The sequence below is a fragment of the Orcinus orca genome, chromosome 14 (genome assembly GCF_937001465.1).
Source record: "Orcinus orca chromosome 14, mOrcOrc1.1, whole genome shotgun sequence".
NCBI lineage: Eukaryota > Metazoa > Chordata > Mammalia > Artiodactyla > Delphinidae > Orcinus > Orcinus orca.
This window is the reverse complement of record NC_064572.1, coordinates 27,777,707-28,012,505: the sequence shown is the minus strand read 5'-3', so window position 1 is coordinate 28,012,505 and position 234,799 is coordinate 27,777,707. Positions and strand designations below refer to the sequence as shown.

Genomic DNA, 234,799 nt, shown 5'->3' with positions numbered 1-234,799 from the left:
GACAGATCTGCCACCTACAGCTTGGTGACCTTAGGCAAGCTCTTTAAGCCTCGATGCCATTTGTGAAATAGGAATAATGATAGTGCCTCTCTCATAGTATCTACAGTATAATACAATATCCAACTATACACTATATAGTATACACTATATATTGTATATAGTATACACTATATACAATATAATAACATACAAAAGTAGGAGACTGCAAGAGATCATCAGTGAAGGTTAGCTGTGGCTACTGTCATGATTAGTGTCCTTCTGTACTTAAAATTTTTTTATAATGTCCATATACTACTTTAATTATTTTAAAAATTGACCCATCCTTTCTTGCTGGCAGTATTATCAAATGCCTGAAAATGGTCAAACATCTTGGCCCAGTAATTCCTCCTAGAGAAATCATCAGAAATTGCATAAGGGACTTCCCTGGTGGCACAGTGGTTAAGAATCCGCCTGCCAATGCAGGGGACACTGGTTCGAGGCCTGGTCCGAGAAGATCCCACATGCCATGGAGCAACTAAGCCCACGTGCCACAAGTACTGAGCCTGCGCTCTAGAGCCCGCGAGCCACAACTACTGAGCCCGCATGACACAACTACTGAAGCCCGTGCACCTAGAGCCCGTGCTCCGCAACAAGAGAAGCCACTGCAGTGAGAAGCCCGCACACCACAACAAAGAGTAACCCCCACTCGCCGCAAGTAGAGAAAGCCCGCGTGCAGCAATGAAGACCCAACGCAGCCAAAATAATTAATTAATTAATTTTAAAAAGAAATTGCATGAAAATGTGTCAACAAAGGCATTCATAACACCATCTTTTATAATGGCAAAAAAATGAAGATGCAAAGGAAATGTCCTATCATGGAGAACAAATTATATTACTATATATTAGACAGATTATATTTCAAATTACACATTACATTTAAATATTAGATTATTAGATATGTGTCTAAAATATCAAAGACAAAAGAAATGTTCAACCACAGAAGACAGATTAGATTATTATATATTCTAATATATATTAGATTATTATATATATTCAGTGGGGTTACTATGCCCCATTGAAAATTGTATTGTAAAATAATGCTTCTTAAAAGGGGAAATGTTTACAATATATTGCTAAGTGAGAAAAACTGGAGTTTAAGCAAGACGGCAGGCAAGGCAACTTGCAAACTACTACAAAATATCTAGAGACCTGTGGCCTGTGGGGCCAGTTATCCAAGCTGAGTGGGATTGTGTGCAAAAGAAGAATAAGTGGGATCTAAGTTAGGAACTCTTCCTTTTAAGCGTATGAGCTTTGAGTCTTGGACTTCGTGCCATCAGGATGATGCCAGAGGAGATGGGAAGGAGGGCGGCCTCATCTAGTGGGGTCGGGGCAAAGACCTCATGGTACCAGCTGGGGGCTCTCAGGAGAACAGACATCAGGCCGAACACAAACTTGCTGCTGTGGGCAGTGTCCAGCCTAAGGGCTCGTCAGAGGAGAGAGTTTCTAGAAGACTGAGGTGGCCCAACCCTGGTTGGGGGAGGAGTCCCATGAGGCCACCTGGAGGAGGTGGAGCTTGAAGGAGGGAAGACCCTCACGACAAAGAGGCAATGGCAGACAGTGAAATGAGCATGGGATGTGAGCCCACACACCTGGTTCAAACATCAGCTGTGTCACTCTTAACAACTGGCAGATATCCTTCCATATATATATTACACAGGAAAAATGATGCTCTACTTTTGTCGAACCATGCTTACTTCACTTTATATATTACAAATATCTTTCAATCTCAGTGAAATACAGATCTACCTTGTTATTTGAATTGCTAGGTTAATTGCTTCCATTTTCTCATCTATAAAAAAGCTAGTATCTGACTTGCTATGTTCTCGTGCTTAGGGGAGGTTTAAATGAGAAAACCTGTGGTACTGCAGAAGTGTACTTGTGGAGGGGTCTGTGTGTGGGTCGTGGACATCTGCAGGTTGGATTTCATTAGCCATCCTGTCTAGGGCACTAACACTCCAAAGAACAGCGTGGGCCAGGGGAGGTGGGGCAGTGGTGGCAGGACAGAGTGGCCTTCCTGCAGCTCCCCATCCATCAGTGCTGACAAACCTGGCCCCCTGTGAGGGCTCCAGGCTCAGCTGCTGAGCAACGGCAGGTATAGAACAGGAGCCCCTCCCTGAGCCCTTGGCACCCTCCGCTTAGGTCAACAGACAGAGTGGGCTCTGTCGGCCAGGTTGGGACAGGGAAGATTAATGGAGCAGGTGCAGGCTGGGGAGGGACAATCACCTGGCTACAGGGTGCCTCCTGGAGACTGAATGCCCCACCCAGGCCAAGAACCAAACCTGATGTCATTCGGCCTGGCTCGTACTTGACCACAGGTGAGCTGGAGCCAGCTTCGCTGCCCCTGCTACCCACCCTGTCCCCAATCCCACCTGGCCTCACCTGGCCTCATTCGGTCTCTAATGGGGGGGAGCCTGCAGAGACTCCTAGAGCCCAACCTGTGACATGCAGCTTTAAAATAAATGTTTTTCCTGCTTCTTCAATCTCCCAAGTAACCCACTGCAGAAAAGTGTAGATTAGCAAAATATTATAAATCACCCATTAATCTCACCACCAAGAGATAACTCTGTTAACATTTGGTAGATATTATATCTATCTTTATCTACCCACACACAGACATCTCACACACACAAACACACACATACATATATGAAGAGAGAGAGATCACTCTCATATACTTTTCTTACCATCTTTTTTTTACACTTAATACATTATGATGCCAATGAAGTAGAGATCTTATCTCATCATTTTAATTGCTACACATATTCTAAGTATTCAGGTATAGTTTCATAATATATTTAACCCCAAATCCCCTATTGGATATTTAAGTTCTGTCCAATTTTTGCCCTTTATAAATAACAGTTAGATGAACATTTTTACACATATATATTTCAATTATTTCTTTAGGAAAATGTCCTAGAAGTGGAACTTTAGGTCAGAGTATATGTACTTTTTCAGGCTTTTGATATATACTGCTAAAGGGTTAGACCTGTGTTTATTGGAGCCTGTGGACTGTCCAACCGGCACCGGGGTGAGAGGCAGAGGTAGGAGGAGGGTGGCCTGTGGACAGAGGTTGGAAATCAGGCCAATCTAGCATGGACCCCACCCCACCAGGGGGGTTGTCATCCAGGCTTCCACCCAGGAAGAGAAGTTGTTGAGCAGGCAGGTAAGGAAGCCCATGGGTTTGGGAGGTGAGTACTGGAAGCACCATAGAAGTCAGAGTAGAGAAGGAGAAAATCTACAGGGGAGATGACGTCAGAGGGGGTGACACTTCTGCCAGCCTTGGAAGGTGAGAAGGATGTGGCTGCTCAGCGGCAGTAGTCCACGTGGGGCAAAGGGTTGGGGAAGAAGTGCGCCACCTTTCTAGGGGAGGTGGGAGATAGAGGCAGCCAGGGCCTGCCCTCAGCTGTGGCAACCGTCCCCCACCATGCTAGTTGAGTCTTTGGGAGGGCAGAGCCTTGCCCCATGGCCAGACCTAAACTGACAACAAGGGCTGCCTCCCACACTTAGCTTTGTGACCTTAAGCAACTCACAGAACCACTCTGCCTCTCAGTTTTCCCATCTGCAAACGGGGATGATAGTTATATCACTCTCACACAATGGCCATGGGGACTGAGGGAGAGACAGGGGGTGGGCCTTTGTAAATTGTGACTAGTCTAAGAGATTAATTTTTTTTTTTTTAATAGAAGCTGCTTTCTAGTTTTCTGTCCTAAAAGCTAAAGTATATCATATTTCCATGCTGTCATTTCTGGGCTATCTTGTCTGCCTATAGGACACACAGCCCCAATAGCTTAGCGGAGGACTCCCAGGAGCAGTTCCACGGGGCTCAACAAAGGGAGAGAAAATTAATAATTATTGAGAGCCTACCAAATGCTGCCACTCCACGTCCACACTCCTTCTGTCATTCATTGCATCTTTACAGCATCCCTGAGAAGTAGGAGTTATTATTTGTCCCAGTTGACAGGTGAAGGAACTGAGGCTCAGAGCATTCAGTAATTGACCTCGGTGGGCACAGCTGGTGGGCAGCAAGGAGTCAACTCCAGGTCTGTCTGACCTTCCCATAGCTCCTGAGCCTTCCCTGGGCCAGGCTGTCACCAGAGCTGGGATTACTTCTCAGCATCACTTAGGACAGGAGCCCTTTGGATTACAACAAGGGTCTGCAGCGCTGGGGAGTGTGGGATCCGGGGCTGTGGAGATGGAAGGCAGGGACTCCCACAGGCTCCTGCCCCAACACCACCACTAGCCTCCTCGGCATGGGGCAGCCACCTGGTGACCCGACCTTGTGCCTCTGACAATGATTTAACCACACTGGTGGGGGGTTGGGAGAGATCTATAAAGCTGTCAGTGGGGGAGGGGCTTTAACTCCAGCCTCTTGGCTCAGCCACTAGCTGGGAGTGGGAGGAAGAGGACCTAGGGAGAGGCCAGGGACTTCTGACTGCACTTGTGCTTCCTGCATTGGGGTCCACTGTGGAACACCAGGACCCACGGAGCCCGTGAAGTTCTGTGCCTTCCCTGCCCTAAGTCCAGATTCCCTGTAACCTCAGGCAGCTCTGAAATACTGTCACTCCTCTCTCCTGTCCCATCTGGGCAGAGTCAAACTGGCCACAGAATATAGCAGAAATCACCCTGGCTTAAGAATCCAGAGACCAGGGTTCACATCGCAGCTTCCCCACTGTCCCTGCAGAGGCCCCAGAACAAGTGCTTCAGGACAAGCAGGCAGCATCACGATGGTAGTGGCCAAGTGGGGACTGTAGTCACCTGGAGAGGCCACGTACCCCTAAAGGAGCCAGCTGCTGCTTAAGTCCAGCTTATTATTTCTATGCAACAACGAAGGCAGACTTTTTCAAGAGAAGCTAGAAATTCAGACTTGTATGTGAAATCTCCCCAATGTTAGCAACTACCTCGGGAGAAAAAAAAAAAAATCAAACACGTGGTAGGCCAAACGAAATAAGTCTAAATGTAGCCTTAGGCTGGAGTCTGTCGTCTGGACACAGACACCATAAAGACCAGAGGGGGACTTCCCTGGTGGTCCAGTCATTAAGACTCCGTGCTCCCAACGCGGGGGGCCTGGGTTTGATTCCTGGTCAGGGAACTAGATCCTGCATGCCGCAACTAAAAGATCCCACATGCCACAATGAAGATCCCGCGTGCTGCAACTAAGACCCAGGGCAGCCAAATTAATTAATTAACTAATTAATCAATTTTTAAAAAGACCAGAGGAGCCACTATTAGATACTGCCTTTTTGTTTCAGATGGGGAAACTCAGGCCAGACTGGGGAGAGAGGCATAACTTGGTTAAGGTTGCACGGTGAGTTAGTGGCCCCCTGGGCAAGGAATCCAGGTCTTCTGCCCCCAGTCTGTGCTTCTGCCATAACTTGCTTAGTTGGGGGGACCTGGGGAGACACTGGAGACTCTGAGCAGGGAGTGAGGATGGGAAAACTGAGGACTTTCCTCCCTGCCAGCCTCACCAGTCCTCTGTGAGCCCAGGGGTCCAGCACCAAGGTGTTCCTCATCACCTTTTCCACCACTGCTCCCTGCCTGCTCCAGGTCAACCGCACAAGGCGGGTGGGGAAGGGATGGCGCACCCTTGCTCCCTCAGGCAGTTGACTGATAAATACTGATTTCTAAACCAATTAAGAAATTAGACAAAGAAGCAAGGCAGATAGAGACCAAGTAGCGCATTTACTACACATGAAGCAAATGCTGAAGAACATGGCTCATGGCTGTGGGTAGGTGGGCATCCTCGCGGAAACCTAGAACTAGTTAGACTTACCGACAAAGTCACAGGCAACTGGGGACCATCACCAGCCTCTCCAACCCACTAGGGCACAGCAGAAACATGTGTTCCCTGCAGGTAGCTTGTACCTAGAGAAAAGGGCTGGGCTACCCAAGCCTAGCTCACCAATCAAGTAAGCCACTCACTATTTCCTGGAGCAGAACGAGGGAGAGACAGCAGAGACGCCAAGTACGTTATGCTGATGGGGCTCCCCACACACAGAAGAAAACATCAAGATTCCACTGTAGCTCTGCTTTTGGCTTAGTATCTCTACTTGTCATTCTCTTCATGCTTGCTCTATGGTTTGCAATATGCTTACTGCATATCACATATCGCAGTCTGCCATCATGTATAACGTAAGAACCTTCCAACAGTACACTTCCATTCTCCCCTTCCATCCTTTGTGCCATTGTTGTCATACATTTTCTTTTCTCTTTTTCTTTTTTTTAGATGGGAGCCAGGAGGCTTCCCAGGGCCTGAACCTGGTTCCCTGGGTCCGTTTACCACACTGACACTTGTTGCAGAGCCCAGAAGACATTCCCAAGACAGCAATTTCAACATTTTCTACATATATTATAAACCTCCAGATATTGCATTATTACTTTTGCTTTATACAGTCAATTATCTTTTTAAAAAAATACTTTCTATTTACCCAACTGTTTATCATTCTTGCTCTCTTCATTCCTTCATGTAGATCCAAGTTTCTACCTGGTATCATTTTCCTTCTCCTGGAGAATTTCCTATAACATTTCTTACATAGGTCTGCTGGCAACAAATTCTATCACCTTTCATGTGCATGAAAAAAATCTTCATTTCAACTTCATTTTTTTTTTTTTTTTTTTTGCGGTACGCGGGCCTCTCACTGCTGTGGCCTCTCCCGTTGCGGAGCACAGGCTCCGGACGCGCAGGCTCAGCGGCCATGGCTCACAGGCCCAGCCTCTCCGCAGCATGTGGGATCCTCCCGGACCGGGGCACGAACCCGTGTCCCCTGCATCGGCAGGCGGACTCTCAACCACTGCGCCACCGGGGAAGCCCTCAACTTCATTTTTTAAAAAGATTTTTTAATAGATCTTTATTGGAGTATAATTGCTTCACAATACTGTGTTAGTTTCTGTTGCACAACAAAGCGAATCAGCCATATGCATACACATGTCCCCATAACCCCTTCTTCTTAAGCCTCCCTCCCCTGCTCCCTATCCCACCCCTCCAGGTCATCGCAAAGCACCAAGCCGATCTCCCTGTGCTATGCTGCTGTTTCCCACCAGCCAACTATTTTACATTCGGTAGTGTATATATGTTGATGCTACTCTCACTTCACCCCAAATACTGTATGCTAACGCATATATGCGGAATCTAAAAAAAAAAAAAAAAGTGGTACTGATGAACCTAGTTGCAGGGCAGGAATAAAGAGGTAGTCATCTTCATTTTTGAAAGATATTTTCCCTGGAAAGAGAACTCTAGATTAACAGGTTTTTTTTTTCCTTTCAGCACTTCAAAGATGTTGTTTAATTGTCTTCTGACCTGTTTCTGATGAGAAGTCTGTGTAGTTGTTATCTTTGTTCCTGGGTGCATAATGTCTTTTTTTATTTCTCTGACTGCTTTCAAGATTTTGTCTTTATTGCTGGTTTTCAGCAATTTGATTGCAATGTTCCTTGGTGTGTTCTTTGGTGTTTATCCTCCTTGGGTTTCATTGAGCTTCCTTGGTCTGTGGATTTATAGTTTTCATCAAATTTGAAAAGAGTTTTCCTATTATTTCTTCAAATGTTTTTTCTGTCTCTACTCTCTCCTTCTGGGACTACAGTTTCATGTATGTCAGACTACATGATGTTGCCCCATAGGTCACTGAGACTCTATTGATTTTTTTCTCAATTTTTTTTCTCTCTTTACTTCATTTGGACAGTTTCTAAGGCTACGTCTTCAAGTTTACTAATCTTCTCTTCTACAATGTCTAAATAATTGTTCATCCTGCCCAGTGAATTTTCATTTCAAATATTTTTCATTTCTAGGAATTCATTTGGGTCTTTTTATCAACTATTTCTTTCCTCATTATGTTCACATTTCCCTCTAAATCACTGAGCAAGATAAGTATATTTATAAGAGTTATTTTAGTATCGTTGAATACTAACTCCATCACCTCTGTCATTTCTCAATACATTTCCATTGATTTATTTTTCTCCTGGTAACAAGTAACATTTTTCTGCTTCTCTGCATTTCTATTAACTTTTGATTGAATGTTGCACAATGTAAGTTTGTTTTTGAGTACTGGATTTTGTTGTAGTCCATTAAAGAGGGTTGGACTCTGCTCTGTCATGTCATTAAAAGAACATGATGATCTTTTACAGGATTGTTTTCACGCTTTTAAAAGGTAGGACTAGAGTAGCTTTTCTTCTAGAGGTAGTTTTGTCCCACTATGAAATATGACCCTCCTGGCATCTGGCATCAAATATATAGACGCCTCATATATTCAACAATGTCTTTCTACCCTGCCTAGTAGGAAATCAAATGATTCCCCATCCTGTGTGAGCGCTGAGAACTTTTTATCTTACAGCTTCCCTGGAAGTTGTTTTTTGACCAGCCTTGTGGAATTTCACTCTCCACATGCACACATTTGTATTCAGCCCAAGACTCAAGTGAATACTACGCACATTTCTGGGGTTTTCTCTGCAAAGATCCCTCTTCTCCATGAGTCTGCCCTGCAAATCCTAGCCACATCAACTTCCTGAACTCTGTTCTCTGTCTCATCAACTCACAAGACCACCAAGCTTTGTTTAGTTTCCTCATCTTTATACCACAGATCAGAAATCACCTCCAGGCAAAAAGCCAGGGTGCTGACAGGGCTCACCTCATTTGTTTCCCTTCTCTCAAGGATGATAATCCTGTGCTGTCTGTTGTTTATTGTCTAAAAACTGTTGTATCTTACGTTTTGTCCAGTGTTCTAGGTAAGTCTTCCTTCCCCTATTACTCCCTCATGGCTGGAAGAAATCTAGAAAGAAATAGTAGGAGTGAGGAAATGTTTCTACCATTAACAGTTCCTGTACAAGGATGAGAAAGAATGAGAAACTGGACCATTTTAGGGTCATACCTGTGCTCAGGGATGTTCTATTTGATCACCTAGCTGCAAGGCTGTGTGGTGCAATGGAGAGAATCATGGAATGGGGATATCGTTCTGCCCCCTCACTGTCTGTAGTAGAATTTAAAGTTTTTGTCTGCCCCACATCCTTTTCCTCCTTCTCCTGGTCACAGCACCCATCTTCTTTTGGAGAATTCCATACAGTTCTGCTTGGGCTGCCTATCACATCACCTGCCTTCCAGGTGACAGTGATGGGTATCTGATCCACACGCAGCAGGTCAGAGCTCTGTAGCCCTCTGCCTTGGTTATTCATTCAGGGATGAGTACCTGATCCAAGTCGGGCCAATCACAACCCTTCCTTAAGATTTTTACATGGATGCTAGGAGAGAAAACTTTATTCTAGGGGCATCGCTAATCTGGATAGAGGTAAGCCTACAGTTTTCTGCAGCTACATCCCACTCCTCTCCCCATTCCTGCAGTAAAAAAGACCAGGGCAGAAGGCCCGAGTAGAGGAGCAGAGGGAGTCCTGGCAACATGAGTGATATCCCTGCAGTCCCAGAGGCCAGCTCCACCTCTGCACTTCCTGTTTATATGAAGCAGTAAATTCCCTTTTCTACCGGTTTGAGTTGGTTTTCTGTCACTTTCAGCAACAACAAGAACAAACCCTACCTAATTGTCCTATTTCTACGTCTTGATCCAGGTGTCTTTACAGTGCACTGTGTACACTCCAAGGGGGCACAAGATGATTCGTCAGTGTGTGGGAAGGAAACATAAGATCTCCTGTTTATGAGCGGGCATTTTCCAGATGGAAAAGGCATACATCTACGTGGCAGAATAGTATGTGCAATGGCATGAAGACTAGACTCCAGCCTCTGTGAAGGCAGCGCCAGGATCTGCCTCGTCCTTTTCTCCCCCAACACTGAGCTCAGGGCCTGACTCATAGCTGACATCAGATAAATGTTGGCTTTTCCACACAACTTATAAAGGGGTCCCTATAGCATCATTCTGGGTTCCCGTCATAACTTAAAGAACAACTTTCACAATGTCTGGAGCCCCAGGTGGCATGAACCTTGACAGCCAAATGAAACAGTACATCTACAAAGGGAAAAGTGATGGCATCTACATCATAAATCTGGAGAGGACCTGAGAGAAGCTTCTACTGGTGGCCCATGCCATTGTCGCCATTGAAAACCTGGCTGATGTCAGTGTCATATACCCCAGGAATACTGGCCAGCAGCCCGTACTGAAGTTTGCTGCTGTCACCGGGGCCACTCCTTTTGCGGGCTGCTTCACTCCTGGAACCTTCACTATTCAGATCCAGGCAGCCCTCCAGGAGCTGTGACTTCCAGCGGTTACTGGTGCTAGGCTAAACACCAGAATTTCAGAGTGAACGGACTGCTCCAGCTTCTAAACTTACTGCCACTCATTCTGAAGTCGCAGGCTGCTCTGAAGGCACAGGGCCCCTCCGTGCCTATTCAGTTCCCGACAGAAGACAGAGCCCTCAGCCCGCGGCTCAGAATGGGTCTGCAGCTCTCACTGCTCAGGCCACTGAACGTGTAGGAACAACCACTGAGTGGCCTTAAGCTGTTCTTCCCCATCCTCTTAAGTAGAAAATAAAACTAAAATTGATGAAAAATGAACAGTTTCTAAAACAAAGAAACAAATATTTGTTGGATAAACAAATGAATAAAGATGAAAAGACGGGAGTGTATAGATAAGTGCTTATAGTGCAATGTAGAGTACACAGGCAAGTGAATCCATAAGAGAAAGTAATATGCGTTTTTGGTGAGGGGAGGGCACAGGAATCCGTAAGCAGGGAGATTTCTATGCTAAACGGGTTCTCTTTGCAGGAGAAAGACTGAGCAGTGCCGCCTGTTAGGAGTCTTCTTCAATAGTCTTATGAGATGCCGGTAGAGAATGAGGGAGGTGCTGACACAAGAGGGATTTAAGAGGCAGAACTACCTTGGTCACTGGGTAGGATGACAATGGGGCCTGGGGCAGGTTTCGGTCACAAAGGGGGATAAGAGGTGTCAGGACAGAGGTGGATCAATGAGGACCTAGGAGTTTCCACTTTGGGGGCCTGGGACAGAAGATTTCATGGTGAGAAGAAAGTTTGGAGGAAACATGAGTTCAGTTGATGGTCTCTCGTGTTTTTGACTTGAGATGTCCAGGTGGATGTGTCTTATAAGCTGTGGGATTTGTCAGCGATGGAAATAAATTTGGGAGTCATCAGGGAAGAGATAAGATTAAAACAATGAGACCGGTTATAGACGAGTAGGTTAAGGAATGAACCCCAGGTACATTCAGTGGATGGTACCAGCCCTGCCAAATTACAGTACTCCAGTAGGCTAGAGACTATGTATTTTTAAAATATATACACACACACACACACACAACCCTGGCAGCAGATGCCCAGGATGGACTCATAGGAAGATGGACATTGAATGCTCAGAGAAGTAGGAAGAGGCCAGGGAGAGAGCGTAGTCCTGAAAGCAAGAAAGCCTGAGTATAAAGAGGAGGGGCTGGGCTTCCCTGGTGGCGCAGTGGTTGAGAGTCCGCCTGCCTATGCAGGGGACATGGGTTCGTGCCCCAGTCTGGGAAGATCCCACATGCCGCAGAGCGGCTGGGCCTGTGGGCCATGGCCGCTGAGCCTGCGCGTCCAGAGCCTGTGCTCCGCAGCGGGAGAGGCCACAACAGTGAGAGGCCCACGTACCATAAAAAAACCCAAAAAAACAAACAAACATAAAAAACAGGAGGGCCTTTCAAAAGGGTCAAATGCCATAGGAGGTGAAAAATAGGGACTAGAAATGGGTAGATGGCAAGGATATACAGGGTGAACTCTGCTACTGACTACCTGATGTTCTTAAGCCAGCCACCCAGCCTCAATATCTCCTAGAGTATTGAAATGCCTGGCACCATGCCAAGTAAATGCTTAGGGAAGAGAAAGCTTTATTAGTGTTGATTACTCTCTTTTCACCTTCTCCAAGCTTCTTTGACTGCTTCAGCCTGTGCAGACCAACCTCCTCTTGGACTTCCCTGCCTCTGCCTCCCTCCCCAAGCATCTGACTGACTGGAGAGCTCCCTGAAGACTTGGGGTGCCCCTGGGTCTCTGGATCAGACTTGCATTCCCTAATCTCTTCTCCTGCAGCATTCTGAAAGCAGGGATGGCGCAGGAGAGCAGGAGGGAGCATCCAGTCCCCAAAGTGGGGACTGTTCAGTGGTGAGTGGGTGGGGCTTAATCTGAGCCTGTCCCCTAGCATGCACTGCCACTTTCCCAATTTGCTTTAATTTCCCCAGGGTTTGGGGTGGCAGTGAGAGTGAGAGCCAATGTTGTCCCACCCTTGGGCGCAAACTCCCCTGGGACCAAAGCTCCCCCCCACAAAAGCCTCCATTTGACAGAAGAAACAGGCAATGTCCCCAGTTTGGAGAGGTCACTGGCAAGGGCGTCTCTAAAATCCCAAATCCCCCGCAAAGCTCCCAGGTCCCTCTGCCTCGGAAGGCTACCTTTCAGGTGTTCTGGGCTGGAGAATTCAATTCGCCAGTGTAGAGAGAGAGGTGACAGGGAATGAGCCACAAAGGGTCGCGCTGTGTGGCCTCGAGGCAGGCCAGCTTTTCAAGGCCGATTTGCTCTGGCTGAGCTGGAGGAAGCGAATGCTAATTTCATCCCAAAGGGGGTCTGCAGCTCTTCTTCCCAAGTCCAAAGTAAAAGCAGGAGACTAGACTTTCTTGCCGTCCTGGGACCACCATCATCTTCCACCTCCCTTAGGCCCCTCACACTTTCTGGGACCCCAGTGACCACCCCACAAAGCACAGAAAGCAGGTCTGTCCAATAATACAGTAGATCCCATTTTGCCCCTATTCCCCACTAAGCAGTTGGGCAACCAAGGTTCAGGGCAGCCAGGCTGATGCCGCTACACCCACCACTCCAGGGCCAGGGCTGGGAGGGCCTAGAGGAGAGGTGGTTTTTTTTAATCCTCTTAATCCTCCTGGATTAGGCCCAGGGGAAATCAGGGTTTGTTGCAAACACTTGCTAACACCCCCCCCACCCCCACCCCCCGCCTTACCACTCCCACCCCACCCACCCCTAGATTTTCTCAGCTTCCAGCTCCAAAGCCCTTGGCCACCTCAATACCTAGCTGAGGTTTAACAACATTGGGTTATTGACTCATATTTCGCTTTAGAGTTAGCTTCTACTTTTTCTATTTGCATTTAGGATAGAAATTTTTCTTTTTAAATCTAAACTTTAAAATAATACACTCTAAATAAATTTAAAGAAAAAGGATTAATAGTTTAACTGGATGTGGCAAAGTATGCAGTGAATTCCTGATGATTCAAGTCTGGCAAAACCCGGTCTGATAGGCAGAGAATGGGGTTCAGAGAGGCTGGGGCTTGCCTGAGGGGTGCTCTCTCCTGCACCACCCACGTGGCTTGAAAGAAGGAGGTCTGGCTGCCCAGAGGCTCCAGGGACCTGGAGCTTCCCTGGCAGACCCTCTGGCAGAATGGAATGAATTAAAACCCCCAGTACCAGCTCTCCTGCCTCCAGGCCTATCCCCCATGCCCCCTAGGGCTTTGTTTCTCCTGGCTTGGGTGGGAGCCTACACACACACACACAGACACACACATCCTCTCCCTTCCCTTCCCTCTCCCCCTCTTCCCCTCCCCTTCTCTCTAAGCTATGAGGCCCCTTTGGAGCCCCTTTGTAAGGTAATTGGATTTCTCCCCTTGTTAGTTTGCAATGAAAATGTCATCTATTCTGGGCCACCGCCAGGGAGGGGTGAGCTCCATTCAGCGAGCCAGCCCAGAGCTGTGAAGCTATTCAGGCCTCCCAGCCTCCAGCCGGGCAGCTGCGGTTCCCTGACAATGCACCCCTTCGCCTCTGCCCCACCAGCGTGCCCAGCCAGAAGCGGCCTCAACAGGGCCAGGGCTGGGGGACTGGATTCTGAGGCTCCAGGATCACCACCACCCGCCCCCAGCAAGTAGGCACTGCAGGAATTTGATTTTAAGAGTATTCCCCTCACCTTGGCGGGGAGGTTCTGTAAGTTAGGAAGCCATGGTGGAGTCTCGGAGCTACCCAACCTCAGCTGGAACCACGGACAAGCACAACCTGCTCATCCTCACGGTTCCTAGTTAGAAAGATGAGATGGGGGAATGGATCACAATGCATTCGGATATCCAGCAGAATACTTCCCTGGGACCATGCGAGCAAAGTGAAACATGGGGGGAAATGAGATGGAAAGGCAGTCACGTGAATCTGTAACCTTGAAAGGCTTTCCCCAAAGGGAGAGACAGAAATCCCCCCATCCTTACCCTCACTACTCAGATGTGGACACTGAACTCAAGACTGCGTGAGTACTTGCTCAAAATTACACAGCTGGACTTCCCTGGTGGCGCAGTGGTTGAGAGTCCACCTGCCGATGCAGGGGACACGGGTTCGTGCCCCAGTCCGGGAAGATCCCACATGCCCGCAGCTGTGCCTGTGAGCCATGGCTGCTGAGCCTGCGCGTCCGGAGCCTGTGCTCCGCAACGGGAGAGGCCACAGCAGTGAGAGGCCCGCGTACAGCAAAAAAAAAAAAAAAAAATTACACATCTGACAAGTGGCCAAGAGGGGATTCTTGTGTGTCTGGACTGTTATGCTTACTGCTTCAAAGAGCAAACGCAACTTTGAATGGCATTAACATTCACACAAGGGCCAGGAGAGTGCCACAGCTGGTGCTCTGGTCACAGCCCAGCTGAACAGCAGGGATGCAAATCCCGTGTCTGCAGAACGGAGGGCTCTAGGGCACTTCCTCTCCATCTGGGGACACTGAGGGGCCACACTAGGCAGCTGGAGTCCAGTCCCCCAGGGCCTCAAGGAATAGCACAGAAGTTACCAGGAGACAGGTGAGGACTCAGATCAAGGAAGTACTTTCTGAGAAAAGATGGAACGGGTTGTCTTAGTGGGGAGCAGGGGTTGTGAATGGAGGCTGGACTACTACCAGCTGGGATTCAAAACCACTTTAGTCCAAAGTGCCATTTGGAAATCTGGAGCCAGCTAATCCCCCTCCTGGTCCTCTCATCACCAGACACAACTGCGAGCTTCTCCATCCACTTGGCCTCTCCCATGATCTCCCTGCACGATTTACCCTCCTCCCCCCAAAGCCTTCCTGGATAGCCTCTCCACCCTGAACTGCCCCCAGTGAGGAGTCTGCTGGGTGGAAGGGGGCACTGGCTCCTCTGGGCCCTCAGGAGATTTCCAACCATCATCGCCCTTCCCCCTTCGTACAAAACCTTATCTCGCTTTGAGGTACACGGTCATCGTCGTGGCCATCATGGAATGTTCTGATGACCCCATAATTTCAAGGACATCGGCATCTGGATCACACTTCCTCCTCCAACTCAAGGTCTGCCATTATTCTGGGGAACTTCAGCACCCCTTGGAATCTTCACCTGGCACCTCTGTTCCTCAGCCCAGCCCAGGATGGTCACCTTTGAATCGCTTTGGCCGCCCACACCCTGGAGCTTGGCATCTCCAGAGCCATCCGACTCTGAAGTTGGAGACTCGCTGGCTGTCGGCTCCTGGCCTCCCAGTGCTCCCCCTGAACTTGGGACACAGCCCGGTTGACCTCCTCTCGTCTTCTCCAAGACCCACCCCACTCCCTCCTTCCCTCCCAGTCACAGGGCAGAAAGCAGGGAAACTGCAGATCCCGGATCCCAAGGTCCATCACTTAACATCTTTTGCCACATGCCCAGATCCCCAGACACTTGTCCTCAGCCCACCTCAGACAGCCCTGACCTTGAGCCAGCCATCCCCTCCAGCATGTGAACGCTGTTGGGGTAAACTCTCCACAGGCAGGGTGCTGCCCCTGTGGATACACGGAGCGTAGTCTCCGCCAGGCCTCCAGTGCCCCTTGGCAAGCCTCTCTCTGTCTCAAAGCAGCCTTGCTTCCCATTCCTCTTAGAAAAGTTTAAAACCTCAAGTCCCTTGTTCTACTCTCCCACCACGTTACATAACTGGGGACCTCGCCTCGTAATTCACAGAGAGAGAGAAAGAAATAGAAGCCATCTGATTGGAATCTCCTCACTTTTATGCCCCCATGCCTATAACCAGTGGCAAAGATGACTAGCCATCCTCCCCCAAATCCATTCTCCCCTTTTCCATCTTAGGAGGATTGTGAGCTATATATGTGGCCTCCAGAATAAAGACTGCATTTTCTAGTCTCCCACGCAAGTAAGTGTGGCTGTATGCTAAGTTCTGGCCAATGGGAGAAAAGGGAAAGTAATCCGTATGTTTCTGGGTCCCTTTCCTGGGGGTTTGACCTCTGATCCCTCCCCCTTTTTCTTACTAGCCAGAATGTGAACATGATGGCTGGAACAGAAGCAGCCATATTGGTCACGAGGTAAACTTGGGCCTGGAGGTCAGGTCATGCTGTAGATAGAAGAAATCTGGGTACCTGACCTCATTGAATCAGCCCAAAACTGATTCCCCCAGACTTCTTCAGCATGAGAGAGAGACTGTTTTGTGAGCCCTGTTGCTTTGGATTTTCTATTATTTGATCTTGCAGTAGTGGCTGTGCCCTTCCTCTCCTTCACAGCTGTGTGCTCTGGGACATTTTCCTCCTCAAGGGTCCTCTTCTGCTGCTCATTTCTTCTCTCTCCTGTATCTTACACCCAGCTCCTTCTAGGAACAGATGTCCTTGTCTCATCCACCTTACAGGGGCTTTCAAGCTCTCCAGCCCGTGTCCCATTCTACCACCTGCCCTCTGGCTCCCCTCCTTTCAGAGCCTAGATTCAAAGAGCATCATGCATCCTCTCCCCGCCATGCCCTCTTCAATCCACAGTGACAAGAATTTCTTGCTCACAACTCCTCCAGGAGGCTGAATTCACCAAGGTCACCAAGAACCTCTATTGGCTAAATTCGGGGGCCATGTTTCCGTCCTCATTTTCCTCCAAGTCTCTTCAATATTGGATGCCGTTACCCACTCCCTTCGTTGGGAGTCTCTCCCCTTCTTTGTTCTTCTACCTTCTCAGACTAGTTGGCCTCAATCTCACTGTGACTCATTTCTCTTTTCCTCCCACTGCACACTCCTACTGGTGAGTTCATCTACTGCTGAGGCTTTCACTCTCAGGCTGACCATTCTCTCCAGAAGCAGAATTCCTTTCCTCCCAGCTGCCCATGGAGCCTCTCTTGCTGCATCATCGTAATGATGATGATGATTGACACGACTGAGTGCTTCCTGTGGTCCAGGCTGCCCTGGCCCTCTGCGTGGGCGCTTGCCCTCCATGGAATCTCCACTCCTGTGCCTGAGGTACCGTCACTTCCCAGGAGGCACAGATCAGTTAAGGGACCTGCCCGAAGTCACCACAGCTGGTAAGTGGGGGAGTCAGGATTCACACCCAGGCAGTCTGACTGAACAGCCTGTGGCCAAAACCACTCAACGGCTTCAAAACAGACCTCCTGCTCCTCTGTCAGCCCTGAGCCTATTAAAGAGGCCACCATTCACCCCCTCAGAAAAGCCGGGGTCCTGGGAGTCATCCTCACCTCCCACTTCCTCCTCCTGCCCACATCCAGCCATCACCAACCCTGTCAAGCCCCACCCCGACCCCAGTACCTTTCAAATCCATTCTTGTTATGGACTGAATGTTCATGTCCCTCTGAGATTCATGTTGAAGTCCTAACCCCCAACAGGATGGTATTAGAAGCTGGGGCCTTTGGGAGGTAATCAGGTTTAGATGCAGTCAAGAGGGTGAGCCCTCATGATGGGATTAATGCTCTTTTAAGAAAAGGAAGGGACACCAGTGCTTCCTCTCTCAGCCCTGTGAGGACACAGGGAAAAGGTGGCTTGCACTGGTGGTAGCAAGCCAGGAGGAGGGTTCCCACCAGAACTGGACCATGCTGACACTCTGCTCTCAGAGTTCCAGTCTCCAGAAATGTGAGAAATAAATGTCTCTTGTTCAAGCCACCAAGTGTGAGATGTTGTTACGGCAGCCTGAGCTAAGACAATTTGCTTCCTCCACTCCCAGGGTCCACACACCCCTTTCATAGTCTGGGCCTCCACCAGATCATGCCAGGATTACTGCCAGAGTTTCCTCTAGTGGGTTGAATTGTTAACACCCACACACACACAAAAAAAATTCATATGTTGAAGTCCTAACCCCTCAGTACCTCAAAATGTGACTTTATTTGGAAATAGGGTTGTTGCAGATGCAATTAATTAAGATGAGGTTACACTGAAGCAGAGTGGGCCCCTCATGAGTGGTATCCTTATAAAAAGGGCATGCACACAGGGAGAATGCATTGTGAAGATTAGAATTATGTTGCCACAAGCCAGCAACTACTAGAAGCTGGGAGCAAGGCCTGGAATAGATCCTCTCCTGAGGCCTTCAGAGGCAGCATGACTCCTGGATCTCAGACTTCTAGCCTCCGTAACAGTGAGACTATAAACTTCTAATGTTCTAAGCCACCCATATTTGGTACTTTGTTACAGCAGCCCTGCCAAACTAATACACTTCCTAACTGGTTCCCCTGCCCACACCTTGCTCCTACAATCCATCTCCTCACAGCTGCCAGAAGGATGGGCAGCAACATAGACCCGGCATTGTCACCTTCCTGCTTGGAAACTCATCGGTGTTCCCACCACCCTCAAGTCCAAATTCCACAGTATGATTTAGCCCGGCTTGCTGCTCCAGCACCATCCACTGTTGGCCCCTTCCTCACATGCTGTGCCTCAGCCACCAGCTACATCCTGCATGTGCTATGGTGCTCTTCATACATCAGTGTCTGCAAGGCTACAGAGCTCCCCCACTGCTGCGGCCACTTGTTCTCCTGAAAGACACCTGCTCATTGGTCTAGTGTCCCTCCTTTGGGAAACTTGCCAAGACTTCCCTCTCTGGACCCCACCGCAGTGTGTCCATGCCTTTATTCCTTTTATTCTACTTTTTCTCTATGTCTGTTTCCTTGACTGTAAACTGGGCAAATAATCGCAATCACCACCAAGGCATTGCTGGAGGAGCCAATGGATTGGTGGTAGCTGGTCTCCAAAGATGGCTGCCAGCGATCCACAGCTCTGGACAGTCCCCCCGCAGTGCTGAACCTGGGCAGGCCTGGGACTAAGAGGATGTGGAAGGAGGGTTGCTACGCTGGTCCCAATCCTAGTCTTTAAGAGGACCAGCAGCTTCTGCTTTCCCCTCTTGGAAGGCATGGCCCTGAGCTGCCATGGAAGAAGTCCTGTTGTCCTGCTGGAGGAGAGGCCACCTGCACACAGGTCACTTGAAGAGAGGCCCTGAGACGACATGGAGAGGGAACGAGGACCAGCCATCCCAACATCTGAGTGTCCCAGTCGAGCCACCAACTGAGCCTTCCTTCTCCAAGGAAGACCAGAAGAAAAACTGCCTAGCTGAACCCAGTCATCCTATGGAAGTGTATTAGGTAATTAAGCTACTACATCTCCAGATGGTCTGTTATACAGCAAAGAATAATTAAAGCAGAGTTAAACAAGTAATATGCTTAGGACTGTACCACAGTAAACACTGAATTGCTGGTCCATTGTCAATTGTCCTAGAATCCTTCTGGCTCCCACGTATGCCCAGCTCTCTGGGGTAGGGGCAGGAGGCCAGAGAGGAGAAATCTGGAATCAGGAAAGGCTCCCTGGTGGAAGCAGTTCTTGAACAGGCTTGATTCGCGGGTTGATGCCTTGGTGCTGCATATCGTGCAGCTGGGGTTTCCCCTTTCTGAAGTGGGGTGGAGGCGGTCTCAAGGTCTCTCCCATCCTCATTGGCCACTATGATGCCCCAAGCCCCTCTCCCCAGTTGCATGTTCCTTTACTGACCCCAGCCCACCATATCCACCAGATTTGAGACCTTCTCTCCTGGGGTCCATATTCTGGGTATCTCCAGGCCCGTGGATTCTGCAGGGCATGTGCCAGCCTCCCTCAAATGCTCTGGTACCTTGGACCCAGGGCTGGTTTCTTATGGAGGCATTTTGGTTACTGAGCAAGCTAATGGGAAAAACGTTCTGTGGGGAGGAGGCCCTCAGATCACACCAGATATTCCATTTTATCAGCTGGAATAATTTTATAAAGCAATAACTCCTTTCATGTATTATTTGGTTACTCCATAGTACTAGTTATATAAGAAAAGCAGTATGAATGCTTCTTTCCCTTTATTTATCAGGTTTTAAGACAATAAATTGTTTCTCTGTCATCCAAAAGAGACAAATTAGTTTTGTGGAGTTTTTTCTTTTATTATCCTTATGAATTCATGCATTAAACACTTGATAGATTTGAATTCATTATCATTATTATCCTCATTGAAGCTCAAATTGTCCCACTTTGGCCAGTGGAAGCCTCTTTAAGTTGGCTCCTCAGTCCATAGGACACAACTTTAGTAGCTTGATAACTTCCTCCCTATCTGGTATGAGAAGACGTTCCAGATTAATCTTAGATGTTTCCTGTCCCAAACTGGAATCTTCTATTTTTCCAAAGTCCTGTTTTCCTTTCATGGGAAATGGCACTACAACATTTTAATAATCTGGGATTTTCTTAGCATTTCTCCTAGGAATACTCATTGCTGCTGGATAAGTCATTGTTTCTACGTCTTTTCAGTGGGCAGGGATAGAAAATATAAATTAAAATATATAAATATTTTAAGACGAAATACCTCAACAGTTCATTCTGGGTCTTCCAATTCAAGTCCAATATTACAGAGGGTTTTTTTTTTTTTAATTCTTTTTCTTCTTTTTTTTGGCTGCACCACGCGGCATACGGGATCCTGGGCATGCAGGATCCTAGTTCCCCGACCAGGGATAGAACCCGTGCCCCCTGCAGTGGAAGCACAGATTGTTAACCACTGGACCTCCAGGGAAGTCCCTACAGAGTTTTTACGTAACCTCTAGTATATTACATCTATACCTCCTTTCTTTCGAATCGAGATACCTGGTTACTAATACCAGGCTATGAAAAGATTAGAATACCCCATAAACACTCATTTGCTTTACCCCACTTTGTACACAAACAGCATCAGAATAGCAATATTAATACTACCACAACTGAGATAATTATTGAAAATGGTTACACTCTCCCATTCTCCTCCAGCCCCTGTTATTTTGGAGACTGCACTATAATTACCCAGTCAGATTATATAGCCATTGCATTCTACAGATAACTATGTATTTAACATTCACCAACAGTCCTTATGCTGACCTGATGCCTCTCTGGTCACTCTGCTTGTCTGAAGCTCATTCTCTAGCAGATTCCCAGGAAGAGGTTGTGGGAACAATACTCTCTGAGTTCTTGCATGTTGTTAACAGTTTGTCTCTGCTTTAAGACTCTAAAGTCAACTTTGCTGGATATAAATCCTTGGCTCATGTTTTCTTTCCTTGAGTATCTTAAATACGGTACTGAATTTTCTTCTGTCCTAAAGTTTTGCTGTCTAAAGATCTGATAATAATCTAATTTTCTTTCCCTCTACCGCACTTGATTTTTTTGCCTAGTTGACCAGATCATTCTTCTTTTTCTTCAAATCCAGTAATTTTTTAAGAGTATGTTTTGGTATAGTTCATTCTGGGTTGACACTCAGATGTGTGGTGTACTCTTTCCCACACATAGCTTCTAATCTTTTTTTTATTTCAAGAAAGTTTTCTTGAGTAATAGTTTTAAGTATTCTGCACCCTTATTTTGGTTTTCTTCTTCAGGGATATGTTGGATCTTCTTTTTCTGTTTCAATATTTGTCATTTCTGTTTCTCTTAACACATTATCTGTTTTCTTTATTCATTATGTTCCTTCTGTTTTAGTCTTAATTTATGAAGTGATGTTTTTCCTCTTATTTCTAATTCTTTCCTGGAGTTCTGCCATCACATTTCATATTTTTCTAATTCTTAAGTTACTCTTTCATGTTTTATATCAGTTTCTTAATGTATTTTTTACCACTGAGATAATAGGTTACAGTTTGATACTTTTTGGTGTAGGTTTGTCTTTCTGCTATGCTTTCATTGATGTGGCAACGGTATTCTGCTCCTTAGTCCCTCTTTTTTCTTATAATAAATTTGAGTAAGATTTGACCTCAATATTTCTTGATTGTTTGTTTTTATGTGAACTTAGTTTTCCTGAACCTTATGAAGAAGGTATGGTTCAAGATGTTTTTTACTACTGCACAAATCTCTCTTCTATTGTTTTTACACAGTGTTAAAAATATGGTGGGTTGCTTACTCAGATTTTCTAGCTCTGTTTGCCTCACCCCATCTTTCCCTGGATCAGCTCTTTACTTCATCTCTATTGTTCCTGTCCTGAACAATTTTTATTCCACTCCAGGCCTTTATCATGTCTAGTGATAGTCTCTAACAAATGTTAGAGTTGTTATTAGGGATCACTATGGAATTTATCAGTAGTATTTTTAGCAATTATTGATCAAATTATGTGATCTTTGTCTTTTAAATTATTCTTCACTTATGTTGACAAATTTCCTAATTTAAAATTTTGTATACTCAGAATTTTTGCATTTATATTCTTAAGTGAAATTGGTCTATAGTTATTTGGTACCATATTCATCAAGTTTCATGATTAAGATCATGCTTGCTTACAAAGTGGATTGGAGGGGCTTTTGATCTTTTTTAATAATCTGGAATAGTTTGAGTAACAGAAACCTTCATTGTTTAAAAATTTGGTTAGAACTCAACATTTCTTCCTCCTGGGCCCACACTAGACCACATTTCTCAGCCTCTCTTGTTGTTAGGGTACCATGTGACTAAGTTCTGGCTAATGGAATGGGGCAAAAGCAGACCCCTTCCAGTCCTGGGCCAGAAAAACCTCCAATTTTCCACCCTCCTTGTACCATCTTCTTTTGCAATGACCTCAGAAGCTATCTATTGAAGATGGTGGAGACAGGATGGAAGAAACATGGATTCCTGAATTACCATTGGGAAACAGCCAACAACCAATGAGGAACGCCTGTTTTTGTCTCTATGTGAGTAAAAGATAAACTTCTGTTGTGTTAAGCCCCTAAGATTTAAGGAGGGAAGTTATAGCAGTTAGTAATGCCTACTGATACCATAATCAACTGTAAAATCATCTAGACCTGATGCGTTTGTAAGTCATAGTTTTTTGTTTGTTTGTTCTTTAATTTATTTATTTATTTATTTTTGGCTGCACTGGGTCTTTGTTGCTGTGCGCAAGCTTTCTCTAGTTGTGGCGAGCAGGGGCTACTCTTCGTTGCAGTGCGTGTGCTTCTCCTTGCGGTGGCTTCTCTTATTGTGGAACACGGGCTCTAGAGCGCAGGCTCAGTAGCTGTGACGCACGGGCCTAGTTGCTCCGCGGCATGGGGGATCTTCCCGGTTGGGGGCACGAACCCGTGTCCCTTGCATCAGCAGGCGGACTCTCAACCACTGCGCCACCAGGGAAGCCCAATGACTGTTTTATGTTCTTTGTGAGGAAGAAGTTTTTCTTCTAGAGATGGGTATTGGATTTGATCTATTGACACAATATAACTAAATCTCCTAATACTGAACCATCAAGTGAAGCCACCCTGGCTTTGTTAATTTGTGGATAACCTTTATTTTTTACTTCTATTCTTAGAGAATTCTTTATGACTTGCACTTAAAACCTCCACCAGGCTGTGGATTTCCTTCTTAAATTTTTGCCTAGTAAGGAGTAAATTCTGAGTCTACCCATCAGCCCTGTCCCTTTTCTTTTCCTTTTCTTTTCTTTTTTTTTTTTTTTTCGGCCATGCTGGCATGCGGAATCACAGTCCCCAGACCAGAGATCAAACCCACGACCCTTGCAGTGGAAGCGTAAGTCTTAACCACTGGACTGCCAGGGAAGTTCCCCTGTCCCTTTTCTTTTCTTTCTTTCTTTTTTTTTTTTTAACATCTTTATTGGAGTATAATTGCTTTACAATGGTGTGTTAGTTTCTGCTTTATAACAAAGTGAATCAGTTATACATAAACATATATCCCCATATCTCCTCCTTCTTGCGTCTCCCTCCCACCCTCCCTATTCCACCCCTCTAGGTGGACACAAAGCACTGAGCTGATCTCCCTATGCTATGTGACTGCTTCCCACTAGCTATCTATTTTACATTCAGTAGTGTATATATGTCCATGCCACTCTCTCACTTCGTCCCAGCTTACCCTTCCCCCTCCCCACCATGTCCTCAAGTCCATTCTCTACATCTGCATCTTTATTCCTGTCCTTCCCCTAGGTTCTTCAGAACATTTTTTTTTTTACACTCCATATATATGTGTTAGCATACAGTATTTGTTTGTCTCTTTCTGACTTACTTCACTCTGTATGATAGTCTCTAGGTCCATCCACCTCACTACAAATAACTCAATTTTGTTTCTTTTTATGGCTGAGTAATATTCCATTGTATACATGTGCCCCATCTTCTTTATCCATTCATCTGCTGATGGACACTTAGGTTACCTTATCTTTGATAAAGGAGGCAAGAATATACAATGGAGAAAAGACAGCCTCTTCAATAAGTGGTGCTGGGAAAACTGGACAGCTACATGTAAAGGAATGATGTTAGAACACTCCCTAATACCATACACAAAAATAAACTCAAAATGGATTCGAGACCTAAATGTAAGACTGGACACTATAAAACTCTTAGAGGAAAACATAGGCAGAACAGCCTATGACATAAATCACAGCAAGATCCTTTTTGACCCACCTCCTAGAGAAATGGAAATAAAAACAAAAATAAACAAATGGGACCTAATGAAACTTAAAAGCTTTTACACAGCAAATGTCCCTTTTCTTTTGATAAGTTAAAAAGTACAGAAAAGTGACCCCACAATACAATCTTGAAAAAGAAGAACGAAATTGAAGGACTCACACTTCTTGATTTCAAAACTCACTACAAAGCTATAGTAATCATAACACTGTAGTACTAGAAGGACAGATATACAGACCAATGCAATAAAGTAGAGAACCTAGAAAAAACCCTCTCATATATAGTCAATAGATTTTCCACAAGGATGCAAGACCATTCAGTAAGGAAAGGACAATCTTTCAACAATTTATTTTTAGAAAACTGGATATCCACATGCAAAAGAATATCCCTCACACCATACACAAAAAATAAACTCAAAATGGTTTAAACACCTAAATATAAGAAATGACACCATAAAACTTCTAGAAGAGAACATAGGCAAAACATTCTCAGATATAAATCTTAGCAATATTTTCTTAGATCAGTCTCCCAAGGCAAAAGAAATAAAAGCAAAAATAAATAAATGGGACCTAATCAAACTTAAAAGCTTTTGCACAGCAAAGGAAGCCAGCAACAAAATGAAAAGAAAACCTACAGGAGAAAATATCTGCAAACGATGCGACCAACAAGGGGTTAATATCCAAAATATATGAACAGCTCATACAACTCAATATCAAAAAAACCCACAAACAACCTAATCAAAAAGTGGGCAGAAGACCTAAATAGACATTTCGTCAAAGAAGACATACAGATGGCCAACAGGCACATGAAAAGATACTCAACATTGCTAATTATTAGAGAAATGCAAACCCAAACCACGATGAGGTATCACCTACACTTGTCAGAATGGCTATCATCAAAAAGTCTACAAACAATAAATGGTAGAGAGGGTGTGGAGAAAAGGGAACCCTCTTACATTGTTGGTGGGAATTTAAATTGGTACAGCCACTATGGAGAACAGTATGGAGGTTCCTTAAAAAACTAAAAATAGAGCTACCATATTATCCAGCCATCCCACTCTTGGACATATAACCAGAAAAGACGAAAACTCTAATTTGAAAAGATACATGTACCCCAGTGTTCATAGCAGCACTATTTACAATAGCCGAGACATGGAAACAACCCAAGTGCCCATCAACAGATGACTGGTTTAAGATGTGTTGTACATATATACAATGGAATATTACTCAGCCAAAAAAAAAAGAATGAAATATTGCCATTTGCAGCAACATGGATAGACCTAGAGAATATCATACTAACTGAAGTAAGTCAGCGAGAGAAAGGCAAATATATCACTATACGTGGAATCTAAAAATTAATACAAATGAATCTATATACAAAACAGAAACAGGGACTTCCCTGGTGGCGCCGTGGTTGGGAGTCCTCCTGCCCTGGTCAGGGAAGATCCCACATGCCGCGGAGCAACTAAGCCTGTGCACCACAACTACTGAGCCTGTGCTCTAGAGCCCGCGAGCCACAACTACTGAAGCCCGCGCACCTAGAGCCCATGCTCTGCAACAAGAGAAGCCACCACAATGAGAAGCCCGCGCACCGCAACGAAGAGTAGCCCCCACTCGCCACAACTAGAGAAAGCCCGCATGCGCAGCAACAAAGACCCAACACAGCCAAAAATAAATAAGTTAATTAAAAAAAACAAAACAAAACAGAAACAGACTGGCAGACAGAAAACAAATTTATGGTTACCAAAGGGGAAAGGGGGAATGAGGGATAAATTAGGAGTATGGGATTAACAGATCCAAACTACTTTACATAAAATAGATAAGCAACAAGGAACTACTGTATAACACAGGGAACTATATTCAATATCTTATAATAACCTATAATGGAAAATAATCTGAAAAAAATATATATATATAACTGAATCACTTTGATGTACACCTGAAACTAACACAACATTCTGGATCAACGATATTTCAACTAAAAAAAAACCAACCAAAAAAATACAGATATAACATAACATAAATTTTCATCTACCAGTATCCCAAATGGACAAATATTCACATTTGAACATTTCCCTTTACAACTTTTAAAGAAAATAAATAAGCTATACAGATAAGATTGAATTCTATTCAGTCCCCAGCCCCATTTCCCTTGTCCCCTTACAGAGTCTCATGATTTTGACCTATCTCCATCCATTCCTCATTTTTATACTTTTACTTCTTATATAGATATCCATCTGCAATATATCATTTTTAAATAAATACAATGACATCAGAGCAGAAGCAAGAAGAACTATAATCCTGCAGCCTGTGGAACAAAAATCACATTCACTGAAAGAAAGACAAGATGAAAAGGCAGAGGGCTATGTACCAGATGAAGGAACAAGATAAAACCCCAGAAAAACAACTAAATGAAGTGGAGATAGGCAAGCTCCCAGAAAAAGAATTCAGAATAATGATAGTGAAGTTGATCCAGGACCTGAGAAAAAGAATAGAGGCAAAGATCAAGAAGATGCAAGAAATGTTTAACAAAGACCTAGAAGAATTAAAGAACAAACAGAGATGAACAATACAATAACTGAAATGAAAACTACACTATAAGGAATCAATAGCAGACTAACTGAGGCAGAAGAACGGATAAGTGACCTGGAAGACAGAATGGTGGACTTCCTTGCTGCAGAACAGAATAAAGAAAAAAGAATGAAAAGAAATGAAGACAGCCTAAGAGACCTCTGGGACAACATTAAATGCAACAACATTTGCATTATAGGGGTCCCAGAAGGAGAAGAGGGAGAGAAAGGACCAGAGAAAATATTTGAAGAGATTATAGTCGAAAACTTCCCTAACATGGGAAAGGAAATAGCCACCCAAGTCCAGGAAGCGCAGTGAGTCCCATACAGGATAAACCCAAGGAGAAACACACCGAGACACATAGTAATCAAATTGGCAAAAATTAAAGACAAAGAAAAGTTATTGAAAGCAGCAAGGGAAAAACGAAAAATAACATACAAGGGAACTCCCATAAGGGTAACAGCTGACTTCTCAGCAGAACCTCTACAAGCCAGAAGGGAATGGCATGATATACTTAAAGTGATGAAAGGGAAGAACCTACAACCAAGATTACTCTACCCGGCAAGGATCTCATTCAGATTCAACAGAGAAATCAAAAGCTTTACAGACAAGCAAAAGCTAAGAGAATTCAGCACCACCAAACCAGCTCTACAACAAATGCTAAAGGAACTTCTCTAAGTGGGAAACACAAGAGAAGAAAAGGACCTACAAAAATAAACCCATAACAATTAAGAAAATGGTCATAGGAACATGCATATCAATAATTACCTTAAACATGAGTGGATTAAATGCTCCAACCAAAAGACACAGGCTCGCTGAATGGATACAAAAACAAGACCCACATATGTGCTGTCTACAAGAGACCCACTTCAGACCTAGGGACACATACACACTGAAAGCGAGGGGATGGAAAAAGATATTCCATGCAAATGGAAATCAAAAGAAAGCTGGAGTAGCAATACTCATATCAGATAAAACAGACTTTAAAATAAAGAATGTTACAAGAGACAAGGAAGGACACTACATAGTGATCAAGAGATCAATCCAAGAAGAAGATATAACTATTATAAATATATATGCACCCAACATAGGAGCACCTCAATACATAAGGCAACTGCTAACAGCTATAAAAGAGGAAATCGACAGTAACACAATAATAGTGGGGGACTTGAACACCTCACTTACACCAGTGGACAGATCATCCAAAATGAAAATAAATAAAGAAACAGAAGCTTTAAATGACACAATAGACCACATAGATTTAATTGATATTTATAGGACACTCCATCCAAAAACAGCAGATTACACTTTCTTCTCAAGTGCACACGGAACATTCTCCAGGATAGATCACATCTTGGGTCACAAATCAAGCCTCAGTAAATTTAAGAAAATTGAAATCATATCAAGCATCTTTTCTGACCACAAAGCTATGAGATTAGAAATTAATTACAGGGGAAAAAAACATAAAAAACACAAACACATGGAGGCTAAATAATACGTTACTAAATAACCAAGAGATCACTGAAGAAATCAAAGAGGAAATCAAAAAATACCTAGAGACAAATGACAATGAACACACGACGATCCAAAACCTATGGGGTGTAGCAAAAGCAGTTTTAAGAGGGAAGTTTATAGCTATACAAGCCTACCTCAAGAAACAAGAAAAACCTCAAATAAATAATCTAACCTTACACCTAAAGGAACTAGAGAAAGAAGAACAAACAAAACCCAAAGTTAGCAGAAGGAAAGAAATCATAAAGCTCAGAGCAGAAATAAATGAAATAGAAACAAAGAAAACAATAGCAAAGATCGATAAAACTAAAAGCTGGTTCTTTGAGAAGATAAACAAAATTGATAAACCATTAGCCAGACTCATCAAGAAAAAGAGGGAGAGGACTCAAATCAAAAAAATTAGAAATGAAAAAGGAGAAGTTACAACAGACACCGCAGAAATACAAAGCATCCTAAGAGACTACTACAAGCAACTCTATGCCAATAAAATGGACAACCTGGAAGAAATGGACAAATTCTTAGAAAGGATTACCTTCGAAGACTGAACCAGGAAGAAACAGAAAATATGAAGAGACCAATCACAAGTAATGAAATTGAAACTGTGATTAAAACTCCTCCAATAGGGCTTCCCTGGTGGCGCAGTGGTTGGGGGTCCGCTTGCCGATGCAGGGGACACGGGTTCGTGCCCCGGTCCGGGAAGATCCCACGTGCCACGGAGCGGCTGGGCCCGTGAGCCATGGCCCCTGAGCCTGCGTGTCCGGAGCCTGTGCTCCGCAAAGGGAGACGCCACAACAGTGAGAGGCCCGCGTACCAAAAAAAAAAAAAAACAAAACAAAACTCCTCCAATAAACAAAAGTCCAGGACCAGATGGCTTCACAGGTGAATACTATCAAACATTTAGAGAAGCCTAACACCCGTCCTTCTCAAACTCTTCCAAAAAATTGCAGAGGAAGGAACACTCCCAAACTTATTCTATGAGGCCAACATCACCCTGATACCAAAACCAGACAAAGATACTACAAAAAAGAAAATTACAGACCAATATCACTGATGAATACAGATGCAAAAATCCTCAACAAAATACTAGCAAACAGAATCCAACAACATATTAAAAGGATCATACAACATGATCAAGTGGGATTTATCCCAGGGATGCAAGGATTCAATATACGCAAATCAATCAATGTGATACACCATATTAACAAATTGAAGAATAAAAACCATATGATCATCTCAATAGATGCAGAAAAGCTTCTGTCAAAATTCAACACCGATTCATGATAAAAACTCTCCAGGGCTTCCCTGGTGGCGCACTGGTTGAGAGTCCGCCTGCCGAAGCAGGGGACACAGGTTCGTGCCCCGGTCCGGGAAGATCCCACATGCCGCAGAGTGGCTAGGCCCGTGAGCCATGGCCGCTGAGCCTGCGCGTCCGGAGCCTGTACTCTGCAACGTGAGAGGCCACAACAGTGAGAGGCCCACGTACCGCAAAAGAAAAAAAGAAAACTCTCCAGAAAGTGGGCATAGAGGGAACCTACCTCAACATAATAAAGGCCATATATGACAAACCCACAGCAAACATCATTCTCAATGGTGTAAAACTGAAAGCATTTCCTCTAAGATCAGGAACGAGACAAGGATGTCCACTCTCACCACTATTATTCAACATAGTTTTGCAGCACTATTTACAACAGCCAGGTCATGGAAGCAACGTAAATGCCCATCGACAGATGAATGGATAAAGAAGAGGTGGTACATATATACAACGGAATATTACTCAGCATAAAAAGGAACAAAATTGAGTCATTTGTTGAGACATGGATGGATCCAGAGACTGTCATACAGAGTGAAGTAAGTCAGAAAGAGAAAAACAAATATCGTATATTAACACGTGTGTGGAACCTAGAAAAACGGTACAGATGAACCGGTTTGCAGGGCAGAAGTTGAGACACAGATGTAGAGAACAAACGTATGGACACCAAGGGGGGGAAAGCCACGGGGGGGGTGGGGATGGTGGTGTGATGAACTGGGCGATTGGGATTGACATGTATACACTGAAGTGTATAAAATTGATGACTAATAAGAACCTACTGTATAAAAAAGTAAATAAAAAGAAATACAATGACATCGTATTCTACGTATCATTTTGCAGCTAGCTTTTCCATTCAACATTGCATTCTTAAGCTCTGATACATAGAGCTTTGATTCCTTCACTTGAAGTGCTATATAATATTCCACTGGAAGAACATACCACCTGGTAGGGATTCGCTCCCTTTTGGCAAACACTCGGGCGGTTTCCCATGTTTCACTATTACAAACAGCACTGCGATGGACATCCTGGTCACCATTCCTAGTGCACCTATGTGCATGTCTAGGGTTCACCCATGTGGGTGGGCCACGGGCAGCGGAGATTCTGGTCCCCGAAGCCCAGGGCCTGGGTGCCCCCTCCCTTTACCTAGAGAACCCATAAATATTATCACTTTCTCTATAAGCACTGGAGAAAGTGAAACAAGTGCCATAATCGCACATTTTCAGCTTTACTGTGTCTTTTTCTTTTTTAATCAAGAATTTACTTCCTTTATAACTTTACTGCCTCTCTTTCCTTGTATGTGTGTCTGTGTGTGTGTGTGTCGTCTGTCTGGTGGGAGGCAGAGAATGCCTGTCCCTCGGACGAGGTTTCTGAGGCCCCTGTCCCCGTTGTTCTCATAGTGCTCTGTCTTACCCTCTCCCTCTGCATCCTGCGAATGCCAATCCTTCTGGCCCTTTGTACCTCTCCTTTGATTTTTGCACTTTCAGGTCTACTATTTATTGCAACCAATGCAAATTGTAACTCAGCTCCTGTACTTTTTGTTTACCATTGTCTCCTCCCATGAATTGCCCTCATTTAATAGAAGCTGTATTCTCTTGTACCTTATATAGAGCCTAAAGTACAAATATTCTAACTTTGCTGGTAAAATCTACTGCTGAGGAAGGTTATACTCTGAGTCACATATTCATTTGACATATTTATTGAGCACCTGCGTGTGTCTTGTGAGGTGCTAGAGCTACAGTGATTATAAGATACAGCTGCTGCCCTCTCGTCCTCCTTTCCCCTTGGCTGCATCTTTTTTCATAGGCCCATTTTTTTCCCTGGCGACTCTTCCTCTAATGAAGAGTTCTTTCTATGGGCCTTTGTTGGATGCATGGATTGTCCCAGCTCCCACTTAGGGCCCCCAGACCCAGATGGAATCTTCCTCACAGATCTAAGGTGGAAGATGTTGTGCTATGTGGTACCCAGCCAAGCCCTGACCAATGTTCTCCACGTGCAGGTTGCCCTTCTGGGTGTGAGACCCTGTTCTAGTTCTCCAGGCAACATGGCGCAGGAGGCTTCGGGTGCCTCTTCGCAAGCGAGTCAGTTTCTGAGACCCATCTTTGCTGCCAGCAGGGTCCAAATGATTCTAAAGGGGCCTCCACTGCCAGAGGCTCTCCAGCATCACCTTGGAGGGAGGACAGCAAAGGCTAGTCATAAAAACCCCATCCGGGCCCTCACTAATGGCGTCTTAGCCTGAGTCCTTGCTAGAAGCTGCTACAAGAGCGGCCTCAAGCACAGGCTTAGTTTCTTAAGTTGATGCAGACATTTTTCTATTTGCAGCGATTTCACTGGGGTTTTCACTGGATACTGGAAGGGGGAGGGGCAGCCATGGCATGTTCACTTTGGCAGATGGAGGAAAGAAGCAGGGAGAAGGAGGGGGCGGTACAGCCATGACAGGGCAACAGGTGCATTGCATTGCCACCCCCTGAGCCACCACACCTGGAAACCCTTAGATGCTCCTCTGGAGAGGAGGCGAGAGAGGCCCTCTGGGGTACAAAGATTTGACCAGGCTGACAGCCTGCAGAGCAGGGCAACACGCCAAGCCTGGCCCTCTGGGGTTCACACGTGGGTTACAAGGGGCCCACTGAGTCCCGGAGCCCCGCCCAGCGCAGGTACCCCGTGCTCCGGGCCACTTCCGTTCCCTCCGCCAGCGCCTGCTCACTGAGCACCCACCAAGCTCCAACACCAGCACTGAGTGCCGGGGAGACAGCAGTGCACGGAGCAGGCAAAATCCCGCCTGTCAGTGGCTCAGTGGGCGAGACGGATAACAGCAAACCAAATCAGGAAAATATTATAGATAACACGTGCGGTGGCCGCTATGTTACGATGGTTGCTCGTCCACACGGCCTGCTCAGGCCCGCTCAGGGCCGGGGCAAGGGCTTGGGGCAGGGCTGGCTGCGGAGCCCTCACAGAGCAACAAGTGGACCTGCATGGCTTCCTGTCAGCCCACGGCGACCCGCCGGGCAGAGGTGCTCATCCTCCTTCCAGAGCCAGAAGCTGCCCTCCAGGGCCCAGCTGCCCCACTGCTCCGCCACCCTCCCAGCCTCATTCGAGGCCCCTCTGCGGCTGTCCGAAGGCCGAGGCCTCCCTCTGGTGGTCGCATGATGCTGGGGGCTGAGGCTGTGCTGGCTGAGCAGGGTAGCGGGCTTTCATCCCGGGCTCCCGCTCTAGGCGGACGAGGAGGCGGCACTGGACCAACAGGTGATCCCGACAGGATGTGGGCAGAGCGCTTCAAATCCTGGTTCTTCCCTCTATTCCACGAACCGACCTAAGCCCCAGTTTCCTCACCCGCAAAACGGGAATAAAGCACCTGTGACGACTAACGAGGATGAAGACTAGAATGTACTAAGCATGGTGTACCTCCGCCCTCCACACACACGCCCTCACACCACACAGCCACCTAGGGACAGTCAATAATAGTAAGCTACTGTTAGTATCCAGCCTCCGTTTCCCAGTAACAATCACTTATTGAGTGCCTACTAGATGCAGATACCGATAGTATTTTAGCCTCACCTTTTGGCCCGCTCCTTGGGGTACGCTCTGAAGGGCACACTCCGGCGGCAGCCACAGCGCCGGCCCGGGCTCTGGTCGGCGTGGGGCGGGGGTGGGGGGTGGAGTTTGCGTTCTGGGCGTCAAGCCGCGGGCCGGCAGCGCCACCTAGTGGCAATATTCAGCCATGCCAGGAGACGTGCTTTTTGCCTTCCTGGGCTCTCAGGATTGCAAATCAGGCTCCCTCCAAGGGCTCAGACTGTGGGAGGCCATCGCCGGGAACCAGCAGCCCCATATTACTGTGCACGTCCCAGGCCCCAGGCAGATGGTAGGCAGGGCAGGGGCTTGGAAGGAACCAGGTTCTGGGGCTGCTGGTGGAGCCACTTGGTATACAATTTACTAGTCTGGCCTCAGTTTTCTCCATCTGCAAAATAGGCAATCATAAAAATAAGTCTTTCCACACACAGAATTGAAGTGAAACTCAAAGGAGATGGGGAAAGGGAATGTGGAAGAGTTGAGAGCTGGATCTTTCTCACGAGATGATAGGTAGAACCGTGCGAGCTAAGAATGAACTGGGTAAGCCCTGCTGACAGGAACAAGGGACATGGATGAGGCCAGAATGGTAGGTAGGACCTCCAATGCCAGGCTAGCACGTGGGGGACCAAGGGCCTTGGAGTCAGACATGTTCTCAAATCCTGGCAGTATCACTTACTAGATGGGGGACCCTAGGCACGTTCCTCAACCCTTCTGATCCCAGTTCCCTTTTCTATAACATGGTTATTATGGACCATCATTATAGGTGAAAATAGATGAGCATGGAGCCGGTGCACAACAAGCACGAAAAAGGGGGGCAGCTGTTACCTGATTGATTCTGTAGGACAGTGGAGAGAGGTCACCCAAAGAAGGGGTCATCTTCTCAAAGACAGGAGTGGAGGAGGGATAAATTAGGAGGTTAGGATTAACATACACACACTACTATATATAAAATAGATAACCAACAAGGAGCTACTGTACTGCACAGGAAACTCTACCCAATATTTTGTAATAACTTATAAGGGAAAAGAATCTGAAAAGAATAGATTTATATTATATTACCAATATATCATCAGTTATAGATATGTAACTGTGCTGTATACCTGAAACACAACATTGTAAATCAACTATACTTCAATAAATATATATAGATAGATATATATACACACACATAGATAAAAAAGGAAATGCAAAGTAAGATCACAACGATTTATCACCACACACCCACTACAACGACCAAAATTTAAGAGACTGGCCATACCAAATACTGGCAAGGATGTAGAGGAACAGGGACTCTACACTACTGGTCAGGATATAAAATCATGCAACCACTTTGGAAAATACTTTGGCAGTTTCTTATAACATAAACCTAAACATACACTTACCATATGATCCAGCTATTCCACTGCTAGATATTTACCCAAGGGAAATGAAAGTATACTTCTGTACAAAGACAGGTACATGGATGGTCATAGCAACTTTATTTGTATTAAAAACAACCCAAAACCTGGAAACACCACAAATGTCCATCAATAGGTGAGCGTATAAACTATGGCAAAGCCATACAAAGGAATACGACTCAGCAATACAAAGGAATGGACTACTGATCCGTGCTAGGAAATGAATGAAACTCAAAATAATTACGTTAAGCAAAAAACGGCAGACAGAGAGAAGAGTCCATGCTGTATGAATCCGCTTACATAAAATTTTGGAAAATATAATGTATAGAGACAGAAAGATCCATGGTCACCTGGAGATGGGTTAGCGGGTGCTGAGAAGGGCTATAAAGAAGGAATCCCCAAGGGGCAAGAGGAAATTTCTTTAGCATGGTGGGGTTGTTCATTATCTCTATTGTGATGATGGTTTGACAGTGATATACTTGTCAAGTTAAATGTGCGTGGTTTATTTTAGGTTGAATATACCTCAATATACTGTTAAAACAAAGTTTGGAGAATACTATTTGGAATTTTTTTACTAACCCGGTCTTCCTTAATGCATTTTATTGTTTTGTTTTTCTTATAAATATATGAGAACGAAAAAAGTCCCAAATCAAAGCCTACAGATCTCCCCCGGCTTCACAAATATTGTGGGCTGCACTGATATCATCATTTTCTGTGTGTGCCACGGTGAGGGAAAATGACTCACTTTGAGGGTCATTCTTCCATCCTTGTGTTACGAGGGGTCAGGATGATGTAACTGCTTTTGAAGCACAAAGGGTGCAAAGCAGGGGCATCCCAACCACAGGACTGAGAAAGGCCTCTCCATAGGTTCCGTTTGTTTTCAGGAGAGGTGAGTGGCTGAGGTTTCGAAAAAAAAAGAAGAGCTAAGTGTCCACGGCACTCAGCCTCCTGTGGGCACCAACCTGTGATCCCTGGTGCACAGAAGCAGCAGGGGGAGGTAGAGGGGTGTTGGTGAGTGGTGGTGAGAAGACGGAGGACAAGGTGACCAGAAGTCTCCAGGTTCCAGGGTAATGTGACTTTGGATAAGCAGACTCAGTGCAGTCCCAACCCCTTCGGTGCCTCTGCCATCTTGCTGTCCCAAAGGCAGCTGCCACACCCTCTGAGCAGAGAGAATCCTCAGAGAACAGCCAGAGCCAGGGTGCCACGAGGCCACCAGCCAGACACAGAGTTTGACCTGGCCTTGAATGCACTGGTCAAAATGGGGACCAGGCAGAGGCTCCAGCAGCGGCTGCAATGGCCACCCCATGGGGACAGCTACAGTAACAGCCATCCCAGGTTTTGCACGCTTAGTACCACGTGTCCATACGAGTCAACAGAATCGGTACAGCAGAGGGGCTGCATGCCAGGGAGATTCTACCCAGGTTCACATCACGGCTTTGTCACTTACCAGCCGTGTGCTTTGGGCAAGTTACTTAACCACAATATGCCTCAGTCTCTCCTCAATAAAATGGAGATAACAGGATTTACCACATACAGTTGTAAGGATTAAAGGAGTTAATATCTATGTTTAGACAAGTTTCTGAGACAGAGTGTGCTCAGTGATGTGCTTGCTATTGTTGCATTATTCTATCCTTTAAAAAAAAAAATCCCTCTTCTGCTCTTTCCTACACATCAGAAAACGCAGGCTTGTACATATGGCCAACCAGGCATCCTACCTCTTGTGGGTGTGATGGGCAGTTCCTTTAACACTCTTAAATTGAATTCTTCAGGTTTGGGGCTCATGCTGTTTATTTCTATTGCCCTGGCTACTAAGAACCTCACAGCAAATCTAGAACTCAACTCTTGGGGCAGGAAGGCTTGGGTGGACTGATCCACGCAGGTCCTGCCGTCTCCAGCAGGGGGCGACCAGCACCATCCTTTGCTAGGCAGTGAGCACCGTCCAGCCCCACCCCAGGCCCTGGAACAATGGGCTGTTTACAGTCCGATGCTATCCAGGTGCTTTCATCCTGTCCCCGAGAGTTCCTGCTGATGTTGGGGGTAGGGCCTCCCTAGGCCTGCAGAGACAAACCTTCCCTTGCTGGTCAGGCCTCTGGAACCCCCAGGGGCTTTTGAGCCACGTGTAGCCTCTAGAGGAGCAGGTGATAAGTTACCAATGACCCACCCACCTCCAAGGCTTCTGACCTCTGGCTCCTCCATCCTGAGTCATGTCCCCCCTGTGCTGACCCCTGACCCTCCCATCCCCAGCCCCTGTGTACTTCTGCCATGTCCTGCCCACACTCACCAGTTTTTACTAAATAAAGCACGTTTTGTTTGGTTAAAAAAAAAAGAGAGTCACTCCAGTTCTATAGCCCAAAGGTCGAGGGTGGATCTGTGGGCACTGCTCCTTCCCCGACCCCTGACTTTCCTAGTTCCCATCTACCCCACTTCCCGGAAGAGAAGACTCATGCCAGTGTGGCTTGGCCTCAGTTTCCCAGTCTGTAAAATAGGTTGTCATCTCTGCCTCTTTCCCTGAGGTTTCCCGCAAGTGAATTCCTGGCAGGAAGGATGGGCACAGGAGGCTCCAGGCCCAGTCCACAAACCAAAGGGTGAGAGAGGCCCTTCCAAGCTGGGAACGGGCAGCCTCGGTTGATCCTCCTGGGCCTCAGTGTCCCAAACTGTCCCAAATCTTGGTCTCAGGGTGGCTCCCCTTCAATCTTTGCACCAACAAGGGGTTTCCAAGCCCAACTTGGGGTCTTCCTCACTCTCGACCCAAACGGCACAAACAAAAAACCAGAAAAAAAAAAAAAATCATGTCTTTATTGTCTGATTAATAAACTGGCTTGGAGGGGGAAGAGGAATGGGGTTTTGAATACAGCTAGCCTTGATTAGTTGGAAACTCCTGTTAACTGTGTACAAAATGAATGTTATAAAATCAGGTACAAAACAGGGTCAACAAAGCAGCAGCCCTGGGGTGGTCTCAAGGGACCCGGGAGGCTGAGAAACGGACCCAACGTGGCCTCAGGGTGAGGCTGAAGGACTGGGGCCTGGGGTCTGCACCCCACCCCTCTGCTCCTTCACCTTGGGGCACACAAGCTCTCCTCCCTCCCCGATTACAAATCACTACAAAACTGCCCTCAAAGGGGCACAAACACCAAGGCCAAGGCACTACCAGAAATGAAATGGGTTCGGAGCCCAGCGCCAAGCTCCCCCTTCCCCAGCAGCCGGAGCATGGAGGAGGGGTGCCCTGTTCCCCACGCCCAGCAGGGTGGGCACGCACAGAATTCCGCAGCTGGGGAGGGGCTCCGCCCCCCAGACAGGCGGTGGCCTGGGAGCCCTGAGCAAACACAGCCATGGCTTTGGTCAGTGCCGAATGTGGAGAGAGGGGCCACAGTCCTATCTGGCCCCCACGACGTGGCCTGCGCAGAGATGTCCTGTCACGGTCCTTCTGGAGCTGCCGCCCCAGGCTACGGCCCTAATTGGGGTAGCACATGCAGCACCCCGTGCCTGCTGCGTCCACGCTGGGTTTGGTGCTGGGTCCCAGGAGCCCATCGGTGACAGAGTGCTCCGTGATGATGTCCTCCACCCGGGTGATGTACAGGAATGTCAGCAGCACCCCCAGGAACTGAGGAGAACGGGCAGGGCGGGTGAGAGCCTGCTGGCCATCTGGGTGGCCCTCTCCGGCAGTCCCGAGCCCCCACTACCCCAATGGCCCCAGCCTGGGCCCTCCTCTGCGCCTGCCGGGAAATCCCAGAGACCCTCCATTCTGCGACTCCTATTCCCCCCCCCCAGCTATGTCACTCACTTTCTAGGCCATTCACCCCCTCCTTCCAGCCCTCCAGCCCTCCCAGGGTGAGCCCAGGTGGCTGGTCCAAGAGCTCTCTTCACCCCAGCCCTTTGTGCCTACTCTGCACTCTGTAATCACCGAGCCACACATCATCTGAAGCCACAGCCTGCCCACACCATCCCCACCTTTAGCTCCCCTCCCTGGGGGCGGGGGGGGGGGGACCAGCACACCTGGGGGAGCAGGATCCCTAGCAGGAGGCCCGCCATGATGGTGTAGTTGTCCATGAACCAGATGAGCACGGCGTTGGTGCAGCCCCGCACGTAGATGACATTCTGCACGCTGAGGCGCTGCCGGGGAGGAGCCTGGCTGAGCACTCGCCTGGAAGCCCTGGTCCCAACTCTGCCACTCACCCCAGGTCCAGGCGAGTCCCTCAGCCTCTCTGGGCCTCAGTTTCTCGTATGCAATGTGATGAGAAGGTGGCTCTAGATCACTGGGTCTCAGCAGGCGGTACCGCTCCCTAGAGAGCACTGCGGACATTGTGGTGGCACTTCCGGTTATCACTGCGATCGGGGCTGGGGGCTGAGGGACTGTAGAGCTCAGGGCAATCCTACTCCACGGACAACTTCCCAGACTACCTGCCTCTTAGATGTCCCCTGGGCATCTGGATGGGTGAAAACCCATCCATAATTATCTGAGCCCAAAGCCTAACTCCAGGGACATAAAAACCAAAGTGTTTTCTGCATGTTTTTACTATGCACTGAATTCTGTAGAAAGAATATTAGATAAAGTAAGGGATAATTATACTTTATTTTGTTTGCAACTTTATCAAAATTGTTCACCATTTTGAAAAACCATGTCAATGGCAAAAATACGCCCATGGTAATGCAAGTTGTCCACACAACACCCCTGCCAAGTATCAGAAGCCCCTGGCAGTGTAAACACCCAACCACTTCGCTTTCTCTATCTAGTGCCTGAGCACGTACGTGTTGAAATATGGTATATGGTTGTAAATTGTTTTATCTTATTTCTCCTTTTATCTCAAATCATTACGTTACCTGTTTTGGAATTACGTGTGTAGGTAGGTTATATTATCTGTGAATTTCACTTTGGAATAATAAATAGGGCATTACCAAGTGTTTAATGTAAAAACTGGCCATTGGGTTTGATGGCTGGAGAATCACTGCTGGTCTGTCGCTCTGCATGTTAAACGTGTGTCAGAATCACCTGCCGGCGCCACCCCAAGAATGCCCGTTTCTAAGAAGTTCCCAGGTCGGGGGCGGGGGGGTGGAAGGCGCTGCTGTTGCTGCTGGTCGGGGGACCTCACTGTGAGAACCACTGCTCAGAGGCATCTCAAGTCGTCACTATTTTCAGCTTCCTTCTCAGCACCACCCCAGCTTGTCTCCAAGTCCAGGAGAAATGCCCAGGAAGCTGAGCCAGGAGGGACCTTCCAGAGGCTCCCTTCCCCAAGGGACTCCTGGGTCCCAGGCTGAGGAAGCCGGTGTGCGTCGTCTGCAAATGGGCAGCTCCAAGGGCAGAGGCAGGCTGGTGCTGAGCGCGGCCGGGCACAGGGGCATGCTGGGGGCACTGGCAGGGGCACGGTGGCCTCACACGTTAGGTGCCCGGCACATCCTGGCAGCCAGCCTTTCCCAGCCTGGGGGGATTCTTGGTTCCCCGAGTCCTGTTCTGGGTGGGGCAGAAAACCTGGGCAGTCCCTGGCTCCTTTTCACAGCCAGGAATGTTGGGAAATCTCAGCAGCCAGGAGCCTCACCCCTGGTAGCCCCTCTGATCACCCTGGAGATGGGACAGGAAGGGCAACCTTTCTGGAGGAAAGAGATTTCAAAGACGTTACCTCCTTGTCAATAGTTCTGTAGCCGCACATGGTGTTGACAACTTCTGTCTGAAACAGAAATGTGTATTAGCTATCACTTACATAGTGTTTACCGTAGAAGACATTTGTTCCCCCTGACCCCCATTTTATAGTGCACAGAGAGTTGCACTGCCCAGTATGGATGGAGCCGAGATTCCCACCCCGGCAGCCTGGCTCAAGTCTGCATCTTAACCTCCCGCCTCCAAGAAATGCACAGGGAGGACAGGCGGGAAGGCCAGTTCCGTGGCGCTTCGGTGGGAGGCCCACTGCTCCACCCGTGGCAGCCTAGGAACCCAGAGGAAAGGGCACTGCCCCAGGCTCCCTCACTGCAGCTGCCCCAGAGCCCAGGCTTTGCTGATATGGTTATGGGTTGTCTGAGGTCAGGGCTGGGCCGCTCCCACTACGCTGGCTCTTATGAAAGAAAATCCCAGACCACAGCCAGGGCCCTGGCCAGCTGGGGATTACCTGACGGCAAAGCCAGGCCTCTGACCACACTTCCCTGCTCCTGCAGACAGCCACCCACCAGTGGAAGGACCGCCCAACCTCCTTCCTGGGAAGAGAGCTGTTCTCAGGAACTCCCAGCGGCTGACTAATCTAGGCGCAGGGGAAGTTGTGGTCGGCCCTAGACCCATTAAATCTCTTCCCAGCAGACCTATAACACAGGACTGGCAGGGGCACTTCCCATCGCTGCCTGAGCCCTTGTATAGTTTCCTCTATTTTCTAGAAGGTGAGAGAAGGCTCGATGTCCCGGTCCCATCCCTTCACATCTAAGTGAAAGCTGCTGTGGGACCAGGGTGCCACAGGTTCCAGCAGTAATGCAGGACAGCGGAGTGGCCAGTGTGGTCTCTGGCATCATGTTACCTGGTCCAGGTCCTGCTCTGCCACTTAGGAGCTCTGTGACCAACCTTAGGTGGGCTGCTGAGGGACTAGCACATGCAGGCACTCAATAAGGATTTGTTGAATGAATGAATGAATGAATAGCTTCCCTGGTCTCTTCCATAAAGCAATGGTGATCTAAGAATGTACCCCACGGAGCTGTTTTGAATATAAAGTGAGATATGCACGTAAAGGGCTTATCCCAGGGCTGGGCACATGGCAGAACACAGACACACCGGCTGGAGTGACTTTGGACACGATCCCAGCCCCTGGAAGGCAAGGAGGGCTGTCTACTCTCTTTCCAAAAGAGTGGGTTGAACCTCAGGCGTCATCTAGATCTGTCTAAATGTCAGGGCCTGATGTGTGGGCAAAATAACCTCTCTCAGTCTAGACTGTCCCCCAGGAGCCCTCACACCCCAAAACACCGAGCATCCACTTCATGTCAGTTGGCATTTGTGGCCCCCCAGGCCAAGAACATGACCCCCAGGGAGAAGGTCAGGCCTGGGGAGCAAGTGCACGAGGGCACGATGGGAACAGGTGCTTCCTACCTCATTTGTTCATTCATTCAGTCATTACTGAACAAATACTGAGCACGCATTATGTACCATTCTCTGTTCTAGGTGTTGGGAATATAGAAGAACAAAAAAAGGTCCTTGCCTTCATGGAACTTTTATTCTAGGGAAGGAGACAGACAATGAACATAATAAATAAGTAAGCTATATGGTATATAAGAAGGTGACAAGAATAAACTTACTCTTCACTGTGCTTCCAGCCCTGGAGGTAGAACCACAGCTCCTGCCCCTCAGGGAACAGACATGCAGCAGCAGAGGCCTCCCTAACCCTAGAGCCCAGAACTCTTCTCTAGGCCCCAGGGTGACTCACCTAGATATATATGCAAACGTTAATTCTGGGTGGTTTTTTAATGAGATTAACATTTTTTCTTTTTGTTTTAATTAATTTATTTAGTTTATTTATTTTTGCCTGCGTTGGGTATTCGTTGCTGCATGCGGGCTTTCTCTAGTTGCAGTGAGTGGAGGCTACTTTTCATTGCAGTGCGCGGGCTTCTCACTGCGGTGGCTTCTCTTGTTGTGGAGCATGGGCTCTGGGCGCTTGGGCTCCAGTAGTTGTGGCGCACGGGCTCAGTAGTTGTGGCTCACGGGCTCTAGAGCGCAGGCTCAGCAGTTGTGGCGCACGGGCTTAGTTGCTCTGCAGCATGTGGGATCTTCGCGGACCAGGTCCTGTGTCCCCTGCACTGGCAGGCGGATTCTTAACCACTGCGCCACCAGGGAAGCCCCCAATGAGATTAACATTTAAATCAGTAGCCTGAGTAAAGCAGATTGCCCTCCCTAACGTGGGCGGGCCTCATCCAATCAGTCGATGGCCTGAATAGAAAAAAAGGGTGGCCCTTCCCCCAAGTAAGGGAGAATTCTTCCTGCCTGACTTCAAACCTGAACTGAAACACTGGGTCTTCCTGGGCCTTGAGCCTGCCAGCCTTAAAACAGGAACTACATCATCAGCTCTCCTGGTTCTCAGGCCTGTGCACTCAGACTGGAACTAAACCATTGGCTCTCCTGGGGCTCTCGCTTGCCGACTCACCCTGCAGATCTTGGGACTTGCCTGCCTCCATAATTCCGTGAGTCAGTTTCCTATAATAAATCTCTTTACACACACACACACATACTATTGGTTCTGTTTCTCTGCTGAACAAGCCAGCAAGTCCCTTCCGGGTGGGACACTCCTCATGTAGTGCCTGGTGCATGTGGAGGGTATGAAGACCTGTTCCCCTTGCCCCAATATGGGACAATTCTGAAGGATCATCCCAGGACATTCCTGGAGAGGCAGCTGAGGCCCCCATTGAGCCTGCATCATTGCTCAACCTCTCCCTCTGCCCAACCCAGCTTCTGTCACCTCCCTTACAGGTGTCAATCCTGAGCGCACCTCCTACTAAACCTCCTGCTCACTAACCAGCGTGTCAGAGCCCACTTCCCGGACAGCCTTAGCTGTGACACCTGGACCACTGCACTAGCCCCTAACCAGACTCCCCACGTCACCTCTGCTCCCACAGCAGACAGGGTGGTCCTGGTAAAGCCTAAGTAAGATCTGCTACTCAGCTACTAAAGCCCTGTCACTTGACTGCTTGTCACTCAAGGGAACCTAAGTCCTGACCACGGCCATCAGGGCACCCATGACCTCCCTGACTTTGTCTGCCACTCTCCTCCCCCACACACACTCTGCTCTAGCCACACTGGTCTCTGCACTGTTTCTCAAACTCACCAGGGCAACTCCCACCTCAGGGCCTTTGCACTTGCTGTTCTCTCTGCCAGGAGTTCCCATCCCCAGATACACATGGCTCACTCCCTCACTTCCTTCAGGGTTTTACTGAGAACCTACATTCTCAGTATCTAAAATTGCAATCCTCCACGCCCCTGCTTTATTTTTCTCCTTAGCATTTATCATCTTCTAGCATACTATCTCTTTTACTTATTTATTTTTCTTGTCAGTTCTACCCACTAGAAAGAATGTCAGCTCCATGCAGGCAAAAGTTCTCTGTGTGTTTTCTGTATCCTCAGAATGTAGAACCACATCTGGCAGGTCCTCAATAAATACTCGTTGAATGAATGAATGAATACAAGCTGGGCTTCCACATCTCAACCTGGACCTTCAGGTGCCACTGCCTTGGGTGATGAAGTTCAGGGTCACCCCCCGTAGGCCTCCCTAAAAAACCCGGGCTCTTCCCCAGCACTCCCCTTGCACAGAAAGCTACCCTAAAATGGCAGCTACAATTTCCGAACAAACCTCCCCTCCTGGCCCAGGCTTTTTAGGGCTAATGCACTTGGCACTGGCTCCCTGACTCACTGGGTGAGGCCCCCACCCCTACCAGCAGCTGCGTGGTTTACAGAATCCGGAAGTGGGCACAGAACGGTGGAGCATCAGAAGAGAAATTTTCCATGACTCTTCAGGGTGTGAGTAATTGCAAAGCTCTCCGCCTCATTCCAACCCAGAAACCATGCAGTTTTGGGACACATTAGTCAAACACAGGATTGACCAAGCCTCTCATTTATTAGCAGTGACAGCACAGGGCAGCCTCCCAAGTGGCCAAGGAGGCAACAGAGCTGAGAGGATCCCACTGGGGAGAGGCGGAGGCTGACGGTTACATCACCAGACCCCTTCCAAATACCCTGTTGCTGATGGTGACCAGGACATCAAGCCCAAAGTCCACCAGCAATGCCCACAGTGCAGGCCCTGCTCTGGTCCTCTGGCTACGGCTGTCAAGCCAGCCACCCTGCTAAGCCCCCCGGCCTGGACCCTCTCCTACTCCTTGCCTGGCTTGCACAGGAGTCCAGGGTGCAGCTCTGACAATGGCTGCCTGAATTTCATCCCAGCCCCATCAACCTTGGGCAAAGCACCTAACCTTTTGGTTCCTCAGTTTTCTCATCTGTACAGTGGGTGAAATAACGGTACCTACCTCACAGGGTTGTTGAAAAGACTAAATGAGTTAATACAACTAAAGAACCTAGAAAAGGCCAGCACATGGTAAGTGCTCAGTAGATGTCAACGACCGCTACTAAGAAGACAAGACTTCCCCGCCCCCCTTCCCAGATTCACCCCCTTTAGTAGCCCTCGAGGCTCAGGAAGCCTCGACAATGACCACCACCTCCTGCCTGCCGCACCCAACCATCCCCACCACCCGTCCTGAAAGGTGAGAGAAGCGTTTGACCAGCCGGGAAGCCCCAGGAGCAGTGGGTACCGTGTTTCTGAAGCAGCAGGTGTAGGGCACCCCGCAGGCCAGGGGTCCGGGGGCACTGCAGTCGTGGTACTGGTTTTTGCTCCAATCTCGGTAGTCTTCTCCGCCACAGCACTTAAACTGAGGGATGAAACAAGCGGGGAAGAGAGCTGCCATCACCGCCGGGGCCCCGGGCAGACGGCAGGGAGGGGCCCTGCCGGGGGATGGACGATGTGATTTATGATGGGGGTCACCCTGGTAGGGGGAGCTACAGGCAGCAAATGAGGCATCCGTTGTGGGGTCAGAGTTCGCCAAAAGCGGCATGGCTGCCCAACAGGTAGTGAGCACCCCGTCACTGGAGAGGCATGCAAGCCAAGGCTGGGTAGCCTTTTGGTGGGATAGCAGGGTGGTGACTAAACACTGGAGGGAACATCCTTCCTTGACAACCGGACTCCATCTTCACATCCCCAGGGCAGGCGCTCAACCCGAGGAGCTGGCCTTTAAGGTCCCGGAGAATAGGATTCTAGGGAAGCCCCACAACCCAGGGGTCCCTGAACCACACTGACCTTCTCCTCACCTGCCCCAGCTCTGCCTGTCCTGCCCTTAGCAAAGGGGCACACACCTCACACCCTGGCCTGGGCTCAGGACTGAAGCGGTGGCACAGCTGGCATCATTTTCCCCTTAGCTTAGCCCCTCCCTGCATCTCCCCCTGAACAGATGCCAACGCCTGGGGGAAGCAGTTACTCCACTGAGATGCTGGTGTGTGCCGGGCATTGTTCTGTGTGCCAGAGAGACAAGGGGCAGCCAAAGCACCACAGCCCTGCCCACATGGGACACATCTGCAGAGGGAGACAGAGAGGAACCAGCGTTGTGAAAAGGACAGTGAGGTAGTGCTGGGTACCAGGGATACGGCAAACAGGGGAAGGAGCAGGGAGGTCGGGAAAGGCCTGAGGAGATGTCATTTAATCTGAAATAGGAACAACAGGAAAAAGCCGGTCAAGACATGCAAAGACCCCACGCAGAGACGAGGTGGTTATATTTCAGCAGCAGGTGTGCCTGGAGCAGAGCCAGCAAGAATGGAGGACATGAGGCCAGACCGTGAAAGCCCTGTCAGTCAGAACCAGCAGGGAGCTGGGATGGTATTCTGAGTGACGGGAAGTCACTGCAGGGTTTATTAACCAGGGGAGTGATATGATCCAAGGTCTTAGTAAAAACACAAAGCAGATACCCTTTCAGAGTCCCCATAGAGCCTTTTAGGTTATCAGTTTGAGGGATCTGGAAGTGCCTCTTTGGGGTACAGTGCAAAGGGCATTTGCTTTGCCATCAGACAGGCCAGAGTTCAAATCCTCACACTACCAGTAACTCCATGCTGTGTGACTTTGGGCAAGTCAGTGACCCTCTCTGGGCCTCAGATCCTCAACCGTAAAGCAGGAAGAGCAACGTCAGCTTTGCACAGCTGAGCTGAGAATTACAAAGGGAAGCCATGCATGAGGCATTCAGCACCAAGCAGGGTGCCCAATGAGCATGAGTCATTGGAAGAAATGAAAATTGCGAGCCAGCTGAAGGTTGGTTCCAATAAAAGCATTTTGCTCCACTTGATGGCCAGAGCTGGCAGGCACATCCCTGGCAAAGAAGGGCCTCCCGGAGGCTGCACCTGTTGTGACTACATGGAAGGCCTGAGCCAAGGGTGTGGCCACTACGGGTGGCCCTGGGTGCGGTGAGACGTTTGTCCCCACTGAGGGCTAGCACGGGGATCAGGCCAGCTGACGCCCCCAAGGTCACGTCCAAAGAAGCGCTGCCGGGGCTGAGCGGGCCCTCGGCCCTCAAACTCTGCTTGTCCTCACCTAGTAGGACACGAGGATGATGACCACTGCAGCTGACACCGACCTAGGTCTCATCATTTGCCTGGCACTGCTCTAACCACCTCTGAAACAGGTCGAGGCAATCTCACAACGACGCCAAGAGGAAGGGACCATTAGTAACCCCTTGAGGCAGATGAGGAGGCTAAGGCGCAGGAGGACTAAGTGAGGTTGATGTGTAGAAGCCCCCGAGGGCAGCAGCTTGCCCTGCAACTGCTATTATTATTACACCCACAGATTCCGGTGGACCTTGGGAAGAGGGATGACATCCCCAAAGGACAATTATCACATTCAAAGAAGCGTCATCGAGGAAAAGGAGAAGTCTTGTGCTGGTCCCCCATGCAGGGGGAAGTGGAGTCGGGGAAGAGTTCTCTCCCCGTCGGGGCTGTCCTGGACTTGGCAAGGCAGTGAGCTCCCCATCACTAAAGGGTCCTGGCAGGGGGAACTTTGAACTGGGTGGCTTGGAGGTCACTCCCACCTCAAAGAAGGAGGATCTTTACCCACTGGAGAGGGGCACCCTGAGGCACTGCCAGGTGGCTTGTAGCTACCCCTGACCTTGTTCTTTTTTTTTTTTTCCAGGAGGGGAGGGCCCGTGTACCTGGATAGGAACAGGTAGGGCAAGTATATTGTGGGGGAAGCACACGGGTAGAGAGCTGGTTGAGAAGGTCAGGCCCTGGCATCCCTACCCTTGGCGGCCATCCATGGCCCACCCTTGCCTCCCAACGTGGCCAGCCACCTGCTTTGGGAATGGATAAGCCATGTGACCCTCACCCCCACCCTCTTGAGCAGGGTCCCCAGTAGGGGACAAAGGGCATGGGAAGCAGATGTCTGACCCAAAGCGCCTGGCTCACCTCCTTCTGAACAAAGTCCATGATGTTTTTGAAGTCCAGATCGTCATAGTAGTTCTCGATTCCTCTTCGAATGTTGTCATTCAGAAAGTCAATGGTCTATTTAGACAGAGAAATTACAAAGGAAGAAGAGCACACATCCCCAGAGTCCCACCTGAGATTTCCCCAAAGTCGGGATTGAACCAGAGTGCCCACATGCCCAGGTGGCCCCTGCCCCTACCTGCACAAAGCACCCCTTCCACGCCCCCAGTGCCCATCGGATGCAGGAATGGTGCACCCCATTCCTTTACAGATCAAACAACCCATTCGGGCCAGGGCTGGGACTCAGCTGCTCAGGTTCCTGGCCTGGCGCTCCTTCTACTGCCAAAGACAGGCCTGTGCTGGAACCTTCCCTTTGCCCTCCAGGCCTTCTCTCCACTCTTCTCTCCTATCCAAGCTCTTGTTCTACAGATAAGGAGGCCCAGAGAGGGAGCTTGATTCTCCCCAGATCACCGAGCAGGTCTCAACCCTGGTTAGGGGCCCGGCCAGGTCTCCTGACTCTCCTCCGGGCCTCTCTCTGTCACTGCAGGGAGATGACAGGGCCCACCTCCCTCTCGGGCTGGGACAATCCCCACCGGGAAGGGCGCTGGCAGGCCGCCCTGTCCCAGTCACACTGGGCCTTCTGGATCAACAGCCCGGCTGTTGTACTGGGATCCAGGAGCACAAAAGGCCCCACAGCAGGAAGGGATGGGGCGGGAGCGTGGGCAGCCCAGCTCCACACTGGCAGCGACAATCGGGGCTTTCAGAGCAGGAAGGCCCGTGTCTCATCAGAGATTGTGCTGGCACAAAGGGTGCATTCTCAGCTCTGGAGCCGGACGATTCCCGGGGGAGGCGCCCTCAGGGTACATGGGGACAGCAGGGCCCTGGGTTCCAGGCCCCAGCCTGGGACTGCAGGCCCCATCACAGCTACTCCTCCTCTCTGGGCCTCAGTTTCCCACTTGTGAACCAACCCTGCAGGCCTATGTTTAAGACACCTCCGAGCTCTGAAGATCAAAGACTAGGCTGCGAGGGGCTGTCAGGCCTCACGGTCCCTGCAGCCACGCTGGCCTCGGGCACTTCCTTTAACTTCCGGGCCTCCATTTCTTCCTCTACGGAATGGGGGCTGGCGGTGGGGGAGAACCCTCTGCCTGGGAGGGGTTGGAGATTCAAATAAACTAAATCTACAAAAGTGCTTAGCAGGACGCCAGGCACATAGTAAGCCCTGCTGTTATTATGATAGGTCTTTCTTTTTCCAGGAGACAGATACCCTGTGGTATCACTTCATACCCATTACGTCATCAGTGGAAAATGGCTAATCCCAGAAGAAATTAAGGCCCTAAGTCTTGTCCAAGAGCTGGGCCCTAGCCTGGGACCCCTCACAAACACCCTGCAGCCCAAAGAGGTGACGTGACGTGTCCAAGGTCACCCTGCTGATCACTGGCAGAGAGATGGCTGGAACCAAAGCGTCAAACTCCCGGCCTGATACACTTTAAGAAGCCAAGATAAGTATCTGTATAACTGATTCACTTTGCTTTATACCAGAAACTAACACAACATTGTAAATCAGCTATATACTCCAATAAAAATTAAAAACAAAAACTCTGTGTGGGGATAGGTTATCCAAGGTAACTCCTCTGTAAAATGAGAAACAATATTAACAGTCTTAGACTCATAAAAGATCATGTTTACCGATGATTAAAGCGAATACGGAAAACAGGAAAAAAAGAAGCCAAGAACAGAACCCAAGGTTCAGATTGGGGCCATCTCCCCAAACCATCTCCAGTATCAAAAAGAGAGGAATGAAGGATGTGACAGCCATCTCCTTCCTGAAACTCAGACACTGCTCAAAGCCAAGGTGACAGAGGAGACTGGCTCAGGGAAACCTATCTCTGTGGCCAGAAGGAAAACCCTCTGCTGATGAAAATCAGCCGCTCAGGAGCAGACCTGGGAGCTGCAGGCCTCGGGAGGCACAGGGCCAGCCCCCTTCCCATGTGAGAGGCTCTGCAGTCACCAGCCCTCAGCCCTGCCCAGGTCTGACACTGGATCCCAACCAGGGCAGGGGCTCAGTGGAAGAGCTGCTTGCTGGCCACTCGACCTGGGCAGAGCAGGAGGCTGCCTGGCCTCAGGCCACCCTTCCCAGAGGCTCCCAGGTCCTGCAGCCTTCCCGACCTTGGGTACCAGGACACCAGGCAGGATCAGTCTGTCACCCAGGGCAGGGCAAGGGAATGAGCTCGCAGCGTTCAATGGCATGGTGTAAGGGGCCCTTGGCTGAACTGAGGTGCAGGGGCTGATGTCCAAGGTCAGGGACATGTCTAGGGCCACTCATGGGAGGCGGGGTGGCTTCCTTCCACTCTCAAGGCACTGCGGACCGTCCTGGTCCACCTACCCCAGCCCATTGGCTCACCCCTCAGCCCTCCCACTGGGTCACATGCTGTTAGGAAACAGGGTGGGATGAGGGCAGGAGGCCCAGGGCAGGGAGGAAGACAGGCGGCAGAGGGGACGCTCAGTGGCCCAAAGGGGAAAGGCTCTCCCTCCCTCTTTGGTGAGCAGCCCTGACCTCCCTCCCCAAACCAGCTCAGTCTCTGAGCATTTTCCAAAGGCACGGACTCCAAAAGAGCCCTCTTTGTGCAAATCAGGCCTTCCATCTGGTTAGCTGAACCGGGACCCTGTGGGGAAGGGAGGCCCCGCTGGAGGCCTCTCGGGATGGACAGGAGGAACAGATGGTCCCAGGCTCCACAGGCGGCAGCTGCCCCCAGTTCCCATCAGAGAGCTCTTTAGGTTGTGCTGGTTCTTGCACGTGTGCACTGCCTTTGGCACCGTGCGTGTGCGTGTGCGCGTGCATGCCCATGCCAGAGACGTGTGTAGAATGCTTGGGTGGTTCCTGTGGGGGTGGAGGGCATACAGGTCATTAATTAACTCTTAATTAAGTGTAAAGCACAGTGCTATATCCCACAACGTCCTGAGGGACTGGGGGAGCCGCTGAGAGGACGCGCCCTGTGGGAGCGTGGAAGGGAAAAGAGAATTCTGGCTTCCTCTGCTGCGTCCAGAGGCCAAACGCACACAGTGCCAGCCCCACCCTGCTCTAAACCAGGTCACACAGCAGGGGCAGCTCCAGTGAGGACTAGAAAACCACCTTTCACAAATGGCTGGCATGGCCTCAGAGGCACGTGGCCCGGGGCTAAATTAAGCAAAGAGTGAGCAAGCATCAAAGGCCATGGGATTTTCAGAGCACATTGTTCAAGCCACCAGACTCAAGCTACAAAGAGCTGCCCTTTCTAGTTCTTTCTTTTAATCTAGTTTTAAAGATAACTGAAGCCTCTGCATCACTGCTCTCAGTGGAGGCACTTGGAGAGTTTTAAATGAATGAGGAGAAGAGCGAAGGGATGTCAGATTTCTTCTGGAGGTCATGAAATTGTTCTAAAATCGACAGTGGTGATGGTTGCACGTATCTGAATGCACACTTTAAATGAGTGAATTTTATGGCATGTGAATTAAATATCAATAAAGCTTTTTTTTTTTAGCCTAAATAAATGAGGAACTGGAGGGGTGGGGGGCATGGGGCAGCAGCTCCCCCAGGACGGCAGGGGTGGAAGGGCTGGCTGGCAGCCGGAGCCTCCCACCAGGCCTCTGGGGATGCAGCTGTCCTAGTTTCCTACAGGCTGCCAGCCGGCTTCCATCGCTTCATGTCCGCTTCTGAGGCCCATGCTGGGGAGGCCCAACAGCTGGCAGCTCAGCTCTCATAACGCAGAGGCGGGTGCTCAGCCTAGGACTTCCTTCCTCCCTTAGTGCCTGGGCTGAGCCAGCATCTCTGGGCTCCCCACAGTACCCCCAGAAGGTGGGGATTCATCCTCGTTGCCTCCAGACCCCAGCCTCTGCTCCAGCCCTGAGATGGGCCCCATCAGACAACCAAGGGTTGAGAGGAACCCAGGGAGTGAGAAGGAAAGAGGTGCAAACTCTGCAAGGTTCTCTGGAATACCCGGCTGGAGGTCACAGGATTAATCCCCGTGGTGGGGGAGGGTTATGCTTTGGTCTCCCAGGTGTTTGGGGCTCCAGCTCTCGCTCCCACAGTGGGAGGCACCAGCTATGGGAATCTGTCCACAACAGTGCAGAACTTTCTCTACTTTCTTCTGGATGGTAAGGATATATATGCTCAGGTGCTCAGCCAGGCAGGCCATGCTGTCTCCTTTCTCCCTGCCCTGACCTCACAGTCACACCCAGAGCCCGCTAGTGGCAGTGCCATGATAAACAGGCTGGGTGCTGCCCATCATTCCATGGCCTGGTGTTAGGTGTGACCACAGCACCCTCTGATCAAGGCCAGGAAAGTGGTCGCTCCCCTGACTGTTCTGGTGGTAGAGGGAAGGAGGTCGGGGATGGGTAAAGACGTACCAGCTACAGCCCAGTGCCCTCTGGGTGTCCCTGCTCAGCCCTGCCTCGCTGGGAACACACGGTCAGGAGCTGCCCACCTCCAAAACCCCAGACACCCTCCAGAGAGGCTCGGGACAAGCTGGGGTGATGGCAGGTCAAGAGCGGTGAGACCCAGACAGCTGTGGAGGTCGTTCAGGTTCTCTGCCCCCCACTGGGTTCAAGGTGCTGCACTTCTGCTTCTAATGCCCGGGCCCTTGGGGCCAACAGCTCTGCACCCAGCTCTCCAACGCACGGCCACTCGACCCTGCACAAGCAGAAAAGCTGCTTCAGTCCAACTACTGGGTCATGCCTGGCAGCAGAAGCCTCATCCAGGGGCAGCGGTTGATGGAGAGTTTCTTCCTTACCCTCTGAAGTCTGTTTATCTTTCGCTGCCTGGCGGTGGCCATGGTCTGTGCACCTTCCTGAGAACCCTGTGTGAAGTTATTAGCCTGATGACTTGTCCTCATTTGTCACCACAAGTGGATTCTTAGAGTTAAGAGGTAGCCTGAAGGGCTGGAGACTGAACTTATTACATTGTGATTCAGAGAAATCTGTCTTCTCCTCTTGGTGAAGAAAAACTGGAGTTGGGAACTCACCTCCTCCTGGAACCTGACCTTGACTGTGCCTCACCTCTTCCTCCATCATACGCTGCCCCTTTCTGCCACCATCAACAGCCAGGCTGCTCCTTCCCTATCCTCGCCATTGGCCCATTTCTTGTTTTACAAAATCGCATGGCATTACAGTTGGCAGGGACATCATTTTTCTTTATATGGTATTTCCCCCCTTGATTATAGAAAAAGAAAATTTGGGAGCTAGGGAAAAAAAGAGTCCCATCCCTCAGAGGAGATATGAATTAATATGTTAATATTTCTATTTCCTTCCAGATTTTTCCAGGCCTATGTTTTTCATTGTGGAGATCTTACTGCACTTAGTTTTGTATCTCATTTTTTAATTTTTTGAATTATGTATCACGGGCATATGACAGCACAGCCCATCATGAGCCTCCAAAGAGCTGAGATCCCTGAAGGTGAAGGTCCTTCCTGGGTTGCACACTGAGACCTTCCCGACAGGGCCCCATGAAGGGGACAACCCACCCAAGGGGAAGGAACACACTTCACCCCGTGGTGCCCTCAGGGTTTGGGGATAATGGAAACTCTCACCCCTGACCTCAGGCCCATGGCATCCTCAGCTGTAAGAGCTAAGGGTCCCTGGAGGTTTCGTCTTAGTTCTCTCCCTGGAAAAGAGTGGTGTCACAGCCCCTGTTGACCTACCCGGCACTGGAAAATAAGTCAACCGCCTTTGTGAAAGCACCTGGGAAACCAGAACTGCTGTTCACTTAGGGGATTGTTTATTAAACCACTGATGCTGCTAACCCTGGCCTGGACCTGGGCTTTAGTCAGTAAAGCTCTCATAACTCTGGAAAGCTGTGGGCTGGCCAGGAGCCCTGCTGACTGCACAAAAATGCATCCCCATTCGCAAATGGAATAAACATCTCTCTCCCCTCAGGGCTGCTGAAGAATGAACCAATACCCTGGAACTGCCAGCCCAGAGCAGATGGTCTGAAAAGCAGAAAAGAGAAAAAGGGAGGAACAGGTAGCAAAACTAGATTGGGAAGACAACCAGTGGGACAAGGCAATCTACAGATTCAATGTGATCCCCTATCAAAATCAGATGGCATCTTTCACAGAAATAGAAAAAAAAAACCCTCAAATTCATATGGAACCACAACAAACCCCAATAGCCAAAGCAATCTTGAGCAAGAAGAACAAAGCTGGAGGCATCACTCTTCATGATTTCAATATTGCAAAGCTATAGTTACCAAAACAGTATGGTGTTGACATAAAAATAGACACACAGGTCAATGGAACAGAATAGAGAGCCTGGAAATACACCCACACATATATGGTCAACTGATTTCCAGCAAAGATGCCAAGAATATACAACAGGGAAAGGACAATCTCTTTAATAAATGGTGTTGAGAAAACTGGAAATCCATGTGCTAAAGAATGAAATTAGACCCTTATCTTATACCACAGACAAAAATCAACTCAAGACGAATGAAAGACTTAAATATAAGATCTGAAATTGTAGAACTAACTCCTAGAAGAAAATATAGGGAAAAACTCCTTGACATTGGTCTTAGCAGTGATTTTTTGGATCTGACATCAAACATTATAGGCAATGTCGCCTATAGCAAAAATAAATAAGTGGGACTACATCAAAAAAAAAGTTTCGTCACGGCAAAATAATCAAAAAAGTAAAAAGGCAAACTATGAAAATATCTGTAAACCATATATCTGATAAGAGGTTAATATCCAAAATATACAAGGAACTCTTACAACTGAATAGCAAAAAAAACAAATACAGTTGACCCTTGAACACTGTAGGGATTAGGGATGCCAACATCCAACACAGTTGAAAATCTGCATACTGCTATTTCTGCCTCAAAAGCAAAGGAAATGATAAATAACTCACCCAAGGGCAGGAAGCTAAAACAGCTTAAATAGAGTCAGGACTCAAACCCTAGTTCTTTTGACTCCACATATTGTAATCTCTAACCGAACATAAACTTTTCCTCACACTTAGTTATTTAAGGATCTGTAAAATGAAATACAGGTACTATATTTATGAAAAAACTCTGTGTATAAGTGGACATACACATTTCAAATCCATGTTGTTCAAGGGTCAACTGTAATCTGAGTAAAAAACAGGCAGAGAACCTGAATAGATATTTTTCCAGAGAAGACATACAAATAGCCAACAGGTATATGAAAAGATGCTCAACATCACTAAACATCAGGGAAACGCAAACTGAAACCACAGTGAGATGTTATCTCACTCCTGTTGGAATGTCTATTAACAAAAAACAAGAGACAAATGTTGGTGAGGAGAAAAGGGAACCTTTGTACACTGTTGATGGGAGTGTAAATTGGTACAATCATTATGGAAAACAGTATGATGATTCCTCAAAAAATTAAAAATAGAACTACCATATGTGGTACAATCCCACTTGCAGGTATATATCCAAAGGAAATGAAATTACTATCTCAAAGAGTTATCTGCCAGGAAAAGAACTCTCATGTTCATTGCAGTATGATTCACAATTGCCAAGATATGGAAACAACGTGTCTGTTGCCAGATGAATGGATAAAGATGTGAGAGATACAGAGAGAGATACAGTTATGTAGATATATAGATATACGTATATTCTCCATTGTGTGTGTGTGTGTGTGTGTGTGTGTGTGTGTGTATATATATATATATATATAATGGAATATTATTCAGCCATAAAAAAGAAGGAAAACCTGCCACTTGTGACAACATGGGTGAACCTCGAGTGGGTTATACTAGGTGAAGTAAGTCAGACAGAGAAAGACAAACACTATATGGAGTCACTTATATGTGGAGCCTAAAAAAAAAAAGTCAAACTCATAGAACCAGCGAGTAGAAAAGTGGTTGCCAGACGATAGGAGGCGGGCGAAATACGGAGATGTTGGTCAATGGTACAAACTTCCAGTTATAAGATGAATAAGCTCTGAGGATCTAATGTATAGCATGCTGACTATAGTTAATAATACTGTATTATAGGGCTCCCCTGGTGGCACAGTGGTTGAGAGTCCGCCTGCCGATGCAGGGGACACGGGTTCGTGCCCCGGTCCGGGAAGATCCCACATGCCGTGGAGCGGCTGGGCCCGTGGGCCATGGCCGCTGGGCCTGCGCGTCCGGAGCCTGTGCTCTGCAGCGGGAGAGGCCACGGCAGGGAGAGGCCCGCATACCGCCAAAAAAAATAAAATAAAAATAATAATAATAATAATAATACTGTATTATACATTTGAAATTTGCAAAGGGAACAGATCTTAAGTATTCTCACCAAAAAAAAAAAAAAAAGTTAACTATTTGAGGTGATGGATGTATTAATTAACTTGATTGTGGTAATCCTTTCACAATGTATACATATCTCAAATCATCACACTGTACAGTTTAAATATATCACAACTTTATTTGTCAATTATTCCCCATAAAGCTAGGGCAGGGGAGAAAAAAAGAACTGAAAAAAAGATTGGAAAGCACCCCTGAGCTGCCTCCATCTTCCTGTGTGCTCTTAGGAGGGCTTCTTAACCTCTCTGTGCCTCAATGACTCCATCAATATGATGGGAATCTCCCCTTCCATCACAAAACAGGAAGAAGACCCCTGGATTCCAAGGGTGTAGACATGCCTGTGGTTAAGGCCCATCCAGCTGGTCTCCCTACTGTCCACTCTCCATTCAGCAGCAAGTAAAATGTGAATCAGACCACATCACTTCCCAGCATAAAACTCTCCAAAGGCTTCCTACTGCCTTTAAAACAAAAATCCAAGGCCCTACCTGATCTGCCCTAGATCTTCATCTTCTACCCCCTGCCCATCACTCACCTGTTTCAGCCAAGCGGCCTCCACACTGTGCACAAACCCGCCAAGCTCCCTTCTGCCTCAGTGGCTCCCTCCGCCTGGACCTCTGTTCCCTCTGAGCCTTAGCTGGTTGGCTCCTTTTCAGCAGCATCCTCCCCACCTCCACCCCAGGCACTCTGTTATCAGCCTGTTTTGTTTTCTTGTTCTCCGGTTTACCTGTTCAGTGCCCATCGCCCCAGCCCAGTGGATGTTCCACGAGGGATTATCTGCCCAGCTCTCTGCTGCACCCCCAGTTTGCAGCCCTGGGCGCACACACAGTGCGTGACTAGCATACACATGGCTGATAACTGCGCCAGAGGCCCACCTGGTTCCGGAAGATCAGGGCCACCACGCCACCAACGAGCTCGATTATGAGGCAAATCCCAAGGATGTACATAAACTGGAAAACAAAATTCAGAGATTCACCTAGAGGGGAAGCGGAAGTGCCATCTGCGCCGAGCTCAAGCGCAACAAAGAGAATCACCTCTGTCGGAGCTCTTAGCAGCTCCTGGGCCTTTCGCCCCTTCCTCCTGTGAGGACACAGGATGTGGACACACATTCCCGGGAAAGCCTGTCGCTGGAGCTAGTGGTCAGGAAAAGGGACTCAGCTGTCCCAGCCAGACTGTTATCGAGGTTTGTCCCAGGGGTCCTCAGCAGGGTCTAGGTGGAGAAACACAATCCCCTCCACCCACCCCCGACCACAAGCAGAGCTGGTCCTCGCTCTGGCTGACCCAGAGGGGACAGGCTGCGCAGCATTTCCAGCTCTGCCTGCAGAGGCTCTCCACAGTGGCTTTCCAGACCCCCAGGGTGGGTGAGGGGATGCCTGAGGCTTAGAGGATACACCCCCCTTTATCACAGAAATGGGCATTGTCCAAACTGATGTCAATAACTTCCAGGCTCAGGCAGCACCGAGACTATCCTCATAGGGGCTTTTAGGGGCTTCCCGTGTGAGGGGGACAATGAGGTCAAACACACATGTGGTTGCAGAGAAAACAGATCCTCCTACCCGGCACCCCCCACTCTGGGGAGCCATCCATCTCCTGCCAGTGAGGGGGGTAGGGGGGTTGACCTCCCCTGACCCCAGGGCAGGCACTTGGCCAAGCAGGCCCATCAGAGTCCTAGGACCTTGGCCAGAGTTACCAGGAAAGATTCCCCGGAATCAAGAACCATAGGACTGTTGGCCTGAGGCTGCTGGCCACCACTGCAAAGAGAGCCTGAGAACAGCGTCGGGCGTCCAGCTGGGAGGTGGCGAGAGAGAGAGCCTGAGGGCACCGTCTGTACCCCCGGACCCAGTGTGGGCTTGCTGGTTACATGAGCTACTGACTCACCACCAACAACTTTTCTTGGTTTTGCTTGCTCTCATTTGAGTGTGCTTTCTCCCACCTCCAACCGACAGTCCAGACCAACACAGGGTTTAAGTAAGAAGAACAGTATTCAAATCAGCCTTTCTACGCAGAAGTGGAGGAGGCTGGGCACTCTTGGGCCAACGTGCACAGACAGGCTGACCCAGGAAACCCTCTAAAAGAGCTGGTTTGAGGCAAGGACTGAATAACTGGGATGCCCAAGGGCCCAGGGGTGCTCTCCCCAGCTCTCCTGGGGATGCCAAGGACCCCACCACCACCAGTGGCTGAGGGGTGCGCGGGGCGGACTCACCGCTTGGAGAAGGCACAGGTTGTCGCGAAGGGAAGCCAGCACGCCGATGAAGGACACGATGAACATGACAACCCCCAGGAGGATGAGGATGATGGCCGGGGCCAGAAAGGCACTTTCCAGGGTTTTGTATTTCTGCCTCTCGACCTCTGCATAGATCCCCACTGACAGGACCAGGCCCCCGATCAGCTGCGGCAAGAAAGCGAGGAGTGAGAGAGGAGAAGAACTGGCAGTCGCGTGATTTCCCTACAAAGGGCTCGTCTGAGGGCTGTGGAGTCTGCCGTTAGAGGGGCTCACCCCAGGTGACTGGATGTGAGGGAAACTGTTATGGGCTCAACTGTGTCCCCCCAAATTCACATGCTGAAGCCCTAACCCCCAGGACCTCAGAATGGGACTGTACTTGGAGATTGAGGCTTTAAAGAGGTAATTAAGTTAAAATGAGGTCTTATGACTAGGCCTTAATCCAATACAAATGTTGTCCTTAGAAGAAGAGGAGATGAGGATACAGACACACACAGAGAGAAGACCATGTGAAGACACAGGGAGAAGACAGCCATCTACAGACCCAAAGAGAGAGGCCTCAGAGAAAACCAACTCTGCCCACACCTTCGTCTTGGACTTCTGGTCTCCAGAGCTGCAAGACAACAGATCTCTGTTGTTTACGCCACCCAGTCTGTGGCACTTTGTTATGGCAGCCCTAGCAAACTAACACAGACCCTATTTGGAAATGCTGCTTTAGAAGAAGGTACTGGTGAGTCAGGGAAAATCCACTGGCTAGAGGGTCAGAGAACCTGGGTTCGAGTCCCAGCTGTGCCACTTGCTAGCCCTGGGCGTTGGATAGGCCTTGGACCACACGAGTCTGTGCTCTCATCTGAAAAATGGCTGAAATTTACCATTTCTGCCCTGCTCACCCCACAGGTTTTTGCAAGGCTTTTGTGAGATAAGGAGACTGGAAACACTGTAAGTCTGAAAGCCTGGGGCCCCTGGGATGCGTATTACACAGGCAGGTCACCAAGGGAAATTTCAGAACTGCTCAGGGAGATGGGCATTTCACTCAGCACCATAAACATGGAATTTATCTTCAGAAAGACTATCGGGAAGGCCGAAAGTCGGAGCAGGAGGGCTTTTCCGGTGAATTCTTCATCATCAACTTTCCTAAGGGTGGAAAGGTGATCACTGTAACAACCCATCAGAAAAAACCAGGCAAAAAAAAGCCCTTGGGGGACCCCTTTTTTGCTCTCAGCCTGAAAACTCTCATACTAAATCTTCAGGGAGACTGATCAGCTGACATCACCCCGAACCCTCAGATGAGTCTGTGGCTGCACCGCCACATTGCACTGGGACCCGCAATAGTGTTCTAACTGGCCCCCTTCGGCCTGTTCTCCACAACAGAGTGACAGGCGAAACCTAATCAGGGCAGGCTGGTACTCTGTGCGCCAAGAGTAAAAGCCACAACCCTAATCACAGCCTACGCAGCCTGTCTGAGCTCACTTCTCACTCCCCCCACTTCCTCACTCTGCTTTAACTGCACGGGGCTCCTCACTGCTGGTCAAACACACGAAGTGTGCCACCCCAGGGCCTTTGCACAGGCTGTTCCCACTGCCTGGAATGCTCTTCCTCCTGATCTCCATACGGCTCTATGGCTCCCTCCCTCACCTCCTTTCCGTCTTTGCTCAATCGTTTCCTGCTCAGTGAGGCCTTTGGGGTCATCTTGTTTAAATGTAGAAAATCCCTCTCCTTGAAACTCCCGATCCCATTTTCCTGTTTTATGTTTTTCCTTTGTAATTGCAAGTACTTAACATACTACATTTTTTGCTCTAGTTTTTAATTGTTTGTCTTGCCCACAAGAACATAAGCTCCATGCTAGGAGGGATTTTCGACCATTTCGGACATCGTCAGCACCCACAACAGCCCTGACATTTAGGAAGTACAACAGGCATTTACAATCAATGTCTGTCGAATGGATGCAAGCCAGGCTTCCCAAGAGACCCCCTTGGGTTTGAGTCTGCCGCTGTCTACCCAGCCTCCTTCCCGTCCAAGGATTCTGGCTTTCCGGGCCACACATTCCCGAGAGCAGATACCCTGGACTTCACAGAGCAGAAGGCAGTGTGGGAGAGGAGCTGGAAGCCATGGTGCTGTCAGCAAAGGTCTGAGTAAAGGAAATGAGGGATAATACAGACAAGATGTGGGCCAGATGTGCCATGAGCACAGCTACCCTAGAGTCAACATCTGGAACTCCTCAAGTTACCCCTGGTCTACCCCCGCCTTAAATTGGCTACAATGTGCCGTCAAAGTAGATCCCCTTGACTGCCTTCTAAAGAGCGCCAAGACTGTCCTGGGTAAAGGGAAGTGCCTGCTTCTCCTAAGCTCTGACAAGTGGCGGGGATGCCGAAAGTCAAACAGACCAACCTTACTTAGAAACACTGGGTAACGGGATTACTGGGAAGCCATCTCCCTCGGGTCCAGCGTTCTGCTGTATTTCTCAGCTAAGTGCCATTCCCCTTAGTTTGAAAGGATAATCTGGGACTACTGAGACCAACTCCCCTGGTCTAAAAGGAATGCCTTCCCAACACACATGGGCCAATAGGTGCGAAAGGCATTGTCAAACTTGGCCATGAGCCACTTATTAACAAGTTGGCCATATCAGGAAAACTGTGAGTGAAATGATGTCATCCAAATGACCCAGTTGGGTAAATTTTTTAATTTATAAGACAGGATATACACACACACACACACACACACACACACACACAGCCCTCTATAGGAAAATGGGGACCACAGGAAATAAAACCTACCTTTGATAGGGAAAGATTAACCAGAGTTATTTGGTCAGTTCATGCTCCAAACCCCAGAACATGGTGAAATCATTGTTCAAGGCTGGCCTAAGCCCTGCGGGTCCTCTGAGAACAAGGGCAAGCAGCTTTAGAGAGCCAAATCCTCCCCTTCCGAATTAGTGCAATTACAAGAAATCACTCACTCAACCCTAACCCTGAACCAGACACAGAGCCCAGAGATCCTTCCACCCCGGGGATCCTTCCACCCCTTCACCCTGGGGATGACGGTTAAAGAAGAACCCCACAAAGAGGTGACATCTTCAGAGCCCAGGCAGGAGTGCAGCCAACATGCAAGGCCATGGGGGCAACAGAGGTAGGGCTTCACCCTCTATCTTGGTGGAAAGTATGATTCTCAGGTTGTCACTGAACCAACAAGATAACATCTTAATATTTTCAGGATTGATTCCATATACTTTTGAGAGTTCTATGTTTCCTGTTGTGAAACAAAAAAAGCTCTTCTTGGGCAGGATGGACCCAGGCCCTGACATCTTCCCAGTGCCCTAGCCTGTCCCCCTCCCTCCTTCCCGCTTGAGGCTATGCTTTTGGATTAAAGTACCGTAAACCATCTCCAAAACACCAAAGCTGTCATTGGCCTCCATTCTGAGCAGAATTGACCCCAGCCCTCTTTGTAAAGGCCAGTCAGTGGCTTCTTCTATTTTTATAAGCTCCCCGGACACTCCAGAACAGCCTTGCCGGGAGGAAACAAAACTTCCTTTGGTCTGATCTCCCTCCTGTTACAAAAGATCACATTTTCCTTGCTAGTCAGCCTTGCAACATTTCCAGACCACTAAAGCCATAGGAAAGCTACTGTGGAAAACGCAGACCCAAACTTCTGGACTCCCGCACCACTGTGTACTGAGCTATCACAGGTTCGTGTCTCCTGGTCCAGCCCTCCCAGCGGCCAGCAGGCAGTCCCCAGGGCGGCTTCGCACACAGCACACGCTGATCTGGGCTCCTCATTCAAGGGTTCCAGGGGCAGTAGGCACGGGGAGAGGCCGGCATATCCCTCCCAGGCACTTCAAGATTTCCAAATGATATGTACATCTCCGAGGACATCAGTTTATGTTTCCATGTGAGTATAAAATTAACTGTTGATGCTAGCGTGCAATCCCATCCACTCTTCTCTGCTAATTATAGTCTCTCTTTGGGGGCCGGCCACTCCAGCTCCAGTGCAGGAAGTAAATGGCCCATTTGTCAAGCAGGACAGCTTCAGCTAAACATGGCTGGGGATGAGGGGCACACGGCCATGCCCATTTGGGGCCAAAGAGGCAAAGAACATGCTGCTGGTAGCCCACGGGCCAGGACCAGAGCCCCAGACTTTGCAAGCCACATGGCATCTTCAACAGGCTGCATGGGAGCCCTGTCGTCCGTTGTGAACCAGGCCCAAAGGTCCCCTCTGAGCCCTGCAGCCTGGAACCGGCTTCTTCCTCTGCAGGCTGAGGCCCAGCTTCACGCAGCTGCTGGGAAGCAGGAGGCCGTGTGAGGCATTCCAGCACCTGCGTCGTCCCCTCCTTCAGGAAGCATCTGGTCCCAGCTGGCTTACCCCCAGCTGGGGCAGGTCTGCACTTTGAGGGGACCTGCAAGGCCTATTTTTACCCACAAAGGCACATGCCAGGCACCTATTGTGTTCCAGACCCTGGGGGGTCACAAGGGGTCCCAAGACCAGACAATGGGCTAAGTCTGGAGGAGGGGAGATTAAGAGGCTAGAAATGATCTCTATGGCCTGACGCATGGAATTCAGGGGTCTTTACTTTCATTAGCTTTTAACTGAAATGTTCCTGTCATGAAAAAAGAGGAAGAACCTCAGGTCTACGGGAAGCATGCTGCAATCCCTCCCATGGGGAAGGCTGTGGGAATTTGAACAAAACTGAGGGGGAAAAAGGAAACATCAGAAAATCAAGGTGGGCTTCCTGGAGGAGCCAGCGTTTCCTGGGAGGTCCCAAGAACTGTTTCACTCTGAAACCATCTCATGGGTCACTCAAGCCTCCAGGGTTCTGTGTGGCCCAAACAAAGCACTTTTCTGAGTTTTGAGCTTGAAAGGATGTGGGGAGTAGCTAAAATCCAAGGCCTGAGAGAGATTTTAAATAAGATGGGGCTAGCAGGTCCCCGGCATCCAGCCAAGAAACCCCGGACTTCACATCCATCAGCTCTTCTGCCCCAGGACGATCCTGCCTGGCCCTAGGCAGAGCCCACCCTGCAGACAGCCACCTCCTCCTCAGCACACTCTGTATCAGCTTCTCTCACGCACAGATTAGGGCTGGAAGGAGCAGTAGAGGCAGGATAAGAGATGGGAGTTGGCATTCTGGACCTTCATTTATTATTTAGTGCCCTTGGCCATGTCACTTCGCCTCTTTGACCCTCACCTTTCACCTGCTGCTATGTACAGAGTGATTATGCTGTGCCAGCATCCTGCAAAGTGCTATACCAGCATGATCTCTCTTGACCATCACACATCCTTACACGTCTAAGAAACAGCCAATCACATTTTACAGACCAGTCTCAGTGAGGCTAAGTGTCACAGAACTTAGGAGAGGCAGAGCCAGGATGTGTGGGCAAAACCTGTCTGGCCTGCCACTAAGGCTACCAGATGGGCCTTTCACTTAGATCTGGGAGATAACTGGTCTGAAATGTCTCTGCAAAATACAAAGTTTCCAGTAGTAGAGCAGTGCTCCCAAGAGAATGTTCTGTGATGACAGTAACGTCTAATACGGTAGCCACTAGCCATGTGTGGCTAGTAAGCTCTTGAAATGTGGCTTGTGTGCCTGGGGAGCTGAATTTTTAATTTTACTTCCTTTAAAGTAGTTTAGATTTGATCACATGTAGCTGGTGGCCACCGTATTGGACAGCACAGCTCCAGAGCAGCTCTCATTGGACGCTGCCCCTTACCATTCTCACCTTGCTCCTTTCTGATAGTACAGACCACCCTTATCAAAGAGTCACGTGCCCTAACCATCCTGCCACTAGGTAGAGGAAGTTCAATTCATACTCACTGACTTCATTCAGGTGAAAGCAACCTCTTTTCCCACTTTCCCCAAGAAAGCTCAGTTCCTATTATCCCATCCTTCTTGCGCCTAAGGAAAGCAGGACACACCAGATCCAGCATCCCCAACCCAAACTGATATAGGGCCTATTCTGTCTCCTGGGAAGGTGCCAGACCCACCTCTAGGACTACAGGGCAGTATTCTAAGCTCTGGGGCCCTGGACCTCAGCACTAAGTCCAGGCAGCCTGTGCTTGAGGAAAGGGGTTCCTCTCAACCCCAAAGGAAAGCCAGCCCTGGAGGAAACAGCAGAGACTGCCTCTTACGCCAGCAAAAAAGCCAGCCTCTGGTCTTTGTCACTGATACTCTGCTGTCAACTCTGCCTTCACCCTGGACTTCTTTCTTTTTAAAAACCTGGACATCAATGCAGAGAACTTGGTTAACTGCAACACTTGGTCCATGACATCCGCTGACAGTCTGCTTTTGTTTGGAACCTAAGAAGCACCACATATTAACCGGTCCTCCTGTCCTCGCTGATGTGCTACGACTCTGCTGTCACACACTGACTCTCCCATGGGTCACTCGGTCCCGAAACGAACCTCCCTAGTGTAGTGATACAGTTTTATAACACACCATGGCATCTGCTAGGCCACATCCCTCCTTCCTGTCTTCTTCCGAAGTGTCCTGGATACTCTTAGACCTTGACTCTTGTGTAGATATTTTAGAATCATTGTATCAAGTTCCATGAAAAAACCTGCTAAGGTTTAACTAGAACCGCATTGAATCTATAGATCCCTTCGGGGAGAACTGACATCTTTATCAGGACTTCCTGCCCAAAAGCATGATTTATACCTTCTTTATTTACATCACCTTTATTATGACCTCTCTAATAACAGTGCTCTCCACCTCCCTCAAGCTTTTCTGTGGCTGTCTAGGCAGATCTGGGGAGAGACTTGTGGAAGTCTTTCCCAAGCTGCCCCTCCAGCTAGGCCCAGGGTGGGAAACACGGCCTTTGGAAAACAAATCTCTCTAAGAAGCAAAGTGGACACACCAGTCTGTTTTGCTACCCTCCTGTCACCAACAGTTACAAACACTTGATTTAAAAGACTCCCACGTGATAAATTAGGAGTTTGGGATTAACATATACACATTACTATATACAAAATAGATAATCAACAAGGACTTACTGTATAGTACACAGAACTCTACTCAATATTCTGTAATAACCTATAATAGAAAAAAATCTGAAAAAGAATGGATATATGTATATGTATAGCTGAATCACTTTGCCATACACCTGAAACTAACACAACTTTGTAAATCAACTATATTCCCAAAATAAAATAAAAATTAAATTAAAAAAATAAAAGACTCCCACATGTTGTCTGTTCTCTATATTGTGAAGTTTTTTAGAGGTCTGCCTTGTCACTTTCTCTATCACTAGATGATCGTCCACATTCTTACAGCTGGGGAAAAAAAAAAAAAAAAAGGCTCCCACATGCACACAGCTCATTCCAGGCTGTGAAAGAGCTAAACTGGGAGGTTTGCAAGCCCCAGCTACTCAACCCAGCCGGGGCTGAGTGGAATTTCTAATCACAAACCAGCACAAACATATAAAACACTGTGGGTAGGAACTGACAGAGCCCGGACTCTCTTTGGCAAGAGTTTAGGGGCAGGCAGACGGGGAGTGGTGTAACAAACAAGTGGTAAAAATCTTCTGAGACAAGAGGGCTGGCAGTCACTTCCTCCTGGGAAATCAGAGCAGGCCTATTGGAACTGAGCCTTGGAGGACGCACAGGAGTTTGACTTCACACCACTGGACGCTCCATCAGCACAGGGACTGGCCCGATAGATCTGTCGGCAGAATGAATCAGAAATGCTATTGCTTCAGATGCCCATGAGCCCAAAGAAGAAACTAGTGATGCCATTCCAGAGTAGAGCCCCTGAGGCTTAAGGATAAGATGACTTATCTGGTTAATCTGAAAACCACAGAAACAGCCAAGGGGCAAAGGAGAGTCTAGAGCATATCACCTCCACCCAACACACTCTTCTCCCTGGTTTTCTTTTCCCTTCTGTCTCTGGACCCCTTTCCTTCTCTCCACCTTCCATGTGTCTGAACCAAGAGAGTCAGAGCCCACCTCCCAGGGCTGTATTCCCACGGTGCCTGGGTGATTATCTTCCCAGATCTCAGCCCAGGTAGGGCACCCCCTGCTGGGGTACACTCAGCAGTACACCCTGTGCCAAACCACTGCTGGTCTCCCCTCCCTTCTTTCTCTAGCAGGGCTGGCTAAGGCTCCCCTGCTCAGAGCTGCAGGCCACTGGCAGGAGTGAGTAAGATGGCCCAGGTCTCCCCTTCCCTCAGACCCTCTAAAAGCAGTCACAGGCTCACACAGGTGACAAGGGGGCTTTGTCCTAGACAGCCTCCAGTTCAGGTCCCAGCAGCCTTTGAAAACCCCCAGCTGTCCACCAGGAACTGGGCCAGGCATCCCCCATTCTTTCCAAAGTGGCGGCAAGAGGAATTTCAGGGAAGGGGGCAGGAAGGTGGAGTCCCCCATGATCTCAACTCTCCCTGACCCTCCGGGCTACTGAGAGGAGCCACAATAAAGAAGGGAGCTGAGCTTCCCTGGTGGCGCAGTGGTTGAGAGTCCGCCTGCCGATGCAGGGGACACAAGTTCATGCCCCGGTCCGGGAAGATCCCACATGCCGCGGAGCGGCTGGGCCCGTGAGCCATGGCCGCTGAGCCTGCGCGTCCGAAGCCTGTGCTCTGCAACGGGAGAGGCCACAACAGTGAGAGGCCCGCATACCGCAAAAAAAAAAAAAAAAAGAAGGGAGCTGCACCAAAGAGAACAGGAGTTTGGGGAGGAGACATGGGGGGTGCGGGGGGGTTGAAGGAAATTCCAGCAGCAGGTGCAGAAGGCAGTGAGGCCCCACGGCCAGGGCTGCCTTTTCCCGGGGGACACCTGGCTGCGCTGGGCAGATATGAACTAAGAGCTGTCTCCACACAATTTTGGCAATGACAGAGCTTACTGTTTTGTGTTTCTCGTTTTTAATGTTAGATGTAGTTTTATAGCTAAGAAAAAAATAAAGCGAATTGATTATATATATATATATATATGGCCCTTGGTTCATTCTTTGCACAAAATCCCACATCTGAACAGGGCCCTCTGTCCCTGAACGAAGGCTGGAAGGCAGAGGAGGCAATCAGACCACAAGTGTCAATGCCTGGCATGACACTTAAAGAATATAAATTGCCCCCACTCCAAAGGCTCAAGACTCCAAAGAGGTCAAAGGGCAAAAGGGAAAAGGAGGCAGCATGACACATTGGAAGGAGAACTGGGGGGCGGGCGGGAGGATGAGAGGGGAGCCCTGAACTTTAATCCCAGCTCTGTCGCTAACTCCCATGCAACCTTGGGTAAGCCTCCCTTCCCCTCTCTGGGCCTCAATTTCCCTGCTCCAAAAGGGAGATGTTTGGCCACAAGCCCTAGAATCCCTTCACTGCTCCGGGAGCCCACGGCAACTCATGCCCAGACAGCCCTTCTTAGAACCCTGGCCATGAGCAGACCGTGGGTGGTCCAAAGTCCTCTCCTCTACTGAGTCCTTCTCCATGGGTCTACCCCTGCTTTCCCACCTGGCCTGGAGACGTCACACTCCTGCATGAGAAAGGTCCTACAGGGGACAGAGATGCCCTTTCCGCCCTGATCAAGGCACACACCTCCCAACCTCCCACAGCAGCTGTGGGAAGGAGACCAACTGTTTTTTGGAAATAACAAAGCTGAAAGAGGCTAATGCCCATCCCCCAAAGCTCAGCTCAAAGCCTCCTCCCCTGGAAAGCCTTCCTGGATCACCCCAGCTATAGAGATCTTTCTCCACTTGTGATCACCTATGAAATCACCAATGGGAAGCCCTCACTGGTACTGCTATTTACAATACTAACTATGCCCACTGAACAGATCATTCTGGGTATTTACTACCCACGGCATGCAGAGCGAGGTGGCAGGACCCAGCAACACATATACCATACCATCTCTGACCTCAAGAACTTCACAGTCTGCATACATGATGCAAATGCATTAGTCCCAAAAGTTCACAGGAAGTTTAGCTTAGCTCCCAGACCACATTCTCCCCACAGAAGCCATATGGAAAGTGGTTGGAGCCCAAGTCGGTTCACAGTGGCCTAATGAACCACAATGCCCCTGAAGCAAGATACCATGCAAAAGTTCCTGGCACCCAGCAGGTGCTCAATAAATGTTACTTCTCCTTTCCCAGTAAAGATGCAGTACTGTTGTAACCCTGACATTTCAAGACTCAAATCAGATGCCAGAAACCATTTCCCCTTTAGAGGCACTTTGGTCCAAGGATAAATCAGGGGAAAGAGAGTCCCTATTCTGAATTCTAAGGCAACATTCACTGATTCAACATATATTTAGTAAGTGCCTAGTATGTACCAGGCACTGGGAATAAAAAGGTAAGACCTAGTTCCTGCCCTCAAGGAGCTCAGTCTGGTAAGACACACCTGCACACCAACAAATGCAGTGGAGTTAGGGAAACACTGGGGTAGAGGTAATTGTGCAGAGGCACTAGAGATAGGAAACGTTAAATCATGGGCAAGGAAGGCTTCCTGGAGGAGGTGAGTTTGAACTGAGTCCATTTGATGCACGTAATGGATAAGTAAGAATTTCTGAAATGGACAAGGGGTTTCAGATGCCCATGAAGGTGCCATGGGGACAGCAGGTCAGCATAGCTAGAGCCAAGGACAGGCAGATGGGGGAGGGGAGGAGGCCAGGGAAGCTTGCAGAAGCCAGACCACCAAGGCAAGGTCTCTCAGGTTAAACCAGAAAGTTCATTCATTCATTTGACATCTCTTTACTGAGAGGTTGTGTAAGCCAGCGGTTCTCCAAGTTTTTGGTCTCAGGATTCCTTTTCACTCTTAAAAACTTTTGAGGACCCTAGAGTTTTTGTTTTGGGGGATTATATCTAGCAATTATTTACTACATAAGAAATTAAGACGTATTTTAAATATTTATTAACTCATTTAGAAATAACAGTAATAGATTTACATGTTAACATAAATATTTTTTGTTAAAAATTTTCCCCAAAAAATTGAGGGGGAAGAGTGGCATGGGCTTTACATTCTTGCAAATGTTAATGTCTGGCTGATGAGAAGAACTGGTGGATTCTTGAAGCTGCTCCTCACTCAGTTTGCTGCCACATCACCATCACGTGCCCCTGAAATACTCCCTGGGGCACTCCTGAGAGAATGAGAGCAGGACAGCAAATAGTATCCTAGTATTATCATGAAAATGGTTTTGACTTCACAGACCCCTCAAAAGAGTCCCCCCACCAAGGATCCCTGGAGCACACTTTGGGAGCAGCTGTTAGGAATGGGCTGCGGGGTGGTGAGTGGGGCCCAGCTAGCAGTGAACCAACCAAACACAAAAGTCTCAGCTTTGGTGGAGCTCACGTTCTAGTCGGGGAGAAACAAATAAATAAGAAAAGTATACGGTATATCTTGGTTATAAGTGCTATGAAGACAAAAACAGAAAAGGAAGCCAGGGAGGCTGGTAGAGGGGGCTGTCACTTTAAATAGCACAGCCAGGGAAAGTGACACTGGAGTGAAGACTTGAAGTGGGGAGGGGTGGGCGTAGCTCTGTAGCATCCACGTGGATACACAGCCGAACATCCAAGCAGCTTCCAAGACCTTGGAATGTGCCCATGTGTTCAAGGAACAGCTGCTACAGCCTGATGGGGTTAGAGTGGAGGGGAGGAGGGGAGAGGGCAGGGGTGTGGGCTGCAGAGCAGATGGACCCTTTGAAGCTATTGAGGGGACTCTGACTTTTGCTCTGAGTGGAAGGCAGTACGAGTTTGCAGAGGAGTGATCTGATATGACTTTGATTTTTAAATGAGTTACTCTGACTGCTGTGCTGAGAACTGGGGGATGGAGGCATGGAGGTGGAACGGTCAGGAATCCACTGCAGTAACCTAGATGCTAGGTGAGAGTGGCCTGGATCAGGGTGGGCACGTGAAGGTAGCAAGAAGCAGGCAGACTGGATATATTTTGAAGTTGAAATTAGGGAAATCACTGAAATAATTTAAGCAGGGAGTCACATGCTCAGATTTGCTTTCAAAAGTTGTTTACCAAACAGAATATGCACACAGCCGCAAGTGTCACCCACGGTTTACGCATTTGTTATCACAGGGCTGGCGGTCCAGCTTGGCATGGTCAGCAGCCGGGAGGCCGGGCATCACGTACCTCCTAAGGTGGCCTCCTGTACCCCCTCACCGCCTCCCCACACAGCGTTCGTGCAGGAAATGTGTGGCCTGAACCTAATTACAAGGAAACCATAGAGCAAATCCAGGACGCTGATGTTCTGCAGATCAAAGGCCTGGAGGCTTCAAAGGAATCCAAAGCAGTGAGGATAGTCTAGGTTGGAGGAGATGAAAGAGCCATGTCACAGTGAAAACAATGGGTGGACCTTGATTGGATAAAATGTCCACTACAAAGGACATTTGGGAAACAACTGGTGAAATCTGGAAATGGACAGCACAGATGATGTTCTATTTAATGGTGATTTGTTTTCAGATGGACAATGGCAGCATGTGGGAGAACCCCCTTTTCGGAAAGCTGGATGCTGGGGTACGTAAGGGTGAGGTCACAATGGCTACAAAAAAAAAAAAGTGTTGTATTTATTGAACTCTTCTTTCAACTTTTCTGTGGGTTTAAAAATTTTTTTTTTAAGTTCATTTCCCCATCACAGCTTGATTAGGCACTACTTATTTAGCGCTCCCTGTCCCGTGAAAGAAGGGCCTCTCCCGCCTCCCCTTCCCCAAGGAACAGAGGCTCCGCCCCACACATCCCAGACAAGCTGGTTGTCTGCAAACAGAGCGTCTCTGAACAGATAACACCAGGGCGTGCTGGGTGTCCCCAAGCAGACCGTGGACAGTGGGCCCCGGGTCTCGAAGCTCTTTAGAGCATCTCCCCACAGTGCCTAGCACAGGGCCCAGCACATGCTGTTGGTGACTGACAGTGGGCACTCAGGGAGTCCTGGGTCTGGCTTCCGGCCACTCAGCAGTTCTCCTTCCAATAGGAAGAGGGCTCAGGCAGGGTGGGCCAGCAGCTCCACATGGATATCCAGGCCCAGCAAGCTGAATGCTTTCTGAATTTTCCTAAGCAATGAGAGGGCAAGACCCCAGTAGGTCTTGGTGGATCAGACAAATGCAGGCAAGTGACACATGACTGTCTTCCCTGGGACTCCAGAACCTATAACATTCAAGGCCTCAGAGGTCACCCCTCATGTTTCAGAGGCACTGGGACCTTTTCTGTCAAAATGAGATCCACTATAATGCATGAACTGTAATTCTGCATCCTGATTTTTTTTTTTTAATGCACTATGAGAACTATCTTAAGGATAACTGGAGAAGTTTTAACATGGACTTGGTATATAGTGGTGTTGTGGTTGTATCCAAGGACAATTTGTTTAAGGAGATGCATCTGAGGATAGTTGGGGTGAATTGTCATGATGTCTGCAACTTCCTCTGACACGGCCAAATGTCAAAATTACTGATTCTGGTTAGTGGGCATATGGGTGTTCACTGAATCATTCTTTAACCTTTTTTATGTTTTATGTTTTATTTTTAATAAAAACGTTGAAGCAGCAAGCAAGATCCGAGTTCCATGTCTTCTAAGAGGAGATCTGTTCACAGTCTGAGTCTCCCTTTGGCCTGGGAAGTCTCAGTGGCCACAGCCAGGGGCTCGCTCACCAGAGGCTCAGGGCAGGCAGCCTCCTCTGGCCTGGAATTAATGCCCTCACCAGATGTTTCGCTAACTGCCAACTGGGGCTAAAGATCGGCTGTGATGGGAACCTACCTATTATCCATCCAGCGAGCTCACTAGAAAACAGCACCCCGGGGGCCCTGTAGGACACGCTCCTCCTTGTGCACAGGTTAGAGGCCTGCAGGAAGGGACAGAGAGGGTCACTGGTCACCTTCAATCCCATCCTTCTCTGCTTTAAGGAAATCAGGACAAGAGAAGATGCATACGACAAAGCAACAATATGATGACAGCCGGTGCCAGCTGTGGGAGGAGGTAAGGCCGAGTGACCCAGCGCTCCCTGAGGCTGGGCTGGTGGGACTGGCAAAGAGCATGTGCCAGCTGAGGCCCTCTGCACTTGGGAGCTGTGTGACCTTGGACAGATCACTTCCCTCTCTGAGGGTCGGCTGCCTCTGCTGTTAAACGGGAATGATAACACCTGCCTAATGGTCACTCAAAGGACCTGGGGAGATGGGGAAACTCCTTTGTAAACTGTAAGGTGCTGTAACACATAATGAGAATCCCCATTCTTTCTTTAAAAGCCAGCAGATACAAAGACTGTTAAGTGCCTACACCTCACCAGGAGGTGCCACTATTTTTCTTTAAATTGACTGACTTTCGGGCTTCCCTGGTGGCGCAGTGGTTGAGAGTCCGCCTGCCGATGCAGGGGATACGGGTTCGTGCCCTGGTCTGGGAGGATCCCACATGCCACGGAGCGGCTGGGCCCATGGGCCCACTGAGCCTGCGTGTCCGGAGCCTGTGCTCCGCAACGGGAGAGGCCACAACAGTGAGAGGCCCACGTACCGCAAAAAAAAAAAAAAAAAATTGACTGACTTTTCTTACTAAAATAAATATGGTCTTGGCCTAACCTAATCAACATCTATGAAATCATAGATGTGAGGTATTAGTTATTTTCTGTAATACACATTACACCTAATGCACACGTATTACATTTTAAAATGTTCCCCCAGGAACCACCTAAAATCGTCTTGTGGACCCACCAGGACTAAGGAGATGGATGCTGTTCTGGCCCCACCCCCTTATTTTGCAGATGGGAATCTGAGGCCCAGAGAGAGGCAGTCACTCCCATAAGGTCACACAGTCCAGTGCTCTCTCCACTGCAAGCTGCCCTCCCTCATCGGGAAAAAAATGTTCTCACGCCCTGGCATATCCTCTCATAAAAGAAAAACAAAAAACCTGCTTCTGAAGGACGGTGATAGAGGCTCCATTTCTGACTTCCTGCAGCTTCAGAGAGCCTGCTGGGGACCTGGCCCAGGTGCCTTGTGCCACTTCAGGTCTGCTCCCGTCCTTCCCACAGAGTCTGACAGTCAGCCCACCTCCCTGGGGCCCTGGCCCCAGGAAGCTGGTCCCCACTCCAGGGCCCCTGCTCCTCTAGCAGCACCTCAGGGAGAACCAGAGGGCCCCCGGATGCCTGGGAAATGTTAGATGAGTGACTAAAGGACCGAACCAATGAACAAACAACCCATCCCCAAACAGCCCACCTCCCTTAAAAGCATCCTTCTCTTAAGGACAAACACCTGGGATAGGAAGGCATCGAGAAGTCTGCCAGAAGAGAGGGGTAAGGCTTTGCATTTATTTGCAAGTTCCCTAACCTCTCTGAGCCTCTCTTTACCTCAGTGTAGAATGGGGCAATAACCCTAAAACTGCCTCTGAGGGTTGCTGGAGGATTAAGGAGAGAATGTCTAGGAGACAACTCAGTCCAGCACACAGGAAGGGCTCATTAATTGTTAGCTTTAAAAAGACAAAGAGTCCAGTTATAAGGTAAATTAATGTTAGAGATGTAATGTACTATATGATAAATATAATTAACACTGCTGTATGTTACATATGAAAGTTCTTTTTTAAAATATTTATTTATATTTTTGGTTGCATCGGGTCTTAGTTGCAGCAGCCGGGCTCCTTAGTTGTGGCTCGAGGGCTGCTTAGTTGTGGTTCGCTGGCTCCTTAGTTGTGGCTCGAGGGCTCCTTAGTTGTGGCATGCGAATTCTTAGTTGCAGCATGCACATGGAATCTAGTTCCCCGACTGGGGATCAAACGCGAGCCCCTGCATTGGGAGTGCGGAGTCTCAACCACTGCACCACCAGGGAAGTCCCTGAGAGTTCTTAAGAGAGTAAATCCTAAGAGCTCTCATGACAAAGAAAACTTTTTATTTTCTACTTCTTTAATGTTATATCTGTATGAGATGATGGATGTTCACTAAACTTGTGATAATCATTTCATGATGTAAGTCAAATCACTATGCTGTACACCTTAAGTGTATACAGTGCTGTATGCCCATTATCTCAATAAAACTGAAAGAAAAAAATTAAAAAGACAAAAGAGGAGGAAGCAGAAGGCACAACCAGGCTAGACAGAGGGCAGCCAGGGGAGATTTTCTCACTGCAAAGGGGAACGTTTAATTCTAAGTGAGCTGAGCACCAGAGGAGACTGCAGTGGAGAACCAAGACACAAACAAACAGGGCTGCTCCTGTCTCAGGACTACGGGTCCCTGAATAATTCCTGTCCTCGCCTTCTTTCTGCTCTGATCCTGAGTCCACGCCCCCTTGAAGATGGAAAGAGTCAAGTGGCTGCTGCCACCCCTGTGGGGAGCCCAGAGCCCAAGTCTCCACTGCTGACTAAGGCTCCCCACCCACCGGAGCCTCCTGGGAGCCGCTAGCCCACCCCACTCCAATCACAGAACATCTGCAGCTGTCCTGAGCACACTGCTAGGACTCAGTGAGTGCCGGCTTCTCAAGGGACGGGGCTGGGTCATCTGTCCCCACCAACCCAGCACAGGGCCAGGCAAACAGTGCTCCCCGGTGGCACGCACAAGCGTTCCCGCTGCCTGAGTTCTTTCTGGCTCTGCAGAGAAGACCAGTCTGTGATAAGTCACACATCAGGCCTCTGTCCCCAGGTGCAGCAGCAGGCCCGTTTACAGTAGGGACACCAATAATCCCAGCTGGAGAGCATGCCACTGGGGTGAAATCACTGAGCAGTGCCCACTGTCCCCTCTGAACGATGGAGGTATTAGAACCAGAGGCACTTGCCGTGTGGCCTGGTCTCAGTTTCCGCCCCTCTGAGAGGAAGGCATTGCTACACCAGATGCCCTCCACTGCCCTTTGAAGTTCGCCCAACTGGAACCCCACCCAACTAACTGCCCCAAGTGATGGGTGATACGCCTGTTCAGAAAGGTTGTAAGGGAATCACAGATATTTTACAGCCCCACTTGGAAAGCGGTTTCAATTTAACTCTTTTCAGAATCAGGAAGTGCTTCCTGAGAGCTAACTTATATTCCCTTCTCATGCTTTGACCTCTTACTATCAGGCTTTCCTTGCAGAAACCAGTTGTAGAGCACAGCCTTTGAGCTGTGTGGGCAGACAGTTGCTGGGAAGGGGCGGGGCCTGTGTGGGGCAGGCCGCTTGGGGTGGGGCTGCAGGAGGGGCGGGGCCACCAGCAGGGGTGGGACTATGGGCCTTACCCTCTGCCAGCCCGGCTCCTCTCCCCATCCCCACCCCTTGTCCTCTGTCTTCAGCACCCGCAGAAAGGAAAGGGATATTCAGGGACCTGTTCAATTGGACCCCTCCCTAGCGAGGCAACCTGGTGAAGCGGAAAGGGCTTGCATTGGTTTTCTGGGTTGCTGCAACAAATGACCACAAACGGCTTAAAACATAAACGTATTCTCTCAAAATTCTGGAGGCCGGAAGTCTGAAACCAAGGTGCCGCTGGGCCATGCTTCTTCCAGAGGCTCCTCGCCTCGTCCAGCTTCTGGTGGCTCCAGGCATTCCTTGGTTCGTCTGCCTTTGCATTCACACGGCTCTCCCCTAGGTGTGTTTGTGTCTTCTCTTCTGTCTCAAAGCTCCCTCTGCCTTTCTCTTACAAGAATACTTGTCATTCAATTTAAGGCAGCTCAGGCGATCCAGGATGATTTCATCTCAAGATTCTGAACGTAATTATATCTGCAAAGATGCTTTTTCCAAATAAGGCCACATTCACAGGTTCTGGGACATGAACACATCTTTTTGTGGGGTGGGGGGGCACCATCCAACCCACTACAGAGCTCACTGGTCAGAGTCAGAAGTCAAGTCCCTATCCTTCCACGAACTGGCCACTAGCTCATCACTGTGACCCCACGCAAGTTCATCACACCTACCTGGAACTCTGCTTCCCCACCACCTGCTGTACCTCCCCTACAGAGTCAGAACTGCAGGTCGCTGACACTCAATAGATCACAACCAGCTTTCCAACATGATGCCTACACATCAGCAGTTCTCAAACTGGAGACATAATTTCGGGGGGGCGGAAATTATCACAGCTCACCCCCTAAGTGTGTGAATCCCTGACTCAAGAAACTCAAGTCTGGTTCTATAGAAACTTCTTCAAATTACAAAGTTAACTACAGAGACGTGTTGCCTTTAGAGCATATTAAAGGATGCTATAAAGATAACCAAAAGGAAAACAAAATTCTAGAACCATGGACACCCCCCAACCTAGATACATCTGGGTCCCCGGAAGAAGCCCAGCCTCCCGCACGGTCACCCCCATCCCCAGGCTGGTGGTCTCCACACACCTCCGTCAGCCTAGACTAGCCCTGTCAATGCCCCACCCAACACCCCCGCTCCTCCACCCCTGGCTAGCGCACCCTCCCCTTCCAGGACGGCTCCCTCACGGTGAGCCTCTCCCAAATGTGCACAGTGACTTCCCAGCCCACGGACACTGTCCAGATTGGCAGCGAGGTTGGGAAAAGGTTCAGCAGGGCAGTCAGGATTCAGGTAGAGAGAAAGTCAGCTTGGAAACCGGGCCACTCCCATCAGAATTCCCTCACAGACACCACCATGAGCTGCAGTTTCTACTCCAGCTGCACGTTAGAATCACCCGGGGAAATTTAAAACTTATAGGTGCCTGGGCCCCACCCTAGACCCATGCAGTCAGCTCTGAAGATGGGGCTTGGACACATGCCCTTGTGAAATCCTCAAGATGGGAGGCCTCAGAGGCCCAAGGCCCAGAAGGTCCTGTCTTTTGACCTCAGGAAGTGACCCAGTCTCCGAATTCGGTGCCAGCCTCGGAAGCCAGCACCCCACTCCACTCCAGCCGGGCGACTTGGCCTCGATCTGTGACGGGGCGGGCTGGGGGCTGCACCCATCTCTGGGCCCAGTGCCCAGCCCACAGAGGGTGCACGGGAACTGACCGCCTGACCCCGAGCACCTCTGCAGCCCCCCACACTGCACCCAGCACAGCCCGTCCTCTGGTAGGGACGGGAAACAGCACAAGGAGCCTTGTGACTTGTCCAAGGCCACACGCTGCATCCCGGGAGGGGATCTCTAGCAGGAAGGGGGAGGGCTCTGAGAATGACCAGGCCAAGGCTGTTTTCCTTCTACCCTCTGGGCAAATATTTACTTCCCTGCAGGCCAAGATGCAAACGCCTCCACTGCTGAGAAAGTCTACTCTGGAAAGAATTAAACAAAACACAACAAGCACCACTTTCACAGTGAAACAGCTCCGGTCTCAGGGATGGATGCAAATGGTGGGTTGTGCCAGTCACGTCCCCCTCTCTAGGCCTCAGTCTCCGCAGCTGTGAAAGGGGAAAGTGCCCAGCTCACAGGGTTGTTCTGAGGACCCAGAGAAGTGAAGCGATGTATGGTGATGCAAGCGCAAAGCGGAGGCTCCTCCCACCCTCCAGCCCTTCTCACCAACACACAGCGAGCTGCCACCGGGCTCGTGCCCAGCGATGCTTCTCCCGGCATCCGCGCTGATGCTTACCGCACAAGACGCCCGGCTAAGAGCCCTGGAGGCATCGCCCCATCCAAGCCTGGCCCCCTGTGAGGTACAAGGGTTACCCCATTTCCACAGACAGGGAAACTGAGGCACAGAGAGTTGTCTGTGACTTGTCACGTAGCCAATCAGACCTGCTCCTCACCCATCAACCAAGAAGTGCTCGTTCTCCTAACTTGCTGCGTGGTAGAGCTGCGCCTCCAGGACTGGTCCCCTCAAAGGGCGTTTCTGGGGGCTTCCCTGGTGGCACAGTGGTTGGGAGTCCACCTGCCGATGCAGGGTACACGGGTTCGTGCCCCGGTCTGGGAAGATCCCACATGCCGCGGAGCAGCTAGGCCCGTGAGCCATGGCCGCTGAGCCTGCGCGTCCGGAGCCTGTGCTCCGCAACAGGAGAGGCCACAACAGTGAGAGGTCCGTGAACCGCAAAAAAAAAAAAAAAAAAAAAAAAAAAGGGCGTTTCTGACCTCAACATCCAGGCCCAACAAATATCCCATTCTGCAGTGACCCCCCTCCTCTCCCAAAGCTCATCTCCACTCCTCTCAGCCTGGCATCCATGCCCTTCAAGCCCGGCTGCCACCTCCTGGAAGTCCTCCCCAGGGCTCCTCTGCAGTCACGGCCAGGCAGCCCTGCAGGAAACCACATGCTGCCTCCAACTGGCTGCTGCCGCCTGATTTCACCTTCCAGCTCCCTCGTGGGCTGACCTCCTAGTCTTCTCTGTCTCCCCTCCCACAGGCCCAGGTGGGAAGGCCCAGCCTGGAGCTGAACAGTACACCTGTGTGACATTCCCTGGCAAGGGCAGACCCTGCCCCTGGGCTCCCCCATCCCTCCTTCTCCAGGTGCTCTCAAAGCATTGAGGATACTTCTAGTTTGGCCTCCCTAGACCCACGTGCCCATGATGTGGCACAGAGCCTCGCTGGTACACCACTAAAGCCTAGGAACGAAAGGGTGGGAAGAACTCAGGCCCCAGAAGAGGCTGAATGTGCTCCCAAGGGGGCAGACTTCTCCGCCCAAGGGCAAGGCCACAGCCATCTGCTCTAAGCAGGCAGAGAATCCCCAGCAGAAAGCAGCTTCCTCTGATAAGACAAATTCCAGAACTTCTCATCACATCTTACGTCTCAGCTCCCCCTGAGCTCTGGAAGGCTCCCCAGATAAGTCTCCATCCCCTCCCAGGGACACCGGGCCTATAGTGTGCTGGGTGCTTCCACATCTCTCATCTTGCAGGGTCCTCCCCACAGCCCTCCAGGGTATCCGCAGATGAAGCGTCCAGGAGAATCAGAGAATTGGTCCTTCACCCAGCGTCACAGCAGAACCAGCACTTGATCCATGTCTCCAAATGGCACTGCCATCAGGTCCTGACAATTAAACCTCCCCTCTGGGCCACTTAGACCCCAGACTCCTCATATGACCAGAGTCTCTCCACCCACAATTTGGCCCTTAGGCTTCCTCATCTGCTGCAGCCGTACTTGCCTACCTCGGGCCTGTGCACTTACTGCTCCCTCCGTCTGAGATGCTCTCTACAGGCCTTTTTTGTGGCTGGGTCCTTCTCAGACTTTGACCTCCTCATAAAGGCCTTCTTTGACCACCCCATTTAAAGTAGGAACTCCCATCTCTTCCCACTTCCTCCCTAATTTCCTCCTTAGCACCTATCACAGCTATGTTTATTTACTGGTTTGTCTGACTAACCTGTCTCATTCATAGTTGTTTCCTGGTAACTATCACAATGCCTGGTATACACAGTAGGCATTAAATAACTATTTTGTTGACTGAATAAGCAAACGGTCCCCACCCTGGAGGGAATGGCAGATCAAGACTGGAATCTCCTGCCTTCCAGAAGATGTCGATTCCAGCCCACTCACATCCAGAGGTGCTCTCTGGGAAAGGTTTATCTTCTCAATCTCCTGTGTCCGGGCTTACCCAGAAGACATCATTCCCCTGTATATGCAGCCAACTGGTATGGAAATTGCATTATCAGTCCCTAATCTGGTTGACTCTAAGCCCCACCCCAGGTTGGCATTGTGACTCACGGAGAGAGAGGAGGCACCGGGCAGGGGAAAGGAGAAGGGCAGGTAGTTACTCCTGCTCAGGAACGAACAACCAAAGGTAGCGAGGTCCCAACCCACCTCTACAACTTAAAGCAACCCCTCTCTTACAGGAGGGGGCAGGTTCATGCACAGAAGCCTCGACTAAGCACAAAGAAACTTTCTCGGGGCCTTACTTGCTCATATGGAAAATGAGTTCATTACAAGGTTCTCCAAATCCCTTCCGGGACTGTCTTCCTGATTCTCTGGATTTTAAAGGTCCCATGGCCAAGCTGGGGGAAGGGAGGACCTCTCTGGGCCTGAGGCCTGAGCCCAGCGCCAAGTCATCTCTGACAGCCCATGAGGCATGGTAACCGCTTCTCCAGTATGAAGGCTGCCTCACTTTCTACTTGAGTTTCACTATTTTCTCTTTGAAATGCTTGCCTAGAACAAGAGGGAAATAGACCTGCCCGATCAATCAAACACAATAAAAAAAAGTTAAATATGTACATATATGTACAAGGAGATGTCCAAATGGGTAGTAACCCCAACAATGAGTTCTCTCTCAGTGGTAGAATCGAAGGTGACTTTTATTTTCATCTGTGTACCTACCTGAATTGCTTGGAATTCTTTTTAAACTATGTGCACATATTATTTTCACACAAACAAAGCTCTTTTCAAAACTTAGAAATTCCTGCTATGGACTTCCCTGGTGGTGTAGTGGTTAAGAATCCGCCTGCCAATGCAGGGGACAAAGGTCCGATCACTGGTCCGGGAAGATCCCACATGCCACGGAGCAACTAAGCCCGTGTGCCACAACTACTGAGCCTGTGCTCTGGAGCCCGTGAGCCCCAACTACTGAAGCCCATGCACCCTAGAGCCCGCGCGCCGCAACTACTGAGCCCACGTGCTGCTACTACTGAAGCCCGCGCACCTAGAGCCCATGCTCCGCAACAAGAGAAGCCACCGCAATGAGAAGCCCGCGCACCGCAACGAAGAGTAGCCTCTGCTCGCCACAACTAAAGAAAGCCCGCGCACAGCACCGAAGACCCAATGCAGACAAAAAAAAAAAGGAAATTCCTTCTGTGCTTAAGTGACAGGCCAGGTACTTGGCTCCTTCCAGAAATGCTGTCTTCCACCTATGCCTTGAACCCTGACATGTGGAGGGACTACCACGGGGTAGGGGCTGGGGGTACAATGGCTGGTAAAGGTCACAGTGACCCCATGAAGAAAGTGAAGTCAGGCAACCGGGTCCTGGTCTGGGTCTGTCACTAACTTGCTGTGGGGTCTCAGATACTTGCTTCCTCTCTCCAGGCCTCAGTTTTCTCCTCAGTAAAACAAAAAGGTCACACTAGGGCCCTTCTAATTCTCAGTGAGTACCAAGAAGAATAGAGAGGAAGGTTGGGAAAGAACGGCTAATCCTTAAGTAGCTGGTGTAGTGTTTATCATGTGCTAGGCATTGCTCTAAGCTCTTCCTATAATTAATCCATTTAATGGTCTCAGCAACTCTCAGGTAGGTTCTGGTGTCACCCACTTTACAGATAAGACAACTGAGGCAGATGGAAGTTAGTGCCTATGTCACTCAACCTATAAGTGTCAGAGTTGGGATTTGAACCCAGATAGCTTGGTACAGAGTCCACGCTCTTCATCATTAAACTTTAGGGAAAAATAAAGCATCACAGATCAAACTATGATAACGGGGCCCATCCTTGGAGAGGGCAAGAAGAGTTAATATTGCCTCTGGCATTTATAACCTTCATCACCTATCCACACCCACTTCCTTCTCAATCATCAACACCCCTCAGCCCTGACACCATTACCCAACTTTTCAGTTGGGTTTTCACCCTACCTCATTGTCAAGACAACAGGTGCTTGCCAGAGAGCCAGTGTCTCCACGACCAGTAAAGCCCACTTTGCAAATTCAAGGCGTCAGCAAACCTGACCACTGCTGGCTATACACCCAGTTCAGCCTCTGATCCAGGTACCCATATCTCCAATCCTTGCTTCCAAGATGCAGGTTGGGACTCAACTGCCCCAATGCAACAAGCTTTCCCTGAGGACCTACTGTGTGCCCGGCTCCAAGACCAGCATTTGGAAGAGGATACGAATGAGCTACACCCCTGACCTCCAGGAGCCCACAGTCCAGTGAGGAAAAACAGTCATGTAAACGGATCTCTAGGATACCCTGTGGTTGGTGCTATAATTAGAGATGTGTCCCCAGTGGGCTAAGGGCACATGTGTCAGAGTGATTCACCCATGTGGTGGGAAGAGGAGCCTCCAAGAGCCTCTGGGTGAGCTCCTTTCTCACTGAACTGGGAATGAGGAGACGTGGGGGCTAGTGCCAGCTCTGCTCAGTGACCTTGAGACACACCCCCTCTGAGCCCCGAGGTCACCCTCTAAAAATGAGAGGGCCCCCAAGTGTGGGACAAGAGGTCACTGTAAGGGGTTCAAGGTCATGTTCATATTGACTCATAGACTGAGAAGTTTTCATTGTTCATTTTCCTTCTGATCTTTCCAATCTCATCAAGGAGCAAATCTCAGCTTCGGTGTCAGTTTGTCTTTACGCCTCTCAAACACTTGCCAAACTGCTTGTGAACAACCAGGGCAAGCCTCAGGTTTGCAGCCTACAGCACCCACAGTATCTAGCTAGGATTAAATAACTTGTTTTATCTTCCCTGCACTATATTTACTGTCATATTTACCTACTATATTTTTTAACATCTTTATTGGAGTATAACTGCTTTACAAAGTTTTGTTAGTTTCTGCTGTATAACAAAGTGAATCAGCTATATGTATATATATATCCTCATATCTCCTCCCTCTTGCGTCTCCCTCCCACCCTCCCTATCCCACCCCTCTAGGTGGTCACAAAGCACCGAGCTGATCTCCCTGTGCTATGTGGCTGTTTCCCACTAGCTATCTATTTTATATTTGGCAGTGTATATATGTCCATGCCACTCTCTCACTTCGTCCCAGCTTAACCTTCCACCTCCCCGTGTCCTCAAGTCCATTCTCTACGTCTGCATCTTTATTCCTGTCCTGCCCCTAGGTTCGTCATAACAATTTTTCTTTTTTTTTTTAGATTCCATATATATGTGTTAGCATATGGTATTTGTTTTTCTCTTTCTGACTTACTTCACTCTGTATGACAGACTCTAGGTCCATCCACCTCACTACAAATAACTCACTTTCGTTTCTTTTTATGGCTGAGTAATATTCCATTGTATATATGTGCCACATCTTCTTTATCCATTCATCTGTAGGTGGACATTTAGGTTGCTTCCATGTCCTGGCTATTGTAAATAGTGCTGCAATGAACATTGTGGTACATGACTCTTTCTGAATTATGGTTTTCTCAGGGTATATGTCCAGTAGTGGGATTGCTGGGTCATATGGTAGTTCTAGTTTCAGTTTTTTAAGGAACCTCCATACTGTTCTCCATAGTGGCTGTATCAGTCTACATTCCCACCAACAGTGCAGGAGGGTTCCCTTTTCTCCATACCCTCTCCAGCATTTATTGTTTATAGATTTGTTTTTAAGTTTGTTTGTTTATTTATTTATTTATGCCTGTGTTGGGTCTTCATTACTTCACGCAGGCTTTCTCTAGTTGTGGCGAGCAGGGGCTACTCTTTGTTGCGGTGCCCAGGGTTCTCACTGCGGTGGCTTCTCTTGTTGCGGAGCATGGGCTCTAGGCGCACGGGCTTCGGTAGTTGCGGCGCGTGGGCTCAGGAGTTGTGGCTCGCGGGCTCTAGAGCACAGGCTCAGTAATTGTGGTGCACAGGCTTACTCGCTCCACAGCATGTGGGATCTTCCCGGACCAGGGCTCGAACCTGTGTCCCCTAAATTAGCAGGCGGATTCTTAACCACTGTGCCACCAGGGAAGTCCCTGTTTGTAGATTTTTTGATGATGGCCATTCTGACTGGTGTTAGGTGATACCTCATTGTAGTTTTGATCTGCATTTCTACCTGCTATTTTTGATGAGGAATATTGGTTCCCCAATGGCAGTGGTGATATAAAGCCTCCTTTTAAAAATAAACTTAAGTTTAAAAAGTGAATCAGCTTAAAGTAATATAATATTACATGTAAACAATATTATAATAGTTACAGCCTCTACGTATGGCTATTTGAACAACATCTATCAAAATTTTTAATGCACATACAAAAACAGGTGAAGCTGTTCTGTGCTATTAGACATCCCAATAGTGATTACTACTGGCGAGAAGGGGTAGCGACTGGCAGTGGACACAATGGGAGTTGCTGGCTTCTTCTGTCCATTCTGCTGGTTGACCTGGGGGCTGAGTATACAGTGGTGTTCACTTTGTAAAAATTAATCAAGTTGTACACACTTATTATGAGTGTATTCTTGTATGTATATTATATATTCATATACCCTTTAACCCAGCAATTCCACTTTTAGAAATTACCCTGAAGACATACACACATATGTGCAAAATGACACGTTCGAAGACGCTCACTGCGGCACTGTCTGCAGTAAGGAAAGATTGGAAACAACCTTAGTTCCCCAGCTGGAGACTGATTAAGTATATTTTGGCCTAGCCTACAGTGAATTCTATGCAGCCATCAAACAGAAGGAGGCAGCCCCTAGCAAAGCTCCAAATTTCACACAGATTTAAATTTAAGTGAAAAGGTAAGGGCAGAGCTGTGTAGTGTGCTACTTTATGCAGGGGGAACAAAAAGGAATATATAACATATGCACATGTTTGTGCCTAGGACATCCTGTGCCTAGGATTGCATCTCAGAAAAGAATCATAAGAAACTCATAACAGAGGCCTCCTCTGGACAGGGCAGGCCAGGAGAGAGGGATAGGAGGAAGGCTTATCACTGATGACGATTCTTCTATACTTTTAAATGTTGTACAGTCTCCTTGCATTTCCTATTTGATAGTAAGTTTTAAAGCAAAAAGCCCTATAGAAGGTGCATGGCTATGGTAAAACGTATGGCTCCTTAAATACTGAGATGGAAGTGTTGGCACTTTGGGCTTATAAAGCTAGTAACCCTTGGCCCTGCTCCTCCTCCCAAGGGACGGAGACGATAGGCTCTCCTGTAATGGCTTCCAATTAACAGCAAACCCAGTCTAGGACAAATTACTTAAACTGGGCCTCCACCCTGCAGTCAAATTCTGGCACCTGGAGTTGCCCTGGCAGGTGGCTGAGCTCTTGGCATGCCTAGGGAGACTTTTAAGCACAAATACCTGCAGGGATAGGAAGTTAACGATTTGGTAAGGCAATCTCAGGTGGCTGGAAAGGAAAGATTCTGAGTTCTGAGTCCCACCCTGCTCCAAGAGAGACAAAGCAAAGGTCACAGAGTGCTCTTTTCTCAGGGCTGCAGGGGACAGTGACAGGACAGGCCTTGAAAATTCGAGTTCCGTTTTAACTGTGCAACTTTCTTTTTTATAGTCCTTGGTTTCCCCACATATCACTGTTTCCCCACATCACTAACCCCAAAAACAATCCAATGAAGTGTGGGGCAGGGTATCAGTTATCCATTTTACAGATGGAAAAATGGAGGCACGAAGAGGTTAAGAGACTGGTCAGTGATTATATATCAAGAGAAGGGGTGAAGCCAAAACAGTAATCCCCACCTTCTGACTCCTGGTCTTCCCCTATTTTCTCACCTCCCCACCCATCAACCTCAGCCTTTCTTTCAACTCTGACCTACAGAGAATGAGCTTCTGAGGCCAGACGAACAAGGAGAAGGCAAGAAAAACCCAGAATCAGAATCAAAGGGCCTACGAGACCATCTAACTCAGCCGTTTTTAACCCTGACCACACAGTAGAATTACCTGGGGAGCTTAAATAAGTTCAAATAAATACACAGGCCAGGGCCCAGGTAACTGTAGTGTTTTTAAAATTCTGTAGTTGATTCTGATGCAACTTTAAGAACCACTGAATGACAGCTCAAATCACCCCCATCCAGTTCCACATAAAACCTTCTGCCTCCCTGAAGCCTCCATCAATGGGTCTGTGCTCCATCCTCCGGCCCCCACACATACTGCTCTTCTCTCTTCCACATTACATAGAGTCAGAGAATTGGACTGGGAGCTGGGCAAGTCAATTAACAGCTCTGAGGCCCCAAACATGGAAATGACTTGCCTAAGCTCTCCCAGTGATTCAAAACAGAACAAGACTAGAATCTGGATCTTGACTACCAGGTAAGGTCACATACACAGAGGGGTCACAAGGAAAGCCAGGCTTGATGGCAGATCTAACAGTTCCTGCCAGCAGAACAGACCCAATGAGGGCTGAGGAGAAGACCAGGAGTGTGCATGTGTTTTGAGGCAGAGGAGTGTCAGGTACCTGGGCAAGTCTACCCTGTGGGGAGGGGTGTCAGGTACCTGGGCAAGTCTGCCCTGTGGGGAGAGGTGTCAGGTACCTGGGCAAGTCTGCCCTGTGGCATACTGGGGGTAGGGGGCTATTCTAGAGTGGCAGGGCTGGCACTGGCCTGTAGAAAGAGGTCCTCATTTCTACAAGGGGGCCCAGCCTAGTCTGAAATCTCCATAAAGAAATGCTGTCTATTGGGGCAGTTTACCAGGAGGGCCCAGCTCCCTTGCCCATAATAATAATGGCTGACACCTCTTAAGCTCTTCACTGGTCCCTGTGCTAAGCAATGTACTTGACCTGTTTCATTTAATCTCCACAACCATTCTGAAAGTTGAGTATAATTACTGTCTCCATTTGCAGACCGGGAAACTATGGCCTAGAGAGTTGAAGTAACTTCCCCGAGATCACGCCGCTGGAAAGAGGTAGTGGCAGGATTCGAAGGCTGGTTCATGTCCAGCCACTACCACCCTGCCCCCAACAAGAGAGAGAGAAGGTTAAGTGCAGGGGCTTTTTTAAGTTACTGAGCACCTGGGAGCAGCCGGAATCCTCCTTTCACCAAAGAGGAAATCAAGGCACCTGGAAAAGCATCTTGCTCAGGGGCATCGGCAAGTAAATAGTGGGGACAGCATAAGGAGTTCAGGTCTCCCGACTCCGGACAACAAAGCCCTACCACTTCTCCGCAGACGGATAGAGAGACGAACTCAGTAATACCCGGCAGGTGGGGTGAGCGCGGCCAAACGTGGTAACCACAGCCTACGGCACCAGCAAAAGCGCAGCGGACTCGCAGAACCAAACTGCTGGTCAGGTGCACACAGGTGAGCCAGGCTCCTTCGTGGGAGCTCCTTCGTCTGAGACGTTGCCACCAAGCTCTAAGGCTCCGCACCGAGCGGCTGAAACTCAGGCGGAGCTGGAGCAACCATAATTTCCTAGTTCACAAGGAGAGTGGGACGAGAATCCAGGAGTGCGCTTCTGCCCCTCCCTGGAGCAGACAAGCCTGGACCCAGCCCACCCCCACCGCCGGCTCAGCGTGTGGGTGAACAAGGGAGTGCCGACTCCCCCTCCCATGCCGGGGCCCGACTGGGGTCACTCACCCAGAACACCGTGGAGTAGATGACGAGCGAGAACTTGAGCCAGAGATAGGAGAGGCGCGCGCAGTAGCGCACCTGCTCCGAGTCTCCGCGGGGCATCCTGGGGGGCTCCCGGGCTGGGTCCCTCGCTGCCAGCAGCCCCACCTGAGGCTGCCTGCCCGGCTCCCCGCCCCGCCACCGGCGCTCACTCGGGGACTGACACCGGCGAGCCGCAATCACAGCCCCGGCCCGGGCCCACCCAGCCCCAGGGCCAATGGGCGCTCTGGGAGGGGGCGGGCCTGGGGCGGGGCAGCGGCCTGGACCCAGAGGAGGCCGAGGGAGGGGCAGGGGCGAGGGTTTTGCGAAAGAGGTCGCGTGCAGCTGTGGAAGCGCCTATGCTCAGGCACTTTGGGGGCCGTGGGAGAGTGTGTGCAGAGGGGCGCTAGGGAGACAGCTAGAGTGCTTCATTCGGGGTACACAGAAATGCTCGCTTTCCACTGTTGTCAAGAGAGAAGACTATGGGAAAAGAGCAGGAATTTATGGCTAAGGTGTTAAAGTGTGCAAATGAGTGTGCAAGGCATGAATGGAATAAGGAAGTGGAGTTCCTCAGCCTAAGGGGGGTGGGAGAGCCGCATCTAAGAAGGTGCTGCAGACGAGGGTGCGGGTAGGGGCCCTCGTGGAGCTGAGGCCCGCAGTTTCCTCTTGTAACAGTTTGGAGGCTTTTCCCCAGGTCTCTGAGATTCCCCTTCTCTGCGGCCAGGTGAGATCCCAACCCTGCCCCAGTGGCCTCCTCCTCTGAGAAGCCCTCACCCCCTCACCCCAACTCAGGAGCCCCCTCCCTTGCACACACTCAGCCCAGCTCTGACCCAGCTTCTTCGCACCCAGCCTTTCCCCTGCCCGGGGTCAGAATCTGTCTTCCTGTCTGTGAGTCTGTCTCCCACGGCCCCTGCTTGACTCACTGCTATTTCCTTTCCCTGCAGGCCTAGCTCAGCCTGGGACTTGGCAGGCCGGCAATCAGTGTTTGTGCCATTCAGGAATTAAATGTGTGGCCCAGAGGTTGTGAGCTCACGGCAGCGCTAGGTGGGGTCCCTGGTGGTGACTGCAGGAATGGCACACTTGTCCCAGTCCCCTGCCCTGGACTCCCAAGCCTCCCAGAGAGAAACAGAGACCAGGCTGTCCCAGCCCTCAGGGCTCTGCCATAGAAAGAAGAAAGTAAGGTGGGGGTGGGGAGGGAGGCAATGCCCTGCCCAGGGAGTTAAAAGGAAGCCCGTTTCCTGGTACTAGGAAGCGAGCCTTGCAAGGTTGGGTAGAGACTTGGAACCAGGAACTGCTGAGGGTCACCTTCAAATGAATAACCAGGGGCTAAGAAGGCATCCTACCCCAAGGTTAGAAGTCATCCTTTCTGTCCTTTAAGGAGGAAGAAATTAAATCTTTACCCCTCTTTGCAGGACTACCTTCCCTCACCAGCCCCACAGAGCCAGGCTTACACCCACTCATGGAGGTGCTCATCTCCATCCCCAGGAGGGGTTGTCTGTCTCCCTCTCCCTGGGGGTTCGCCTCCTAGCCTCCTTCCCCACTCCGGTTTTCTTTCAGTTGCCCCCGCCTTAGTCCTGACCTCTCTAGCTAGCTGCAAGCTCTCCTCTTTCAAATCTTCCCTAGTGACACACACACATCTGAGTGGTCCCTCTCAGCTCTCCCTGAGCCCCTAAACGATGACGCCCTGAGGGATGAGGCTGAGACACCCCCGCAGAGGGAGCCTGGAGCTCTTTGGGGCTAGCACAGCCTTTCCCGGGCTCCTGGGCAACTTCGTTGTTCCTCCCACCCCCAACCTGACCCCAAGCACTATGGGCTGCTCCTCAGACACATCTGCAAATACTGAAATCTCAGAAGAAGAAAATGACCTATTTTCAATTTTTCTCTCCTTTTGCCAGGACCTCTGGGCTGGGGGTCAGCAGGCCTGGTGCCAAGCCTGGCTTTGCCATTAACTTTGTTAGAATATGTGGCATAAATAGTATGACACAGAGGTGGGAGTGTGACCCTGGCTGCAGCTTTGAACCACGTGGTGATCTTCAAATGTATCCTGATATCCAAGCCCCACCCCAGTCCAGTTAAGTCAGAATCTCCACCGACCGGGGCCTGGGAATCAATATTGTTGTAAAGGTGCCAGGTAATTTCTAAAGTGCAGCTATGACTATCACCAAGTCTAGAGGTAGTCATGAGGGTGAGGTGGTTGGCCAGAATTTATCAGAAAGGCCACAGTCCAGAGGGCTCTAAGCTATCCAGTGGTGCGCTGGTCAATGTTTAATAACTGGCTCTCTGGTTGGTGGGGTGGGCAGGGAGACCCTGTTGCCACTTTCCATAGTGTAATACTTCTGCCATGTCTGAGATGTACACAATCACATCCAATCAGCTCAGCACAGCCCTGCAGCTCTCCCTCTCTCAATAATGATTAGCATAGAGAGCGCCATAATGAATGTATCAGTGAAATTCATGGCTTATTAATTAGCACAACAGGTATTAGAAATAAGCTATCTTTTGGTGAAATTACTGCCGGCATACCTTGGAGATATCATAGGCTGGGTTCCAGACCACTACAATAAAGCCAATATCGCAATAAAGTGAGCGACAGGAATTTTTGTTACCCAGTGCATATAAAAGATACATTTATACTATACCACTGTCTACTAAGTGTGCAATAGCATTATGTCTAAAAAAGCAATATACATGCCTAATTTAAAAACAGTCCACTGCTGGACTTCCCGGTGGCGCAGTGGTTAAGAATCTGCCTGCCAATGCAGAGGACATGGGTTCAGTCCCTGGTCCAGGAAGATCCCACATGCCATGGAGCAACTAAGCCCACAAGCCACAACTACTGAGCCCGCGTGCTGCAACTACTGAAGCCCAAGCGCCTAGAGCCTGTACTACACTACAAGAGAAGCCACCACAATGAAAAGCCCGCGCACCGCCACGAAGAATGGCCCCCGCTCGCCACAACTAGAAGACCCAGCAACGAAGACCCAACACAGCCAAGAATAAGTAAACTTTTAAAAAATAAAAATATAAACTTTTAAAAAATACAAAATAAATAAAAATACTTCATTGCTAAAAAATGCTAATCATCATCTGAGCCTTCATCGAGTCATAATCTTTCTGCAATAGTAACATTGAAGGTCACTGATCACCATAACAAATATAATAATGAAAAAATTTGAAATATTGCAAGAATTACCAAAATGTGACACAGAGACATGAAATGAGCAAACGCTGTTGGACTTGACACAGGGCTCCCACAAACCAATTTGTAAAACAACGCAGTATCTTCAAAGCACAATAAAGCGAAGTGCAATAAAACAAGGTGTGCCTGTAGCTATTCGAGATACGTAGATTGGCTAAAATGATGAGGGGCACCATCCATTCCTTCTTCAGAGTAAAAAAAAAAAAAATCTCACTTAAGGATGATGCACTGGGCTAAATCCTTGAGGCATCCCAAATCCTGAGGGATTCTGGTTGCCTGATGTGACCATCTGTCTAGATGAATCCTGCATCTAGAACGTTGTATCTTTCTTGAGTGGACCCTTCATGCAAGGTGACAGAGCACCTAAAAGGACAGAGGGCTGAGCCTTCACTGACTTTACAGAACAGACTGTATGAACCGGTTTTGTGGCTTCCTGCTAGTAAATGCTTGTTGTATACAGATTTGTATGGGTAGCAGAATTTGTTCTGAGATCTATTGTCATGATAATCCTGGCAGGGAGATTGTAGGAGGAAATAACTAACCTTCACCTTTAGCGGCTACTACTGCTTATGAAAATGAAACCTACGGATTGTACACAATCAACTTGGCTCTCATAAGTTTGCATCCCTGCCTCTGCTTCCCCATCTGTGAAACCATGAGGCTGGACTGTTTTTCTTCTACCTAGTTCTAACAATCTTAGCTATAGTCCTCACAGACAAATCAGTCAGCAAATGTACACTGAGCTTCTACTATGACTCAGGCCCTGCCCCAGGCTCTGGGGATACAGCTGTAAACAAGATAGACAAGAGCTTCTATTCTCTTCTACTGGGGCATGGGAAGGGGGGAGGGGGCGGGGGGGGTGGGGACATGCAACACACATGATAACTACTACATGAAAAGGGTAATTTCAGGTACTGATATGTGCTAAAGATGCGGGAGAAGAGCTTCTAGTGGAAGAAGCAGCAGGTACAAAGGCCATGAGAGAAGAAGCAGCTTCGAGAGGGTCCATGTGGCTCATGCAAGGACCTCGGGAGAGTAGAACGGGGAGAGATCAGACGCATAGGAAGAAGCCTCACAGCTTTCGTAAACAGTGTAGATTTGTTTCCAGTTTTAGTGAGGGCCACTGGTAGGTTTTAAGCAGGGACGTGATACTGAATGTGATTTAAGCTTTAGAAGGTTGCAGCTGGGACTTCCCTGGTGGTCCAGTGGTTAAGACTCTGAGCTTCCACCGCAGGGGGCGCAGGTTCGATCCCTGGTCAGGGAACTAAGATCCCACACGCCGCGTGGTGGCCACAAAATAAATAAATAAATAAGAAGGTTGCAGCATGGAGGACAGACGGGAGACAGGGCTGGGGGTGAGGAAGGCTGGTTAGGAAGCCCTTGCACAGTCTCAGTGCAAAAGGCTGTGGACTAGGGGTACAGCACTGGGAAGAATGACAAGTGGCTGCACTGGGGATATATCTTGGTGATAGAACCAACAGAGCTTACTGACAGATTGGGTGTAGAATGTGAGGAAAAGAGAAATCAAGATGCTCCCAAGTGCTTTTGCCTTGAGCAACTAGGTAAATGTTGCTGTCATTTACAAAGGTGAGGGAGGTCACAAAGAATGCTGCTGGGGGAAGTGGGTCAAAAATCAATTACTGGGGACTTCCCTGGTGGCGCAGTAAAGGCAGATTCCTGGTGGCGCAGAATCTGCCTGCCAATGCAGGGGACATGGGTTCGACCCCTGGTTCAGGAAGATCCCACATGCCACGGAGCAACTAAGCCCATGCACCACAACTACTGAGCCTGTGCTCTAGAGCCCGTAAGCCACAACTAGTGAGCCCACGTGCCACAACTACTGAAGCCCGCATGCCTAGAGCCTGTGCTCCACAACAAAAGAAGCCACCACAATGAGAAGCCCGTGCACTGCAACAAAGAGTAGCCCCCACTCGCTGCAAATAGAGAAAGCCCGCACGCAGCAAAGAAGACCCAACGCAGCCAAAAATAAATAAAATAAGTAAATTTTTTTAAAAAATCAATTACTGGAATTCCATGGCAGTCCAGTGGTTAAGACTCTGCACTTCCACTACAGGGGGCACGGGTTCAATCCCTGGTCGGGGAACTAAGATCCCACAGGCCGCATGGTGCGGCCAAAAAAAAAGAAAAAAGCTTTCCTTTAAAAAAAAAAATCAATTACTTTGTTTGGCCATTTAACTTTTTGAACTATCTTTTCAAAATCCAGGTGGAATTGTCCAGGGAACTCAGAGGTGAGGTTTAAGCTGGATGATATAAATTTGAGAGTCATCAGGTCAATTTAAATCATGGGCCTATGTGAGATCATCTAGGGAGAAAATGTAGCAAAAGTAGAGGGACAAAGACAGACCCTGGGGCCCCTTCCTTTGAGAGGAAGAGAGGCTGGCAAAGAAAACAGAAAAGGTACAGCCAGTGAGGTAGAAGGAAAATGAGGCCAGAAAGGTGACAGGGATGCCCAGAGAAGAAAGGGCTTCAAGAAGTTAAGAGACACACCATTGTAAAGCAATTATACTCCAATAAAGATGTTAAAAAAAAAAGAAGTTAAGAGATGCTCAACAGCACTTAATGTCCTGGGAACCCCCCTTAATACACTGAGGCTTCAACTATGTTCTGAGAGGGCGGCGGGGGATGGGTGGCACAGAGCAGAGAACTGACCATCAGCTTTGCAAGATATGGGTCACTGGTGACTTTGATAAGAGCTCTTTCAATGGAACAATAGGAACAAAATCCTGATTGGAGTGGATGGAGGAGAGAAAGGAAGCGAAGAAATGGAGGCGGTAAGTGCAGACAACACGGGGAAGTATACACTAGCAGGCAGGTGTACAAAGCCGTTCACATGGGAGTGCATATGTGGACTTCTTCCCAACCCACCAAACAGCCTCCCAGGCCAAATATGCATGAGTTAGCACCTATGTGGAAGAGTTTCAATGGTCAGGAATTTCAGCAGCTTCTTCATCAAGAGATAAAATCTGTTTCCTTACCTCTTGAATCTATGCTGGCATTCTGACTTGCTTTCACCAATAGAATGTGACAAAAGTGAGGTTGGTTGAGTTCCAAGCCTAGGAACCAAGAGCCTTGCAGCTCCTGCTTTGGGCCCTCTTGGAACGACACTGCCATGGGAACAAGTATGAGCTAGCTGGAGAAACCACATGAGATAGAAGCAAGGTTCCTGGCTGGCAGTCCCCAACCACCAGACCTGTGTGTGAAACCATCTTAGACCATCCAGCCCATCCATGCCACATCTGACTGTATCTATGTGAAGGAATCCAGGCACCAGCAGCTGAACCCAGCCTAAATGTGCCAACTTAGAGAACCAATTTAGAGACTGTTGTTCTAAGGCACTAAATTCTGGCACAGTTTGTTATACAGCAGAAGATAACTGGTACATTCTTAGAGGCAAAAAAATTCTTTAAACTCAAACACCCATCTCCTTTTTTCCTCTTCCTCCAATTCTTCCCCCAAAGTACTGCATTTTTGAGTCCATATATTTCTTCTTGAGGAGAGACTTTTGTTGTCCTTCAGGTTCTCCTTGACTCCTTTTAGTGCCATCTCATGGCTCAGAATTTAGGCCACTTCTCCTTCCCATCCCATCTTAACTCTCAAGGATCTCCATTTATTCTTGACCAGTTATTTATTTAGCATCAGGCACTGAGCTGTGGGACTTCACATAATCACCTCTTTTGTATTTTTTGTGTGTGTGTGTGTGGCTGTATGGGGTTTTCGTTGCTGCGTGTGGGCTTGCTCTAGTTGTGGTGAGCGGGGGCTACTCTTCGTTGCAGTACACGGGCTTCTCATTGCGGTGGCTTCTCTTGTTGCAGAACATGGGCTCTAGGCACACGGGCTTCAGTAGTTGTGGCGTGCGGGCTCAGTAGTTGTGGCTCGCGGGCTCTAGATCGCAGGCTCATTAGTTGTGGCGCACGGGCTTAGCTGCTCCGCAGCATGTGCGATCTTCCTGGACCAGGGCTCGAACCTGTGTCCCCTGCATTGGCAGGCAGATTCTTTTTTTTTTTTTAACATCTTTATTAGAGTATAATTGCTTTACAATGGTGTGTTAGTTTCTGCTTTATAACAAAGTGAATCAGTTATACATATACATATGTCCCCATATCTCTTCCCTCTTGCATCTCCCTCCCTCCCACCCTCCCTATCCCACCACTCTAGGTGGTCAGAAAGCACCAAGCTGATCTCCCTCTGCTATGTGGCTGCTTCCAACTAGCTATCTATTTTATGTCTGGTAGTGTATATATGTCCATGCCACTCTCTCACTTTGTCCCAGCTTACCCTTCCCCCTCCCCGTATCCTCAAGTCCATTCTCTAGTAGGTCTGCATCTTTATTCCCGTCTTGCCCCTAGGTTCTTCTGACCATTTTCTTTCTTTTTTTTTTAGATTCTATATATATGTGTTAGCATACAGTATTTGTTTTTCTCTTTCTGACTTACTTCACTCTGTATGACAGTCTCTAGGTCCATCCACCTCACTACAAATAACTCAGTTTCGTTCCTTTTTATGGCTGAGTAATATTCCATTGTATATATGTGCCACATCTTCTTTATCCATTCATCTGTTGATGGACACTTAGGTTGCTTCCATGTCCTGACTATTGTAAATAGAGCTGCAATGAACATTGTGGTACATGACTCTTTTTGAATTATGGTTTTCTCATGGTATATGCCCAGTAGTGGGATTGCTGGGTCGTATGGTAGTTCTATTTGTAGTTTTTTAAGGAACCTCCATACTGTTCTCCATAGTGGCTGTATCAATTTACATTCCCACCAACAATGCAAGAGGGTTCCCTTTTCTCCACACCCTCTCCAGCATTTATTGTTTGTAGATTTTTTGATGATGGCCATTCTGACCAGTGTGAGATGATATTTCATTGTAGTTTTGATTTGCATTTCTCTAATGATTAATGACATTGAGCATTCTTTCATGTGTTTGTTAGCAATCTGTATATTTTCTTTGGAGAAATGTCTATTAAGGTCTTCTGCCCATTTCTGGATTGGGTTGTTTCTTTGATATTGAGCTGCATGAGTTGCTTGTATGCTTTGGAGATTAATCCTTTGTCAGTTGCTTCATTTGCAAATATTTTCTCCCATTCTGAGGGTTGCCTTTTCATCTTGTTTATGGTTTCCTTTGCTGTGCAAAAGCTTTGAAGTTTCCTCTGGTCCCATTTATTTTTGTTTTTATTTCCATTTCTCTAGGATCTTGCTGTGATTTATGTCATAGAGTTTTCTGCCTATGTTTTCCTCTAAGAGTCTGATGGTGTCTGGCCTTACATTCAAAATCCATTTAGAGTTTATTTTTGTGTATGTGTTAGGGAGTGTTCTAATTTCATTCTTTTACATGTAGCTGTCCAGTTTTCCCAGCACCACTTATTGAAGAGGCTATCTTTTCTCCACTGTATATTCTTGCCTCCTTTATCAAAGATAAGGTGACCATATGTGTGTGGGTTTATCTGTGGGCTTTCTATCCTGTCCCATTGATCTATATTTCTGTTTCTGTGCCAGTAACATACTGTCTTGATTACTGTAGCTTTGTAGTATATAGTCTGAAGTCAGGCAGCCTGATTCCTCCAGCTCCGTTTTTCTTTCTCAAGATTGCTTTGACTATTCGGGGTCTTTTGTGTTTCCATACAAATTGTGAAATTTTTTTGTTCTAGTTCTGTGAAAAATGCCAGTGGTAGTTTGATAGGGATTGCATTGAATCTGTAGATTGCTTTGGATAGTAGAGTCATTTTCACAATGTTGATTCTTCCAATCCAAGAACATGCTATATCTCTCCATCTATTTGTATCATCTTTAATTTCTTTCATCAGTGTCTTATTATTTTCTGCATACAGGTCTTTTGTCTCCTTAGGTAGATTTATTCCTAGATATTTTATTCTTTTTGTTGCAATGGTAAATGGGAGTGTTTTCTTAATTTCACTTTCAGATTTTTCATCATTAGTGTATAGGAATGCAAGAGATTTCTGTGCATTAATTTTGTATCCTGCTACTTTACCAAATTTATTGATTAGCTCTAGTAGTTTTCTGGTAACACCTTTAGGATTCTCTATGTATAGTATCATGTCATCTGCAAACAGTGACAGCTTTACTTCTTCTTTTCCGATTTGGATTCCTTTTATTTCTTTTTCTTCTCTGATTGCTGTGGCTAAAAATTCCAAAACTATGTTGAATAATAGTGGTGAGAGTGGACAACCTTGTCTTGTCCCTGATCTTAGTGGAAATGGTTTCAGTTTCTCACCACTGAGAACGATGTTGGCTGTGGGTCTGTCATATACGGCCTTTATTACGTTGAGGAAAGTTCCCTCTATGCCTACTTTCTGGAGTTTTTATCATGAATGGGTGTTGAATTTTGTCAAAAGCTTTCTCTGCATCTATTGAGATGATCATATGGTTTTTCTCCTTCAATTTGTTAATATGGTGTAACACGTTGATTGATTGGTGTATATTGAAGAATCCTTGCTTTCCTGGGATAAACCCCACTTGATCATGGTGTATGATCCTTTTAATGTGCTGTTGGATTCTGTTTGCTAGTACTTTGTTGAGGATTTTTGCATCTGTGTTCATCAGTGATATTGGCCTGTACTTTTCTTTCTTTGTGACATCTTTGGTTTTGGTATCAGAGTGATGGTGGCCTCGTAGAATGAGTTTGGGAGTGTTCCTCCCTCTGGCAGGCAGATTCTTAACTGCTGCACCACCAGGGAAGTCCCTCACATAATCACCTCTTAATTCCCCACCACCCATGGAATTTGATGTGATGAATCTCACTTTACAGATGAGGAAACTGAGGTTCAGAGAAGTAAACTGACTTTTCTCCAGTGGGAAGTTCAAATACTCTGAGCCAGCAAATGATGTGCTTTCTACTGAATGCAGTTGTGGCCCCAGCTACACTAGAATGAAATGTGTTAACTATGTGCCTTAAAAAGCAAAGAGAAATAATACACAACAGCGCAAACGTTAAGAGTTCAATACTGATCAGAGCTGAAACTTTACACAGTGTTATTGTGTGTTTCTGCAAGATGGTAGTTCTGAGCTTTTACGTGTTTCCTTAAAAAGAATCTATCAAAAAAGTCTGGGAAATGCTGCAGGACTTTTTCATATCCTTTAACATGAGAATGGATATTGTTTCTCTCCAGGAGGAAAGATGGGGATGCAGCTTTTCCCAACTATATTTGACTGCACAATCCTATTTCCCCCAGACAACAGCTGTTAACATCTCAATAACTAGTATCTATCAGTGGCTTGGGGCACATGGCACATTCAGTTTTAAAACTGGGACAGTCCCTAGAAACCGTAACAGTTCACCTGGGACTGAGGGGTTTCCTGGGATCTAGGAGTTTTGGTGCTAAAAGAGTCCTGTGCAAAACCAGGACAAGATGGTCATCCTATTTCTTTCTACCCTTCCCATGATCTCACAGATGTTCAGAAGGGACTAGCCAGTGGTGTGAGGGCTTCAAACTGTGCCCTCAGAGGAAAAGTCAGAGAAAGGGGAAGGGAAGACTCAGGGGATAGGACCAGTGACTTCAGCTATCTGAAGGTTATCATGGGGCAAAGAGGAAAACTCATTCTAAGGGATCCCTTGGGATAGGAGTGGGACGAAGGGGACCTGCTGAAGGTGAGTCAAGCTCCCTGAAGCAGCACAGCTTCGTGAAAAACATTTGATTCACAGTCGGGGGCAGGTTACATGCCAGACCTACCACGTGCAAGCCAACTCTGAATGAGGATACTGGGAACTTTGTTACCCTCCTGGGACACCAATGCCATCTGTGAAATGGGATGCTTCAAGGTAACCAAATGAAATTATCAAGCACTGTACCTAGAACAAAACAGCTCCTAAAGAACTGAGTCAAATCTGCCCACAGCTGGGTTGCCTCTGTGCAGTCCAATGGGGACCAGTAGACATGGAGGGGGCCAGGCCTCGGAGACCACCAGAACCCCTTCCATCTCTTCACAGCCCAGGTGCTGGCCCTGAGCCTAGCATCCACCCTCCTAGGACATTTATCCTCTGGCTGGTTTTCTCCTTCAAAATTTTTGGAGCCACCTGCCAGCGCTGGGAGGTAGGCTGGATAGGTGTTTGTATGCCCAATTACAAATGAGAAAACAGGGAGGTTAGGATATTTCCCCTGGTCACAGAGGGAATTAGCAGTAAACCAAGGCTGACAGTGGTGATTCAAGGAGTACCCGAGCTGGGAGGATCTTCAGATATCATTAGGTCCACCTGCCTCATAAACGGACAGAGGAACTCAAGCTCAAAGAAGGCCAGAATCCTGCTTACAGCTACCTATTTATGTTTTACGCCCTTTTCTACATGTGTGCTATATTGCACAATAAATGTTTTTTAAAAAGAAAAATGTTCCCTTTTATTTTGCATTTCCCTGATAATTAGTGAGGTCAAGTGTATTTTTACATGTTGATCAGCCATTGGTGGTTCTATAAATTTTCTGTTTTTATCCTTTGTACATTTTTAAATTAAGTAATAGATTCTTTTAAGTGGGCAATGCCAAGGGCTGACAGACTGAGAAAACGCCATTCCCATCTCTTCTCCTCATAAGGGAGGGGCCTTTCTGGAGGAGATTCCAAGCTGGCCTCACAGAGCTTTGACAGAGGAGGAGTCTCGCAGCCGGCCACCTGTAGGGGTTGGTCTCACTGGGGCCCAGCCAGGCGTTCTGGGAAAGCACCGTGGGAACAATGGCTGCTGGGCCAGGCCTGCGTGACTCACTGGGAGTGGTGAGTGCCAGCCATCAGGGCGGCAGCAATAGCTCCACCTGTCACTCGGGAGGGCAGGGCACCTGCTTCTGGAAGCCTGGGTGCTGCTGGGGAAGGGGAGTCTCAGAGGAGGTGGCTGGGCCCCCAGGGTGGTCAGAAGGTACCAGGAATAGGCCTTGGGGGACACAGAAGTGGGGTCTGGACTTGATCTTGCAGCTACTGAGGAAGGGGTGTAAGGTTTTACACTCAGAAAACGTACATGGATCTGCTGGCCTATGCCAGGAAGGTTAACAGGGCACAGCATCCTGCCCTGTGCTGGTTGCTAGGGGACCCCATTAAAGGTAGACTGCCCAGTTTACAGCTGACAAAGTGCTTTCACCCACTTATTAGAACCCTCACCACCCCCAGATTTACTTGGATATCGCCCCCCTCCCCACTCGGTTGTCGGCAGGGGCCATCTCACCACCTGGTATCTGGGGACCTGGGGGGGTGCTGGGCACACGTAGCTGCTCATTAAACACGTAAGCCACAGGTCAGCTGTCCCTCGCAGCGCGGGCCGGCTCTGCCTGCAGCCCCGTTCAGACTGCAGGTTCCGTCCTCCCCCGGGCTCCCACCGGAAAGCCAGTCACACAGACATTTGAGGAAAAACTTGTCCCGGGAGGAGCCAGTTCTCTTCTCCCAGAAACGCCGCCTCCTTTCTCCTACTTCCGGTATTTCCCCTCAGGCCATTTCAACTTCCTCTTTCTTGTTTGCTGAGCAAATTCACCTCAGCTGCAGCACCTACATTCTGTCGTACATTCCCAAGTCCCCCTCTGCCCGGCTCAGAGAAAACAAAAGGCCTTCCACTAGCAAAATGCCATTTTCTGTTACAAACATGTGTTGACTGAAATGTGGTTTTTTTCCTTTTCTGTGGGTCATCAGAATCGCTCTGTGTGGGAAACAAGACGAGGAGGATACTTCTTGCTTCACTCACGAGGAGACACAGTCTCGGAGTGTGCGCCCAAAGTCACACAGCCCTTCAGGGTCCGCGCAGGAACTCGGACCCGGGGCTGGTTTCCACCTCCTGCTCAGCCTCCTCAAGCTTCCCTCCAAACCCTGGAGCAATGCTGGCTGCCTCTCTGCCCCAGCAAATTCCCTGAGATTTCACGAGGACTGCAGAGAAAGCAGGCTGGTCTGACTTCTGGAGGGTCAAGTAGGGGCTGGGGAAAAACACCATGAGTTTAGGCTGCTAAACAGTAGTTAGTTCTAGTGCATCATAAATGCCATAGGAACCTGCATTTAAAGTCAGCTGGGGGGGCTTCCCTGGTGGCGCAGTGGTTAAGAATCCGCCTGCCAATGCAGGGGACGTGGGTTCGAGCCCTGGTCCGGGAAGATCCCACATGCCGTGGAGCAACTAAGCCTGTGTGCCACAACTACTGAGCCTGCGCTCTAGAGCCCGCGAGCCACAACCACTGAAGCCCGTGTGCCCAGAGCCTGTGCTCCGCAACAAGAGAAGCCACCACGATGAGAAGCCCAAGTACCACAACGAAGAGTAGCCCCCGCTCGCCGCAACTAGAGAAAAGCCTGCGCGCAGCAACGAAGACCCAACACAGCCAAAGATAAATTTAAAAAAAAATTTTTTAATAAATAAATAAAGTCAGCTGGGGTGGAGGGAGTTATGGAATTCTTCTAGTAAAGGATCTCATCTTCCTCTAATTTTATTCTCTTGTGAAGCCAAAACAACTGTCCCCAGAACATCCTCCAATTCAATACCGCTTATACTTTTTTTTTTTTTTGGCTGCGCTGCATGGCTTGTGGGCTCTTAATTCCCCGACCAGGGATTGAACCGGGCCACAGCAGTGAAAGTGCAGAGTCCTAACCACTGGACCACCAGAGAATTCCCCTGCTTATACATTTTTTTTAACATGACCCAGAACTGTAGTTTACGTTACAGCCCAATGTACATACAAAACACAAAACTGAGCAAAAGTTGCATGAAACAAACTCACCCTTGCCGCAGGATGCGTTCTTATATTTTCTATACTGTCCCTTTTAACACTAGTCATAACCCACTGTTTGAAATCACTAATTCAAACTCCTGATAAAATGCCTCCAGAGAAGCCCTACCAGGCCTGTTTTAGCAGACAGGTAAGTCGCACCTGGATTTATAACATTTGTTTGTACAGAGTGTACCCAGGTATTAAGCAAAAGCCAAACCTTTATAAACTGGGCTCAAGTGAATCCTGAGATTGCCTTGATTGAGCAGTGATTGCACATCGCTTACCCCCTCCCCCTGCCTGCCACCCACTCTCTGCGTGACATAACCCGGAAGCCAGGAAGGAGTACCTGAGGCCATAACCCGGAAGCCAGGAAGGAGTACCTGAGGCCGCAGGGAGACCCTACATCTCCAAGGGCAAGAGCAGGTTTGGGGCTCCACCCTCCTGAGCTACAGCTGAAGGGCCAGAGGTGGGAGAAGGGGCACAGCCTCCTTTCGGCACCAGGTAGAAGGGACTTTGTGGTTCCCAGAGGTGACCTGCCCCCACCCCCGTGGAACCCTAACTCTTCTCAGGGAGGGGCTGCTTCTGCCTGCAGGCCGTGTGTGGTCCTGGGGGCCTGCGCCGCCCAGCTGACCACCACGGAGTGGGGGGCAGCACTGGTGGACTGATGGGTTGCAGGTGGCCAGCGAGCCTCCAGGGATGCCTAGAATGGAGAGAGGCGAAGGAGTGACTGTTTGCCAGACCTTTCCTTCGCCAAAGGCCCAGGAGAGCATAAACTGCTGTGTCTTCCACCGCTTACTGGCTTGGTCCCTGTTCTAAACATGTCAACAGCCTGGCCTCTATGGGGACCAAGGGGGAAAAAATATGAGGAAGGAAAGAAAAATCACACCTATTTAAAAGGACTCAGTAACATACGGGAGGAAGCCCTAGGTGAGCGCGTTAAGTAGAAGTAGCAAGAAAGAGAGGACTTCAAATAAAGAAAAATTGGTTATGGGAAGATGCAGTTGGAGGACACACAAAAAAATTCCTGCTAACTAAAAAATATGACTTTCTTTTTTTGTTGTTTCTTTTGGCCACGCTGCGCAGCTTGCGGGATCCTAGTTCCCGACCAGGGATTGAACCCGGGCCCTCGGCAGTGAGAGGGCACAGTCCTAACCACTGGACCGCCAGGGAATTCCCTAAAAAGTATGACTTTCCAATATAACAATTTAATAGAGACAGTCAGGGATGGGAATTGAGTCTGGAAGACAAAGGGAGAGAAGTACCTCACAATTCAGAGCAAAAAACACAAAGACGTGGAAATCAGAAGAAAAAGATAAGAGATGTGGAGGCCAGATCCAGGATGAAGAAATGTAGCAGAAGCCACTGGCTGACTAGCTGAACCCCGTGCCCAACCTCCTCCTCCCTCCTCTGACTCCACTATGGAGGCTGGACACTTACTACCAGCTTCCCTTGCTATATGACACTGTTCCAGCCCATGAGACATAAGCATCCAGAAACACTTTCGTCTTTTCCGATATAAAATGCATATGCAATTAGTGCCGCACTTTTTTCTCCTTTCTTCCTAACTTGACTGCAAACACAGTGCCTGGAGCTGCGGCAACCGTCCTGTGACCACAAGAGAGAGGCCAAGAGAATTGAGGAGATACCAGCCCAAACCCTGATGTTGTCAAACGACAGAACCCAAGCCAGCAGCTGCCTACCCAGTGCCTTGTGAAGTGAGGAAAATAAGCAACTATTTATTCAAGTCATTCTTTATTCAAATGTTCTGCTACTTATACCTGAAAACATTCTTACATAATATGAAAATAGAGAAATTATAGAAGAAAAGTTCCCGGTGAAGAAAAACTTGTGCTTTCAAACTGAAAGGCCTCACTGAGTACCATATTTAAAACTGATACTCTTTTATACACAGGGTATAAATTGGCAAATTCCTGAATTCCATAGAGAAAAGAGAAAAAGCTACAATCTTCCAGCAGAGAGAATAGGTTCCTTAAAAGAGTATCAAGCAGGGCTTCCCTGGTGGCGCAGTGGTTGGGAGTCCGCCTGCCGATGCAGGGGACACGGGTTTGTGCCCCGCAGAGCGGCTGGGCCCGTGAGCCATGGCCGCTGAGCCTGCGTGTCTGGAGCCTTTGCTCCACAATGAGAGAGGCCGCAACAGTGAGAGGCCCGCGTACCGCAAAAAAAAAAAAGAGTATCAAGCAAACATTAGATTCTTCATTTTTAGCTCTTGAATCTAGACCACAGAAAAGCAACATCGGTAGATGATTGAGAGGAAATAACCATAATCTATGATCAGCTTTAAATATGGGGTATTTTCCATAGTCTCAAGGTCCCTCAGGAATTATTAGCTATGGCTTGGGCATTTCAAACAGAAAACAGGAAAACACTGGCTTTAAGAGTATTAAGAACAAACATCTTTATATCTACATCCATATTTAAAGAGAAAATGCTTTTCTTTATGCTTCAAACACTGTAAACAGATAAACTGCAAAAATAAAAACCTGGGGCAATATTCAAAATCATAAGATTAATAAAACTTACCTCTCGTGTTGTTGTGAGGATTGGTTCCATTAATGTTTCCACTCAGTGAGGAAGGGGGTGGTGATAGGGAGGGAAGGCAGACATTTGAAAAAGCAGTAACAACACAGAGTGGTTAAGTGTCGAGGGGAGGAGCAGTTGCTTAGATCTGTCTGTTCCAGAAAGGCTTCCAGGAGGCAGCAATGTTAAAGAGAGGCCTGCCAGGGACTTCCCTGGTGGCACAGTGGATAAGACTCTGTGCTCCCAACGCAGGGGACCTGTTTCGATCCCTGGTCAGGGAACCAGATCCCACATGCATGCCGCTACTGAGAGTTCACATGCCACAACTAAGGAGCTGGTGAGCCGCAACTAAGGAGCCCTGGAGCCACAACTAAGGAGCCCGCCTGCCACAACTAAGGACCCACGGGCTGCAACTAAGGAGCCAGCGAGCTGCAACTAAGAAGCCCGCCTGCCACAACTAAGACTCAGTGCAACCAAATAAATTTTAAAAAAAGAAAGAGAGACCTGCCAGATTAAGTGGAAGCTGCCCAAGTGAAAGTGTGTGGAAGAGGGTCTCAGAACAAGGGAAGAGTAGTTCCCAAACTTGGCTGCAAACTGGAACCACCTGGGGATTTCTAAAAAGCACTGATGGGGCTTCCCTGGTGGCGCAGTGGTTGAGAGTCCGCCTGCCGATGCAGGGGATACGGGTTCGTGCCCTGGTCCAGGAAGATCCCACATGCCGCGGAGCGGCTGGGCCCGTGAGCCATGGCTGCTGAGCCTGGGCGTCCAGAGCCTGTGCTCCACAACGGGAGAGGCCACAGCGGTGAGAGGCCCGCGTACCGCAAAAAAATAAAAAATAAATAAAATAAAAAGCACTGATGCCTGCCTCCCACCCCCATACCTCCTGCTTAATTGGTCTGAGGTGTGGCGTGGCATCAGGCGTTTTCAAAGCTCCCCAGGTGATTCTAACGTGCAGCAAAGTTTGGGAACCACAAGACTTGAGGCAAGAGCCTATGGCTCTCAGTAGATTGAACAGGGAATTGGAGGGGGGAGGACAAACAGTGGGAATGGAGAGAAGTGGATGGGTTAAGATTTAGGATGTAGAATGGATGGGAGTAGGTGATAGTGGGGAGAGAGCGAGGGCAGAAGTTGCTGATGGTGATGCCCCGGTTTCAGGCTTGGGGATCTGGGTGGATGTGGTCAGTTTTCTGAGATGCAGAACACAGCAGGAGAAAGGAGTGTTGCGGGAAGACCTGCTGATTAGAGATTATGCACACTTATTACAAGGAGGTTTGGCTCAATAAATCTTAACCCTGGCCATGGTTATTGTTATCATCCTCATCAATCATCATTTGAGACTGAGAGGCTGCTTGAAGCCCTTGTGCTCACAAGGATTAAAGCAATGATGTTGTCCTCAGTGTCGTCATCTGTGTATTACAGACACTCAGGCAGCAGTTGACACACGTGCAGGGGACGGACCCAGGACCTCGGCCCAGGTAGGAACGGGGGTGGAGGCGAAAGATCAGAGATGATCTCCCTTAGTCTCAGGCCAGGATCTCCAGTGATCCCCACGCTCAGTCCAACCTGAATGAGGGTGTCCTTTGGATGAGCTGCTGTTTCTGCAAAGTGCTCACGTCATGGAGGGAGCCCTGAAGAAACAGCACTGCATGGGGAATTTGGAGGCTGGAGCTCCAGACACAGCTCTGTTAGTACTGGCTGTCTGACGTGGAGTGAGTGCCTCACCTGGGCATCAGTGTCCTTATCAGGACTAGGTGCCCCGGAGGGCTAAGACTGTATCTGTGTTGATGACCACAACAGTGGCCAAGACTGACATTCTCTGCCCTCCAAGGAAGAGACAAGGGGCAGCTCCCGTGTCCTCCAGAAAAGCTTCCATGTGCCAGTGAGGAGTAGAGAGCAAGTATCCAGGGAGGCTTCCAGGAGGAGGCAGCATTCCATCCGGGCCCTAAAAGGATTCATACATAGTGTCTGTGGCAAGACACCCCACCCTTGGAACATTCAGTACAAATTTGTCATCTCAGAGAAGCCCTGTGGTAGGAGAAGAAAGTGTGTGGGCTCTGGAGTCAGACAGATCAGGCTTTGACTGTTGGCTCCCCCAACTGCATGACCTTGGGCAAGTTCTTTAACTCTTCTGAGCATATATTCCCATGTGTGAAATGGGGATATAATGAAATAACAACAGCAAACTCTTATTTAGCCCTATGTGCCAGGTACTGGCACAAAAACAGTCCCATGAGATAGGACAACTAGTCCCACTTGACAAATGAGGAAGATGAGGCATGAAGAGGTTATATAACTTGTTCAGTCACCACGCACATGGGCACGTGTGTGGTGCACAGCTACTGCTGTGACCACAGAGATGATAGTTGATGGACTGTACTGGAACAGGTGAGCTCATTGGCAGAGCTCAGTCTCCTGGGCAGGCCAGTGTCCAGAAGAGAATTTCAAGAGATAGAAAGTGACATTCTCCAGCAAGCATTAAGAACAACGCATGATTTGTGACCACATCATGATACCCCATGGTCCCTGGGACTTCCTGAATATGGTACCACGTGGGTAAGGAAAAGGCAAGGGCTCTTAGAACTGGCTTCTTCCCACCAGCCCCAGTGAGTCCCACAGTGCCAAAATCCAGTTGCGTCCTGAAGAAGGAAGACACTTCCTCTCCCAACTTCCCACGTAGCTAAGGGTGGTCATGTGACCTTGTTCTGGCCAATAAAATATAAGGGACATCTACTGGGAGGGTCCTGGGAAAGATTTCCCTCCCTGACAAAAGAGAAAGCCCTGGAAGGGGAGTTCTTTTCCTTCCTGCTCCCTTCCTGGGATGGGAATGCTGTCACGTAAGGACATGATATTTGGAGCTGTTGCAGCCATCTTGAAGCCATGAGGTAAAGGCCAAGAAAAATCAAAATTCCCAAAGAGCTTTGAAACCATTGAGCTGTTTAGCATGGAATCACTGACCTCCAGACTTCTGGTTATGTGAGAAAAATAAGCCCCCATTTGTTTAAGTCACTGTTGCTTATAGCAAAAAGTATTCCTAATATTACACCCAAGTTGTTTCACTGTATTCATTCACTTACTTAATCAGCAAATACCCTTGAGCATATACAATGTGCCCATCACAATGGAGGGAAGGGAAGATATGGCCATAATCAAGACAGACATGATTCCTGGCCTCATGAACTTCTTAGCTTAGCAGAGAAAACCCACTCTGAACAGATGTGATGGGTCAGGGTGTTAACAAGAAGGAAAGCACAGAAATACTACTGGAGCATAGAACAAAGACAGTTAACCTGAGTGAGCACCAAGGAAGTTCTTGAAGGATACTGTATTATGAAGGGTTAAGTGCTATAATAGAGCCCAACATGCAGTGCCTTAGGTAAGAAAGAAGTTTGTTTTCTTTTCTTTTCCTTTTTCATGTAACAGCCCTGGGCTCTGCCAGCCATAAGACAGGGCTGCCCTCTCTGGATTCAAGATGGCAGCTCCTGTTGTTGCCATTTTCCAGGCAGTGGGAAGAGGGGAGTGGAAGTGAAAGGCAACCAGCTGCCTCTTTAAAGATGAGACCTTCAGAATGACCATCCTTAAAAAGTCTACAAATAACAAATGCTGGAGAGGGTATGAAGAAAAGGGAACCCTCCTACACTGTGGGAATGTAAGTTGGTGTGGCCACTATGGAAAACAGTATGCGGGTTTCTCAGAAAACTAAAAGTAGAATTACCATATGATGCAGCAATCCCACTCCTGGGCATATATCCAGACAAAAGTATAATTCAAAAAGATACATGCACCCCTATGTTCATAGTAGCACTATTCACAATAGCCAAGACATGGAAACAAGCTAAATGTCCATCTACAGATGAATGTGGCTTCCCTGGTGGCGCAGTGGTTAAGAATCCGCCTGCCAAAGCAGGGGACACGAGTTTGAGCCCTGATCTGGGAAGGTCCCACGTGCCGTGGAGCAATTAAGCCCCTAGGCCACAACTACTGACCCTGTGTTCTAGAGCCCACAAGCCACGACTACTGAATCCCGCGCACCTAGAGACTGTGCTCCGCAGCAAGAGAAGCCACCACAATGAGAAGCCCGCGCACCACAACAAAGAGTAGCCCCCGCTCGCTGCAACTAGAGAAAGCCCGCGTGCAGCAATGAAGACCCAACGCAGCCAAAAATAAATAAATAAATAAACAAATAAATTTTTAAAAAATAGCAAAAAAACAAAAAGAACCCCAGATGAATGGATAAAGAAGATGCGGTACATATATACAATGGAATACTACTCAGCCATAAAGAAGAACGAAATAATGCCATTTGCAGCAACATGGATGCAACTACAGATTATCTTACTAAGTGAAGTCAGAAAGAGAAAGACAAATACCATATGATGTCACTTATATGTGAAATCTAAAATATGACACAAATTAACCTATCTATGAAACAGAAACAGAATCAGGGACATACAGAATAGACTGGTGGTTGCCAAGGGGGAGAGGAGTGGGAGAGGGATGGATTGGGAGTTTTGAGTTAGCAGATGCAAATTGGTATATATAGAATGGATAAACAACAAGGTTCCTACTGTATAGCACAGGGAACTATATTCAATATCCTGTGATAAACCATAATGTAAAAGAATATGAAAAAGAATGTATATATATATATGTATAACTGAGTCACTTTGCTGTACAGCAGTAATTAACACAACATTGTAACTCAACTATACTTTTTTTTTTTTTTTTTTTTTTTTTTTTAGCGGTACGCGGGCCTCTCACTGTTGTGGCCTCGAGGGCCCGTTGTGGAGCACAGGCTCCGGACGCGCAGGCTCAGCGGCCATGGCTCACGGGCCCAGCCGCTCCACGGCATGTGGGATCTTCCCAGACCGGGGAGCGAACCCATGTCCCCTGCAACGGCAGGCGGACTCTCAGCCACTGCGCCACCAGGGAAGCCCTCAACTATACTTTAATTAAAAATAAATAAAAAAAAAAAAACGAGACCTTGAAGTTGTCCGTATACACATATAAATCGCTCCTGCCCACATCCTATGGGCCAGATCTTAATCATGTGACCACACCTGGGTTGGAAGGGAGGCTTGGAAAGGTAGTCCTTAGCTGGGCAGCCGGGTGACAGGTAACATCTGGGGAGGTTCTACTGCTAAAAGAAACAAGGGGAAAGTGGTCCTGAGGGAGAGTTAGCAGTCACACCTGGTAAAGGAATAGGGCTATTTTTCTCTTAACCCAGAGAGCAATGGGAAGTCATTGAAGGGTTTCAAGCAGGAAATGCATGGTAGATTTGTGTTTTTAAAAGATCATATGGTGGCAGAGGATGGAGTGGAGGGGGACAGATAATACAGGGGGTAGTGAGTTCTCTCTGCTATTCCAGGACCTGGCTCCCCAACTTGGCTGGGAGCTTCATGAAGGTAGAGACATGACATTTTCTCCTAACTCTGGGCTGACCATCAGACCACCTGCCCAGTCGAGAGACCCGCTGCAGGGCCCAAGACTCAGCCCTTTCAGAAGCGCTGACCCTTTGCCACCCCCGCTTTCCTTACCTCATCCCCCCTTTCCTCGCCACAGCACTTGCTGCCGCATTTGCCAGCACCTGGGGCAGACACCAAGTCCCCTCTGCCTGCAACACCCAGGCTGCCTCTGGGATGACCCCAGTCATGCAACCAGCAAGCGGGTGTTAGGGTGTCCCCTCCTAGGGCAAGCTGCACCCAGTTCCTCCTCTGCCTGCCATAGATGGGCAGATTTTGCAGAAGCCTGATGTGGAGAAATGAACCCGTTTTGTGTTAAGAGCTTCTGAGCTCTGTGTACACCAGGACTACAGCAGATGTAAACACTCGCGGCCTCTCTTCTCCAGCTAGATAAACTTCAGGCTTTCAGGGGGAGGCACTGCCCCAGCACACTCACAGTGTTTAAAAAAGGTGTCAGCTGCAGCCCATGCTCTTGGCAGACGGCAACTCTCCCTCTCCCAGCTGAAGTCCCAGACTCTGGGCCAGCGGGTGGAGGGCCCAGAGCCCATCTGCTAAAGGCGCCAGCCTGGGACCCTCTAGTCTGTGGACAAGGCGCGGGGTGGGGGGGGCTATCTGTGAGGAATAAATCCTGGAATGCTGCGGAGACCCTAACATCCTCCAAAAGCTCTGCCCGACCTACATGGACATGTTCTTTTAGTTTAAGCTTTAGATTCTGTGAAAATAAGAATGCTACTCCCATCATCCCTGACAGGGTGATGTTTTAAACTTTATTCATTATTTGTTATTCATTTATTCATCTGGCATTTACTGAGCACCTACTGTGTGCCATGTACCAGGCTTTATACTGCCCTGCCCACTCAAAGTTCCCGAAAATCCCACCATTAGTGCCAGTGCCATTAGTATAAGGCTTTCAGATATATATATTAGATATAGATAGATGATATATGTTATATATATAATTTATCATCCCTCACCCCTGAGTCATATTTTAAATTTTATTCATCAACATTTTGATTCAATCAACATTTATAGTGCACCTGATATACTGACTACTCTCCTAGACACCAGACATACATAAGACACAACCCAGGTCCTGAGGAGCTCCCTGCCTGTGTGACAGGGAAGTAACCGGGAGGGGGGTTTGATGGGCCTCAAGCGAGCAGAGGCAGACAGGCCAGTGCAGGACGAGGGAAGCCCTCAGGAAGCGGCCCCCCTCCAGGGCCAGAGGACCCAGGGCAAGCCTTCCCCTCTCAGGGGCTCCCCCTCTCTTCTCCAAATGAGGAACTAGATCAGGGCTCCTGAGTCTCTGAATTTCACAGACCAATAAAATATCATAAACCTAATTGAAGGAACCACACAGCTCACCAGAATGTTATTCCACTGAGTTAGAAATATTAGAGAAAAAGAAAAACCAGGCACACAGCTACCATCTGCCGTCACCATTATTTCATGACAGGAAGGACACTTTAACCCAAAGAGCAAGAAGGGCATAGTCTCAGAATGAAGGCTGAGCCTTCCAACGGGATTCATTCCCCGGAATAAAAAGCTCAGTGCGTTGTCCTCACCCTCATTTTGCCCTCAGCCCTGTGAACTTCGTGGTGACTAGATGACCCACAGCTGCATGTGACCCGCCGAAGCCAGGACCAAGGGCCCAAGCCCAGCCAGAGACACGGTCAGGCGACTTCCAAAGGCATCTCTGGGACACTGCTGAGGGGCACCCAGGCCACAACGCTTCCCGGAGCCCCTTTTCCCTCCCTTCCCTCATCCCTGCAGCAGCTCCCACCTTCTTCTCCTCCAAACTCCCTGAAACACAGATCACTTCCGACGCTGGTCTCCAGGATGTTCGCTTTAAGACCACAATAGCACAAACCATGAGGGTAACTCTAACAGGCCATTCTAGCTCAGAGTGAGTCAACCCGGGGCTGTCCAAGGCCGCTGTCTCACCGTCACCGCTCAACTTCCCCTTCCGCCCACACCTGCTTCTTTCCCCTCCCTTCGCCAGGGGTTGATCCCATGCGCTCCTTAATAAACATCCTGCACTCTAAAGTCTGAACCAGAGTCATCTCCCAAGGGTACCCAACCTGCGCCATCACCTCAGCCCAGCCAGCCAGAACCCACGGCGGCCTTCCCCTCCACTTCCTGGCGGAGGGAACTTCCCCCATACACACTCAAAGAGCAAACTAGACTGTTGACGCGTCCACAGGAGCTAAAGGAATTTAGAATGTTTTTCTGTTTTGACAAAGAGCAGCCTTCAAGGACATTGTTTAGCGATGAACTCAGCAGGCCAGCTCTGAGCCGCAAGGCTGATTGGTAAACCCTTTGTCCGGGGCGGGGCGGCCCCCACCCTCTCCTTCCACGAGGCCACAAGCACATAGTTGGAAAGCCACGCGAGCACATGATTTAAGGGGGAAATAAAACTCTTGGATTCCACAGCTCCAAAACATAATCCTCATATACACAGTGGAGGTGGCGGGACGCTGGGGGGAGGAAGAAAGGGTGCTATTTGGGGCTTCTCGGGCAGGTGACACAGTCTTGGGTGTCCCAGCCCTGCACTGGGCTTGCACCTGAAACTCAACAAATTCTGGCTGCCTGGAGTAGGAGGCAGAACCGCAGAGAAAACTGCCCTGCGGTTACGTCCTTATTTCTATACATTCTACCTCCAAAACCCTGGTCAGTGGAGCCCTAAGGTTGAGTGGCTACTGCTGCTACCAAAAGGCATCAAAGGCAGAGGCCCTTTAGCAAAGGGCAGACATCCAAACAGAGGCTGGTGGCCCGATCCAGACAAGGAACAGGCCTCTGCCCCACGGCCTGGCCAGGGCTGGAGCCAGTTGTGTCTGAAGCTGACTCTGGGCGAGGCGAGGCCCGGGGCCCCACGGTACACATACCCACGGGAGGAGCAGGGGCCCCTGCAAGCAGCCCCTCCTCAAGGAACGGGGCTGGCTTCCCAGGAGACCAAGCACACACTTAGCCCAGCAGCCCAGCAGGGCCACCAATGCTGGTGACTGAGAAGCCCTCCTCGGCTTTAACGAGGGACACGCCCTGCCCTTCTGAGCCTGCCCGGCACGGGGCCCGTGCACAGGTGCACGAGTGTGTGTGTGCTTACACACGTCTGTCACACACACAATCACTCAGACACAGCATTGCAGCTTCAGGCAGCACCCGACACACATGCACACAGTCAATGACCAAGAGTAGAGTCTGTGGGCAGCCCCTCGGGGTTTTCTGGAGCTCACAGAAGAGGCAGCGAGCCCTGCCCTTGTCCTTGCCCTTTGAGACAGTGGTTCTCAAAGTGAGGTCCCTGGACCAGCAGCACCAGAATCACCTGAGAACGTGTTAGAAATGCTTTGCGTCCTGCCTCGGCCAGCAGAGCCCTGAGCTGTCTGGGGGCCTCCCGCAGGGCTACAACTCCTTGACATGTTTTTTTTACCTGCCAGCTCCTGTGCTAAATAGACTTTACGTACGTTATCTCATTAAAACTCACCAATATCTTGTGAGATGGGCACTGTACTGTTCCTATTGTTTTCAGATGGGAAAGTCGAAGCTGGGAAAGGTTAAAAGACTTGCCTGGAGTCCCTGGGGCTCCCAAGCCCGTGCCCCTGATCACATTCTAGATGTAGCTCAGCGCCGCTGAAAGCAAACACGCTACCAAGGACTGTGCCCCGCGTGCCTGGCCCCACCGCTGCCACCTCCCATTTCCCCTGGGTCTCTCCCTGCCTCAGCAGCCAGTCCTAAATCTTCCCTCAAGATACAAGGCCGGGCCCTCCACGCAGGGGTGGGACGAAGGGCAGAAGGCAGCCCTACCTCGTGAGCAGAAAACACCTCCGCCAAGGCCCTCACCACCCAGCACGCCCTGCCCGGAGAGCAGCAGGGCGGCAACCACGGGCTGGCAGCCCTGCCTGCACCCCAACGCCTGGAGAGAGAGCCTGCTGTGCAGTTGACCTATGGAATCCAAAGACGGCTGCTGTGTGTGCGTCTGATACAGAATGTTTCCTGAATTGCATTAGGAGGGACCTGGGTTTGAGTCCTGGCTTTATCACCAACTTACTGTGTGACCTGGGCTGGTCCCCTCTTGGAATCTGTTTTTCCATTTCTGCAGTGAAGGGGTTGACTGATGATTTATAAGGATGTTTCTTGCTCTGAAAGCATGTCTTGGATTCTAGATGTCCACATGACATTGGAGAAGTCTGGCCAGGACATGGAAATGTAAAATGCCAACGGCTCTGGACCCGGCTCTCTGCTCAGCCTAACTCATCTTTGCTTGAGACTTGGGAGTGCCCCCCAGCTCCCCAGATGTGCCTGGCTTTGCACAGGAGTGCTTCCCTCGCTCCCCCATACTCATGCACCCAAAAGGATTTGTCTTCTACAGCATATCCGGCAGGGCACCAGGGCCTGGAAGGAGCCAAGGAGCTAGACTGTTGTCCCAGACCCAGAGGCAGCCATGGGAGCCTGTGCCATGGTGACTGACACCAACATCTCATCCGGCCTTGAGAGCAACACCATGGGCACCACAGCCTTCTCCATGCCTGGCTGGCATCTGGCATTGTGGGCAGCAGCCTACCTGGCCCTGGTGCTGGTGGCTGTGATCGACAATGCTGCGGTTATCTGGATAATCCTGGCCCGTTGGAGGATGCGCACAGTCACCAACTACTTCATTGTCGACACGGCCCTGGCCGGCCTCTGCATGGCCGCCTTCAATGCCGCCTTCAACTTCGTCTACGCCAGCCACAACATCTGGTACTTTGCCCGTGCCTTCTGCTACTTCCAGAACCTCTTCCCCATCACAGTCATGTTTGTCAGCATCTACTCCATGACCACCATCGCCACCGACAGGCAAGAGGGGGCAGCTGCGGGGAGTCGGCTCGCTTTTCTGGGTTCACACAGGGCTGGTAACTTGCCCACAGTCACACAGCAAGTTAAGGGTAGAACCCAGTGAATTAGTTGCCTCCTAACCTGATCATGATCCTAAACTATGCATCTGGAAGACAGGGGACTGTGGAACCGAAGCAAGTAAGGTTCAGGTTAGACACAAGGAAGAACTTTGCACTAGACGGCTGTTCAAGGCTACAGGGGAAGACCAACGGTGTTTTAGGGACCTTCTGAAGTGTTCTTCTCTGGAGTTGATCTTTGTTTTACTGCAAGGAAATTGCTTATATTGTCATCCTATTCCTAGATATATTATATGAGGGGAAATTTCAACACTGCACGCAGTTACTATATAATTAAGATGGGGCCAGTTACTTCCCTGATGCTGCTCTCTGGGGCTGCAGACTGTGACGTTCTGACGGGGATGGGGTGGGGGCAGGAGGGGTGGAGGAGTGATCAGTCGGCAGATCTGAAAGTCCCCTAAGACTTTCTTTTCATTCACTCAGGTATTTGAGGCACTGTTTCAGGCACTGGGGAATAAACACCAGTGGGAAGAGTCCCGGAATCATGGTCTCATGGAACTTCCATTTTAAAGGCTGGGTGGAGGGTGGGTAGTACGGACTGTAGAGGGCAGGGTGGGAGCCAGGAGACCAGGCAGGAGGACATTGAATAATAACCCAGGTGAGGAAGGATGGTGGCTCAGGTCAGGATGGTAATAATGGTGACTCGTCCATTCATTTCTTCATTCATTCTTATGTTCAATGCCTACTATGTACAGATACTGTTCTGGGCACTGGGGGAAGAAACAGACAAAGATGCCTGCCCTAGTGAGAATTTAAATAATAAACACAAGACTAAATAAATGATATGTTGTATTTTGAGGTCATGAGTGCTATGGAAAAATATCAGGAAGGGCATCCGAGGCACTAGGGTATGTGTGCTGGGTTAGGGCAGGTCGTAGTGTTAGATGGGGGTCAGGATCAGCTCTATTGTGAGTGGGATTTGAGCTGCATCCTATCGTTCTGGCCTGGTCTCAGGGTTCAGATTAATCCCAGGGAGAAAGGCCCGGGGGTCACCTAGGACCAAAGCCGTCTCGGTGTATGTAGAGCCGTTCCTCTACGGCAGAAAGCTGGTGGGCAGCTGCTTTGGGCTTTGTCCAGGAGACGGTTGGGCTCTGTTAAGGTTTCTGAACAGAAGACAGGCTGTGTGGCTGGGGAACTCGGCAGGGCTGAGCTTCAGGACAAGGCCCCAGATGGACTGCCGGTGTGGCCACACCGCCCTCTCGTGGCCATCGAGAGCACATCCGCGCTCAGAGGGAGGCCATGTGGTGGAGCGGGGTGGGGTGGGCTGGCGTGTAGGGTGCTAGTGTCCCACATGGCTGTGGGAGAGCACCAGCCCAGCTGGCTCTCTGCAGGTGGTCAGCCAGGGTGCGGGAATTGGGACTAGCGAATCTGGGCCGGTCTGACGGGAGGGCACCCACCACTCACACCGCCCTCTGCTCACAGGTACATGGCCATCGTCCATCCCTTCCAGCTACGGCTCTCGGTCCCCAGCACCAGAGCAGTAATTGCTGGCATCTGGCCGGTGGCCCCGGCCCTCGCCTTCCCCCACTGCTTCTACTGCCCCATCACCATGGACCGGGGTACCACCAAGTGCGTGGTGGCCTGGCCCGAAGACAGCGGCGGCAAGATGCACCTTTTGTAAGGCCTGGGGGTGGGGGAGCATGGTGTGTGTGTGCACGCGTGCATGCACATATGTGCACGTACACATGTGCAGTGTGTATGCGTGGGTGTGCACATGTGTCTGTGAGTGAACTGGGGATTATGTGAGTACAGTATCAACTAAAAGTAGCACTTACTATATGTCAGGTTTGGTCTAAGTACTTTACATATATGAACCCATTGGATCCTCCTAACAATATGGGTATGTATGTATTATTATTCCCATTTTTCAGATGAGGAAACTGAGGCACTAAAAAAAAACTAAGTAATGTGCCTAAGACCACACAGCTAGTAAGTGGTAAATCGAAGATTTAAATCCAGGCAGTCCTGCTTCAGAGCCCAATCTCCTCACCACTCTTACTTAAATAAGGGACATGTCAGGGTACCGAGACAGAAATAAAGGGCAGGTGCCAGAGCCTGGGATGTTTTCAGGAGGAGCCTGGAGTGGACTTGACCTGAGGCAGGCACCGTGGGCTGGGGGATGGGGGAGAAAACAGAACTCAGGCGTGGTGCAGCTGCTGTGTGACACTGGGTAAGTCCTTTCCCTTTCTGGGAGTCACTTTGCCCAGTTCTCACAGCGGGTGTGGCTTTGTCATCCCCAAGCACCGCGGGGGGGGGGGGGGGCGGGGGTTGGTAGTAGAGGATAAAGAATTGGTTGAGGTTCTGGAGACAGTAGTCGAGTTGGAGTCCTGCGCTGTCCCCTGCTGGCCGAGGACCCTTTGTAGTCACTTAACCTCTCTGACCCTTTGGCTCCTTCTCTCTTAAAGGGGATTAGTAAGAGAACCTTGCTCAGGGGTTGTTGCGAACACAGAAGAGAAAATGTACCTGACGCAACTTAGCACGGTGCCTGGCACAGAACCGGCGCCCAGTAGGTGGCAGTTTAAACGGGGAACAAACGAAAACAAACCTGGCAGATTTAGTCCAAGAAAAGCCCAGCTGCCCCAAGCCTGAGGATGTGCACGCTCTGAGCCCAGAGCCGCCAGAGCACAGCGACAGCTCAACTCCCTCTCCCGCCTCCTTTAACACTCCTCCCCCAACGCCCGCCCCTACCTGGTCTCCTCCCGTCCCGAGCACCAGACAGAAGAGCGCCACGCTGCGGCCTTCGGGGAAGGCGCCATTCCTCTGAGAAGGCTGTTCCTGGCAACTGCTGAGTTTCCCGGGAAACTGCTGCCCTGCGTGTCTGCCCTCGTTCCGTAGCCCACGCTCTCAGGACTCACGGCTCCAGGGGCGGAGTCTACGTAGGGACCCGCCCCCCTTCTTGGCTTTGGGAAGGGGCGGAGAGCAGAACATTTCCTGACTGGCCACTGCGGGGCGGTGTTTCTCCACCTTAACAGTGAGCTTTTCTCTCTGAGGTGCGGACCAGTAAGAATTTAGGGTACCAACCACCACCTTTCTGGGAATGGTGATTTCCGACTCTGCTCCAGGCAACAGGGGAAAACAGGAGGGCAGAGGTGGGCTAGGAAGGCTATACTTTGGTGCTACTTCGAATTCTGAGAGGATTTGGGGGAAAGCCTGGTTTCTCGTGTGTAAGAATATACTATTTGTTCTTGGGTTGGGGAGCTTCTGAGATTTAGACTGGGGGCTCCATCCGTACAGGCTCACATCCTGTGTGTGTAGGAATCTAGGAAAATGCACATGCGCTCCCCCAATTAAAATACAAAAAAGGCAGTCCAGGCTATGAGATTCTGGCAGGCCCTGGAAGATGGTTCCCAAAGCTCCTTGGCACTCCCTTTTGTGTGGGAACCTAGCCCAGAGTGAATTCCTATCCTGAACCGACCCACGAAAGAATGAGGCAACAGAAAGGCGTCGCTCATACTTGGGAAGGATGGTAGAGATTAACTCCTTGTTTTACAAATGGGGAAACAGACTGAGGGAGAGATCTGACTTGCCCAAGGTCATGCTTTAAATTAGAGGCTAGGCAAGAACCCAGTTCTTCCGACTCCACAGGGCTGACCCTCGGTGGAAGGCAAATCATTTGTGTGTTAAGTCCGTATAGAGCTGTTTCACAGGACACAGACTTCCTGTGCCCCTATGAGCCTCATTTTCCCGCTCTGGGTGCTGAGACAGGTGGCCCCGCTGATCCTCAAGGTCTATCTATCTCAGACACTCTGCGACGTCACAATGAAGGTAAGGTACAAGGGCCTGGCACCTGGCTGCTGCTCTGCCCTCACCTGCTCCACAGTAGGACAGATGATGATCGGGGAGTCTAGGAGCCCCCAAACCTTTTGTAATTAGCATGCTTGCCAAAAGAGTAAGCAAGCCGAATTCTAAACTCGGGCTTTAGGGAAGACATTTGCTGGAGCCATCTACTCCCCTCCCTCCAGGTGTCAGTACCTCTTGAAAGGAACCCAGCAAGGCTGGCACACGGGGAGGAAAGGAGGGGCTTGGGTACACCTCTGTTCTCCTAGAAAAAGGTCACATGACAGGGCCAGGGGTCTTGGGTCCATTCACCGGATGCTCCTGCTTGGGCCTTGTCAGAGAGAGGCTACAGCATCGCTCAGAAACCAGAATGGGCAGCACGCATCTTTCCAAAAGGAAATGAGAAGGTCTCAACACAGCCCCGGGTGTCCTCCACGGGGACTGGATGAGCGCCATCAATGGTGCTCCGGGCCACTTGCTCACAGGTGGTGTGAAAGAGTATCTGCAGATGTGAGCCATGTTCCCAACCAAATGCGCACAGTCAGGAAGAGATGCTCCACTAGCACGTACAGTGTGGCCTGTCTCCACTGCCCCTTCCCTGCTAGGGATGTTGGTGCAGGATAGAACCATATCAACTCTAGGAAATCTACCTAGACAGACAGATGCAGATATAGAAGATACACATAATCTATCTAATACATATGTGCATATACATATACACATATATTACATGATTCTGGAAGAAATATTCCAAACCATTAACATTGGTGGGGGTGAGATACATAATTTTACTTCCTCCTTTGTGCTTAATGGCATTTTAAATTTTAAACAAATGTATTACTTGGTTAATTTTTTCGTCCCTATTTATTTCCTTGTTTGGTAACTTGTCTGTCACTTGGAAGGACTCAGAGCTAACACAGGTGTCCCTTTTGCAGCAGGGGAAACTCTCATTGGGCACATGTGCTAGCCAGTCTGCCCTTCTTTTTTTTTTTTTACTTTTTTTTTTTTTTTTCAAACCAAGCCCTTGGGAGGTGGCCCAGGGTAGCCCGCCAGGGACAGCTCAGGGGCGTCACCAAGGTCCTGGGGATTGAGTGCTGGCGGATGCTGGAGTCGCCCCCAGGTCGCCCCGTGCCCAGTCCCTTGACTCTCCTTCCAGGTACCACCTCGAGGTGATCGCCCTCATTTACTTCCTGCCTCTCGTGGTGATGTTCGTCGCCTACAGTGTCATCGGTCTCACGCTCTGGAGACGCACTGTCCCAGGGTACGAGGTGCATGGCGCCAACTTGCGCCACCTGCAGGCCGAGAAGGTGAACTCCGGGAGCGGGGCCGGAAGTTTGGCCCCGCCTCGGGATCAGCCATTCCGGGCACGTCCCCTAGAGGGCGCCGCGGAGGATAGACTCCACCTGTAACTTGCCCTTGTCCCAAGTCCCTGGCCAGAACATTCACTCCTTCTTCCCGGGCGGGCGGACTTGCTTTGGTCTTTGGGCTGTGGCAGACACAGATTGCAGGGAGAGGGAGACCTCGGAACCCGTAGCAGGCATGGTCTCCTCTAAGGATGTGGTTAGGAACGAGAGCTCATCCACTCTCCAGGGAGGAGAGCTGCTCTGCTCTAAGGGGGATCCAAGACGCCTTTTAGAGGAGGTGGCCACCGAGCTGGGCTTTGAGGAGTGAGGACTTCAAAGGAAAGACAGCAGTGTGAACAGAGAGAGCAGCCTGAGCAAAAGCCCCGAGGTGGAAGGCCCAGGAGTGTCTGGGTAGCAGAAGCTCTACCGGCCTGAGCCTGTGGAGGTAGACAGGGCCTGCTTACTGAAGGCTTCTCAGGCTGGCATGAGACATGCCTCGTGCTTCCCCTCGGGAAAACTGGGGCTTGGGGCTTCCAAGGCTGAGGAGTGACCTGAGTCTCTCCTGGACCAGTTTGTGAAGACCATGGTGCTGGTGGTGGTGACATTTGCCATCTGCTGGCTGCCCTACCACCTCTACTTCATCCTGGGCGGCTTCCAGGAGGACATCTACTGCCACAAGTTCATCCAGCAGGTCTACCTGGCGCTCTTCTGGATGGCCATGAGCTCCACCATGTACACTCCCATCACTTATTGCTGCCTCAACCACAAGTGAGCCCTCACCCCAGCCCCTCTCATCCTGGCCCCATCTGGACTCCCCTGCACAGCTCGAGCCTGTGCCTGTCCATCCCCGCCACCATGGGATTACCATCCTCCCAGGGAGCCCCCAGCACAGTCCTCCCTCGGGTCCAGGCCTAGCTCGCGCCCCACCTCCTCCCCAAAGCTTTGCCCCATTGCCCAGGCCACAGCTCTCACGTTGGCCTGCCCCTGCTCTTTCTTCTGGGGGCTGCATCTGGGACAAGGAGAAGAACGGAGGGAGCAACAGAGAGATGGAGGGAGGGGAGAGAGGGAGAAGGACAGCAGAGAGGGCGGAAGGAAGGAGCCAGGTAAAGGAGGGAGGGACTGATGGTTTTAACAGCTTCCTACACTGAGGAAGAACTGAGGACTGTCCCTGGGCGAGGAGAACAGCGCCAACCGCAGCAGAACGAAGCACCCAACCTGAGGCCCGGGGCCAAGACTAGAGGGGGAGCAGGTTGCTCCCTGGAAGATCACAGAAGGGGCTTTCAGGGCAGCTAGGAAGTGACCTTGGCAGACACTGCCAGAAAGGAAGGAGCCAAGTTCTCACTTCCCCCCAACCCTTGTAGTTCTAGAGAAGTGTAGTCCCAGAGAGGGGCTGGCATTTGCTCAGGGGCACTTGCACAGGTGAGGAGGTGCTGGGCCAGGCAGGAGCCCCAGCCCAGGAGTCCTGCTTGCAGAGCAAGTCGTTCAGCCTCTCAGAAAGCCTTGACGGTGGAGCCAGGTAAGAGGAGATGAGCGGTGGACACTGAGTCCTGGCCTTAACGAGGCAATGATGTGGGTGAGGTTGGCCCTGGGCATCTTTTATCACCTCCCTGCCCACATGTCCACACCACTCATAATGCCAGTAGGATCTTTGTTGCTCAGACATCCCACCCGGGGCAGGCCAGAAGGAAGTAAGAGACTGTACTTTTTTTTTTGACTATTTAATGGCTGCCAGAACCCTCCATTTGTCTCCTGAGAGGCAAATATATAATGGGAGGGAGGTGTTATCCCCATTTTACAGATGAGGAAACTGAGCCTCCAAAAGGAAGACTCTCCTAAACTCATAAAGCAGGAATTCCATGTGTCTCCAAGGCCTGTAATCTCATCCCCGCATCACACATTTCTCTTGCATGCAGTTGTAGGAGTGCGAACTTGGAGACAGGGACTGTCACATCAGGGAGGGGGCTCCCAGCCTTCTGTGCCTGTGCACTGGTCCCTCTCCCGCTACCCAAAGACACAGTCCCTGGGAGTCTGAACACCCCAGGGCTTTACAACTTCTGAATCATTCAGTATTTGATGACAATAGCTCTGAAGACTGGTGTTCCTGGCGGAATTTTCATTCTTCCGCAAAACGTTCACCAGTGGCTCTGTGTGCCCGGCACTGTTCCAGGCCCCTTGGGACACCCTGGGGAACAAAAACAGTGATCACTATCCTCGGGGAGCTGACCCTCTAGTGGGGAGGTGGAGATAGACAATAAGCAATTGTAATGAGTAAATATACATTGTGTATTAGGTGATACATCCTATAGAAAAAAGAAAAAGTAGAGCTGGGTAAGAGAGGACAGGAGGCGCCGGGGGAAGTAATGGGCATCAGGGTTGTGATTTTACGGGATGGTCAGGGTAGGCTTTACTGAGGGGTCTTTTGAGCAGACTTGAGGACTGAGTGGGCCCTGTAGGTGTCTGGACAAGAATTCCAGGCAGAGGGAACAGCCAAAGCAAGGGCCCTGCGGTCAAGGTAAGGACCTGGGCTGGTTCTCTGACATGAGGAGCCCTGCAGTGTTCTGAGCGGGGGAAACACATGCTCTGATTCCCTTTGAAAAGAATCAGTCTTGCAGCTGTGTTGGAACTGGACCACAGAGGGGCAAGGTGGGGGAGGCAGGGAGATGGTTAGGCAGGTGCAATAAGCCAGGCGAGAGATGGTGGGTTTAGACATGTGACAAGTGGTCAGAGTCCGGAGATCGCTAAGGTAGAGCCAACAGAATTTGATGGGGAGGGAGTCAAGGATGACCCCAGGTGTCTGGCCTGAACTAGTGGAAGGACACAGTGGTCGGTTGTCAGGAACTGAGACGAGGACGACTAGGGGGGTGTGGGGGGAAAAGGGTGGGGAGCTCGGGTTGGGACATGCTGAGTGTGGGCAGAGGCCATGAAGCTCCCATAATAAAGGCATTTATTGGGCTGCACCACGGAACCTTCAGAGCTACAGCGGGAGGAACCAAAATCGGGCCTGCTCTTCTGAAACTCGGAACCCTGCTTCTCCGGGAACAGACCATATAGTTCTTTCCCTCCCTCCGCATCACACAGGGTCTCATCTGTTTCCGCCAGCTCTTTCTCACTTCTTCCAGTCACTCTCTGCTTCCTCTGATCTCCAATTTACAGGTGGACCCTCTTTGCTGCCTTGGGGAAAGTTGTCTATTTTTTAAGCAAATGTACTAAAACTTGGTAGTTCCATGTGTATATTTTCTTTCAAAGCATCCGTATTCTACCCAACATTGCCAAAGCCCCAAGTTTTTAAGACTCCTCTCTGCATACTCCCTTAGAAGCCAGTTAACAAGTCGAACAAGAAAATCTGTTGTCTTTATGACCGAACTTGGTTTATTTTTGTTTGTTTGTAATAACAAACGGCCTCATTCGGCTCACTTCAGTCCTTGGACTTAGCTCCAGATTACTTCTGGTTGTTTCCCAAAACCAAATCCACTAAAGAACGTGTCTCCCCAGAGACCCTGAGCTCTTAGGAGCGAGGCAGCGACTTTTCTCTGGAGGAGAGATCGGCTGCTGGAGGTGGGAGCAGCCACACGACAGTTCCCGTAACTGCCGCCCTCACTCCGTTGCTCAAGATGACCCTCCATCCCCCAGGTTTCGCTCTGGATTCCGGCCTGCTTACCGTTGCTACCCACGGGTCACGCCAACTGAGGAGGACAAGGTTGAGCTGACTCACACCTCATCCCTTTCCACGAGGGTCAACAGGTGTCACACTAAAGAGACTTTGCTCATGGCTGGGGATGTGGCCCCCTCTGGGGCTGCCAATGGGCTGCTGGAAGTCTGCAAGCTGAAGGGTCTGCTGACCCCTGAACCCTTGTGCCTGGCTGCAGGGGGAGGCTTAGCACCCTGGAGAAGTAGCCAGAGAGACTCTCTGCATCAGAGAGCTTGGCCCATGCCTCACCCTTCAGTACATCAATGGAAAAACAAGATGGGGCCAGGAACTCTGCAGTGGGTGCTGACTCTCCCAGCCACCCCTCTGACAGTGCTTCAGGGCGTCCAATAAGTCAAAGAAGACAGTGTGAGCTAACATTTATCTAATCCGGGAGTTGCAAGCTCGAATGCCTCCCTGGGGCATACAACATGAGTAAACCGAATCCAGTATAAAAGAAAAACTGTAGATATAATAAAAGGTAAGTGACTTCCAGTGTTGGGGCAAAAGGAAGGATGGGGACTGTGGCAAACTGGAGAGCACAGGAATGCAAAGGGGACAACAGCCGATCGGCTCTGGACAGATGCTGCCACGTGGCTGGGAGCCCAGTGTTGCCGGATCCTCCAAACCTTTCAAGAGAAGCCAGAAATCCAACCTGTGAAACTTCCAGGTTTGTTCAATTGAGCTCCCATTTTTATAAAACACACCTGTCGGCAGCACCCAACCATGATACTGACCTATTCTTAGGCTAAAGACACATGGAAAGAACCTTCTTGTTTTGCAAAGCCCCTAAACTGTGAGCCAATCCAGGGCTTCTCTGCCTTAGCATCCAAGAACCCAGATCCACCCTAGTGTAGATGGTGGTTAAAAGGAGCCTCAGGGGGCTGCCCTGGTGGCGCAGTGGTTGAGAATCTGCCTGCCAATTCAGGGGACACGGGTTCGAGCCCTGGTCTGGGAAGATCCCACACGCCGCGGAGCAACTAGGCCCGTGAGCCACAACTATTGAGCCTGCGTGTCTGGAGCCTGTGCTCCGCAACAAGAGGCCGCGACCGTGAGAGGCCCGCGCACCGCGATGAAGAGTGGCCCCCGCTTGCCGCAACTAGAGAAAGCCCTCGCACAGAAACAAAGACCCAACACAGCCAAAAAAATTAATTAATTAATTTTAAAAAAGGAGCCTCAGCTGGGTGGCCTCAGACAAGTCACGATGACCTTCAGCTCCTTTCCCTTTCAATGGCAAAACTACCTCACAGAGATGCTGTGAGGATGATGGGAGTGACGCCTATAAACTGGCAGGCCCAACACAGGTTAAGTGCTTCATAAACAGCAGCTGGGACTTCTATTACTACCAGGGCAGCCATCTGACCTGAATTCCGCAAGCCAGCAACACAGCCCTCACCCTTACTTCTGCTCAAGGAGGTGGCAGGCAGAGAACACCCACTGTCCCATCTCCCAGAAAGCTCCAGGCCCAGCCCAGTCCACACCTCACCCTGCTTGCTGACTCACCCTGCCCACCTCACGGCCCCTCCAGAAGCATCACGTAACACTGTAAATGCACACCTGGAGTTCAATGTTATCCGTGTTCTCCACAAGATCACTGTGTCATAGGCACCGGCAGTGACAAATAAAGGGACTCTGGTCTCACCAAACCAAGGGAGCATGCAGTCAGTTCTGGGAAAAGCCACCAGAGGCGTGGTCAGGGCCTGGGAGACTCACATCGCACCTCAATCACAGGGTACCAGAATGTGGACTGATGTGGGGTCCACAGACAGGCTGGGGGAGAACCCCAAACGGCAGCCACAGAGTGGAAGAGCACCTCAAGACTGCGGTGGGGCAGGGATGACAGGGTCAGACAAAGGCCCACAGAAGGGGTTCGTCTATGATGGGGGTTGGGGAGAGGACAGCAACCCTGCTACCCTGGGCTGCTGCAAGGCCTCATCTGCTCAGGGAAGGGGATCTTTTCATCCATCGTCCTGGAGTTGGCAGAGAGGGTGATGAGGGCAGGACCCGCGCTAGCACAGCAGGAGGGAGGGCCAGTGTTGCCCTGTCCTCTCATGGGGCTTCCAACAGCCCCCGCAAGCCAAGCTGACTTTTCCTTTGTTCCAACTACAAGTGAGGAAGCCAGGCTATTGGAAGACGGGGGCCTTCCATCCCTTTACCTTCTGAGAGGTGTCGAGGCGGGGGCTGCAGGAGTCTCTCCCTGCGGTAGGCCCCCGGGACTGGAGCAGGGAAGTGGAAGGGCAGGTGCTAGAAGAAGGGGAGTGGCTACTTCTTGACCCTCTGCAGGGAGAGTACAGAAGTCCTCAAGCCAAAAGAAGGCTGCACGCTGAAGAACACAGCCTTCATTTCAAACTCTGCCCTGACCCAGAAGGCCACGAGACCCCCCAGGGTTTGGTTTCTGCCACATCCCCCGATGTCCTCCCCACTCCCCAGCCATTAAGCGTCACTCGGGTCTTTGAATTGGTACAAAGTTTACTAGGTCATACAACATGGCTCACAAAAGCGATGGGAAATTCCAATGAGCGTACTGTTTCTTGATTGGTTCGTTTTACCCAAACGGAGACAAGACACTTTCCCGCAGGACTGCCCACCTCCCCTCCCCAAGACAGACAGGATGCAAGACTGTCACAATGTGGCTAGGACCAGTTCCACGGACACACAGTTCAGTGGCATTGACACGCCCTGATGGGACACCAGACAGCAATGGGTGCGGGGCCGGGAGGAAGCGGCGGCTGATGCACCTGTGGGAGGAGTCCCGGCAGTGTCTGCTGGTGAAAATACATTGCACACGGGGGACACATCCCCAAGGACGGGCTGCGGAGGCCCATAAGGCCTGTCAGATGGTGACTTTTCATTTTGGGCCAATAAATAACTGTTGGACTAATGCATAAGTTAGAAACGGACGCCACTAAACTTCACATGTGGGGAACGTACGACCAGGTTGAAGTCAAATCATGCAAAGTGGCAGGGCAGGTGAGGAGGGATCTGGAGGCCAGGGAGATTACCAACAGCACACACTCTATTTTGTACCCTACGTTACGCGCCATTACTTGGCTTCTGTTTTCCTCCCCGCGGTGGTGCTGGCGGGCTTTGGTGCCGGTGTCTCCCAGCACAGCTCGCTGGGCAGAACAGGGGGGCGCTGCTTGAAGAGAGAAGTGCTGGAAGGGCAGCAGGCTGGGGGGTCCAGGACTCTTAGCTGCTCGTTTCTTGCCGGAGCCGAACGCCCACTGCCGTGATGAGGGCGGCTCCCTTGCCGCTACCGTCTTCGGATAAGAGGAAGGACACGTTACACTTTGGTGACAGTTCCTTCACGGTTTGGTGCATGATTCTGGAGAAACTAAAAAGGACAAAAGTAGAGAAGGGTAGGTAGAGGAATATGAGGAGAGACGCCGGACCCACCTGAAGACGCTGAAGCACCCCAACAATGAGGAGGGACGCGAGATGGGAGGGGCTGCTTGGAAGCAGCTGCGGCTTATTGAGAACGTCTGGGAGAAAGTGGGTCTACAGCCAGTCCTGCTACAATTTGCAGCAGGGAGGCACAACGGAGAATCCAAAACCAGCTGCTCTGTACACCTTCTGAGGGCTAAGGCATGAGTAACACACCCAGACGGCTCCCATCCTCAAAGCCTGAGGCTCCGACGGGACCGAAAACCAAGAAGGGGTGCTGGTACCTGGGTGTGGACCACTGAGGTGGGCCAAGCTGGTCCGGCACTGGGTCAGCTCAGCAGGCTGCATGGAAACGAACGTCACCCACCCCCAGCTGCAGTCCTCTGAGAGGACTCCACCCCCAACCCAGCACCTGAAGCTAAGAGAGGGAGCCCCCCACCCCCATGAACTATAATCTGTAAATGAGAAGTGACTCTGGGTTCTTGCATTTTGTGCTGAAAATGCGATAGCGCCAGGCTGTGGATGCTCAGGGCAGTGGCGCTCCTAGAGGAAATACTGACTGCCCTTTGCTGAATTCCTACTAGGTGTCCCACACTTTATATATGTGACGTCCGGCCTGCCGGTGGTCATTTTCCCATGAAGAGGAGACCGGGCAGATATGAAGCCACTGAGCACAGCTCCTACACGGTGGTACCAAGATTAAAACCAAGCATGTCCACGTGCGGCTCCAAAGCCTAGCTCTAAACCACAGGGACAACGAGGACAGCTATGAAGGTGGAGAGACAGAGGTTGGGGTGGAGCCCAACAGATGCTTTCATCCCAAGCCACGGCCATGACGTAGGCAGGCAACGCCTACACTGAGTTGCGTGAGGTTGCTTTTAAGTGGAGTGAGCGGCCCAGTTTACTGCGGACAGTCCCAGTGTGATCATTAGTAGCACTCTCTTGATTGGCAAAAGTACCTCCATTTCGACAATAATATGGTCACTCTATTCATAAGAGCCAAGCTTTGGGACGTGTGGTAGATCAAAGAGCAGATGGGCTCACTTCTCCTCCTCCAGCATATGGGGTGCTGGACACCCAACCAAAACGTCAGGGAGGTCACATCCCACCCGCCTCCCTGCTACAAAGCCAAGGGCCAAAACCGCTCCTGCCTTCCAAGGCTCTTGACAAACTGATTTAGCAGGTGGACAAGACAGTGGGCCCCTTCCCCTTTCCTTCACTCCCTCTTCCCGCTTACCAAACACAGCCTCCCGGCCAGGCTGATGGGTAAGTGGACACCCACCCTTACCTCCTTTCCTGCTCCCCACCTGGATGAGAGAGGCCCAGGAGGAGAGGAAAGCAGGAAATGCCAGGCCACAGGTGTGAGCTGGCCAAGTGAAGCCGCTTCTCCACCTCCCCAGGCATCCCAGGTAAACTTCAGAGCAGCTCATTTCCTCGTCCCAGACAAGCCCCACCCTACCACACAGCCTGCAGGTTGGCTGTGTCCTGGTGAGGAATTTTCCTGGTGGGAATCACATCCTGATGTCCCATAGCCATAAAGGGGCCTTGCCTGCCCAGGAAGCTCTGCCCATCCCCACCGGAAGCCCCACTCACTGCGGATGAAGCTTGTAGAGCGTCCCGTCCACGCCCACAGTCACGTTGAGGTGGTCCAGCCCCCTGTTCTCGCGGATCTTGTCCACCACGGCAGCCATGCCTGCGCCACACAGCTGTGCGGCCCTCTTGGACACTACCCCGCACACGGTCTTCACAAGGATGCTGTCGTCGCATGTGCTGTTCAGGCCAAGCTGCTGGAGGATGGCCCGGACCTGCAGCAGCGCTAATCGGTCGCTGAGGGGGACAAAAGCCAGGAGGCTGGATGAAGCAGGACCCACGAGAGCAGCACAGAAGCCACCGACTCCAAAGGAGCCGGCCCCAAATCACTGCACTTATCCACGAAAAGGGTCGTGGGGTTTTCTCTCCCCTTGAAAATAACATTTACTTGTCTATTTTTTTTAATGATCCCCAAAGTATTACATGTTAAGTTGTAGAAAAACTAGCAAATCTAGAAAAATAAAAATTGGAAAATTAAAACCATCTACAATCCCAACACTGGGGAAAATACTATTAACGTTTAAATATATTTCCTTCCAATCTATTTTTCTTGGATATCATTAAACAATGTCTTTGTCCTGATATGTGAATAGGCTTGTTCTTTATTTATTTTAAAATTTTTGTTTTATATTGCAGTGTAGTTGATTAACAATGTTGCAGGCTTGTCCTTTATATATGGTTTTCTTTCTTGCTGCTTTTCATGCTTCATACATCTGAGCAAGTTCCCACCTCCTTATCTGAGACCAAGATTGGTAAAAGCTGCCATAGTAGTCTATTCTGGGGATGACCATAATTTATTTAGCCAGTCTAGAGAAATTTAAGTTGTTTGCAATTTTCTGCTAATATAAAGTAACACTCTGATGCTGTTCCTGTTGGTGCAAGTCAGATTTTCCCCTTAGGATACATTTCTCGGTCAAAGGGTTTTTGATACATATTGCCAAGTGCCTTTCTGAAAGTTATATCAATTTACTGTCTCTAACAGAGTATTTGGCCTTACTTGTCCCCAGTGGAAAGGGGCTTCCCTGGTGGCACAGTGGTTAAGAATCTGCCTGCCAATGCAGGCGACACAGGTTCGAGCCCTGGTCAGGGAAGATTCCACATGCCGCGGAGCAACTAAGCCCGTGCACCACAACAACTGAGCCTGCGCTCTAGGGCCCGCGAGCCACTACTGAGCCCACGTGCCACAACTACTGAAGCCCACACACCTAGAGCCCGTCCTCCGCAACAAGAGAAGCCACTGCAACGAGAAGCCCGCGCACCACAACGAAGAGTAGCCCCCGCTCGCCTCAACTAGAGAAAGCCCGTGCACAGCAACGAAGACCCAACACAGCCAAAAATAAAAAATAAAAGAAGTAAATTTTTTTTTTTTTTTTTTGTATGTACGCGGGCCTCTCACTGCTGTGGCCTCTCCCGTTGCGGAGCACAGGCTCCAGATGCGCAGGCTCAGCGGCCATGGCTCACGGGCCCAGCCGCTCCGCGGCATGTGGGATCTTCCCAGACCGGGGCACGAACCCGTGTCCCCTGCATCGGCAGGCGGACTCTCAACCACTGCGCCACCAGGGAAGCCCAATAAATTTTTTTTTAAATTAAAAACACTGGACAATTTGGTAAGAATGGCATCACACTGGTTTAATCTGGGCTCCTCTCTATTAGTGAGGATTACTGTTTTTGTTTTTGTTTACTGGCCATATGAACTACCTTATACCAAAACTCTTGTTCTGAGATATTTGTCTCCTTCTCATTAAACTGAAAGAGTTGACAATGACTGATGATGAACACAACAGCAGTGGTAAGAACAGTCAGCCTTTTCTGAGGACTTACTATGTGACACGTGCTTTACATACATCACCTTATTCCTCCTCCTAACAGCCAACTGATCCATGTATGATTATTCCCATTTTAAAGATGCGGAAATTGAAGCTCGGAGAGATGAGTAACCCACCCAAAGCTCACAGCCAATGGGGTAGAGCAGGTGTCAAGACCAGACCTGCCAAAGCTCTTGCCCACCATGCCATGCTCTGCATCTTGCATATATAATGCAAATGTTTTCCTTAGTTTTCTGTTTGTCTTTTAAGCTTGATGACTGATTTTGTTTTTATCTTATAGAATTATGCAGCTAAATTTGGCATTTTTTTCTTTATGATCTCTTCCTTTGCTATTACACTTGAAAGGACCTTCCCCAGCACTTCACACCCATCAGGATAGCTATTATTAAAAGAAAAACAAAAAAGAATAAGTGTTGGCGAAGATGTGGAGAAGTCAGAGCCCTTATATATGCTGTTGGTGGGATGTTAAAATGGTACAGCCACTGTGGAAAACAGGATGGCAGTTCCTCCAAATAAATAAACAAGTAAAATAATTATGTGATTCAGCAATTCCACTTTTGGGTATACATCCCAAAGAACTAAAAGCAGGGACTCGATTGTGTATTTGTACACTCATGTTCATAACAGCATTATTCACAACAGACAACAGGTGGAAGCAACCCAAGTGTCCACGGATGGATGGATGAATGGATAAACAAAATGTAGTGTATACATACAAAGAATTATTCAGCCTTAAAAAGTAAGGAAGTTCTGACACATGCCACAACATGGATACACCTTGGAGACATTATGCTAAGTGCAATAAGCCAGATGTGAAAAGACAAATGCTGTATGATTCCACTTACATGAAGTCACTAGAGGAGTCAAATTCATAGACACAGAAGGTAGAAGGGTGGTTGCCAGGGGCTGGGGGGAGGCAGGAAATGGGGAGTTAGTGTTTAATGGGGACAAAATTTCAGTTCGGGATGATGAAAAAGTTCTAGAGATGGATGGTGACGATGGCTGAACAACAATGTGAATGTACTTAATGCCACTGAACTGCCCACTTCCAAAATGGTAACGATGGTAAATTTAATGTTATATATATCTACCACAATAAAAAAATGTTAACAAGAAATATTCACTGGGGCTTCCCTGGTAGCGAAGTGGTTGAGAGTCCGCCTGCCGATGCAGGGGACACGGGTTTGTGCCCCGGTCCGGGAGGATCCCACATGCCGCGGGGTGGCTGGGCCCGTGAGCCACGGCCGCTGAGCCTGCGCGTCCAGAGCCTGTGCTCCGCAACGGGAGAGGCCACAATAGTGAGAGGCCCTCATACCGCAAAAAAAAAAAAAAAAAAAAAAAAAAAAGAAATATTCACTGATATTTTCTTCTCATTCTTCTCTGGCTCCTATTTTCCACACTTGGCCCCTGGGTGAACTTAGAATGAGGAGAGAAAGCAGTGGGGAGCTTGGTTCCCTATCATGGTGACCCCCCCCCGCTGCAGCTGTGAAATGCCATCACTCCACGTGCCCAAGTCCTCCAGGGTCAGTGCCGCAGGGCCCCTGTCTGCAGCTAGCACTTCACCGCGTGGGTTCTGGTGGGCAGTGAGCTCTACCTGAAGGTTACAGACGCAGGCCTGGGCGAAAGCGAGGGGCAGACCCGAGCCGAGCCAGTGTCAGTGCTGCTATCGTGACCATTCTAAAATGAAGGTGGCTTTTGCACAAGCTCTTTTGCTGAGCACTTTCCCACCTCTTCTCACAGCTCACTGTGGGAGATGGCAAAGGCACAGATGAAATGTTCACTCTACATGAGAAAAACAGGAGGAAGACAGAAGCAGCTCGCTGGGGGGCACGGTGGGCGGTGAGCTATGCATCCTAGGCTGCCTTTCAGAGGAAAAGAGGGTGAGGCCAGACCAGGGGTGCTTAGCTCTTCTGGACTCAATGGTCCTTCAATACAAATATCTGTGATGCACCTTTCCTATCCTGGAATGTAACCTACTTACACACAGGATGATTTCAAACAAATCAATATAATGCCCTAACATACAGGATGAATAAAAGGAAATGATTTATAGTAAACTTATGGAACTTCAAAATGCAACTGCTCAGGGCCTACTACTCCAGAGGAAGAACAAAACCCTCCCAAATGGCCAAAATGTCCCCTGTGTTGCCTACTGCCCCCATCACGGCCCCCTGGCCAGGTCCACCTCTAATAGGGAAGGCCCTGCCCACTCACCTCTCGATCTGAGAGAGATACTTGGTCTGAAAGATGCCCCGAGTCTTCAGCGGCTCAGAGATCTGCCCTCGGAAGAGGAATCCCCTCTTGGTGAAATCTATCAAGATGTTGCGGACGATTTCACCCAGGTACATACCGCTGATCATCTTCTCATACCTGGAACGAGAGGAGGGGACTGGGTGTCTATATGAAGCCTGCGGTCTCACAGTAACCCCGGGCGCCTTACTGTGCCTCATCGGCGTCACCGACCCGTGCACCCAGCCCTGTGCTCCCTGGCAGAGGCAGAGCGTGAGACCGGGAAGGACTGAGGAATCCCCAACCCTCCCAGGATCAGACGCAAAAGTACCAGCACTCTGTCTCACTGCTGGACCATCCTCTTCCTCACCTGACTCCCTGCCTTTGCCTGGCGAAACCCCACTCCAGCTCTCAGCTCTCAACTTGCCCAGCACGGCTCCAAGAGGTCTGTCCTCCCCCTGCCTATCTCAGCTCCCATGCACCCTCCCTTCTTCACAGCACACACAGGTCCTCCGCCCCTTGGCACCCCTGCAGCGAAAGCCTCGAGGGGACAGAGAATGTGTGTCTTGCTCAGCTTTGAGTCCCAGGGCCCAGCACAGCTCAGTGTTGCTCTCAGTCAGGTGCTCAATCAATACCTGTAGAACCAGCAAACGGCTTAAAGGAACAAGACAACACAGGGAAAGTTCCCACTAGATTTTTGGAAGGTTTTGCCAAAACCCAGAGTGCTGGTCAAGTACCCACAGAGTGATAAAGCCACACAGGCTGGAGGACCCAGGTGGCCACCACACCCCTGAGGGTCACCTGTTCGTGGGGGCTTTTAATTCCTGTCCTCTCCATGCTCAGGAGCCTCAAGAAATGGCATGGGCTTTAAATGCTTCCATGCACACACCCCATCCCAGTGTCCCCCCAAGCTGGCACGACTCCACTGGAATGTGGATACTCCAGAAGGCTTCGAGTGGTCCACAGGAAAAACACGAACTAGAACTCCTATCATCAGTTCCCATCTAGTCCTTTTCATTCCATCAAGGAGACATCTCCTTGGTGTTGATAAGTTTGATGCTGATATGGCTCTAACCACTTCCAACCTCTACTGAGCCCCCTTATAACAAAGGGGGTCTTCCTGTAGAGCTGTTGGTAGGCACAGTAGCTAGGATTGAAATAACGCTGTTCTACACTATATCCATTTTATGGTAATATTGGTTTTCCTCCCTCATTAAATGTAAGAATACAAGCTGATTTAAAGAAAAACATTAAGCATAGGTGGTATCTGGAAAAGACAAAAATCTTGAGGTCAGCTGCAGAATCACCTATGTTTGGGAGGTATTACCCCCAGCTCTTCATTCTGCTCCTGGGGGCACGGCTTAGACCACCTCGTCTTGGCTACGGCAGAGGATGGCCTGATCCCTGGGAGCTTGAGACAAGGGGTCATTTGTCTCTATGCTGGGAAGGGTGGACACTGCCATCTTGGGGAGGGTCCCTGACACCCGAGCTGCAAAGATCCAATCAGCCACTAGGTGGTGCAGGAGGTCTGCCGTGGGAAAAGGAGGAATTGGTGGGTGGCGGGCCTCTGCCTCACCAGTGATGGGGAGCCCCCCACTCCCACTGGCGACGTCCTAATTTCCCTTGCCCTTTAACAACTGCAGGTCAAATGTGTCCTGCTAAACAAGGCAAAAACCTGCTGACCAACAGATTTCTATTAGCCTGATGGGGAAGAAACAGAGAGCAATGAGAAGGCCAGAATGTTGCAGGATAAACACGGTCACTGAGAGGAGTGGTGTGGCCACTGCTACCCTGTCCCCAGAGGCACCTGCACAGAACATCAACCCTGGGCCATCTTGTACCATGTGCTGCCACCACCCTCCACCCCTAAGTTCTCTGCTCTCCTTGGGCCAAAAGCCAAGGTCAAGAGTGAACCTGAGGGACCACAGTCTCCAGGCTTTGTGCAAACCCCACTCCTAGAAACTTCTTCCGTTGTAACAGGCAGAATGCCCTCCCATCCCGTCTCCTCCACCAGGTGGGATTACCTTTGCTTCCCAGCGTTTAGAGAATATTCATCCACCAGTTTGTCATAGATCGTTCTGATATCATCCAGACACCCGTTGTCCCCAAAGGCACCCCACTCCATGTTGATACACATTTGGCCCTCGTTTCCTTCTAGCGTCTCGACGTTTTTCATTTCTTCCATGTAGCAGGCATTGCTGCCCGTCCCTGGAATACACGAGGAGAGAATGAATGGCCACACCACCATGCTTAGTGGGTAGGGGGATTGCAGATAGACGTGGGGCCTGGGGCTCCACAGAGAGGGGCACACGTTTGAGATGAACAAAGTAATAGCTTCACTTTCCCAATGTCTTCCAGGAAAAATCTCAAAATATAAAGGCAAAATCAGAGTTAAAACTGCCCAGAGCATTTGATTAACTTACTTTATACTAAGACATCAACACCGAGAGCCTCGTGTGTTTACCTGTCCACACAGGGCTCTGTTTATTTTAATACAAGATGGTCTTACAACAAAGGGATGTATTTTCAATGGTAGAAGTTCAGGCAGCGTTCAGACTGGAAGGATATTTCTCTATTTCTCTTTCCTTCTCTCTGCACATATACACACACACACATATACTGCATTTATATGTATATACACACATACATATAAAATATTACATGGAGGGGTTGTCTACTATCCCACCATGCATGTCCACTTATCTTTTCTTATCAAACTTGGCCGTGGACTCTGCCTGAATGAACTCTCCTGTGTGTTCCAGAATGAGGCCCACAGTTAGTTCAGGGAAGGACAGTGTCCTGAGCACCTCAACGGTGCCCTTCTAAAGCAATGGCTCCTCACCATTTTGGTATCACAGATCTCTTTGAGATTCTGATGATTCTCCTGAGAAAAGGGATGTTTCCCTGAGTGCACCCCTACACTGTATACACACAAACAGACAAACGGCTTCCAGGGGACCAGGAGCCTCTGATCTCCATCCCTGACCTCCCCAGGGCAGGGCTAGTCAGACTGTGGCCCCCCAAGGACTAGGGCTGGACCACAAACTGTTTGCTGTTCTCGACTAGGAGTAGTTAGGTACAGATGCTGAGAGGAAGCGTTCTAAAACTTTCACAGCAGATTTAACAGCCAGACATCCAAACTTGTGGTCACTGGCCTCGTCTCAGTGAATGGACGGGAAATTTAAAAACCAGTCAACTAACCAAGGAGTCTCTCACACAGATACTTTAACATACACCTGAATCCCCTGAGGAGCTGTTAAGATGGATTTTCTGATTCAGGAGGTCTGGGGTGAGGCCTAAGACCTTGCATTTCTAACACACTCGCAGGTGGCCAGGGATTACACTTGCAGCCGCAAGGCCCTCGAGCACCGTGGACACACCCTGGGTGGGAGACAGAGGTCGATGGATTTTCAACATCCTTAAGGGACACAAGGACACCTCTACCAGCTAGACAAGTGGGCTCTGGCTGTTTTATGCCCTTTAAAGAAACTTAAGTAGAATTCACAGATGCTTCTGACTGTGTAACTGTAAGCAGATAGGGTAGGGGGTCTCCAGAGAAAGACAAACAGGCATGACTCTCTTGATATAAGAGGAGCCATTTTGGCCTAAACCATTTTGTGGTCTAAGCCTGGCCACAATGCTTGCTCTTGAACAGGTCTCAGTAATAATGATTTGAAGGGAACGAAAGGACCAACTGTTACCAGGCATGAGAAGTAACAATAGCAAAGATCATAAATCAGTTGTAAAGACTCCTAGCTCTGTTTCAGTGGTAAAGATTAGCCTGAAGCACTTTCTTGAGCTGTTTTGCAGAATTTAAACCCCCGCTGGGCACTCAACCACCAGATCAAGTGTAACCTAAGGGATGGTGATGTTGACCTTTCCTGACCCTCGTGACTTAAATCAACTGAAGCCTGGACTCTGTCAACCTCTGCCCCAATTCTATACTGAATTCTCCTCTGCCCAAGCCCCTTCATGAATATGCACGTACCCTTAGCTTAAAACTTCCCCAATTTTTCTGTTTGAGGAGACACTGCTTTGGGAAAGATCCCCAGTGTTCTCTTTACTTGCTGCAAGTAATAAATCCTTCCTTCTGATCTTTGGTTTGGTTGTGTCCTTTGGCTCGACACCCACCAAGAAGCCAACCCAGTTTTCGGGTAACATAACTGGATTATTTTTGTTTTCTCGACTCCCTTTCACCCAAAGTGTAAAACTGAGGGAAGAGGAGCCCCAGAAATGGAAGGGGTGCAAAGAAAGCCAAAACGTGTAAATTATACTTCTTGCTCATGGGCGTTCTGAGCAGAGATCAACTGATGACAGAGGGAAAGAGTGACTCTGAAGGCAGCGGGAGAACCCCCTACCCCCACCCCCCACCTCCGGACCCCCGGCATTTGCGGGCCTGACCTCTGGCCAGGAAGGTGAGGTCAGGCCCAAGCAGAGAAAGTGCTGTGTCACTCTAGCTTTGCATTTCACACCTAAGCCCATTCATAAGCAGAAGGAAGGGAGGGGCCGGGTGGAGAAAGAAAGCTTTGCAAAAGAAAGGAAGAAACAAAGAGCCCCAAAGCCAGGCCCCAAACGACATTTACCTAGGGCTGCTCCCTAGCTTTTTAAAATTTCTACAGGAGCCAAAAGTGGTTTAACAAATGAAAAGGACTTCCTGGCACCAGGAAGGCAGCCTGCTGGGGCCTTCGCCCAATCTCCCAGGTCCACGCAGCAGGCTGCTTGCTGACTCTCTCCGTCCAGGGATGCTCTGCAGGTGTTAGCTAAGAAACCGGGCCTTTTCCCAGCATCCCTGACATTAGGAACAGCATCAGTTAGGCAAATGTTTTTCTTGTAGCCTAAAATCAAGATGCTTCTGGAATCTTGTGCTCTCAAGGCCCAGACCCCTACTGTGCTTGGATTATAAGGGAACAACCTGCAAAGCCAGATAATCCCTCTGCCTCTAACCGAGCAGGACCCTATGGGGCCTTCCCGGGACAGACCCCTCTCCCATATCCTCTACTTTAGCTCCTCTCTGAAGTACCTAGATAATAGTGTCTGATGCACATTCCCTAAGTTGTTTTACTGATGCTAAAACCCCCACCAAATGGAAGATATTAGCTACTTGATGACCTTGAGAACATAGCCCCAGGCCTGCTGGAGCCTAAGGACTGTTAATGTTAACCCGTGACACCGTCCTGTTACCTCACCATCAACCAATCAGAGAATTGTGCAGGAGCTGATCACAGACCCTGAGACGCCCCTCCCTCACCTGGCCTTTAAAAAGGCTGTGCTGGGGGCTTCCCTGGTGGCGCAGCGGTTGAGAATCTGCCTGCTAATGCAGGGGACACGGGTTTCGAGCCCTGGTCTGGGAGGATCCCACATGCCGCGCAGCGACTAAGCCCGTGCGCCACAACTACTGAGCCTGCGCGTCCGGAGCCTGTGCCTCGCGACAAGAGAGGCCGCGATAGTGAGAGGCCCGCGCACCGTGATGAAGAGTGGCCCCCGGTCAACGCAACTAGAGGAAGCCCTCGCACAGAAACGAAGACCCAGCACAGCCAAAATAAAAATAAATAAAAAGGCCGTGCTGAACTGTATGGAGGAGTTCGGGCTTCCTGAGCGTTGGCTGTCCTGGACTCCTTGTATGGCGCCTCACAATAAACGCTGCCCTTTCAGTCCTGTGCCCCTTTGTCTATCCCCGCTCCCCCCAGCAAAAAACCAAAAACATAACAAAACATAAAAAATGCTGCACTCTTCCTTCACCACAACCCAGTGTCAGTAGATTGGCTTTACTGTGCACAGGTGAGCAGACCCAGGTTTTGGCTCAGTAATATGCCTCCCACTTCAGCAGCTGGGATCATTGGTGCTAAAGGCCAAATGGCGCCCAGACTGCCCTCGGGCCCTTCTCCACAGTCAGGAGAAGAGGAGGCTTGCTTTCTTCCCAGCCACAGGCCCCGGCCCCGCAACACCTGCCCGGGTCCCTCCCTACAAGCCCTGCTGACGAGGCCAGCTCCAAGCACTCCCACCCTGCCGCCGGGGGGCCGGGGCCGTGTGAGCCACCTGGGGGCAGCACTCCTGGAGAGCTCCGTTCCTGCTGACAATCTGCTTACAGTCAACTGGAAGCCTCGTGGGCTGGGTGTTGGGAGGGGAAACCCCTGGACAGCCCTGCAGCCTCAGGCCATGATGAAACTCTGGAGGTGGGTTAAGGGGACAGTGCTGACAGATATACTGTCTCACACCGAGGGCTGAACTGTTGGCTCAGGGCCCCACAGAACAGGAAAACCCAGCCTACCCTGCCCCAGAAAAAGACCTTCCAGGACACCCACCTACGATGAGTCCAACCTCGCAGGTGGGCTCCTCATAAGCACAGGTCATCATGGTGCCCACCGTGTCATTGACCACAGCCACCACGTCCAAGTCAAATTCCTTTGGAAAGAAAGAGACACAGGTTTAGCTTTAGGGGAGGGACAGCGCTGCCCGGCTTGAGTTCTGCAGGGTCACTCTGCTGCACTGCAGTCAGAAAGCTGCTGGTGCGTCATCTGAAATAGTTTCCTTACCAGCCTGTGAAAGGTAATGAAATGCTTCTTCACTAAACATCTACTATTACTGATGTATCTGACGCTTGAGCTCTGAAGAAAGGAAGTATTCTACCCATTTCACAGATGGCCATGAGTCCTAGAGAGGCAGCCCAGTGGGCACTGCGGAATGGAGAAGAGACAAGGGACAATGGCCAAGTAACTCTTTCTCTTGGCAGGTTAAAGTATTATAGCCTTTCAGAGGGCAAAATGGAAGTACCAAATCTATGTCTCAGAATCTGTTCTTCGGAGACAAGCATACAGGTGCACAAAGGCACATCCAAGGGTATCTGCGTGACTTATGCGAGCCAGAAGGAGAAACAACCCAAATCTAGATCAAAAGGGGCATGTAAGGCCTGGTTCGGGCAAACTCTGGAATTCTGCACAGCCAAGAAAGTGAATGGGGCTGGCCTCTAGGTAGTGACACGAAAGACTCCTATTTCATAGCAAGTGAAAACAGCCAGCTGTAATATGGTATACACGGTATGACTCCCATTTTTTAAATGTGTGTACGTTGGTATATGCATGGAAAGTACCTTGGAAGAACAATGAGATTAAGAGTTGTGAAATGGGCAAAAAGAGGGCATCAGGTTTCTTTTCAAAGAAATATTAGCTGTCGTCTAGCACCCTCTTCCAGGAACAATCGATCCCTCTTCCAACCCATACATTTCAGCCTCCCTGACTGCTTGTGTATATTAATTAATCTGCTCTTCTGAACTGGAGACACTTGAACGGACCTTTTTTTTTTTTTTAACTTCTGATTCCCTCATTAATTAATGAGTTAAATAAAAACTTGGGAATTTTTCATTTTATATTTTGTCAGTCAATGTCCTCCAGCCAAAGACCACCAGAAACATACCCACAGTGGAAAAACCTGCACTTCCTGACTGGTTGGTTGCAACACAGGCAAACACATCCCATGGTGCGTGCCAGAAAGTACTAGAAAGCACAGTTATAGGATCTGAGCCTGTGCTGGTGGTTTTAGGGAGGGTTCTAAGAAGTGGGGTTTTGCTCAGGACTGGATGCTGTCAGGAAGCAGGGCCATCTCTGAGCACGTGCCAAGTTCTGCCATGATGACGCAGCGCTTCCTGCTCATTTGATTCCATCGCGGTCGCAAGGGGGCTGTGATGACGGCTGTGCTCTGCGGCAGTGCCCGGCTGTGCCCCCCTGCCAGGGGCTGCTTTTCCCTTTTTCAAGCTGGAGGAGAGCCATGATTTTACATTCCTTAAACTATCCTTTAATAACACAAAACTGTTCTGCTCTCTTTTATTGCCATCAGTTGGGGAAACCTTAATACCCTTGTCACAGGGTTCTGTATCGTATGAATTCTTTATATTTTTATTTTTGCGGTACGCGGGCCTCTCACTGTTGTGGCCTCTTCCGTTGCGGAGCACAGGCTCTGGACGCGCATGCTCAGCGGCCATGGCTCACGGGCCCAGCCGCTCTGCGGCATGTGGGATCCTCCCGGACCGGGGCACGAACCCGTGTCCCCTGCATCGGCAGGCAGACTCTCAACCACTGCGCCACCAGGGAAGCCCACGAAAGATTTTTAAAAACATCCTTTTAATAGTTACCTCTCTCCTTTTTACCGCATCCCTCAGTAAGGTCGCTACATCCTGCCCCACGCAATCAGTTGCCTTAAAACCTTTCGTCCAGGTGATCAAGATTCCCTGCAATAGGAAGGGTAGTGGGAGAGTCCTGTGTCATTAATCCTTCTAGGCAGAATACAAAATTCCACCCCCTCCTTCCGGAGTAAACACCTGCTAAGAATTTATAGTGAGACGATGCTGGAACATCTTAAGCATAAACCAATAAAATACAAAGAGTCCTCCGCAGGCCTGCCCCCTCTCACTGTCCTCACAGTGGTCTGGTCTGTAATCCCCACTTCACAGATGGAGAAACTGAGGCATAGAAAGTTAATGGTGCTGCCCGTGGTATAACCAACTAGCTCCTCTGAAGAACAGTCTGCCAAAAACATAAGTGGAGAAATGCAAATTTTTAGGAACACTGTTACTGCCTAAAGTAAACTTTAGGTTTGATTGGAGTGTAGTGTATACACTTGCTGGGTGTGTCCTCACTATGATGACGGCATAAGTGAACGGCTTGTAAAAACCACCAGACCTTTTCAAAACTGCAAAACCAAGTTTACATGGATCCACCCGTTGAGATCTGAAGGAGTTATTAAGAGGGAAAAAGACCCGAGTCAGCACCGTGTCTGGATTAACTGGCTTCTAGAGGCAGGTGGCCCTGCCCAGCTTGCCAAGTGCTGCCAATCATGTGCCTCAAACCCTGGCCTAAGGTCCCGTGTGATGTGATGCCAACATCGGGGCCTGCTCCCTGGCCATACCTCTACCTGTGAAAACACAGAGAATGGGTCTCGCCTGCATGATTCTGCACAACCGCTCCCTTCCACACAGAACGTCCCCCCGGGCCTGCCAACACCCCTAAGCATGGTGCCGGTGTTGTTGGAGTAGGCTGAGATGCTCCACTAGACTGGCGGCTTCCTGAGGGCAGGAACTGTGTGGCCAGCTCGTGGTCCTCAGCAGGTGCTCAAGCCCTGACCTTGAGCCCTGGTTCATTCCATTTATTGAATAAACAGTTATTAAGCATCTTCTCTGATAGCACACTGTGCTAGGGCCTGTGGGGAACACAGGTCCTCGGCTCAAGGAGCATACAACGTCGCAGAAAAGAGAGACACCAAAGATCACTAAAAACTGTGTAAGAAGTGCTATAACCAGGCAACATGAGAGGAAACAGGGAACACTCACGAGGGTGAGATTCTTTTTGCCTGGAGGACCAGAAGGCTTCCCAGAAGAGGTGAATTCTTTAAATGATAAGATAAAAGAAGAGTAGAGTCTTAAGATGTGCTGGAGGGTGTGGCGTAAGACCTGGGTCAACCCACTGTGACAGCTAAACTGTCCCAGAATCGAGGGAGGACACAGAGGCTGGAGGAGGCTTCAAGAGCTGACCCACACTGGCCAAGGGACAGTCAGCACCGCCCGGTGTCTGATGCCTGGAAAAAGGAGACTCACCGCATCCAAGCTCGTCTGCTTGCAGGGAAACGAAAACGTGAAGCCCAGAGGCATTCTGGGGCCCTTGATGCCCATGTAGTCCAGGAAGTCAGAGATGCAAGAAACGATGTGGTCAAACAGCTTTAGGAGAAAGGAAGGGCTTACTCATGTATCCTCTAGTTTCACACCTTCAGTGCATACATACAAGTACACACACATACACACCTGCCCCCGACACATGCAGAGCAAGCCCCCCTCCCTAGTATCTTCCCAGCCCCTGAGCATCCTAAGCCCAGCATGGCTGAATGTACCTGATGCTTTCGGGCCACACAGACACAACTGCACAGCAGCATGTATCACATGCAGGTTCTGGGGCCCGATGCCACTGGCCAGGTCTGTGACGCACATATACCACGGTGGTATAAAAGCAAACCTGTCTCACCTCTTCCCCAGTGCCCTGCATGATTTCCGTGGGAATGGCGTAGATCTTGTTGTGCATTTCCACTGTTCTCTTTTTCCCACTACGAATTTTCACCAGCAAGACGCGGAAATTCGTTCCTCCAAGATCCAGGGCCAGGAAGTCACCGTGCTCTGTTGTGGTCAAGAACATAAAGAAGGTCAAGAAGAGTTAGTATTGCCTCCTGGCAGCCAGTAGCCCCAAGACGTCAGACTTTCAAGGGAGGAGGCCGCATATTAAATATAGGGGAGAAGCTGTTAAGTCTTCCCTCAGCACACAGCCCAGGCTCAGAGAGGGTGGGCACCAACTCATGACCACCGCAGCCTCTGAGCCACGCTAGAAGGACAAAAGGCCCCATAGATGAAGCACCTGTCACAGTAAACAAATAGATTTTACCAGGCTACTAAAAAGCTTGGCAACAATGACCTGATCTTAGGGAATCTCATATAAAAATTAATAATATATGTCAATGTGTAGAGTGTTACAAAAATGGCCACAATCATTCCTCCCTGTATGCAGGCTTCTTTGCAAAGTGACTTTGCAGTTCTTCCCGTCAAAAGATGGAATCTGGGCTTCCCTGGTGGCACAGTGGTTGAGAGTCCACCTGCCGATGCAGGGGACACGGGTTCGTGCCCCGGTCCGGGAAGATCCCACATGCCGTGGAGTGGCTGGGCCCGTGAGCCGCGGCCGCTGAGCCTGCGCGTCCGGAGCCTGTGCTCCGCAACGGGAGAGGCCACAACAGTGAGAGGCCCGTGTACCGCAAAAAAAAAAAAAAAAAAAAAAAAAAAAGATGGAATCTATTTCCGCCTCCCCTTGGATCTGGCCTGGCCTTATAACTTGCTTTGGCCAACAGAGTGTGGCAGAAGCGGAGCTGAGCCAGCCCCAGCCTAGGCCTCCAAGAGGCTTTGAGGTCTCCCTCTCCCTCGTGGACCCTGCTGTTACCATGTGAACAAGCCCGGCGGCCCGCTGGAGGATGAGACACGTGGCCAGGCACTCCTACACCCCAGCTGACAGACAAATGCTGGACATGTAAGGGAGAGCCTCCCAGGGGCTGCAGATGCATGAATGAAAGTTCAGCCAAGCCTGGCCCAGAGGAGCAACAATAAGTTGCTGACCCAGGGTCCCCTGAGCCACAATAAGTGGTTGCTGTTTAAAGCCACTAAGTTTCACGGTGGTTTATAATGCCAGAGTAAGTAGCTTACACAGAGGACATACTCATATCACAAACAGTCATCAGCATCCCCCCAGTGCTCAGCTCCAACAGGACCAGCAAGGTCAGCAGTACGGGGTTGGACGCTGAGCTCCAACCTACCCGGGTATAACAATGCCCAGGCCTCTGTGTGCCTCTCCACCAGGACCTAGGAAGGGGCAGTGAGTGTTTATCCTTCTTCTACTTTCCTGTGTTTATCAGAGGCCCTATAGCAATCTCAGTGCTTCGGGATCTGCCCAGCTCTGTTCTCTTAAGAACACTTTCTAATTCTGAACAGGGCTGTGGTTTTAGAGACAGCGCCTGCCTGGGAGGCTGGACCAGGGGAAATAGACTGCCTTGAGTCACACACACGGCAAGTCGGTGGTAAAAATGGAAGACAGAGGTTTGAGTGAGTTTGTAGCTCTTGCCAAAATCATGCCACCCCAGTGTAGAGCATCCACTGGAGAAGCCAACCACCCTGCAGCCCCACCGTGACTCAGCCACTGGTATGAGATGCGGGAGGGGCGTGTCAGCCCCCAACAGAGGTCCTCACCTGTCCCATCGGGAGTGCTCCGGACAAAGGAGGGCAGCATCTTGACGACGGCCTTGTCATGCGTCTGCTTGCCCAGCCCCAATTCCATCTCGGCCCGCATCCTCCTTTTCACCTCCAGCAGCGTATCCTTGGTGAGACTGAAGTGGGCCAGGGTCTCCTCTATCTGCCGGTGCTGCTCAGCCAGGCGGTAGGCCACCGCAGTCACCATGGCAGCCCCCTTGCCGCTGCCACTCTCCGAGAGGAGGAAACGCACATCGCAGTCGGGCACCAAGCGCCTCAGGGTCTTGTGGAAACGCCGGGAATACCTGGGGTGTGGAGGCCACAATAGCCGACTGAGCCGGACTGTAGGGACCTCCAGGACCCCTTTCTTTCTTCTTGTACACCTTAATTCCATTTTCTACACTTGCTTTCCGCATTACTCCAGTCACACAACACATCCACTGTAGAAAAGTTACCAAATGCAGACAGGTAAAAAGGGGAAACTGAAATCACCCACAGTGACACATAAAAAGAGAGGGCTCTCATTGTTACATGAGTATCGAGGGACTTCCCTGGTGGTCCAGTGGTTAGGACTCTGCACTCCCACTGCAGGGGACCACAGGTTTGATCCGTGGTGAGGGAACTAAGATCCCACACGCCACGAGGCCAAAACAAACAAAAAAAAAGAATATCAAATACAGAAAATTCAGGGTCCACAAAAATGTTGTCTACCATGACAAGAAGATAATACAGCACAGTGGTCAAGAAACAACCCAAAAGAGCCCAGCGTTTAAAAGTCAGACCAGGAGATAGGGTGAGTGTCCCCACTTCCGTACCAGGGGACCTTGTTCCGTTACTTAACCTTGGAGTCAATGTGGATGACAGCATCTGGCTGACAGTGATGTGGTGGGAACTCAGTGAGTTCATCACATCTTCGATGAATAACTGGCGCTGAGCAAGGGCTCAATCAAGCAAGAATCTCTCTTGTTTTCCATTTTCACTTGGCCCTTTCCCTCAGCCCCCAAGACTAGGGATATTTTTTAGTGGTTAGAAGAGGACTTTAGGACAGGACTCAGTGAGACACAGAACTTTCTCCAGGTCTGAGGTCTGTTATAAGTATGGAAGGCTGCCTGCCATGGGAAACTGGGAAACCGGAACCTCAAAATGTTAACAGCGGTCAACTCCAGGGGATGGGGTTAACAATGACTTCTATTCTCTTTGTAATTTTCTGAACTATCTAAAGTTTCTATACCAAAAATATTTTATTCCTGAAATAATCAGTATTTAATCAAAGTTATTTTTTAAAATGTGATGTTGCAGATGACAGAGTTCTAGAAATGACTGGTGTTAAGGATCAAGGGATCGATCCACGAAGAAGACATAACAATTGTAAATATTTATGCACCCAACACAGGAGCACCTCAATACATAAGGCAAATACTAGAGATGACTGGTGGTGATGCCTGCACAACAGTGTGAAGGTACTTAAATTTACTGAACTGTACACTCAAAAGATGTCTAAGATGATAAATTTTATATTATGCGTATTTTACCGCAAGTAGAAAATTATTTTAATGTGATGTAAATCCCTAAGCTGTCTTGTCCAAAAATTAGCCAAGAAATTTAAAAAAAAAAAAAAAAAGATGGCTAATTGCATTATCAAGAATTTGACAAAAACTCTAAGAATATAAAGAAATAAAATTATGAACCTGGCAGATAATAGCAGCTAACTAGCTCAAACCCTATCCCCTCAGCAACACTGAACTATTTCAGTTTAAGTCAATCCTTATTTAACTGTTACTAGAACTGGGTACGAAGGCACAGTATCTGCAAGGCCACTTCACAGGCACATTATATATACAATGGGAGAAATACCTGAGATCCTGTACAAAAAAATCACGTCGCAGGCAGTTCTTGTTAAAATTCGGAACATGAAGACTTAGAATTCACCTTTAGCCTTTTTAATAGATTCAGGCCATGTCCTCAGTGGCCACAGAAGGCTTTTGACGCTAAGGCGTCCAATAGACAAGAAGGCAGCATCAATGGGGACCACTTAACAACTTAATCCCTCTCTGTCTCTCAGATGCAAAGCATCAACAAGTTACCCATTTTTAAAAAGTACTATCTGAGGGTTTGAGGGGCTTTAGAAACTCATCGGAGCTTCTAAAATAGGAATGTGGGCACTACACCTATGACCCGAGCTACAGTGAGGATGAAGGTCCCTGATGAAATGCAGACAAGCAAGAGAATTCAAGATACAGACATATTCCACCCAGTGCTCCTGGCAGCTATAGAAATCTCTACCAAGACTTACGAAATGAGGAGAGATGACAGTGCAGTGCAGAAGCAACACCAGGGCTGAGGGCTGGATACTTCCCCAGGTGGGCAACTCTGACCTTTCTGCCCAGAACTACGTATTATCTTGTCTGCCAGAAACCTTCACTGGGTGCAAAAGTCTGCCCTCTGGAGAAAGTCCTTAGCCCAGGTGGGTATTGAGTGCCAATTATAGCAAAGGGCAGACTCACTGTGGGTGCGTCTTGTAAAGAGACCCGTCGACACCAACCGTGGTCCGCAGCCTGGGTGTGCTCTTGTTATCTCGAAGACGATTCAGGATGGCGCCCAGCGTCGCAGCCACTAGGTTGGCAGAGCGGAACGAGACAATGGTGCACACGTGCTGGACCGAAATACAGTCGTCATCAGATGGCTCCACTCCCAGGCGGGTCAGGATTTCTCTGGCGTTGTGGAGGCCTTCCTTATTCCTGTGAGGTCAGAGGCCAATACTTGTGAGTTAAGGACCACAGCAGGCAGTGCAAAGCACTGAGGTTTGAAGGTCCTGGAGAGGTGAACTCACCGTTCACCATGTGTGTACGACATGGGATGAAGGCAGTCAAATGCCTGAGAAGAGCCTGAGAAAGGGTCTCCTCCATAAGAAGTCAGGAGGCAGCGAGAGGAAAAACTGTACTAGGCTGGGTTATGCCATGTCAGACAAACGGAGAGAAGTGAACAAGCCAGACCACCTGGGCCCTGAACAGGTGGAGAAATAGATGCTTCCACCCCAGGGCTCAGTGCCCAGGAGGCCTGGGGGAAATCTCCTGCTCTTTGGGTCTGTGAGTTGCCCCTGCATTCTTACACATTCTTCCTTGATGTCTTCCAGTCAAATTTTAATTCGCTGCATACATACATTCTTTGTATATCTTTTGCTGGATTCACTCCAGTGTATAGTTTTATTACTATTGTAGATGTGGTCTTTAAAAAAGAAAAGAAGATATATATATTCTTTATACACACACACACACACACACACACACACACATATTTTAAATATACCATATTAAGGTAAAATGTTAACAGTGGGGAAAACTGGGTGAGGGATATGTACTATCTTTGTAATTTTTCTGTAAGTCTAAAAATATTCTAAAATAAAAGATTTTAAAATATATACATATTTTAATTACTGTCAATATATAGAAATATAATTTTTGTATCTTATCTCCAGATATCTTCCTAACCTCTCCTGTTATTCTAATCACTTGTCTAGATATTTTTGGTGTTCCATACAAACAAATACGATCTGCAAATAATGACAGTTTTACTTCCTCTGTTTTTGATTCTTATGCCTTTAATTTCTTTTTCTTTCCTAAAAAAAATTTGGCTAAGGCTCCAGGACAATGCGGAATAGAAACAGGCGATACTGTCTTGCACATGATTTTAAAGAGAATGCTTCCAACATCTGCACTGGTAAGATGTTTTTTTTTGAGATAGACTTTACTACAATATAGATGCCTTCTTGAGCTAGTTCAAGTGGGTTTTGTTTCTTGGTAACCTAAGAGCCAACACCAGAAACAGGCCCAGAGGAAGGCAGGCATTTCCTGACTTTGTCAATGATTCTGAAGACAAACCATGAGCCTCTTTCTCCCTCCCCTCCCAACAGTTGACCAGGTGACTTGAGAACAGAGATGACTGGAAACTCAGTAGTGTGCCTCCCTATTGACTGTAGCTCTGTACCAATTGCTCCTAAAGGAGAGATCCTAGGACAAATGCCAGGACTCGGATGGGAAATAAGAGTAAGTTCAGATAAACCCCTCTCCACTTACATTATAGCCAGAGCTATGATGCCACTGGCTCTGAATTTCTAGGACCACAGCAGGGGCAGTGGGATGACCACCTCGTGTGGAAATGAAAGGGCATTTCTGGCACCAAGCTAGCCCTATCCTTAAACAGGTGGCCATGGGCTTCCCTGGTGGTGCAGTGGTTGAGAATCCGCCTGCCGATGCAGGGAACACGGGTTCGTGCCCCAGTCCGGGAAGATCCCACATGCCGCGGAGCGGCTGGGCCCGTGAGCCATGGCCGCTGAGCCTGTGCGTCCAGAGCCTGTGCTCCGCAACGGGAGAGGCCACAACAGTGAGAGGCCCGCGTACCGCAAAAAAAAGAAAAAAAAACAGGTGGCCTTACACGGCTACGTGGAGTCTCCTGAACCAGGAATAGAATCTAGTGGCGCACGGAACTGGCCACAGGACAGGAGCCCTTCAGATGTGGAGCCGCCTGACTACACCAAACTGCCTGGCATCAAGTTCACCCAAGGCCTGCAAATAACAGTTGAGACAGAGAAGTCTGGGTTTCTTATGTTGAGGCCAAAAGGTAGCAGCCAGGGGGCTGGCTGGACTATCCTTCTATGTCTATCTGTCCTATCTCATCTGTTAACCAATGTTTCTCAAATTTGTGCCAGGGAACACCTGTGGCGGTGAACAAGTGAGAGAATGTGGGGGCCGAGACAGAGTGGGGAGGGAGGAGGCAGAGGGTGTTTCAGGCACAAGGGAAATTTGGGAAATGACCAGTTAACCAAGGTGAACTGGGTTTTCTTTAATATGCTAATGAATACTGTACTTCTCTAAGTATTTTCCAATCCTATTGGTTACAGAACCCTTTTTTCAGGGAACACCTAATGATCTTGAGGTCACTATGTTTCCCTGGAACAGTGTCTGGAGAAGGTCCCGATATCCCAAGGGGGAATTAACCGAACCTGGGCTCAGTCAGCTCCTGTTCACCAACAGGATTCTAATCAGGTAGAGAGTGTGTGTGTGTGTGTGTGTGTGTGTGTGTGTGTGTGTGTGTGTGTGTGTGTGTGTGTGAAGGTCCCGATATCCCAAGGGGGAATTAACCGAACCTGGGCTCAGTCAGCTCCTGTTCACCAACAGGATTCTAATCAGGTAGCGTGTGTGTGTGTGTGTGTGTGTGTGTGTGTGTGTGTGTGTGTGTGTGTGAGGGTCCCGATATCCCAAGGGGGAATTAACCGAACCTGGGCTCAGTCAGCTCCTGTTCACCAATAGGATTCTAATCAGGTAGAGGGGTGTGTGTGTGTGGGGGGGGGGTGTGCAGAGTGAAGAAGAGGCTACTTTCATAACTAAACCATCCACAAAGGATTTGCTGCTATCTAAACGGCTCTTTAATGCCACCAGGTGCCCGCAGGGAGAGCAGCCCAGGATGCGTGAGCTAAGAGAGAGGGGAGACTGGCCCAGAAAGCCCTGACACTCTTGAGAAGCCCAGCAAACCAGGACTTAAGTGGTAACAAGGGGCCTGTCGTTCTTCTCTGCCCCACACCCCCAGAAAGCCTTGAGGGGAGGCACCTACTTTTCAATGGCTGACACGTCACTGGTGTTAAACTTCCCTCTGGTGAGCAGCTCCGGGGTGATCCGCCCTTCAAATAAAAGGCCCTCCTTGGCCATCTTGACCAGGATCAATCGGACCAGCTCGCCCATGTACATGCCACTGACCATCTTCTCAAACCTGCAGGAGAAAAGCGCCCAGACACTTGTCAGTCATTCTTACGTACCCACAAGTGGGGCAGCTCTTAAAGGGTGAGAGAGACACAAAAGGAGAGGAAGGCACGGCCCAACCCCTCACAAGCTCACATTCTCACTGGCAGGCAAGACCACGCACTTGTGTGATCAAACAGCGAGCACACAGCGGGGGAACAGGGGTCATCCAGACCCCACCCCCACCCCCAGGGTAGGAAACAGGAGGAGACCACCAAGGGGCAGGGGCCGGCAGGGAAGGCTGCCTGGAGGCGGGGAAACATAAGGATTTAGATTGGGGTTGACGAGAAGGCCCCCAGACAGAAATGAGCAGAATATGATCATCTCTTACAAAACTTTATGCCTTATTTTTTATTTTATTTTATTTTATTTATATATATATATATATATATATATATATATTTTTTTTTTTTTTTTTTTGGCCATTCCACACGGCTTTCAGGATCTCAGTTCCCCGGCCAGGGATCGAACACGGGCCCCAGCAGTGTAAGCACAGAGTTCTAACCACTGGACCACCAGGGAATTCCCAATGCTGTACTTTTTAAAGGGCTTTCATTTTCATCACCCTATCAGGGAGCTCTCCAATCCCTGTGGGAAGGTGGCCAGGAAGTATTCTCTCCATTTCCCAGCTCAGAAAGGGAAAATGTCTTCCCCAAGGGAAGATGACAGGGCTGAAATTCAGCCTTTCCCCATGGGACCTCTGTCACTGGTCACCTCCCTGGCAGCCATGATCTTCTCCAGCCAAAAGGACCAGGAACGTGCTTTGGGGAACTCACTCCTTCCCCAGTGATGGGCCCCTACACTCCAGGAGAGGGCTCCAAGTAGCTTAAAACCAGTCAGCTCATTCTACTGCTCCGGCCACATTCAGCCACAGGCCAGTCCCAGTGGATCCGCTCTCCCGCCTCCCTTGGGAGGTGTGGTGGGAGGTGTGGGCTCTGTGGCTGCAACAGCATTTTGAGCCCAACACTGCAGGGGAGAGGCCGCCAGGGACTGGGACTCGATGACATATCTGAGCCAGATCCAGGTCCCGAATCCTGGCTGACCAAGGGCAAGGAGGAAGCCCTGAGCAGGACAGATAAGAGGCAGGTCCACATCCGGGCAGCCAGCCTCTCCTCAGAGGGAGCCCAGCTGGCACGCCCGGAGCTGGCCGTGACACAGCAAAACGATCTGTGCCATTCAGAGCCAGGCCCAGGAGCCAGGGATGCTGCTGGGACCTGAGCACGCGGCCCTCCCTAGCCCCAAAACAAGGTGCAGAGAAACACTGGTTCTCATTGTTCTGCTCTGGACAGGACCAGACAGGACCTCCCCAGCCACAGCTGTGTTGAGGATCCCTGGCAGGAGAGCACCCTTCTGAGTCCTAGCTGCCCTGCCCAGTTGCTGCCCCAAACACCTGTGGGAACAGCCTGTGTGCAGCCTAATCTGGAGACTCAGAGCAGAAAGGAGCCAGACTGCCTGGGCTTAAGCCCAGCCCTGACACTTACTGTGTTACTTACCTCTCTGGGCCTCAGTTTCTTTACCTGTTTAATGGGCCTCGTGGCAGGGCCTACCCTTAAGGTTGTTGTATGGAGGAGAGGGATTGAAATAGGTAAAGTGCTACGGTGCCTGATAATGAGTGCTGTGACCCTGGCTCTGTGTTTCATACTTAACTAAGCACCTTATATGTAGGATTAACTTATTTCATCCTCATTACAACCCTATGAGGTAGACATTATCATTATCCCCATTCCACAGATAAGAAAGCTGAGGCATAGTAGGATGAATTGGGAGATTGGGATTGACACATATATACATTAATATGTATAAAACAGATAACTAATAAGAACCTGCTGTATAAAAAGATAAATACAATTCAAAAAAAAAGTATTCATAACATGTTTACAGAAAATTAAAAAAAAAAGAAAACTGAGGGGGCTTCCCTGGTGGTGCAGTGGTTGAGAGTCCGCCTGCCGATGCAGGGGACACGGGTTTGTGCCCCGGTCCGGGAAGATCCCACATGCCGCAGAGCGGCTAGGCCCGTGAGCCACGGCCACTAAGCCTGCGCGTCCGGAGCCTGTGCTCCACAACGGGGAGGCCACAACAGCGAGAGGCCCGTGTACCGCAAAAAAAAAAGAAAACTGAGGCATAGAGAGGCCCATCGTCACAGGGCTGATAAGTGGCAAATCCACATTTTTAATCCAGTTAAATCCAGCCCCAGATTCTATGCTCTAATCACTGTGCTGTTCTGCCTATCTCATAGACAGTATCATTAATTGTTACCTGTATTACTATTGCGCTAGCAGCCACTAGCCCCACCCCTAACCCAGTCTGTGCTTGTCCACCTCCAGCTCACTTCCTCTAGGTAGTCTGCCCCCCTGTTGGGCAAGTATGACAATAGGAAGGTTCTTCCCCCTTCAGATGAACAAAAATCAGCCTCCTTGCCTGACACCCCTCTACCCACTGCTTTTTGCTCTGCCATCTGGAGACACTCAGAATGATCTGCTCCCCTTTCTACACGATGGTCTCTTAGACACATAGATACTACCATCCCCCTTTCCAGATAAAGGAAGCCCGAGGCCAGGAGCCTGTCCTTTCTCAGTCCCCAGAGTCCCTGTCAGAGCAGCAGAATGAGGAAACAGCACTTCTCATGAGCCTCCAGTGAAACCAAGCAAGTCGTGATCTGCTTCTCAGCAGTCAGGTGCCTACAACCACAGGCCGGTGGGCAGCACCACGGTGTTGCAACCTCACTGCCTGCTGGTGGGCACAGGCCTGGGGGAGACTGGGAAGGTGGGGGGGGACCATATTCAGACAGGAGAGCAAGGATTTGCATGCCGATCAGGAGTTCCCTTGGCAGCCAGGGTCTGCCCCGACAGGCAGCGCAGGGACAGAGAAGGAGGGTGAGGTCTGTGGCCACCTAATGAGGATTAGAGCTGCTGAGAGATTCCATGCAGCAGGCAGAGCCACAGTAAGTAAGCAGGTGTTTGGGGGATGACTTGAAAAGAAGTGGCGTTACTCCACCACCATTCAGGCCAAAGAATTTTCCAGACCAAACCTTCCTGATGTTATGATCACTGCTACTGCTGTTTTGTGGGGTGGTGTCTCCTTTGTTTCGAAAGATGTGAGAAGGAATCACAGGGAAATGGGATTCAGAATTCCAGACAAAACAGAGAAAAAGAGCCAGAGGCCCAAGAAGACAGGAAGAGGAGACAGGGAATTTAAAATGAAAGAAGGTAGGGCTGACATCTACCATAGGAGATAGGTATGGGACCAAAACAACAAAGGCCCAGGACGGAGGGCGACAGGGAGGAAGGCCATGTCTGATCCTTTTTAGAGAGAGACCTTCTAGCTTGGGGGCTAGGGTGGGGTTCCTGAATACTCAGGGCCGTTCCCCCGTGGTCCTAAAGCAGCAATCACCAATGAAGGTAGGAGCCACTGTGCCACTACCCCTCCTGTCAGCCATGGATGGTCAGTACTCAGTAAATGCAAACTTCAGTCAAAACAGATGAGGGGGTGCATAGTGGGCTAGAGCCCACCTGGGCGCAGAGCCTTTACAAAGAACTAACACACCTATGTTTTCAACCCCGGTTAAAAACTGGAATCACTTTTAGGCTCCTAAAGACAGGCCTCAGCCCAGGCCAAATGAATCAGAATTGGGAGGGAAGGTCAGTAGGGTGGGAGGATGCCTGGGCAACAGTATGCTTTTTAAAGGGCTCTATGTAATTCTTCTTTATTATTTTATTTTATTTTTATTTTTTTGGCCGCACCACGTGGCTTGTGGGATCGTAGTTCCACGACCAGGGATTGAACCTGGGGCCCCAGCAGTGAAAGCACAGAATCCTAACCATGGGACCACCAGGAAATTCCCCTTTTTAAAAAAAATTATTATTTTTTAATGTAATTCTAATGAAAAACATTCCTCTAGGGGACTTCCCTAGCGGTCCAGTGGTTAGGACTCCATGCTTCCACTGCAGGGGGGCATAGGTTCAATCCCTGGTCGGGGAACTAAGATCCTGCATGCCATGTGGCATGGCGAAAAAAGAAAGAAAAGAAAAACATTTCTCTAAAAGGTTAATTGAATGAAAACGCATTGTATGTGTGTTTTGGTTTTCGTTCCTTTCAGTCTATTTTGTCACTTCCACATCCACAGTGCCTAGAGCAGAACCTTGAGGATAGTATGCCCTTGGTAAATATTTTTTAAATTAATGTCAAAGGCAGAGAAACGGATGTTGATATAGATTATTTGTTTGGGGGTTACCTTCCTATTTGAGCAGTGGTGCCATTGATCAAGATGGCTCAGGATAAACTATTTATGTAACAATAACTTGGTAATAGTTTGTCAATGCTTACCAGATACCAGGTATTGCTAAGTGCTTTACATTCCTTATATGATTTGATCCCCAAACATCCATATGATATAATTGTATTATTTCTATTCATTTTAAAGATAAATGAACTGAGGCTTAAAGGGGCTAATTAATACATCAGATGCCAAAACTGAATGTATGATAGAAACAGAATCTGAACTTAGAGACTTACATAGACTTAATTACATAGACCAGGACCTAAGATATACTTGGGTTACAAAATAAATAAAGAAAATTATCATAAGAAGTAGAAAGCCTAAATACATAAAGAAGCATGTACTATACGTTTTTAAAATGTTAAAAAATTAAAATAAAAAAATCTATTCCTGAAAAAAAAAAAGAAAGAAAAACATTCCTCTAGACCATCCTTGATGATTTTTGTTCATAAATGATGAGATGCCTCTTAGACATTCTGGAAGCTCACTATGAAAAACATGTACTTTCCAACAGGACAGAAAACCCCAAACTTAACCCAGATTAAACCTCAACAAAGAGCCTTGGGCCAGCTTTGCCCTATCCCCGTAGCGTAGTGCCTTAATTTCCCCATCAGTCAAATGAAGCAAACACCTTTCCCTTGGAAAACAAAAGGGCTTTGGAGAACTTGGCATTGCACAGAAGACATAGGGAAGACCCCCAAAATCAGGCAGAAATCTAAGAGACCAGGTAAATTTACTTTGGCAAAACACTCTCTGGCCAATAGCCTAGTTCTAGGAATAGATGATACAACTCAAGCATCTGTCATCTCTTTGGAACTGTTCCTACCAAGACCTGACCTATGGTAATCAGTAAGCAGGGAAGCATATTGGAGATGGACTTTACCCCACCCTTCTTACTGTTTTATCCATTTACCTGTTTAGCCAGCCACCCATTTCCTAGTCACTCAGTCACATCCCTCATCCACCATCCATCTTCCACTCCCCCATCCATCCATCCACCCGTCCTTGCATCCATCCCCTATTCATACACCATTCCAAGAATGTTTATTGCAAGCCAACTGTGAGCCCAGTTCACAGTTCAGCCTGAGGATGTGGTTCAGCCCTTTAGAGAAATTTAGAACTACGTCAAAATGGAGGGCAGAGGGGCTTCTCTGTGGCGCAGTGGTTGAGAGTCCACCTGCCGGTGCAGGGGACACGGGTTCGTGCCCCGGTCCGGGAAGATCCCACATGCCGCGGAGCGGCTGGGCCCGTGAGCCATGGCCGCTGAGCCTGCGCGTACGGAGCCTGTGCTCCACAACGGGAGAGGCCACAGCAGTGAGAGGCCCGCGTACCGCAAAAAAAAAAAAAAAAAAAAAAGGGCAGAGAATCCAGGTTTCCACCCAAGCCATGTAGGATCCCTACACTGAGGCTAAGGAAACAGACAAGGGCCTGGGCCATATCTGCTCAGTTATCACAGGTAACTGCCCTACCTGCTCTGCTAAGAAGGGTGACTTCTGATTAAGTGATTGATAGTAACTACAGGTATGTAATTTCTTATCTGAAACCCCTGGGGTCATATGTGCTTGGGAACGTGGACATTTGAGGATTTTAGAGATGTAATATGTTACATATGCCACAGAGTACAGAGTAAACCCAGAGGGGCCTGAGGCAGTAGTATAATCAAGCATAGATCTCCACTGACATGTATAAGCAGGCACAGTAAATAGTTTCCTGTCAGCTGGGGTCAGGTTTTAGAATTGGGGGTTAGGTCAATAGATTGAGGGGCAAAACCTTTGGCTATCAGAGCTGGGGCTCTTTATTACCAAGGTGGTTGGTGCTTCAGCATGCAAAGCAGATATTCAACGCTGCGCCTAAGAACTCAGGATTCTCTCAGTGAGAGACCTCATTTATTCACTACCACAACTCCCAGTGGAGGGGGGCTGGTCATTTATACAATTCCATTAACTCAGGCGGAAAGCCCAGTCACCAGCCTGGGTAATAGGTAAAATAGGTTTCCAAATGACAAATCAACTCCCTGACAGCGTCTCTCTGACATGGGATAAGGGCTGTTAAGCCAACAGGGTCAATGAGCATCTCCCAGAGGGCTGACAGCATCCAACTCCAGGACAAGGCTGCTGGGAGGTCGATCAAAGAGAGCTGGCAGCACGCTAGCATCACAGAGAAATATGAGTGTGCACTTCAGGAAACAAGTAGCTCAAAGGAAGCAATGCCCATACCAGCCTGAATAATATCTCTCATACTTCTGTAGCCAGAGTTCCCCAAGGCCAAAACCCACTTGCCCAAGAAGTCCGATGTGATGTTCTTTATCAGCTCTGACCCATCTGCCTATACGTGACATGGAAGAAGGTCTCACCAAGGTCTGCACGACTCACACGGCTCTCACCGACTCCTCTGCATGACAGGTATTTGCACGTGTGACTTCCCTCCCCAACGAGACCTTAAGTCCTAGAAGGGAAGGTGCTACTTTGTATCCCTGGAGCCTAGCACAGAGCTGGCACATCCTAAGAGTTCAAGAAATGTGTGCTGAATGAACGGATGGCCTCTCCCACCCTGAACAGCAACCCTAGTGAGGACAGCATATGGAAACGCTTTTAAACCTTAGCTTTGTGCTAATGACTCTGTGCTTTTAATTTTCAAAATGTTTTACAAGGACACAATAACAGTGTAATTAAACAAAGAGAAAATCATTTAAAATATGCTCTTTGATCCCTGGTCGGGGAACTGAGACCCCACAACCCGCACCGTGTGGCCAAAAAAAATTAAAAAATAAAAATAAAATAAAATACGCTTTTAAAGCTGCAGACCTCACAGCTGTGTATCTCTCCAAAGAAGTGAGAGACAACACACACTTGATGGGCTTTTCCTATTCTGATCACCTGGCTTCCTGTCCCTCTCACTTCCCACCCCAAATCTTCCGTTAAGTGTCCCCTAAGTCCTCTATATGACTAGTTAGAAAGGGTGGGACTCACAGCTGCTTCCCGGGGTTGAGTGAGCCGCGGTCAATCTCCCGGTCAAACTCGGTGCGGATATCCTCCAGGGCCCCGTCGTCCCCGAAGGCCCCCCACTCGGTGTTGATGCACATCCTCCCTTCGTCGCCTTCCACCAGGTCGATGTGCCTCAGTTCCTCCATGTAGCACGCGTTGGTGCCCGTGCCTTGGAGAGAGAGACGAGATCAGAAGCTGTGACCTCACGAAGTCATGAGAGAGGAGGCGGTGCCGTCTGGAAACACCGGCTTCAGGAAGGGACGAGGACACGGTGGGCGTTACCAATGATGAGGCCGACTTCACACTGCTGGTCGTCGTAGCCACAGGTCATCATGGTCCCCACAGTGTCGTTCACCACAGCCACAACGTTGGCGTCATAGTCCTTGGGGGAGAAGAGGGGGTGTCACCGTCCACACACACGTGGAGCAGAGATCACAAGCTTCAACACAGCCTGGCGGGAGGGCTCCTATTTTCACAGCCGCCACTGCCCCCGTGGGCGGTGCTGCTTTCATTACTGCTGGCACTCAAATTCACTGGATTAGAGCGCAGTGGTCACGCTGTGGAGACGGCAAGGTGCCCTTCATCATCTGGCTTAAGATTCTTTTCAGAATGGACTTTACTCACAGAGCCACAGCCCTGTGCAAACCACCCCACTGCATCCATGTTCCTTCTGCACTTGATGCAACGCCGGCAGGCTGCACTCGACCATGCCAGCTCCCTGCACAGCTACCCTCCTGTTGGAAGGAGGCCATGCCCTGCCCAAGGGCTTGGCTCTTTGGGGTAGCACCTCGGACAGCTCTGCTTTGAACCAGCCCTGACCTTCCAGACCGTGAACTCTCACCACTCACCTGCCTGGGGCTTCAAGGACTGCCCTCCCCCACACCATGTGATGGCTCAGGCCATGCACTACTGTCCCCTGAAAGAGCCTTGGTCACACAGCCTTCTCCCCACACTCCCCCACCTCCGGGTAGTCAAGGCAAGTGGCCAGTGAGAAGTTACCCCGTGCTTTTTGATGGCTTTCTCAAGCAGCTTCACCACATCCGTTCCCTCCACTCCACTCGCTTTAAATCTCTTTGTCCAGGTGATCAGGATGGCCTGCAAAGGAGAGCAGATGGGGCTGGAAGAGGGCTGGGAGGCCCCCGGAACCCCCAGGGCCCTTGGGGGTCTGCTCAAGGACAGTGACAGAAGCGGAGGCCCAGAGGGGACAAGAGGTTCACTCCAGATCACACTGGGTAACAGAGCCAGACTCTGTCCCATCTCCTGTTTATCCATCCACACAATGGATTTCTCTGGGGGCTGCCATGGGGAAAAAACCTGCAGCTCATCCTCAAATACAGCCAGTGGCTGGCCAGTGCCGTGGTGTCACATGGCACACAAATCTAACTGATGTCAACTGCACAGCCAGACTTCATTTAAAAAGAGAACAAGAGAAATGCCGTTATTACCTGATCACCTTTCTGCGCTTTCAAACCAGACCTTGGTTTCCACAGCCCCAAGGAACTTTTGTCAGAGGCAAATTGGGAAGAGAAACAAAATGCTAAGATAATTTTTGGCTACTGAACTTCTAAGAGCCACGTCCTGAGATTAAAGGATAACACTGACTATGTATGATTCATGCCTCTTCCCCAAGTTTGGAACTTAACCGCCATTTGTAAGCGGTGACACTACAATTTATACAATATGATCCATCTCTGTGTGTATATTAATGGAGAAACATTAAGGACAGACATCCAATGGTTATTCACTTGGGAATGTAGAAGGGTAGGAATTTTTACCTTTTGCTTTACACCTTTATATTATTTCAATAGTTTTACATATTGCATCTGTATTTTTTTTTTTTTTTTGCGGTACGCGGGCCTCTCACTGTTGTGGCCTCTCCCGTTGCGGAGCACAGGCTCCAGATGCACAGGCTCAGCGGCCATGGTTCACAGGCCCAGCTGCTCCGCGGCATGTGGGATCTTCCCGGACCGGGGCACGAACCCGTGTCCCCTGAATCGGCAGGTGGACTCTCAACCACTGCGCCACCAGGGAAGCCCTGTATTTTTTTTTTAATCAAGGATACTAGAAAAGAAAAATAATTGTTCTACTTAACTTTTTCTCCGAATGGAGGAAGTCACTATAAATGCGGCAGGGTTGGGAGGGGCTGCAGTTCAGGCCCTGTAGCCTCCAGGGGGACACAGCGATGGGAAGCTTGTCCACACTGGGCTGCCCCGCGCTCTGAAAGCCACACAGCCTGCAGGATGCACCGGGAAGGGCGAGCAGCAGCCTGCAGCCGAGCCAGGCATTCCAAAAGCCCCTGGATACTCTGTTTTCTTCCCTTCAACCCTCAGGCCCCCAAAAGCCTCAGAGAACATGGTATTGTGGAAAGAACGTGGGTTGGAAATCAGGAGATTTATCCTATTCCCACCACTTCTGCCCATTTCCTTGTGGGCCGTTTCCCCAACTCCTCTGAGGCCCACTTTGCTCATCTGTGGAAAAAGGCAGCTGGTCTAGATTTGGACAACTTTGAAGGTCCCAGGCAGCCTTGAGGAGTGGGCAAAGGTCTCCAGATGGATAATTAGAGCCTGTGACCCACTGGCTTCCTGGCAGCCAGCATGCCCAGTTTAGGAAGCCCTCTCCGGATGGGAATCAAGGCTGGCAGGTGGGGGGCACATTTTTGACTCATTCTCTGCCAGGCACATCTGCCCTGCCCTGCGGGGCTCTTGTGCCCCTGAGGACGTTCCCTCTCCACTTCTGCAATGCCTCCTTCCCTGAAAGACTGCACCTCTGGGGGACAGGCCACGTCTGCGTGCAGCTCTTTCCCAGGGCCTAGCCCAGCCCACACAGGGATGGCACTCGGGCCACAGCCACTGATGAACAAGCAAACAGCCAGCATTGTCGCTTCCCAGGCCATCTCCCACCTCTCCTTGTGGGAGGAGGGGTGTCTCACCCTGTCTCTGCCCAGGGAGTGTGGCTATCAAGCCTCAGTTCTCAAAAGCAAGGGAAACTCGTACCAACAACAGGCCTTGTGAAAGGTCACTAAACCTACTTTGTTTTCCTTCACTTGCTTGAGTTTAAGAAATGGTCCCCTCGGGCTTCCCTGGTGGCGCAGTGGTTGAGAGTCCGCCTGCCGATGCAGGGGACGCGGGTTCGTGCCCCGGTCCGGGATGATCCCACATGCCACAGAGCGGCTGGGCCCATGAGCCATGGCCACTGAGCCTGTGCGTCCGGAGCCTGTGCTCCGCAACAGGAGAGGCCACAACAGTGAGAGGCCCGTGTACCGCAAAAAAAAAAAAAAAAAAAAAAAAAAAAAGATGTCTCCAAAAATACATATATAATTAAAGCAATTAAAAAATAAACATGATTATCATGACCTTACATTAATTTCTACAAATATTTCTAAAAAATACAAGATACACAAGCCATCCTGTAAGCAAAAGGGAAAAGTAGTCAAGGGAAAGGGTTCATTAGCATTTCCCCTATGGGGCTTCTGTGGAGCATTATAATCCTAGAATGTCTTACCTCGTCTATTTTGGATTGCCGACAAGGGAAAGAAAACGTGAATCCCACAGGTAATTTCTTGTCCTTGATTTTTTTTTTCTCCATGAAGTCTCCCAGGCACTCAGCGACATGACCAAAAAGCTGGAGGAAGCACAAGAGAGCAGTCAGGAGGGAGGAAGGGGACTTAGCATTTCAGGAAAAATGTGAACAATTCTCTGCCCCACACAGAGAGGAGCACGGCTACCCCAGCTGCCCATACCCAAGGCACCCAGTGGCCCTGCATGAAAAGCCATGCTGGGGACTTCCACTGCAGGGGGCACAGGTTCAATCCCTGGTGGGGGAACTAAGGTCCTGCATGCCTCACAGCACGGCCAAAAAAAAAAGAAAAGCCATGCTGTATGTGACTGGCAAAGAAGAGTCCCTTGAAAAGAGCCTGCTTCATGGGCCACCACGGCTTAGGAAGCCTTTTAAAGGCTTCACACAGAACTGGCCTCTCGGTGGTCACTGAGATGTATTATCTGGGTACTGAGGAAATGTGAAAATAAGAGAAAATCAGCTCATCCTCCATAACACACAGGCCATGGATCACCAGCAGCCACCCAGGTGGAGGGGTCGTTTGGCCCCTTCTCTGTATCTCTATCTCCCTCACTCTGTCAATTCCAGAAGCTCCGCAGAATACATATATACTCCTAGCCTCTAGCCCACTTGCGTGATTTCAGAATCTTCAGGTTAACAAATTTTTATTTTTACTCAAGTATAATATGCATGCAAAAAGGTGCAGACATCCTAAGTATAGGGTTCACTGGATTCTTACAAGCTGCACCCACCTGTGTCACCAGCACCCAGATGGAGAAACACAATGTTATCAGCACCCAGACACCCACCTCGTGCAGCCACTGTTGCTGCCACCCAACCCAAGGGCAATCGGCAGCCACTCTGACTTCCACCACCCTCGATTAGTTTTGCCTGGTTGTCTACTACGTATAAATGGGACAACAGGGTGCACTCGTTGGTGTCTGCCTTCTTTTCCTCTACACTATGTGTGTGTCATCCACGTTGTGTGTTTCTGTAGATTGCTGATTCTCACTGCTGCACAGTATTCTATGGTGTGACTATACCACAATTTATTTAGTGGATTGCAATTTAAATTTGCCAGCTCCACAACATGTGGCCGGGATATGTATACATATCTTAGACTCCACTAGAAAGAACCCAGAACACTGTTTCCCTAGCCTCTGCGTGAATACTGTCAATGACGGGACGCTCACCACCTCTAAGGCAACCTATTAGATCTCTCCAATACCTCCCCTCTTCTCTAAAATGTATCCAGAACTGAATATAATATTTTATATGTGTTCTGACCAAGAGGAAAGCTTAGTTGAACTAAGAATCTCCCTTTCCCTTCTCTCTATACCTCTATTAATGTAACCAAAGCATATATATGCTCTTTCAGCAACCATGCCACAGTCCAGGTAACCTCTCTGGTTTTTTTTCACATGGCTGTCGTCTAACACAGACCACTAGACCTCCCTTGTATATGGGATTGACACAGCTAATGGAGCTTCTTTTTTTTGCAGTACGCGGGCCTCTCACTGTTGTGGTCTCTCCCGTTGCGGAGCACAGGCTCCGGACGCGCAGGCTTAGCGGCCATGGCTCACGGGCCTAGCCACTCCACGGCATCTGGGATCTTCCCGGACCGGGGCACGAACCCGTGTCCCCTGAATCGGCAGGTGTACTCTCAACCACTGCGCCACCAGGGAAGCCCTAATGGAGCTTCTTGAAGCCCAGAGAAGGCAGTGTTGGCAGAGCCAAACCGCACGGTCACAGGAAGCAACCCCAGCCCACGTTCCCAGACAAGGTCATCTGCCTGAAGGCTTTATTTGCAGGGTATCCTTTTTTTCCCCCCATATTAAACTTATAGTTTTATTCAGGCTTGATTTTAACAAAAGTGTCAGGGAGAGAGCCCACAGTAAAGAGTGAAGCCCACGGCAGTACGCCTCTCCCAGATGCCAGAGGAGGGGGCAGGTCCCCTCCCCTCTCCTCTTCCCTCCGCATCTAAAGGGATTTGGGGAGAAACACAGGGGCGGGGGCTGGTCCCCAGTCTGTGTGGGTATGTTTTGGATAAAGGGCTATGGAGGAATAAGGGACCAGCCCAGGGAGGAGTGGGGGAAGGGCACAAGGACCACCTGCCAGAATCCACAGCTTTCTGATTCCTACCTGAATTCAAAAACAAAACAAAACTAGACCACAGCAGCACCCAATCCTTCTCCCGGACCAGGGCTGTAGTTCAAAGGGAGAAGAGGAGGCCTCTTCACCGAGGCCATGGTTCACTCACTCCTGGCCAATCTGCCGGGGCTCCCTGACAGATTGAGGGGGTAGAGGAAACTAAAATAAAACGTCAGATAAATTGTATAGGAGGAGTCCAGCCAAGGGCCGGGCCAGAGCGGGGCCAGGCTGGGGGACGGGGGCCTCTGCAGCCCGGGGGATCACTGTCGCCCTCACAGCCACTGTGCAGGGTCTCCTTGAGAGACCTATCCCCAACCTTCCCCAGGTGTCCTTGACCCAGCTCTAACAGTCTGACTTTCCTGCCAAGGTAAATGAAAAATTGTCAGTTTTGACTTGGGAGTCTCTGTCCCTGAGTCACTATTACTCAGGTCATGGCTACAGCGGCGACTGACTAAGGAGACACATGACCACCTTCCCCGGAGAAGCCCGGCTAAACTTCCTGCGACCTTCATTTCTGAGCGATATAAACCCATTACTAAGCCCATCAGCTCGCCCCACGTCATCTGCATTCAGAAGCTCCAGGCTCCCAGGCCCTCAAGAGAGCCCGCTGGGCGGAAGGAAGGAAGGCAGGCTGCGGACAGGAAGAGGCAGGGAGAGCTCAGCCGCAGAAGTGGATTCACAGGGCTGGGGCGCTGGAAGCAGCCCCCCGCCCCCATTCAAGCCAAACACACCCACCCCTTAGTGCTCTGCTAAGAAAGAAATGTCCCCAACCCAGGGGCATTCCCCCAGGCTAACCCACGTCTGTGACCAGCCAGAAAGGGAAGTTACCCAGCCTCTCGGCACGCAAAATTTTAGTGTCTAAAAAACTTTTTTTTTCTTTCCTGACAACATGTATATTTATTTAATTTAAATAAATTTAAATTATTTATTTAGTATTCAAAATTCCCAAAACTAAATAAATGATGTTTTAAGAAGGTTGCATTTATGCTTCTGAAATTATTAAAGCTTAAAATTGCACTGAAACTTTCAAGATACCTTGTATGTCTGTGTGTGTGTGTGTGTCTGCGTGTGTGTGTGTGTCTGTGTGTGTGTGTGCTTGTGTAGAGAAAGAGAGAAAGAAGGATAAAGCAAATAGTTTATTGGGAAATCTGGATAAAGGGTATAAAAAGCTCTTTGTGCTTATCTTAAAGCTTTTCTGTAAGTTTAAAATTACTTTGAATAAAAGATTTAAAAATCTAGCAAAAATTCCTGTACATTACAGAAGACGAGATCACAACCCCAAGAATTCAGCACAATTCACAGTCTGTAAGTATGAGTTGCTTCATGGGCAAAATGGGGCCCTTGGTTTACTAGAATATTCGATAGGTCGATAAGAGATCTCAGAAAAATGGACCACCAATATTTATTGCTAATCTCACACCAAACTTCTAGACAACAGGTTACGGTTTCACCCCTATTTTTCAACTGCTAAGCTTCTCCCTCAATCACTTGGACCTTCCTCCTTACCCATAGCCCTCACATTTCCACACCATCAAACATTTTTAATAAAAATATAAATTAATTAATTAAAAACAAAGACAAAAGCCAGTCTATGAGTGTCCCATGTTGCTAAAACTGTAACATCTGGAGCCAGACTGCCTGGGTTCAAATCCTAGCTCTATCGCTTATGTGCTGTGTGACCCAAAGGGCTGGTTACTTAACATCTAAGCCTCAACTTTCTCGTCTGTGAAATGGGAATAATAATACCTACCCCATAGGGTTGTTGTGATGATTAAATGAGTTAATCCTAATGAAGTGCTTAGATCAGTGACATACATAACAAGCTCTATGTAAGTTTTTGCTATGACAATATAACATTATCGTTATCATCATCATTATCATCACCATCTTTTCTCTACAGACTGCTTGAAAGGGGCAGAGGAAGAAACAGCAGGAAACAAAGTGATCCTGGGGCTGGGAAGATGGGGACAGAGGCTGGGAGAGTCAAGGTCCCAGGGGCAGCAATAAGAAGAAAGTCACAGGACTTCCCTGGCGGCCAAGTGGTTAGGGCTCCACGCTTCCACTGCAGGGGGCATGGGTTCGATCTCTGGTTGGGGAACTAAGATCCCATGTGCCCCAACGCAGCCAAAAAAAAAAAAAAAAGAAGAAGAAAGTCACTGTGGAAGTGATGCAGTAAGTGTGCCCCTGAGGTGGGAGGCATCCCCTTAATTTATAAACCCTGCTCCTAAAAGGTTAGGCCAAAGCACACAGGAATGTCTGCAGCACAGGGTGTGAGTCCCAATGGTGAAGCAAGAGGCAGAGGTGGCTCGACCCAAAGACCATGGGGAACAGAGTGACAGGTCAGTACTTTTGGCAAATGGAGAGAGCAGGATGCCAACCAGAGGCTGCTGGCCACCTGCAAAAAGGAGCAATGCAGCAACCACTGGGCAGGACGAGGAGACCTACTTGCTGGCAGCCTTCAGGCACACACTGGATCAATGAGCCAGTCTCTGAAGCCCAGTAATGGAGGGATAGGCAGGGGGACCTCCCGGCAGGTCCATCAGATGAGTGAGGCACTCTTTCAGCGGCTGACTGAAAAGTGGCCCATCTGTCCTAGGGACAGTGTCCCCTTCAGTGCTCACTGTGACATGGTCTGAAAAGCTCTGAACCCAACCCGCCAGCAGTAGGTTAAAGGCCAGGATTAGCCCTTTTCTCTAGTAGAAGGAAAAGGCAGAGAGCTTGCATCAGGTCCCACCCATGTTAATTTAGGAACAAAGTGGAGCCAAGAGAAGGCTCTGGGTCTCATCTCAAAGTCCAGCCCAGAACCAATAAGTTTTCTGGAGAACTTAGTCATGAACCTTGCCGTGAACACACCCTCCCTAAAGCAAATATTTGGCAAGCTCTGAATAATATGTATCCTGACAACAGCCAGGACTTGGTAGGCAAGCTTCAAATGGGAGTGGCCAGAACACCTGCAGGAGAAGGTGAGGAGTAGAACAGAACCCGGAAATGACTGAAAACCTGACTGGGGGCTGCCCACACCCTGATCACAGGGTCCTCAGTGAGCCTTCGGCCCATCACCCACCACGACCACATGGGGAAGCAGAGAGGGTGGACAGGCCCTTCTGAGCATGCCCACAGCCTCGACCAGCAAAGGAAGGCAGCGTCTCCATTGGCAGGGGTTACAAGTGTGAGAGGAAGGGACGGTGACTTTCCAGGCAAGGCCCTGCCCTCGGTGCTTTCTGGGCCAAGGACTCGTAGAAGACTATTAAATTGGGTAGCCAGGAGCCCTTTATAATAGCCCTGGGGCTGTGAGCTCAGATTCCTGCTGCCCCACTAGGTGACAGCCATAACCTATGAGGCCTGGGCCTTTGGTGAACTGGGTGAGGACAATGACTTGGAAGAAGGGTTTTCACCCAAGGGCTCTGCTACCCCTCTGCTGGGGAACCAACCCCTGGATCCTTAGGGAATGGATGCATTTATCTCCTCTTCGCACCCCTTACCTGAAAGTCCCAGCAGCCCCCCTCCCATCCACCAGTTTACGCACATGGTGGGGTCTCTTCAGGCAGTCACGCTCTTCCACCCAGGAGTCCTCCACTCGTGCCTATGATGGACTCCCAGTGCTTTGGGGTCTGGCTCCTGGAGGTACCCTGGGGCCTGATGCTTGGGCCACAGGGGCTGATCGGAAGGGAGCAGGGACCCACCTGGCTTCCACTGCCGTGCATGATGCTCTCCGGGGTGTCGTAAACCTCAGACTCCATATGAACGGTCTGTTTTTGCTCATGATTCACTTGCACCAGCAGAATTCGAAAGGAAGACCCGCCAAGATCCAGGGCAATGAAATCTCCCTTTTCTGTTTAGGGAGAAACAGTATCACATCAGATTCAAGCGCTCCGGGAACGTCTCATGCTCTGCCCGCTTCTCAACAGGGTCCAGCCCCACCGCGCTGTGCTTTCGGCCAGAAGAGTCATTCAGACCCCATAGGACCACTGCCCCGCCTGGAAGAGTGGAAGAGAAACCCTCTCCCAGCCGGGCGTCCCTAGACAGACGGCTTCACACAGTCCTGCTCACTCCTGACTATAGGAGAATGGAAGTATGGACTTAAGTACCAAGCCCTACCCATCTTTCTCTAATTTCTTACCCTTTTTCACAAATGGCTATGTTATCCATAAAGACAAAAACAGCATTTCAAGTCAGAGAAAACCCTACATCTGAGGTCCATTCCATGCCTTGGGTTCCTTCCCCATCAGCTCAGACACCAATTCCAGCTAGTCCAGAGCTCCACTGATTCCCCAGGGGATTTGTTTTTTAATTGTGGTAAAATATACATCACATAAAATTTTCCACCGCAACCATTTCTAAGTGTAGAGTTCACTGACACTAAATACATTCACAACGTTGTACAACCATCACCACCATTCCCAAAATTTCTCATCATCCTAAACAGAACCTCTATAACCATTGAGCATTAGCTCCCCATTTCCCCTATCCCTAGTCCCAGGCAACCACGATTCTACTTTCTATCTCTATGAATTTTCCTATTCTAGATATTTCATGTAAGCAGAATCATACAGTATTTGTCCTTTTGTATCTGGCTTACTTCACCTTGCATAGTCTCAAAGATTCATCCATGTTACAGCCTGTATCAGTCGTTCACTCCTTTTTGAGGCTGGATGATACTCCGTTGTATGTGTATCCATTCATCTGTTGCTGGACACCTGTGTTGTTTCCACCCGGGGGATGTTTTTAACAGAAGTCCCTCTTGGTCAGATAGGAGTAAACTGGCTTGATGTGGTTATATTCCTCAAGACCAATGTGTGCGGTGATTGGGGTGGACCTCAGTGGGACAGAGAAAGATGACGGGACCGTATGCCAAGACCACGATACAGCACCAATGGAGGAGGCCATGATGGGCAAGATTCCAAACCATTAAGCCACTATCTAATATTCTTTACCCCAGTTACCCTCACACATTCTCCTCCAGAATCAATTAAAATCTATTAATTTTACTTCTGATGTTACATTCTCACTGTCTCACTATCTTTTCATTTTCTTGATGGTGACTTTTGAAGCATAAAAGGTTTTAATTTTGATGAAGTGCAACTTATCTACTTTTTTCTTCTGTTGTTAGTGCTTTTGGTGTTATATCTAAAAGCCCATTGCCAAATCCGAGGTCACAAAGATTCGCACCTATGTTTCCTTCTAAGAGTTTTATGGTTTTAGGTCATACATTTAGGTATTTGATCCATTTTGAGTTAATTTTTGTATATGATATGAGGTAGAGGTCCAACTTCATTCTTCTGCATGTGGATATCCACTGTCAAATTCCAGCACCATTTGTTGAAAAGTCTACTCTTTCCCTCATTGGCACCCTTGTTTAAAATCAAGTGACTATAAAGTATGGGTATGTCTGGACTCCCCATTCTTTTTTCCCCAGTTTTATTGAGACGTAATTGACATAGTGAACTCTCAGTTTTGATCCACTGATCTATATGTCTATCCTTATGGCAGTACCACATTGTCTTGACTACTACTGCTTTGAAATTTGAAACTGGGAAGTGAAAGTCCTCCAACTTTGTTCTTCTTTTTCAAGATTGTTTTGGCTATTCTGGGTCCCTTGAGCTCTTTAATTTTTTTCTTAAGTAGTGGTTGCCTTTTTTAAAAAAACAGCTTTTCTTTTATAAAGTTGACGCCATCTTTGTATTTGAGTCTACCAAGCTTTAAGTTCTGACACACTGCTCTATTTCTGGAACTTAGAATGTTTGTCTGGCATACAGTAAGAACACAACAAATACTTGAACTAATGAGGGTGGTAAAGGAATCAATGAATGAACCAAAGTCTTCTCACACTGAATTTCTTTTCTTACCCTCTCAAGCTCCGTGAGGGAAGAACCACAACTTAGGATTCTTTACATCTGCCCTTGGCACCCAGGATAGCTCAATAAATGCTTGGTAGCTGCTTGATCTCAAGGGTTGGTGGCCCATTCATTCATTCAAGGCAGCCTTGCTTGTTGTTCATAAAACAGGAAGCAGTTATACCGCTGGTTGGTTGGTTTTTTTTTTTTTAATAATAGCTTTATTGAGAAATAATTCACCTATCACATTTTAAAGTGTACACTTTGGTGGGTTTTAGTATATTTACAGAGTTGCGCAACCATCAACACTATCTAATTATAGAAATTTTCCATCATCCCCCAAAAAAACTCCGTACCCATTTGCAGTCACTCCCCATTTCTTTCCAAACCCCCTCGTTCACCAACAACCACTAATCCATTGTCTGTCTCTAGAGATTTCCCTATTTTGGACATTTCATATCAATGGACTACAATATGTGGCCCCCTGTGGTTGGCTTCTTTCATCTGCCATGATGTTTTCAAGGCTCACCTATGTTGTAGCATGTATCAGTACCTCATTCCTTTTAATGACTGAGTTATATTCCACTGTATAGATATACCACATGATGCCAATGTTTTGGGGGGGTTTTTTTTGGCCGCACCATGTGTCATGCAGAACCTTAGTTCCCCGACCAGGGATCAAACCCGTGCCCCCTGCAGTGGAAATGTGGAGTCCTAACCACTGGACCGCCAGGGAATTCCCCATGATGACGTTGTTTTTAAATTGCTCCTATCGTGACTTCCCTGGTGGCGCAGTGGTTAAGAATCTGCCTGCCAAGGCAGGGGACACGGGTTCAAGCACTGGTCCAGGAAGATCCCACATGCCGCAGAGCAACTAAGCCCATGCGCCACAACTACTGAGCCTGCGCTCTAGAGCCCGCGAGCCACAACAACTGAAGCCTGCGCGCCTACAGCCTGTGCTCTGCAACAAGAGAAGCCACTGCAATGAGAAGCCCGCGCACCGCAACGAACAGCAGCCCCCGCTCGCTGCAGCTACAGAAAGCCTGCGAAGACCCAACGCAGCCAAAAATAAATAAATAAGTTAAAACAAACAAACAAACAAAAAACTGCTTCTATGGTCCAAAGGAAAGAGACCAAGGGAGAATACTGGGAAGCAGCTGTCACAGCTTTGTGGGAAATTCTGACCCTGATGTTACAGGTTGCTCAAATCAGTTTAGGGTTTTCTTTGGGCTCCCATCAGAATCCTAACCCCTGTGGTGCTTACGCTACTACTCAGTTAAAAAAATGAATTTGGTATGAGGTGCTTCTTCTCAGGAGGAAGAATTACTAGAACACCAAAAGCACTTTATTTAACCATCATTCATTGAGCCTTTCTGTACTCCAGTCGCTAAGTACTTCATATGCCTCATTTTACTTTTAATCCTCTCCACCCTATGAAATAGGTACTACTATGATCCCCATTCTACAGATGAGCAAGTAAAGGCTGGGAGGGATTAGGTAACTTGCCAAAGCACACGGCCAGTAAGTGGCAGAGCCAGAATTTGAATCCAAAGCCCAAATTCATAACCGTTGGATAAAACTGCCTCCCGGACAGACCTCGGGGACAAGGATCCCCAAGGTCAGCATCAAAGTGATACTTCAGCACATCAGGAACAGCTACATCTCTCTTTGGGGGTCTCGTCAACATCCATGATTCCTCGCAGCTTCTGACTCTGTTCTTTTGCTTTGATCTTTAATGAAGATAACGAAAACTCCTTCCCGTAAGCAACTATAAACCACCTGTGCATAGGGAAATACTAGGCACAAAAGCAAACACCGTGCTAGGATGAAAATATGGGTACTTTTTATTTTGTTAACATTTTAATTTAATTAATTTATTTACTGTTTTAATGGTTTTCAAAAAATAAAACCATTTATTTATTTCATGTTTTACACTGGCTTTCATCATAACTTAAAAACAATAGCTTGGGAAATTTTTCAGTTGCCAGCCCAGTCAAAGGTCTCATTTTCAGTTGAATGAAAGGCCTAAGTAAAAGCAGGTTCTTGTGCTCAAGTTCCAGGTGATGGTGGGGCATCTCCTGCTTATTGGTGTCAGTGTCAACACACAACGGGTAAGAGCTTTCAGCCCTTCATGCGGAAAGGGATCAGGTTTCAAGCAGCACCTTTGCAGGACCCAGGCCTGAAGTTTTCAAGCAAGGTAAGTGAAAATTGTCTCAGCTGCCTCTAGGTCGGGAAGGAACCTGGCCTTAGGGTGCATAGGGCTGGCCCACACTTCTGTGGCTCTGCAAGACCCCTGCCCCACCCTAGCTCTCCACTGCTCCTTTTTTTAAAAAAAAAACACAAACACAGGTCAGTAGGGTTCCAAGGAGTTAGGGTCAGAGAAGGAGACCAGAAAGGCGACCTTAAGATGTCACGACAATGCTAAATACTGCATACTCCACACATCTGCTAGTGGGAGTTGATGGGTTTGACGGGGGCCATTCCCTGAAGGCATTTTACAAGAGGTCACTGTTAAGCCCAGTGCAGCTCCTGATCTGTCCCTGAGCAGTGACCTTGATTCCAGGGTGTGTCTGTGATTGCTAAAAGAAATGGCAGTTGGCCTCTCTTCTGTAAATCACATTTGCACCTCAGGAAATGTGAGACAAATATTAACTTACCTTCTCGGTTTATGGATAAGGAAGCTCCAACCAAACCAGGTGAATGACTTGCTCACAGTCACGCCTGTGGCAAGCCCAGGGCCCTTCCCTTTTCTTAGTCACTCATGTACTTGCAAATACTGGGATGCTCCTAATTTTTTATGTATATATGTCTTATCTTCCTCAGTTGGATGATAAGCAATTTGAAGGCCAGGGCAATTTAACATGCTTACTTCCCTCCCCCAGTACTGAGTCCTGCAAATCTGTACGTGTTTGCTGCTAGTTTGATAAGAACTACCTGGGTTAAATGCATGGTCTGTTCAGTCCTATCCTCTGCCAGGCAAAGGACACCAAGGAACAACTTCTGGAAAGGGCAGCAAGATTTCCGGTAAGCTTTGTTTGCTGTCTAGCATCTCTTTAGATAACTACCCTCCAAAGAGTCCCCCACTTTGCCCATCATGATTGGTTCAGGATGGGCACGTGATCCACGTCAGCCAATCATTACCCTCTCCAAGACCACCTCTGGGACCTCTAGTTCTTAGGTGAGGTGTCAGCTAGGGCTGCCAGGGCTGTCTCTGCCACCATAAGGGAGAGGTGGCCTACAAAAGAAGCTGACACAAAGACTAAAAGGATAAGAGACAGATGAGTCCCTGTCAACAGAAGCCAACTTACAACTCCATCTCCCAGTTATGTGAACCTAGAATTCCCTTTCTTGCTTATGTAACTTTGAGTTAGATTTTTTTTTTTTTTTTTTTTTGCGGTACGCGGGCCTCTCACTGCTGTGGCCTCTCCCGTTGCGGAGCACAGGTTCCGGACGCGCAGGCTCAGAGGCCATGGCTCATGGGCCCAGCGCTCCGCGGCATGTGGGATCTTCCCGGACCGGGGCACGAACCCGTGTCCCCTGCATCGGCAGGCGGACTCTCAACCACTGCGCCACCAGGGAAGCCTATTTTTTCCTTTAAATTCAAGTTCAGCTTCTTTTTGCAGCAGTTGGCTTCCCTCTAACTTCCTCTTCAAATCTTTGGCCTCAACCTTCCTGCCGGCCGCTGCTGAGACTTCGTCCCACATTTCCCATTTCCACTGAAGCCAGAAGAACTGCTCTTCTAGAGAAGGCTCATTAAACAAAACATCTGAAGGGCCCCCGGCAACTCTCCACTTTCTAACGACAACCATTATTACCGGCAAATAATGGAAAACAAACACGGGGACAGATGTCTCTCTTGAGTCCAGACCTGCGCTGGAATACAGGGCAAACAAAAACTCTGCTTTCATGAAATGCCTGCCTTTGCTCTGCTCCGTGAATTAATTCTGTACATGAGACACAAAGCCTTCCCTCCTGTCTGCAATCCAGCTAGTTGATGAGAGTTTATACCTTCGTCAGAAACCCACCCAGAACGCTAGACATTCAGATTTCATGAATGGAGAGAATTTCTGAGACAATCCAACCACCTTCCCAGATAAGGAAACAGGCAGAGAAAGGTAAATGACCAGCCCAAATGCTGCGGAAAAAGGAAATATTTTCCTTCCTTTGGCTGGAAAGTAGTATATTTTAAGCACCCAGAATTTAACTGTGACCACACTGCAAATCAAACATTTTTAACTTAACCTTTGAGCAAAGAGCCTGCCAGGAACCATGAAACAGAAACAAGGAAATGTTCAACTCAATTTATCCTCGAGAAGCTTACGATCTAATTGGTATTTATGGATACAATATCCTGAGTGATAAATGACAAGAGGAGAAAAAAGGGGAGGTTTCACAAGTGAGACAAAGTGTTGGCCAGGCCTTCTGAGGGAGGCTGGACGCAGCTAGGCACCTATCCCCGACTGGGCAGCTCTGAAGAGAGGTTTCTGTTTAGCCAAGTCATCGGAGTAAAAAGGCTTCAATATCTTTCTTCTTTATATATTATTCATACCTTTCCCACTCCAGAAAGGATATGCATCAGCTAAAAGCCACTTTAGGGTTTTTGGGGGTTTTTTTAAACCTAGTGTGTAGATTACTGGAGAGCAATTAAAGAAAAACCACTGCCCATAACAATCGTCAAAAGGGGAAAAAAATTCATAAAAATGGGCTGATAACATTTCGGAAAAATCAGTAGAGTTTCAAAACTCTGAGTCCAGTCATGAAGGTCAAGGTCAGCGGGAAAGGAAAGGTTTGTTTCTCCCTCTGACTTGGAAGTCACATCACCACTTGACAGGCAGGGGCATCTGTCAACCTCAGTGAGTCCAAGTTATCCTTTGGTGGTTTGGGATTACCACTCATTCTGTCGCTGACTAATTATACAGTTGAAGCAGTAATTAACATTGCGAAAAGGGAACAGCACCACGGTTTACTATGAAGGAAACCCACATCCCGGCTGCTCCAGGGGACCTCCTGGTTGGAGGCACTTCCATCACAAAGGGGCAGGGGCTGCACTGGGGTCAGGGGCCCAAGGCCTTGGTATCAATGTCAATGTCTGTGTGGGGCTGTAGTGACCATTCCAAGGGGAGTGTGGGCCCCTGGGCACATGACCCGAGCCCACCCATGAACGTTAGCAACAGTCATAGGGAGAAGAAGTATAGGGTGTATTACTAGGGTTGCACAGTGGCCCCCCCAAAAGATATGCGGAAGTCCTAACTCTGGGTGCCTGTAAATGTGGCCTTATTAGGAAATAGGGTCTTTGCAGATGTAATCAAGTTAAGAGGAGGTCATGAGTGTGGGTCCTAATCTGACTGGTATCCTTATAAGAGGAAAATGCCATGTGACAACAGAGGCAGAGACTGGAAACTACAAGCCAAGGAATGCCAAGGATTGACAGCCACCACCAGAAGCTAGTAAAAGGCAAGGAAAGATTTAACCCAGTGTCTCAGAAGGAGCATGGCCCTGCTGGCACCTTGATTTTGGACTTCTAGCTTCCAGAACTGTGAGATAATTCACTCTGATTTAAAGCTACCCAGTTCGTGGTACTTTGTTACAGCAGCGTTGGAAACTAACGCAGGGTAGAAGAAACAGTCACCAGGGAGGACAGAGGTGGGCAGGGTAGGGGAAGGCTGGGGGACCCAGGGCCTCATGCATAGGAGGGCGGGTCCTTGTGGTTCAGGGCTTTGGTTCCTCCTCCCCCCTCCTCCTTCTGTTCTCAGCACTGTTCTGGGCTCCCAAGAGGCCCTAAACATTTGGCCCCAACCACGCTGGAGATGAGAGGCTCAGAAGGAAGCATGGGGCCCAGGCTGCTGGCTCCAGTTCCGCAAACCCTAGGACAGTGTTTCCCAACGTGGGCATATTACCACATATGTTATCACATTTAAGACACCACTGATTGCAGACACATCATTATTTTACGTAATACGAAAGGAGGAAAAAATACTGCCGATAATAATTTAAAGATGCAACTATTGTACAATGCATTGCTGATTTCAGAGGACTCAAACAAAAAGGTGTCTCAAAATAGATGAAATATAGTAATAGATGTTGGGGGGAAAGATCAAACAGGTTTGGGGAAAAGGAAGGTAGCCGGGTTAAACAGGTTTCTCTCCTGCAGAACTGCTCAGGGCCTTTAATACGTTGGTGTCTGCTTTGAATCTCTAAGAGGGGGCTGCAGAATGTTGTCTTTCCCAAATGAGGATGAGTTTTGGGCCCTGTTTTAAAGAGTAACTAATGGGGACAAATGACTAGATTACTAGCCATTTGTGTATGTGGATCACACTTTGAGCCCCTCAACCCTGGAAATGGTGTGTGAAAGAGTGAAGGAGGGCACCCCCTGCTGACACACAGTCCTGGGAAGGGGAGCTGGCTTGCAAGCCGCGTTCAGGAGGAAAGAGAAGGCATCTCTCATGGGATGTGCCGGCCCTGGGCCAGTCACACAGGATCAGGTGCTCCCCAGGCATAAGGTAGCCTTCTGAGCTCTCCAAGCAAAGCCAGAGCAAGGGCCCTGGGGGGCTGCCCATCCCACCTCGCCTCCCCTTCGTCTTTTCTCAGCTGACAGCAGCTGACCACGCCTCTCTTACAGAACTCAGCTAACCCTGTAAAGGCACAAATGCTCCTGGATGTGAATGCCATTCGGGGCTGGGAAAAAGCAGGAGTGAATCAGAAAGCCAGAGGCATCAGAACAAAACCCAGGGGACACCACGGTCTGGTCACTCTGATGACTAGAATCTCTTCGGCAGTCATAAAAAAAACCTAAACTGCTGGTCACCAAGACCTCAAGGAAAACAAAAGGATAAAAGTGGAGTAGATTTTAAACAGTCAAGAAACATCAGAGATATAAGTACCAGTGTGTGTGCATGAAGTAAACCCCAACTGTGGCCACAGGGCAAACAGAGCACATGCCCTTCCTAGGCGTCCCAATCTTGTTCAGGACTTTAAAGGCCGGCTGCAGGCACAGCAGGGCCTTCCCACTGCAGCCAGTCCTCCAACAAGCCGTGCGCTCGCCCACCTTTCATAAACATCAGCTGCAACAGCTGCAGTTTTCCTGATGTCCATTTTGTCGGCTCCATATCAGATGCCCCAAATCGCAGCTTTAAACTAGTCCCCAGAGTAGGGAAGAAACACAACAGTGTTGTAAGGGCCATACTTTCAGGCTATGTACTCACAACCCCAAGAGAAACCTGACTTTCATGATCTCTCTCCCTCCCTCTCACAAAGCAGGCGAGCCCCCGCCTAGAGCACAGAACCCGGCTCAGAGCAGGATTCCTGTGCGTGCGCTAAGCTGGGGCAGGCACAGCACCCACTCCTGGGTCAGCCAGACAGAACGACCTCCACTGAGCAGGCCAAGGCCAGGCTGTGCCCTCCCAGCCTCCACCCTGCCAAGAGCAGGGGCTGAGGCCAGTCCCTGGGGAGGGGGTACTGACAATCCTCAGGGAGCCCCCAGATCCCCACTGTGGGGCATGAGCCACACGATGCAGACCAACAGGATAATTTTTTTTTCCAGTCCTACTCCTCTCACCATTTCTCTGCTTGAGGGGCTACCTTGACTTAGCATCTATGAAATTTGTACAAATGGGGACTTGAGTCTCCCCCCTGAGTCTGAGACGCACCTGGCCGCTAGGATCGCTACTTATCTGGGGTACTAAAAGGAGGCCTTGGTGCCCTGATGGAGAGATTCTCCTAACATGAAGGAGAATCATCTGTTCTGGAGCCATTCATGTTCTGAAGGCATAAGAGTAACTCACACAGCATCTGTAAGATCCATAGACACTACACTTTCTTACCATAAGTCACTAGACAGGCCGACAAAGGCAGGTCAGCATGGTCCAACCACAGTACCCCCTACAGCACATGGTAGGATCTCAATGGACATACATTGGATTGATGGATGGATGGATGGGAGAACAGATGGATGGAATGGTGAATGAATGAATCACTGGATGAATGAGTAAATGAATGAAAGATGAATGAATGAACAAACAAATGAATGTAAGTTGGAAGGGTGGCTTCACAGAGCTTTCAGCCCTCAGAGCCCAATCTCTGGGTGAGAGACTCACCTGAACCATCAGGAATGGACCTTACAAATGTTGGCAACATCTTGACTGTGGCTGTCGGATTAAAATCCCGGGAGAGGCCATTCTTCATCTCCTTTTTGAAACGAGCCATGATATCTAACAGAGTTTCATCAGAGAGCCGCATGGCATAGAGATATTTGTCGATCTGGAAGAAGGATGAGAAGGAAAGAAAGTGAGGCCAAGGCTGAGGAAGGTCGTTTCAGCTCAAGTCTGGCTGGGGTAGGACAAGGCAGGCAGCGTGAGGTTCCCACCTGCCTAAGACAGTCCAGCTCCCGTGGGCACTGGAACACCCAGGCTGGCTCATCATTCAAGTGCAATCAACCATGTCACTCAGAGCAGGCTTGCAAATGCTCTGAGCCCCGGTTCCCCCCTGTAAAATGAACCAGACACGTCCAAGGTCCCTTCCAATCCTTGACTATTACATGGAAGCTGCCCTTCAATCCCCAGGTACGTGCCAAAAGCACCTTAAGCCTCCACGTGACTCCTTCCCTCTGTGAGAGGTGGCTGGCTCATCCTCACGTGGATGACAGTGCCACAGAACAAGGGCTCCAGAGCCATCTACCTGGGGTTCAAATCCAAGCTCCATCACTTACCAGCTGTGTGAACTTCAGTTTCCTCAACTGAAAAACTGAGATGATAAATAGAACGTAACTCACAGAATGTTGTAAGATCAAAGGAGACAGAGAAGCACTTAGAACACAGAAAGTGCTCAGTAAACATTAGCTATTAGCATTGTGAGGCAGTGGTGCTGGTGGGTTTCCTTGGGCACGACTTCTAGGTAGGTGGAAATGGTGGACGAAGGGCTGGAGCCCTTCAGGACATGGGGCTGCAGGCCCAGAGCACGGAGACCTTAACCTCACTACCCCCAGCAGGTATGAGACAGCCCAAGTTCCCACGCCCGTGTGCCAGGGCCCATGTGCCCACACTTCCTGATCAGACCGCTCCTGACCCAACAGGACCAAACCAACCCGCTCCACTTCCTGGGCTCCCCACTCTCCTCAAGGATCCTGGGCTCCTAACCTCAGGCCCTGTTGCTGTCATTTGTTGTTCTTCCTTCATAGTATCTTCCCGCTGACTCTATTTACTGGGCACCTACTACATGTCTGGCTCTTGGTTAGACATCTGTCCTCATGGTGCCTGATCCTGTGGAGTTCACTGAAGTCTCTCTGTCTCACCATTCATTCTTTCTGCCACTCCCTGCCTTAGGAAGCCCTGATAACCATGTGCCTGTATTCCTGACGCCTGATGCGTAATCAGTGTCATGGTTTTCAATCTTCAATTTCTCTCCCTTCCAACCCAACCTCTACACCACGGCCACATTGCACCTTCTTTTTTTTTTCTTTTTTCTTTCTTTATAAATTTATTTATTTATTTATGGCAGCATTGGGTCTTTGTTGCTGTGCGTGGGCTTTCTCTAGTTGTGGCGAGCGGGGGCTACTCTTCGTTGCGGTGCGCGGGCTTCTCACTGCGGTGGCTTCTCTTGTCGCGGAGCACGGGCTCTAGGCGCGCAGGTTTTAGTAGTTGTGGCTCGCGGGCTCAGTAGCTGTGGCTCGCAGGCTCAGTAGTTGTGGCTCTCGGGCTCTAGAGCGCAGGCCCAATGGTTGTGGCGCACGGGCTTAGTTGCTCCGTGGCATATGGGATCTTCCCGGACCAGGGCTCGAACCCGTGTCCCCTGCATTGGCAGGCGGACTCTTAACCACTGCACCACCAGGGAAGTCCCCCACATTTCACCTTCTTAAACTGGGACCCTGGTCACTTCACTCCCCTGCTCAAAACCTTGCAAAGCCCCCCACATTGGAGGCGCCTACACTCTGTGGGTGTGGCTCCGGGCTCTCTGCACACCAGCCAAACCACCTCTACCATTCCTGGGAGGTGCCTGGCCCTCCTGTTGAAATGCCCTTCCTTCTCTTCCCAGCTACTCAAAGCTCACCTCCCCTTCAAGGTTCAAATCAAATGTCACCCCTCCTGCAGACGTCGAGACCCTCGGGGTGCAGATACCGCCTCCCTCAGCACCGATCTCTCTGCACGGTCCAGCCTGGATCATCACTTTCTATGCCTGTCACCTGGACAGTGTCTGCTCCATTCACCTTGACCTCCCCATGTCTCACAAGCAGCCTCACACACGGCAAGTTTCTGGCAGATGGACAGACAGATTTATGACCCAATGAGGATGAAAAGACCTTTGACGTGATTTGCTTCTGAGAATGGCTTCTCATGCTTACTTTTCAGGGTGGCTGGAAACGTCCGACTCAAGGACACAGAGTCATTTCTGCATATTTTGGTCCTGGGCAGCCTTCTCGCTCTGGACTCCATGCCTCGTGCTCCCCCAGGCCCTGCCTGTCTCCTGTCTCAGGGACAATCAGGGCACTGGCAGGAGTCCCCCAGTGTCCTCTGTGGCCAGAGACAACCCTGCCCCCACCCGCATCTCTTCTACCGCAACTACCTTTTCCTTTCCCCTTCGTGAGAAAGCCGTGTGGAGAAGGGCAATCAGAAACCGCCAGGAGCTGAAAGATAAATGGCCAGAACACAGCCCTAGAAGACATGCTCTGTTCTACCCCCAAGGCTGGCAGCGCTGATCCGCAGCCCTTGCTGTCACCACGCCCACGTGCTGGTCGGGAGAGGCAGTCACACGTGCACGAGCGGCCGCAGAAGCACATGGGGGCTACGAAGCACAGACTGGAGAAGGCTGCTGGCGGGGGTGATGTCAGAGAGTGCGTCCAGGCACAGACAAGAGCGTGTGTGAAGGCCAAAGGTGAGGGAGGGAGGGTGGTCTGTGGGATGACGGAGCACACAGTGCAAGAAGTGAAGCAGCTGGAAAGGCTGCCAGGAGCCAAGCCTGCAGGGTCTCGTGCACTGGGCGAGCAGGTTCCGACTCTAAACGTGACTCTGAGTATTCAACAGTGACACATGTTTCAGAAAGCTCAGCTGTGCGCTGGGGCGGGGACGGGTGAGCAGTACCAGCAGTCACGGCGCTGCTCTGGCATGTGGACGTGTTTCCACTACCACACTCCTCACCCTACATCACGATTATCTGTCTACTGACATGCCTATCTCCTCCGATAACATGTGAGTTCCCCAGGAAAGGAAAGAGGGAGGAGACCTGTGGAACTACCCAGTGGCCTGGCACAAAAGAGGAATTCAGTGAATGCCAGATGCTAGAATAATACTTTATAATTATATCAAGTGCTTTCACATCCAATATGTCATTTAACCTTCAATACGACCCTGTCAGGGGGACATTCTTTTTTTCTTTTTTAAAATTTATTTATTTTTGCCTGCGTTGGGTCTTCGTTGCTGCACGCAGGCTTTCTCTAGTTGCGGCGCACGGGCTCTAGGCACACGGGCTTCAGTAGTTGTGGCGCACGGGCTTAGTTGCTCCACGGCATGTGGGCTCGAACCCATGTCCCCTGCATTGGCAGGTGGATTCTTAACCACTGCGCCACCAGGGAAGTCCCAGGGGGACATTCTTAATCCCCATTCTACAGTTGTGAAAACTGAGGCTCCAAGAAGCTAAGTGATTAGTTCGAAGCACACAGCCAGGGAGTCAGTCCCATACCTGAGAGTCTAACACCCTCCCTACAACCGTCCCCATCCCTTGGAGAAGGCCAGTCCCCCTACCGTGTGGAGATCAGGCCCAAGCAAAGCTGCTGAGATTTTCCAGCTGGACAGGGAGAAACTTCTAGAAGAAGCAGGGCTCCACAGCCAGCCTGCCTCCTAACTCGAGGCACAGCTCAGCACAGGGACAGTGAGCCCAGAAGCCAGACGTTTTCAGGACAGCCAATCAGACCCGAATAGAGGCAAGAAGCTCAAACAAGAGAATAGGCTGGGGATATAGAAGACGACCTGGCCCCCCAGCGTAGAAGGAAGGAGGGTTTCCCCCGCTGGTTCAGGTTCATGAATCATCACGTGGTACAACTCTTCTCAGAAGAGATGTGGAAATTGGGGCCAGAAAGAGGGTATAGCTTAGGGCAGAGCTGGAACTGACTTTGAAGCCTCCTGGATCTCAGGTGCATGAGAAGAAGCCAAGGGGCACCCCTTCTGGTCCTCAGGAGCTCAGGAGGGGCCTCTGAACAGCACAGATCCTGGGGCTGGGCTGCAGGTACCCCCCAACGCTGCCCAGCCAGGCAAACACCTGGTGCAGGACTCAGCAGATCCACACCATATGGACTGTGGCCCTTTAAGCAGCCCAGGAAGCGCTGGAACAAGAGACGTTTGCAGAATACTCCCAGGGGCCCAGAGTGCCCAGCACCTCACTGAACAAGGGGCCTCTTTCCTCTCATTCAGACTAGCCCTGCCTCGCAGCTGGCCGGGCTGCCCCTGTCCACCTGGGAAAGAAGCTGGGAAAGGGTGGTAGGTGGAAGGGGGTAGAAAGGAAGGGTGTCCTCCTGCCCATTTGCTCCAGATCTCTGCAAGAACCCCAGTATAAGAGCTGCTTTTCTTATAGGAGGTTGGCCCGGAAGCCCAGGAGGGGAGAGATGGAGGAGGGATGCAGGGCCGGAGAAGGACAACTTCTGGCTTTGGGAGGTTTGGCCAAAGTCTGTGGTCCTTTCAGCATTTCTCTTTCCGTCCCCTCTCCATAGCAACTCCAGATCTTTTCCTCTCCCCTCTCTCTCCCTCCCTTTCACATTTCCACAATTCTTGCTCTTCTCTTAGGACGCTGCCTCAAACTCTGCTGCTCTGGCCAAACGCTGGTGCCCAAAGAATCCCACCTGTGCCTCCAACCCCCAGCGCTACATTTTGGTGACAGGAGGGCACAGCACCTCTTCTGGTGGGCTTCAAGCTGCAAGCCTTTGGAACATCTCTCATAGGATGTCTGTCACAGACAGAGACAGAGGCTTCCAGGAGTCTGTGATAGGAACCTCCTGGGCTCCCTTTCACACATGGTGTCTGACACAAGTATTCAGGACTCGGTCAGACTGGGAAGGAAATGGGGGAGGTCCCAGGGTCCCAGACACCACATGGCGAGCTGGGTCCTACAGACTCTCGGCTCAGACTGACGACGCCCCTGTCCAGCCCCCAGGGCATCTTTCACCGCCACCGCCACCGCCACCACCGCCACCGCCACCGCCACCACCGCCGCCGCCGCCACCACCACCACCACCACCACCACCACCACCACCCACCACCAGGGGAAGAGCCCTTCTCCCGAGGGTGGGAGCCGAGGAGGCTGCACAGGGCAGGCACTGGTGCCCTACTACTGTGCAAATACCTGGGCTGTCCTTCCTGTGGACCAAGAGGGCCTGGAAGCTCTCATCGGCTCCAGAAGCAGGAACACAGCAGAGGCAGGAGGAGATGTCAGAAGAGAACACAACCTCACCAAGCCCCGCTGGCCCAGAGCTGTCCGGCCAGTGGAAGAGCCCAGCGACCCCGCACTGGTCTAAACTCAAACATTTCTGTGCCCGACCCCAGCCCCACCTCCTGGTCCCAACAGACACGTATGAAAAAAACAATTCAAGACTGTACATGCCCAAGTGGACAGGCTGGTCATGGCAGGAGGCTCCGTAACCACTGGTGACCCAGGCACTCTGACCCCCTGTGGGAGGGGGAACAGCCATGGAAAATTTTCACTCCCTCTCTCGTCCATTCTTCCGTGAGGATCAAGAACGAGGCAGAGCAACAGGTGTGACTGAAGCTGAGCGGCACAGGCCTACGAAGTGAACGTTCCAAGTGAGACACTTTACTTGCAAAGGAAATTGGGGAGCTGGCAGCGAAGCGTTAAGAAGGACTCTTGCTTAAGGGTAGGTCAGACATTTCAACATCAGATTCACTTCTCTTTCTTAAGGAGACTGACTCAGGAACGAATGGGTCCAGGGGGGTTAATATTATTTTAATAAGAGCTCACGTGTGCAGAGGGCTCTGCTATTTACACACACAATTTTCACACACATTATCCCACCTGGACAGCATACAAAGAGAAGCAATGAGCTCATGGATGCCGGGGGTCTGGCATGAAGTGGTGCCTAATGTGTTAGCTCCCCTTCTCCCGGCACAGAAACCCAGCAAAGTAGGCGGTAGTCGAGGAAACTGAGCCCCATGACTCACACAAAGTCACATGGTTTATCAGTGGCAGCTAGATCTACATTCCAGGTCTTCTAACCCCTCATTTGGGGCTTCTTCTTACAGATTTCTATCTTTTCTTACATGGCGGGAAGAACATAGGGCTATGGATGAAGACAACTGAGTTCAAATCTAGGACCTGCCATTTATTTGCTGTGTGACTTTGGACAAGTTACTTAACCTCTCTGAGTCCTGATTTCCTCACTTTTAAATGAGGATAATTATACTTTCACCTCAGAGAGCTATTCGGAGAATTTTAATTATGTACCAAGAATTCTTCCCACCCTTCCAACGAAATGACAGAAAGGGAATCCATCTCCCTCACGCCCTTGTCTAACTCATAATCACATACCCCTAATTCCTTTTACCTAAATACCTAGAGAAATGCATTGATTACCAAATATTACTGACCCATTTTGTAGAAAAGAAAACTAAAGGTAGGTGGTCATTTGCCTGAAACCATAGCAAATAAAAGATTCTCACAAAAGTCCTCTGAAACATTTGGATTGTTTTATTACTTAAAAAAAAAAACTAACAGTACATTATAGTAACAATAAGTTATATACACTCATTATTAAAAAAATTCAAACAATACATAAATGCACAAAAGTAAAAAGTCTGAGTTCTTCCCTCCATCTCCCCAGAGAAATCCCTGCTAAAAGAGCTTTATGTTCTAGGACAGTTTTCCTACCTAAACAAACATTCATACATACAGGGCTTGGGTCTTTTTGTATTTCGTTTTACAAAAAATGGAATCACATTATAAGCAGTTTCTCCCTTGAAACCTTAACTCCTCCTCTATTTCCTCGGGGAACTGCCTCTAAGACTCACACTACCAGCCATACTTAGATTTTCTCAGGACCCTACCTGGCTCAATGATGGGACATGGACTGGGTAGTACAAACACCTGCGCCAGACTCCAGCTTTGCCATCCTGCAGGCACCTCAGTCTTTCCATCTGTAATGTGGGTGTGTTCACCTGACTCTGACCTAGGAAGGCCTCTCTACTTTGCATAGCACTTTCACACGCTGGTCCTTAAACTATCCTGTCCAGAGAAGCAGGGCAGGTGCCATCACATTCAATGCCCTAAGGAAAAATTAGAGGCTAGAGAGGTTATTCGACTGGCCAAGGTGACCGCTGGTCAGCAAGAAAACCGGAGTAGACACCAAGTTCCTGGTTCTGTGGTCCCTCCTCAGTACCTTTCTTGCTCAGGCCAGGGCGAACCCAGGCCCAGCGCCTCCGAGAGCAGCGAGACGTGGGAACATGGTGGCATTAATGCCACAGCTCCATCCACTGCAGGAGCAGCATGGCTCCCTTGCCTTGCAGAAAGCACGCTGCTCCGGCCTGATTATTCTGGAAGCCTCATTCACCCTCCAGCAGCTACCAGGGATCTGAACTGCTCATTTCCCCTTTCACACAATCCTGGGAAGGAAGTTCAAAGGCCATAGCAAGCCCAAAGGTCCTGGCCTGATGGGACCCTCCGCCGTGGTGGGTCCCATCCCAAGCCCTCCTCCTGCAGGTCCAACCCTCTTCCTGCCTGCCCAGCCCCACCTCACTGCCAAGGGTGTCGGCCGCAAGGAACCTACATTTCTATCCTGCTTTTGGCAGCTGGTACCTGAGCAGAGAGGGCACTGGCCACAAGGAGAGACATTTTGGACCCTGTGGGTTCCCTACCAGGATCATCTGCTCCCGGCACCCTCCTGCCCTCTGCAGCCCCCGACGGTCCTTCCTCACAGATCCCCCTCTATTACTCGGCTGGCTTGGCCTGTAACTGCCTCTCTGCACTCCACTCCACACCCACCTCCTCCGAAGGGGGTACCATGATCCGCCCGCCCAGCACCAGCTGCCGCTCTCCTCGGCATCCCCTCGGCCCTCGTGCTACGTAGGAGCGATCTGCCCGCGCCGCAGCAACACGTGCATGGTGCACGCCTCCAGCTAGACCGCGAGTGCCAGGGGTGCAGGGGCCACGCTTCCAACTTCCTTGTGTCCCCACCCCCTCAGGTGGCTTCTCAGCTGGGCTGAGTGGCTGCTCTCCTGGAGGGGCAGGAAGGCCTCTGGAGATGCTTGGCCCGGGAGGTCTTCTCGGAAGGGTCTGCTGGCTCAGATAAGGCCGGAGACTCCTGTTCCCTGAATGACCCAGCCCTTCTCCAGCACCAGCCCCTCACTTCAGCCTCAGGGCGACCTGCGTGGAGCCAACAGCCCCTCCCTGAGTGAAGGAGAGTTCCAGGCGCTCTCAGACGCCTGCTTCGCCTCACAACATCTGCACCTCAAGGCCCAAGGGGACATATAAACGCTCTACAGATAATCAGGAGTCGCCACTCTTCAAGGCTCCCAGAGACTGTGGAATATCTGAAAGAGGAAATGTGTTTGGGAAAATAAATCCCACGTTAGAGGCTTCTCAGTGAAAGCTGTGCGTGCGAACATCCCCAGCGCATCAGGGTCCCTTCGGCCTGTTCACACACTATGAGGGGAGGTTCCCTTCTCCAGTCCTTTTCCAAAATTCAGACACAGCTCTCGGTGCCTTATCTATCATTTAATTGACGCCTCTGAACTGTGAGTTCCATTTCAGTGAGCACGGACGCAGCACCTATGAAGCACCATGGACTGTTCACACATACAACACTTCTGTTTAATCAGAGCAAATCAGGAGGAAAACGGGATCCCCATTCTTGATGAGGAAACTGAGGTTCTGGGAACTGTGATGTAACGGTCAGCAAGGATGGGTCCCCTGCTGGGCACTTCCGCCTGCCCTGATCCAAGCTGCACACTTGCAGGGTGGGCACTATCAGCCCTGTTTTACATGGGAGGAACCCGGGGCGTGAAGCCAAGCGAAAGGCCCGAGCATCCAGCACCCAGGGTGGCTCTGGCGTCAGACCCCAGCCCCGGTGCTCCCTCCCTACTTCCCCAGACTCCTCTTGCTAGGAGGACCACAGAAGGCCGTGAGGTCATGCCCAAGGTCCTCCTGGTGACCTTGGTTCAAGCTAAGAGGCACTTTCCACTGGTGAGAGACCAGGCCCTTGCCCAGACAAGAACAAAGCTGTCACACTGAACTAGCTAAAAATAAAGGAGGTACCCAGTCCCTCAAGGGGAACAGAACAGCCCTGGAATGTGGCGGGGCAAGAACAACAGGCTTCGTTCTGGGCCTCACGGTCAATGGCTTGGGCAGGGCCAGGCACCAGACTCACAGTTCCCAATGTGCCAGGTGCCTCCAGACGAGAGGGAAGAGAGGGTCCGAAGTACGGACAGCTCTGCTTTCACTATGAGACAACCAGACCCCAGAGCCATGGCTCGCAAATACTGCAGTGATGGGAGCAGACTGGGCTGGAAAGTGAAGGGCTTCAGGCCTCCTCCAGCTATACAGATTCCTTCTATAACCTTAGGCAAGTCACTTCCATCTCTGTGTTTTTCCATCAGTAAAAAAGCAACAATGAAAACTGCCCTCTCGTCTTCATATGGTGGGCATAGGAGCTCCATGACACCATGGATTCCTCAGAACGCAGGCTTTTCAAAATCCCATGGTGGCAAAGCAGAATGGTACCCAGGATCCCTGCCCCGGCTCAGGGCTCTGTCCGCTTACCCTCTGTTATCCAGGAAGCTACACTCCCCCACCATGCCTCGGCAGGTGCCTACAGGTGTGTTCCGGGTGAACAACGATGATAACATCTGACATTTGTACAGTTCAGTACGCTTTCCAAGTGTTTCCATATCCATTCTCTGATTTGATAAATGGGCAGATAGTGAGGTAGGGATCATTTACCCCATCTGACAGATAAGGAAACTGAGCCCCAGAGAGCTTGATGTCCACCTAACAACACTGCTCAAGCTAGAGGGATCCTTGAGAGATAAAGGATTCCAGGCTCCTGGCTTTACAGATGAGGAAATTGAGGCCCAAGGACCGCAGGAACCCACTGCCTTAAATGCAGAGTGCCTCTGCCTGAACTTCTGAAGCATAAAATTTCCTGTCTAGCAGAGTGCTTCCAGTAGGAATACAATGCAAGCCACATATGTAATTTAACATTTTCTAGTAGCCAGATTTTTAAAAACAGGTGAAATTAATTTTAATAACATTTAACCCAATATATCCAACATATTATTCCCACATGTAATATTTTTTAAATGATCAACGAGCGATTTTATATATCTTTGTCATACAGAGTCTTCAAAATCCTGTATTTTATGTTCAACAGCACATCTCAAACCAGACTTGCCGCATTTCAACTGCTCAAGAGCCACATGTGGCTGGTGGCTACTGTTGTGGACAGCAGGGCTCTAGCACTCCAATCACATCCCCATCATGGGAGCCTTGGGCGATGATTTCTGCTGGGAGCCCACTGCAATGCACTGCTTTAGAAGCCTGAAGCCCTGGACCGAAGTCCTGGATCTGCATGACAGTGAGAGCTGCCTACTAGTGTCAGACAGACCTGTGTCTCCATCCCAGCCCTCTGTTCTCTGGCCACCAAAGATCAGATCACTTCCACTTCCTGAAGCTTGCCTGCCCCACAAGTAAGATGCAGAAAGAAACACCTACACCCAAGCTTGCCAGAAGGACTTCACTAAATCAAGCATGTAAAAGTATTTTGAGAGTGGAAAAGAACTTTGCAAATGTGACTTGGTGTCTTTGTTACAAGGATGGCCTGCGGGTCTCCAACTCAACTCACCCCACCCACCCAGAGAGGGTCCCGGAAGGCACCAGGGGACATTAGAGAAATGAGATCAGACTGAATAACAAGGCTGAAGGCAAACCCCACGTGTCAATCAATCAAGGAAATCAGCTGCTTACAGTAGGGCCAGGCAGAAGCTGGGAGAGAAAGCTAGAATAATAATGCCTTATAGGGAGCATGGGGAGGTCTTTCAGGGAAAGCACTGACCTCCCCAAGTGTCCTCTTTTAATTGCAAACAGGATGGAGGGAAGGGGACAAATGAAAAGGGTACAGAGAAAAATTTGAAAACCAGAGAAAATCCCTAACATTCACTGTAAAAGACTTTATTGGGTCAATTTCCTGCCCAAGTGGAGGGAGCTGGTCAACACTGAGCAGCTTGGGGGTGGAGGGGTGGAGGGGTGGGGATGGCAGGCACAAACCAGTGTGCTGGTGCTGGGGAGGATGGGGAGGATGGGGAGGATGGAGAAGATGGGGAGGAAGGGGAGGAAGGGGAGGATGGGGAGGATGGGGAGGAAGGGGAGGATGGGGAGGAAGGGGAGGATGGGGAGGAAGGGGAGGATGGGGAGGAAGGGGAGGATGGGGAATGGGAATCGGGGGAGTATGGAGGGTCTCGTGCCCAGCTCTGCCCGGGCCCCGCCTCTTTCCTTCCTTGAATCTGTTTCCCTCAACAGCAAAATCAGAGTTGGATGTGTTATGGTGGAAAGAACATGGGTTTCTGAGTCAGGGGACCTGGTAGTGTTTCTGTCCCTATCACTCATGAGCTGTGTGGTCAGCAAGTCACTTCACTACGTGGGGACCTCAGTGTCCTCATTTCTAAATGGAGATGATGCCTTCCTCAGGTGGACAGAAGCAGGGGCTCTCCCAGCAATTCCACTCCTACACACATACCCAAGAGAAATGAAAACGTATGTCCATACAGGGAAAACCATTCACATCAGCATTATCATAACAGCCGCAAAGTGGAAACAACCCAAATGTCCCTCAACTAACAAATGCATAAACAAAATGTGGTATACAGAAACAACTCAATATTATTCAGTAATAAAAAGAACTGAAGTACTCAAACATGCTATAGTATGAATGAACCTTGAAAACATGCTAAGTGAAAGAAACCAGACACAAAGGTCACACATTATATAATTCCATTCATATGAAACGTCCAGAAGAAGCAAATCCATTAAAAAAAGAAAGTAGATATCAGGGTGGAGGGAACAATGGGGAGTGACTGCTTAATGGGTATGGGGTTTCTTTTGGGGGTGATGAAAACGTTCTGGAAATAGATGGTGGTGACGTTTGTACAACCTTGTTAACATACTAGACACCACAGACTTGCACTCTTTAAAATGGTAAGTTGGGCTACCCTGGTGGCGCAGTGGTTAAGAATCCGCCTGCCAATGCAGGGCACAAGGGTTCGAGCCCTGGTCCGGGAAGATCCCACATGCCACAGAGCAACTAAGCCCGTGCGCCACAGCTACTGAGCCTGCGCTCTAGAGCCTGCTAGCCACAACTACTGAGCCCGCATGCCACAACTACTGAAGCCCACGCGCCTAGAGCCCGTGCTCCGCAACAAGAGAAGCCACCGCAATGAGAAGCCCACGCGCCAGAACGAAGAGTAGCCTCCACTCACCACAACTAGAGAAAGCCCGTGTGCAGCAACGAAGACCCAATGCAGCCAAAGGTAAAATAAATGAATTTATTAAAAAAATTTTTTTAAATGCTAAGTTTTATGGTATGTGACTTATATCTCAATTAAAAAAAAAAAAAAGCAGGGGCTCTGCCAGAAGACTTAATGCGTCTGAATGCTGGCTCTTCTGTTTATATCTGAGCCTCAGAGTCCTCATCCAAAAGTGGCGATCATAAGGGTACGCACCTCACGGGGGACCTGTGAGGATGTAATGCCTTTGGTGCAGCAAATGTGACAGGCATTATATATGTTGGCTTCGATTAGTATTGTTACTATTGATGATTAAATAAGACCCATTTTAAGAAAGAGAGGCCCCTAGTAGGCATTCAGTCCCCCCTTCCCTCCAAGGCCCCCTCAAGGCCTCGGCGTCTGAGAGCCTGTAACCAAGCATGCAATCAGATGAACGTGATCTGACATTTTCTGCCTCCCCAGGGACCGCATTTGCAAAGGGCTGGGCTGCAGACCTCACACTGCAGTGTGCCTTGGTGGGGGGGCGGGGGGCAGGTGGCGCACAGCCACCCTCTCCTTTTACGGAAGATAGTCTGAGAGAGGCTGCCGGCATGAGCTTTCTGTAATAGAGAAACGTTTAGGGGACAGATAAGCCAGCCCTGCCCCAGTCAGATCCACCCAGGAAGAGAGTGTGTGCAGGCAAAGGCACACTTGTTTGTTTTAATTCCCAGAAAAGTTTAACGAATTCATGCTAGAGCACAAGGGGACACAGAGAGCCTTCACGAGCCTCTCTCTGTACGCCCTACCCCGCCACCAATTGGGCACTGTGCTAACAGCCAATGGGGTGGGCACTGCTCACAGTGAGCTGTCAACCTCACTCAGTAACACTGGGCAGCAAGGGCTCCCCTTCATAAGGTAAACTAGGAAATGGCTAATTTTAAGCCAAGCTCAAATGTTGTATGTGAGTGGAAATGGCTGGGAAGAAACAGTTTTTTTCAAAATTACCTATTAAAAAATTTTAAGGTTTTACTGTAACCAAGGGTTGGCTGTGGAACCATATGAACCTGTACAAACTTCTGACTGGACTGGGAGCTGACATGACCACGGAGGAAATTTGGCAAAATCTTAAAAGTGGGAAGATGCACTCACTCCTCCACTGAGCGATTTCAGCCCTAGAAACACAGCCTAGAGCAACTTACGTGTGTACAGAAGGATCATGGGGGCACTGTCTGTAATTTGAAAAATCAGAAACTCAAAGGCTTACCAAAAGAACAGATAAATTAGTTTGGTGTATTCACACAATGTAAGGGCATACGGCAGTTTAAATTGATGAAACAGAGGTATACAGATCAACATGGAAGAATGTCAAATATACAACGTTGAGCTTAAAAAAAAGCAAGTTGCAGAAGGATACAAACAGGATAACACCATTTACAAAAGGTTAAAGCCATATAAAGTAACACTACATACTGTTCATAGATACATGATATGTAATAAAAATATTAAAACATGCAGGAAATGATAAAACACCAAACTCAGGACAGAGGTCATCTCTGGGAGGAGAAATGAATGTGACTTGAAGACGGGCATAGAAGGGGTTTTAGTCGTGTCTGTAATGTAATTGTAATTGTGTCTGTTACCTCGCAAGCTGAGGAGTGGATACACAAGTGTTTGTTATGTTAATTTCAATATTTTTTACGCACCCCGAATATTTCATAATAAAAAATTAACTCATATGTATTGATTTGTGGGGGAGAGAATTAAAATACAGGTTCTAAGTTAAATTGTTCAAATCAACAAAGATGGGTTTTTCTCCTAAAGGAAAGAAGTGGGGGGAGCAAGAATGGCCCTATGGATCCCATTCCAGATTTTCTAAGACCTTGAGAGTCATTCATCTCCTCTGGGCCTCCAGTCAGTCCCTGTTTCTAAATGGGGAATAAAATCTCTGCCTTCTGTCCACTGTACACAAGGCAGCAGGATGTCCAGGGGAGGAGCTGCGAGGGGGAGGGAGCTGCCCCGGGAGCTCAGGAATAATACTTCCTATCGTGACATCATCGCTCAGGTTTCTGAAAGATCAGATGAAAGCATACACACACACACACGTGCACGTTAGTGTGTCTATGTGTATTGTTAGGTATAGACAGACATATATACATACACACACACATATAGCTACACACACAATTGATAGCTGATATGGCACCCAGAAGGTGTCTTGGGATGCTCAGCGACAACAACCCATTAAAAAAAGGAGAAAGCAAGGGACTTCCCTGGTGGCGCAGTGGTTAAGAATCTGCCTGCCAGTGCAGGGGATACAGGTTCAAGCCCTGGTATGGGAAGATCCCACATGCTGCGGAGCAACTAAGCCCGTGTACCACAACTACTGAGCCTGCACTCTAGAACCCGTGAGCCACAACTACTGAGCCCGTGTGCCATAACTACTGAAGCCCACGTGCCTAGAGCCTGTGCTCTGCAACAAGAGAAGCCACTGAAATGAGAAGGCCGCGCACCGCAACGAAGAGTAGCCCCTGCTCGCTGCAACTAAAGAAAGCCCGAGTGCAGCAACGAAGACCTAATGCAGCCAAAAGTAAATAATATAAATAAAAATAAATTTATAATAAAAGAAAAAGAAAGCAAAGTTACATTTTGGTAACTATCTATTCGACTCTCCCTTACGAAGTTTCTAAGTATAATATTTCCATTTGTACATTTAGAGCCTGATTTTTTTTCTTTTTTTCTTTTTTGGCCGTGCTGCACAGCTTGTGGGATCTTAGTTCCCCAACCAGGGATCGAACTCAGGCCCTCGGCAGTGAAAGTGCCAAGTCCTAACCACTGGACCACAAGGGAATTCCTTACAGCCTGGCTTTAAGCAACTCTTAGGCTAGTGATTTCCCACCCAAGATCTGACCACTGGCCCCTATAGCTCTCATAGCATTCTCTGTTTTGCACTTATCATAAGACAGCAAATAATTATTTATACTCCATGAGAATAGGGACTATTTCTACCAGGTTTATAGCTGTCACCCCATCCTAGCACAATACTCTGCACATAATAAAGGACTCAAACATTTTCTGAAGAAATGATTGAGTTCCCATGATCAGATTTGATTCTAAAGGGCCTCAAATCAATAAGCAGGTGCCTGCTGTCTAGCCATGACTGCTTCCTGGACACGGAGCTGTATGGATGCCTCTCTATCCAGCATCTCCTCCAGGGCCTCCTCAGGCATGTTCAGCGCTGACTCCAGTGGCTAATTCTATCAGGCAGGAACCCCTGACTGCAGACACACATGGAGACAAATCAGTCTTTTCTCCAGAAAACAGGAGGAATGTGGGAGGACAGCGCAGCACGGCCAGATGTGAAAGTCCTGCATACCCACCCACTTTCCCAGTTTATTCCCTCACGACAATCCCAAATTATCAAACCAAATGAAGTGCTGGGCATTTTCTTAGGGGGAGAACTCCAAGGAACATCCAAGGCAGAGGGGACAGGGATTATGAAATGAAGATTCCCCAGGGAGTGAGGCTCTTACTGGATGCTTGTATAACACCAGATCAAAAGGTGCATGAGATGGTTTTCATAATTTTCTAACTCTCATCTCTCTCACCCCCGAGCAATACGGAAATGGGCATTTTTTAAATGCTTGCTTTTGCCGCTGGAATACATGGGCTCCCAGGAAAAAGAACTTGGTAGCTTTTTAACTGCTAAGCATACTCTCCTCTGCCTTCCTGAGCCAACCACTCGAGGACTCTGGGTTCAGCCATTGGACAAATCACACCTGTTGCTCACCTGCTTAGGGGGATTCCTTAGGATCATGGGGATCCCTCCCAGAGAAAATCCACCGGCATTTGCTCACCATCTGTCAACCCTGAAGGAAAGGACGTCTAGTTTTTCTTTAGAGGCCCAGTTCTGACCTTGCTGGACCCAGCTTCCTTTCCTAAAGGAACAGAGCACTACGTGATCCTTTACCCTCCTTCGAGCTCTTAATGGCTAACCCAAGTGGAGGAAGCAGGCAAGATGAGAGGCATGTAAAAGTTAAAAGTAAAAGTTACTTGGAGGTCAAAAGACCCAGGCTCTACAACTACTGAGCCTGCGCTCTAGAGCCCGCGAGCCACAGCTACCGAGCCCATGCACAACTACTGAAGCCTGCATGCCTAGAGCCCAAGCTCCGCAACAAGAGAAGCCGCCACAATGAGAAGCCCATCGACATAATTAGAGAAAGCCTGCGTGCAGCAACAAAGACCCAACACAGCCAAAAATAAATAAAATAAATAATTAAAAAAAAAAAAAAAAAGACCCAGGCTCTAGCTGCAGAATTAACAGATGTCTGGTATTCTGATGAACGGAACCTTTCACAAGCACACATGTGCATCCTTTTCCTCCTAAAAGCACTAGAAGAGTAAAAGGGAAATCTATGTTTTATACTTAACTTCAGTCTAATGCCACGACACCCTTTTCACCGCACCACATCATCCGACACTATGCAGATGCAGTCTGGAAGATGGGACTCCAGGCTGGGAAGCCAGATGCTTGGCCTGTTTCAACCCAGGATATATTTATGAGGCTGAATTACTGATGTGTCTCATAGGCAACGGGGGGAGAAATGATACCCCTTCACGATCACTTTTGTATCCTGAGCAATCCCACAAACCTTCCCTGGCACCATCCCCATCTTCCCTCTACATCCAGGCCAGAGGGCAAGTAGATGGATGAGGATTAGTGTGGGATGCCAGCGCTGTCTCCAGAGCTCCAGAGGCCACCTAGGGCTGGAGGGCTGAATCACCATGGCTGCCCACGCTGGCAGGTGCGGCGGGGTGGGGGCTGTCTGCACTGGGTCCTCATCAGGTTGCAGGTAGGGCCCAGTACCCGCAGGAGGAACAGGGCTTGGAGTCCTGCAAGTGGAGGACGTACCTTGGAGTCCCAGGGTAAGTGGTAGGTAGGAAAAGCTGGTCTCTAAAAAGTCCTGAGTCCCAGGAGAGCACATGGAGTCTCCCAGGATCTGCTCGAGTAGGGGCCAGGAAAACTGACTAGGCCATCAGAACAAGTGCCCACTATGTGCTCAGGAGGCCCAGGAAGCTTCCTGAGAACCACCATCACGGATGGCAGAGTCACACAGCCCATCACGAAGGCCGAGGTGACCCCCTGGCAGGAATCCACATACTCCGCCCATAGAAAGCAGCCTGAGAACTCCTCCATGAGGTGCAAGAAAGCCAGCCTGTTTTCAAGACTCTCCTTGACCAATAATATGATCTGGTGGAAGCTCTGGCCTCAAGACCCACCTCCAGCAAGGTTCTGACGCCAGAGGAGGGCGGGGAGGGAATTTCAGAATGCCAGTCTCGGAGGAGGGACTTGAGGATCAATTGATTCAGAAGTCACACAGTCAGATGCCTACAGGAGCCTGGTGGATAGAGTGTGAATCAGGCCACCACGAGAGTGGAGGGCTCTGGGGCCACACTAGATACTGCGTGCCTGATAAAATAGGCCCCACTGAGGGCAGTCCAAACCTCAACCCAGCATGGCCCCTGGCGGCCACACAGACGTTGGTGGCTGTGGACGCTGGAGGCTTACAAGGTCATTCGGGTCCCCACCTCAGTGACCCGCTGTCTTGAGCTACAGAGGGCACCGTGTGCAGGGAGAGGGCAGTGAACTCATCTATGCCTTAAATCCCCCACTGTGAAATGGGAAGAACATCAAGGATACACAACACCACTGAAGAAAACTGGTGAAATGCACATGTTGAGGTGCAGAGCTCCCCAAGCTCAGTGGTCAGAAGGAGGCTCCAGGGTGCTCCACGGGAGTGAGCATGAGTCCCACGGTTTGACACCTCTATAGTCACTGCCACTTGTAGCCATGAGGGACCGTGGCAGATTCCCAGGCCTCTCTCCTAACTACCCAACTCTGGTCCCCACTCAGCGCAGGACCCAGGATCCAAGCAGCATCCCCAATGCCTTTGTCTCAGCACCTCCCCCTCAGCTGACTTCCAGGAGGAGCCTCAGTCAAGTTCCCAGTGGAGGGAGGCGGAGACCTGGGTCCCGCCCTGGCTCTCCCTCTAACTCCTCGGGTGACCTTGATGAGGTCACTGCCCTTAGCAGGCCCGTTTCCTGTTGTGCCAGAGGAGGGGGCTGTCTTGGGTGGTTAAGAAGAGCACTGAACATCCTGTGGCTGCAGACCTGTGGCTCCTGCCTCTCACCTGTAGGTACAGCTCCTTTGTTTGAACTCCAAAGTCAGGTTGACTTTGCTGTCCACCCCAGCTTATCCCAGCAATAATGTCACCCATTCTGGGTGTGGATGGGTCAGGAGATCTGTCAGGCGTGGCAATGATAAAATGGGCGTCTTTCCCTACAGCTTAGGCTGTTTCTCAAAAACTTGACGCCAAAGCTGGTATAAGGGAGAGATACACCTTTAACACCTGCCAGCAGACAGGATTTTATGTTAGACATAAGTTAAAGGCAGCAATACCTCAGGGTAGGGAAATGTGTCCTTGTGCAAGTACACACATGCCACAAGCATACATGTCAAGGCCTCCATCCGACTCAAAAGACCAGTCTCTTATTTGAGCTCCCTGGGCTGGCTGGAAATTACAGCTTAAGAGAGCAGAGTGGTCACGGAGAGGGATAAAAAAATTCCATTCAGACATGCCGCTCCAGACCTGAGGCCTATGAGCAAAGTTTCCGGTGGCCTCCACGCTTCTCCTTGTTCCAGGAAGCCGTGCCGGTCGCCCCGTCTTCAGATTAAGGAGCAGCCGCAACAACTGGGAGAGCCGGGGTGACAGCTTTTCCGGGCACCCGACGCCCTCCACCGGGAACCCCAAATATGGGATGCATGGCCTCCAGCCAGCACCCCCGCCTGCTGCGCGCTCACCTCCCCAGCATCTCTGTGATCACTCCTCCGCCCATGGCGCTTGGACCGTACCAAACAGGCCCTGTGGACCAACCCACCAGTTGCCACACGGTCACCCTCCCCGCACGGCCCGGGGGCCCATTTGACATCCACATCCCGTTTCAAGGACACTGCAGCAGGCAGCCCAGTCTCGGGGGTCTCCCCCCACCCCCCAACACACACACACACACACACACACACACACACACACACACACACACACACACGCAGCATACGATCCCGGGAAGAATCAAAGGGCGAAGCCTTCCCCACCGCCCTGCGGTCCAACCAATGATGGCCTGGGGGAGGCTGGGCGCGGGAGGATGGAGGCGGCTGCGGCGGCGAGCGGATACCGGAATGCAACGTTGCGGGCAGAGCGCCGGGCGGCGGCGCCGGCGGGGGCTCACCTTTTTGACTTGGTCATCCTTCAGTTCGGTGAAGTAATAAGCCAGGAGCTGCGCGGCGATCATGCTGGCGGTCGGGGACGCGGGGCGGCAGGCTTGGGGCGGGCGTCTGTCCTCCGCAGCCTGGGTGAGCAGTGGTCCCCGGGCTGCAGCTCCGCGGCTCCTCCTCCTCCTCCTCCGGCCGCTCCTCCCCCACGACCTGGGGCGCGGCGGCGGCTCGCGCGCTCCCAGTCTCCGCGCTCCCGTCCCCGCGAGGGTGACAGCCTCCAGCCGGCCCACCTCCTCGGCGCCCATTGGCTGCCGCGCGCCTCTGCAGCGCCGGGCGATCGCGGCCGGGCCAGGGCCGGGGGGGCTCGGTGGCTGCTCCTCCCCGTGCCGGAAAGGGGGCGGGCGACGCCGCGAAATCCCCCACAGCCCGGCATCTCCCGGCACGTCCCCCACGTAGGGAGCCGGCGCAGGGACGGGAGGTTCTGTCGCGCGCGCACCGTCACGCGTGGCGGCGCCCTGCTCGGGCGGGGCGCAGGCGGGGAGGCTCGGGACGCAGGAGGAGGCATCGCCCAGCCCGGTTTGCTGCCGAACGGGGCAGCCTAGAGGCGGCGGTCCCCTTCCTTGGAAATTAGGGCTCGCCCCTGGGAGTTCCGTGGAAGGGGAGACGCCCGGAGGGGGGCTCGAAGAAGTGGGCGTGGAAAGCGAGCGGGGCCTGTGGCGGCGGAAGCGAGATCCCGGAGGCTTCGCGGTCCTCGCACCGGGTCACCACGCCGACCGGCTCTCGCGGGCCCAAGGGGCCGAGCGCCGAGCCCCACCTGGGCCCTCACCGACGGAGCATCATACCACTCCACCCCGCCCCACCCTGGCCCGCCAGTGCTGCGGCGCCTCCAGGCCTAATCCCCGGCTGGCGGATTTGTGTTGCTAAACCAAGAGCGACGCCCCACAGCGTCCGCCCCTGAGTCACCGGTTCTTTCGGCCGGCCCTCCCGAAGGGCGCACGCCCGCTGGGCGGGACTTGAGCTGCAGGCCCCGGCCTGTCCCCATCCCCCCCCGACCCCGGCCCCCTGAGCACCCAGGCTCGCTGGAGGCTGGGGGACAGTTTGGGCGCCCATCCTACGTGCCACCTTTCTCACTTCCCGGAGGAAGTTAGCCGGGCTGGGAGGAATCCCTAGAAAACCATTCGACTTTAAAGGGGGGAAGGGAAGTGAGGAATCAGAGGTGTTCATGCTGCTACTAGGACTGATGGCTACCATAGGATTCTTAGATTAATTGCTTCTGTGTGCCAAACACCACCAGGAGCTTTACTGCCTTACAAAAGACACGTAATGAGCTCAAAATACAAAGAAGTGGTTACTATTCCGATTCAACGGGTAAGCAAGTGGAGGCTCACTGAGGCCATGTGTCTTGCCGTACAACCAGAAAGCTGTAGATCCAGGATTAGACTTTGGGTCTGTGTGTTTTCAAAACGAGTGCACCCCTGGGTTTTGCTGTCCTCCCAGTCGTATGTAGCCTCTGCCTAAATAGGCCATGATACTTAAACCAAGGCTGCACCACATGGTGCCCTGAGATGGCCAGTGTCCAACCCCATAACCTCTACCCCAGCCCTGGATCCTGGGGGCCCCTGGCCAGGCCTAAGAAAGGTACAGTGGAGTCAGTAGGGGGTGGTTTAGGTCCAGAACGGCCCTCAGGGGCATGGCTTTGACATCACCAATTGAAGAGGGTCTCAGTTGTGGCCCTTGAGGCCAGAGCCCTCAGTCCAGAGCACAGCCCCTGCCCCCTAGCTTTATGGCTGTGGCATCCAGGGTCACCTCTCTGAGCCTGCTTCCTCATCTATAACATGGAGATACTAATGCCCACCTACCTCCCTTGGTTGCTGTGAAATACTACAAATAAAATACCTGCTTATAATATACAATTAATAAATGGTAGGTATTATCATAAGATTGACTGGGAAGCTGATGAGGTTTACACTTCAGGGCTTCTTGCTTGCATTCCCCCAATTCTAGGCCCTCAGAGGCCCTATCAATTTTATATTTGTAATTTTGAATTATTTTCCAAAGAGGCTCCCCAACATTATTTCAAGCTTTAAAGCTTCACAAAACCTGGATCTGCCCCCTGGATAGTATCATTATAAACCAGGAACAAAGAGGTTTCCTGGCATCCATCAAACACTTATACCACCTGCATGGCCATAAAGCAAAATTGGGCGCATGGGAACAATTTGGTTGTTCTCAAGTGCCGTTTGCGTCTTGCGAGTGTGATTCTGCCAGACTCAGCAGGATCGAGAACTGTGCTTTGTTAATTGCTCTGTCTCACACTCAGCCCACGGCCTGGCACTCGAAGGTGGAATGAGCCCAGCACAGCGATCAGGAGCACACATACCCCTTAACACAGGCCCAGCCAGCATCATCACCAAGCCCCCCACTGCAACTGAGATGTCTTATCTGAACTGGAGCTAGGGAGAAGCTAACCCTTCCAACGGCCTGGCTACCCGGAGATGTTCTGTTTGCAGGCAGGGAGGCTGCCAGTGCTTTCTCTTCCCTGCGTTCCAGAGAGAACCTGCTTCTTAAGGTGACTCACTCCTCCACACCCCCTGAATGCAGCCATGTCCCAAGACCTATCAGTATTCCCTGAGAAATATCCCTAGGCCTGCCCCACCGCCTCCTCCCAACCCTCAGTCCTCAGCAGCCCACGCCAGAAATATTGCAAGACTTCCTGGTTCCTGGCTTCCCGCCATCCAAGTCATTCTGAGGTCCCAGCCACACTACTCCTGCTAAAAAGCAGCCTAATCACAGCGTAACCCTGCCCGAAACCCCTGCGTGGCTCCCTCCCTCCTGATGGAGTGGTTCAAACGTCTCTGCCTGGTGTCTGAGGCCCTCTGTAATCTGACTCCACTCTTCCCCGCTTATCTCTTCCTCCACTGTTGGCCACAGCAAAGCCACTTCCCACTCTTCTCGGCCCACTCCACGTCCATCCTGCCCATATCTCCTTGCCCATATCTCCTTGCTTGCTCGGCCCTCTCCACTCACCTCCACCTGACCGGTGTCCCTCTTGCCGAAGGCCCAGCTCTCCCACCCTCCCCGTAAACTCTTCCCTGACCACAGCTACTCACTGCGGTCTCCCAGGCCTCAGCACCTCCACAGGGCAAACTCGGACTGTGCTCAGAGTCCATCTAGATCTAGACCAAGACTCTTCTTTACAGACTAAGAATGTGAGAAGCAGCAGGTGGGCCATCTTGCCCAGCCAGTGCTCTGTCCATCCTTCCCCACTACCTCACTGCAGCCTGGTTCTCAGATAAGTAACACTGAGTCATAACAGTCTGCCTGATATTTTTGACTGTCTTCTGGGGGGGGTGGCCTTATCTGCCCCAATCAGACAGCTTCCTGAGGCCAGAGTCCATTCTGCACTGCTATGTCCCACACTGGGCTCAGAGCTGGGCCTGTCTCCCCTTTCTGTCATGCCAGTTATCATCCCTTGCACTTCTTTATTACTCTGCCTCTTTTCTTGCTGTCACGTATCTCTTGGACCCCAGCCAAGTCCCTTTGCTGATTACTCCACAGACCCTGAGGAAAAGCAGCAAAGACCTGGACCATGGGAAACCTAGTTCCACAGGTCTCTCCTCACCCTCGAGATGGCCCTCCCCTCTCCCAGAAGTCCCCTGGGTTTCTCTGTTCATTTACTGGGCTTCCTCCTGTATGAGTTGGGATGGCGGGTGGAGGGTCAGACAGTGCTGGGCTGCCAACCCACAAAACACCCCTGCTGGTAAGAGAATGAGGGCTGCAGCTAAGTCAGAATGAAACAATTTGCATCAGACCCATGGCACTAGGAACTTTACACCAGAAATTCTCTGCAGCGGATGAAAGCTGTACCCCAGCATCTGGCAGCACACCTGTAACAGCAATGCTTGCATAATGTTGACAGTTTACAGAGTAGTTTCTCATTTATTGCCTCATTTCTCCTGATAACAGGCTGGTGACGTTAGAAGGGCAAATATCATTATCCCCACTTAATCAGTCGATGAGGGTTATGGAATTTAAAGAGCTTGTTTAAAGTCTCAAAGAGAAAGAGAAAGCAAAAAGAGAAAAGAGTAAGGCCAGTGCCCACACCAGGGCAGCATCTTGGACTCCTGACACAGTGGGGGGCCTGTTGTGCACAGCACATTCTGAAAAGGAGCACCAGGAAGGAACCCTGACCCAGTGTTCATATTAGTTAGATCTGTGGTGTTGGGAATTCCCTGGTGGTCCAGTGGTTAGGACTCAGTGCTTTCACTGCCGTGGGCCCGGGTTCAATCACTTAGGTCAGGGAACTAAGACCTCTCAAGCCGTGTGGTGCGGCCAAAAAAAAAGAATGACCTGGAGAGCTTTTACAAATGCTGATACCCAGGCCCCAGCCCCAGAGATGATGGCTGAATTGACCTGGGGTGCTGTCCAAACATCCTTTTTTTTTTTTTTTTTTTTTCCTCTACGCGGGCCTCTCACTGCTGTGGCCTCTCCCGTTGCGGAGCACAGGCTCCGGACGCACAGGCCCAGCAGCCATGGCTCACGGGCCCAGCCGCTCCGCGGCACGTGGGATCTTCCCAGACCAGGACACGAACCCGTGTCCCCTGCATCGGCAGGCGGACTCTCAACCACTGCGCCACCAGGGAAGCCCCAAACATCGTTTTGAAAGTTCCCCAGGTGAGTCCCAGGGACTACCAGGAATGAGAATGACTGATTTAGACCCTTACTTTCTACGGGGACGTCTGGAGGAAATGTCTGAAATGGATTTCAGCATGGAGACTTTCAGCAGTCTCACGTGGATGCTGCCGACCAGTGGTTCCTCCAGGGTCCTAGTGGTCCTACAGATCTGGAGCACACTGGACGCAAGTCCATCGTGACTTTCTCATCAGCTTTGCACAGTTCTGCTTCCTGCGTGAGAAGGCTGTGAGGAGTGTCTGGGGTTGGAAAATCACCTCAGCCTGCCTCCTTTCCTCTCGCATTCGCCCGAAGTGCTGCCCTCCAACATCACAACAGAAGTTATAGATCGACAACCACCAGGCTAAAACATCTTATTTGGCCCACCGAATGTTTTATGAGCCAACACTTGAAAATGACATGTCAGTTTAAATTATTTATTTATTTTTGGCTGTGTTGGGTCTTCGTTTCTGTGCAAGGGCTTTCTCTAGCTGCGGCGAGCGGGGGCCACTCTTAATCGCGGTGCGCGGGCCTCTCACTGTAGCAGCCTCTCTTGTTGTGGAGCACAAGCTCCAGACGCACAGGCTCAGTAGTTGTGGCTCACGGGCCCAGCTGCTCCGCGGCACGTGGGATCTTCCCAGACCAGGGCTCAAACCCACGTCCCCTGCATTGGCAGGCAGATTCTCAACCACTGTGCCACCAGGGAAGCCCATGTCACTTTAAAATCCAGGTTTCTGGCACCAAAAGTCTAGCCACACAGAGCCCATGTTATCACTGGCAATAAGCAGCTGGCACTGAGCACCACTGCCCCCTTCAGACAAGGTAGGTGTGCTGCAGCTTGCCCAGGCCCCACCCAGCCCACCTGTTCACTGGTACACACAGCTGACTGGCCCCTGTAGGCATTTCAACTTTCAACTGATAACTGGAATTTGTAGACCGAAGGCCTCAGGTATTAGGGCCGGGACTGAGAGGCCTTGCACCCTAAGCACCTCTCTTGCTTCACCCAAGTCCCAACCCTCTCAGGTTTCATTAAGGTACCTGCCTGCCTGCCCCTTGCTCAACCCTGACCTATTTACCTGGCTCAGAAAGGGCCTGACCCCCTAGAGACAGCTTGCTCAGCTTCTGTCCCAAGAAGTCTTCTACTCCCCTTTAGGGGTGACAGTCCCTCAGGGAAGCCAAATGAAAGCCCAGTCTGGTCCTGTCAATTCCTGGACATCCCATCCTCATTCCATTGCCTCGGAACCTGAGGCGCCTCCTGTGCATAAAGAATAATGGCCCGCAGGAAGAAGGGTTAACCAGACTGCTGAGTCCCGCCTGGCTTCAGCCCTGCTCCTTAACTGAGGCCAGCTCCTGCCCCAAAGGATGCCCATATCGTGTTGGAACAGAGCAATCTTAAATCACCCTGCTGGTTACCCCGAGTTTCCTGGGATAGTTCTCCCCAGTGCCCACACACAGCCAAGCTCACAGGTCCAACAGAAGGTCCTCCTCAATCCTACCCCTTAGAATTAGCTCCAAAATATGGAGGGAAATGCTCACATAGGAGAGTCCATGTCAACCCTTAGGCAGGGTTCCCAGGCTATGGGATTGCACAGGCCAGCAAATTAAACATACAGACAAAACCTAGGCACTGGCTTTTCATTTTGCTAAGAAAGGATTTTTTTTCATTGTAATTTCCATCTCCCACTACCATAATTTCCTAAAGGAAGAACTATTTTAACCCAGAGAAGTAAACATAAGGGCTGGTTTTCAAACAAAATCCTTTGGTTTTATAATACTACTAGTGCTTAGGTAGGACTTACTACATACCAGGTATTGTTCTAAATTCTTTACTTACATTAACTTGCTTGACCCACAGAACAACCCGATGAGGTAAAAACTAATTTTATCCCCATTTTATAGACAAGAACACCGAGTCACAGGGAGATTAAGTGACTTCTCCAAGGTCACAGGGCTACTGATGGAACAGCTGGGATCTGAGCCCAGGCAGTCTGACTCAAGGCCACCCTGCTGCTCTAACAAGGTGAAATATTCATTTTACTATATTGTCCTTATTTCTTTTATTTAACCAGGGCCAGTGACGGCTCAGTCACAGATGGGTCCAAGCACCTGAGTTGGGGAGCTTCTCCCCTAGTGTACTGAGCCACTCTTGGTTAGATTTATAAAACATGGCACGTGGATCCTGGCTCTGCAGAGCCCTAATGATAGGGACAGAGTAAAGGGACAAAGCAGGTTAATTAAATAGTTAATCCCACTAGGGAATTGTAAGTAAAGAAAAAAATATGGGAGACCCCTGTAAGTTAAGGATCACTCAAGAAAGCAAGTTTTCTTAACCACAAAGCCAAGCAGGCTTGCTTAGCAACAAAACCATGCAACAGAAGCATGAGACATGCCCCCAAACAATAAAACAATAGTGGCATGAGACCCACATCCTGCCCAGTGAGCTCAGTAAGTTAATGACCCCTAGGACATGCTCTCTGCACACATAAAAAACAATAATTTATGGAAAGGTGACATTTCAAAGGGAAAGACCCTCATTGTACTGAGACCTGAAGTAATTTTTCCATAGTGCCATGACAGTCCCAGCTTGACCACGTAGGGACAAGAAAACTCCCCCACCCAACCTGGAGGAGGAGCTGATGATGGAAGCATGACATCTACCAACGAATGAGGAACAAGGGGATCTTCTCCCCATCCCCACTTTTCCTTTGATTGTAAAACTATAGCCCAGGGACTTCCCTGGTGGTGCAGTGGTTAAGAATCTGCCTGCCAATGCAGGGGACACAGGTTCAAGCCCTGGTCCAGGAAGATCCCACATGCCGCAGAGCAACGAAGCCCATGCACCACAACTTCTAAGCCTGTGCTCTAGAGCCCGCGAGCCACAACTACTGAGCCCGCATGCCACAACTACTGAAGCCCGTGCGCCTAGAGCCTGTGCTCTGCCACAAGAGAAGCCACCGCAATGAGAAGCCCGGGCACCGCAACGAAGAGTATCCCCCGCTCACCGCAACTAGAGAAAGCCCGCGCACACCAACAAAGACCCAAAGCAGCCAAAAATAAATAAATAAATTAATTAATTAATTAATTTTTAAAAAACTGTAACCCAGTAAGTTCTCAGGGTGTGGCACCCTCTCGTCCACCTGCTTGTAAGCCTCACAAGCATCCTATTCTAATAAATCACCTCTTATCTATCACTTTGCCTCTCGCTGAATTCTTTCTATGCTGAGACGTAAAGGACTGGAGCTCCTTGGAGCGCCCAGAATCGCCTCCAAGGGGTTTCACTCTTACAAAGGGCATTCTCAAACCAAGTGGTGAGGCTGATCCCGTGACAGAGGGGCCTATAAGGGAGGTGTGGAAGCAGTTGCCCGTCCCAGTGCAGGGGCGGGAAGGAGGGGGCGTCTAGTTTGGTGGATCAGCTGAGCTGACTATTTCCTCCTCTCTCAGTCTTCTGCAGGTCCATCCCAACGTGCCCTACCCAAAGAATCACTTTTGTCAAGAGTTGCGGCCTCCACCTCTCTCCTGAGCTCCAGACCCATATTTCCAACTGCCTGTAAATATCAACTCCTAGATCCCATGGGCACCTGAAACTCAATTTGTCTCCCATCACAGTTATTTCTTCTTCTTAAACTTCCCTTCTTCTCGATTCCTCCCCTTGTCATTTATTCACTCAACAAATATTTCTGAAGCGCTTAAGGTGCCCTGCACTTCCTAGTTCACTAGAAATGCACAGGTGAGCAAAACAGAGTCTCTGCCCACATTCTGTGGAGAGAGACAGACAGTCAACAAATCACAAATTAAATGTACCTTATGTCAGGCGCTAGGAGGAAAAATAAATCAGAGTGTACGTGACACAGCTGCATCCTACAATTTCCATTTCCCCTGTGTCCTAACTAATAAATGCTCTAATGTTTAGGTGCCCTGGCCCCGCGCCCCAGAATAAAGGCTAGCCAGCCTGCAACTAGATGTGGCCAGGGGACCAAGTTTTGGCCAGAGAGTAAAGCTGAGTCCCCCTAAAACTGAGTTCCCCTGCCAAGTTTATGATTAACCTCTCTATCCAAAACTTTATTCCCTTTCTTGTCCTACCCCTGTTCCCCACAGGATTGAGAAATATCAAAGAAAAGGTAGCGGGGGGGCTTCCCTTGTGGTGCAGTGGTTAAGAATCCACCTGCCAATGCAGGGGACACAGGTTCGAGCCCTGGTCCAAGAAGATCTCACATGCCGCGGAGCAACTACGCCCGTGCGCCACAACTGCTGAGCCTGTTCTCTACAGCCCGTGAGCCACAGCAGCTGAGCCCCCGTGCCACAACAAGAGAAACCACTGAAATGAGGAGCCCGGGCACTGCAACAAAGAGTAGCCCCCGCTGGCCGCAACTAGAGAAAGCCCTCGTGCAACAATGAAAACCTAACACAGCCAAAAATAAAAATAAATAAAAATAAAATTTAACGAAAAGGGGGGACTGAAACTGAGCAGGCCCCTGCAGGGTCTTCCCAGGTGCAAGCCCCTCCATGCTCCCTCACCCCCTTCTTGTTTGGCCTTCCCTGATTTCCAAAGAGCAGTTAATAAATAGGACAATAGTCACAGGCTTCCTAGTTCCTCCTGAAGGGATACAGATAACATCTGAAGCATATCTTTGAGTGGTTCTGCAGAAATTAAGACCCCCACTCAGTGGATGGTGGTGACTTGCTGACCACAAGCACATAGACCCCAGACTGGTTGGAACCAGAAGGCTGATGAATAAGATTCCTGAAACATCCCCCTGTTACTTCACCACCAACCAATCAGAAGAATGTCTGCTAACTGATCACACACCCTGCAACCCTCACCCCTAGTGCTCCTTTTAAAAAACCCTTGCCTGAAAGTCTTTCAAGCACGAGCTGCCCCTTGGTGCCCTGCAGTAGATGCTGTACACGCTGTACTTCATTCACTGCCACCCGCTGTCAGTAGACTGGCTTTGCTGCGCATCAGGAGGGAGGACGTAACAAGAAGAAAGTGAGGCCTCATGGGAGCTTCCAAGAGCCATTCCTAAGATTGTGCAGCTTTCCCTCGGCCATCCCTCCTTCTTCCCTCTTGCTGGCTGCAGTACAGACAGGCTGGAGATCCAGGAACCACCTTGGATTATGAGATAACTGTCACCGAGGTGCCCCATATCATCCCCACATTGACTACCTCCAGATTTTTAGAACTTGAGAGAGAAAATTTAAATTACAATAAAGAACAACAGAGAATGTATCACTTTAGATAGGATGGATAAGAGAGGCTTCTCTGAGGATGTGACATTTGAGCAGAGACCAGAATAAAATGAGGGAGTATGCCATGCCTGTGCTTCCTCTTCTCTCTTGGGAAAAGAGTGTTCCAGGCAGAACCGTCTCCCTGCCACCCAAGCTGAAAACCTGAATACCATCCGTGAGCCCCTTCCCCTCCCAAACCCCATCTAGTCTAATCTGATCTGTCACCAAACCCCACCAAGTCTACTTATACTTGTGTCTTGAGAACAAACACAACACAAATCAAACCTACAAACTCTCTTGACTCCATCTTCTCCTTCTGATTCGTTCTGCTACAACAGGACTGTAGTGGGTTGAAGAGCACCCCCCAAAAGATATGTCTTAACCCTCACAACCTGTGAATGTGACCTTATTTGGAAAAAGAGTCTTTGCATGCGTAATTAAGGATCTCCAGATCAGCCTGGATTACCGGTGGGCCCTAAATCCAACGACTGTCCTGATTAAGAGGCAGAAGAGAACACACAGGGAGGAAAAAAGAAATCGTCACTTGAAGGCAGAGGCAGATGCCATGTGAAGATAAACCAAGGAACGCCTGGAGCCCCCAGATGTGGAAGAAGTGCCCTAGAGCCTGTGGTGGGAGCACAGCCCTGCTGACACCTTGATTTTGGTCTTCTGGCCTCCAGAACTGTGAGACAATACATTTCTGTTATTTTAAGCCACCAAGTTTGTGGTAATTTGTTCTTGTGGCCCTAGGAAACAAATACAATGCCTTTAGCACAATATCTACTCTCTCTTAGCCCCAGGCTACAGAACTTGCCTGTTCAGAAACCCCTGTAGTAAAAATGTTTGGATCATGTATCTCGATATGTATATTAATTTACAACTATCAGTGCATACGACTGTACTAATTCGTTAGGTATATTATAAAACATACCTAAATGTCTATGTTCGACATGAAAATGCATGAGACAGATGGGAGTGTAAAGTGATACAACTACTTTGGAACTGTTTGGCTGTTTCTAATAAAGTACAATATACACCGACCCCCTGATGCAGCAATTCCATTCCTGGGTATTTACCCAAGAAAAATTGAGGCACGTGTCCCTACGAAGATTCGTACACGAATATTCAGAACACTTTATTAGTAACAGCCCAAACTAGAAGCAACCCAAATGTCCCTGAGCAAGCGAGTGGTTAAACCAATTGTAGTACATCCATACATCATACTTCTCAGCTATAAAAAAGGAATGCTTTTCTGGGGTAACAATTTTATTGAGTGTAATTCACTACCATACAATTCACCCATTTAAAGTATAAAATTCAATGACTTTTAATACAATTGCAGAGTTGTGAGATCCTTGCCACAATCAATTTGAGAATATTTTCATCATCCCCAAAAGAAACCCATATCCGTTAGCTGTCACTTCCCACCCAAGCTCCCGCGCTCCCTAGCCCTGGGCAACCACCAATCTGCTTTCTGTCTCTACAGATTTGCCTATTCTGGACATTTCGTATAAATGGCATCATACAGTCTCTGGTGACTGGCTTCTTTTATTATTTAGCATAGTGTCTTTAAGGGTCATTCATGTTGTAGTGCATATCTGAACTTCAGTCTTTTTTAGGTCTGAATAATATTCTGTTGTGTGGATATATCACAGCTGGTTTATCCACTCATCAGTTAATAGACAGTTGGTTGTTTCCACCTTGGGGATTCTTTTGGTATTGTATTAGTTGGGCTGCCCTAACAAAATACCACAGACTGGATGGCTTAAGCAACAGAAATTTACTTTTTCACCATTCTGGAGGCTAGAAGTCCAAGAGCATGGTGTTGGCAGGTCTGGTTTCTTCTGAGGCCTCCCTCCTTGACTTGCAGATGGCTGCCTTCCTGACACGGACTTCTCTCTGTGTGCACACATCCCTGACGTCTCTGTGTATTCAGATTTCCTCTTCATAGAAACACCAGTCAGAGTGGATTAGAGTCTACCCTAAAGACCTCATTTTAGTTTAATTACCTCTTTGAAGACCCTATCTCCAAATATGATCACATTCTGAGGCTAGGACTTCAACATATGAATTTGGGGGGGATACAGTTCACTCCATAACAGGTGTTGTATTAAGAAAACACTGCCAAATCCAAGGTCACAAAGATTCATACCTATGTTTTCTTCTAAGAGTTTTATAATTTTAGCTATTGCATTTAGGTCTTTGATCCATTTTGAATTAATTTTTGCATATGGTATGAGGTAGGGGTTCAACTTCATTCTTTTGCATGTGGATATCTGATTGTCTCAGCACCATTTGTTGAAGAGACTATTCTTACTCCATTGAACTGTTTTGATATCCCTGTCAAAAATCAAATGACTGTAAAGTTGTAAGGGTTTATTTCTGGATGTTCAATTGTATTCCATTGATTTATATGTCTGTCCTTATGCCAGTACCACACTGTCTTTATAAACTTTGAAAATAGGGAATATGAGTTCTTCAGCTTTCTTGGTTTTTTTGTTTTGTTTTGTATTTTTGCGGTATGCGGGCCTCTCACTGTTGTGGCCTCTCCTGTTGCGGAGCACAGGCTCCGGACGCGCAGGCTCAGTGGCCATGGCTCACGGGCCCAGCCACTCCGCAGCATGCGGGATCTTCCCAGACCGGGGCACGAACCCGTGTCCCCTGCATCAGCAGGCGGACTCTCAACCACTGCGCCACCAGGGAAGCCCCTGACCTTGCACTTTGGACCAGACAAGAGCGGGAAGAGACCTTTCCAGTCCCTCCCCCAGAGTCTCTCCCACAGTCGGCGTGCCACGCAGCGCCAAGGCTGGAGTGTGTAGTTCTGATGCTTAGCATTTTGCTTCTAAGAAAAGGCTAAGAAGGCAGCCTAGTAACAAAGGTCCCTCAGGAAGCCCCTGCCCTGTGGCAGTGCGCTGGGCCCAGCGGGAGCAACTAGAGGTAAGCGCTCTTTCTCACCCCAGAATCTACTGCAGGGCTGCTCACTAAAACCATGATCAGAATTCCCAAAGAGAAGTGCCGTACAATATGTTTCTCTTACAGAAAATGTTCCAGAAGAAAACAGAAAGAACATTTAGGTTTCTTACCTTACTTTGAGCGAGCGGGGGCTGAATTGGACTTCCAGTTGCTGTACCCTTCAAGACAGGACAAGATAAGGTGTTATAAAGGCATGCACCTTGCATTCACAGCATACTGGTGCTTATAGTTAACCAACCACGCTCAGAAAGCAAAAGTAGTTACAAGTAACATTGAAATACCTAAGCAAATTCTACAATGACAAACGATTCTCTGGATGAAATGCAGCAGAGCTCAGAAATCTTCGATTCACAGATCTATTCACATCAGCGTTTATTAGGTACTTACAAATGTGCCAGGCACTGTGCTAGTGGCTCTGACCTCAGGGAATCCACAGTCCTCTAGAGAAGATGCATGTGCTCATCAATAATGAAAGCACAGCTGGCTGAACTGCTAGAGAGGCGTGTAGGGGAGCTATGGGAACACAGGGGTCTGTCTCTGCTGGACCTCTGGCCCCGCCCCACCGTGTCCCCCAAATTGCAGGGTGAGATGCTTCCCAGATGAACATGGAGGGAATGTGGGCAACAAGCAGCAACCAGCTTGATGAGTTAGCATCCTTGGTGAGTTAGCACCCCACCCTTCCATAACCTTTTTACAACTTGCCCTGCCTCACAGATTTGGAGAGCTGATGCCAATCAAGAGACAGGCCCATGTGGATTTCTTCATGATGGCAGCTGAAGGGATAAGGAGGATATAGTAAATCATTTGCAGAAAACAGCCACAACAGTTCACCTCTCTGTATCTATGCTCTCATGTCGTCTCCTCCCACAGTGACTCTGGGATTGGCTGTGTGACTCGCTTTAGCCAGTAGCACAACAGCAACAGGATGAAAGCGGAGGCTTGAAAAATTGCTTGTGCTGGGGCTTGCCCTCTCTTGCTGTTCTTGGGACTCTTACAAAACCACTCTCAGTGGGTGAGAAGGAGTGGAAACCAGAGTGACAGAGCACAAGAGGAAATCCCACTTTACAAGGAAGGAGACTGAGGTTTCTAGAAGGTTGAGTAGCAGCTCACAGACATGCAACCAGTCCCTGTGAAAACCAGCGGTAAACTACGCATCCTCCCTGAAGGGCAGCCCCTATCTTTTCAGCACTTCTTGTCCTGCCTCGCGTAGAATAGGTGCTTAGTAAATGTTTGCTGTTCATGAACTGAAAAGACATGCCCTCTTCTAAGCGGGCCCCAAATCAAAGAAGCTCCATTGAAATCACGATCCTAGGGAAGCTAGGAAAGCAAGAATCGGCATAAAATGACCAGGACAATCCAGGCAAATTTTCCACATGCCCAAGGCCCCAACAGTCTAGGCTTTATACTGATACCCCGTGAGAGCAAACTTCTTGCTGTAAGGGCTCTCGTGAAGCCTTGCAGATACTTACAGGCCTAGAATCAAGAGTAAGGCGACAGTGAAAAATACTGTCTGGGGCTTGGAATAGCCAGGGAGCCAAGGAGAAAGAAACTGAATGGACCATATAATTTCTAGCCCTTCCTTAGATTAAGAGTGGGAATTCAATATTCAAAGCACAACATTTCTAAGCTTGGAACAATTTGAAATATAACTGTCCTAAGGCAGTTATGGTCTGAGCGGCAGGCCTGGCCCTGAGCCTTGAGTCTGACGTGGAGATAGAAAGAGTACAGGCTTGGAGTCAGAGAGACCTGAGTTTATGTCCTGGATCTGCCACTGACCAGCTGTGCAAAATTAGGCAAGTAATATAACCTCTCTAAGCCTCAGTTTCCCCATCTGTAAAATGGGAATGATACCTACTTTATTGGGCCTTTGTGAAAATTAAAGGAGACCATGTAAAGTGAAGTCCTGGCACGGGGTACTGCTCCTGAAACGGCAGCAGCTGCAGAAAAGATCATGGATTTATACGGAGGCACAGGGCAACAACGCCAACTTACACCGGCCTGCTTGAGGAGTCAAACCAAGCTCCAACTCATAGGTTTTCAGCTTGTGTCTGAGACCCCAGAGCCCGTGTTCCTCTCTCTGGACCCCCAAGTACCATGACCCACAGCCCTAGACCCACAGATTGACCCTGAACTCCAAGTGCCAGTGCCCGAGCCTGCTGACTGCCACGTGGCGCCTCTGACACTGGCTGCTTTGTGCCACCTCTCCAAGGCTGTCCTGGCCTGCTTTAAAGGCTCGGTGGCATTCTGCCTGGGGCTGGCAAAGCCAAGCGGGGGCACAGGAAGGGGACAGTGGGGACCAGGAGATGTGGCAATGACATCCCAGACGAACCTCCTGGTGTGGAAGTGCTCCTCCTTCCCCAGAGCGGGCAAAACTTGTCTCGCCCTGGTTGTGGAGTAAAGGAGAAGAGAAGGAAGAGGCGTCGGAGGCCCGGGACCCACAGAGAGTCTCCCCACTATAACCAAACAGGTGCCTTGGATTCTTGAGACTGAGCTTCCACTTGGGGGTTAGAAATGGATTCGAGTCCTTCTCTCAATGCCCTGTAAGGTAGGAAGGATGTGCCTGGGTTACACTTTGCAAAGCCCTTCTCAGAGATGATGAAGGGGGCATTTTAAACCAGTCCTGCAGGACTGAGGGAAAGTCCCCCCACCCCACCCGACCCACTGTGTGCCCAAGCTTCTCACCTGGAGGCCAAAGCGGCTCCCTCCTGAGCTAGCACTTCCCCCCCACTTTCAGGTGCTATTTGGGAACTAATTTGACATCCAAGCACTGACCTGGGGAAAGTCTTCACAGAGCAAACAGGCTGGGCCACGGCAGTGATTGAGACACTGCTGTGAGAGAGTTCTGTCCCCAGGGCACTAGCCTTGCGTTTGTCCCTTGGGCTTAAACACCACTGTGCCTCTACTTCCCTAACTGAAAAAGGGAGCAATTGTAGTTCTTGCCCACAGGGGCACTCTGCAGCACAGGTTAATTTAAAATGAGCCAGCCACTCAGAACACAATTTGTCCAGTAAACGTTTTCCAGGGTGTGTTTCAACACGCAGAGGAGAAGCAAAGCTCTCTGTAAGAGGCAAGAATGGGCTTCAGCTTCTACGTGGCAACGTAGAACGCAGCCAAGGAAGGTTTCTCTTAGAAAAAGCCACACTCTTGTTTTCATCACACATTTGTGACTTTGCAGCACGACTGTCTAAGAAGCAATCAAGCAGAGGGCTTACATGAATGATCCTCTGGGCTCCCCTTGGTCAGGACCTTCTGGCCCCGGTGAAAATTAAACTGCAAAGAGAATTAGAGGCCGGATCTGAGGGGCTCCTGAATTGTTCCATAACAGGTCCCTGCAGTGCTCTTGGTCTGGGGCTTCCCTCCTATAAAATGGACCCTAATGTAACACCTGCCAGAGGGAGTCGGCTGAGCGGGCAGGGGTGCCTGTGACCATGTGAAGCTAGAGAAAAGCTAGAGGAGATCTTACCCATCCTCGCTGGCAGGCCTGCCCCATGGTGGGGAGGACACCTGCTGTGCCTAGGTCCTTTCTTCTCTTCCGCTCTCAGCAGCAGGGGCAGTGATGCCTGGAGAAAAGCAAAGCCCAAAGGAGGCAGTGTCAGGGGTGCACCAGCCTCGCTCCTGTTCCCCATCTGGGAGCTAAACACCAGATACTGAGGACCAGGGGCAGAGTGCAGGCCCCTATTTCCAAAAGGGTCTGTAATCCCAAGTAAACTGTCATAAGGTTTCCGGCGGGATATCATCCCAGAAGAAATTCCCGGGAACCTAGTCTGCAGGTGGTGCCTCATCCCAACTACAGCCTCCTCTGCTTACACAGAGGTCTGGAATTGGGTGCTGCTCTGGGGAGGAAATCACGTAGGAATGGAAATTAGCCAAGGCAGCTTCCAAAGGCCAGCGTTTCAGAGGTGTGATCATCATCACGGCGTCGCTCTTTTCCCCTAATTTAAACACGGTAGGGAGGATCTCTGGGTAAAAAAGTAATTTTCTGGGCTTCCCTGGTGGCGCAGTGGTTAAGAATCCACCTGCCAATGCAGGGCACAAGGGTTCGAGCCCTGGTCCGGGAAGATCCCACATGCCACGGAGCAACTAAGCCTGTGTGCCACAACTACTGAGCCTGCGCTCTAGAGCCCGCGAGCCACAACTGCTGAAGCCCGCACGCCTAGAGCCCGTGCTCCACAAGACAAGCCACCACAATGAGAAGCCCGCACACCGCAACGAAGAGTAGCTCCAGTAGTCACAACTACAGAAAGCCTGCGCACAGCCACGAAGACCCAACACAGCCAAAAATAAAATAAATTAAAAAAAAAAAAAAAAAGCTAGAAAGCGGGCTTCCCTGGTGGCGCAGTGGTTGGGAGTCCGCCTGCCAATGCAGGGGACGCGGGTTCGTGCCCCGGTCCGGGAAGATCCCACATGCCGCGGAGTGGCTGGGCCCGTGAGCCATGGCCGCTGAGCCTGCGCGTCCGGAGCCTGTGCTCCGCAACGGGAGAGGCCACAACAGTGACAGGCCCGCGTACCGCAAAAAAAAAAAAAAAAGCCAGAAAATACAGGCAAGTAGTTTAAAATTTTAAATCACCTTTATTCCTGTAGAAACAAGCTCTATTAACATTTTGGTACACATCCCTTCTTTATCTTTCCAGATGACTACATACCAATAACAACACAAAAATGGAACCATGCTATAATATACGTTTTTTTCTTCTTTTATTTTGGAAACCATACATTCACTCTAATATTCAAAAGGTGCAAAAAGCCATATGGTGAAAAGTCCTCCTTGAACCTTTGTTCCCAAGCCGCCCAGTTGCCCTCACTGGGCAAATAATGGTATAAGTTTCTGGTATATCTTTCCAGGCGTATTTTGTGCCTATACAAGCAAATCTTAACATATACTGTCCCCCTCTTGTGTGTGAGAGCATATTACACACACTGTCTACAATATACCTTTAAAAACTACTTTTTTCCAAGGAACAATATATTATGAAAATCTTTTCATGTCAAATTAATCAAGATCTCATCATTTTTTATTAGTTCATATACAGAAAGGCTAATTCAAGAATCCTTATTCAATAAATGTCAAATAGCCTAACTGAAAATTCGTAGCAATTTTATTGTCACTACATATCATGAACAGCTTACAATATTATGTGATTTGCCTAACAATTAGTGTGTGGCAGCAAATCCAAAAGCCTCCCTACTATTTGAGGCTTTTTCAGTTCTCAGAGGGTAAGCCAAGAGTCCAAGCTCCTAAACATTGGCATAAGCTGGGCATCCAGCCACTGAATCCCAATTCAAAGTTTGTGAATTCTGCCAGAATTGGTCTTGGCAGGATACCTGGCACCCCTGACACCCCAAAGCCTCCGTGGCCCAGCTCAGAGGCATAAACAAAATTTGTGAGGCTTTGTTATTTGTTTACCGAAACAAAATTTGATTTAAAGTTCATACTTAATTCCTTCATCCCGAGAATTTCTGGATGAGAAAAGACACAGAACTTGGCTGTGGTACATCCTTCAGAGAACTGAGAAATATCAGTACTTGTCTGATATCTACTTGATAATCGCCGCCCTCTCCCATCAGAGAATAAGTTCCCAGGGTGCGGGGACTTTGTGGGTCCCCAGTTCTAGGCACATAGTAGGTGTTGAACACAGCCTCGAGGTCATGCTGCTTGGTCCGGAGCCCTACTCAGCTACATAATAGCCTTGACTCTGGAAAAGTTACTTAGCCTATCTGAACCTCAGTTTCCTCAACTGTAAAATGGGGATAATAACTGTAATAACAGAGCCACATAGGAATGAGGTGTGTGTACATAAACAGAGCACTTAGAATAGTGCTTGGCACCTAGCACATATTCAAAATGTTAGTTAACCATCATTCTTGTTGGTTGATTAGCAAATGTACTGAAATTCAAAACAGCTGTGAAAGCAAAAGGGCTTTTACTGAGAACATAAGTGGCTTATAATTGGAGGCACAGCCTGTTCAGAGGTGGTTTAGAGCAGTGACTCCACAGGGAGAGCACAAGGCAATTTGTTGGGGTGAGGGAAGACACTATCAGAACTTTTATTTACAACTTTTTAAATCTCACTCTATAACTTTTTTAGGCTATTCTTTATAGTGTGTATATTCTTTTAGTACATTACTAAATGTATATAATTTTTTAAAAATTGAGCTATAATTCACATACCAGAAGATTCACATTTCAAAGTATGTATATAATCCGGTGCTTTCAGTGTATTCGTAAGGTTGTGCAAACATCACCACTATCTAATTCCAGGACATTTTCATCAACCCCAAAAGAAACCCTGTAGGGAATTCCCTGGCGGTCCAGTGGTTAGGACTCGTCTCTTCCACTGCAGGGGGCGAGGGCTCGATCCCTGGTCAGGGAACTAAGATCCCACAAGCTGAGTGGCGTGGCCAAAAAAAAAAAGAGAAAGAAATCCTGTACCCATCAGCAGTCCCCAGCCCCTGGCAACCACTAATCTACTTTCTTCTCCATGGATTTGTCTATTTGGAACATTCCACATATATGGAATCATACATGTATATAATCTCAAAATAATTAAAACACATGCATTTGGGAACATGCCTACAAAAGTATTTTACTGATAGAGTGCATGACCAAAAAAGGTTTGGAGGGACCTGGCTGGGAGTGTAAAGCCTGCTTGGTTTTATCCCCAGCTCCACTATTAGTTTGCTCCACAGACACTGACAGGAGGTAACAGGCTCCCTCAACCCAGTGCCAATGAAATTCCAGTCGCTGGCACAGTCCAAAGTAGAACATGATCTAAGCATAACAAAGATTTTGCTTGGTAAATTATGATTTAACTTTGTTTTTATAAAAAGATGTTCTCCTCCTAATTATGCTAGATAGGCTAACAGTTAAAATAGCAATGCAGCCTGGGACCTGGGCTCAATCCTTGCTCTGCCACTTACTGAGCTTCTCTAAGTTTCCTTGTCTATAAAGCAGGGGTAACAATAGGTGAAAATTAGTAACCCTTTTCTACTTTTTTTTCTTTTTGGCCGCACGGCACACGGCTTGCAGGATCTCAATTCTCTCACCAGGGACTGAATCCTGGCCACAGCTGTGAAGGCCAGGAATCCTAACCACTAGACCACCAGGGAACTCCTCCTTTTGCATTAGAATGTGGCCTTAGGTTAGTGCTTTAGCTCTGTTCCCTTGCTTACCTGGTAAGGGTAGTATGTCAAATATATTTCTGAGCAACATCTCCTAGGGTAAAGATGACCCCTAGTTGGTAGACCGCTTCTGGGTTGGAAGAACTATAACTACTAGATGGAATGCCATAGCTTTGGGCTTCCTGAGAGAGGTGACTCTTGTCTTGTCCCCTGCAGGGACTCTGGAAAATGTCCCTATGGAGCTGCTACAAGAGAATTTGGTTCCTGTGGAGCAGGAGGCTTTTAAGCAAGAGAGGAATCCTGCACCTGCCCAGTGAGATGCTGTCTCCTCCTGTCTGTGGACTGCTACACGGACTCCCTCAGAAAAGAAGCGCTCCGCCTTGCCCTGCCGGCAGGCTGTGGTTCCTGTCTTACAGCCCTGCACGCAGAATGGGGCCGAGTGTGGCCTGTGGCAGTCGTTGAATCTGGAGGTCTAGTAGAGTCTAGAACTCTCCTGATGGGCACTGCAGATGAAGTCATGCAGAGAGCCTGGCATACAGTAAGTACTTAATAAGCGACAACTATCAGTACTAAATAAATGGCCATTATTATTATTAATGTTTTGTTTTATCTGCACTTACCAACTCACAGTGGGCCAGAGATCATTCTAACCCCAAGAAGCCCGGGTCGGGATATCAAGCTGCCAGATATAGCCCCACTATGAAGCATGAGAAAACACCTCTCTGTAATTCTCAAAAGAGAATATATACAAATGTCCATTCACCAAGTATTTATTTGTACTAGATATTAGGAGCACTGTAGTGGAAAAGACGGACATGGTCCCTGTCCTTGCAGAGCTTATAACAATTAAAGAGCAATTATAGTGCATTGTGGCAGGCGAAGAGTGGGGAACTATATTTTGAACGATATATATTTAGAAATCCAAGAAGACTTCTCAGAGTAAGGACACCAACCTCTGGCCCATGGCACAGAATCCTAGGTTGGATAAAGACCAGAGCCCTGGCACTCACCTTCTCCCCCCATCACTGTACACATGGTAGATTGTTGCAACCATGGATAGGTCTCTCTGTATCCGGGCCCTTGGGTAGTTCCCATCCACAAAGACCCGGGCTTGGCAAATGACTTGCTTTGGCCGACTGGCCAATAGCAACTGTGCCACAGGAAAAAACTTGAAAAGTGCCTACACGTGAGGGACTTACTCTCTCTTGATGCCCTTGGGAGCCCTGCCACTGCTGTCATGGGAAGAAGCCCCTGCTGGCCTACTGGATGATGAGAGGCTACAATGGGGCAGAAACAGTCATCCCAGGTGGGTATCTGAGGCCAGCCCCCAGCCAACCAGGGAGTTGACTGACATACAGGAGTGAGCCCGACCAAGACCAGTCACATCTGCCTCAGATCTGCAGAACCACTGTGATACTGTGATTTACAATAAGAAATATATATTTGGTCTTCAACCCTGTTCCTGGCACATAGCTCCTAAAGCCCTTGTAATTTCCTAAGTGATAAAAAATTATGGGAGAATCTTTGGTTATAACATTTGGTCTTTTGTCCTCAAACAGCTCCAATTCCTGAAACAGCTCAAGTGATAAAGGGGAGCGTCTTGTTATTCATTAACAAGCCTCTTTCAACCGCACCTGAGTTTATGTTAATGAGGATGGGGCTGGTTGCCAGGGGAACCAATTCTGTGGTTTGAGGGTTGGAATTTCAGCCCCCTCCCCACCCCACCCTCACCCCACCTATGGGGAAAGGACAGGGGCTAGAGGACAAATTAATCAGCAACGGCCAGGGATTTAATTAAGCATGGCTATGTATTGAAGCCTCCTTGAACACCCGAAAGGATGGGGTTCAGAGAGCTTCCAGGTTGATGAATATATGGAGATGCTGGGAGGGAGGTGCACCCAGAGAGGGCATGGAAGCTCCATGCCCCTTCCCACATACCTTGCCCTATGAATCTTTCCCATTTGGCTGTTCCTGAATTATAATATCCTTTTATAATAAACTGGTAGTCTAGTAAGTAAACTGTTTCCCTGAGTTCTGTGAGCTGCTCTAGCAATTTAATCAAACTTGAGGAGGGGGTTGTGGGAAACTCTGATCTACAGTCAACTGGTCAGAAACACAGGTGACAACCTGGATTTGTGACTGGCATTGAAGTGGAGGTGGGGAGACAGTCTTGTGGGACTGAGCCTTTAACCTGTGGGGTCGGTAGATGGTGTCAGAATTGAGTTAAATTAGAGGACATTCTATAATTCTGTTGTCACAGAATTGCTTGGTTTGGGAAAGAAACCCCATCCATTTGGTGACCTGAAGTACTCAGTGTGAGTAGGGAAAAGGAGAGACACAGGTGAAATGTCTTCCTTTACAACCACCCAGCTGAGCTCAGCCCAAATTGCTGTAACACAGAATCATGAGCTTATTGTTTTAAGCCACAAAGTATGGGGGTGTTGTTGTTGTTTTTGTTTTTTTGTGGTACGCGGGCCTCTCACTGCCGTGGCCTCTCCCTTTGCGGAGCACAGGCTCTGGACGCGCAGGCTCAGCGGCCATGGCTCACGGGCCCAGCCGCTCCGCAGCATGTGGGATCTTCCCGGACCGGGGCACGAACCCGTGTCCCCTGCATCGGCAGGTGGACTCTCAACCACTGCGCCACCAGGGAAGCCCCATGGGGGTGGTTTTTTAACGCAGCAATAGGTGATTGAACCCTCCAAGAGCAGGCTGTCATAGAAGAGTCCTAAGTTAAGAGTCAGAGAGCTGGCTCGCTCTAGTCCTGGGTCCACCACCTGTTACCTAAATGGTCTCAGGGAAAATGCTTCACCCCTCCAAGCTTCAGAGTGTCACCTGGTATCAACTGCTCTCCTGTCTACCTCAGTGGGTCATTGTGAAGATCACATAAAGCTACCTGGACCCCTCAAGGGAGCTATTAGCATGACCTGAATGGCAGCTGGCCATAAAGAAACTTTGTTGCCCAATAATCACTGATGATGCCATAAGAAGAAAGAGTTGCTTTTGCACTTATACATTTTCTCACTTGATCCTGGTAACACCGTTACAAGGGGGATCATATGATCCTAAGTTATAAATGAAGATGCTGACATTCAGAGGGGTGCAGTAACTTGCTCAAGGTCACACAGCAGGACATGGGAAAACAAGCACGGGTGCAGCTCTCACAGAGTCCAGAGCCCTCTTCCCACTCCACGGGCTGCCTCTCCTCCAGAGTCTATGTCGTGTCATCCACCCCTCCTCGCGCCTCAGCATCCTGAATGCTGGGGTGGGGAGAATCACACACTCCCCAGCTCCAGGCCCTCTACAAGGAGAGCCTGCAGGAGCTGAGCTGTCCACTAACATTCAAACCTGTTCATCAACAAATTCCACACACACACTTTCTGATACCAGGGCAGCTTCCCAAGTCTAGTTCAAATGCTGCCCTGGATCACCAAAGCAATCTAACAGAGAATAAACTTACATATTTCCCATTGGTATTTCTTTCTTAAAGACCCCATGGGTCTGTCGTATGACAGAGAAGATTATGCTCTCATCCTCTTCTTCGCTGGCTTCCTATCTGCTGTTACCCAGGAGACAGGAGTGAGGGGAAAAAGAAACCCTAGGGACTGGCCCAGGGCACTCAGTTTGAAGGTCATTCAAACTAGCGTTGCTTTTTGTCAAAAGACTGCTTGGCCCAGAGTTCATGTAGAAATTGGTGTCATTTCCACTGGCCCACCGCCGTGGTTCCTTCTGCATGCACACCCTCCTTCCTGCTGGGAGCCAGCATTCTTCTATCACTCAATTCCCCTGGGAGCCCATCGGCCCTCTCTCTGGGACTCACACAGATCTCCCTACAACTCCCTCCTCAGAATTTAAAGCATCTGTGTAAACTGAACATTGCCCTTCCCAAAAATCTGGCAAACATAACACAATTTCAAAACAGATGCTTCACAACATTATAAATCAACTCTACTTCAATTAAAAAAAAAAAGCTTCATGTCTTGTGTCATTTAACTGAATTTAGGGATCCTGATATCCCAGCATTTTAATAACAGAAAAATCCACTATTCATTTGCATCTACCAATGGCTGTTGGTTTCCAGCTATGCTTTCTTTGAATCGTTTTCGGCTCTGTATCAGAGAGCAGGAACCCCCTAATCAATTGACTTCCCATCTTTCCCTTCAGCAACTCACTTGGAGGTAATTGTAACTAGCATTTATTGAGGGCATATTATTTGTCAGGCACTGCTACAGATGAGTCAAGACATTAATTCACTAGAACACATCATAAGTAATATTATCCCATTTTACAGATGAGGAAACTGAGGCTCAAAGAGGTCAAGTAACTTCCCAATTTCACACAGCAGGTAAGTAGCAGAGCTGAGATTGGAGATCCAGCTGGCTCCAGCTCCTGCACTCTCCACCCCTGTACTATACTCTTCTTCAACAGCAGAGCATCAGCTCAGACACTGAGGTTAATAAGAAGGGCAAATGGTACTCAGGGGAGAGAGGCCTTTTACAGTCTATTAAGCTATGGTGAACACCACTACAGCATTTACCTTTAAAAAAAAAATCACACTGTAGTTAACATTATCCCAGTTACTTCAAACAGAAAGACCTAACTGAAGTGAGTTTGGGTCCAGCTAAAAATCACTGCGTAACCTGGCAAAGTGTTTGTCCCTCTCTGGGCCTCTTCAGTCAAGTAAGTGGGTTTAAACTCGAGGATCTACCCTTTGAGATCATGAGACTTGAGTATCTCTTTATTCATCCTGTTTTATAGAGAAAGACAGGAAGGTACCTAATGCAAAGGTCAGGGAGGGTGTGGCTTGGGGAGGAGTGAGACCACCAGGGTTTGGCCGCTTACTCACTCGCCTTGGGATGACTTGAGACACCTCTACTGGCTCTTCACTTGGTCTCACTTTCAAGGACAACATATGCTGCCTTGCAACCCGAATGTAGATTCTTGGCACAAAGCAGGTGTGTGTGGGTGTTTGGCTCTTTTCTTCCTTGGGAACAATGCTCTTGGGTAACAGTTCTTTGGTTGGTTAGTTGGAGTCCTGAAAACAGAAAGGGACAAAAGATGCATTTGTCACAGTATCAAGGTCACCAAAGGACTGGAAGGGGTGAAGCCTGCTCCACGATCCTGTGGAAGCAAGGGTGTGGGCCTTGTTTCCAGTGAAGGGGATGTTACTGCAGCCTCACGGTCAGGGGCTGGGGCCCTTGGTGTCCTTGACATTCAGAGGCTGCTTTATGGTTATAAAGTTCTTTGTCCCACTGGGCCCTAACAGAAGCTTTGGGTGGGGAGGACAAGAATGGTGACAATGGTGAAGAGGACGGTGAAGATGGTGATGACAACGGCAACCTGTGTGCACTGAGCCCTCACGCGTGCCAGGCACTGTGCTAAAGACTTCCTGTGTATTGACTCCAGAAGCTTCCCAACAACGTCAGGAAGTAGAAAACTATTTCCTTATGCCCAGGGAAGCTGAAACTTAGAGAGGTTGAGTCAGGTACTCATGGAAACGCAGCAGAAGCAGAGCCAGGTTTTGAACTTGGATCTCTCCCACATTGGGGCTTTACTTTTTCATTTTACGGGTGCAGTAGCTGAGGCTTAGAGCTGGCAAGTAGCTCAGGATTAGTAAAACTAACTCAGGTTTTTATTTTTATTTAATTTTATTTATTTATTTATTTATTTAAGTCAAGCATTTATAGTCTAAAGTATGTAGAAGGAAAACACCCTGTAAATAACAGAATTAAGCACGAGAAACACATATGTGAATATGTTTAACCCAAATTCAATACCGTATTCATTAAACAAGTTCACAAAAATTGAACTGTAAGTTTTGAAACTTGTATAAGATTCATTCCATTCTTTCATTTTGTTTTAATGTTTTTTTGTGGTAAAAGTTACATAATATAAGACATACTATTTTAATCCTATTTAACTGTACAGTTCAGTGGCACTAAGTACATTCACACTGTTGTGCAATTCTCACCATCATCCATCTCCCGAATTTTTCACCTTCCTAAACTGAAACTCTGTCCCCTTTAAACACTAACTCCCCATTCCCCCTACCCACCCCCAACCCCCCGGCCCCTAGCATCTACCAATGTACTTTCTGACTCTATGAATTTGACTATTCTAGGTACCTCGTATAAGTGGAATCAAACACCAACTCAGGTTTTTAAATCTGGGGAGATATTAAATGACCAGATTGGTGGAAAAAATAGAGAAGGTAAACCTCATATGTTGGTGCCAGACTGAGCTGGGGTAGACCTGAGCCAAAAGTCCTAGTGACTGTCCCAGGTCACCTCCTTCCTCCTCCCATCACTAGGAGCTTCTTTCAGGAAAAATACCCCTGTTCTTCCACCCTCTTCCACGGTCCTGTGGGTGATCTACCACTGTCCCTCCACCTCTTTCCTACTGTTCTTAAATCCTGCCCTCATGGAGCTTACAGTCTCTGGAGGAGAGGGAGGTTAATTAAGAAGTCACAAGAGGGGGGCTTCCCTGGTGGCACAGTGGTTAAGAATCCACCTGCCAATGCAGCGGACACGGGTTCAAGCCCTGGTCCAGGAAGATCCCACATGCCGTGGAGCAACTAAGCCCGTGTGCCACAGCTACTGAGCCTGTGCTCTAGAGCCCGCGAGCCACAACTACCCAAGGCCGCCTGCCTAGAGCCCGTGCTCCGCCAACAAGAGAAGCCACCACAATAAGAAGCCCGCACACTGCAACGAAGAGTAGCCCCTGCTCACCACAACTAGAGAAAGCCCGCGTGCAGCAACAAAGACCCAATGCAGCCAAAAATAAATAAATACATTAATTAATTTTTTAAAAAAGTCACAAGAGGGAATTCCCTGGTGGTCCAGTGGTTAGGACTTGGTGCTTTCACTGCTGAGAGCCCAGGTTCAATCCCCTGGTCGGGGAACTAAGATCCTACGAGCTGCAAAGCACAGCCAAAACATAAATAAATAAAATAAAATAAAAAGAAGTCACATGAATTATAGTTACAAACTGTGAACTGGGCGTGGTCACATCAGGAGGAAGTAAGGGGAAGCACAACACCTGATCCCGGAAGTGCATGGACAGCTTCCCAGGGGAAGTGACTTTGGGTCTGGGATGCATCAGCCTCTGTCAGAGTTTCCTTTGAGGCCCCTGAGCCAGGGAGAAGTGAGCCTTGATAAAAGAACAGGAGAGAAGAATGAAGGAGGAGGATGTGCCCTAACACTTACTAATCCATCCCTCCAGATTTGGGCCTTACTGAGAGTGGGCTGGCTTGGGTCTCTAGGGCAATGATTCTCAAAGTCTGCTCCCTGGACCAGTGGTAGGGGCATTACCTGGGAACTTGTTAAAAATGCACATTCTCAGGCCCTGCCACAGAACTATCGAATTGAAAACTTTGGGGATGGAGCCAACCATCGGTGTTTAACAAGTCCTCCTGGCCATTCTGCAACCTGCTGAAGTGGAGAGCCATGTTCCAGATGCCTACAGTCAAGTGGATTCACCCACTAAAAGTATGATAGGTCCTCATAGAGGAATTCATAGATGATGTTCTGAGAGTAGGCCTGGTAGGGGTCTGCAGCTGTAGAGAGAAATGGGACAAGTGGCTTGATGGGGTTGAGGATGGGGGACAAGATACTAACATTTTAGCAGTTCAGAGATTCACTGCCCCGGGTATGAGACTCCAGGAGGTAAAAGCATAATCTTGGGGAACTGGAAAGAACCTGGCACCTCATGTCCTATTCCCATCTCCATGCAAGACAAGATCTGGGTAGGTGACATCTCACCCTTTAAAGTAGCCTTTTCCGTTGTTGGCTGGTCATGTCTGAGATGAAATCTGCCTCCTTCTGACTTTCATCAGTCTTAGTTCTGTGGATTCTTGCAAAAAAATCCTCTTTCCCATGACCTCCCAAGGATGATAATCATGCTTATCCAGAGTTCTTAGTGAAGACACAATCACTGACCGACCGAAATATAAGAGAAGACCCCAGACGTATGAATGCTTTTATTAAAGCAAGAGTGAACATGATAGAAACTACTTCAAGTACACATGCCCTTCAGCTGGGCTGGTTGACATGAGGGTGGCCTTGCGGACCGGCCCACATTCTAGAGAATGTTCAACAAAGGTTACAGGGTCTGATTCCTAACTCTGGCCCAAACCTCCCATGCTCCCTAACTCATTGACACCTCTAGCACGTGGTTTATTTCAGGTCGTGCATTCATGACTTGGCTGGTTAGGAAGACGTTTTGGGACTATACATTTAAACTATCAATGCTTATGTAACTACGTTACAGCCAGGATCTACTTCGTTTCTGGAAGAAACAGTCCTCAGAGCATGTTTCTTGTGTCATTCTGAGGTTCCTCATCACATCCAACCAATTGTATGTTCATTCACCCATTCATCTCACCACTCTGCACATCCAATCCCAGTCCACCCTCCTCAGTCTACTTGCAGTTGGGCACTACACGATTTCTTCCCAAAATTGAGAAACCTAAGAAAACCCTAGGCAAGTTCTACTCCAAAGACTATGCTAACAAAAGGCCCAGAGAAAACAAATTGTGGCAGAGTGTGAAAGAGCAGATTAAATTCTCTTTTGAACTTGCACTCTCATGCTCTCCCAACATCCTTTGCAACACAAGGAAGAGGGCAGAGAGATGATTAGCCCAGGGAGAGCCAGACTGAAGCCCAGGAAGAAATACAACACAGGGACCTGCCGCTCAGCCTGGTCATCCCACCACCACTCAGCACCTTCCAGGCCTGGGAAGGCTCTCTGGACACCACCATCTGGAGATGATGTCAGTCCTTGAGTGATGATAAGAAATTTATCTTCAACCAAAATAAAACATCAAAGGAAACTTACTATGAAATGGGGCTCTGACACTTCTTGCATAAAGATGGTCTTTGGAGAATCACATCAGAGATAAAAGCTCCCTCTTCTGAGGCTGGAATCACAGATTCTCTATGCTCTTGACGATGTCGGACAAAAATGTGACCACATGCTCTTAAACCGGCTTTCCACTCAACGCCAGAGAGACAGCTCATTTGCCCACCACCTCGTAAAAACTGGAGCCAAATCTCTCATTTATACTGAAAAAAAAGACTCCATCCTACCACAACAGTCCATTGAATTCAAGCCTCTACACAGAGGAAGCAAAAGACTTCCTAATCTCAAGCAAAAAATGCCAGCTATGTGCTCCCACAGGGTTCCAGTCCCCTGGAGGCGCAGGGCACCAGGGCTATCACAAGAACCTCCCAGCTGATCCACATTCAATTCTCTTTTGTGCAAAACTCCAGACACTGTCTGACCATTCAGATCCAAGCTTCAATCCCAGGACAGTCCAGCCTGTGTTCCCCCCAGAAGCATTCGCTGGCCTCACCAGCTGACTCAGAAATCTAGGTAGACTAGAATCCGGGGCCCAGAGATTGACCAAGTAGCTCTAGCCCTCTTTGAGAGGAGAGACGGATTTCCAATTTCACCCAGTAAGTGCTGCCTTCTATGTACCAGGCACAAGAGGCAAAGGGCATGGGTGAATAGTGGCGAGTGGGGGGGCAGAGTAGAACTATGAAACCCTCAAAGAGCTGATAGAACACAGATTAAGCATACACATACCTGAGGAAAATGAGCCAAGCAGCCACCATGTGAGCAGTACCTGCTTTATGCCAAGTGCTTTAGGTGTCAGAGGAAATGCCAGGTTGTTCCAAGAAGATGGATTTGACCTGGGACATTGGCTAACCTGTCAGTTTCTCTGGGAAATGTCAATCTCCTTTCCTCTGCCCCCTCAGATTTATATTTGTGCCCAGCCCTGTCCTCTGTCCCTCCACAGTTCACTATAAAACATACTACGTTGTTATCAGCACTGGGGTACCTGGTGATTATTATTTTATTTAGGCTTATAAAGAGCTATAAAAAAAGACATAAATCGTAATTGTTATCCACGATGTATTGTTAAGCCAAAAAAGCTAGATACAGAGTAATGTGTAGAGTAGAGTCCCATTTTTATTGCCACTGCAACAAACAAAACAACCATATCCGTGTGTATCAACTGTACCATGTGAAATGTCTATTTTTATAGGTGAAAAATAGCGAAGATTAGAGAAGAGTTATTTAAAATTTGCTCCTGCCTCTCCCTGCATATAACCTAAGACAATTGCGTCCTGCTCCTTCACTATGGGCAGGAATATCTCAGACTCCCGTACAGGGGTCCATGGAGTAAGGTCAGCATATAAACCCTGCTTGGGTAAAGAGCTGGCAAAGCAGGTGAGGCTTAACTAGCCTCAGGCATTTCCAATTCTAATACCTTGTCCTTTCGAGAGTTAAAGCAAAAATTGTTAGACTTGCCGAAAGAATCTGACAAATCCATATTTTAAGAGGAAATTTAAATATATTTCTCTTTGTTGTTAGGTCAAGCAAACAAAAAAAAAATCAACAAAGATATAGAAGATTTGAACAACATAATTAACAAGTTTAATAAATATATATAACTCTTTATCAGAAAATATATATTCTTTTTAAGCACACATAAAATATATACAAAGCAATCCTTAATAGATTTCTGAATATAACATAAACCAGGGGTTAGCAAACTATGGCCTGCAGGCCAAATCCAGCCTGCCACCTGGTTTTGTAAATAAAGTTTTATTAGAACACAGCCACACCCATTCATTCACATATTGTCCATGGCTACTTCTGTGCTACAATGGCACAGACTATATGGCCCACAAAGCCTAAAATATTTATTATCTGGCCCTTTATAGAAAAAGTTTGCCAACCCCTGATACAGGCCATATTCTGTGATCAACACACAATTAAGTTAGAAGTTAATAACAAAATGATAAAATTTAAAACTTCATAGTTTTGGAAATTATGAAAGTACAAACTTAAAATCTCTTTTAAATAACTAATAAGTGAAATAAGAAATCATAACAGGAATTTAAAATATTTAGAATCAGTGGTTAGGGTGTAGAAGGTAATAGCAGACCATTGTATTCACTGTAACAATTACAAAACAAATGGATAAACTAACAAAATCATATCTCTTTTTAGAGACACTGGAAAGCTATGGATAGAAAGAAGTCTAGTGGAACTACATTCCAGAGCAGAAAGAACTCTTCCAAGGTGAGTGGAGATGAGTGACTGCTTTTGTCTCTGAAGGCATTTGCTGAGTCTGGGCATGGGCTGATAGAGATGCGACTTGTCAGAGCAGAGGCCAACCTGCTCTGACAGGTGCACAGACATGTGCACCTGTCACAAAACATGCACAGCTGGTTTTCCCCACCTGCCAGTGTTCCTTCACAGAATATTTACTATGTGCTGGGCAGTAGAGGAGACTGTGGGCTAGAGTGGAAATTCAGAGAAAGATTTTTCTGAAATGTTATAAATTTGGGAAAGAGAAGTCTTGCCTGGAGGAGACTTGCAGGTGCCATCTTTGCACTCTCCTTCTGCCTAGCCCCAGATTTATTTATTTCCTTCCTTCCTTCCTTCATCTTTTGTCCGTGCCGCGTTGCATGTGAGATCTTAGTTCCCCGACCAGGGATCAAACCTGCACCCCCTTCATTGGAAGCGCAGAGTCTTAACCACTGGACCACCAGGAAAGTCCCTACCCCAGGTTTCTGGTGTCTCCTTGAAAGGAGCTTGTGTGCACGTCTGGTATCCTGGCTTTTGTGGCTGTGGCCCAGAGGAGACATCCCTTGACAGCTCGGCTCTGGTGGCCAGCAGCGCTTGTGTTCACAGGTCAACGGGACAACAGCAAACAAAGGAGCAGTTCTTAACTAGCTATCCCCCCTACCCCAGGGCTCAGTGCAGAGGGAGCACATAGAAATGCCCATCTCCCAGTCTTCCCCTGAAAGACGTAGAGTTGCATACTTTAAAAACTGCTGCCTGGGGGTCTGGCTTCCAATCAGCCTACATCTATGTGCTGACTAAGATCCTCCCCTTTGAGTCACAGACAGGTCATAGCACACCCTCAACTGCTGGGGGCCACTAAGAACAAAGAAGGCTGCCTGGACAATCAGAAAGGCTTGAGAGACAACTGAGAACTAAGGCAGGGTTGAAGGATAAAGTTCATCTCCTACAGGAAGCCACTCTTCCGAGATTGGGTGAGGTGGCTGTTTTATCTAATGCACAGAAACCAACACAGGAAGTCAAAGAAAATGAAGAAACAGAGGAGTATGTTCCAAATGAAAGAACAAGATAAAACTCCAGAAAAAGATCTTAATGAAATGGAGATAAGTTATTTACCTGATAAAGAGTTCTAATAATGGTCCTAAAGATGCTCATCAAGGTCAGGAGAACAATGCACAAACAAAGTGAGAATTTCAACAAGGAGAAAGAAAATATAAGAAAGTACCAAACAGAAATCACAGAGCTGAATACAATAACTGAACTGAAACATTCAATAGCAGAGTTCTACATCAGACTAGATGAAGCAAAGAAAGGATTAGCAAACTCAAAGTTACGGGGGTGGAATTCACCCAATCAGAGGAACAAAAAGAAAAAAGAAAGAAAAAGAATGATTTAACAGACATATACAGAATATTCCATCCAAAAGCAGCAGTATACATATTCTTCTCAAGCACATAAGGAACATTCTCCAGAATAGATCATATATTAGGCCACAAAACAAGTCTTAACAAGCTTAAGAAGACTGAAATCATATCAAGCATCTCGTCCATCCACAGTGGTATGAAACTAGAAATCAATTACAAGAAGAAAACTGGAAAATTCACAAATATGTGGAGATTAAACAACATGCTACCAAGCAACCAATGGGTCAAAGAAAAAATCAAAAGACAAATCAAAAAATATCTTGAGACAAATGAAAATGGAAATTCAATATACCAAAACTTATGGGGGAACTTCCCTGGTGGCGCAGTGGTTAAGAATCTGCCTGCCAATGCAGGGGACACGGGTTCGAGCCCTGGTCCGGGAAGACCCCACATGCTGCGGAGCAACTAAGCCCCTGTGCCACAACTACTGAGCCTGTACTCTAGAGCCTGCAAGCCACAACTACTGAGCCCATGTGCCACAACTACTGAAGCCCATGCACCTAGAGCCTGTGCTCTGCAACGAGAAGCCACTGCAACGAGAAGCCCGTACACCACAACAAAGAGTAGCCCCTGCTCATTGCAACTAGAGAAAGCCCGCGCTCAGCAATGAAGACACAATGCAGCCAAAATTAATGAATTAATTTTTAAAAAATCCAAAACTTATGGGATGCAGTAAAAGCAGTTTTAAGGGGGAAGTTCATAGCAAGAAACGCCTACATTAAGATACAAGAAAGACCTCAAATAAACAACCTAACCTTACATCTCAAGGAACTAGAAAAAGAAAATCAAATTAAGCCTGAAGTTTATAGAAGGAAGGAAATAACAAAGATCAGAGCAGAAATAAATGAAACTAAAAAGACAATAGAAAAGATCAATGAAACTAAGAGCTGTGTGGGGTTTTTTTTAAGATAAACAAAATAAACAAACCTTTAGCTAGACTCACCAAGAAAAAAAGAGAGAACTCAAGTAAATAAAATCAGGAATGAGAGAGATGTTTTAACTAATACCACAGAAATACAAAGGATCATAAGATTCTACTATGAAAAATTATATGCCAACAAACTGGACAACCTAGAAGTAACAGATAAATTCCTAGAAACATAAAACTACCAGGACTAAATCATAAAGAAATATAGAATTTGAACAGACCAATAAACCCACATATATATGGTCAATTAATTTATAACAAAGGAGCCAAGAGTATACAGTGGGAAAAGGACAATCTCTTGAACAAATGCTGCTGAGAAAACTGGAGAGCCATGTGCCAAAGAATGAAACTGGACCACTGTCTTACACTATACACAAAAAATTCAAAATGGATTAAAGACTTGAATGTAAGTTCTAAAACTATAAAAGTCCTAGAAGAAACCAGGGTATAATTTCCTTGACATTGGTCTTGGCAATGATTTTTTGGATTTGACATCAAAAGCAAAGGCAACAAAAAGCAAAGATAAACAAGTGGGACTACATCAAACTAAAAAGCTCTGTATAGTAAAGGAAAAACCATCAACAAAATGAAAAAGCAACCTATAGGATGGAGAAAGTATTTGTAAATCATGTATTGATAAGGGGTTAATATCCAAATATATAAAGAACACATACTATTCAATAGAAAAAAAAATTTTTTTAAATGGGCCGAGGATCTGAATAGACATTTTTCCAAAGAAGATATACAACAACAAATCAACAACAGATACATGAAAAGATGTTCAACAACACTAATCAGGGAAATGCAAATTAAAACTACAAAACCATCTCACACCCATTAGAACGGTTATTATTAAAAAACAAAACAAAACAAAAAACCCAAGAAATAACAAGTGTTGGAAGGGATATGGAGAAAAGGGAACCTTTGTGCATTGTTGATGGGAATGTAAATCGGTTCAGCTACTAGGGAAAACAGTATGGAGATTCCTCAAAAAATTAAAAATAGAAATGCCACATGATCCAGCAATTCCACTCCTGGGTAGTTATCTGAAGGATAACTACCATTTCACTATCTTGAAAAGATAATCTGCACTTTCATGTTCATTGCAGCATTATTTACACAGTCAAGACACAGAAACTATCTAAGTACCCATCAGTGGATAAATGGATAAAGAAAATGTGGTATCTATGTGTAATGAAATATTATTCAGCTATAAAAAGAAGGAAACCCTGCCATTTGTGACAACATGGATGGACCTTGAGGGCACTATGCTAAGCTAAATAAATCAGACAAAGACAAATACCATATGATCTCAATTATGTGTAGAATCTTAAAAATTCATAGATACAGAGAAAAGATTGGTGGTTACCAAAGGTGGGGCATAAAGGGATGGGTAAAATGGGTGAAGGTGGTCAAAAGGTACAAACTTCCAGTTATAAGATAAATAACTCCTGGGGATGTAATGTACACCATGACAACTATAGTTAACAATACCATATTGTATATTTGAAAGTTACTAAGAGTAAATTTTTAAAGTTCTCATCACAAGAAAAAAATTGTTAACTAAACTTATTGTGGTAATCATTTTGCAATATATACACCTATCAAGTCATGTTGTACACCTGAAACTAATACAGTACAATACTATATGTCAATTATATCTCAATAACAATTTTTAAAATACCAATTTGTTTTATGTTGTCATACAATATAAGACATTCTCTTTTATCACTACCCAGTAAAACTGGAAATCAATATAAAGAATAGCAAAAACCATTTTCTCTTAATCTATGCTAGTGATAATTTATTGTGCTCTCCCACTAGTCATGTCTTGTGATATGCCTTTTTCATATAGTATTTTGTGAGAGAGAAAGAGAGAGAGAGAGAGAGAGAGAAAGAAAGAAAGAAAAAAAAAAGAAAGAAAGAAAGAAAGAAAGAAAGAAAGAAAGAAAGAAAGAAAGAAAGAAAGAAAGAAAGAGAAAGAAAGAAACAGGAGGAAAGAAAGAAAAACGAATTCATTGGGTAGGCTTAAGGCAAATTAGGTAAAACTCATAGAAGAAAACATAAGGGTAAATCTTCTTGGCCTTGAGTTAGGCAGTGGTTTTCTAGATATAACACCAAAAGCACAAACAGAAGAAATAATAAATCAGACTTTGTGAAAATTATAACTTATATGCTTCAAAGGACACTATCAAGGAAATGAAAAGACACCTCACCAAAATGGGAGAAATTATTTGTAAACCATACATCTGAAAATGGTCTAGAATTCAGAATATATAAAGAACACTTAAAACTCAACAATAAAAAGAGGAATAACTAATTTTTTAAAATGTGCGAAGGATTTTAGTAGACATGTCTCCAAAGAAGATACACAAATAGCCAACAAGTACATAATAAGATGCTCAATATCATTAGTCACTAGGGAAATGAAAATCTAAACCGTAGTGAGATATTACTTCATACCAACTAGGATGGCTATAATCAAAAAGACTGATACTAACAAGCGTTGGTGAGGATGTGGTGGTGTGATGCCACACCACACCACACACACACACACAGACACACACACACACACACACACACACACACACTGCTGTGGTGGGAAGGTAAAATGATACAGCCACTTTGGGAAACAATTTGAAAGTTCCTCAAAAATTTTAAACTTAGAATTACCATTTGGCCTAGCAATTGCATCCCTAGATATACATCCAGGAGAATCAAAATCATATGTTCACACAAGAACTTATTAAAAAAAGTCATAGTAGCATTATTCATAATAGCCAAATGTAGAAGCAAGCATATGTCCATCAACTTATGAATGAATAAACAAAATGTTGTATACACATACAATGGAATTATTTGGCATTTAACAGGAATGAGTTCTGATACATGCTACAACATGAATGAATACCTTGAAAACATTATGCTGAGTGAGAGAAGTCAGACACAAGAGGGCACATATTGTGTGATTCCATGACATGAAAATTTCAAAATAGGCAAATCCATAGAGTCAGAAAGTTGATTAGTTGTTGCCAGGGGCTGGGGGTTAGAAGAAACGGGAGTGACCGGCTAATGGGTATGGAGTTTTTAGGATGATGAAAATATTCGGGGATTATATACTGGTGATGGTTGCACAACTTGTTAAAGCTCTAAAAACCACTGAATTTTATACTTTAAGGTGGTGCATGTTATGTTACATGAATTATATAGAAATCTAAAAAATGTAGGCAAATATATTTTAAAAAGAAGACAAAATGGATAAATTCTGGGAAAAATACAATCTACCAACTTGATTAAGAAAAAATGGAAAGCTTGCATAATCTGATTATTCAAAAAATTGAAGCAGCAATTAAAAATCTTACCCCAAGGAAAATAAAAGGCCCAAATGGTTTTATAGGTGAGTTCCACAAAACTTTCAATGAATTCTTCCAGAGAATAAAAACTCATTCTGTGAGGCTAGTATAACCCTACAAAAACAAGACAATGACAGTACAAAAAAGAAAGTTTATAAGCTCATTCCACTTATAAAGATGCAGAAGTTCTAAATAAAATATTAGCAAATCAAATCTAACAGTTATAAAAACAGTAATGAACCATGACCAAGACGGGTCTATCTCAGGGCTGCAGGGATGGTTTAATATTATTAAACTAATAGATAGTACTCATTATTGTAAGCAATTGAGAAAAAATTAAGATATATCAATAGACATAGTAAAATAATTTGATAAATTTCAATACCTGATCATGGGAAAAGAAAGTCTTCACAAACTATGATCGAAAGAGAACTTATTTACTCCGATAAAAGTTACTCCTAAGAAAATACACAAAAATTATGCTAAAGGAGGAAATGTTTGGGTATACCCTATAAAAATCAGGCATAAGACAAAGATGCTCACCAACATCACTTCACTTCGACATTGCACTGTATGATTTAGAGGCGTAAATTAAGACAAGAAGAAAATTAAAAGTGAAAAGAGTAGAAAAGAAGAAATAAAACTGATATTATTTGTGGATTATATGATTGTCAATACATAAAATTCAAAATAATCTAAATAACTAGAAATAATAAGATATTCCTAAATTTGATAATTGCACTGTGGTTTTGTAAGAGATTGTTGTTGTTCCCAATAAATACAGGATGACTTTTTTAGGGGTAAAGGGTCATGATCTTTGCAATTTACTCTTAAAGTCAATTGCATTTCTTTGCATCAGCAACCAAACAATCAGGAACTAAAAAAATTTTTAAAGGACTTAATTTATAATCACAACAAAACTACAAACTACCTAAAAATAAACCTAAGATTAAAAAAAAGTGCAAGACCTATATAGGAAATTACAAAGCTTTTTGGAAAACATCAGGGAAGACATAATCAAAAGAGAGACATCCCATGTTAATGACCAGGAAGAATTAACAGTTTAAAGAGATCATTCTCCCCAAATTGATCTACAGATGCAATACAACATCAATACAATTACCAGAACAGCTCTTTCTTAACATCAGTCCTAAGAGACTGACAACCTACTAAGGTACTTTTAAAGAAATCAACATTCTAAGCCAGACAATGACAAATACTATACGATTTCATTTATGAGTGGAGCTTAAAGAAACAAAATGGTTCAACTACTTTGGAAAATAATTTGGCTTTTGCCTAAAAATTTAACCAAATGACCTAGCTTTTCCATTCTGAAGTACTTACCCAAGAGAAATGAAAGTATATATCCATATAAAGACTTGTATGTATACAATGTTCATAGCTGTTTTATTTTTAATAGCCAAAAACTATTGGCTATTGGAAACAACCCAAATACCCATGAAAAGGTGAAGGGATAAACAAACTGTGGTATATTAACACAATGGGATACTCAGCAATAAAAGGAATGGACACTTCGTACTTGCAACAGCATGAGTGAGTATCAAAATAAGTATGCTGAGTGAAAGATGCTAGATCAAAAAAGTGTAATGTATGCTTCCATTTATATAAAATTCTAAAAAGTGCAAAAGAAATTATATTAAAAACAAAGCAAATCAGTAGTTACACAAGTATGAAGGAGGAAGAGAGGGGCAGGAAGGAGGGATTACAAAGGGTCACAAGGAAACTTTTGGTGGTTAATGTTCATTATCTCGATTGTGGTAATGATGTCATCAAATTGTATCAAATTATACACTTTAAATATACGCAATTTACTATATGTCAAGGAAAAACGCTCATTGTAGCTTGACTCTAAGAGAACAGAATAATTCCTTTTAGAGAGAAAATCCTTCTATTTCTCTCAAAGGTGTTCATCCAAACACGTCAACAGGCCTTTTTGTTTGGGAAAGGTGTGGTCCCTTGGGCTGCCCTAGGAGTGGATTGAGACCATAGGAGAATCACTTACTCTGTAAAATAAAACTACAGGAAGTTTTCATTTTATGGAGGAGTCCAGAATTCACAGAA

The 234,799-nt window shown here is 48.7% G+C and overlaps 3 protein-coding genes across 14 annotated transcripts; 1 reads left to right on the top strand and 2 right to left on the bottom strand.

Moving 5' to 3' along the window:
- Positions 1-37,655: 37,655 nt before the first annotated feature.
- TSPAN15 (tetraspanin 15) lies at positions 37,656-116,883 on the bottom strand. Of its 7 annotated transcripts, none has more exons than XM_033407596.2 (8): positions 116,699-116,883; positions 58,319-58,504; positions 56,991-57,065; positions 47,821-47,916; positions 45,135-45,251; positions 40,493-40,536; positions 38,874-39,160; positions 37,656-38,481 (listed from the first exon to the last, which is right to left on the bottom strand). In XM_033407596.2, exons 2-8 carry the CDS (start codon positions 58,382-58,384, stop codon positions 38,324-38,326), a joined length of 843 nt encoding a protein of 280 aa, XP_033263487.1. In that variant the 5' UTR covers positions 58,385-58,504; positions 116,699-116,883; the 3' UTR covers positions 37,656-38,323. The 7 variants fall into 7 exon arrangements, with proteins under 7 accessions (XP_033263487.1, XP_049553272.1, XP_033263485.1 ...); XM_049697315.1 differs by lacking the exon at positions 116,699-116,883 and adding an exon at positions 112,546-112,669; XM_033407594.2 differs by lacking the exon at positions 116,699-116,883 and adding an exon at positions 87,155-87,374.
- TACR2 (tachykinin receptor 2) lies at positions 112,797-123,169 on the top strand. Its single transcript, XM_049696873.1, has 5 exons — positions 112,797-113,894; positions 115,433-115,627; positions 118,944-119,094; positions 119,702-119,898; positions 122,761-123,169. The coding sequence occupies exons 1-5, from the start codon at positions 113,503-113,505 to the stop codon at positions 123,167-123,169; spliced, it is 1,344 nt and encodes a 447-aa protein (XP_049552830.1). The 5' UTR covers positions 112,797-113,502.
- A 2,097-nt stretch (positions 123,170-125,266) lies between these two features.
- HK1 (hexokinase 1) lies at positions 125,267-208,930 on the bottom strand. 6 transcript variants are annotated; one of them, XM_033407586.2, is made up of 19 exons: positions 195,944-196,059; positions 192,447-192,594; positions 176,291-176,453; positions 166,047-166,195; positions 160,159-160,278; positions 157,657-157,752; positions 156,940-157,039; positions 156,643-156,826; positions 149,213-149,368; positions 146,110-146,343; positions 143,606-143,910; positions 141,849-141,997; positions 141,428-141,547; positions 139,970-140,065; positions 138,147-138,246; positions 133,869-134,052; positions 131,830-131,985; positions 127,793-128,026; positions 125,267-126,149 (listed from the first exon to the last, which is right to left on the bottom strand). In XM_033407586.2, the coding sequence occupies exons 2-19, from the start codon at positions 192,471-192,473 to the stop codon at positions 126,005-126,007; spliced, it is 2,718 nt and encodes a 905-aa protein (XP_033263477.1). In that variant the 5' UTR covers positions 192,474-192,594; positions 195,944-196,059; the 3' UTR covers positions 125,267-126,004. The 6 variants fall into 6 exon arrangements, with proteins under 6 accessions (XP_033263477.1, XP_049553234.1, XP_004280841.2 ...); XM_049697277.1 differs by lacking the exons at positions 192,447-192,594; positions 195,944-196,059 and adding an exon at positions 208,910-208,930; XM_004280793.3 differs by lacking the exon at positions 192,447-192,594 and having other exon boundaries at positions 195,944-196,346.
- Positions 208,931-234,799: the final 25,869 nt, after the last annotated feature.

Bases quoted from the DNA above. Each gene is read 5' to 3' on its own strand.
- TACR2 (XM_049696873.1), top strand. From the start codon at position 113,503: ATGGGAGCCTGTGCCATGGTGACTGACACCAACATCTCATCCGGCCTT. The intron at 113,895-115,432 runs GCAAGAGGGGGC...CTCTGCTCACAG, and splicing joins ACCACCATCGCCACCGACAG to GTACATGGCCATCGTCCATC. The intron at 115,628-118,943 runs GTAAGGCCTGGG...CTCTCCTTCCAG, and splicing joins GGCGGCAAGATGCACCTTTT to GTACCACCTCGAGGTGATCG.
- HK1 (XM_004280793.3), bottom strand. From the start codon at position 196,234: ATGGGCGCCGAGGAGGTGGGCCGGCTGGAGGCTGTCACCCTCGCGGGG. The intron at 176,454-195,943 runs GTGAGCCCCCGC...TCCTTCTTCCAG, and splicing joins AGGATGACCAAGTCAAAAAG to ATCGACAAATATCTCTATGC. The intron at 149,369-156,642 runs GTGAGTCCCACC...TTTCTCCTGCAG, and splicing joins CTCAACCCCGGGAAGCAGCT to GTTTGAGAAGATGGTCAGTG.
- TSPAN15 (XM_033407594.2), bottom strand. From the start codon at position 87,250: ATGCCCCGCGGAGACTCGGAGCAGGTGCGCTACTGCGCGCGCCTCTCC. The intron at 58,505-87,154 runs GTGAGTGACCCC...TTCTTGCCGCAG, and splicing joins TCTACTCCACGGTGTTCTGG to CTGATCGGGGGCCTGGTCCT. The intron at 57,066-58,318 runs GTGAGTCCGCCC...TTTGTTTTCCAG, and splicing joins ACCTGTGCCTTCTCCAAGCG to TTTATGTACATCCTTGGGAT.